At 45.3% G+C, this 288,358-nt stretch overlaps 1 long non-coding RNA gene across 2 annotated transcripts; it reads left to right on the top strand.

The window, feature by feature from the left end:
• The first annotated feature begins 72,598 nt into the window (after positions 1 to 72,598).
• LOC138302035 (uncharacterized) lies at positions 72,599 to 246,582 on the top strand. Of its 2 annotated transcripts, none has more exons than XR_011205233.1 (3): positions 72,599 to 72,765; positions 102,976 to 103,061; positions 246,064 to 246,582. It is a non-coding gene; the product is annotated as an uncharacterized lncRNA (long non-coding RNA). The 2 variants fall into 2 exon arrangements; XR_011205232.1 differs by lacking the exon at positions 246,064 to 246,582 and adding an exon at positions 166,271 to 166,871.
• The last annotated feature ends 41,776 nt before the right edge of the window (positions 246,583 to 288,358 follow it).

Raw genomic sequence — 288,358 nt, 5'->3', positions numbered from 1 at the left:
CATATGATTTAAAATCACCTGCTGCAGAGTTCCTTGTGCTTCAGCTTTCAGATAGCAATAAAAATGTCAAGATACCTCTTGTTATTAATGTTCCTGCTAGAGAGAAAGAGATGGAGTTTGTCCAGATGGAGTTTGTCTAGTGGAAGTTTTTACTCGCCATGAAGTAGTTCTGAGGGTTAATATGCCTGCTGCAAAGAACAGACGCAGGATGCTCAACATGCATTTTGACTCACAACTGAACCCAGACTTCGAACGTTTCATACTCTGCCGAGCACACCAGAGAGAAGGGGAGCCCATCGACCATTTCTAGGCGTGCCTCAGGGAGCTTGCGAGCACCTGCACTGAGGATGATCAACTGAAGGAAATCCGGGTCCAAATTATCCAAGGGTGCAGGAACAAGACACTATGGGGTCTGATCCTGAGGCAGCCCAACCTCAGCCTGGGTGGCATACTAATCATGGTGCGACCACACAACCTCTCGGCGGCCTGAGCAGCCAAAATGGACTTAGCCATAACACAAACCCCGAGAAAACCCCAGTAGTAAAAATGGAATGCGCTGATGCAGTCCTAGCATAACAGACCAGGAGAAGGTTCACAGCAGCCACTCCGACCAAACAAGGGGACCACTGCAACTACTGTGGGAGAGATGAACACAACCCAAAAGAGTGTCCAGCCCAAGGAAAGACATGCTTCTTCTCCTGTGGGAAATTAAATAATTTTGAGCAGTTTGCAGGAACAGCGCAACAGGGAAAAGCACAAGAGGAAGGAGTGCCACCCGGGGAACAATTAAACAACTTTCGCTAGAAGACCCAACAACGCACTTCATGTGCTATCAGACAGCACAGTGTGTTGTGGATGTTTATTCTCCTGAAGAGGAAGAGGTGTTCTTGATATCGTTCATGAAAGACTTGAAGAGGCACCGGAGGCCCCAACTGACGTGCGTAATTGAGATAGCTAGATGCCCAGAGAAAACCCTAATAGACATAGGAGCATCCATGAACGTAATGGGCATACAATAATACATGTGCCTCCGGCCCCGGCCCGTAATAAGACCGTCAACCTAAAATAAATATCTGCGGCCACTGCGGAGGACACTGTCTTAGCTAGAGCAAAGCAAGCCGTAGATGGAGGCTCATGGAGAGACTTTCTCAAGGTCACCGATGGGTGGGCAAGCAGTGAGAGAGACAGGTTGACAAACTGTGGAGAGTCTAGGACAAACTTAGTCTGACCCCAGATGGCTTCATCCTGCGAGGGCATCGCCTGGTCATCCCAGCAAGTCTACAACAATGAGTCACCACACTCGCACATGGAGGACACCAGGAACTGCCAAAATGAGGGCGCCCATGAGGGGGAAGATGTGAATCCCGAACCTAGAAGCGGAAGTGGACTACCTGGTGAAGCAATGTCCAGCCTGCCAGCTAACCAGCACCCCAGAAACACTGGCACAAATCATAACCGAGGAGCCATGCACCAAGCAGTGGTCCAGAGTCAGCCTTGACTTTGGAAGCTTCCTCGATGGACGGATCACTCTGGCGCACCTAAAACGAATGTCTGCCCTCCTGCAGGCATCAATTCTCAGACTTGATTGACTTTTTTCTAAGGCGTTACGATCTTATTATCAGCATGAAAGGTTAATGGTTTTTCGTAGTAATTGTTATATGTGGTATGAATAGAGACCAAACAAAGGTATCTGATGCTGGTGGTTTTCAACGACTTCCAAAAAAAACGAATAAAATAAGTGAAGGGAGCTAATTTCTCTCCATTAACTATCCTAATTGTATCGTATAAACTGTCTGTCTTGGTGTGTAATAATCTGGCCTTTGCTATCTAATCTGTGAACATAATAAATGAACACAATAGTGTGCGCGGAACTGTAATAGCCTTGTGTATTCTGTGGGATGATGGCAGATGCTAAATGTGCGCTTGTCAATAGCAATAAATATACACGGCCTGGTACATGAATCTACTCGGAAAGGTTCATCATTCTCATTTATGTATTTCTGTACTTTGCTCTGTTTTGAAATTGGACTTAATATTCTCTGACCCTCTGTGCCTGAGGCGAGGCGCACAGAGTAAGTAAGGTTGTTTCTGTCAGATCTTATTTGCCTTGTGCCCAGAAGAGGCAAGTAATTTTAAAAATATGCCTTCGTTCTATTCCCTGCACTTTGCAGCCCACGATTTAATATTAAGGAACCACAGCCAACCCTTTTACACTCACATTCAAAACTAATGGTAAGAGTGACAAAAAAGTAAGCAATTAGTTCGCAAACAAAATCATCCAGTGCTTCTCATAAAGAAACTCATTTGCACGCCATGTTGATCCACATCAGGTACCCTGTGTGCTATGCAATATAGGTTGGAACTCAATCTTCTCGGTGTACTATTTGTGGGTGTGTAGGCACTCCTTCCCTCCTATCTGCAGCACCACCCATTTTCCTCATCTTCCCCAGGGCTGTCATGGGTTTAGCCTGTGTTGTGTAAAAGACGGTGAAGATCTTTGCAAGTACCTTGGCACGGATGAGACGGGTGCACGTAAACATCCAGACACCCATGTCCATTGGTCACAGAGTCCTACCCAGCCGGTACACATCATTGGCGACGGAGAGCAAAGCGGTCCCTCACACACAGGCACTGCCACCTCGTCGCTAGAGTGACGCTCCTCTCCGGTGGTGTTGGCTGCTCGCTCTCACTGACAGCCACAGATTTCGGTCTGTCTCGTCACACCGCACTATTCCATCACCTTAACTGTCAACCATGTGCCATACTGCTGCCTCCACCCCTTGTCTTTAGCCAGCGCATTCATGTTCCTGTTCTTCTATTACTTTCTGCAGGCACCAGCTCAATGGATGGACCTGGAACAATTTTCAGGGTGGGGTTGGTGGCATCAATGTTACATCATTGAAGTCACAAGAAATATGAAAAATCAAACTGCCACTCATAGAACTAGTGTAGCAAATGAGCCACGACCATTTAGCAGGAGATTGGCAAGGGTGTGGCATGTAACCGGTGGTGCATTTTGCAGCCCACTGTAGCAAATACGCTACTAAAGCATCTAGCACATTTTCCACTGAAATAGACACTAAATATGTAAAGACATGCAATTTTACTGATAAAACTATATAGCACACAAAGGCTAATGTGAGGAACTTAGGTTTCACAAATAATTAATATTTGCGTGTCAAAAAGTAAAATGTCTTTATTTGTTTTGATCCAATGAAAAACGTTCTTTCCATCACATTTCCGAATAACTAAAAATGTGAGTGATTTGTGCTTTCTTTCCCGCTGAAATATTTTAAACATCGGCACAGTTCATTCACAGGTATTTTAATATTATTGTTTGTTAAAAGGTTGACATCCAACAGTCTTTTCTTTCACAGTCCCTGAACACTAGCAAATATGTCACATAGTTCACTTCACAAAATGATCTCTATTTGCAGTCAGAGAAAGAATAGTAAGCTGCGCTCTCGGTGTTAAAATAAGAAGCAGCAGTTTGGCAGAAGACATAGCCTGACATTTGACTTCTATCTCTGAATGCAGAGCAAATGTGGCAAGATAAAAATACAATTTTAAAGCATCTTTATTGCTCATTCACCTTCTGAATTCCAGCATGGATATTTTGGGGATGCTGCAGCACCCCAGCACGCCAGCACCACAACTTCCAGTGCTTATGTTGCGGCTGAGTGTAGAGAGCAACCGAAGACTGTGGTACTTCTCCCAGCTGCCTCAACTGACACCACCAGCTCAGTTCTTTTATCATAGCGGGAGCTGGCACTTTTTTCTGGACCGTGACCCTTACAGGCAGGGGTTTTTCCTGTACAAGTGCCTCACACCTCTGATGTGCACTTAGCTAGATAGTCCTTTTTGTGTAATTGAGATCAATTCCTTCAACTGAGCCACACAAGCTTGCGGGCTCATAATCATCGCAAGAAAGATGGAATCTGTGGGTGGCGCAGTTGGACACTAATGTCACTGTCACAAGCACTGTGGATGATAGAAAAAGACCTTTGTTTCTACATTTAGCCAGCAAGGGCCTCTTCAAATTGTCTTGGACCCGTACTGAAGCAGGTCTATCATTCACCTACTACACAGTGGTGCTTTGAATGCTCACTTTAACCCTCTTATGGACCTAGATTATGAACGATTCTTACTGCTGCAAGATAAACATGGGGCAGGGAAGTCTTTTGGCAACTGCGATGTCTAACTGAAACAACTAACCAGCACCTACACGTCACAAGATAAGACCAAAGGAATACACTTCAGGTAATACAAGTCTGTAGTCCCACAAAGCTAATTTGACGTATTCTGAAGAAACCAAGGAAGAAACATTTCTGACACTCTCACACTTAGGAGTTCTTTTGAGCTACCCAACTCCAGAGCATCTCACATAGAAGGAGCACTCTCTACTTTAATCAAAACTGCAAAAGTGAATCATGTGTATCAGGCAGCTACCAGAGAGAAACACTTCTTAAGACCCCCAAAGAACTTGTAAAGCAACTACTGATGGGGTGCCCCACACTAGGAAATATTTTGCAAAAGTCTGCTACTCAACCACCTCCTGACCTTCCTGCCAAAAGCACCCAACACTATTCAAGGCAGTGCACACATTTAATGCTGTGTCTGCCACTCCTGAAGCAGAAGACACAGGCAATGATGAGGAAGAAGGCATTGCTGTTCACATGGTGTATGCCACTGAACTTTTTTTTTAAAGTGTCACATCCAATCCTAGCGCAGAATCCATATAGTAGGTCAGCCTGACATAGCGTGCATACACACATACACATCAACTATGTAATACTCTAGGTTCAGTTCAACTATCTTTTATCTCCTACTCTGCTGAAGCGCACCAATGTCCAGATCTAGACCTACGGCAACACCACATTACTCCCTCTACATGAAGTATTTATGTTGTACATCATTCTCTAAGACCAGCATATCCTTATGAAATTCTAAATGAGGCAGACAAGATGCGGGAATCACATCAGTTGCTCTACAGCTGAATTACTGTGCTTTGTATATTTTGTCTACATTATCCATGCCTGCGATCTTGATACTCTACAAAGTTACTTTGATCCCTTCTTCCAAGGCACTGAATATCTAAAGAACGGGACCAATCAGCCTCATGTTGAGAAAGGGAGAGGGGCATTTTAACAACCAGCCTCAATTTGAAGCAGAACTGCAGATAATTAAAGTGGAGGACACTGTCACGTTTTCAGAACTGTCTCCTTGAGGTCCTTTAAAGCCTCAAAGACGTAAGAAATGTAAGTGATAACATGCAAAGGCAATCAACGAGACAAAAGTTTTTGCCATCAACCAATATTCTTGAATTATAACTTCCTTGGAATGGTGACCTAGTGTGAAAGGTTTCTCAAAAACCTCACTTCGCTCAGTGCCTGTTGAAAGAATTATCAAGTTCAACTCAGCGCGTGACTAATGCTTGGAGCACCAGTCGACATTTCACATCATTAAAGATGCCCTATCTGCTGAAACCATTCGGCATTGCTTTAACCCCCTGAAAACCTCAGAACTATCTATCAATACTAGCTCTAAGGGTGGAGATCCTGTCTTGCTGCAACAACAAACCTCAGGAGAGCGGGTGTCCATTGCTTATGCAAGCCGGGCGCTCACTCCAAAGGAGCAACACTACTCAAAAATAAAAAAAGAAACCATTGTCATTCTCTGTAAATGTCACCATTTCCATTTGTATCTGTATAGGCATTCATTTCAGGTCCCAATAGATTATTAGCCAGTGCTGCATGTTTTCCAAGGATCGTCCAACAGGTCTCCAGGAGGATTGAAACGTGAATCCTACCGCTTTGGTACACTCATTCTAAGTGGTGTATAAGCTTGGAGCACTGACTCTAGCTGCCTACTTGTTGAGAGACACAGTCAGCAATTGAGACAAGTTTATATATGCCTATTAGTGGAGCAGCCGCAACCACTTTGTGACTCCTTGAAGGATATCTCTGAAGGCTCAGTAGATGAAGCATGTTTAAAACTGTTGGTACAAGCCATGCAGAACAAAAACTAGAGATTCATCCTGCAGAACTATTAAAGTTGAAGCCAGATGCTCAGAAGGCATTTATTTCAGTCCATGACATGAGGTACAAATACAACGAAGAAGGCCGTCAACGCTGAGAAAATCGGCAAAGTATCCCTTCACTGAGGAGACGGTATCCTGAAGCTACTGCATGCTGGAGACAAAGGCATTGTCAAAAGCAACTCCAGAATATGATTATAATGACCTTAATTCGTTCTGAAGCTAGTTAAAAGGAATATGTTATGAACATACTTGTTTTCATTATATTGCAATAATCATCAATGATTTAAATAATGTGAGAAACCAATGTAGGAAATGTATATTGAAACTAGCTCTCTCATTGCCCAACTAGATGCACACGCAGGAAATGTAACCTAACATTCTTTATGTATATTCTCAAGTTTAATTCAATAATACTATCCATAACTGTGTAAGTCCGATTTACATATGTTCCCAATTGTTTTAGAAAAATACTGAAAGGATTATGGCAGTAATGAACATTGTTGTATTGTAGTGCAACAATCATTCACAATTTATGGAAAAATGTATACATATGTTGGCTGTAATCTGTTTTCTTATACTGCTTAACTGGATGCTCCTGCATTGTTGTGGGTTCTCCATAGTGCCTGGGTTGGACACCCTTATTTTAGCATTAGGCCCGTAGCCTGTGTCTTTTACACGCAGACATGTTTAATTCATTTAAATTTTTTTTAGCACAGCCAGCTTTTAGCTTGTTTTTATATTTTAATCAGCTGCTTCTTTCTGATAAGACATAGCAGTTTGCACTGCATATTTTATCACCCCTTTGCAAGCATTTCACTTTGTGTCCTGTTCAAGGCTCTCATGTTTGGTACATTATATTTAGGGCTCCCTGTTTTCCATTTTAACTGATAAGTACAGACAGAAAACATTGTGTTTCCTGTCTGTATTTATTTTTAAAAACAGAAAAATACAGATAATGTGGGTTCTTTTGACCGACTCTCCATGCTGAAATTAATGACTTTCAGGTAAATAGCTGTTCATATTGGCAGCATGATATATACACAACCGAGATTTGCTTAAATTACTGCATACCTCAACATGTATTTGTGCTATAATGCAATTTTTTATGGAGGTTTATTATTTTATTATTTTTAGCTATATAATGTGCAGACACCTGACAGGCATCAAAGCATAAGTGCACCTTCATATGTTAAATAAATGTGGACATATACGAGTAATCACCTTATCTGTTTACAAAACACAAAATAAGTATGGATAAATACTCATAAGATAGCTAAGAAATAAATATGGATAAATACAGATGGAAATGTTAAAAAAATAAATACCATAAAATCGGAAGCCATTATTAAATTCTAACATGCAATGCTGCTCCAGGACCTCAGGAGTCAGTCCACAATTCTTAGACCTATTATCACACCAGGCCTGTTCTCAGAACACTGCAGGATGTATCATATAAACACCACATATGCCTAAGGGGGGCAGAAGGGCATTCCAGTCATGACCGTCTTGCGACATACACCATTCCATTGACAGTTTCGCGGATTCTGATGCTGACTCTTCAGCAAACTGGCTAACCAAGACGATTGCCATCCAGTTAACACGCAGACCCTAGCCAGCCTTTTCAGGTATGGGGTCAGGGTCCTTCTCTTAGACTGGGATAGGCAGAAGGGTACCACCAATATACACTCAGATTTTAGACATAGGGTGAAGGTAGGTAGCTTTAGGCTTTCAGAATCAAACAAAGATGGTGGGGTTGTTGATCCTCTTTACAATAATCGTAATGATGATTGCTGTTTTTTGTTTCAGTTGCCTTATTATCACAGCCCGTGCTTTTTATAATAGTAAGCAATTGCTTCATTAAATGTATTGAAATCCATCTTGCATCTCTTATTCTGCCTTGGCAGATGGGAGTCTTTTTGTAACTAAGTGAAAGGGGTATTATCTGTTCATCTTGACTTCCATGAGGAGTCAGTGTCATGGTTAGTTAGCACAAATCAACTTTCCTTTCTAGGGTTGGGTGAGGCACTGCGGACTAGCCAGGAATCCGGCTGACACCTTCCAGATGATGTGGGACTGAATCAGTCACTCACACGCAGTGGTGATGCCGCCCGATAACACGCAGTCTCATTAACATACTAGTAACCGGACAACACCATGACATGTAACTTAATATTTCCCATGGATATTCTCAATATCATTTTTAATCAATACTTAAACTATGAAAGCTGTCTGAACATTGTCTTGGTGACAACTCACAGACACCTCCCCATGAATTGTAACTTAAACAATGGATAGAATCTATTCCAACTAGATGCACCCACATGAATTGTAATCTCACATTCCTCATTTACACTGTCTAGTTTATGTAACTATGGTAATGCTTTGAACCTGCTCTCTGCTACTCTTCACATTGACCCTTCCTTATGTGACTAAAGCAAAGGAGAGACTTCTGCCCAAACATATCGAAATATATTATGTATTATTTCTGCAACCAATGCAATTCACAGAAAATGTAAGATATGGAAACTATTATGTAGGTTAAAATAGAGTTACCTTTTCAATATGGTGCTGCTTATGTATTTCCATTACTTTAATACTAAATAGTATTTCCCTGTGTTGTGCACACTATATCAATACTTAGCTTCTTACATGCCCGTGGGCATAACAGAGGCCACCATGATGCGGGGTGGGGGGTGGGGCTAGGTTTATCCATAATGGAGGGTGCCCCCTCAGCCCCTACTGATCTGAGTGTAGGTGCTACATTCACCATTTCTTGCAGAGGGGGCACTAACGTTTTGTTACGCCACTGTACATGCCCATACATTTGATACATGCTATAGTTTGGATATCAAGATGAGAACGGGGCCACCCTTATAGCATGGCACCTGTACATTGTCAAGGGCCTCTCACTGTTAACTATAAACTTATGTAACTGCATCACTTGAAAAAATGATTAATCGGAATTTACATTTCTCCAGGTCACATGCACTACACAAGCACATAGCACAATTTGTGCCTACCGAAAGGTGGCAACCTACGCTCACTAGCTTCAGGGCTCACAAAGCCAGAATCCCACCCATTTCTACTTTAAAAGCTGGCTCCGAAGGTTGGCAAAGGCACTGTTACCAGGGCACCGTATCTGAACCGTCAATATGGTTGAGTGCCATTTAAACTCCTTATAGTATTTTTGACCTCTAAATAGTGCTAAAAGGCTCAATATGAATATTTGTAACTTGTGTTTTGTTAACTCAACATTCTCAACAGACGCCAGCCCACTGAAAAAGAAATTCAGAGAACCTATTTAAATTACTTGATAATATGTATCTATTAAGTAGGTTAGATACATGCTCCTATACTACGCTATTTCTTTCTTCTAAAAGCTTACTCATTACTTCGAATTACAGGTATACAACTAATCTGACAGTGTGAAATACATTTACCCCATTGTGGGACAGATTCGCACCCAACGGGGTACTGCAATGATCTCATATTTCTGGCTTCCCTCTCCCACCTAATTCTCTAGATGGACCCTTTCATTTTTTGGCCAATGTAATTGGCCTATAGTTTCTAAATAAATACATAATACATACAGGGCGAAGCATTTTCTCGCAATAGCAATCCATTTCGTATTCTGGAATTCAACTGGACCATTACATCGATACTTCACACTTGATTAATCTCCAAATGTGCAGATTCCACTGTGCAGTTAGTTTGTCCTCTAAAGATTTACCCGCATATTTTAGCCATTTGTCACTAATATAATGAAGATTTTGATCGGAAACTCCCTTATGGCATACTAATGTTTTTCACCTCTGGCTTCAACAAAAACAACTCTCGCTAGGAATCATTAGCTCTTGGCTGCCGCGAATGTCCCCTGTACCCTCACCATAGGTCGACACATGTGTCATTACTTACCCAAAACTTGAACACACATCTGCAGTGCTTCACTAAGTGTGCTCACTAAACTTTCAATATTTAATTCTATGTCTAGGAATTTTCTGTTTTGTCTTCTTTTTGTGTTACCTGCAATGTTCTGCATTTATTGTTTCTCTTTATTTTTCAGCCTTGACAAAGGAGTAGGCCTGCACGCCAGTATAGGGCGACACATGTCCTGGCTGAGAGTTATTGATCATTCAAAAAAATAGCTTTGATATGTCAAAACATGTATATAAAATCATATATATGGCAAATGTATAGAAAATCATAGGAAACAAATATTATAAATTGTTATGCACTCACGTGGTTCCAATCGCAGAGATGTTGCTAGACCTATAAACTGGCATGGGGCAGCAAATTAAACAAGTAACCACAACCTTAATTAACTCGCTGCCCATGAGGGGAAGGGGGTTGAGATAAAACAAGAAAGATAGACTTACGTCACTGGGTCTGCTCTGCTGCCTTGCAACACTGCACAGGAGGGTCTGTGCTCCCTGGACCTTTTAGTGTTGATGCAGGTGCGGTGTACTTGAAACAATAAGAAGAGTTGTTTACCAACAGTTCTAAGCATACAGGCCCTCATTATGACATTAGGAGTAAATCCCATTTACTGCCACGCTGATTGACGACAACTTACCGCCACGGATATCAGTTCACCATATTATGACACACATACACCAATCTGTCAGTATTCAGCCACATGCACAAATCCGCCAGCCCAAAGGTCAGTGATAAACTGGCAGTATCAAAACCCACACCGTTATGCCAACAGAACAACGCCCACCACATTATAACCCACGAATCACCACGGTGGACATTCAACGGTGGTAACCCATTGGCGGTACATACCGCCATGCTCAAAATGGACACACACAAACAAAACAACACCACATTAGACAATTCAAACAACACCCACCTGACACCCATACACACACCACACCCACCCACTCACACCACTATAAAGCACCCACCCACATTACCCACAACCCTTAACCATTGCAAATCATTGCCAGCAGAGAGACATCAATACCACTCACACAACTAGAGTCACACACTACTCACACCTATACAACACTGACGCACCCCACATCACACACCCCAACATCTTACCCAACACACCCTCACCTACACACCTCACACAACACCCATGGCACCATAAAGACACCCCCGCTTCACACAGGAGGAGCTACAGGTCATGGTAGAGGAAATCATCAGGGTAGAGCCACAGCTATTTGGAGCACAAGTGCAGCAGATATCGATAGCTAGGAAGATGGAGCTATGGCGGAGAATCATGGACAGGGGCAACGCCTTGGGACAGCACCCAAGAACTAGGGATGACATCAGGAAGAGGTGGAATGACCTGCGGGGGAAGGTACATTCCATTGCAGCAAGACACCAACTCGCTGTATAGAGGACTGGTGGTGGACCTCCATCTCCTCCCCCACAACCTACAGCATGGGAGGAGCATGTCTTGGCAATCCTGCATCCTGAGGGCCTGGCTGGAGTAGGAGGTGGACTGTACTCTGGTAAGTCAACTCTCTACTACTATCACCCCCCTACCTGCATGCCATCACATACCCCTACCCTCACTCCCATCACTCCACCACTACCCACACACCCCACCATCACATCTCACTCATCCCAATGCCAAGCCCTCATGCTCTAGCAATGCATGGACACCACTCAGAGCTCTGCATGTACACTCATCACTAAAGCATGCACACTATAGAGAACTAATCATCCCACCAGACACCAACGTACACAAGTGAAAGCTGCCAGGGCAAATCCAATCAAAGAGGGCAAGCCACGGATGCACAATATGTCAGACACAGAAACCATAACACATCATTTTCATCCCCACAGGTACCCCAGCCAATGTCAGCGGAAAGGAGGTGTCAGATCTAGTCCCCCAACTGAAGAGGCCCACAGTGATGACTGCAACTCTGGTATTCAGGATCTGGATGACCAACCTGGCCCATCAGGGACCTCTGGGCAGCCAGTTACCCAGGCCCAGTCACACACCACCACAGAGCCTCCCCATCAGGAAACACCACCAAAGCACCCACCCAGCGTACCCATACCTCTGTCCCCAGGACACGTCAATCAGCAGTGTGTCCACCTCTACAGGGACCCCAGGGCACACCTCATACCCATGACAATCAGGGACCTGGGGTCAGTGGCAGTGGGCACACGGTTCAGGGGACAGAGGCACAGGCCAACAGGGAAACTGGGAGGAGTGCTGTGCGCCAGGGGATGACAGGCCCAGGGAACCGACTCTCCAGGAGGCACTTGCAGAGATCCTGGGAGCATATCAACATTCCCAGGACACAATGGGCCAGATCCTGGACAATGTGCAGGAGAACAGGTGGCTGCAGGAGGGACAGTACCAGGGGATCAGGTAGGACTTGCAGGCCATCAACAACACCCGGATCTCCATAGCAGGGGTGCTGACAGACATGGCCAATATTATGAGGGAGACAGTCGCAGAACAGCGGGCCCCTTCCACTAGCCAGACATCTGAACAGCCTTCTACTTCCACTGCCGCTAGTGGCCAGGAGGCCCCGCCACAGGATTCACAAGCCACCAGCACCCCTCCCCCTGCAAAAGGTGAACCACCCCGCAAACGTTCACTGCGATCCAGACAGAAGCCAGAGACACATGCCAAGACTCCTGCCAGGAAATGAGACTCTCCTGATTGTCACCCTTGTGTCCCACTCTGTCACCCTGTCCACCTTGAACTGCCATTGCTCCCCTTCCTATTTCCCCTTGGACAATGCACCTGTGCTAAAAACAGACTGGAACAGTACCCTGGACTTTCCTCCATCATCACCCCAGCCCATTGCACTTGCCCCTCAACATTTTAGCACTTCAATAAACACCCTTGGAAAAAAGAAGTTTGGAGTATGTCAATTTTTTCAAGTATGTATTCATTTAAACAGGTACAAATTTAACTGTACAGAAAATGAGCATAGACTAATGACCTGTAGCTGGCACAGTGATCACACCAGGAGCATATGTGAGGTCATCAACATCTGCAATATGAATTGCCAAAGGGTTTAGTAAGTGGGCATAGAAGTGGGAAAAAACAGCATGCCAGTGCCACAGAAATTCAAACAAATGTCATTGAAATGTGAAGTAACACTGTCTTACCTTTGTGTCATCAGAAGTATTGTCTGATCACTGAAGTTCTGTTGTCCTCATCCTCATCCTCTGCCTGCTCATCCTCATTGTCCACAGGTTCCACTGCTGCCACACAGGCATTTCCAGCCTCCTCCTCCTGCAGAAAAGGCACATGGCATCTCAGGGCAAGGGTGCGCAACATGCAGCATGCCACTACTATCTGGCAGACCTTCTTGGTTGAGTAGCACAGGGATCCACCTGTTAGATGGAGGCACTGGAACCTGGCCTTCAGGAGGCCGAAGGTTCTTTCTATTATCCTTCTGGTTCGCCCATGTGCCTCATTATAACGTTCTTCTGCCCTTGTCCTGGCATTCCTCACAGGGTTCAGCAGCCATGATAGGTTGGGGTAACCAGAGTCACCTTCAAATTGTGAGGGACAACATTTAGCCACACACTATCCCATATGGCCCACACCATACCCATACAACAACATACTGGGTGGGAACCAGGGCTCACCTATTAGCCACACCCTGTACCTCTGTAGTTGGCCCATCACATTTGGGATGCTGCTATTCTTCAGGACAAAGGCATCATGCACTGACCCTGGATACCAACAATGTGACCAGTGCTACTATTTTCTTGGGGGCCAAATTAACACCAACCTCTGCCATCAACTCATGAAATACCTTTAGGTAAAAAGTGTGGGAGATGTTCACCCAGACTTATGCGTGACTACCACTAAAGCGTTTTCCTCATCCTTCCCAGGATTAGAGAAATGCTTACTTCCTTTCCTGAGGTTGATGGGATCTTTTGACCCAGTGAAGAGTGTGGTAACCATGCAGAATCAATTCAAACCCAATCAACAAATTTAAACATCATGACCAATATGGCTATGGAAACAAAACTCCTATCTGTGAAAGGTTTCAAAGCTTTATTATAACCACAGAGCCAAAATAACATAAATTGTGCGCAAGATCAAGTTATACAAATAAAGGAAAATGACAGGCTGACCAAATACACAAAACAAGTTTAATCTACTCAACATCAACACCATTAGACATTCAAGAAAAACTATGCATGTTAATGAAACAATCACTTGTGAGACAGAAATTCATTTCAATTCAGTATTTAAAGACATTAGTCAAATCAAATGCACTGATTCAGAATTCAGGGATTGGGACAAAGGTTCTACCTACTTCTGACCAAATCAGGACAAGCGTGTGTCAGAGCGGGCTACACATCAGAAGGAAAGGTAAAAATAATTTGGAAAAACATCTGTCTTGGGTTAAGTGAGTCTAATTGTGTGTCAACATACTAACTCTAATCAAGAAAGCAGGACAGGGGAAAATAAAATTTGCATTAGAATCTACCTATCCTGGGTTCAGCATTCAATTCAGTTTTGTCAGCAAAAAAGCGAAGCTTCAGCAAAGTCCGTTAGAAGCACAATCAGGGGAAAGTGCATAACACAGGCTGCACATGGAAATCAAGAAAGGCCAAAGGGGACAAGTTAACTGTTCAAGAATATAGAGGGGAATGATATTGAAACTCACGTGTGTATCACTAAGTAGAAATACTCCAAACAGTTTGATTGGTTAGTTTGATGAGTCCACATTACTCAAAAGGGGCAATATCAAATAAAAATTAAGGCACAAATTGAATTTGCAACAACAGTGAAAATTCCCAGGTCTGGATGATGTCATCTCTCCTTCCGTGTGACACCGGCAATGACTAACAACTCTGTACATTACTTGATACATTCCAACATCTTTCCATGGCTCACAAACGTTCCAATAGTTCTCATGGGAGGGTTAAGTAAAACAATGGTATCTGTGTTAGTTCCCAATCTTCAGTACTCGATGTACCAAATTCAAGGTCAATGGGGAAAAAACGTACACATAATTCATGTGAAACAAACTAAAGGACAAATTCATGATACATAGTAAGACAATGACTCGACATTTCATGTTACTGTAATATGAAAACTTCAGGCTTAGTTATACTAACACAAGAAATTAAATACAATAATATTGTCATTAATAAAAAGAATTTAATATGCAAACTTATGAATTCATCATTATTAATACCTCATCAGTGTATGTAAAAGCAGTTCATGTATATTAAAACAATACATCAAGTATTACACAGACGTGCATTTCTTTTTTCTGCACACCTGTAACAAACTAATAAATCATAAATCACTATAAAACATTTACATTTCTACTATTAATAATTCACTCCAATGATTAAACTAGAGTTCAACATTGTTTAATCATGTTAACACATTGTCAGTTCTGGTAGACACCCTGTCTGCCATGGTAGGAACAATGTCCACCACAAAATCGCTTCAAAGTGTACACATGTACATTCAAGGGTAAACCCATATTATACACACTGTCTGCTTTGCCCATGCCATAGCCCACCACAGCACCTGCCATGATCACGCTGCCTCCCCAACCAATAGGTGAGAACACACCCTCTCTATCCTCACCCTGCAAATTGTGAGGCTCAACACGGTTTATCTTCTTGTATCATCTTCTTATAACCCCTATCTGCACCACAGCCCTTAACGTGTTCTTTTGCAGACAACTTTTTCACTTTGTGCTGTGGTGAGAAGAAGGTGAGAATAGCTGCTACAACACCCTTTGCAGACCTCCTTATGAACTGGGCCTACATTGGACCCAAGCTTGTTTTAGCACACCAGGTACTATGAATTCCCCACACCCCACATTGCAAAGCGCTGAGAGTGCTTCATTACCACCTGTACTTTTTTTCACTATGCCAACCACTCACTTTTACTACCCCAAGTAGTACCAACCGAGGTATAACCGAGGCCTACCAACTGACACCACCTGACAGCCCCTATCGCGTGCCTGGCTTTTGACACTTTTCTAATTGGAAGAGGACCTTCACAGATCTGCCCTGCCCGTAAATGTCACCTAACCACACCCCAGTTCACTATCAAGCTATTACTTGCCTTTCTTGGGCCCTTACCATTTGCCTAAGCAAGCGAGGTGGGACCTCCAAATGTTGCCTTTCTTTCCAAGCCCTTGTTGTGCAACATGTGAGCAGAATGTTGATGAGCTAGGATTCTTGTGGAGTCAGTGGTGATGGTTGGAGAACGTCACTGTATCACTGTGACAGGTTGATAGCATCCACAGTGGCAGCACTTGTGATCGGCTGAGCTTAAACAAAAGCAAGGGGAGTTTTCTCCTTCCTAGGCAGCTAAAGGTAGGATCCCACGCACAACACAATGCTCCTGTCTTGAGGATAAATATTACCTGCCCAGCATGTGCTTGGTCATTGTAAAGAGTGTTGAATAAAGTTGTTTTTCTGTTGGCTTTACTTGTGTGTTCATGTCTCTGTTACATAGACAGTACAGTTATCGCTGCTAGAGAAGTGTATAAATAAATAGGTTTATGCCTCAACACTGTGTCAACATTAAAGTGCTGTGAATAAAATGATCTACCAAGTGGATTAAAACTGAACACATACCTGTTGACAAAAAATAAACCACAAGCCAGGACCAGCATCACCCTTACAAAAAATTAATGCATTGAGATGCAGCCCAAGCGGTTGCCAGTGACTAAGATTAATTCAAGCATTCCATCTATCACTTTGGTTTTTCGATGCCCTAAGTCTGATGGTTATGCCCATATGTGTGCCCTGTGCTTACTGTGCCACTGGAACCAAACTATACCCGGCTGATGATCCCTAATAAGGACAAAGCAGTCCTGGGGTACTTATATTCCATTTCAGGGATGAAATTGACTGGCAGTTTGCTCTGGGCTGTTCCCATTGGAGTAGGGTGGAGATTGACTTGCATATGGCTCGGTCCAAACTGAAGTGGCATGGTTTGCAATATAAAAATGGACTTGGATGTGATCCTGAGTAATTACCAGTGGCTGAGATTAATTCAAGCATTCCATCCATCACTTTTTTGTACACCTCAGTGTGATACCCAAGGTCAGATGAGTATGCCCATAGATATGAGAACTATGCACACTGTGCCACTGGAACCAAGTTATACCCGGCTGATAAGCCCTAATAAGGGCATAACTGGTCCTGGTTTGCATGTTAGGGAGGACCTGGCCTAGCAGTTTGGGCTGGACTGGTCCCATTGGAGTAGGAATGAGACTGATTTGCATGCAGATGGGGCCAAACTGGGGTGGCATGGTGTGCAAAAAATGATGGACTGGAATGCAGACCCAAGTAATTATCAGTGGCTTAATTTAATTCGAACATCCATCATTTTTTGTATACTTTTTTATATACTGAGACCATTAATGGCATTTAATTTCCGGGCCCTGGGTATATTTTGTATTATAAACTAGGGACCTAGCTGTAAATATACCAATTAGAAGTAAACCAATTCAACTATGTTTAAAGGGGGAACACTGGCACTTTACTACTGGTTAGCAGGGGTAACTTCCACCGAGTTCTCACCCGGGCAAAAATAGAGTTCACCAAAATGTGAAAAATACAGGATGCCACACGGAAAAGGCTGATTTTCTACACCAAGCATATGTATGTGTAAATTCATTAGTGCTACTGAGGCATTTTGGGTGGTGAAGTAGCCAATATATGGCATATTTACTTTATGTTGGATTTATGTTAGGAGTACTGTCTTAATGTATTCTGCTCTGGCACTAGGTGGAGTTACTGGGGTGGTGGATATTTGTGGTGTTTATGGTGGTATACAGTGGCAGTTGTATTGATGGTATTGATGGTGATAGTGTTGCTACTGGTGCTGACTGGTAGTAGTAGCACTGGTGTAGTATTTTTGTTGGTGGTATCTGTGTTGCTGGTATTGATGGTGGTACTGGTAGTGGTAGTATTGGTGGTGAAGTTATTGGTGGTGCGTAATGGTGAGGTGGTCACATCACTGTTGACTCTCTTAGTGATTCCATGAGTGTTGATGGAATTGAAGTTGACGCCACAGTCCATATTGGTTGTGGTGATATTGGTAGTAATTATGAATTAGTGGTATTGCTGGAGCTTTTGTTGCTGATGTTAACAGTAATGGTGGTATCTATGGTAACATTGGAGGTATGGATATTAATGGTGGTGTTACTTTTGGTGGTATTGTTGTGTGGTATTGTGGTAGTTAATATATTGGTGGTGGCATTAGTGTTAGTACTGGCAGTGATGATTTTTGTTGCTGTACTTTTGGTGTCTGGTGGTGAGTGATGGTATTGATAGTAGTAGTGGTGGTGATATGGTTGGTATTCTTGTTATGTTTGTGCGATTGATGGTGGTAGTGGTAGTTTTGGCAGAGATGGAATTGGTGGAGGAGGGATTGGTGGTGGTATTGTGGTGGTGGTTTTTCATCATAGTGATAATTAAGTGGTGTTGTTAGTGGTTACATTGGTGGTAGTGTTGTTGGTGGTGATGTTTTTTTGATAGCGGTGGCATTGATGGTGGCAAAAGTGATGGTTTTAGTACTGGTTTGGTGGTGTTAGTATTAGTGGTGGAATTGATGGAGTGATACTGGCAGTGGTATTTTGGAGGTGGTATTAGTGGAGGTATGGTGTTTGTGGTGGTGTGGTCTTTCTGGTATTGGTGCGGAAGTAGTGATGTTGTATTGTTGGTAGTTGAGATATTGGCGGTTCTGAGCTGGTACCCTCATTACTATGGGGACATCGCTTAAACAGACCTCCTTATTTTTTGTTGATTTTGCTTCAGGACTTCCTGATGTCAAGAAAAAGCAATTGGTAGGCCAAATAAGGGTCACGCTCCCACCCAAGACATGATAAAAAAACATTCAAGATATGCTACATGCGGTAAAAATAAAAAAATGCTTTTTGGATACAATGTTTAATTAGATAAAGTATTGAATGTGACAAAAAAGTGTGATGGTTGAGTGTGTTTTGTAGTGTATTTATTCAGATGTAAAATAATCTCACATGCATTGCAATGCAAGTATACCATAGGAGCAAAATGGTACATCAAACAGCCAATACCATGACTGTGAGAGATAAACACTCCTCTAAGCAGATCTGATTGATAATGTCGAAAGCCGATGTCTGATTCAAATAGCCAATAAATTAACTTACCCAAAACACACTATGTGGGGCTGATTGTGAAATCAGTAGAATGATGTCTTGTGAGCATTCTGAGTTCACTTGGTACTGACTTGGAACGTCTATTCCCACACATAGATTCCTCCTTTTAGAAACAGGCAGAACACCGGTGCAGAAACATGCCCAGTTTCAGGACAAAACATGTGTGAAAGTCTTGTAATTCCAGGACCCAGTTGTTAGCATCCATCATAGGAGCATGGTTATGAGTACTGTCTGGACATGGTTATTCCACACCTGTTATTATAATGCAAAGTGTAATGGGGACACAAGACTTTCCACATACCAAAAGAAATTCATAGTTTCAAGGTGTCCCATTGTTATGTGTGATACCTTTGGTGAATCCTGGCTTGTTCACCCAATTGCCCTTTACTGCTGCTTTTGAGCCCATGGTTACAAGTTAGCAGCAAAAAATCAAGTCCCTGAATACAATGTGATGTGTGTTAAGATTCAATACTGACATAAAGTAAGAGATTTGCCAAGGGAACACTTAAAAGTTATGAATGGGCACACCATAGCAGCACTGCCTTAATGTAGTTAGACACAGAGTGCAGAAAAGCAGTGGTGTGCATGCTTAAAGCATCACATTTTAGGTGCCTTATAATGCAGGGCTACAAATTAATTTGGTTTAATTAAAAAAAATTAAGTTTTTGGAAGGTACTATGCTGTTGTCAGAATTGATCACTCCTACAGTTTCATTATAGGCAGTAAAGAGTAGATGAATAGCCCCAACTATCTCTGGGAATCTGTAAATTAAAGCATTTGAAAATGGCACTGCTACTTTTTAAATCCATTAATAGTCCTGTAAACAAGACAGAGTGAATATGAGAGGTGTGGGAAAGATTAATGAGATGTAAGTGTGAGTGAAAGTGCAATACACAGAGATTTTACACCTAAAACAGTCTAACATGAAGTCCATTAGAACCACTGCCTTTGGGAAGACACTACATACCCTGAATTACTTCTCCTTTAAATGAAATGTGCTTTATGACAATCACTGCAAAAACATATTTTATAAACATTGGACAAATACAGTGTTTGTCTATTTTGGTGGGTTAGGCAGTTGAATAAACACTGCTAAGCGCTGATTTAAAAAGGTTTGGAAACCTCGGATAAAACACCAATGAAATCCACAAGTAATAACCACAGAAAACAGGACATTGTAAGCAATAGGCACTGCCAGCAGCTTCACTATCAACCCAGACCTACAAGCAACACCGTTTTTTGACTGAAAACAGCATCCTCCTTAGACGGTCTTTAATGTTCTGGGAAGGAGAATTCATTGAAGAGGAAACATTTGCCTGAATTTCTCTGATCTGGTGTCTAGATTTTGAAAGATGTCTCCATGCTTTGAGGTGATGGTTGGTGGAATTAGTAGAAGAGCAAGACTTGCCCACCCGTGCTGCCTTTCTTGACTTGCACATTTTTTGGAAACGGCCTGTTTGCCCACACATGTGAGACTTCCTGATCCTATTCAGTCATCTCAGGCACCTACTGTTTTCCTGCACTCTTCAGCTCCACATTATTGCTTCATATCCCTCTCTCTTTCTCTGTGTTTGTTGGCCAGACTCCTATAGCTAGCTACACATAAAGAACTATTACTTCTGGTATGGGGAAGTTCACTCCATCTGCAAGTCACCATTTCATTCACATTAGAGTTTCTTCTCATTCCCTCTCTGTTGACCCCTCTTTTCTATTTCTCCTGTTCCGTAGCCTCAGTGTTTCGAGGTCACCTTAGGGTCACTTAAAAAGCTATGTGAATAAGAAACATAACCTCTTGGGCCAACCGCTGCCAACAACCAAAGTCCCTTTACAGTGACAATGTAAGCTGTTTATTTTACAAAGTGCTAGGTTTCTGTCACTGGCTATCACTGTAGGTTTTACAGTCTTTTTTTTGTCGCTTGTGCTCTCTGTCTCTCTCGTTCTCTCTATGGGCCTCTTTCCTGATCTCTCATCTGTTCAGGATGGCCTGTGCACAGCAGAAAAATAGACAACTAGTTAACTTACAGAGAAAACTAGTTACTTTACAGAGATTTATTTTTCTCTCCCATCTTTACTCCATTTGCTCCTTCTATTATCCCTTTGCTCTACCACTCACTATTTCCTCCACTGCCCCTCATCCTAAACCCACATAGCACCTCTTTCTCCATCTTCATCTCTCATAGCAATTCACATATTTTTCTTCTCTTTTGGGCATAACCCTCCCTGCAACCAGCGCATTATTTGTGAAGGTGGTGTCAGTGTAGTTGATCATCAGGCTGTGACAAAGAGGAGGGGAAAGAAAGGCAGAAAAGGCAGAACGAAGAAAAAAGTAAAAGACAGAAAAATGGTGACAGAGCAAAAGACGGGATAAACATAAAACTACAACAGTGAGATAAAGAGGCAATAAGTGTATGGTGTTGAAGGAAGGAGGCGTGAGATGGAAGCCAGACTAAGCAGCCCAAAATCCATCAACCATGGTATTTGGGTCTTTAAAACATTAGGTACCTCCTGTTAATTATTTATTATTTTTGTTTAACAAATTAAGTGCACCACACAACCATTTTCTCTAGCAGCCCTTTGACTGCCACTCATCAATCTGTTCCTCACATTTCTCCTTCCTATGCTTCTCTTGTCAAAACGTGGCCCTATTCTTCACTCCAGCCCTTCCACTTCACTCTCCTTTCACCCTTTTCCTGTCAGCGCCTTCTTCCCAGGAACTACAGCTGACCACTGTGAGTGTGCTTCGATATCTTGAGTGTGCGCTAGGTTTGGAGACTAATTTGGTCCTAGCAAGAGGCCAAGGTACGATTCCTAGCATACTTTTGTTATGTTTTTAGGTTTCTTACCTCTCAACTTTACACTTCTCTTGAACAGGCTGAAATGAGCCAAACTGAAGACTATGGTGATGATGGAGTGTAAATTTGAGCTCTTCCCCTCCTGTCACAAAAGTCAGCAGACTGTGACAAATTAACCTTATAAACATAAATGAGAAAAAAACGTAGAAAGCTGCACTGACAAGCATATTAAATATACAATGTGCTTGCCTTTCACAGTTCCACATAGGTGCCTTTTCGATTTAATCACTCCCTAGAAGGTTAAAGTTGATGTTAAAATGCAATTTAGACTCTAAACTAATAGCTTATGTCAAAACAAATTTAGATTTCTTGTGTTTTATGAAAGATTAATGACTGTGAAATATGTGCAAATGAGATAAATGCACTTCTCTGTTATACTTAATGTAAAGAAATAGCAAAGCTTTTCCATTTATAATGACATGTTTTACTTATACTGATGATATATTAATAATGATGAATTTATAAGTTTGCATAGTATATGTGTTTATTAGAAATGTATTAACTGCATTTTACATTTTCTTGTGTTACCATAACTGCGGCCTACAGAGCTTGAATTTTATAGTCATGTAAACGTGGTGAGTTGATGTCTCATAACATGAAGCCTCCTTTCAGATTTCGTTCCCATGAGAAGCAAAGTCCCACCTGTAAAAAGTAAATAGTATAACTGTAGAAGAACTGTACCCATTTGGCCTTGAGACTTGTGTAATGCAAGAACGTGGACTGCAATTGTATACATTTCTTACAATCCATTAGAGTCACGGGTAAAAGTAGATGTTCTCATGACAGACCTCGGACAATGTCGAACTGTTGCAATCTGAAGTCTGCCAATAAGTTACGATTGGATGATGCCCCTTGAGCGTTACATGAACTGACGCAGATGACCAACTGGAACATTTCACTTGGATTACCATACTGTTGGATAATCGAACTTTGCGCTGATCAGGAGTAGAATCAGTCCTGTCATGGTCAGAGACAGACACGTTCCTGATGCTTGCAGATACTGTACTGATCAAATGCTTTGCTGATGCAGATACCCTGAATGCTGTATCCCCTGGAGATGTATCTTCCTCTCTGCCTTTTTACCTTGCCCCTTCAAATGCCCTTTTTAGGTTAGAAACTCAACCATGCTGACGCCTATTTTATTTTTCCTTTATTTAGTGTCCTGTAGCCCTTCCGTGACCGCATTGGTCATGGGTTCTAAATTACTGGGGTGGTGTTGAAGTAATTGTTGATGGATCCTTCTGGGTCAAAAGGTCTGTCGACCTCATTGTGCAGCTGATCCCTGCGAAGGATGAAAAATGTGTCCATAGTTCTGGTAGCAGAGTCACAGTTTCACCCCATAAGAGGGGGAGCCATATATTTGTTTAGTGTTAGAGAGCTAGGATTGACCTTATGTCATTGCCCAATCCAAAATTTGCCAACCTGTTAATTGTCCTATGGTATGTTTCAGAGGTTGATGAAGTTCCAACATTGTGACTAAAAGTGATGTGTTGCGTGACAATAAACAGGGTTTTGCGCTTGCATTGCTTTTTGTTTGAAGATAGCGGTGAAGTGCGATGTTGTGAAGTGTTTTGCGGAGTCATTGTACTGGAAGTAATTGTAGCGCTTTGTGCTAAAAAATGTCCACGGTTGTTGTTGACGGGTCCATCGAGGCCTAAGATCCCGGGATAAAGAACAAATATAGAAGACACTTGGTTAATTTATTGTCTGCAATGAGGTACTTGCCATGTGGTGCCGCTGACAGTGCCAGTAGTTTTTTTTGAGTGAGTGTGAGTATGAGTAGTGGTTGGTATTTAGAGAATCCTGTGTGCACATGGAGGATCTATATCAACCAGAGTGAGAATTGCTGGTCAAATTTCACTCGTTGTGTAATTGTGAAAGCCAAGTGTAGCCTGTGCAGCTTTCAAAGTGTTTGAGATCCTACCCGTAGTGTGCAGACAGGTTGTTGGGTTTTGTTTGCAATATTTTGCCTTAGGTATTAGTGAGCAATTGTGTGAGAGACAATTAAAGTTTTCTAGGCATTAAGAAGTGCTCTAAGAGGAGATGTGTTCATTCCAGTTAGAGAGGGTGAAAACGTAGCACCTGAGGGAACACCATCTTATGAAGTGTCAGACACAAGAGGAGTTTCAGTATACATATGGGTTAAACAATGGTGTAAAATAACTGAAAAAGGGTTTTCCTTGTTATGGATCATTTAAAATGAGAAGTTTAGAAACCTTGAGGAGAATAATGTGTGAATTAAAGCCGCCTCCAAGACTCGTACAATTTGAAGCCCTTGCTGTTTGGGAACTTGTTGCAAGACAGAAAGAAACAACAAAATTTGAGAATAGGATGTGAAAAGCAGTCTAGACAATGGCAGAAGCTAGATGGGATGCAGAACAGAAAATGTGGAGAGCAGAAATATAAGATGGAGTGGGAATGTTTCCAGCCATTCCAGAGGAAAGTGATGGGAGTACAAAACCTAAGACAAGAAAGAAACAGACAGCAAAGAAAAATCAGACAACAGAAGACAATGTTAAAAAAAACAGCCACATATGAAAGTGATTTGGAAGATGAATTCATAAATCAGCTTCTGATCAATCGTCCTCCACCGTATCATTTAGTTGAGAAAGCAATGCAGAATGTAGCCCAGAATGTGATAACTGCTCCAAGTGCACAGAACCTGATTCAGATAGTTTCAGGCACACTTGCAAATCCAGTGACACAAGTGCCTGTGGTTTATCCACCAGTTCTGACTGTCAATAGGCACAGTCCATTACACATCCAATTGTGAACCATGTAATGCCAAGTCCTAATGAGTATCAAATGGTGCAGACACCTAATGTGACTACACCTGTGTAAAGCTGTAATCAGAATCAGACTATACCTATTGCAGACAATGCCAAATGTTACCCCAAATCAAACAGGACAGGCTTTCAATACTCTTTTGACAGGTCAAAGTAACAGAATGACACAGAGTCAGACAAATTTGATGGGTTCCGATGCACTAAAAGTTCCTGTGGCTGTAGGTCCAGTTGTTCCATTGTACGCTTCAGGCAACCCTGGAAGTATTGCCAAGTCAATGAATGTTTCAGCAGTGTCTGAAACACCAGCAGCATCTGCAGGGCTATCACCAATTACTATGCAGAGATCAGTATATTCAAACAATTTGGAGCTGGAGAGAAGAGCTTCTTTTATCCCAACTTTGACCCCTACACAAATTGCAAAACCTAACCAGATGTTAAAGCAATCAGGACCAGTCCTTGATGCAAGGTTTCCTCAGGTTATCCTACTTCCTTACATGCCTGCACCAGATCAGATTACGAGTGCCCAATGCAATACCCTGCAAAATGTGCCCCAGATAAATAATGCCAGTTTGCAAGGTCTTTCAGCACAACAGTTAACTGATTGGTTAAACAATCTGAGCCGACAAGGAGCAACGGGTGCAACTAATGGTAATGTTAGATCAGAAGAGACACCAAAGAGACAGAACAGTGAATGTGCCCGGATTGAAATTAGAACTGAATGAATTGATTGTGGGAACGCTTGAGATGGAGCAATTAGAAATGTACACAGAAGATGAATTGCAATTCATGTATAAGATGTTACCCAATGTGCAGGACTGACTTATGAGGAGTTAGCAGAATTGGCTGTGAAATATGAAGTAGATTTGGAAAAATCTAAAGCCTTAAAAAGAAGCTACAGATTAGAGTTCAGTAACAAAAATATTCAGAATATGAAATCGCCTAGAATGAGAATGCACATTAAGGAATTAATTACTGTTAGAAATGGTCCTTTCAGCAGGGTTATGCACTAGGGGCCATATGTACGAACACTTTTTCCCATAGACACAGAATGGGTAAAAACCTTTGCTACATCTGGCCCTAAATGTTTGCCTTTCTCCTCCAATTATTCTGATCCTCTTATTGTTGGTTTTAGGACTCTGGGCACCTGACCACTGCTACTCACTGCTAAAGTGCATGTGCTCTCTCACCTACACTTTGTTATGATTGGTTTACACCTGTTTGGCGTATTTAATTTACCTATAAGTCCCTTGTAAAGTGGCATACCATATACCCAGGACCTGTACATTAAATGCTACTAACAGTCCTGCAGCACAGATTGTGCCACCCACAGAAGTAGCCTTTCAAACTTGTCTCAGGCCTGCCACTGCGGGGCCTGGGTGCATAGTTTACTGCCACATTGACTTGGCAAGTCAACCCACTTGCCAAGGCCTAACTTCTCTTTTTACTGCACCTAAGGTAGGTCCTAGATAGCACTACGGGCAGGATGCTGTCTATGTAAAAGATAGGACATATGTCTTTATGTGTTCCATGTCCTAGTAGTGACAAAGAGACTATTTTGTTTTTCACAACTGTGAGTCCTGCTCCTTTCATAGGATTGCATGGAAATGCCATAACATATGCCTATGGTACTTTCTGATCTATGAGGAGTAGCGTGGGCATGTTCGGTATATTTGGAATGGTAGTGAGAAATCCTGGTTATTGGTGTAGGTGGACTTTTTATAACCAGTGTAGAAATGACACTTTCAGAAAGTGGTCATTTCTCTGTGCTTATAACTTTAGTGCTTTGCAGCCTGACTCCAATCCTCATCTGAGGCAGAGTGACAGCTCCACTTGGTGCATACTTTCCAGACAGCCATCACACAGGAGGTGCTGGGTGTGACAGAAGAGGCATCTGCATACTGATAGTTTTCCCGGTGGGCTGGGGAGAAGGAGTGTCATTCACACCTTACATGTGAATAGACTGGTTCCTGCCCTCACACAATGGGCTGATTACCCCCCACCGATGTCTGGGGACAGGGCTGGGTTGAAAGGGTGTTGTACTTCACATGAAAGGGTCCCTTTGAAGTTATCCCCTGAACAAAGGCATTTTTGAGTATAAGTAGAGGGGCCCCCTGATTTTAGAGCACTTTTGGAACCGTGACCGAACCTCTGTCAAACGGACTACTGGACTGCACAAAGGACTTATCTGGACTGCTCTTCTGTGTGTTGCCCTGCTGCCTGGTGTCTGTTGGCTGGCCCAGAGAACTCATCAGGATTGCTTTTCTGCTTGTTACCCTGCTGCCACCTAATTCTTGGAGGACTAAGACCCCAGAGGGACTGCCAGGAGGAACCACTAAAGTGACCCATATGTGCTGGCCTGCTTGCTTTTGTCCTAACTGTAAGTGTTCTCCTGGAGATGGCAGTGCGAAACTGAGCGTGGTTTAAACAGATCAACCTTCCTTCATTAATCTATTCTACTAACGCTTGGGAAGCGCTATATTAGGTGGTTCTGCTTGAGCCCTTTGCCTTCTTCAGCTTTGTTTGCCCCCTCGCTAAGCGCATTGGGAGCGCTGTTGTACATCACTGGTGCACGGCCAAAGTTCTGTAATACCCAGCGCACCTTGTGAAGCTGAGGAGAGTGTTACCCCAGCCCTTCGCCCCAAGTGACTGGGAACAGAGCGCGGGCTAGAAGGGAGGAGGTCACCGCACAAGATTGTCACCGCCGCACTTCCTGGGACCCCTGAACTCTGCTGTTGGTTGCCTGAGCTCAGATTTGCCAGCACCGACCTTCGGCTGTCAGAAGCTCACAAAGAAGAGGGCTTTGACCTCACTGCCGTGCTGGTGGCCTGGCTTGACTCCTCATGGGTTGCAAAGGATCAAAAGGGCACTTTATACAGTGCGTAGGTTGCACTGAGGAGGTAGGTCCTCACCTCACACCTGACCTTCATTGTGCTGGTATGCCACCCCCTGCCGAAGGAGAAACATGAAGCAGGAAGATTGCCCAGCAACAAAAGAACCACTGCAAGTAGTCCGTGCTGCCTGGCTCTGCCCCCAGGAGCCACCCAGATCTCTGCAACGGCCAATCACTGCTCCCAGGACTACCAGGAGGAGGAGACCAGTACTGACACATGTTTGCCAGCTCAGAAGGACCGAGCGTGGCGCGTTGCCCATACCCGGGGAAGCCTTCCTGCCAGATCCACCTGCTTCCCTGCACTCCTCACAGGTACCATGGCGCACGACCGGTGCAGCCTCAGGGAAAATTTTGAAAACTGCTTGCACCCATGCTGGGAGGGGCGCCTGGGGACTCCTCTCCCCTTTCGCGGCCTGTGCTTGAGGATCGGGCCTGATGAGAGGACAGGCTGCAAGTGACATGTTGCCGACCCTGCGTGAAGCCCCGAGATTGCGAGTGTTCTCCCCTGCCTCCCTGCAGGTTGGGAAATAATGACTGGTGGAATTCAACTTCCTGGGGATTACCATACTTAACCAAGTGGGAGCTCAGCAACTCTATGCCTACTGTAAATCTTGTAAAAGAAGTGCAGATGAGCTGGGTCCTTTGTGTAGGTGTTGCTGGTGATCCTGGCAGATGATGCATTTCACTATATTGTTTTGTTTGTTTCATGACCTGAGATATACAATATGTAGTGCCTGCCATGTTGGGATGACATACATACTTTCAGGACCTACCCTGTATACAGTAGTAGGGTAATGTTTTACATGATTTGTGCATATTTCTTTTTATTTGCACTAATGATGATGATGATGGTTTGACAATTGCCTGTTTGGCAAAATATTACTGATTCATGTCATTTTCTGTCACATTCTTTATGCAATACAGTTTATTTTTTATATAACTTATTGTGAAGTTTTGTTTGAGGTGTATTTATCGTGTTACTGGGTTGTGTGCGTCATGCAAACGCTTTACACATTGCCTCTGAGATAAGCCTGACTGCTTGTGCCAAGCTACCAAGGGGGTGAGCAGAGGTTATCTTAGGTGTGTAACTCTCTTGCCGTGACTAGAGTGGTGGCTTCTACCTGGCTGTGGTGCCTACCAAAGCCAATCAGAAACGCCATTTCTAACAATTACATACATTCCAACATGGGGAGCATTAGATAAATGGAAAGGCAGATGGGCAAAGAAAAGAAATCAGAAGGAAGAGATTTTATCTCCGGCTAGAGCAATTCAGGCTGAAGACAATGTAAATCTGATGCCAATGAGAGAAATACCAGGTGGAGAATCTGTGCAAGTACCTTGGAGTAGGAATGATATACTGTCACTCACAAATGATTACCTGAGATTGAGAAAGAAGCCAGTTGAGTGGTACAGGCAGACAGAGAGATTTGTGAAATTTTAAAAATGCCTGGGGGAAGATTTGAATACATTGTTTGACATTGTGGTTCCAGTTGATTTGAGGACGGAGTGCAAAAGAAGTGTGGATTGGCCTGATTGTAAGCCTTCAAGAGATCCAGTAACAGCTGCGTCATCTGAAGAGGTGATGAAAAAGTATTATAAGGTAATTGAATTCCTGAAGAACAATGCTGTCCCAAAAAACACTGATTGGAAGAAAATTGACAGGACAGCGCAGACAACTAAAGAGTCTATCCATGCATATTATGAGAGATTGTTGCAAGCTTTCAAACAGCACAGTGGTACTGAGAACATTGAGGCAACAGATATAGGTAATTTTGTGTTAAGATTTGTGAACACATTGAAGCCAGATATAAGTACAATGATCCAGCAGCATTTAATTTGTTGGCAACACAAGCCCATTAATGAGATCCTGCAGTATGCAAGGTACTATAGTGATGAAATTAAATTGAAGCAGGAAAACTTGAGAGAGAAGATGATGGTTATGCAATTGAAGGCTGCAACTAAAGCAAGTCTATGATGGTGAATACAAGTGGAATGCAAGGAGTGCACCAGCAGGTTAGCAATGTGGGTCAGTCTAGAGGTAGAGGATGTGTAGATCAGATTGGAAATTTGGTTGATGTTCAGTCCTTGAAGAAACCATGTACATGTCATGCTTGTGGAAATTATGGTATTTGGTGGAGGGAATATCCCTATGATAATGTGAATAATTTGGTACAGAATTCTGGAGTTGCTCAGACTCAAGGTAACAATCAGGTTCAAACTCAGAGAGTCCAAAGACCCCGAATTCAGAATGTACAAATGTCCCTAGTACAACAGATGCAGGTTCCATAACCCCGATGCCAAAGCAGCAGATTGTCGCGGTTTCGGGCGGGTCTAACCAGGACTCTGGTTGGGGCACTCCTTGAGGTCACAGAATATCCCAAAAAGGTAGTGTACTGGGGCAGAAGAGCAGCTAAAGGCATTCACGGGAAAGGACAGCTATGGACAGGCACAAGAAACAGGAAAGCAAAAGCAGAGCAACCTTAGTGTGAACAAACAGGAAACAGATTACTAATGGACAAACAAACTGGGGTTACCACTAAGGTTGTACACAGCGTAGGGCTCAGAACCTCCCACAGCAACAGGGAATGTCAATGCCTCTGTGCAGATTGCTCTTACAGATAGTCACCCCGCAAACCCCATAGAAAGGAGGCAGCAGATGTGATTCTGTCTCTGGACCCTTAGAGCACAAATAAGGATAGTACTTAGATACACAAGACAAGCCATTGTGGGTCCAGCTGGAAACACAGTGGCAATTCCTGGGAAAAACAGCAATAGCACACTGTCACTGTTAGGCACTAAAGACGACGTATAATACTAGACAAAGGATGGGGGCTGGAATTGCCTCCTGGAAACCAGGAGCCAACCCCAGTACAAAGGAAAACACTTATACACTGGTGAAGACTGATAGAACACTTACCAGACACAAATACCAGAGAGGAACCGGAAACAGAAGGCACAAACTAAGAGGCAGAAACAGGAACTGGGAACAGGCTCAGGCAGAAACAAAGGCAGGAATAGGACTGGAAAACAGAGCGCAAACTTCTGGCTGGAACAAATAGAGACAGGAACGGGAAACAGGGAGCAGGCACTGGCTGGAACAAGTAAGGACAGGGCTGGAATGCAGGGAGAAGGAATAAGCAGTAAACAGGACTCTAAAACAGAGAGCAGGTTCAAGTTGAAACAAGGCAGGAACAGGACTGAGAAACAGGGAGTAGGCTCTGGAAGAAACAAACAGGTACAAGGCTAAGAGATAGGGAGCAGACTCTGGCTGGAACAATCAGGAACAGGGCAGAGAAACAGGAACAAGACTGGAACACCATCCGATGAGGGGTCTGTAACACATAGGAATCAAACTCCAATGCATGGCGAGGATCTTGAGGAAATGGCTGCTTATAAGCAGTTCCAGACTGCAGCAAACCCCAGGTGGAATCACAAGACTGGGCTGCACAGGAGAGGTCTCAGGTGTGTGCAGTTTCAGACACTCGCAAGTCCTGGAGGAGAGAATCCAGTGAAAAGGAGCAACTGGACTTCTCCCATAGAAAACAATGTATAACAGAATCCAGGCTTTCCTGACTACCATGCTGTGCATTATGGGATTTGAGGTTCCAAGAAGCAAATGTAATACTATAAAAGCATACCATGGCGAAAAGAGAAACAAATGGGAATCAGCAAGGGACTCTAAATGAGTGTTCAAGGTGATTCCCAGGCTACCGACAGTCCTTTTACAGTGCCCCCTAGAGATGGGACGACAGAGTCGTAACACAGATGATTGTTCCTCAGCAAAACATGAATCAGATGGCAAAAGTAAATTTGAATCAATTGGTAAATGCAAATGTGAATCAGATAGCTTCCCAGTTTCCCATAATTGACTTAAGTGATGAGGAGTTTCTAGAAACATTTCACAGAGACAGTTCTGATGATAAAAATTGCATGTTAGACGCATCCTTAAAGGTAGATCAATGGAGTCCCTATGTAAACGCAAGAGTTAGGGGACACAACGTGTCATTTTTGGTCGACAGTGGAGCTACTCATTCCATTGTCAGAACCGGAGAAGTGGCAAGCTTGCCCCAATCAGGAAGAAAAATTCAGGTTGTAGGAGTTGTAGCAAATAAGCAATTGACAAATCCCAGATGGATCATGTCCCAGTATCAATAGGTTCATTGGAGGCAAGACCAATTTGTGGTTTGTGATTCAAGTCTAGTAAATCTGTTAAGATGTGATTTGTTGCGTAAGCTTAACTGTTCCATTAGATGTACACCCTAAGGAATAGAAATACAAGCAAATGAGGAAGAAGCTGTCCCTTGTAAAATTGTATAACAGTACCCACTTGTCACTCTGTATCCAATGATGACATGTAATGACCTGCCCAAAGAACTGCGATAAAAATTTATTCCTGATTGCCCCAATCAGGAAGAAAAATTCAGGTTGTAGGAGTTGTAGCAAATAAGCAATTGACAAATCCCAGATGGATCATGTCCCAGTATCAATAGGTTCATTGGAGGCAAGCACCAATTTGTGGTTTGTGATTCAAGTCTAGTAAAACTGTTAAGATGTGATTTGTTGTGTAAGCTTAACTGTTCCATTAGATGTACACCCAAAGGTATAGAAATACAAACAAATGAGGAAGAAGCTGTCCCTTGTAAAATTGTATAACAGGACCCACTTGTCACTCTGTATCCAATGATGACATGTAATGACCTGCCCAAAGAACTGCGATAAAAAGTTATTCCTGAAGTTTGGGATTTTTCAGGAAAGGCTAGTGGTCTCACAAAAGGAGTTGAGCCAGTCAAAATCACGGTAAAGCCAAGTGCAGTGTATCTGAGGATACCATCTTACAGCAATACACCCAAGCTAGTTGCAGGAATAAAACCGTTGATGTAACCGAGAGTATGATCGAACAAGGTGTTCTGGAGGAAATTTTTGGAAACCCTTGTAATTCCCCTATTTTAGGATTGCAGAAGCCCAATGGAAAATACTGCATAGTTCAGGATTTATGAAAAGTGAACAAGATTGTCGTTCCATCTTGTCCTGTGGTACCGAATCCAGCAGTGATTTTATTTCAGATTCCTTGTGAAGTGGAGTGGTTTACAGTCACTGACTTGTCTTAAGCCTTCTTTTCCATTCCCCTCCATGAGGACAGCCAGTTCCTTTTTGCATTTAAATTGGCAGTCTTATTTTAACATGGTGCTGTACACCTAAGGGGTATATAAAATTGCCGTCAATCTTTAATCAGATTTAATCCAGAACTGGAGTCCCTTAAAATGCTCTACAGTTCTGGCTTAGTGGAGTATATTGATAACCTGTTGGTTGTATCAAATTCTAGAGAAGCATGCAGAAGAGATACCATAGCTCTCTTGAATTATATTGGAGAAAATGGACATAAAGTTTCCCTAGCAAAGTTGCAGTACTGTAAAAAGGAAGTCCGATATTTAGATCACCACATAGAGAAACGTACAAGAAAGGTGACCCAAGAGAGAATTTCAGCAATCAAGCAGATTAAGGGAGAGAGGGCTTTGAGACTGGGAACAGGTAGTTGGAGGGGGGACGTAAGGACCAGGGACACTGGCTGCTGTCAAAGAGGCTAAAGCCCAAAATCATATCTGTAGGGAAGCAAAGCCACCATGAATGCCCTCCAGGTAGGCATTGCATTGCTGCATCTGGGATGCCAGCTCCTGGCTGGCATTCACTATGGTTGACTGCCCTACATAGATGGATCTCAGGAGGTCAATAGCCTCCTCAGTGAGGGCAGCAGGGCTGACTGGGGCAGGGCCTGAGGTGCCTGGGCGAAGGAGATGCCCACCCTCCTGGTTGAGTGGGCACAGGCAACTGGGTGAGAGGCTGCAGGGAGGGTGGTGCTAAAATGGGGGGTGGCAATAGGTCTTGTAGCTGGGGTGGTCCCAGAGTGGTCCGCCACCACCAGGGAGCTTCCATTAGAGGAGGAATCACAGTCTGTAGTCGTTGCTCCAGTGTCCCCTGTGGGCTCCCCTAACCCTCCAACCCACTAGTCCCCTTGGCGTCAGTGGGCTCTGCCTTCTGGGTCCCCTGGGCTGCAGCTCCCCTACTCGCTGGTGCCCCTTCTTCCTGGCCAGATGATGCTAATGCACACAAAGAAAGGATGAGAAAAGGAGAGAGGTTGGAGGAGAAAGAAAGGGAGCACAGGGTCAATCACAGCAACAGCAGCACATATAGCATACACATCACAATCGCTCACTGGGACTAACACTGGGCAGTATGGACCACAATGACAAACCACTACCTGGATACAACATCAGTAAATAACCAAAACACTACCATGTACACACCTACTGGGACTCACTAAGCCATGTCTGCCATGGTATGCTAGCTACTTACCAATACCAAATATACATACCTCCCTACAGTGCTAAGCAGGACCACACAAGAATATCTAAACCAGCAAAGTTGCAGTACTGTAAAAAGGAAGTCCGATATTTAGATCACCACATAGAGAAACGTACAAGAAAGGTGACCCAAGAGAGAATTTCAGCAATCAAGCAGATTAAGGGAGAGAGGGCTTTGAGACTGGGAACAGGTAGTTGGAGGGGGGACGTAAGGACCAGGGACACTGGCTGCTGTCAAAGAGGCTAAAGCCCAAAATCATATCTGTAGGGAAGCAAAGCCACCATGAATGCCCTCCAGGTAGGCATTGCATTGCTGCATCTGGGATGCCAGCTCCTGGCTGGCATTCACTATGGTTGACTGCCCTACATAGATGGATCTCAGGAGGTCAATAGCCTCCTCAGTGAGGGCAGCAGGGCTGACTGGGGCAGGGCCTGAGATGCCTGGGCGAAGGAGATGCCCACCCTCCTGGTTGAGTGGGCACAGGCAACTGGGTGAGAGGCTGCAGGGAGGGTGGTGCTAAAATGGGGGGTGGCAATAGGTCTTGTAGCTGGGGTGGTCCCAGAGTGGTCCGCCACCACCAGGGAGCTTCCATTAGAGGAGGAATCACAGTCTGTAGTCGTTGCTCCAGTGTCCCCTGTGGGCTCCCCTAACCCTCCAACCCACTAGTCCCCTTGGCGTCAGTGGGCTCTGCCTTCTGGGTCCCCTGGGCTGCAGCTCCCCTACTCGCTGGTGCCCCTTCTTCTTGGCCAGATGATGCTAATGCACACAAAGAAAGGATGAGAAAAGGAGAGAGGTTGGAGGAGAAAGAAAGGGAGCACAGGGTCAATCACAGCAACAGCAGCACATATAGCATACACATCACAATCGCTCACTGGGACTAACACTGGGCAGTATGGACCACAATGACAAACCACTACCTGGATACAACATCAGTAAATAACCAAAACACTACCATGTACACACCTACTGGGACTCACTAAGCCATGTCTGCCATGGTATGCTAGCTACTTACCAATACCAAATATACATACCTCCCTACAGTGCTAAGCAGGACCACACAAGAATATCTAAACCAGCATTTTGGGACATCCACTGACTAGAACCTTGCACCCAAACCCCATAGCAGGCAATGAAAATTAATACCACAAAGTCTGTACTCATCCCCTTGTGGCTGCTGTGCTGCCCTCAAGCGCCCATCCAACTCAGGATTGGCCACTGCCAGTATGCAGGCCATAAGGGGGGGTCAGGCCCCTTCCTTGTTGGGAAGCCATCCCCAGCTGGGCCTCTGTGGTCTTCCAGGCCCAGCGTCTCAGGTCCTCCCACCGTTTCCTGCAGTGGGTGCTCCACCGGCTAGGGACCCCCAGGGTCTGCACGTCCTTGGCGATGGCATGCTACAACCCTTTCTTTTGATGGGCGCTGACCTGCAAGGGAGACACAGACAGAAGGACAACATGAACTAAACAATCCATTCTGTAATACAAATGGCTTACATACTGAATATGACCCACATTAAGTACACACATGACCCGTACCTCTACATACACATTGCATGTAGTCAACCCCCCCACCCAATGACACACTGCCAGCACACACATACATCTTCATGTAGCCATGTTGCATCCAATGTACCCATTATATATTCACCTGTCGGTCTGGAGGCCGATACAACTGCCCATACAGGGGTAGGACCCCATCCACAAGCTTATCCAACTCCTCGAATGTGAAAGCTGGGGCCCTTTCCCCTGTAGCATGGGCCATCACAGGTTCCAGACACAGGACACAGCAGCACAGATTTATGTACGTCATTGGTAGACAATTCCAGTCTTCGACATACATACATGCACTGTGTACTGTGAAATTGTGTGTCCATACTCCCTGTAGTCACACACAATTCATGTTTCGCTCACTTAGATACCAACCACTGCGGAGGAGGAGGAAGCAAGCACCCATGTACAGACCCTTAGTGGACTTGGCTACACTGGAGGGCCGGCACATCATACTCACCTATTGTCTGGACAGGGCCACAATTACTGAGCTGTGTCAACAATTGGAGCCATATTTGATTCTTACTATCCATAGCACTACAGCAATTCCCCTTGTAGTACAGGTGCTCTCAGTGCTCCACTTCCTGGCAAGTGGTTCATTCCACGTGACAGTGGGCGTGGCTGCAGGAATGTCACAGCAAATGTGTTTGATTGTGCTTGGAAGGGTTTTGGCTGCCTTTCTCAAACACATGAGCAGCTACATCTCATTCCCCCAAAGTGAAGATTTGCCCACAGTGAAGGGTGGATTCTATGCAATGGGACACATACCACATGTGATTGGGGCCATTGAGGGAACCCATATTGTCTTGGACCCTCCCAGGGCAAATGAGCAGGTCTACAGGAGGAATAGGAAGAGTTACCGCTCTCTGAATGTACAGATGGTGTGCCTTGCTGATCAATCCATCTCTCACGTCACTGCCAAGTTTCCTGGATCTGTGCATGATGCCTATGTATTGAGGAATAGCAGCATCCCACAGGTGATGGCATGACTACAGAGGGACAGAGTGTGGCTCATAGGTGAGCTTGAGTCTTCACACAGTGTATGTCAGTGTATGGCAAATGGAGTTTTACTCCATGCCATCGTACATGAGTAATGTGTGTCCCTCACTACTTCCAGGTGACTTTGAATACCCAAACCTGTCCTGGCTGTTGACCCCTGTGAGGAATCCGAGAACAGGGGCAGAAAATTGGTACAATGAAGGACATGGCCGTACAAGGAGGGTTGTAGAACGCACATTTGGTCTACTGAAAGTAAGGTTCTGTTGCCTCCATTTAACAGGTGGATTCCTATACTACGCCCCTAAGAAGGTCTGCCAGATAATGGTGCCTTGCTGCATGCTGCACTATTTGGCCCTCAGACTCCATGTGCCCTACCTGCAGGAGGAGGGGGGAGACAATGAACTTGTGGCAGCAGAGGACACTGAAGACAGTGAGGAGGAGGAAGATGAGGATGTGGGCAACAGGACACATATCATACAGCAGTACTTCCAATGACACTCAGGTAAGACTGTAATTCTGTTCATATCTCCATTTTAGTTAAGTGCTTTGTGCCAGCTGTGTTGTGCCAATAACTTGCTTTTCATTTCTTTTGACTGCCACTTATGCCTTCCCTTTTTGCAGATGGTGGTGTGGTCACAACTGTGTACTGATGTGATGACTACAGACTGCTTAAACACAATTGTTGAATAGATTCACACCTTACAGGACATTTGCACAGGATAATACAGTCCAATACATTGCAATTTTCTGTATAATAAAGCACAAACACTCCAGTTGTGTTCAAGTGTGTTTATTGAAGTGACAGAAAGGAAGGGATAGTGCAATAGAGTGGAGTGATGGTGGACAGAAACTTGAGTATAGTGGCCCAGTTGGTTTGTAGCACAGGTCCAGTGTCCACGGGCCCATAGGTAAAGAAGCAATGGCAGTCCAAAGTGAGCAAGGTGATGCTGTGGCAAACAAGGGGGACATTCTGGAGGGTTTCATTTCCTGGCGGTGGTCTTGGTATTGGCAACAGTCTCCAGTGTCTGTCTGGGTCGCAGTGAACGTTTGCAGGGAGGTTCACCTTCTGCAGGGGGAGGAGTAATGTAGGCCTGTGGGTGGTGCTATAGGTCCTTCTGTCCACTAGCTGCAGCAGATGTTGATGGCTGGTGAGTAGAGTGGCTAGTGGAAGTACGCCGCTGGTGTGCCCTGTTCTCCCGCATGGTGTTGGCCATGTCACTCAGCACCCCTACAAGGGAGGCCATGTTGGCATTCAGGCCCTGCAACTGCTGCATGGCTCCCTGGTGGTGTACCCCTTGCAGCTGCTAGTTCTCCTTAATGATGGTGATCACCTGGCCCATCCTGTCCTGGGATTTTTGGTATGCCTCCAGGACATGTGTGAGTTCCTCCAGGGCAGTTGGTTCCCTGGGACTGGGCTCCCCCTGGTGCACAGCTGACCTACTACTGTCCCTGCCCCCGTGCCTGTGTCCCCTGAAAAGTGTGACCACTCCCACTTACACCAGGACCTTCACCATCTTGCCTGTGTGATGTCGACTCAGGTCCCTGTACAGGTGGGCACACTATTGATCAACGTGTCCTGGGGACAGGGGATTGGGGATGGTGGGTGGCTGTTGAGGTGTTAGAATCGGGGGGGAGGTGCCCTGTGGTGGATTGACTGTGGGATGCGGAAGCCGACTGACCAGTGGTCCCAGATGGTCCAGAGAGTTCATCCAGCTCTCGATATCCAGAGTTGCTGTCACCACTGATGGCATCTTCTGGTGGAGGACTGGGTTGCCCTGGTACCTGCTTGCCGCTGACATTGGCTGGGGCACCTGTGGAAATGTAAGTGAATTGTTAGCGTAATATCTGTCACATATTCCACATTTATGGCTTTCACTATGGGTTTGGTGTTGTCCTCCCACCTTTGGTAGTGTATGGTGATGGATTATGGGATTGGTAGTTCTACATGCTGGCCATGCATTGCTTTGTGTGTGTATGCAGAGCTGAGAGAGGTGTGCTTGCAGTGGGTAGGGCATGCTGGGGTACACAAATGAGGGTGGTTATTAGGGTGGTGCACTGTTTGGGATGGAGTGCCGGGTAGGGAGTCAGGGTGAGGGGGTAACATGCCATGCAGATATCAGTGGAGGTAGGACAGTAATGGTGACTTACCAGCGTCCAGCCCTCCATTGACTCCAGTGAGGCCCATAGGATGGAGGATTGCCAGGATTTGCACCTCTCATGCTGTAAACTGTAGGGGAGGAGATGGGGGTCCACCGCCAGTCCTCATGATGGTGACCTGGTGCCTTGATGCAGTGGAACGCACCTTTCTCCGTAGATCGTTCCACCTTTTTCAAATGTGGTCTCTTGTGTGTGGATATTGTCCCACGGAGTTCACCCTGTCCACGATCCTCCACCATAGCTCCATCTTCCTGGCAATGGAGATCTGGTGGACCTGTGCAACAAACAGCTGTGGCTCTACCCTGACGATTTCTTCCACCATCACTCGCAATTGCTCATCGGTGAAACAGGGGTGCTTTTGTGGGGACATGCCTATTGTGTGGTGTGTGTGTTGTGCAGGGGGTGTTCGTTTTTGAGGTAGGGTGTGTGGTGTGTGATGCGTGATGGATGTATAGGTAGATGTGGTATGTGTGGGCAGTTCTCTAAGGGTTTGGCCTGGCAAAGTGTAGCAGTCTTTTCGTGTTTGCAAAGGATTGTGGGTTATGGGTGTGTGTTTTATAGTGCTGTTGGTGGGTGTGTAGGGTGTGTGTATATGTGTCAGGTGTGGGTTTTTTTTCTGGCCAATGTGGGCTTCAAGTGGTGTTGGGTGCCCTATTCCGCCGCAGTGGTGTGCACCGCCAATAGCTGACTGCCATTGAATGTCCGCTGTGGGTTATAATTTGGAGGGTGGTGTATTGCTGGGATAGCAGGGAGGGTGGTCGGTCTGACAGTTTTTCGTCTTTGTTGGGTCTGGCGGACTTGTGGTTGTGGCTGGTTTCTGTCGGTTTTGTGTTTGTGTGTCATTATCTGGCAGGCGGATTACCGCCTCCGTGGCAGTCTGTTGGCAGGCTTAACCACGGCGGTCTTCGGAAAAGACTGCCAATGTCATAATGAGGGCCTATGTCCTTTCCATTGATGGCTCGTGTTTAAAAGATTCTGAAGGTGCCCCGAGAGCTGGTTAAGCAATTTGCACAATCTCAGGTGTGATAGAAGCCTCTTGGTTTGGAGGAATCTTTTTTGCCCAAGTAGCTGAATTGATTGCTCTTACTAGAGCATGCTGTATTTCTGTGTAGCTCAAAGTGACCATATTCACTGATAGCCAATATGGGTTTGGTGTAATTCACAGCTTTGGACAGTTGTGGTCCTAGAGAGACTTCATGATCTCTTCTGGATCACCTGTCCGAAACGGTGACAAAGTTTATCAATTGCTAAAAGCATTACCGTTGTAAAATGTGCAGCTCACCAGAATTCAAGTAATTACATTTCCTAGGGAAATACTTTTGGTGACAGAGTTGTGAGTGAAGGTAAAGCAGTGTTGCCAAATAGCTAATTGTTCTCTATGGCAAGATACTACTATGGACAGGTAGAAATGCAATGATTAGAACATTCAGACAAACATAGCACAACCCTAGATTGAGATTGGTTGCAGAAGCAGTGTGTCACAGATGTATAACGTGTCAGCAGATTAATGTAGGAAAATGCACAGTTGCTACAATGTGTCATATAGGCAGATCAGGAGGACCGTTCAACCAAATGCAATTTGATTTCATTGAATTTCCGGTGTGCAATGGGCTGAGATATGTGTTGGTCATGGTGTGTGTTTTGTCCCACTGATTCGAGGCTTACGCAACTGGAAGAAAGGATAGCCTCGCAGTTGCAAAGCTGATATTGAGGGAATTTATACCCTGCTTTGGTTTTCCGACTTCTATGGAATCAGAACGAGGAGCTAATTTCAACAGTAAGATCCTTAAATTATTGTGTGCATCATTACAAGTTGAGCAAAGATTGCATTGCAGTTATAGACCAGACGCTTCCGGTCTGGTACAACAGATACATACAATACTGAAGTCTCAACTGGTGAAAGTATGTACATCTACAACACTGAAATGGCCGGATGCATTGGCTCTTGTCCTGATGAGTATGCCCAGCACACCTGACAGAAAAACAGGCTTGTTGCCTCACAAGATCATTTTGAGGTGGGGTATGAGCATTTTAGATCTCTTGGTTCTGGATTATTGCAAAGGACTATCAGATGTGGTTCATTCTTTATCTCACCAGGTTGAAGAAGCAACTGCGCAACCACAAAAAGAACTTTGTCACGACCTGACACCTGGCACTTGGGTGCTGGTGAAGAAGCATGTAAGAAAGACATGCTTGGAGCTGCATTGGAAAGGGCTGTACCAGATTGTTCTGGTTACAATGACAGATGTGAAATGTGCTGCTCTTCCGAACTGGGTTAATGCAAGCCACACATGCAAAGTTCCAAATCCTCTTGATGAAACAGCACTTGTTCCCAAAGGGTCAGTTACAGTGAGAGAAATAGTCCAGGTATCCAAGCTGTGGTGACTGGACAAGGGGCTAACGCAGAGCATGCATGGTCTGATTAAAATCTGAGCATGTCAACAGCAGTTGAAGGTACAGCAGGGTCGACACAGAGTCAGGCGATTCCTGCTAGCTCAGAAAACATAGAAACCCCAGTCGTGCAAGAGGAAAGAGTTATTACCGGAGAATAGTGGCCAAAGAAAAGACCAGAGCCAGTGATAAAAGTGCCTCTTACTATTGATGAAGTAACTGAAGAATCAGAGCAAAGTGACAGTGAAACTGAAGGTCGCTTGACACGGAGTTCAAAAAAGAAAAAGAGTGCCAAGTCGCAGATACTCTGCTCCCGAATGGACATATTTCACAACTGATGACTGGGAGAAGAAGTTTGTTGCCTTTTGTGTTAATAATTTGAATCCATCTGAACAATTTGGAACTTGAGATTGCTTTGGAACTGAACTTTGAAATCTCATTGCCGCTTGATGAACAGAGACATTATTTGCTGGAAGTGGTAATCAGTTATTACCAGATGGTTTATTATTAGAGACATCTGAAATTTTAGTAGGACTGTTTGTAAATTAGAGAGACTCTTGATGAATTCTTGAACTTTTTAATTTTTGGTTTTTGAAAAGACTATTTTAGAATTTGCTTTGCTCATCTAAAGAAAAGACTGAAAGAGACAGTGAATTAATGGACAGCCACTTTAGCATTTTTTGATTTTATTTTAAATGATATTGTGGTCAGAGTCTAGGCAAGCCATGAATGATCGAAGTAAGAAGTGTAAATGCAAGTATGTGTGCATAGGTTTAGCAGTAGCATGTGTGATTGTGATCATATTGATGATTATTGGATTGAGTTTGCATGTTAATGATGAAAGTGAGAAAACTTCAGTCACGTGATGTCGGGAAAGTCACAAATTTAGAAGCTTCACTCACAAATCATTATATGAGTACATTGCAAACTATGGAGGTGCAGAACTGCTATGAATATATGAAAATTCCGTCATTGATACAGGAAGGAATCACTTATAACAGCTTGCTACTAACATACGGAATTTCTTGTACTCTGTTGCTTACACAGCTGTATGATCAGGAGTATTACCAATACTTCTATTCAAACTATAATCTAATGTTTCCTTTCTTGCCTATCATGAAGCACCTGAGTAGTATTGATAAAGCGAAAAACATTGAAATTGTGGAATGATTCATTGAACCTACCCTGATAGTTGGAACAGCATATGTATACAAGAATAATTTGACATGTATACTTAGCGCAGTAGAAAAAGAGTTCACTGGTCAAGTTGATGACAGAAGGAGGGTAACGAAAGCTAAAACAGAAAAGGGAGTAGTTTATTACTAATGATTTTTATGTAATTTGGATTATGAATCTGCATAGAACTTGACTAAACATAGAAAATAATGTGTAACTTAGAAAAATTGCCCACTTGAGTGGCCGTCATTAATCACAAAGTGTCTTTATTAAAGGCTTACTAATATTAATTGAAGTATCTGCATTAAGAAAATGTAGTAGAGTGACATTAATCAATTTATATTATGTATTCGCTTTGTTAATTATATGCCTTAAGTTAGCGAGGTTTCGGTCAAGCCTCATATTAAGCTGCACTGTTCAAATAAATTTGGGGGAAATTTATATCTAGAGAAATTAATTCATGTATTGTTTTCCACTGAATTGACCGAACGTTAGCAGATGCCTTTATCTTTCTCATGAGAAATGCTTGCTAGAATGTCTTGTATTAGTAGTTGAGACATTGTATAGTTTGATGCATGAGGCAGCGATGTTCCCAGGAGCTAACAATGGACGCACTGACTTGAGTGCGGATAGATACAAAAAATATTACCTGACGAGCCTGCCGGTGGGAACAGGAGAAGAGGAGCCAATCATTGACATGAGAAAGACAGTTTAGTTATATCTTAGATCTGAGCTTTTATTTCCATTGGACTAATTGTACACGTACGATCTTTTGACCAATGGTAATAAAGGAAGTTCTTTAGATTATTTTAACTTAGCCCAACTACAGAGAGAGAAGTGTGCTTATTTCATATGTTGATTTGCTCCGTAGAGGACCATTCTATTCTGTCTGAGGTGCTGAACAGTTCCTGATGACTATGGCGGTCATTCTGACCGCGGCGGTCGGCGGTCGCCGCCCGCCAAGCGGTTCCCGCCGAAAAACCGCACCGCGGTCAAAAGACCGCGGCGGTCATTCTGGGTTTCCCGCTGGGCCGGCGGGCGACCGCCAGAAGACCGCCGGCCGGCCCAGCGGGACAGCCCATTCAACAATGAAGCCGGCTCGGAATGGAGCCGGCGGAGTTGAAGGGGTTTTCACTGTCTGGACACCGCCAGAAACAGGCTGGCAGTAAGGGGGTCGGAATCCCCATGGCAGCGCCGCCATGGCGGGTTCCCTGGGCCAGCGGGAAACCGGCGGGAAACCAGCGGGAAACCGCCGGCTCCCCTTTTCCGACCGCGGCTTTACCGCCGCGGTCAGAATCGCCAAGGAAGCACCGCCAGCCTGTTGACGGTGCTTCCGCCGCACTCAGCCATGGCGGTCATGGACCGCCAAGGTCAGAATGACCCCCTATATTTCTATCTTTAACTTTATTGCTTAAAATTCTGATTGCTGATCCCTTAGACATTGCTTCTTAAATGGTTCGTATAGCTTAGAGTCCCTGTGTCTGAACCATTCCCTTCACTGCCCGTTGCTGATGCTGAATGAGCTGATGTCCAACTGACAAAGATAATCGCAGCTTGCTGATCCATATGAGGAGAGGTATGACAAAATGCTATTGTTCTTGTTGTAAGTTTGTCTTTTGTTTCTAGGTACTAACCGCTATTTTGATAGAGCCTTAGCTAGATGCTTTCCAAATTTATGTTGACTAAAAAACTTTTGCATGAAGGGCAAACATGCTATTCTAATCGGAAGGTTAGTAAGAAAAACCCTGAAAGGTTAACAGGTTGGTATTATAAAAAATTTATGTTGCTCAGTTGCTGAACCTAGTTGTATGCTACTTCTATTGCACAGTTATTTCTGCTATTGATTTGTACTGTGTCTCTCGAATGTTTAGTGACCAATTAACTAGTTAAATTGAGATTCTTTAAAAGATTTGGTCAACCATTGTTGTTCTTATATGTGTATCAGATGGTTTTGATACTAATTTACGTGATATTAGCATTGTTAATATAGGGAAGTAAACATTCCAACTCTTCATAAAGGTGTAGTTATTTGTGGCCAAATGGGTAATAGTGCATGAAGATTACTGACTCCAAAGGTTATTAATATTGTTGATGATTTGTGTTGCATTTGGGATTTATGGTGGGAATTACTCTAATCGCAGTCAAAACGTCCATCGAACCTCTAACGCGTCCCCTTATAAATTAAAGATAAGAAACCAAATAAGGTCAGAAGCGCTCACAGAAATGGTAGCAAAGTAGGATGGTTAGTCTCCCTAAGAGCCCATCATAACGCCTGGTGCATGGTCAGACTTCCTAAGAGCTTATCATAAGATCCTTAGCAGAGTAGGAGAGTTTTCCACAAGGTGACGCCTTTGTAAGAGGCCATCATAAAAGAAAGGTTACGTCTTTGGTTCTCTAGAAATGATAGCAGGGTACAGCATAAGGTCTTTTTCCCTTTCAAACCGGTAAGAGGTTTGGATAGGTAGTCTCCTTTAGAGATCAAGATAATTCGCAGATTCGGTAAGAGAAATTGGTGAAAGTTAAGATTTTTCAGAATCGATGATACAAAATAGAGAGAAAATGTGTCCCTCAGAACATACTATGACTTTCCCAGAAACTTGGAGCTTGCCTATGCTTGTTTGAGGATGTTCTCGGCGTTTCAGTGACAGTATGAATGAAATAGGTTTTGCGCTTGCACAGCTAAAGCAAATCACAGATGAATTATGATGTTTGAAAGTGTTTAGGGAGTCTGCATACTCCAAACGAGGTTGTTTAGGGTGTTTGCGTACTCCAAATGAAGTTGTTGAAGGAGTTTGCGTACTCCAAAGTGTGAGAGTAGGGAAGCCGTTGAACTTCACATGTGTGTGTCGCTTTGTGCTAAAAAATTGTCGCCGTGGTTGTTGGTATACGGACCCTGCATGGTCTAAGACTTCAGAGTATTGAATAAGTGTATGAGACACTTGGTTTGATGTTGTAATTTGTCTTTTTAGCAGGGCATTGTTGACAAACTCAAGAGTGCGTGCTAAAGTGAGTGAAAGATTTTTCGATTGAGATTTGATGTGTCCTATGTGCACCAGGACAGACCCAGTGATCAGTTGAGAGTGAAATTTGGGGGTCAAATTCTTCTTGTGAATCAGGGAAACTGAGAAAGAAAGAGTAGCTGTTAGAACAAATTGAAACCTCCTCCGAGGCCAGCACAGTTTGAGGCTTTAATGATTTGGAACTAGTAGCTAGACAACAACAGCAACTGAAATTCGAGAGAAGAATGACGAATGCTGAAAAGAGAGCCACAAAGGCTACATGGGATAGTGAGCAGAAATTTTGGAGAACTGAGACTTTACAGGGAATTAATTTGTTTCCTGCAATTACACATGAGAATGGGATTGAGGCTAAAAAGAGTACTGAGAAGAGTGATTTTACCCTTCAGACAAGAGAGAGTAGAAAGCCACAGAGTGTAGGAAGTCTTTGACACATGATGAAGAGTCAGATGATGATGAGTTTATTTTAAGCTATTGAGAAATAGTTCCCCACCATATGCAGCACACAAGAGGAGCTCAAGTACTAGTATAGACCCTACAGCCCCGATATCAATTGGATCAACCCAGAGCCAGATACAGGTTAGCCATAGTGGACCCAGTACTTCAGTGATTTAAAGGCCTATGTCACAGATGGATATACCCAGAATTTACCCAGATGTACCCATTGTAGATACCGCAACAAACCTAGTATTGCCAACAGGAAAAGTTTAGCAGAAGCCGACATTGGTCCAGATAGAGTCTACCCCGAACTTGATCTCCTCGATACAGACATAGACGATACTGAGATACACCCACATAACAGGATCACAGACAGAAATGTCAGCATTGATAAGTCAGAATACTGGAACAATGCACATGAGACCCAAATGCCCGACCAGGTCCAGATGCAGTGTCAGTACCAGATACAATAGGTCCAGTTATACCGTTGTTCGCCCAGGGAAATAACAGGAACAATTAATAGAAAACCCTGAACCCGAGTATAGAAAGAGAGAGATATGACGCAAACACAAGAACGATAACCCCCATGAGACCAACATTTGATGGAGCAGGTCCGTTAATTGATTTGAGTCCCTTCAGGACTCCTCCAAAAAGGAGGTGAGATCATACATAGGTCCTAAACCAAGCATGGTGACACCAGAAACCCCAAACCTAGCATTACAGCAAGTGTCAGGTGTAAGTCACAACAATGTTACATTACAAGGTTTGACAGCGAAGCAGTTGACTGAATGGTTAGAGAAGGTGATGTAGCACTCAAGGAGATTCCAGCAGAGTGAATGCCCTGAATTTGACCAGACCTAGACAAAAGGCAGAAGACCTGATTGAAGGAACTATGGGGTTAGACAGAATTGATACATTCAGAGAAGATGAGCTGCGCTTCTTGTGCAAACTGATTATTAACAAAGCAGAAATTGCAGATCAAAAATTAGAAGACTTGGCAGAGAAATTTGATGTAGAAATTGAGAAAACAAAGCACCTAAAGAGGAGTTAAAGGTTAGATTTTGACTCAAAGGATTTTGAAAACATGAGGCCCCAGGAATGAAAATTCATATTAGAGAATTGATTCAGAGCAGTCAAACATGGGGAATATTAGCCAAATGGGAAGGCAGGTGGGTGAAGAAAAGAGACAGCAAGAAAATGTATCCTGCGAACCTTACCGCAAATGTGCAGCAAGTTGAGGACCCAGTTAAAATTCTACCAATGAGGGAGATTCCCAGAGGCAATTTTGTCCATGTCCCTTGGAGCAGAAGTGACATATTGCCATTTACGAATCCTTACCCCAGGTTGAGAGAGAAACCAGTAGAATGGTACCAGCAAACAGACAGGTTTGTGAAGCTTGCACAATACTTATGGGAAGATTTGGATACCCTGTTAGAGATAGTAGTTCCAGCAGACTCATGTGTTGAATGCAAAAGGAGCGTAGACTGGCCAACATGAGATCCTCAGAGAGATCCAGCAGAAGGTGCACCATCCCCTGACATAATGAAATATTACTATAAGATGACTGAATTTTTTTAAACGAGAATTTTGAACATTGACTGGCAGAGATTAGACAGGACAGCTCAAGAAGCAAAAGAGTCAATACATGCATACTATGAGAGATTGTTGCAGGCACTCACACATTACAGTGGCACAGAGACAATTGAGCCGAAAGACATAATTCATTTTGTGTTCAGATTTGTTGCGGGTTTGAGACCTGAAATCAGCCAAATGATTAAGAGCCATTTGATTTGTTGGCAAACGAAGCAGATTGATGAAATCTTGCAGTATGCCAAATACTGTAGTGTCGAGATTGAGTTGAAACAGAGAAAGTTGAAAGAGAAGGCAATGGTGATGCAGATTAAAGCGGCACAGACAGGAATGCAGGGAAGTTTTTTGCAACAGCAGCAGCAGGGAAACATGTTGTTTCAGAATCAAGCAAGAGGGAGAGGTCGTGGTGGAATTGGAAATGTTTCCCATAGTCCTAATTTGAATATTATGGTTGTTCAGAGGGATGTGCAAGGAATGAAGAGATTGTTAAAATGTCACGCTTGTGGAGGCCTTGGACATTGGAAACGGGAGTACCACACCGACCGCCAGGGCAGAAACAACAGCGGTAGCCGCCTACATACAGGCGGAATTCAATGTTCCCCCACTATATAAGACCCTGCAAACCGCCACCTTTTCCTGGGGCGGTACCAACAACATCAAAAGCCTGATGGAAACTGAGCTCAGAAGTGAAAGGACTCACCATTGGAGACATAGGGAAGAACCACGTGTCATGGAACCAGAACTGCATGTTTTTCCGATGGTATTCTACGTTCTGCTCCACCACGAACACAAACATCGGCGAAGGAGACGACGGTGAGTACAGCCGCCTAGCACACAAGAGAGGGGGGAGGAAAAACGATAGTGACACACAAAAGCAAAACACACACCATTACACACAACCAGATGCACATGAAAACAATTTGACCCCGTAAATCGGCTGAATAATGCAAGGACAAAACAATTTCGCCAAAGTGTTTGTAATAAGATCAACACAGTAGAAATATTAAGTTAGGCAAGAAAATAGATATATACATATTTACAGAAAAAGGACACAGCCCAGTCCTCAATTTGCGTGGGCCACATGGCCACAAGCCTAAGTCCAAGGCCCCACGTCACCTGCTTCAACACGGAGAGAACACTGCAGGGACATCAGTTGGTAAATAGGCAGGCGCCTCAGGTGGACGGGGGGCACCTCAGCCGGGAGATGAAACAAGACCACTGGTTCTGGAGGGGGCAACATGTCCTGTGGTTGATCCTGGGGAGTGATGTGCCACAGTCTCTCAGGTGGGAGTCTTGCCCACTGGTTCTGGATGGGGCAACATGCCCTGTGCTTGATCCTGGGGAGTGATGTGCCACAGTCTGGGCCACAGCCTCTTATGTGGGTGTCTTGCCCACTGGTTCTGGATGGCGCAACATGCCCTGTGCTTGATCCTCGGGAGTGATGGGCCACAATCTCTCAGGTGGGTGTCTTGCCCACTGGTTCTGGATGGGACAACATGCCCTGTGCATGATCCTGGGGAGTGATGGGTCACAGTCTTTCAGGTGGGTGTCTTGCCCACTGGTTCTGGATGGGGCAACATGCCCTGTACTTGATCCTGGGGAGTGATGGGCCACAGTCTCTCATGTGGGTGTCTTGTCCACTGGTTCTGGATGGGGCAACATGCCCTGTACTTGATCCTGGGGAGTGATGGGCCACAGTCTCTCAGGTGGGCGGAGCAGGCCGCACAGCAGCCCATGGAGGCAGGATTACATAGCGTCCGCTGGCGGTGACGGCTGCACAGTGGTGGTACTGCTGGTGGGGGGAGGCTCCTGCACATCCCCTGCACCCTTGGACGGATGCACAGTGTTGGTTCTGCAGGTGGGGGGAGGCTCCTGCACATCCCCTGCACCCTCAGACAGATGCACAACCATGGTTGGTGGTGGGGGCTCCGTCACAGTTGCTGGTCCAGGCTCCTTGCCCTTCCTGCCTGCTGGTACAGGCTCTGTGCCCTTCCTGCCTGCTGGTGCAGGCTCCTTGCTCTTCCTGCTTGCTGGTGCAGGCTCCTTGCTCTTCCTGCCTGCTAGTGCAGGCTCCTTGGCCTTTTGGGTGGCAAGTGAAGGCTCCTTGCCCTTCTTGCCTGCTGGGGCAGGCTCCTTCCCCTTTAGGCTGGCTGGTGCAGGCTTCTTCCCCTTCAGTACATGTGGCCTGGATCCCTTTCCACCATGAGTGGGTGCGGTTAGGACTGGGCCTGTGGACTTTGTGGCTGAGGTGCTTGGCTGGGTTCTTCCTACCCTGGCCATCTGTGCAGGACGGGAGGGGGGTAGGTGTAGGAAAGAGGTCAATGGTGGATAGGAACAGTTTTTTAAGGACATTGGGGTGGGAAGAGGGAGAAGGAATGAGAGTGGAGGATGTGGGAGTGGTTGTTGGAGGTGTCTGTCTGCTGGATTTGGATGCAGGTGCATGGGCTGTATGCTGTTGTGAGGTGGATGGCTGTTGGGTGTCTGAGTGCTTGCGTTTGTGTACGTTAGGAGGGGGGGACAGACACAGTGGGAGAGGACACAGGGGACGTGTTGTCATGCCGCGGGCTTCCGCGGCACTTCCCGCTTGGGCCCCGGTGGGGGCTGCGGTCTGTTTTTTGGTTCGCGGGGCCCTCCACAGCACTTTTTTCCCGCTGCACTCTGTTCTCTGCCGTGGCGAGGCCAGGGGCCCAGTATTGGGTGTCGGTCCTCGCCGGGCATAATGCGTGGTACGGTTGTTGTCATGGGGGGCCTGCGCCCCCCTTCAGCCCTTCCACTTACCTGGTGCCCCATTTTAGGGCCTTCTCTTTTTCCTTCCTCTCTCTGGCGGAGCCATATTTCTCTTCCCCCAGCATACCATTCTCCTTTCTTTTGCCCTGCATGCATCTGTTTCCCTTATTACAATGGTGCCTTTTCCTATCTGGTTCTATAGCCCCTTTCCCAATCCAAGATGGTCGTTTTACTTCTTCCTGTCAAGGGGTATATAAGGGGATAGATTTTTCTTCTCTTTGTGTTGCAACACTTCTCCTGTGGTGGTCACGCTCTGGCTGGTCTTCTATTGGACTCCAGTTTTTGCTCCTGTTTTTCATCTGTCCTTCCTGTGATATTCCTGGAATCGAAGTTCTGATTTTCTTGTGACCTCCTTCTGTTCCAGGGAGTTCCTGTCTGGAGGTTTTTTCCCTACAAGGTATTTCCTCTTGGACTCCTTCGTACTACTGTCAGCAGCACCGTGGCTACTAGAAGGGGTTGCCCCTACCTCGGCCACAGCAGGACTTGCAAGAACCAAAGCTGCACACCATCTCCATCTGGCCTGGACGGTAAGCCAAAGGCAAATCGTGACACGTGTGCATGGATGTTGTGGGGGTGTCTGCCAGTGAGGTGTGTGTTCTGCTTGGTGTGGTGATGATGCTGGTAGTGGATGATGATGTAGAGCATGCAGGTGTGAGTGTTGACGTAACTAAGTGGGAGGTGGTGGAGGGGGAGGCGGGGAGACAGTGGAAATAGTGGATGTTGTTGTGTCTGCAACTGGATGGTGTTTGTGTGAGTGCCTGTGGGATGAAGTGTGGTGCTTGTGTTTGCCTGTGACACTCTTGGGTGTTGTCTTGTGTGTATGCTCGTCTGTATCTGTGCCTGGGATAGGTTGGGGTTGAGGGGAATGGGACTGGGCAGTGGAAGTTGGAGGGGGGAACGGTAGAAACAGGGACAAGGGCTGCCATCAGAGAGAAGGCCAGAGCCTGATTCGATCTCTGTTGGGCCACTGCCAATCCAGTGTGAATGCCCTCCAGGAAAGCATTAGATTGTTGCATCTGGGCTGCCAGCCCCTGGGTGACATTCACAATGGTTGTCTGCCCTACAGAGATGGATCTCAGGAGGTCAATAGCCTCCTCACTCAAGGTAGAAGGGCTCACTGGGCAGGGCCTGAGGTGCCTGGGGCAAAGGAGATGCCCACCCTCCTGGGTGAGCGGGCACGGGCAACTCAATGAGGGGCTGCTGGGAGGGTGGTGCTGGTACGGGGGTGGGGCTGTAGCTGGGGTGGTCACAGAAGTGAGCTTCCATCGGAGGAGGTATCTGTGTCTGAAGTGTCCCTTCCAGTCTCCGCCGTGGTGCACCCCTCGCCCTCCATCCCACTGGTGCCCTCACCATTGGTGGACTCTGCCTCCTGGGTCCTGTGGGATGCAGCTCCCTCCATTGCTGGTGCCTTTGCTCCCCGCCAGATGATGCTAATGCACATAAGTACAGGATGACAAAACAAGAAAGGGGGGAGAGAGACAAAGGATACACTGGGTCAATGGCTGCACCAACACCACCGTTGGCGCACAGCGCACCCTCACACACAGGGAACAGGCCTACGCAATATGCATTGCACTACCAGAGAAATAGTTTGCCACTAAGGCATGGGAGGGGCACACACCGCCAAATGCAGCACGCCTAGGACTCACGCCGCCTTGACCAGTAGTGGATGCCTACGAGCTAGGTAGCAGGATTATCCTTTCAGAAAATTAGCCACCAGGCGACCTATGCTGAAGTGTCAGGCCTGGCATAGGGGCAACCCACTGACACACATCCCCCACCCGGATACCACCCTACCATGCTAAGTTGTTATGATGGGCACTGTACTCACCCCCTTGTGGCTGCTGTGATGCCCTCTAGTGCCCATCCAGCTCTGGATAGGCCACAGCCAGTATGCAAGCCATCAGGGTGGTCAGGATTCGACGGGCACCCCTTCCTCGTTGGGAGGCCATCCCATGCTGGGCCTCCGCCGTCTTCCGTGCTCAGCGTCTCAGGTCCTCCCACCATTTGCGACAGTTGGTGCTTCACCTGCCATAGACCCCCAGGGGCCGCACCTCCTTGGCGATAGCACGCCATATACCCTTATTTTGATGGGTGCTGACCTGCAGAGGCAATACACACAGGAAAATAGAATTAGACAAACAGTCCTGCCTGTTACACATATGGCCCACCATACCCATTCCCATCACCATTTGCACACGCATGGCCCAGCACACAACCTGTACACCGCCAAGAAGACATCCACCCACCCCCATTACACGAGGCCTTCACACACACAACTCCATGCATTCATGCCACATGCATCGTGTTCACAGTGTACTCACCTGTTGGTCTGGAGGCCCATACTCAGTGCATACTGGGGTAGGACCCCATCCACCAGTCTCTCCAACTCCTACGAAGTGAAGGCTGGGGCCCTTTCCCCGTTTACACGGGCCATGGTAGGTTCCAGACACAGGTCACAGCAGCACATGCAGTGTAGGTCCTCTCCTACGGAAGGTCAGGTAGCAAGTGAGGAATATGATAGAAAATGGCGGTCACGTCTGCGGCGGTGCATACCGTCACCGCAGGCATAGGTCACCATTGGCCACTGTACTTCATAGGGCCCAATGTTAGCCAATGAGGAGTTGCACGGTGGTTCCCAACCGCCTCCCGCAACGGCGCACAACGTCAGCGGAATTATCTCACTTCCACCTGTCCCTCCTCACTGGACAGGCAGACACAATTTCAGGGGGGGGCAGGCCCTGGAATAATGCTGCGTCACAGTAGATATTAGCACATACTGGACAAATCAAAATGACCCATTCCATATTTACAGGATGCAAAGTACTGTTGTAGATCCGTTGTTCAGTTTGTGACCGGCTCCTCACTCTTGTGTCCCTTAGATTCCTATTGCTGCGGATGAATGGAGATGGAGACATACCCCCGTGTACAGACTCCTAGTGGACTTGGCAACACTGGAGGACAGGCACATTATCCCCACCTATAGACTGGGCAGGGCCACGATCATAGAGCTGTGCCCAGTTGGAACCTGAACTGATATCTGCTATCCATCACGCACTGGCACTCCCCCCTCTTGTGCAAGTGCTATCAGTACTCCATTTCCTGGCAACTGGTTCTTTCCAAGTGACAGTGGGCTTGGCAGCAGGAATGTCACAGCCAATGTTCTTAATAGTGCTGACAAGAGTGTTGTCTTCCCTGATAAAACACATGTGCAGCTACATTGTTTTCCCCCAGGTTGAAGATTTGGCCACAGTGAAGGACGCATTTTCTGCAACGGGGCATATCCCCAACATAATTGGGGTGACTCCTGTGGTGGCATATTGCATTTGTGCCTCCCCCCCGGCAGAATGAACAGGTGTTCAGGAATCGTAAGAGCTTTCACTCCATGAATGTTAAGATGGTGTGATTGGCGGACCAGTACGTCTCCCACGTCAATGCTAAGTATCCAGGGTCGGTGCATGATGCCTTTGTCCGAAGGAATAGCAGCATCCCAAATGTGATGGGCCAACTACAGAGGTATAGGGTGTGGCTAATAGGTGAGCCCTGGTTCCCACCCAGTATATGTTGGTGTATGGGTATGGTGTGTGCCATATAGGATAGTGTGGCGCTAAATGTTGTCCCTCAATATTTGCAGGTGACTCTGGTTACCCAAACCTATCGCGGCTGCTGACCCCTGTGAGGAATGCCAGGGCAAGGGCAGAAGAATGTTATAATGAGGCACATGGGCGAACCAGAAGGATCATTGAGAGGACTTTTGGCCTCCTGAAGGCCAGGTTCTGGTGCCTCCATCTAACAGGTGGATCCCGGTGCTACTCACCAAAGAAGGTCTACCAGATAGTGGTGGCATGCTGCATGTTGCATAACCTGGCCCTCAGATGCCATGTCCCATTTCTGCAGGAGGAGGAGGCTGGAGATGCCCGTGTGGCAGCAATAGAGCCTGTGGACAGTGAGGATGAGGAGGCAGAGGATGAGGATGAGGACAACAGAACATATGTGATCCGACAATACTTCTAATGACACACAGGTAGGACAGTGTTACTTCACATTTCAATGACTTTTGTTTTAATTTGTGAGGCAATGGCATGCTGATATTTTCAACTTCTATGCCCACTTACTGTTCCCTCTGGCAATTAATTTAGCAAATGTTGGTGACCTGACATATACTCCTGGTGTGATCAAAACCGCCAGCTACAGGTCATTAATCTATGCTCATTCTCTGTACAGTTACATGACATACTCCAAAATGTTTTTTTTTCAAAGGGTGTTTATTGAAGTACTAATATATAAAGGGGCAAGTGCAATGGGATGGGGTGATGATGGAGGAAAGTCCAGGGTAATGTTCCAGTCTGTTTGTAGCACGGGTGCATTGTCCAAAGGGGCATATTAAGGGGAGCAATGGCTGTTCATGGTGGACAGGGTGACAGAGTAGGACACAAGGGTGACAATCAGGAGAGTCTAACTTCCTGGCGGGGTCTTGGCAAGTGTCTCTGGCTTCTGTCTGGATCGCAGGGAACGTTTGCAGGGTAGTTCACCTTCTGCAGGGGGAGGGATGCTGGTGGCTTGTGAGTCCTGTGGAGGGACCTCCTGGCCACTAGCGGCAGCGGAGGTGGAAGGCTATTCAGATGTCTGGCTAGTGGCAGGGGCCCGCTGGTGTGAGACTGCCTCCTCATAATGTTGGCCATGTCTGCCAGCACCCCTGCAATGGAGATCAGAGTGTTGTTAATGGCCTGCAAGTCCTCCCTGATCCCCTGGTACTGTCCCTCCTGCAGCCGCCTATTCTCCTGCACATTGTCCAGGATCTGGCCCATCGTGTCCTGGGAATGTTGATAGGCTCCCAGGATCTCAGCGAGTGCCTCCTGGAGAGTCGGTTCCCTGAGCCAGTCATCCCACTGGCGCACAGCAGTCCTCCCAGTTTCCCTCTTGGCCTGTGCCTCTGTACCCTGAACCGTGTGCTCACTGCCACTGACCCCAGGTCCCTGATTGTCTTGGGGGCGAGGTGTGCCCTGGGGTCCCCGTAGAGGTGGACACACTGCTGATTGATGTGTCCTGGGGCCAGAGGTATGGGTAAGCTAGGTGGGTGCTGTGCTGGTGTTTCCTTATGGGGGGGGCTCTGTGGTGGTGTGTGACTGGGCCTGGTAACCGGCTGTCCAGTGGTCCCAGATGGGCCAGGTAGGTCATCCAGATCCTGAAGACCGGAGTTGCTGTCATCACTATGGTCCTCTTCAGTTGGGGGACTGGATAGTGCTGGCACCTCCTCTCCACTGACATTGGCTGGGGTACCTGTGGGGATGTAATTGATGTGTTATGGTTTCTGTGTCTGACATATTGTGCATGCGTGGCTTCCCCTCTTTGGTTGGATTTGCCCTGCCAGCTTTCACTTGTGTATGTTAGTGTATTGTGGGATAGTTAATTCTCCATAGTGTGCATGCTTTAGTGATGAGTGCCCATGCAGAGCTGTGAAGGGTGTCCATGCATTGCTACAGCATGCAGGGCTTGGCATTGGGATGAGTGAGATGTGATGGTTGGGTGTGTGGGAAGTAGTGTAGTGATGTGAGTGAGGGTGAGGGTATGTGATGGCATGCAGGTAGGGGGGTGATAATAGTAGAGAGAGGACTTACCAGAGTGCAGTCCTCCTCCGACTGCGGCCAGGCCCTCAGTATGCAATATTGCCAAGACTTGCTCCTCCCATGCTGTGAGTTGTGGGGGAGGAGGTGGGGATCCACCGCCAGTCCTCTGGATAGTGAGTTGGTGTCTTGCTGCAATTAAATGTACCTTCCCCCATAGGTCGATCCACCTCTTCCTGATGTCATCCCTAGTTTTGGTTGCTGTCCCACAGCGTTGACCCTGTCCACCATTCTCCGCCATAGCTCCATTTTCCTAGCTATAGATATCTGCTGCACCTGTGCTCCAAATAGCTGTGGCTCTACCCTGACAATTTCCTCCACCATGACCCTTAGCTCCTCCTCTGTGAAACGGTGGTGTCTTTCTGGTGCCATGGGTGTTGAGTGATGTGTGTTGGTCAAGGTGTGTTGGGTAATAGGTTGGGGTGCGTGATGTGGAGTGCGTGAATGATGTATATTTGTGAGTAGTGTGTGGCTCTAGATGTGTCAGTGGTCTTGGTGTCTCTCTGCTGGCAATGGTTTGTAATCTTAAAGGGTTGTGGGTAATGTGGGTGTGTGTTTTATAGTGGTGTGGGTGTGGTGTGTGTCTGGGTGTCAGGTGTGTGTTGTCTGCATTGTCCAATGTGGTGTTGTTTTGTCTGTGGGTGTCCATTGTGAGTGCGGCGGTATGTACTGCCAATGGTTTACCGCCGATGAATGTCCGCCGTGGTGATTTGTGGGTCAGAATGTGGTGGGCGAAGTTCTGTTGGTGTAACCGTGTGGGTTTTGTGACCATCAGTGTATCACTGACCTTTGGTCTGGCAGATTTGTGTATGGGGCTGAATACTGACAGATTGGTGTGTATGTGTCATAATATGGTGAACAGATATCCGCCGATGCGGCGGTAAATTGGTAGCCATCAGCGTGGCAGTAAGTGGGATTTCCCGCCAATGTCATAAGGAGGGCCTAAGTTTCCCCAGCAAAATTGCAGTATTGTCAGAAAGAAGTGAAATATTTGGGACACCTAATTGAAAAGGGAATTAGGAAAATCTCCAGAGAAAGGGTCACAGCTATATTGCAGATAAATTTCCCAGCAACACAGAGAGATGTCAGGATGTTTTTAGGAATGGTGAGCTATTGTCACCAGTGGATTCCCAATTTTTCAGTCATTTCAAAGCCATTGCAGAAACTGACCCCCAAAGAAGTTACTGATCCCCTAGTGTTAGATCAAGCCTGTATGAAAGCACTTACTGAGTTGAGAGAAAGTTTGTGAAAAGCCCCAGCTTTGGGAATGACTGATTACACAAAACCCTTCACTTATGCTGTCATGAGCGTGATGCACGTTCTTTGTCTGTCTTGACTCATCTCTATGGTAGTGTAAAGAGCCCCGTAGCATATTTTTGGCTACTTTAGACCCAGTTGCAGCAGCTTTACCAGGCTGTCTGCGGTCTGTTGCTGCGGTTGGACTGTGCCTTGAGTGAGAGCATTGTATTGGGACATCCTTTAACCCCTTCGGTGTCAGGCCTTTTCCCCCTCAGCCAGACCTTTTTTTTGGCTATTTGGGGTATTTCGCATTAAGGCCGTCATAACTTTTTGTCCACATAAGCTACCCCCACCTAATTTGCATATTTTCTTTCCAACATTGTGGGTTCCCCTGGTGGAGACCAAGAAATTTGCCAAAATACAGCAAAATATATATATTTTTTTCAAAAAATTGGGAAAAAGGGCTACAGAAGAAAGCTTGTGTTTTTCTCCCTGAAATGGCATCAACAAAGGATTTGTGGTGCTGAAATCACCATCTTCCCAGCTTTCAGAAACAGGAAGATTTGAATCAGAATCACATTTTTTAACACAATTTTCGCATTTTACTAGGACATACCCCATTTTTACTATTTTCTGTGCTTTTAGCCTCCTTCCAGTTAGTGACAGAAATGGGTATGAAACCAATGCTGGATCCCAGAAAGCTAAACATTTCCGAAAAATAGAAAAAATTCTGAATTCAGCAAGGGGCCATTTGTGTAGATCCTACAAGATTTTCCTACAGAAAATAACAGCTAAAATAAAAAAACAGATTAAATTGAGGTAAAAAAGGCAATTTTTCTCCATGTTTTATTCTGTAACTTTTTCCTGTAATGTCAGATTTTCAAAAGTAATATGCTGTTCCGTCTGCTGGACTCTTCTGGTAGAGAGGATATATAGGGCTTGTAGGTTCATCAAGAACCCGAGGAATCCAGAGCCAATAAAAGAGCTGCACCTTGCAATGGGTTTTCATTGTATACCCTGTATAAGCAATTCATTTGGTGAAATATAAAGAGTGAAAAATAGGTATCAAGGAAATGTTTGTATTTCCAAAATGGGCTCAAGATAAGGTGTTGGCAAGCAGTGGTTATTTGCACATCTCTGAATGCCGGGGTGCCCATAGTAGCATGTGAATTACAGGGCATTTCTCAAATAGACATCTTTTTTACACACTGTCTTACATTTGGAAGGAAAAAAAATAGAGAAAGACAAGTGGCAATAACACTTGTTCTGCTATTCTGTGTTCCCCCTAGTCTCCCAACAAAAATTATACCTCACTTGTATGGGTGGGTCTAATGCCCCCGACAGGAAAGGCATCATGGACAAATCACATTTTTACATTGAAATCTGACGTGTTTTTTGCAAAGTGCCTCGCTGTGGATTTTGGCCTCTAGCTCAGCCAGCACCTAGAGAAACCTACCAAACCTGTACATTTTTTAAAACTATACTTCTAGGGGAATCCAGGATGACTTGTTGGGCTCTCACCGGCCCTGTTACTCAGAATCCTTTGCAAACCTCAACATTTGGCAAAATAAAACACTTTTTCTTCACATTTCATTGATGGAAAGTTATGGAATCTGAGGGGAGCCACGAACTTCCTTCTACCCAGCGTTACCCCAAGTCTCCCGATAAAAATAGTACCTTACTTGTGTGGGTAGGCCTAGTGCCTGTGACAGGAAATGCCCCAAAACACAACGCTGATACATCACATTTTCCTAAAGAAAACTGACCTGTTTTTTGTAAAGTGCCTAGATTTGGATTTTGGCCTCTAGCTCAGCCAGCACCTGGGGAAACCTATCCATTTTTTAAAACTAGACACCTAGGGGAATCCAGAATGGGGTGACTTGTGGCGCTCTCACCAGGCACTAATATCCAGAATACTTTGCACACCTCAAAATGTAGCAAAAAAAACACTTTTTCTTCCTATTTTGGTGATGGAAAGTACTGGAATCTAAGAGGAGCCACAAATTTCCTTCCACCTAGCATCCCCCCAAGTCTCCCGATAAAAATGGTACCTCAGTTGTGTGCCTAGTGCCTGCAACAGGAAATGCCCCAAAACATAGCATGGACACATCAAAACGATCTATTATAATACAACCTGTTTTTGCAGGGGAGGGGGCACCTGCGTTTTTGGTGCCCGATGCGGCGGTCATCTTGAGAAATCTACAAAACCCAAACATTTTAGAAAATTAGACACCAGGTGGAGTCCAGGGATCCCCAACATTTTCTTACCCAGACTCTTCAGCAAGCCTCAAATATAGCTAAAAAAAATCACATTTTCCACACTATTCTTTGTAGGAACACTGTGCCCCTCGGTCTGCCGATAAAATGATAACTCAGTTGTGTGGGTGGCCCAGTTGCCTGCAACAGGAAAAGGCCCAAAACGTGTAGAGATTAAGGGGATAGCACAGCGAGTTGATAAGCACCATTTTTTCTTTTACCCATTTTTAGGCCGACTCTGCTTTGGGGACCCACACAAGTGAGGTATCATTTTACTTGGGAGACAGAGGGGAACGCTGAGTGGTAGGAAATTTGTGCCGATGTGGTGATCCTACAAAGAAAAGTGTGGAAAATATGCTTTTCTTGCAAATTTTGAGGTTTGCAGAGGAGTCTGGGTAAGAAAATGTTGGGGGATCCACGCAAGCCACACCTCCTTGGACTCCTCCCCGGTTGTCTAGTTTTCAAAAATGTCTGGGTTTGGTAGGTTTCCCTGGATGACTGCCGCACCGGGGACCAAAAACGCATGTCCCCCCCCCCGGATGAAGAGGTAGTTTTGTAATAGATAATTTTGATGTATCCACATTCTTCTGTGATGTTCCAAACACTAACATTGTGAAAAGAAACACACTTAGGTCAGGTTAAAAGGACCTCTCACCCACCAACCAAGTTGGTGGCATGCTTCATCATCAGGGTCCCACCTGAGACACCAAGCATGTCACGGGTGTGCTGCAACGCCTGATTACAGCGGAGCAGGTTTTGTCATTTTTACCACACATACTGGTTGGATTTGGTATGAGGGTGAGTGATGGTTCAGTAGATAAAATTTTATCAACAAGAGATTTCAAAAAAATTAAATGCACATTTAATAACTGAAAGGCCACAAAACTGAATCAATGACTCACAGCTTGTGAGCTGTGAAGCCGCGTGAAGGTACTAACCGCTTTACAGACCATTCACACACCTTTCATTCATGACATGAACAAGACCATTCACGTCGCCAGCCGTGGACCCAGCATATTACAACACTCGCATTAACAGACAGAGCCATTCAAGGGCCCATCACTTTTATACGCCCACATGCCTGATACAGAAATCACACCAGCTGATGGGGGGGGGGGTGTGGACTGGCGTTTGGCTGGCAGTTTGTTGCAGTGGCAAACAGCAAGTCACTATTAACACTGTCAGCCAAGAGCCACTCCACACACACCGCCAGCCAAACGCCACTCTACGCACACCGCCAGCCAAGCGCCACTCCACACACACCACCATCACTTTTTATAAACAACAAAGAAACCACTAACTAATTAGAAATAAGTACAAAACTACAAACACAAAAGCTCTAACTAAATACATGACAGAAATGCCAACCGTGAAACTGAACATATGAAAATATAAAATAGGCAGTTTACGCTCACATTAGTTCCCAGTAATTCTTCTGGTGTGGTAACTCCTTAAACAGCCAGCCACACACAGCCCAGGCTTTAAAGGACAGTCTGGGCAATACATCCGGCCCTCCCTCCGGATTCCTCTTCGGCACAGACTCTACATTTCTTATTGGGCAAGTCTTTTTTGGGAGTGGGAGGAACATGATCAGGAAAGAGCGATCTTTCATTCTAGCCACATCCTCCACCACTGCTACTCTAGGAACTCTTACCTGTTCCACCACAAAAAGGCTCCTTTTTATACCACATGTAAGACTTACGAAGAGCAGTGTATGGTTCCAGCCTCTGGTCTACTCTATCAACACCACCCATATGCTACTGCAGGCAGGTCGCTCCCCGCTCCGCCTTCCGCGCTCCATCCCGTTTTTTTAACCGCTCCTTCAGCCAGTTTCCCGCTGCTGCATCCCCTGCGGCCCCTCCCATTGGACAGGCCCTCCCGCCTCCCAGCTGCCACACCCACCCTCCCCTCCTCTTATACCACCTGTGGCGCGGCCGCACCGAAGGCACGCCAAAGGCAAGCCCGTCTGCGCCCGTCCGCACCTGGACCGCGCTCAGCACCACCCCCCTGGTCCGCGAGACCCCTGCGCCTCCAGACGCCGCTACACGGCCGACCAACTCAACGCCCTCAACCCCAGCCGCATCACAGCATGCTCCCATCCCTCACCAAGGAACACCCACGGACCCTACGCATGCCGCACCTGCAGATTCACCTGCGACAGAACAACGAAACCAACAAAGACCGAAACTAACCACCTCCACTGCATATTCCTCAACACCCGCTCCGCACACAAGCACGCCATCGAGCTCTGGGACCTGCTCGACTCCACCGCCCCAGACGTAGCCTTCCTTACCGAAACCTGGTGGAAGGCTCCTCGGCGCCTGACATCGCAATAGCCATCCCGGACGGCTACAAGATCATCCGTAGGGACCACAAAAACAGAATCGGAGGAGGCATAGCCATCGCCCACAAATCCTCCCTCAAGGTCGACACCCACACTGACGACTCCCTCAAGACCGCCGAACACCTACACTTCCGCATCCATACCGACCCCAACACCACTCTCAGAGGAACGCTCATCTACAGACCCCCCGGACAACGAGCACCATTCAGCGAATCCCTCGCTGACCTCACCAGCACCCACGCACTCACCTCAACGGATTACATCCTCCTTGGGGACCTAAATTTCCACCTGGAGAACAACAACGACACCAACTCCACTACCCTGATCGATAACCTCACCAACCACGGCCTCAGACAACTCGTCAACACACCAACCCACATCGCCGGCCACACGCTTGATCCCATCTTTTCCTCAAGCGCCCACGTCATCTTCAACCATAGCACCGTACTCCACTGGACCGACCACCACTGCATCCACTTCACCTACAAGAAACCTACTGAGCACCACCACACCCAACAACCACCCCGCCGATGCTCGAGCAAAGTTACAGAAGTCCAGCTTACCAATGCCCTCGCCCAGAACCCACCCCCGACTCCACCGACTCAGACACCGACGCCAACAACCTCACCCTGTGGATCAACGGCTGCGCCAACACCCTCGCACCACTCAAAAAACCCACCGACAACCAAGCCAGAAGAAAAGCCGCCTGGTTCACCGACAAGCTCCTGAATTCCAAACGCGACTGTCGGAAGCTAAAAAAGGAATGGCTCCTCAAACGCACACCTGACAGCCTCACAGCCCACAAGGACGCCACCCGCAAGCACCACCAACTCATCAGACAAGCCAAACGATCCCACTTCAAGGACCGCCTGGACAACAACGCACACAACAGCAAAGAGCTCTTCAGCATTGTGAAAGAACTCTCCAACCGCAGCCCCAACATCAACGACATCCCTCCATCCCAAGAACTCTGCAACGCACTGTCCACCTTCTTCCACCGGAAGATCACAGACATCCACGACAGCTTTGACGCCAGACCCCACCCCCGAACACTCCACCTGTGCAAACCACCTGACCTCCTGGACCAACGTGAACGACACAGAGACACGCAAGATCATGAACTCCACCCACTCAGGATCTCCGTCAGACCCCTGCCCTCACCACGTATACAGCAAAGCCGACTCCACCATCGCCCCCCAACTACGGAAGGTCATCAACATCTCCTTCGAAACAGCGACATTCCCTGAAAAATTGAAACACGCTGAAATCCGCGCCCTCCTCAAGAAGCCCAAAGCAGACCCCAACGACCTCAAGAACTTCCGACCCATCTCCCTGCTCCCTTTCCCAGCAAAGGTGATTGAAAAAATCGTCAACGACAACGGCATCCTAGACCCCTCCCAGTCCGGCTTCAGACGAAACCACAGCACCAAAACCGCCCTTCTCACCGCCACAGACGACATCAGACGCCAAATGGACAATGGCGAAACATCAGCCCTCATCCTCCTGGACCTATCTGCCGCCTTCGACACAGAGTCTGCCACTGCACCCTGAAATCACGCCTCCACGAAACCGGAATTCCAGGTAAAGCCCTCGACTGGATCGTCTCATTCCTCTCCGGCAGAACCCAGAGAGTCCGCCTCCCCCCCTTCTGCTCCGAAGCCATGACATCATCTGCGGCGTCCCCCAAGGCTCATCCCTCAGCCCGACGCTGTTCAACATCTACATGGCCCCCCTCGCTCAAGTGGCCCGACAACACAACCTCAACATCCTCACCTACGCCGACGACACCCAGCTCATCCTCTCACTCACCAAAGACCCCCACACCGCCAAAATCAACCTCCACGAGGTAATGAAATCCATCGCTGATTGGATGAGAAACAACCGTCTGAAACTTAACTCGGACAAGACTGAGGTCCTCATCCTCGGACAAACCCCCTCCGCCTGGGACGACTCCTGGTGGCCACCGCACTAGGAACCACGCCGACACCGTCTGACCACGCTCGCAACCTGGGCTTCAACCTCGACTCCTCCCTCACCTTGTCTAAACCGGTCAACGCAGTTTCCTCCTCCTGCTACAACACACTCAGCATGCTCCGCAGAATCTACAAGTGGATCCTGACAGAAACAAGAAGAACAGTGGCACAGGCCCTCGTCAGCAGCAGGCTGGCCTACGGCAACGCACTCTATACAGGCATCCCAGCAAAAGACCTACTACGCCTCCAACGTATCCAAAACGCCTCCGCACGGCTGATCCTCAACATACCCCGCCATAGCCACATCTCCCACCACCTGAGAAACCTTCACTGGCTCCCCGTGGACAAAAGGATCACTTTCAAGCTTCTTACCCACGCTCACAAAGCGCTCCATGACACCGGACCAGCCTACCTAAACAACAGACTCAGCTTCTACACCCCCACCCGCTAGCTCCGCTCCACTAACCTCTCCCTCGCCGTCGTCCCCCGCATCCGAAGAAAGACCTCCGGTGGCAGATCCTTCTCATACCTCGCCGCCAAAACTTGGAACACCCTCCCCACCAACCGGCGACAGACTCAAGACCTACTCACCTTCAGAAGACTCCTCAAGACCTGGCTCTTCGACCAGTAACACCAGCTCTCCCCCCCCTAGCGCCTTGAAACCCTCACGGGTACGTAGCGCGCTTTATAAATTCAATGATTGATTGATTGATATGCTTATTAGAGTCCAAAATGCACACAGGTTTGCACACTTCCGCAACCTGACCCCAAACAGCCACAGGTGAAGTACTGTCATCATGGATGGTAGTTAGCATGTACACATCCCTCCTGTCTGAAAATTTCAGAGCCAGCAGCTCATTACTACGCAAGGCACTGCACTGTCCCATCTAAAGTTTTTTACAGACAAGCTCCCTTGGATAGCCTTTCCGGTTAGAATGGATTGTGCCACAGGCAACAGTGTCCACTCTGAACAATTCCCTGAACAACTGCACTCCAGTGTAAAAGTTATCTACGTACAAATGGTGACCTTTGTTAAACAGTCGTCTACCAAGTTCCCACACAATTCACACACTATCCTGCATTTAGTATACCACCTACAAACATGTCATTCATGCATGGCAACAATAATCCTTTGGAGTAAATTGTTTTTACTTACCTAAAACATGCAACTACGCAAACCGCAGGTCAACCACTACCAAAACCACATGGAGCCACAGCAAAGGAAGCAAAAGCTTTGAATTAGAAGAAAAAGGAGAAATAAACTTTTATAATCACAAATGCAAATACTTCGCCAGTTGACAAACACCCCGCCACCAAGCATTTAGAAATTTTCCCTCGTGCCTAAGTGGATTCTGCCCCCCTTGGGGGCATATGGGCCTACATAAAATAGGCCGATCTGCCCGCAAGGGGGCCAGAAATGGCCAATAGTTCTGTGCCCCCTTTGTGGGGCGACATTTGCCAAAGGGGACGCCCCCCAACTAAAAAAAATGAAACAAAGGCAACAAAAAAAAACTGGCATCCTGGTGGCTGCTGCCCCCTTGGGGCAGATTGCCCTAAACAAATAGGTTGAGCTGCCTCCAAGGGGGGCAGAAATACCCATCAGTAATGTGCCCCATCTGGGGGGTTACCCTTGCCAAAGGGGCCGCCCCCACACACAAAACACACACACAAAATCCCTGGTGCCTAAGAAGATTCTGCCCCCCTTTTGGGCAGATGGCAGATGGGCCTAAAAAAATAGGCCGATCTGCTTGGGGCAGAATTTGCCAACAGTTGTGTACCCCCTTTGGGGGGTGACCCTTGCCAAAGGGGGCGCCCCCAGCACAAAAAAGGAAGAAAAAACATAAAACCCTGGTGTCCTGGGCCTAAAAACAATGGGCTGATCTGCCCCTAAGGGGGGCAGAAATGGCCATCAGTAATGTGCCCCCTTTGGGGGGCGACCCTTGCCAAAGGGGCATCCCCCAAACAAAACACACACACAAGATTCCTTGTGCCTAAGTGGATTCTGCCCCGTGGGGGCAGATGGGACTAAAAGAAATAGGCCGATCTGCCCCCAAGGGGGGCTGAAATGGCCAACAGTTCTGTGCCCCCTTTGGGGAGCGACCCTTGCCAAAGGGGGTGGCCCCAATACAGAAAAAAACAAGAAAAAAAAACCCTGTCATCCTAGTGGCTTCTGCCCCCTTGGGGGCAGAAGGGTCTAAAGAAATAGGTCAATCTGCCCCCAAGGGGGGCAGAAATGGCCATCACTTTTATGCCCCTTTTCGGGGGGTGACCCTTGCCCAAGGGGTGCCCCCAAAAAACACACAAATACCCACACAACAATTCTTGGGGCCTAGTAGGGTTTGCCCCTCCTCACCCGGGGAGCCAGATCGAACGAAAACATGGCCGACCAAGCCGGGGGGGGGGGGGGCTGAAACATACAAAAATATCATGCCCCCGGTGGAGCGACCTTTTCCCAACGGGTTGCTGCCCGAAAATATAAAAAATGAAGTGATCCCTGGTGTCTAATGGGTTTTGACCTCCCTGGGGGCAGATCGGCTGAACAAAATGGCTGATCTAGCCCCAGGGGGGTCAAAACACTGATAGATTATTGCCCCCAGGGGAGTGACACTTGCCTAAGGGGACACTCCCCAAAATACACAAAAAAACAATCCCTGGTGTCTAGCAGGTAGATTCCTGCTCCACGATCGCGGGCCTCATCCGTGATCGTGGAGCAGGAATCTACACAAAACAGGCACGGGGGAAAGGAAAAACTCTTTCCTTTTCCCCTGTGTCTGCTTCCCAGGCAGCATTTGCTGTGAGCACACCAACATCATTAGATCGCCGAGGTGGGGTTTGGGGATGGAAGGGGAAGTGATTCCCCTTCCATCCCTCACGGGGGGTGTGGGTTGGAGGCCCTGGGGGGGAGTGTGAACATGACAGATGATATGGTGTTGGACTACTGCAAAGGTCTGGCTGATGTGGTTTGCTCTATCTCTCATCAGGTGGATGCCACCACACTGCAACCATCTCAAGATCAAAGCCACAATCTGAGAGCAGGAGATTGAGTTGTGATCAGAAAGTACGTGAGGAAGACATGTTTGGAGACTCAGTGGAAAGGCCCTTACCAGGAAGTACTGATTACTACTACAGCTGTGAAGTGCGCTGGAGTTCCGAACTGGATCCATGCCAGCCATACTCGGAAAGTAACATGTCCTTTGGACAATAAAGAAGGGTTGTTGAGAGTACCAACAATGTCCAGATCAACTCCAGAATTGGAGAGGGGAGAATGAGAATCAGAGACTCAATCTGAGCAGACTGAAGTCAATACAAACACTCCTGTGAGAGACGAAGTGGGAGAGATACAGGAGAGTGACAATGAACCAACCTCAACTGAGGTAGCAGGAGAGTCTAGTCAGAGGAGGGCTCTCTCAAAAGCAGACGTTCTTGAAAGACAGACAGAACAAACTACAGACCAAGAGGGGGAAGGAGTTGAGGGGAATCAAAGCCAAAAGATTTGATTCCTCCTGAACCAGTTGCAGGTACGTCAAGAGAAAGTCCAGCAGGAGTTGCAAATCCAGCACTAAAAAGAGCATTAACAAAAGGGTCTCCTAAGGGAGATAAGTGGCCGAAATCACAAACAGAGAGGAAAGAAGCAATTACATTGACAACAGTTGAGGAGGGAGTTGACACAACAACAAGAGAAGATTTGAGTGATGAAGAGTTTAAATGGAGATCAAAGATTGAAAAGAAAGAGAATTGCAAAACGAAGGTACCGGGGTACCGAATGGGCGTATGCCATGACAAGTTAATGGCAGAGAAAATTTGTGTCTTTTTGTTGATCCAGACATTCCAGGTCAATGTTTTGGCACTTGAAGAAGATAAATGAACTGAGCTTTGCAAACTGTGAATCTGAGAAATTGCAAAAGAGACTATTGAAAGTAACCTGAAGAGACTTTTGAAATAACTGATTTGGCAAGCTGCTAAACCAATTTTGACAAGCTACCTATTTTTGACAAAAGGGACTTGGAAGTAAGAGTGAAAGCTGTAAATAACTGCTAAAGAAGATCGAAGATTTTTGTTTTTGATTTTTGCTGCATAGTTATAATTTTCCATACTACTTTCTGATTCTTTACAGATCATGAGTAACCTTAGCCAACAGGGTAGGAAGAATAGGTGCTGTAGGTACATGGGTACTGGTTTGGCGATTGTATGCATGATATTGTGTCTGGTGTTGATTGTGAACATGACTTTTCTTGACAAGAATGTGGCCAACCATACCTATGCTCTAGAGACAAGTACTACACTCACAGAAGTAGATAGATTTAGGATAGTTGAGAAATATTTGCACGTAGATAATACTCAAGGAGAACTTTCTTCTAATGTTTTCTTTCACTTATTTCGTGAGTATGTTGAGGCGATGGATGCGAAAGATTGTTATGTCGGCACGCAGATTCCTTCATCAGTAGAAGAAGGTGTTACTTACCATAGTTTGCCCCTTAATTATGAAACAAGTTGTGGTCTTTTACTAACCAGATTTTTTAACCCAGAGTACATTCAGTACTTCTACCTCATTTTCGTTTGTCCCTATAATTAAGTACCTGAGTAAATTAGTTAAGGAAAACACTATAGAGTTAGTGAGAGGATTCTTTGAACCTACATTGACATTTGGCTCTGCTTACGCACGTAGAAATAAACTTACATGCTTGCTTACACCCATAGAAAAGCGCTTCGTAGATTAGTCAGATGATATAACAAAGGCATTAAAGGAGAAATTAAAAAAGGGCTTAGAGAAAAGGAAATTTAGAAATGATCATGCATTTAGTGACATAAAGACAGAAGGGAGGTTAGCTTTAGATGCATAACACGTAGGAAAGCTTTGTGTATATAGGCCAAAATCTAAAACTGATCCGTTGTTTGTGGGAACGTGTGAATGTAGGCATGTGTTTTTGTTTCAGAGTAAATGGACGTTCATGTTGAATGGACAAGCCCCAGCAATTCCAGGAGTTTATTACATCTGTGGCTAAGTATGTATTACCGTCTTCCTAGAGGATGGTATGGGACATGTTACTTGGGGATAGTTTTCCCAAAGATTTATTAAATTCAGATCTTGAGTAAGATACCTAAAATGATTGAATTACATCATGATAGACAAAAGCGAGAATCATATTCTGGCATAGTCGGAGACATATCTGGAGCAATAATTCCTTCAGTGGGAGTTATTCTGAATTCTTTGAAAATAAGAAAGTTGTCTACTATTGTGGACAACATGCTGACAAATCTTTCAGGAACCATGATCCTAATGGATACAGAAATGGCTGCGGTAAAATCTATGATCTTCAGAACTGCTTTGGGGTAGACATCCTTTTAACAAAGGAGGGCAGAGTTTGTAAAATGCTGCATTGTTGCTCACATATACGTAACAATAGTAAAGAAATTAGGAGCCTTATTAACAATTTGAATAATGAAAGCGCTGATTTGAAAGAGCTGAACGAATCTGGAGTTTTGGAAAATATTGGAAGAGGATTTACATGCATGGGAAATTGGCTTGGCAACCTGGGGAAAGGGATAATAATGAAGATATTTACAAGTAATGTTGATTATTGTAATTTGCATAATTGAAGCGTGGGGAATATGTAAATTGCATCATGTAATTAAAATGAAGAAATTGAAAAATGGTCAGAGGAGGGAAGAAATTAAAATGGAAAGTTTATTCAGGGAAAATTGGAAAAGGGAAAGAAGAAATAAAAGTTATAGGGAGGTCAAATGTTAATTGAATAAGAATTTGTGTGGGAAGATGTGAAGTGTGATGACATATTTAGTCATCAGAGGAGGGGTTGTGAACGCTGAATTTATTACTAATGATTTTATGTAATTTGGATTATGAATCTGCATAGAATTTGATTAAACATAGAAAATATTGTGCGACTTAGAAAATGTGCCCACTTGAGTGGCCGCCATTAACCACAAAGAGGGTCATTCTGACCCTGGCGGCCACCGACCACGGGAGCACCGCCAACAGGCTGGCGGTGCTCCAACGAGCATTCTGACCGCGGCGGTTCAGCCGCGGTCAGAAGCGGAAAGTCAGCGGTCTCCCGCTGACTTTCCGCTGCTCGTGTGAATCCTCCATGGCTGCGGAGCGCGCTCCGCAGCCATGAGGATTCTGACCCCCCCTACCGCCATCCTGTTCATGGCGGGAAAGCCGCCATGAACAGGATGGCGGTAGGGGGGGTCGCGGGGCCCCTGGGGGCCCCTGCCTTGCCCATGCCAATGGCATGGGCACGGCAGGGGCCCCCGTAAGAGGGCCCCGCAAAGTATTTCAGTGTCTGCCTTGCAGACACTGAAATACGCGACGGGTGCCACTGCACCCGTCGCACCTTCCCACTCCGCCGGCTCGATTACGAGCCGGCATCCTCGTGGGAAGGTCGTTTTCCCCTGGGCTGGCGGGCGGTTTTTCAGCAACCGCCCGCCAGCCCAGGGGAAAACTTGTAATACCCGCCGCGGTCTTTTGACCGCGGCGCGGTATTTTGGAGGGCGGCATCCTGGCGGGCGGAATGAGGCCCAAAGTGTCTTTATTAGAAGCTTATTAATATTAATTGAAGTATTTGCATTAAGAAAATGTAGTAGAGTGATATATTAATGAATTTGCATTATGCATTTGCATTGTTAATTATAGGCTTTAAGTTAGCAAGGTTTTGGCCTAGTCTGCACAACCTCATATTAAGCTGCACTGTTCAAATAAATTTGTGGGAAATGTATGTCCAAATAAATCAATTAATGTATTGTTTTCCACTGAGTTGACCAAACGTTAGCAGATTCCTTTAACTTTCCTATGAGAAGTGCTTTCTAGAATGTCTTGTATTAGTATCTGATACATTGTATAATTTGATGTGTGAGACAGCAATGTTCCCAGGAGCTGACAATGGATGCACTGACTGCAGTACGGATGGGTACAAAAAATGTTACCTGACGAGCCTGACGGTGGGAACAGGAGAAGAGGGCTCATCGACATGTGAAAGACAGTTTAGTTATATCTTGGATTTGAGCTTTTATTTCTATTGGACTAATTGTAAACATACGATTGTTTGACCAATGGTAATGTGGGAAGTTAAAAACAATTTTAAATTAGCCCGACTGCACTGAGAGAAATGTGCTCCTTTCCTACTTTGATTTCCTCCTTAGAGGATCATTCTATTCTGTCTGAGGAGCTGAATAGTTCATGATGACTTTATTTATATCTTTAACTTCATTGGTTAAAATTTTGATGCTGATCCCTTAGACATTGCTTCTTAAATGGTTTGTATAGCTTAGAGTCCCTGTGTCTGAACCATTCCCTTCACTGCCCATTGCTGATGCTGAACAAGTGGATGTCCAACTGACGAAGATAATCGCAGCTTGCTGATCCATATGAGGAGAGGTATAACAAAATGCTATTGTTCTTGTTGTAAGTTTGTCTTTTGTTTCTAGGTACCAACCGCTATTTTGATAGAGCCATAGCTAGATGGTTTCCAAATTTATGTTGACTAAAATTATTTTGCATGAAGGCTAAACATGCTATACTAATCAGAAGGTTCGAAAGGGAAACCCTGAAATGTTAACAGGTTGCTATTAACAAAAACTGATGTTGCTCAGTTGCTGATCCTAGATGTATATAATTTCTATTGCGCAGTTATTTGTGCTACTGATTTGCACTGAGTCTCCCAAATGTTTAGTGACCAATGCACTAGTTAAATTGAGATTCTTTAGAAGATTTGGTCAACCAGCGTGTTCTTGTTTGTGTACCAGATGGTTTTAAGACTAATTAATGTGGTATTAGCATTGTTAATATAGGGAAATAAACATTCTAACTTTACATAAAGGTGTGGTTATTCGTTGCCAAGTGGGTCATGGTGCGTGAAGATTACTGACTTCAAAGGTTATTAATATTGTTGATTGATATTGTTGGTGATTTGTGTTGCATTTGGGATTTACAGTGGGAATTACTCTAAGCGCAGTCAAAAGGTCCATCGAACCTCTAACATGTCCCCTTATAAATTAAAGATAACAAACCAAATAAGGTCAGACTCGCTCACAATTCTTAGAATGTTTCTCTTCCTGTGTATTTGTGACTGAGGGGGGGGGGAGTGAAATAGCCCTCTTAGCCTAATGATTGTTGTGCACCCAGTATAAAGCAAGGAAAGGCAGACTTGTCTCATCAAAAAGAAAATACAAACTGGAATTCAATTACAATCTCCTGGCCCTTTCAGAACATGAAACACTGCACAAATAGACATCTTCTCTGTGATGTTTGGCAGCCCTACAGTTGACCTAAATATGCAACACTTTGCCCAGCACCACTACACCTAGTGCAGGAATGTTCTTTGAACAGTTATTACTGTCCTCAGTAGAATTCTGTAGTTTGAGCACAGCCATGCATGTGACTCGAAGGAGGTCTGTCTTTAGGAAGAGGTGTTCCCTTTCCATGGGACAAGTCCTATGAATAGAAGAGTGACTGTTTACAAAAGAGTCTTAATTTTTTCGCATGTGGGCAATGTTGAAAGGTCTTTCTGATTTTTATTCTACGGTTCGGCGTTTGGGTATTTGACGTATTTTCAGGGGCGTAGCTTCAGAGGGGGGAGTTAGACCCCCTAATAAATGTATTTTGTGATAAATAGTTGAATGCCAGTACTTTCAGTCAGGTATAGTAAGGTGTCGGTCGGTTTTCACTAGGAATTGTTAAACAGGCAAAAACGCACACAAACTCTCTCCCTCTCTCTGTTTGGAAAGACTTAAAAAATGTTGGCTTAGTTCACAAAATAGTGTGGTTTCTCTCACTTTGTACACCAATCAATCCACATTCCACTCCCTTTCCACTGGTGCGCCTTGCTTGTGGTAGAATGCCTTTTAAAATCATGTGCCAGCGTGATTGTCGGGAAATCTGAAGCTCACACCCCCAATCATACTGTCCAAGCCACGCCCCTGCGTATTTTTTTCATTTCCATGGCACATGCCTCGCTGACACTCCTGAAAGCTGCTTGACGGGTGCTTGTTTCCGGGGGCCGTCCAGGCTTACGACACAGCTTTATCTGGCGCTTGGTTGTCTCTGATTGGGTTTCTCACACTGCTGCTGTTACGAGAAGAGCCATCACTATGAGCCTTGACAACCTTTTTCAGCATATCCTGCTCACAGAGCAGCAGGCCCAGCAGAAAAGACGACTGTTGCAGGAAGGTAAGTGCGACTCACTGGGTCGAGCACAACACCCCCTTACCTCACGGTCAAATTGCAATACGGGAATTAAAAACATGAATAAATACAGATTTAAAATTGACAGGGTATGCCCAAAGGCCTCAGGTTTTTCTAAGGCAGCTGAAGTAGTTAAACGTATGCACTTTCTCCGCTTTTAAACGTGTGGCTGTTTTGTAGAGATTTAGGGTATGCGCGGACATTTTTTGATGTAGATAAGCCTATTCATTGTTGGGCTTCAGCGAACTTCTGCATCCATATTGAAAAGATCTGGATAGTACTAAGATTTAGATTTAACTCCATGGCATTTTTAAAATGCATAAGCATTTGTATTACAGTAATATTTGAGGGTAAACAATCTTTTTATTGTGGTGCCTTGAGGCAGTTTTCTAATCAGATAAGTGTTGCTGGTGTTGCCACTCTAAGCATTGGCTTAGAAGACTAGATTTTGCCTGGAAATTCCTTATACGTTCTTGTGCTTTCATTTATGCACTTAGCGTGTACTAGGAATTGTAGCCTTGCTCTGCTTTAATCTGATTAACTCACTTGAGAATCATGGTTTGTAAAAGGAAAGGCCAGCACTGGAAAAAGGTGTGTTTATGACAAGGAGTTACTAGGATCAACATACGTATTCCAAGACTGAGACCCCACAAAGGGGCCACAGGGCAATGAAAGGTTACTAGGCCCCCACCGTAGGGATTGTAGTTATTGTCGTCTGTTGTGTTGGGGGTCGTGTTATTATGGCTGTGCATTCTGGGAAAAGTTAGACAGTTCTACACTTACCTTTCAGGGTAGCCAGGGTGAGCAGTAACCAACTTCTCAGGGAGGCAGAACGGAGTTGCATAAGCTGTGTGCTCAACAGTTAATCTACAGTTACAATAACTGAAATATCCAGCTTAGTGCTCGTCTTTTAAGAAAAACAAAGTACTTATTTTTAGTTACACAGCAGTACTAAAAACTACATAATCCAATTTAAAATACAAGACAGTGACCCTGGATATGATTCTCCCTTGTGATGCTACACTTGCAGAGTTCCTATTCCCACTGCGGCCCCTTGATAGCTGTTTCCTGCCTACAGCCAGGAAAAAGCATGAATCATGCTCCTGTGCACTTTCACTTTCTTCCTCAAAGTCAGATGCATACACATTTAATGGTTTCTTTCACTTCTTATCTCAGACCTTTTCCTCACTCTTCTGGAGTGGATCCGACAACCCTGTCACTCACATGTAGGAGAAAGCTGAGGTCAGCGAAGCTAGTTCCTGAGGCTGCTGGATAGGTTAGGTGCATGCCGGGTTTCTGGTAACCTGGTGGACCCGTTTAGCCCTGCAGTGCCTGAAAGCAGGTGTAGGCCTGGCTCGTGTGGCTCCTTCTAAAGCTGGTTGGTGTTTAGCCCCTTCTAGGCCAATGACTCTAGATGCAGCCTGATAGAGCCTACATAGTAACCACAACAGATGAAGACCTAACTAGGCTGATAGGTAGTTCTAGCCCTAATTGAGCAGCTAGAGTAATCTTGCAGATGAATCCTCGAGCCGCCAATGCAGTAACCAGGGCAGATGCTGCACCGATTAGGCCTGTAGAGGCTGATAGTTCAAGAGTATCTTGCCAGGAACCAGTTGTTGGAGACCAGGGAAGACCGTCTGAAGCATGAGTTGCCCCTAGCTCGCTCTCAAGGAGTTCTCACTCTCCGGGTGTTGGTCGGGTAAGTCTCTGGTATACTTTGGTATGTGCATCCCCCACCCCCGTATTACAGTTTCTCCTCCTGTAGGGCCAGGCAGCCTCCTTCACTCTCTGAGCAGTTAGCATTTTAGGTACTGTAGGAGATCCCTGGTCCCTTCAGTAGGAAGTGCAGCTGTAGGTAATGCCTCCAGCCTCTGGGAGAATGGCTGTCAGGCAGACACCAGCCCTTACCACACACTAGTCCATCAAGTATTCTGCAGCGCACCCCCTTGCTTGTCCATAAATGATTTGGAATAGTAAAAAGGTTGAGTGATTTGGGTATCACTTTTTATGCACAATTTTCTAGATAATGGGATGTGAATAAACTGTCTCAAACTGCAGAACAGGCTTAAAGGGATTTACCTTTGACATGTTCTCCTCAGTTTGATCTCCAGATACATTTGTGTAGCGTGATGTTTCTCACCACAGATAACACTTGGATAGTCTCCCTACTGGGTCATCCACACTAAAAACACAATGGAATGTGAGGTTTCTGCACCTGACCGCCATCAGCCCAACTGCAGCAGTAATCAGGGGTGGACAAAGGGACAGGCCTAACCTAGAAACTTCTTCACCCTCCGTGACTGAAAATGCAATACCACCAGTAACCTCTACCATCAACCAAATGGCAGTGCCGAAGAAAAGCTAATTAGTAGCCCTTTGCTAACTAAAGGCCTCTCTAAGTGTAGCTCTGGGTCCATCATCCCCACTTCAGTGCTTGGAACTCCACCCCAGCTACCGGAATGCAGGCAATACACTTCCAGTGTTTGGAAGACCTGTCCTTACACGCCATCTTCAGCTGTGCCAGGCTTTGGGTATTTAAATCGCAGTACGTGTGCTACTCATATTTCTATGTCTCCCTCTCTCTCGCTTCCACCCTCTCTCTCTCTCTCTCCTTTTTCCTTCTTAACAAGGTGATGCCAGTACAGGATTCTGGGGGTGCACATAACAGCAGAACTTTATACAAAAAAGTCAGGAGGTAGGCTTTACTCCCAGTGATACAGGGAAAAAAAGACCTGATCACACTATTAATTTTCCAAAACATGGTATCCTGCCACCATGGCTTTATGTGCTATTCCCATGACAGAAATAGTAGTACTCTATCCTGCCCACAATGAGGGATTCCTTGGTGTTCCCTGTTAGGTCACAGGATATATCTATGACCTCACATAGTCAGGGACAGGTTTACAACTCTGAATACGATCCTAAATTAGCATGACGCTGGGGTCAGAATATGTCAGGATACCAGATCTACTAGCAGCCGGGCTTTCAGAAAAGGTGATAAAAGAGAAAAAAATCTAGTTTTCTTATGATTTACAGAGTCTGCTTGCCCGTCAAAGTCTGTTAATCTCCTTTTATTTCCCTGCTGCAGTGCACTTGGCATTGCTGCTGCATAACAGGGTGGCCGACATTAAACGGGCTTCCTTGTCATTCGGATATGGAGTCCTTTTCAAAATAATTCCAGATAGGACAACAATTTCTGGGATTAATAAACCTTTTTCTACCTGTCAGTGAACATGAGGAAACATAGCCTTTTGGCTATGCAGGCCATTGTTCTAGCTTGGCTGGGCCAGGAGAACCCCATAGTGAGGCATTCTTAACTCCTTCTCAACATCTGTGGAAGCCATTTTTCATCTGGGAGCCAAAATGGTATTAGAACAAGAAGGCATGATTGCAAATGAGCAGTAGTAAAAGACCACCACTGGCTTCCTCTGTCAAATAAAATATAAGCTACTTTTAAACCCATACCAGAGATGTGGAATTCCTATAGCCTGATGCCCAGGACATGTTGTTTGGGGTCAAGGACTACACGTTTTCATGTTTATTTTGTCCTTAGAACAAGAAGGCCCAACCCCCTGCAGCACAAACCCTTTGGCTGCCAGTTTACAGTACCACATAATGGGAAGGGCATTGTCTGCAGTTAAATTAATGTTTGTGTCTATATGTGAATGCTGTTCGAACTTGTATTTGTGGTTCATTTGTGCAAACCCTTTAGTATTAAGGTGAGCGCATTAAGGAAATGTTGTAAACTCGGACTTCACTAGTGAGACTGGTTCCATTATGAAAATATCAAAAGATATGTACCAGGGCACACCACAGTAGTTCCAAAGGTCCAATCCTTAATGTGATGGGTCACTCTAAGCACAACATGAGTACGTAGTATGTCATGAGGATTTTATTCATCCAATATAAAATAAATCCAATGAATGCAACAGCCAGTCCAATGACACAGCAGCCGACACGTGTTTCGTCAATATGACTTTCTCAAGGCCAATGTACGAGTATAGAACAAATTTCATGAATGCTGACAATTCCCAATATCCAGGACAATGTAGAGTCCAGTAGATATAGTGTTTGGAGCATGAAATATGCTATCGTTCAGTAGATAACTACAACTGTGATAAGTCGTAATTTTATATATGTTCATCCCACGTTGTCTGACAAGGATTGCGAGCTCATGATATCCATTGTTTGCTGTCTTCAGCTATAGACTGAAGAATCACAAGTCGACAGCCGGTCTTTATATCAGCTCAGTAAAGAGGTGGGGCTGAATAACACCAACATAGTAAAAGTACTCTGATTCCCACACCCCAGTGACGTAATTCCACCCTCACACACACAAACAGGATAGCCATTTTGTAAGAGCATAGTTATTGCAAGAGGAAACAGCCAATAGACGCCTGTTTAAAATTACCCAAATTGCATTTATTTATAATGCAATATAATGATTCATTTGTTCATACAAAATACACTTATTAAAATCACAAGAATTCCTGTTTCATATTCTGTGTCAATGGACAACAGGGACTGTCTTGCCATCTTAGTTCAAAGCTATTCCATGATTTATTATAATGTGAACATATGCTAGCACTCGATGGCCGCTGGTTTTACACAAAGCCCTGACGAGTGAGAATCATTCAATATCCTGCTTTTGCTAACTGCCTCTTACAAATTTCAGTGCATGCACATGCAGGCACGGGACAGCTCGAGCCGTAGAAGGCCAGGGAGAGAGCCAGAGTAAAACAAGCAACAACTATCTGAAAGGAATGCAACAAAGGAGGGGAGACCGTTTTAAAACAAGGGCACACTTATGGAGTGCTAAAAAGTGATTAATAAAAGAGTATCTTGAGAAGCATGCAGCGGTGAAAGGACTCAGGCTGCCAACCGGAACCTGTACTGGGTCCAAGTGTCCAAGGAGCAGCAGAGAAAGCGGTAGTGAAGCTTGAGAACATGGCCCTGAGGCTGCTGACCAATCAGAAGCCAGAAAATATGAGTGACAGGGGAGCCAATGAATGGTAAGTATGGGGGCGGAGTCTAAGCCCCTTTTGAGATTTTTTTTCATCAACAAAAGACTTTCCAAGCACAGCGTGCCATGCAGGCAAAACCTAAAAAAAATAAATAATAAAGAAGACATACAATCGGCTGTCATTGAGGTCTTATGTCATATAGTGACCCTGGTGCTTTTTAAGGCCAGCGCAGGCATCCTGTTGGCTACCATGGCCTGTAGGGTGTGTCATTACTTTGGAGTCTGAAAGAAGCAGTGCTGCCTACTTCCAGACTCTACCTCTTTCGACTGTCCTTTTATTTATTGTTTATCAGCATCTCTCATTCTTAAATATTTATTTGAACATGGAAATATAATGCAACAGTGGTCTTTCCTTCCTGTTTTCCCTTCCAATGATCACGTTTTTGTTCGCTTAGAGTTGAGTGCTTCAAATGGCACTCTTTCCTCCTGGATGTTGATCCTTTACCAGTACTGGATCAATTACCCCTTAGCCCAAATGATAACCTCTTCTGTATGTACTAATTCTTTTTTTTATTCTTCAACTTTCTTATTCTCTTAACGGCTCGGCTTAGAGGAGCTCAATAGCTCATGAAATCTGATCAAGGACCGTGACAGACATAGAGTGGCCAAAAAACCGGTAGGCTGGTAAGGACACATGGGGTGCTTCTGCATTCTTTTAGCTTTTAGCGGTATAAATTTTATTTGCATCTTCCCCTTTCACCAGTTTAAAAACAAGCAGATACGTATATTAACCCCTTCGCTGCCAGGCCTTTCCCCCTCCTGTGCCGAGCCTTTTTTTGGCTATTTGGGGCAGTTCGCGCTTAGGCCCTCATAACTTTTTGTTCACATAAGCTACCCACGCCAAATTTGCATCCTTTTTTTCCCAACATCCTAGGGATTCTAGAGATACCCAGACTTTGTGGGTTCCCCAGAAGGAGGCCAAGAAATTAGCCAAAATACAGTGAAAATTTCGTTTTTTTCAAAAAAATGGGAAAAAGGGGCTTCACAAGAAGGCTTTTGGTTTTTTCCCTGAAAATGGCATCAACAAAAGGTTTGCGGTGCTAAAATCACCAGCTTCCCAGCTTTCAGGAACAGGCAGACTTGAATCAGAAAACCCAATTTTTCAACTCAATTTTGGCATTTTACTGGGACATACCCCATATTTACGATTTTTTGTGCTTTCAGCCTTCTTCCAGTCAGTGACAGAAATGGGCATGAAACCAATGCTGGATCCCAGAAACCGCAACATTTCTGAAAAGTAGACAAAATTCTGAATTCAGCAAGGGGTAATTTGTGTAGATCCTACAAGGGTTTCCTACAGAAAATAAGAACTGAAAAAGAAAAATATTGAAATTGAGGTGAAAAAAAACATCAATTTTCTCTACGTTTTACTCTGTAACTTTTTCCTGCAATGTCAGATGTTCAAAAGCAATATACCGTTACGTCTGCTGGACTCCTCTGGTTGCGGTGATATATAGGGCTTGTAGGTTCATCAAGAACCCTAGGTACCCAGAGCTAATAAATGAGCTGCACCCTGCAGTGCGTTTTCATTCTATACCGGGTATACAGCAATTCATTTGCTGAAATATAACGAGTGAAAAATAGCTATCAAGAAAACCTTTGTATTTCCAAAAAGGGCACAAGATAAGGTGTTGAGCAGCAGTGGTTATTTGCACATCTCTGAATTCCGGGGTGACCATACTAGCATGTGAATTACAGGGCATTTCTCAAATAGATGTCTTTTTTACACACTCTCTTATATTTGAAAGGAAAAAATGTAGAGAAAAACAAGGGGCAATAACACATGTTTTACTAATCTATGTTCCCCCAAGTCTCCCGATAAAAATTATACCTCACTTGTGTGGGTAGGCCTAGCGCCCGCGACAGGAAATGCCCCAAAACGCAACGTGGACACATCACATTTTTTAAAAGAAAACAGAGGTGTTTTTTGCAAAGTGCCTACCTGTAGATTTTGGCCTCTAGCTCAGCCGGCACCTGGGGAAACCTAGCAAACCAGCGCATTTTTGAAAACTAGAAACCCAGGGGAATCCAATATGGGGTGACTTGTGGGGCTCTGACCAGGTTCTGTTACCCAGAATCCTTTGCAAACCTCAAAATTTGGCTAAAAAAACACGTTTTCCTCACATTTCGGTGACAGAAAATTCTGGAATCTGAGAGGAGCCACAAATTTCCTCCCACCCAGCACTCCCCCAAGTCTCCCGTTAAAAATGATACCTCACTTGTGTGGGTAGGCCTATCGCCCGTGACAGGAAATGCCCCAAAACACAACGTGGACACATCACATTTTTTGAAAGAAAACAGAGGTGTTTTTTGCAAAGTGCCTACCTTTAGATTTTGGCCTCTAGCTCAGCCGGCACCTAGGGAAACCTACCAAACCTGTGCATTTTTTAAAACTAGAGACCTAGGGGAATCCAAGATGGGGTGACTAGTGGGGCTCTGACCAGGTTCTGTTACCCAGAATCCTTTGCAAACCTCAAAATTTGGCTAATTAAACACGTTTTCCTCACATTTCGGTGACAGAAAGTTCTGGAATCTGAGAGGAGCCACAAATTTCCTTCCACCCAGCGTTCCCCCAAGTCTCCCGATAAAAATGATACCTCACTAGTGTGGGTAGGCCTAGCGCCGCAACAGGAAATGGCCCAAAATACAACGTGGACACATCACATTTTTTCATAGAAAACAGTGCCTACCTGTGGATTTTGGCCTCAAGCTCAGCCGGCACCTGGGGAAACCTAGCAAACCAGCGCATTTTTGAAAACTAGAAACCCAGGGGAATCCAATATGGGGTGACTTGTGGGGCTCTGACCAGGTTCTGTTACCCAGAATCCTTTGCAAACCTCAAAATTTGGCTAAAAAAACACGTTTTCCTCACATTTCGGTGACGGAAAGTTCTGGAATCTGAGAGGAGCCACAAATTTCCTTCCACCCAGCACTCCCCCAAGTCTCCCGTTAAAAATGATACCTCACTTGTGTGGGTAGGCCTAGCACCCGTGACAGGAAATGCCCCAAAACACAACGTGGACACATCACATTTTTTTAAAGAAAACAGAGGTGTTTTTTGCAAAGTGCCTACCTGTAGATTTTTGGCCTCTAGCTCAGTCGGCACCTAGGGAAACCTACCAAACCTGTTCCTTTTTCAAAACTAGAGACCTAGGGGAATCCAAGATGGGGTGACTTGTGGGGCTCTGACCAGGTTCCGTTACCCAGAATCCTTTGTAAACCTCAAATTTTGGCTAAAAAACACATTTTCCTCACATTTCGGTGACAGAAAGTTCTGGAATCTGAGAGGAGCCACAAATTTTCTTCCACCCAGCGTTCCCCCAAGTCTCCCATTAAAAATGATACCTCACTTGTGTGGGTAGGCCTAGCGCCCGCGACAGGAAAAGGCCCAAAACACAACGTGGACACATCACATTTTTTCATTGAAAACAGTGCTTACCTGTGGATTTTGGCCTCTAGCTCAGCCGGCACCTGGGGAAACCTAGCAAACCAGCGCATTTTTGAAAACTAGAAACCCAGGGGAATCCAAGATGGTGTGACTTGTGGGGCTCTGACCAGGTTCTGTTACCCAGAATCGTTTGCAAACCTCAAAATGTGGCTAAAAAAAGCACGTTTTCCTCACATTTCGGTGACAGAAAGTTCTGGAATCAGAGAGGAGCCACAAATTTCCTTCCACCCAGCGTTCCCCCAAGTCTCCCGATAAAAATGATACCTCACTTGTGTGGGTAGGCCTTGCACCCGTGACAGGAAATGCCCCAAAACACAACGTGGACACATCACATTTTTTTAAAGAAAACAGAGGTGGTTTTTGTAAAGTGCCTACCTGTAGATTTTGGCCTCTAGCTCAGCCGGCACCTAGGGAAACCTAGGAAACCAGCGCATTTTTGAACACTAGAAACCCAGGGGAATCCAAGATGGGGTGACTTGTGGGGCTCTGACCAGGTTCTGTTACCCAGAATCCTTTGCAAATCTCACAATTTGGCAAAAAAAAAACGTTTTCCTCACATTTCGGTGACAGAAAGTTCTGTAATCTGAGAGGAGCCACAAATTTCCTTCCACCCAGCGTTCCCCCAAGACTCCTGATAAAAATGATACCTCACTTGTGTGGGTAGGCCTAGCACCCGTGACAGGAAATGGCCCAGAACACAACGTGGACACATCACATTTTTTGAAAGAAAACAGAGGTGTTTTTTGCAAAGTGCCTACCTGTAGATTTTGGCCTCTTATTCAGCCGGCACCTAGGGAAACCTACCAAACCTGTGCATTTTTGAAAACTAGAGACCTAGGGGAATCCAAGATGGGGTGACTTGTGGGGCTCTGACCAGGTTCTGTTACCCAGAATACTTTGTAAACCTCAAATTTTGGCTAAAAAACACATTTTCCTCACATTTCGGTGACAGAAAGTTCTGGAATCTGAGAGGAGCCACAAATTTCCTTCCACCCAGCGTTCCCCCAAGCCTCCCATTAAAAATGATACCTCACTTGTGTGGGTAGGCCTAGCGCCCGCGACAGGAAAAGGCCCTAAACACAACGTGGACACATCACATTTTTTCATAGAAAACAGTGCTTACCTGTGGATTTTGGCCTCTAGCTCAGCCGGCACCTGGGGAAACCTAGCAAACCAGCGCATTTTTGAAAACTAGAAACCCAGGGGAATCCAAGATGGGGTGACTTGTGGGGCTCTGACCAGGTTCTGTTACCCAGAATCCTTTGCAAACCTCAAAATATGGCTAAAAAAACACGTTTTCCTCACATTTCGGTGACAGAAAGTTCTGGAATCTGAGAGGAGCCACAAATTTCCTTCCACCCAGCGTTCCCCCAAGTCTCCCGATAAAAATTATACCTCACTTGTGTGGGTAGGCCTAGCGCCCGTGACAGGAAATGGCCCAAAACACAACTTGGACACATCACATTTTTTCATAGAAAACAGTGCCTACCTATGGATTTTGGCCTCTAGCTCAGCCGGCCCCAGGGGGGCAGAAATGGCCTAAAATAAATTTGTCCCCCCCAACCTCCCCTGGGAGCGACCCTTGCCTACGGGGTCGCTCCCCCTGCGTGACATTGGCGCCAAAAAAAAAATCCCCGGTGCCTAGTGGTTTCTGCCCCCTTGGGGGCAGATTGACCTACAATCGGCCAATCTGCCCCCAAGGGGGGCAGAAATGGTCTAAATACAATTTGCCACCCAGAGGAGCGACCCTTGCCTAATGGGTTGCTCCCCATCTCTAAAAAAACAAATAAACAAAAAAAAAACACCAAAATAAATTTGCCCTGATGCCTAGATGTTTCTGCCCACCCTGGGGGCAGATCGGCCTAATAACAATAGGCCGATCTGCCCCCGGGCTGGCAGAAATGGCCTAAAATAAATTTACCCCCCCCTGGGAGCGACCCTTGCCTACGGGGTCGCTCCCCCTGCGTGACATTGGCGCCCCCAAAAAAATCCCTGGTGCCTGACCTAAAATCGGCCAATCTGCCCCCATCTGCCCTACAAGGTCGCTCCCCTTGTGTGACGGCGCAAAAAAAAGATCCCTGGTGCCTAGTGGTTTCTGCGCCCCTTGGGGGGCAGATTGGCCTCATCAAAATAGGCCAATCTGCCCCCAAAGCGGGCAGAAATGGCCTAAATACAATTTGCCCCTCCAGGGGAGCGACCCTTGTCCAAGGGGTCGCTCCCCATCTGCAAAACAAAACAACAACAAAATCCCTGGTGCCTAGTGGTTTCTGCCCCCTTGGGGGCAGATCAGCCTAATCAAAATAGGCTGATCTACCCCCCAGGGGGGTAGAAATGGCTAAAATAATTCCCCCCTCCCCTAGGGGGGAAATTATATTTGGCCCTGAGGCTTAGCCCCACTAATTGGCTGTGTGCAGCGGGTGTTGGCCGCAGAGCCTGGCCTGTGGCTGGACCTGCAGCCAAAACCCCATTAAGCAGTCACCCTGCACCACGCTCAGCCTTGGGAAACAAAAGAAAAGTGGTTAGAGTAGGAATAGCCTTGGTGCTGGGGCCTCCCAAGGGTTGCGCCAGGTCAAAAACTTTAAAAAAAAAAATAATTGGTGAAAATTCTGTGAATCCGTGGCAAAAAATAATTAAAAAAAACAAGTGCTGCCTTCGTGCTTGTATACAAAATAGCCCCTGGGTGGGCCTAGGGGCATCAGGGTAATTCTAATAATCCTGGAGCAGGCACACAGGGCTGTTTTTGCCCTGCAAACCACCACCTACAAGGAACTTTAATAAGAAAAGGGAGGTGGGCCTCGCAGACCCCGCCCCCTTAACTGGGCTCAGTGAACCTAGGGGACCGCCACCTCCTCAGATCCGTGTCCTTAGATATCATATTTATTTTTACGGTTAGACTGGATTTTCTCCAAATTACAAAAGGGCTCTTTCTGGAACAAGACCTAGCTTTCTGCCAAATTTGGTGTAATTTTGTCCAGCGGTTCGGGCTTTAGTTGTGTTTAAAATCCCACGTTTTGGGACCCTCCCTTTTTCTTGACCCTGCTTGATGAAGCACCCTGAAACCTTCAACACAGCAAGTGGCAAACTAGTTTTGAAAATTTCGTGAGGATTCATCATATTGCACCAAAGTTACTGGCAAAACAAAAAAACACTTTTCCTATGGACGCTAGGTCCTAACTATACCCAGTTGGCTGCACTTGGAGAGTTACCTTAGGTAACTATAACTTGCGCTCTTGCCATGCACATTTTTCTCATAAAATGTTTTCAAATGTTGGAATGATATTATTAATGATGCCTTAGAAACATTGTGACTGATGTGGGGTAAGTAGCAATGCATTGCAAGGGCGCAATTTCTAGTTACCTTAGGGCTCTTGCGCTCTCTCTCTCTTTCTTTCTTTGTTTCTTTCTTTGTTTCTTTCTTTGTTTCTTTCTTACTTGCTTACTTTTGACCCTGGGAGTCATTCCTATCCACTAGCTTGTGCCAGATAAAAATGTGGCATTCTCAGGCACCCACTTCACATCACTTAAGAATTCTCCTGAACCTGATGACGAACAGGACTGGACCGGCTGCCTGTCACCTGAGAGGGGGTCTGAAGGACTGACCTATTCCTTCTTGTACCCAGGACAAAGAGGTTGACTCCAAGGGTCATAAAGCTGACCTCCTCTTAAACTACAGGGATACAAAAACCAGCAAGATTTATTTTCCAGTACCCAGATGACCAGTGGCAACCAGACCTGGACTGGACCCTGGTGTTGGCCTCTTCATAATACCCTGAGAGTCTTTAAATGCCCCCCCTGGGGTTCTGGGGAGGCTTTAGAACTGTACTCATGTTGTGGATGTAGACTTAAAGGACAAAGGGCCTGATTTAGAGTTTGGAGGAGGGGGAGTCTCTGTCACAAACGTGACGGAAATCCTGTTTTCTGTATTACAAGCCCATTATAGCTTATGGAGATCATAATGCGGCGGACAGGATATCCATCTTGTTTGTGATGGAGTAACCCCTCCCCCCAACCTCTAAATCGGGCCCTGAGTAAGAAAATGAAGTCTTTGCTAGGATGAACTTGGTTGGTGCATCTAACCTGCGCTCCATCGTAGTCAACCTTTAAATTGCACCTGGGTCCTTGTCTACCACAACCAGTGACTTTCATTGACACTCTATGCTTCCATACACTATTTCTACATAAAGCTTTAGAAAACCATATCTCCGGTTCCCCTTATTGTATCTTTGCCATTTTGGTGTAATTTCGTTTATTAAATTGTACTCTGTATTTCAAATTGGTTTGGGAGTTTTGTTGTTTTGTACTTTGACTTTATTATGCACTAATACCTTACGCATTGCCCTTAGCTAAGCATGTCTGCTGTGTGCCAGAGCTACCAGGGGGTTGATCTCGGGGTAATTTCATGACTTTCAGGGTTCATGCTATTATTATTTCTTGAGGTGGGTAGTCACTTACACTAAATAAATATCCAGTTTCTTAGAAACACATTTTAACGCTCTATTCTGTCTTATTACAATAACTGAAATTGTTGTTAAAGTGATTTCTAATGATGCAGGCAGTCACTCTTGAAGCTATTGTGCAATTATGTTACAGAGGGCCTTCAAAAAAGACTATAAGTTGCTAAAATGTATGTCATTGATAGAAAACATAATGGCGTCTTTTTAATGAATCATGTATTTTTATACTGTTGTTAAATCGTTAACCATGGTTTAGGTTGTGTGCAATTATGGGCTGAAATGATAACCTATTTTAACAGTGATTTCTATTAATGTTTATGGTCATAAAGTTCTTTTACGTCTTTCTGCTATGTTGATATAACTCCCATTTTCTCTCCATTGTAGGGAGCAGCCTTCAAGATTTTTTTCCATGAGCCACCCACCCCCAGCCTCGCTTTCCTAAAGGATAAATTAGTGTTTCAGCTGATTGAGACTATTCTTAACCCCTTCGCTGCCAGGCCTTTTCCACCTCAGGTGCCAGGCCTTTTTTTTTAGCTATTTGGGGCAGTTCGCGCTTAAGCCCTCATAACCTTTTGTACACATAAGCTACCCACGCCAGATTTGCGTCCTTTTTTTCCAACATCGTACAGATTCTAGAGGTACCCAGAGTTTGTGGGTTCGTCTGGAGGAGACCAAGAAATTAGCCAAAATACAGCAAAAATGTTTTTTTTTTTTTTTTCTTTTTTCTTTTTTAAAGAATGGGAAAAAAGGGCTGCATTTTTCAACACAGTTTTGGCATTTTACTGGGACATATCCCATTTTTACTTTTTTGTGTGCTTTTAGCCTCCTTCCAGTTAGTGACAGAAATGGGTATGAAACCAATGCTGGATCCCGGGAACCTAAACATTTCTGAAAAGTAGAGAAAAATCAGAATTTAGCAAGAGGTAATTTGTGTTGATTTTACAAGGTTTTCCTACGGAAAATAACAGCTAAAATAAAAATAAATATTGAAATTTGGGTGAAAAACTGTCATTTCTCTCCACGTTTTACTCTGTAACTCTTTCCTGCCATGTCAGATTTTCAAAAACAATGTACCGTTACGTCTGCTAGACTCTTCTGGTTGCAGGGATATATAGGGCTTGTAGTTTCATCAAGATCCCTAGGTACCTAGAGACAATAAAGGAGCTGCACCTTGCAATGGGTTTTCAATCCATACCGGGTATATGCCCCAGAATACAACATAGACACATCACATTTTTCCAAAGAAAACAGAGCTGTATTTTGCAACGTGCCTAGCTGTGGATTTTGGCCTCTAGCTCAGCTGGCACCTTAGGAAACCTACCAAACCTGTGCATTTTTAAAAACGAGACACCTAGGGGAATCCAAGATGCGGTGACTTGTGGAGCTCTCACCAGTTTCTGTTATCCAGAATCCTTTGCAAACCTCAAGATTTGGCCAAAAAAACACTTTTTCCTCATACTTTGGTGACAGAAAGTTCTGGAATCTGAGAGGAGTCACAAATGTCCTTCCACCCAGCGTTCCCACAAGTCTCCTGATAAAAATTGTACCTCACTTGTGTGGGTGGCCCAGGTGCCTGCAACAGAAAAAGGCCAAAAACCTGTAGCGATTGAGGGGATAGCACAGCAAGTTGATAAGCACATATTTTTCTTTTACACATCCTTAGGCTGACTCTGCTTTGGGGACCCACACAAGGGAAGTATCATTTTATTTGGGAGCCTGAGGGGAATGCCAGGTGGAAGGCAATCTTGTGCCGGAGTGGTGATCCTACAAAGAAAAGTGAGGAAAATATGTTTTTTAAGCAAATTTTGAGGTTTGCAGAGGAGTCTTGGTAGGAAAATGTTAAGGGAAACAAACAAGTCACACTTCCCTGGACTCCTCTGGGTGTCTAGTTTAAAAAAAAGTCTGGGTTTGGTAGGTTTCCCTAGATGAAGGCCGCAACTGGGACCAAAAACGTAGGTTGCCTTCCCCCAAAACACAGGTAGTTTTGTAATAGAAAATGTTGATGTGTCCACGAACTTCTGTGATATTCCAAACACTAAAAATGTGAAAATAACTTATGTTATGTTAAAAAGACCCCTCCTCCACCAACCAAGTTGTTGGCATGCTTCATCATCGGGGTCCCACCCTAGACACCTAGCGTGTCATGGGTGTGCTGCGACACCTGATTACAGTGGAGCAGGTTTCGATATTTTTACCACACATACGGGTTGGATTTGGCAGGAGGGTGAGTGATAGTTCAGTAGATCAAACATTATTAACAAGAGATTTCACAAAAATGAAATGCACTGTTAATAACTGATAGGCCAAAAAGCTCAACCAATGACTCACAGCTCGTGAGCTGTAAAGCTGCGACACAGTCCATTCACACACCTTTCATACATGATATGCAGAAGACCATCCACGCCGCCAGCCCCGGGCCCAAAACATTAAAATACTCGCATCGACAGACAGCGCCACTCAAGGGCCCATCACTTTTATACGCCCACATGCCTGATACAGCAATCACACCAGCTGATGGGAGTGTGTGGACTGCCATTTGGCTGCCACCGCCAGCCAAGCGCCGCCCCACGCGCACCGCCAGCCAAGCGCCGCCCCACGCGCACCGCCAGCCAAGCGCCGCCCCACGCGCACCGCCAGCCAAGCGCCGCCCCACGCGCACCGCCAGCCAAGCGCCGCCAGCCAAGCGCCGCCCCACGCGCACCGCCAGCCAAGCGCCGCCCCACGCGCACCGCCAGCCAAGCGCCGCCAGCCAAGCGCCGCCCCACGCGCACCGCCAGCCAAGCGCCGCCCCACGCGCACCGCCAGCCAAGCGCCGCCCCACGCGCACCGCCAGCCAAGCGCCGCCCCACGCGCACCGCCAGCCAAGCGCCGCCCCACGCGCACCGCCAGCCAAGCGCCGCCCCACGCACACTGCCAGCCAAGCGCCACCCCACACACACTGCCAGCCAAGCGCCACCCCACGCACACCGCCAGCCAAGCGCCACCGCATGCACTCCGTCAGCAAAGCGCCACTCCGCACACACCGCCAGCCAAGCGCCACTCCATGCACACCATCACTTTTTTTAAACAACAAAGAAACCACTTACTAATTATAAATAAGTACAAAACTACAAACAGAAAAGCTCTAACTGAATACATGACAGTAATGCTAACCGTGAAACTGAACATATAAAAATATAAAACAACAGTTTACACTCACTGTAGTTCCCAGTAATTCTTCTGTGTGTGGTAATTCCTGAAACAGCCAGCAACACACAGCCCAGGCTTTAAAGGACAGTCGGGCAGTACATCCGGCTCTCCCTCCAGATACCTCTTTGAGCACAGACTCTACGTTTCTTAGTGGGCAAGTCTTTTTTGGGAGTGGGAGGAATGTGATCAGGAAAGTGGCGATCTTTCAATCTAGCCACATCCTCCACCACTGCTACTCTAGGAACTCCGGCCTTTTCCACTACAATAAGGCTCTCTATCACTGACTCATGAAATTTAATAAATTTCATCCTTAACAGGGGAACAATCCTTGAAGACAGTTAAAGCATTAAAAGTTGCCAAATTAAACAAATGGATGGCCAGCATTTTATACCACATTTAAGATTTACGAAGAGCAGTGTAAGGTTCCAACCTCTGATCTACTCTATCAATACCACGCATGTGCTTATTTTAGTCAAAAATGCACGCAGGTTTGTCACTTCCGCAACCTGACCCCAAACAGTCACAGGGGAAGTACTCTCATCATGGATGGTAGTTAGCATGTACACATCCCCCCTGTCTGCAAATTTTGGCGCTAGCAGCTCATTATTACGCAAGGCACTGCACTGTCCCCTCTCAAGTTTTTTACAGACAAGCTCCCTTGGATAACGTTTCCGGTTAGAACGGATTGTGCCGCAAGCAACAGTGTCCACGCTGAACAATTCCTTGAACAACTGCACTCCAGTGTAGAAGTTATCTACGTACAAATAGTGATCTTTGTTATACAGTCGTCTACCAAGTTCCCACACAATTTTCTCACTAACTCCAAAAGTGGGCGGACAACCAGGGGGGGTCAATACGGGAATCCCTACCAGTGAAGACCTGGAAATTATAAACATATCCTGTACTACCTTCAGACAGCATATACAATTTAATTCCATACTGTGCCCTCTTGCTAGGAATGTACTGCCTAAAAACTAAATGATCCTTGAACAGGACCAAAGACTCGTCCACACTTATTTGTTTGCCTGGAACATAGACCTCTGAAAACCGATCTACAAAATGATCGAGGACATGCCTAATCTTAAAAAGATGGTCACAATCAGGGTGATCTTGTGGCAAGGCTAAAGCATTGTCAACAAAATGCAGCATCCGAAGAAGGAGCAAATACCCATTACGAGTCATGGTTGCAGGAAATATAGTTGTTGCCATTAAGGGACTAGTAGACCAATAAGAAGCCAGTGACAGCTTCCTTATCAACCCCATCAAAAAAGTCAAACCCAGGAACTTTTTCATCTCTTCCAGATTTGTGGGAATCCACTGGGTAGCTATAGACTGAGGCCTAAGTCTGGCAGCGTTATCCCTCAAATACTGCTCTGCGTACAAATTAGTCTGCTCAACAATCTCTTCCAAAAATACATCGTCCATAAACAACTCAAAGAAATTGACAGGCAAAAAGTTTTCTATAATTATTTTGCACCCTGGAAGACCAGTAAAGGCAGGCAACTGTGGCTGCCCCATGTTTGGGGCAACCCACTTGTCAGGTCTTCCAATGGGAAACCTTTCAGCCCCAGGCTGCTGCACTATTGGCACATCAGTATCCTCCTCTAAAACAGGCCTTCATCTGCACTCAGAGTGGCTTCCTCATCAGAAGATTCCTCTCGGACAAAAGACTCACTGACAGAATCTCTCACTGTCTCCTCTGCCTCAGTTGCAGAGTCAGTCTTATAATCATGGTCAGAAGACAACCCAAAGCGCATGCCAACAATCTGCTGAGCGGTCACTCTGCAGCTAGCCATGATCCTTTCTAAGAAGTGTAACTTGAGAAATGCACCAACAATAACCAGCACTGTCTAAAATAAGTAATAAACAGTGTGGCTTTATCAAAAGAGTTATGTACTCAAAAACTATAAGAATCACTTGCCTGAAAAAGCTAGACTCACCAGCAACTACTCTGCACAGACACAGCAATCACTAATGATATCCCACTAAAAAGAAAAAAGAAAAGCTAATTAGACATAAGACAACACAAATATAATTGTGGACAAATCTAAGGACAAATTCACACACAATCCTACATTTAGTACACCACCTACAAACATGTCATTCATGCATGGCAACATTACTCCTTTGAAGTAAATTGGTTTTACTTACCTAAAACATGGAACTAAGCAAAACACAACTCAACCACTGCCAAAACCGCAAGGAGCCAAAGCAAAGGAATCAAAAGCTTTGAACTGGAACAAAAAGAAGAAATAAACTGTTATAATCACAAATGCAAAACCTTCGCCAGTTGACAAACACCCCGCCACCAAGCATTTAGAAATGTTCCATGGTGCCTAAGTGGATTCTGCCCGCCATGGGGGCAGATGGGCCTAAAAACAATAGGCCAATCTGCTCCCACAGGGGGCAGATATGGCCAACAGTTATGTCCCCCCTTTTGGAGGGGCAACCCTTGCTAAAGGGAGCACCCCCATTACACAAAAAACAAAGAAAAAAAAATCCCTGGCGTCTTGGTGGCTTCTGCCCCCCTTGGGGGCAGATGGGCCTATAAAAAAATAGGCCGAACTGCCCCCGAGAAGGGCAGAAATGGCCATCAGTAATGTGCTCCCTTTGCAGTGGCAACCCTTACCAAAGGGGCTGCCCCCCACACAAAACACACACACAAGATCCCTTGTGCCTAAGTGGATTCTGCCCCCCCTTGGGGGCAGATGGGCCTAAAAAATAGGCTGATCTGCTCCCAAAGGGGGCAGAAATGGCCATCAATTCTGTGCCCCCTTTGGGGGGTGACCCTTGCTGAAGGGGGCACCACCCCTCAACACAAAAAAATAAAGGAAAAAAACCCTGGCATCTTGGTGGGTTCTGCCCCCTTGGGGGCAGATAGGTCTAATAACAATAGTCCAATCTGCCCCCAACGAGGGCAGAAATGGGCAGCACTAATGTACCCCTTTTGGGGGGGGCTACCCTTGCCCAAGACACAAAGAACACACAAACACACACAACAGAATCCCTGGGGCCTGGTGGAATCCCTGACCCCCCCCCCCCTCATTCTCCCCCCCAGGAACGATTTTGTTTTTTAATGTAAAATGAAAAAAATCATGGTTATTCAAATGAAGCAATTTTTCTGTATTTTTAAAAACTAGAATCGGACATCTAAATGGGTTAAAGGTTGCAATTATGGTAAGAGTTGTTTTTAAGACAGTTTAGGGATCAAGAGCCTTCAGTTTAAGGTGATAATGTAGGCAGGTGTTGATGCTTGATTATCATCAACCTGCCATTCAATATTTTATTTGGTTTTCTCATGCTTGTCAATCTAAATAATCCTGTTGAATTCTTAGTTTTGTATTTGTCAATGTAATATTTATTTGCTGCCAATGGTTTATTTATTCACTATTGTATTCTGCGTTTCTCATTGAAGGGCCATACTGGTGCTAATCTCATCGTCTTTCACCATGAAATATGATGTGAGACGGTGCGCTTCAATCCAGAGCTGATGTCTCTGTTCCCTGTTTAACAAAATGTTCCATGTTCCTTTCTGATTGTGGCTAAGCTCCTGTGATCATGGTAAACGTGTTCACAGCTTCGTTTAACTGTGTGGTTATTGTACCTTGATACTTTTAAACTGAAAATAGCACCAGAGAGAAAGGTTGTGTTCAGCTTCTGGCATTACAGGGAGAGACTAGTTCATAGTTGCCAAGTTTGCCAGGTCAATACATGATGTGTTGCCCCAGTTCTGTTTTCCCTCCCTGAATCCTAGGTCTTGAAGTGCTGTATTATAAGGAAATAATCAAAGATTGCAAGGCCCAGAATTCAAAGAAAAAGCCCACCCTGGAACTGTACATCACACATGGAGATGGGAAACTTGGCCGGTCTGCTAGTTGGAAACAAAACCCCATAGAAGTTCCCTTTCAAACTGAGGATAATTTCTGTGAGGTATATGCAGCTGTAAGATAGGACCAAGAAAACATGGTTTTAGATTAAATTGGGTTCAGAGCTCCTGACTGATGAACACCCACATGGCTACTGCAAGATCTACATCCAGTCACCTACAATGGAGGAAACTTCTAAAAGCCTAACTATTGAGACTTGCTTTTAAGTCTTTTATCCGAGTAGGATATAACTAAGAAACTGGAGTACACCAGATCATTTGAATTAGACTCGCTCTCCCCTTTTTCACCAGTGTATGGATTTATGTTAACTGTCCAATAAAGTACCTGTAAGGCAACATTCCGCACTTTACAGAACTTCCACATAAATAAGTTGCATACATCATTTGTGTTTACCTTTTGACTCAGTGCCATAGATATGTGGCTGGAGCTTCATCCCACCTTATGAAAGTTGTGGACTGATAAATTAAACCCCTTGTATGCAGTTTAGGTGATTTCCACGTCCTAACGCTCAAACCTGGACGCTGTGGATTTGGAGATCACATCCATGCATTTGTCACTGGAGCTGTAGCAGTGGTGTGCTGCTCCGGTTCCCTCCCTATTGCACCCCCATGAGTCAGAGACTCACTCACAACCTAGAGGGGTGTGATGGTCCTGCAAATTATGCAGTTTTGTCACCATCACTTCTGGCACCTTGGAAACAGTTTCTTGGTTTCCCTGCAGGCGTGTAGGAGGCTGAAAACAGCTCATTCTTCATGCCTGCAGGGAATTGTGAAAAAAGTAAGGTATTGCTGGAAAGCTGAGAAGCTCACCTTTCCAGTGATTCCTCTGTTACACTTCAGGGAGCCAATTGATCTTGCCTGGCTCTTCCACTAGACACCAGGAATTTATTTATAGGCAAGCGGCCTCGTGGGCAAGGGCCTGCGCTCACCCTTTTTCCACAGTATTTTTAGTCTTTCTGCCCCACCAAAGGGCAGATGGGGGATGTTTACGCCCAGTTTGTTCCCCTAACCCCAGGCTCTGGCCTATCGTGACATTAGGCCTCGCCCCTAAGGACTCAACAGTCTTTTTGCTTCGCTTGGGTCCAAAGCATCCCAATCCCTAGCAAAAGGAAAATGTCATTCTTCTGGGTGTTGGTTTTTATGTTTGAGCCAGGATAGTGGGAATAAATCCCAATTTTGTCCTTCTTGCCATGCCAAATGGCTGCAATTTGTTGACTTATCGTTAGCTGCCACCAAAGGAAACATACCAAACCTAGACATTTCTGAAACTAGATACCCAGGGGAGTCCAGTGTGGTGTGCCGTGCATAGATTTTACAAAATGGTTTTAGCCACAGTGGTGTGCAAACCTCCAAACTTTGCCTAAAATTACAAATTATCCTCACATTACTGTGACCTAAACTTCCAGAATCTGCAGAGACTCAAAAAATCCCTACCACCCAATGTTCTCACACTTCTCTGTCACAGAAATGCAAGGAAGATGTGCGATTTGGTGCAATATTTTTGCAGAGCACTGTCTGTAAGAAGTTGTGGGATCCATGCAAGACACACCACCCTGGACTACCCTGGGTGTCTGTATTTCAAAAATATCTGAGTTTGGTAGGTTCTCTGGCTGGTGGCTGAGCCTGAGCAGTACTACAATTACCCGCATTGCCAAACCAGATCATTTTTTAACGGAAATGTTGATCTCTCCACATTGTGTTTTGGGGCCTGTTGTGTTGTGGACACTGATCATTTGAGGGGGGTAGCATTTTTAGAGGGATAAAGTGTGGCAACTGGGGGTGTAGGAATTGTGAGTATCCTCGCAGATTGTAGAACTTGCCCTGCCAGACATGTAAGGAAACTCATGATTTTAGCTAAAGTTTGAGATTTGCTGGAGTTTGAGGGTAAAACAACCTTGGGAGACCATGCAAATCACAACACTCAACACTCTAGACTCCCCCGAGTGTCAAGTTGTCAGAAATGTCTCAGTTTGGTAGGTTTCAATGGGTGGCCACCCTTGAACTCACATTGTGCAGCTACACATATTGTTTAAAAAGCATTGATTTTTGCTGGACGAAATGTGATGTCTCTGGGTCCAGTTTTGGGTGTTTTGTTTTGCAGGCAAAAGGCCACACCACACAAGATAGGTACCCTTTTTATCAGGCAACCTGTAGGAATACAGAATAGTAGAACATTAGTTACTGCCAATTAAATTGATATTGTAACTTCTAAATGTAACCCTGTGGGAAAGAAATACATTTGGCAAAATGCTCTCTGAATCGTGATATTATGGGTAACCACATATTCAGAAGTGTGTACGTTTTTGAAATACATAGGTTTCCTTCATACCCACTTTTCGTTCATGATATTTTACCACAGAATTGATGTGCAGTGGGGCACTATAGAAATCATTAGATGTGGAGTTCAGTTATTGGCTCTGGGTGTTGTGTGTTTTTGAAGAACCTATTAAACCCTTCATATCCCTGCAATCAAAAGGGTTTATCTGACGTAACATTATATTGCCTTTGTAAATTCGCCTTTGTGCTTCAAAGAATATTACAGAGGAAAACTGTCATAAATGGCTCTTTTTACCAAATCAATTGAAATTTATTTTTTCTTTCAACAGATAACTTATTTGCGAAAAAACATGAGATATCTACACAAATAATCACTTTCTGAAATCAAATTTTTGTCTGCATTGTAGTATTGTATAGGTTTCCGGGACCACCCCTGGGCTTTTCCACCTTTTGAAAGCACAAACGTTTGGAAAAGAAATTACCTCCTAGAAACATAAAGCAAAGCTTTCATTGATGCCATTTTTGGAAAAAAGTACTGTACTTTCTTACACAGTACTATTTCTCATCCCCCGACCCGAGAAAAAACGGAAAAAAAATCAGCTATACTTTGGATATTTTCTTGGATACTTCCAGAGAAATCTACAAACCCTGTGTTTCTTTCGAATCCCCAGGATGTTTGGGGAGGAGTAGCGGAAGGGTTGAAGGATACAAATTTAGCATGGCTACCTTTTGTTGAAATAAATGTTAGAGTTTAAGCGCGAACTACCCGAAACGTCCAAAAAAAGGCCTAGCACCAGCTGGGCAAAGGCTTAGCAGGCAAAAGGTTAATATTTGTATTTTATTTTCCTCAAGTGCCTCAAACTGACAATTTGAACATAGGTGTCCTCGAGATAGTTTAGTTTCTAGGCTAAGATCTTATGGTGAAAAATGCTTTGTAAACAGTGTGCGAAGACGTTTAAAAAAAAACTAGGCGGAGAAAGCTGATAAAGACTCTGGTGTTGGAATAAACAATAAACAAGACTGGTTCAATGGTAGTGCAGATATACACTACAGTGAAACAGCAGCATAGATGTGTATACAGTTTCAGGGAGTAAGGTTTCTCACCATTTTGTTTTGCGGAGCGAATAGGCTGAATTTAATAGATCTTGTAGCCGGCTTTCAAGATTTTGGTTATTAAACGGTTCCTAATCTTATGCTCTGAGTGTGTGTATTGCACAGGTAACAGAATTTTGCCAGAGATGCATCAGTATCCTTAGTATCATAGATGTATCAGTATCATAGATATACTCTTTAGCTGTGGTGTTATCTGCATGAATGCATGTACTGGCTTTGAGATTTACCAGCTATTAAACGACAGCGTTTACCTGTTACATAGCTACAGATCTGTTTAGCACTCAGATGGTAGTATGGTTTGGGTAGCTTGATGAGTGATATCAATGTCAGAAGTTACAGACAGCCCAAAACAGAGCAACAGAGAGCTGCCACCAGAGTAGGAGAGGTGAGCATAAAGACTAATACAATGTGTGTAAAGTGCTAATTGAACAAAATTTTCAGGAAGAGAGGATTTGTGCAAGTAGTCTATTAAGTGATTTGCAAAGGTGCATTTGAAATCCAGACATTGTCCTTCACTCAGAATTACATACAAGTATGAGAGTACCTCCAAAACAAAGTTTGGATTTGTGATGGCTGTTTAACGCTGTAGTTTTGTTTCTTGAGGTGTTCTAGAAGGTCATTTCTACCTTTCTTTTGAAGCATCAGCGAATGCTTAATTGCATTTGATATTCCAGAGTGCCCTGCATTGATTTAGATGTGATAGATGGAGTCTGCAACATTAGAAACAGCGTAGACAGTAGTTGAGATGTTAACACCTTAACTGCTGGCCCTCCCTCACTCTGAAGCGCTGGGCCTACCCCCCTCCCACCTTACCCCCCCATCACCCTTATTGCTGAGCCTTTTTTTGGTTACTTGGGGTAGATCGCGCTTATGGCTCTTACTTTTTTCCACCTAAGTTATGCATACCAAATTTGTGTCCTCTTTTCCAACATCTTGGAAATTCTAAAAGTACGGCGAAATGGTGGATTCTTGTAGGGACAACTGACAAAATAAGCATAACATAGCTACATTTTGAGGTTTTTTTCGGAAAAATAAGAAAAAAGTGCATTGGTAAAAGTGTCTGTCTTTTTTTCTATTTTTCTTTTTTTCGTTTTTTAAGAAATGGTTTGCTGTGCAAAAGTCACAATCTTTCCAACTTTCAGGAACATGCAGAATTGAATAAAAAAAATTTTTTTTTTCACCACAGCTTTGGCATTTTTAAAGAGGTAACCATTTTTTAAAAATAGTTTGTTGTCCTCTCAGCCTACCTCTGGTTTGTGATTGAAACCAAAGTGAAATGTATGAGTGATCCAGGAAAGCTATAAATTTCTGAAAAGTAGACAGAGGGCCTGATTACTATCTTGGTGGATGGGGTTATTCCATCACAAACATGACAGATATCCCGTCCTCCGTATTATGATCACATTATATCCTATGTGTAAGAGCTTGACCACTCACCTGAAAGACCGGTTGTCTGCAGGGGCAATGACTGTTCCCTTGTCCTTCCAGGACACCTTATGGCACTGCCGCCGTCATATGGGAGTCCCAGCAAGTGTACCAAAAAGGGTGGGGGGACTGGATGAGAAAGAGAGGGAGAGAGAGGGAGAGAAGAAAGATATTGTCTCTGCTGCCTGGTTCAGCCGGGCTCCCGATGCTTCAGGCTGCAGGTAATTGCTGTCAGCGTTAGTTGTTGAGTGTCCAGAGCTATATGGGAAAGGACAGGGATGAGTGATGTGTTCAGGGCACTCTTGTATAGTATTTATGCACACAGTCTATTATCTCAGCTAATCATCTGTCACTCAACACATTCCTCGCACTTCCTCTCCACTCATTTGAGCTTACAGGAATGCCCCATCATTGCCTGAATCTTCTCTGTCTCACACTGCTTAGAGTAATCACTGAAAACTTATAGCACATGAACACACAACAAAAACTAATTCCAAATAGGAATAAACATACACTGATTTATATAGTCAAGTGAAAGCCCTCTTTTTCTGTTTTTATAAGAACCACTAATCCATTCTAGACAATACTAAAAGAGTTGCAGCAAAATGAGGATTGTTATCATAACAAGCTACACACACGTAATTAACAAAGTCATACACATAAGAAGGTTGTTCATCTCACAACACTCTCTTTGTGTGCTGAGGTCTTTTCCGATTTTAGAATGAATCAACAAGGCAGGGTACAGATGCACGATAAATGTCAACGCTTTAAGTGTTTCTGTACACTCTCTCAGTCAACCTCAAATCTTTTGTTCATTCTTGAAAATAAAGTCATTTAGTTACACATGGAAGTTCTTAATCTAAAAACAATTTGTTCTACAGAGCGCGCTTCCTCCACTTATGTACACAGCTGCCGGCGCATAGAGGCTGAATAAGTTGTTTCCTCTCTTGTTGTCCAGCAACGTAGAAAAGCTTTACAGGGAATTCCCAGGAGCAGGCTCTCAATATCAGCTTCAAGAAGAACCGGAACCAAGCCAAGCGCTGAGGCTTTGAGGCTTTTTATAGTTTGTGCAGGAATGCGTCATGAGTGATGAGTCATTATTAGCACATGGCTCTTGAAAACACTAGTGCTGCCTAACAATTAGTGAAGGCAGCTGCCTACCAAAGTGCAGGTGTTCAGGTGTTTCTAATTAACCCTGTAGATGCACCAAAGAACCTCGTGGAGGTTGAGAAAACAAGCCTTGATAAAACATGGTGTACATAGTTTTCAGTCTACAAAGGTGACAAGCTTTGGTCAAATAACTGTAAACATTACACCTTAACATAACTACCCTTACTGAACATGAACAAGCCAACAACCCGGTGGTAGTTTATTACACACAATACAAGAAGCAGATAAAGGTGAGGGATTCACAACACTATGGAGATTGTAATATGCCAGATGGAATATCTGTCACATTTGTAACGGTGTATTCTATACGCCATGATCGTAATCGGGCCCAGAATTCCGAATTCAGCAAGGGTCATATCTGTAGACCCCTCAAGGTTTTCCCAAGGAAACTAACTGTTGAAATAAAGAAATATTGAAAATGAATAGGAAAAAAATGGCCATTTGTGACAGTGTTTTCATCTGTCACGCTGTCCAATTTACAAAAGCAAAATACCATTACACCAGCTGGACCCCTATGGCTGCAGGGTTATATAAGGGTTGTAGGTTCTAGAAGAACCCAAGGCACCAAGAGCCAACAACTGAGTTGCACTGTATAATGGCTTTTTATTGTGTACTGAGTATACATCAATTCATATGACGAAGAGTGAGAAATGGGTATCAAAGAAACCTATGTATTTCTGAAATGGACACAGGATATGGAGTCTAGGAGCAGTAGTTATTTGTACCGCTCTGAATTTGTGGGTATCTGTACTAGCATATGATTTGGAAAGTGTTTTTTAAAATGCTTTCTTTCTTGCATAATGGCTTACGTTTGCAAAAGTGCTGCAAAAGCCACTTGGTAACAACAAACATTCTACTATTTTATGCTCCCATGGGTCTTACGTTAAAACTTGTACCTCTCTTGTGTGGGTAGGTCTAGTGCCTGAGACAGGAAACAACCCAAAACACAACATGGTACATCACTTTTTTTTTTTTTTTTTAAACAAAGCTCATAGCTGTGGATTTTGGGTCCTAGCTCAGCCATCACCAGGGAAACCTAGCACACTTAGAATTATGAAAGAGTAGATTCCAGGATAGAATGACTTGTGTGGCTCCCACCAGGTGGTTTTCTTTCTTTTTTTTTCTTTTTACTTAGAATCCTTTGCAAACCTCAAACTTTGCCTAAAAGCAAACATTTTCCTCACATTTCTGTGATGGAAAGGTCTGGGATCTGCAGGGAGCCACAAACTTCCTCCACCCTTCCCCCCAGCATTCCCTCAATTCTCCCGATATAATTGGTACCTCACTTGTGTGGGTAGGCCTAGTGCACATGACTGGAAATGGCCCAAAATGTAACCTGGATACATCACGTTTTTTCACTCAAAACTGACCCTTCCTGTCGGTCGCAGCACGCCTCATTCTATAGCAGAATGGGAAGAATTCCAATGATGAAACATGTCACCAAGGGGTAACCCTGGTGGGTGAGGGGTTTTCATACAAAAAAAACTGTTTTTATTCTCCCTGTGGAAGTTCCTTCAGACTGGGCCTTTTTGTAGTTTTCAGAAATGTCTGTTATGTAGGTTTCCATTGGCAGTGCCACAGCATGGCCCTAAATACAGCAGCTACCCTTATTGCTTATCTCTCAAGTTAAAGCTTTAGGGCCTTTAGTGTTGTGGTCAAATGGGGTACCGCCCTTATAGACGTGTAGGAACTCAGGGTTGTAGGCTATTTTGGTTAGCCGCAGATTCCAGAATTTTCCATCACAGGAATGTAAGGAAAATGTGTGTTTCTTATCAGCGTTTGACATTTGTAAGGGCTGCTGGGTAGAATCACCTGGTGAGAGCCATGCATATCATGCATCCCTGGACACCCCTGGTTGTCTAGTTTTCACAAATATTGCATAGGTAGAAGGTAGACAGTCAAGGAAGTAGAGATACACATGCCATCACTTGGGTTTCACCTACAGACTCGCACCTATTGGTGCTGCACTCAGCATGATACTGAATTACTCTTTTACTCAATGAAGCACATGACTCCAAACCACACTGAACGCAGCAGGCAGCTGCCTCCTTTAACATCCCAACAGGCACACACCCTCATCTCATACAATTTCACTGATACCCCATCCAAAGCTATTTTCAAGCTCTTGACACACATATTCAAAGTCTTTCACATCACTGGCCCAGCATACCTCAATACCGCCTCAGATTTCAGAAACCTTCCAGACACCTTTGCTCAGCTAGACTTTTGTTCATACACCTTCCATGCCTGCGCAGCCCCAGAACAAGAAGAAACTACTTCTCCTAATGGGCTCTAAAAGGGCAGAATGACCTGCCCTTACATACGAATCGTCCTAAAATTACTGCATTCTAAAAGAAGCTGAACGCTTGGCTCTTCGACTAGGTTAATCCATGGATCAGCACTGATTGCCCCTGCATCGGCGACAGGATACCCTCCCAGCTGATAGTGAGCTTTACAAAACAAATCATAACATTACAGAAAACTCTGCACCCAACGCTGCACGTACGGTTAGAATGTATTGACTGTTCTGGTGAAGGGACAGCACGACTGCCATCATGTCCATCATAATCGCTGGAAGATGAGTTGCCTGATGGAACTCTAGAGACTGAAAAATCACTTCCAGATTCTCCTATCTGCTGTCTCAGTCTCTAATCCTGCCTTAGATCTGTCCTCCATAACCCACGTTCGGGCCTGGGCAGCAATCATCCACAGAGATGCCATCTCAGCGGACTGGCTAAAACCTCCCTTCTGAATCACTGTCCTACAGAGAAGGCAGAAGTATTGTTCTAAATCAGTCGGTGGGTGTGTGCATGTGAGATGTGTGCAACAGTAAAGAAACAGAAAAATACTTATCTGGTTTCCTGAATCTGCAGATTCTCAAAAAAGACAAAAAAATATAGACAAATGACACACTATTATTTCACCTTGCCACATACCCTTTAATACAGCATAATTTTGTCCTGGTGTATGCAACATTTTATTCTTGGGAAACTTGCTGGGCCACTTCAAGTATAAAAGTAATTTTCAGAAGCTTCAAGTCTGCCTTTTGATCTCAAGGATCACGCATTCACATCATAGAACCTGCAACTTTGTGCGCAGGAGTCCTCCTTGTCAAATCTCACAGTGTACGGCAGGAGAACACTAAAGTATGCAACAGGATTGACTAAATTATTCAGCATGAAAAGGCAAATTGTATGGTATAAGCAGCACTTTTTTTTGATAGTATGACATCATTATTTTATGATTTGCAAACATGGTAATACTGTCTGGGCAAACATTTCACCTCATTTGTACCAGCTTATCAACCAAATGCAGAAATAATCAATTGGAAGAGAACTATTAAATCTCTGCGCAAAGCCTTCCACTGTGTGCAAACATCTGTTGCCACATTGATCCGTTTCTATTTGTATACAATAGATTTCCAACATAAATCCTACCATCTGCTGCATAATCTGCATATGGTAGACATGTGGCATAAGCTGTACGTGGATATGTTTTTAGAAATGTGTGTTTTCCTTTGGTGGGCACAATCTGCCATGCAGGGTTTTTTATGTGTGTGTGTGTGTGTGTGTGTGTGTGTGTATATATATATATATATATATATATATATAATAATATTCTATGGCCCCCAAAGGGGGTTGACCATCTTCCTACATTTCCTTACTTTTCTTTTTTTGGAGGAGGAAATGATAATCAACCATGTTCTCATTTTTGGCCTCATTGGCATATAAAGCAGAATGGGTGGGGAGCCTCAGCTAATTAGTTTTCAGAGGCTGCAGTCATTTATTGCTAGAGAATTGTCATGTTGGATGTTAATGTTAGTTATAACAGTGTTTTTATTGCTTTTCCTGCTATGGCTTTAGGGGCTGTACAGCTGTTTCATCAAATATTTCTGAGTACAGTATCTTAACAAATGTAACATTTTCTGTGAAGGTACTTGCAAAAGTAGCATGTACTTATTGCATTACTGACCGTGGTCCTAGTTCTTATTGTAGGGAATTGATGTTTGTGTGTTTGCTGCCTCGTGGGATAGTCTGCTACCTCACAGTAGTACCCTCTAACATAGTCACTGACATTGAATTTCAGTATGTGGTTATGGTTCAGCTTATGGTTTGAAACAGAAAATTTAAATTGAGCTATCAATCAAAATAAGTAAAATACCATTTCCAAGATGACGTTGGCTGTTAGTAATCCCATCCTTTTCCCACAGTGAAACTGGAAACGAGGAACTACCATGAAAAGATTAAAGCATTAACGGAAGAGCTCAGCAAAGCCAAAACAGAATTGGAATTTAAGGTACTATGCTTTTTTATAGGCCTTATCAATCTTTTAGCTATCATTGGCTTACAAAGATTTCTTTGTGTGTGTTTTCTATCTTGACAGAGTATTTAAATATATTGTGGCTTTGCTCTTTACTTGGTGCTTTAAGATTAGACCTGGGTAGGGTATGCAGTTGTGGATTTTCCCAGTGGAAAGTCTCCTTGAGGAGGAGGAAGAGTTTCTGCTGTCATCTTCTCCAGGAGAATGGACACTTTGTTTGGGGCGATAAAGTTGACTGCATGAGTGCTGAATGGGGCAGAGGACAACATTGCAACTTCACAAACTAACTTATGTGAAATCTGATGGGTTATTGATGTGGGTGGGGGTTCAAGCCTTATGCCTTTCTGCAAGTCTTATTGCAAGTCGTACGGCCATCTGGATAATCTCAGTCAATTCAATTGTTGTCATAAGCCAATTTTAAATGGGTTCTGGTTGAATGCTGTATAAAAACAGGATTTAAGACCACTATAAGGCCAGCATTGGCAGTATAAGAATATGTTGATGTTTGAGGCTTTTTTCTGGGTATTGTATACTGACCTGGGATCTTGTGAGTAGAGTACTTTCATTGGTGTGACTTGTCTCAAAATAGACTACTACAAAAATAGTCTTGGTTAACATACCACAGTATGCGCTTACCTCTATGACATGGTAATCAACGTTTCTACCTCTACCTCATTCACTGTCTTTAGAAATACACCCACTTCAGCAGGAGGCTAGATGGATCTTTGCAGATACAGCCCTCATTACAAATTCCTTATCCTGATAATTAAATCCTTGCAGGGGTTCCCACCCCCCTCAACCTCCTGTACCTCACCTAGACCCAGCCTTTCTATATTAACTACAGCACCATTGGATCTCCCATGAAAATAAAATCTTGCTTCAACTCCCTGTGCTACCTCCGCACCCTCCTTAGTCTTCTGCATTGGAATGGCCTCCTTACCAATGCAGGAGCCATCGCCTTCCTCACAACTTTAAAGAAGTGCTCAAAAATCTCACCTCATCGGGGGAATAATGGCCGCCACGTGAGCGGTCGATTTGGATCCTTACACACACTTAGTATGGAGAGGAAAAAGCATGGAGCTGAGCCTTGAACTGGAGTCAACGGATCCCTCCTTATGGAATGTGGACTCGTGGCATTATTTTTTTCCCTACCGGCAGTGTTTCTGGTTGCAGAGAAGAGGAGGAGGGACAGCCAGGCGCTCTGAGTCGTGCTGGGATTCGTGTCTGTGGCGGCTGATCAGGGACCTTCTTGGCAGCTGCGGAGCTCTGATCCAGAGACGACAGAGGGTGCGCCGGGTCAGTATGGTGCCAAAGGTTCTCCGATGCTCACGGGGGAAGCCGGATACTGTGGGAGGTGGCAGGAGGGAACAGAGTGAACGTAGACGCCCTCCTTCCTCCCAATAGTCGGGGCCCAGTGCAGCTGTTGGGGGCAAGGCCAGTCAGCTGAAAAAGTCAAAGGAGAAAGGGCATGTGCAAGCGTTAAGCACGCGCCATGGAGAAGCCGGCAAGGATATCAACAATCCTGAAATGGGCCCCACGATCCCTGTTATGTTCAAACAGCCAATGCAGGGTATTGGTTTGGGGCCATCGTTGCCTTGGCAAGAGGACCCCTTGGAGACTACGATACCGATCCTTAATGATGCCTGGAAAGATGTCGACCTGGCTCAGAGAGAAGGTGTGGATCATCCACCCTCCGACTTGGTGAGATCTACGGATGGAGATGGCAATGGAGACTCCCCCCAAGTCAGTAGTTTTAAATTCATTGGCTACTGCAGAAAAAGGGACGGTCTTGGGGAGAAGTGTGGCACGATATCGTCTGGGAGTGGAACTACTTTGCAGATACCCAAACAGAGTGAGAGTGAGCTATGCTTGGCTGATACCAACTTCATCTCCATAGACACCTAGACAATCAAGAGATCAATAACTGAAAGCTGTGATCTATAACTATGAGGGGGGGGTTAAAGGGGTCGAAACCGTGGATAATTTATTTCACTATCTGACCATTCGAAGGATACAGATGATTATACATCATTATCAGAAATAGATATTGATGGGAGCTGTGTGTCATCCGGAGCCGGGTCCAATGTCTCGACCTGTAAAAAAAAAAAAAAATCACAAAGAAAACTACACCTGAATGTAATTAGCCCTAGGAAAGCAGATAAGAGGGATGGATCAAAACGGGGCAGAGGAATAGAGGCAATGCAATGGGATTATACAGCTACTTGACAGGTATACCAAGACACGGATAACTCATCCACAAAAATTCTGGCTGGAGCCCTGGAAAATGCAGGAAATGTGGAACCTCTCCTCATTAGACTTAATTTATCGCACAATGATACAGCATCATAAGCAGTCGCAAAGTGACAACAGGAAAGCTAGGGTTGCTACCAAGCAACTCCATGTTTCTGTAAAGAGGACTGCAAAGACTTGTTCGGAAATAGGGGAATGTATAACCACAATTGAGACTCGCACCAGCACTCGTGAAGCAGAATTGGCTGTAGTGGCTAAGTGGACGGATACGCAAAAAACAGAGGTTTCAGAAATTCAGTGGAAGCTGAAAGGCCAGGATGTAAGGGCTTTTATGACAAATTTGTTTAAACAAGCCTTTCCCGAGCTAGAGGGCTGGAATTGGGACCGAGAGATACAAAAAGCACACCGGTTTCCACTTTATAGAAAGAAACAGGAGGAAGGAAGAATTGATAGCCAGAGATATCCCAGTGCTATTATTGTATACTTCGGTAACTATCTACTACTGCAAGCAGTCTTCGAAAAAGCCCGCCCTGACTCCAGGATAAATGCGCTGGGTGTATCTTACTTTTTGCATCCTGATTACGCCCATGCACAGTGGAAAGACAGTGGCGTCTACGACAATTGATTAAATCAATTCATGAAAAAGGAGCGCATGCCTATCTTTTGAGTCCAGCCCGGCCAAATATAGTGCATAAGGACGTGGTACGGGTGCTTACCCCAGAATCAAAAGCCAAGGAATATCTTGAGCAAACGACCTAGTACCCGACTTTTTAGAGTGCTTATGGCAAGGAGAAGGGTGATAGGGGTGGAAGGAAAGGAAAGAGATGCGAAAAGAGAGAAAGGGGTAAGGAAAAAAAAAAAGCTAAGTTTATATATATATATATATAATCATTAAAACAAGGAATAAAAAGAGGGGGGATCTTTAGATGATGGGTTTATCAGTGTGATCTTCAGTATCAGCGTAAGTGTTTCAGAAGAGTCACGCTTGGCACATAGGTGGGTTGGGTGTGGAAGAGGGGGTTGTCTGGCTGTCCCCAGGATTAGGGGGGGTGAGGGGTAGGCGGAGTAGGGGTTTGGGGGTTGGAGGAGGGGGGAGGGATCTTAGGACGGTTAGGGGTGTCAGGGAAGGGGGGGGGATAAACCACGGGGTCCACACATGAAGGTATGGCTGCAAATTGGTAGGCTCAGGGTTGGGTTTGTAAATTGAGAAGCTGCTTGCAAGGTTGTTTTTATGGTTTTGAGATATACAGGAGCATGGCATATAGGAGCAAGTTACGTATAGAATCGGTGAATATATGTGCGCTCAATGATGGTAAAAAACGGCGGATGGTGGCGGAAGGGCTAAAATCCTTCAGGGCAAATATTGTATGCATGCAGGCTCCCATAAACACTTACTTGGATTTCATGGCTATTACTTGCTTGCATATACGACTTAAGGTACAAAAACGAAGGGGGTGGTGGTAGTGGCCCGTAATAGGTCAGTGGAAGTGATCAAGAAATCTGTAGATAAGTTTGGCCGCTGGGTGATCTTAGAATGCACAGCTGGGAGAGAAAATTTACACTGTGCTCACTTTATGGTTCTAATGTCGATGACTTGGAACTGTTTGATTTCATTAATTTGTGGAGATAGCAATATGGCCGTTACCAGTGATCCTTTGTGGAGATCTGTACATTCACATAAACAACGATCATCCCATTCAGGACCAGGGGCCGGGGCATTATCAAGGGAGAAAACCTAAAGTCTATCGGGCATTGCAGACCTTGGTAAAGAATTATGGACTAGTGGACGTCTGACAACAATGTAAGGCTGTAGATCCGGAATTTACCTTTTGCTCCTCCCCCATAAGGAGCTAGCAAGATTAGATTACTTCTTTGTCTCTACAGATCTGCGGAAAGGACTATCAATTGAGAAATATCCAAGAATTATGTCAGACCACAACCTGCTGGTCATGGGATTTTGGCTGGGACAGGCTGCTTGGCACCCGAGGACCTGGTCTTTTGATAGAGGTTAATATTTGATCAGCAATATATCCAACACATGAGAGGGTGGGTTTTAGATTTTTTGGACAATAATCGTGGATCTGCCTCCCCTCCATAAAGTATGGGATGCTTTTAGAGCTGGGAGAGATCCTCGGCTCTGGTGTAAAGAAGGAGAGAGAACGCTCTAAATTGTTGGAGGCAGAGCTGGCCTCACTTGAACGTCAGTTAGCGGAGACGATCAGCAAAAATCTATCAGCGACTGGAATTTTAGATAAAACCGCAGTAATAAAGGCTAAAATTGTTAAATCTTATGTGGAAACGGAGCGGTTAAATTTCAGATGCATCAACAGAAGTGTTATGAGTATAGTGAAAGAGTGGGGAAATTATTAGCTCTTAAGATAAGGCAAAAGACAACTCATAGGTCTATTGGCGCACTCAAGGATACTGAGGGACACCTGGTAAGCGGTAATTCAGCAGTTGTAAGAGTATTGAGAGAGTTTTATCAGATGCTCTATCCACAAGACAATATTCCCCTAGAGGACAAGATAGATCAATATCTGGTTACTGCCTCGAGGCGGGTGTTGGAGGAAGAAGATAATCCAAATTTAGAGGTTCCTCTAACTCTAGAGGAAATAACAACTGCGGTCAGCTCTATCGACTGGCAAGGCTGCTGGGCCAGAAAAGATTCCCTTAGAATTCTTCAAAGTATTCTTTCTGGGCCAGAAAAGATTGCCTTAGAATTCTTCAAAGTATTCTTTCAGGAACTGAGTGAGGAGCTCCTCAACTTATTTAGGAGTGTGCAAGCTGGATTTCAATCACCAGCTTCATGGCTGACTGCAAATATAGTAGTCTTTCTCAGGAGTGACAAAGACCCATGTTTACCCAGCTCATATCTCCCTATTTCGCTTGTTAACGGCGATGCAAAACTGTATGCCAAAGTTCTGGCTACTAGACTTAGTGCAGTGATCCACAAAGTAGTTTCCCCTTGGCAGCATGGGTTTATTCCGGGTAAGGGTACAGACGATCATATCAGATGAGTGATAGCATTAATATATGCTTCACAAGTAGCTAAGGAACCTGTGGCACTCATTTTGCTGGATGCGGAGAAGGCCTTTGACCGGGTGGACTGGATGTATCTGTGGGCTACACTCCATAGGGCTAGTATAGGCCCAGGCTTTATTAAAGCTATAAAGAGTTTGTATCGGAAGCCAACAGTGAAATTGCTAATAGCAGGGATGGAATCTGAGCCCTTTGTAACTTCCCGGGGCACTCAGCAAGGTTGTTCCTTCTCTCCGCTCCTCTTTGCTTTATATATAGATCCGCTCATTAGAGCGCTGTTATACTTGAAGCAAATTGAACCGGTTGTACCGGTCGGAGGCAGTATGAAGATACTTGCTTATGCTGATGACATTGTGGTTCTAACACCTGACCCAGCCTTGGAAATAGTCAAAATAGAATCAGAAACTGCAATATTTGGCAAGATCTTTGGCTATTTATTGAATAAATCTAAATGCCAGATATTAACCAATGAGTGGGTCAATCTCGACAATGAACGCAAGACAGCCCAAGTCAAGTATCTGGGGGTTAGGCTATCAGCCAATTTGGATATCATAGTAGAGAGCAATCTTGCCCCAGTCTTGGCCAACTCTAAAAAAAGAATTGCAGCAGATCAATAATTTGCATTTTTCAATAGTGGGGCGCTGTAATGTGATCAAAATGATTTTTTTTCTCCCAAAGTGCTATATTTGTTTCGGACGATTCCGTTAGAATTTGGCCAACACTAGTTTAAATAGATGGAAGCATTGGTCAGAAGCTTCATTTGGTCCTTCTCTCAAACACGCCGAGCCTTTAAATACTTAGGGGGTCATTCCAACCCTGGCGGTCATCGACCACCAGGGTGGAGGACCACGGAAGCACCGCCAACAGGCTGGCGGTGCTTCCCTGCCCATTCTAACAGAAAAGGGGATCCGGCGGTTTCCCTCCGGATTTCCCCTGTCTGGGCTGAATCTCCATGGCGGCGCTGCTTGCAGCGCCGCCATGGAGATTCCGACCCCCCTTTCCGCCTCCCTGTTTCTGGCGGTTTTTACCGCCAGGAACAGGATGGCGGGAACGGGTGTCGTGGGGCCCCTGGGGCCCCCTGCACTGCCCATGCCACTGGCATGGGCAGTGCAGGGGCTCCCTAACAGGGCCCCAGCATGATTTTCACTGTCTGCATAGCAGACAGTGAAAATCGCGACGGGTGCAACTGCACCCGTCGCACCCCTGCAACACCGCCGGCTCCATTCGGAGCCGGCTTCTATGTTGCAGGGCCTTTCCCGCTGGGCCGGCGGGCGCTCCTTTGGCGGGCGCCCGCCGGCCCAGCGGGAAAGCCAGAATGGCCTCCGCTGTCTTTTGACCGCAGAGCGGCCAAATGGCGGTAACCGCATGGCGGGCGGCTACCGCCACCCGCCGCGGTCAGAATGACCGCCTTAGTGTTACCTGGAGAAAGAGCGTGTTGGGCACTCCCCAGCTTCAGATTATATTACTTGGCAGAGGCCCTGCAATATAGTCAGACATTATATTTACCCAACTATTCTGGCAAATCGACAACGGACCCCCTCTCATCTATATGTACACAATGATATAGGGCAGCACGGTTGATGTGGTCTTTTTCAGAATTGATGAACCTAGTTACTTCAAAAAGGTTAGATTCAAGACTTTTAGGGCTGCATTCTTAGTTTGGCTTCAGGTGAAGCGCATTGCTGGGATAGGACGGGTTAGTTACTACAAGCCACTTGGGGACACCCCGTCCCTCAAAGGGATCTTTAAGGATGGTTATTGTTCTAAATGAATTTATAGCGGAGTCCACAAACTAGGGGATTTCTTCAATATGCGGGGGTCAAATTAAATCTTATTCTGAGATGAAAGAGGAATTCTCCTTGAATAGTAAGGATTTCTTCAAAAATCTCCAGATTAGGGACTTTTTGTTGTTGGTATCCAGGGAGAACTCCTAGGGCAAGAAGATCAGAGGTATGGAGCTACTGTGGAAAGGGATAGCTGGACCATTAAGATCGTATATCCGCAACTATTAGATTCCGTGCAAGATGACCTGATCAAACAAGACGGAAACTGAGAACGGTGGGTCGGGGCTAGTGAAACTACCTTTTTATCCTACTTAGACATGGCCCAGAGTGTATTGTTATGAGCCGGACCACAAGCACAACACTATAAGACGCTTTGTAACTTGTATCATACAACAGCTAGGCTAGCGAGTTGGGGAAAGACAGAAAGAATTACTTGCCCACGATGTCAAAGTGTAAAGGCCGATTCATGTCATATGTTTTATAACTGTGAAAAGTTGTCTTCATATATTAAGGAGATTACAACATTCCTGGGGAAAGTTTTGTGGCAGGAAGTAGTACTAACACCTAAGTTGGTAATGCTAGGGATTGATGAAGAGGTCTGTAAAGGCCAAGGGCAGCAGTTTCTGTTTTTGGCCATGTCAGTTCTGCGGGGGTGTATTGCATCCGATTGGCTGAGACGAGACCCCCCAACTTGTAGTCAGTGGCTAGCCCGACTTCTTTCAATATATTACCTAGAAAACAGCTGTTAAGGACGACAGGGAAAGAGTAGCAAGAATATAGGCCCCTTTGTCACTATGGCTGCAGGATATTTAAAGGAGAGGCCACAATCTGTGATGAATTAATCAGGATGTTATGTATGTAATAGTGCTTTCTTTATATCCAATTTTCATTTTCATCCTCTGTGTGTAAAATAGAAGCTGCAGCTCTCACCCTGTATGTATCTGTAAAAGGCTCTTTTTTTTATTTTATTTTTTTACTGGCCGCCGAAAAAATTACAAAAAAAAAAAAATCTCACCTCATCAAACGGGTCGCTCCATTTAAATGACTTCTACATATAGTTCCCTCAGTTTCATATATTGTCATTGTTGTTTAAAGTAATGATAAAGTGGAATATGTATTACATGTATATCATTTCATCTCTTTAAATTTTTTGGGATTGTACAGTGCCTCCAGACATGTGACGTGTATCATAATCTAGTTCTGTGTTACCATCTAAACGGTCTCTGTCCTTGTTTGCTGTATTTTCTTGAGCTCTTGTTTAGCATTTCAGATAGGAATGCTGAATGATAACGAATAAATCAAACCAGTGCAAGTGTATCGGCTGCACCGTCCTCCCTAGTGCAATTTCTGTGGGTCTGTAGTTCATAGAGCAAGTGCTTAGGAATCTGGGAATTCTGGCCTGCTGATGTTATGATGAGAATTGTATAGATATATGTAGGGTATTTATAAAAGGTGAAACTAGCCACTAAGCAGAATTGCACAATGAGTGATGGTGTACAAGTTGAGTACCAGTACTACAAAAAGCAGGATAAGAGTTGTTGGGTGGCGAGGCCATGTGTCAAATGTGTTCTGTCAAATGTTGGAATATTGTAGTGTGGGAGCTGAACCCACCCAATAATCATCTGAACCCCAATATTGAATCACCCTGATATTTTACCCAAAAAACTTGTCCCCAGTTGATCTAGTGGTTAGAGACTGCACTCTTCATCAGGAAAACAGTGTGAAAGAGTAAAACAGAATAAAATATTGAAAGCAACTGAATACTAGATCAAAAATAAGGCAAATAATGAATTTATTACAGAGTAGTCAAAATGTGGTACAGAGAAAATGCATGAAATGCCATGAAGGTCCAATTACAGAAGTACAGATGAATGCAAAATCATACAATTCATCAGTCCCCAGTTAGCAGGACCTAAGCAAAATTCATAATGAGTACTGACAGCATCAGTACTCATAGTAAGTTACAAATAAATACTCACTATCTTGGAGGAAAACAGAAAGTCACCTGCAATTAAAATCATGAAAGAAATCCCACGAAAAACAGAAACCCAAAGGTTTTATAGACAAATAACACGTTATATAGATTCTGCAAATCCAACATGGTATAATCATGGTGAGGGTCACATTGGCAAATCGGAAACAACAACGTAATTTTCTAAATCTCTAATACTATGAAATATTTCTTAAAGTATGGCTCTAAGGATTAGCACTGCTACAATAACACTTACATGATAGAAGATTCATTCACAATACCTGTTTTCTAACAATGTTGTATATTGCTAATACATTGATGCTCTACAGAAACAAGGGGAGAGATGGCTTTGCATTGGGACACTGATTGGAGGGGGCGGGAGAGCTGGAGCAGGTTGGGTAGAACAAAAGAAACTACATCCAGTTTAAAAATAATGGTGTATTACACGAAAATGTGCCATACCTACACATACCATTATTTTACACTTTTAAGTGACCTATAGAACTTGTTGCAAGTGCAACATCATGACTTTATTGGTAACTTCTCTATGCATCATTAAAAACACTAATTATCAAAGATAATCTTCACGTGGTGTTTGCACATTTTGCATGTTTTAAAAATGCTACAACAGTTACAAAATCCCATAAATCTCTTCATTAACCGAGTATTAGTCTTTGAAGTTTCAACTTTTTAACTCTCCGAACATCCTTCTCCATTTGTCTCATCTTTTGGAACATCCTATCTCGATATTCATCCAGCTCAGAATAGCCCTGTGATCTCCTTTTAAGACATTTTGTATCACCTTGTTTTTCTCCTTTTGTACTATTTTATCCTTTCATTATACACTTTGTTAGTTTTTATTACAAGTCCAAAGAAATTGCACAAATCAAAGTTACGTAGCCAATTACCTACTCTCCCAAAACTATTCCCTATCTTTTTTGTTTTAATTAGGGCCCTGCAGTTTCTCAGACCCCTGCCTCTTCTAATGACCTAATTTCATGTGTCAGATTAGTTATGTTCATAATGTATAAGTCAATCACTCCACTATAATCAGGGACATATGTACCACACTTCTTTGCCCCATTTACCTTACAGACTCTGCCTTCTTTCACTAAAAGAATAGCTAAGGCTCTGCATTACCATTGCTCTAATTGCCAACATCTCTGCATGCATCAACCTAAAAGTCCCTGCTGTATCCATGGCAAGTCTCTTTTCAACTCTAAACAAATGTCTAATCTTTACATCATTCACAGCTATTTCCATAGGTGGAATAATAGCCCCCATTATGTCCAAAACCACTTGTCCAAATCTTCTCTTCATTCTTTTTTAAACGTGCTACTCTTTCAATTACTCCACATGGTGTATCCGAGGACAAACTAAAGCTAAATAGCACAAACCCACCTAATTCTTTGGCAAATTAAAATAAGCAGTCTTCCCACAAACATAATAAATTCCCCTCTTAATAAATGTTCTCCCCACTAATGTCATGGGTTTTGTCAAATGTGCTTTCACCAACAAATTCTGCCTTGCCTCCTTCCATAGGACTACACCTTACCATTCTCCTGTCTTTTCTTGCTCCATCCTCTATCTTGGATGTAAACCTGAAAACCTAAATTATTTTTCCCATATCTCTTCTTACCACTTTTCATACCTCTCGCATTATATCCCATAATAAAATGTTGCTCTTCCTTACTTCATAAAAAAGGATAAGCAACATCCATATTAGTTTCTGCTTTCATTTTTATATCTACCTTAAATTTTTACCAGATTTAGGGGGTCATTACAACCCTGGCGGATGGTGTTAAAGCGGCGGTAAGACCGCCAACAGGCTGGCGGTCTTTTTTTTTTGTATTATGACCATGGCGGTTACCGCCATGGTCATCCGTCGCTTCTCTGTTCCGCCCGCCAGGGTGGAGACGACCGCTGGGCTGGAGACCTGGGTCTCCAGCCCGGCGGCCGTCACAATACCGCTGCCGGTATTTTGACCCGGCTTACCGCCGTGGATTTCCAGCGGTAGGAACAGCCATGAAATCCATGGCGGTAAGCACTATCAGTGCCAGGGAAATCCTTCCCTGGCACTGATAGGGGTCTCCCCCACCCCCACCCCGACTCCCTCCCCTACTCCCCTACCACCCACCACCCCTGCCAACCCCCAAAGGTGGCAGGGCCCCCCCTCCCCACCCGACCCCCAACATCACATAAATCACACATGCACGCAGGCACCACCAACACACACACACACACGAACACACACTGACATACATGCCTACATCCACACACTCAGTCAGACACGCACACCCATATACAGACATACACGCACACATTCATTCAGACATACATACAGACATACACGCACTCATTCCCAAAACACGCAACACACCCGCAAGCATACACACACTCACACACCCCCTCTACATACACACACGCACACACCCACGCACCCACACAACACCCTCCCACCCCCCTCCCCTAACAGATGATCGACTTACCTGTTCCGTCGATCCTCCGGGAGGGGACGGGAGCCATGGGGGCTGCTCCGCCGACACCACACCGCCGACAGAACACCGCTGCGTCGAATCACAGGCCGTGATTCGCTCGTCGGTGTTCTGTTGGCGTGGAGGTGGAGCAACCTCCACTTCCCCACCGCCCACCAGTATGGCTGTTGGCGGCTCTCCGTCCTAAAAAGGACGGAGAGCAGCCAACAGTCATAATACGCCGAGCGGCAAACCGCCACTACTGGCGGTCTTTCGCACGGCGGTCCCTCGGGGTCTTGTTAAAAGACCGCCGAGGTTGTAATGACCCCCTTAGTCCTTTTATAATTTTCACTATTAATAGCTTTGCCAGTGTCACACTGAAGTTAGTCAGGATTGGCGAATTGAACTCCTCATTGTTAAACACATTACAGGAGACTGAGTAGGAAAGCTCCAGTTGCTCATAGGTTGCCCCTTCCTCAGCTGATTTAGGAAGGAAAGTGCACACGAAACAATTGTTAACCTTCATAATTTCTACATATTTTCTCATCATTCTTGTGTATACATTATCTCTCAATCCACTCATTCAATTCTTTTTATGTGCTGGTATCCCATGTCCAAACTCCTTATGCTTAACTCTAATTGCAGAATCACTAGTTGTATGTTCTGAAGCATTTGCCACATGAGTCAGTAAACACACCAGTAGACCAATAAAAGCTGTAACCCAATAAAAGCAAAAACAATAATTCTTCTTTATTTTTTTTAGTATAGCACTGGCAGACAAAAAAGCAAAAATATCAAGTTCCGTACTAATTTTTTTCTTCAAATCTCAGTTCTTGATATGAAAAATCAAGATAAGCTAATAAGATTATCTCTGCTTGTAATCTCTTTTCAGTCCTCTCAAACCTTAAACCGCTTTCTCCTGTCTTATCTTAGTTTTCGTTGAAACACAGTATTTCTTTCACCCTCAAGGTGGTTTTGCCCCTATATTTGACTCTAGATCTTCGGTCATTCTCATAGTAGTTAAGGCGACTGTTCAATGGATCATCTTCATCTGTGTCATCCTCTGATATTGTAGCCAAATATACCCATTCTGGTGATGCACGCTTCCAATTAGAAACTCCCCTGGCTGATCTTTTATCAGTTGATGTTTCACTCTCATCACGGTTTAAACTATCGCTTTAGATTTTGCTGTGGATTTTCAACTTGTCTTTAACTTAATCTTCACCAGTTAAGGAAGAAGTTTTTTCACCCCCCATGGATACACACTGTGAACTTTGCCCGAACTGTCACTTAAGCTGTAAATTTGTTCAGCAGTCTGTGCACCTTGATCATCTGCTTCTGCCTCTTCAACAGTTTAAACTGCTCTAATTCCCTTTGTGTAAGCAGCGTGGATCCCTGACGCTTTCCTGAACATTTGACAGCACTGTTGGTGATCAGTATAACTTGGAAATGGCCATTCCACCATTCATCTAAACACCCCTTGTGGACATGTCTACAGATGAAAATCCAGTCCCATTCAGAATGTGGAAGGGAATATCTTTGTAGCCTTCTGTAACTGCATGCACCTGACAAGACGCAGATTTTACCACATTATCCTGACCTTTGCAATAATCCAGAACAATATCATCAGTTATTGAAACTAACTCAGCTAAAAGTACATGTGAAAGACTCATTTCTCTACCCATGATGATTTCGTGTGGAAGTAAACCCATCTCTCTGTTTGGAGTACATCTCATATTCATTGACACAAAGTGCATCAGGCCATTTCAGAACTGTTGAAACACAACCTTTGCCAGTTTGTTCTTGAGGGTATCATTCATTCTGTGCACTATACCAGAGGAGTATGTTCCTACAGCAATGGAATATTTGCTTGATTTTAAAACCTGTACCAATTATCTGTACCACTTCGTTCCTGAAGTGGGTGCCACAATCAATCTCAACAGAATTTGGGAGGTCAAATTGTGGTATTCACTCCCTCAGCACCAGTTTGGCTACTGTAAGGCTATCTGTCTTCCACGTGGGAAATGCCTTGACCTGTTTAGAGAACAGACTGCTACCAAAATATACTGAAGTTCATTGCAAATTGGCATCTCAGTAAAGTCTGCTTGCGATTTCGTAAATGGGCTCTATGATTTGCCAGTGTAACTCATGACAGTAACAGTGTTTTCACCTTGATTATCTAGGTGGCAAACTAGACTGTGGTTACATAAATCTTCAGCAGCATGTCGAAATCCTGTATATTACAAGTGCATTTAAATAGCTTGATTAGACTGTGTCTCCCTGCATGAGTTTGATTAGGCAAATATTTACACATGGGCTGCAACATCGAATCAGGGAAAATATACTTTTGATCATTATTTATATACAAATCCTGATTATTCTTTTTGTAACTCAATTTCAGACATTTTATTTTTTCATCATCGGAAGCAACTTCCTGTAGATCTCTCGGTTCACTCAAAGAAGCCTGCAATCAATCCATAAAGAAACAGTTTACATTTTTTAAACTCTCTGTAACATTATAATTTGCAAAATTCTCATTGTCATTGCAAGAAATTGTGTTACTGGCTGAGCGTGTGAAACCCTACTCGGGCAGCAACCACAATTCTTGTCAGGGTGAAGTCTCAAGCAAACCCTAAATTAACCTGTGCTCAGCCTTCTGGTAGCTTGACACTCAGCAGTCAGGCTTAATTTAGAGGCAATGTGTAAAGTATTTATGCAGCAATTTACACAGTCATTTTTTAAAACTGTGTTTATTAAGATGTTTTCAATAAAATATGAATACAGCAATAAAATCCCACAGGAAAGGGGTCACAGAAGTCAGCAATGATTAATCAACACATTAACAAGCAAGTTATCAATGGCATGTTTGTTCATTCTGGTAGCAGAAGCAGCCTCATAATACAGCTATTACCAACAGAAAATGTAAATCAATGAATTTATTTACCCAACTGGTTGGAAGCCTTAAAGGGTGGGGGTGCATGAATCGGGGTAGGGGCATATCAAGCTACTTATTGCATGTAGTAGTCTGTGTGTTTCGGTGGTGGTGAAAACCAGGTTATGAAGTGTCTGGTGATCGAATGAGGAGAGGGGTGTATGGGATTGGAGGTGCACTGGGTGTGGGGGGTCTCAGCAATTGAGCAAGTAAGAAGGCTGGAGAAGGGGCATCCAGACCCGTTAGGCTCATGGGTGGAGGTTGTCAGTGCATGTAAATTGGATAAAGTGTTAGATGAGCGTCCCATTCTTGCAAGATTAGGTACTTGTGTAGGTGGCGTGCTTCTTCATATTGTATGGCCTCACCCTCTGCTTTCCCCCATTTATGCATTGCACCCTGCCATATCGCAACTGGCAGAGCAGTAGGGACCCTACATTGAAGCGTAAGTGTTCATTTAGCAAGCAAGAGCACTATACCAATGAAGTGTGTCCTCATTTTATATTGCTACTTTTAGTAGCAATGCCTAAAGGTGAAAATGTTTGCAAATGCTGTAACCTCCCACAGTGCCACGTGTATCGCCTGCCAGTAGATTACAAGGACTGGACAGGACCACACTGTGTGGCAGAGATTTGTGTCCTCCAAGTTGCACCAGAGGCAACGAAGGGCTGCCGCGGGTAAATATTTGTTGAGCTGGAAACTGCTGGAAACTTACTCCATTGAAGAGTAAGGCCCTCATTACAACATTGGCGGTAAATGCCTGCATACCGCTGTGAAGAAGACCGCCAACACACCGCCGCGGCCGCGGAATTCCGCCACAGCTATTACGACCCACAGCTCAGAACCCGCCAAAATCTAGACACCCACACAAGTCCGCCACACTAAAGGTCAGTGATAAACTGTCGATAACAAAACCTCCACCGTCACGCCAACAGGAATACGCCCACACTATCACGACCCACAAATCCATGCGGCGGTCTTTCAACCGCGGTATTCCATTGGCGGTACACACCGCCGCGCTCAAAATACACACACATTTACAAAACACTACCACATTGGACAAATCGAAATATACACACCTGATACACATACACACACCTCTCCCACACACCCAATACAATATAAAACACAGACCCACATTACCCACAAACCCTTACTACCCAAAAATTTGGAGAAGGCCAGAGAGACAGCAAAGCAAAGACAACACCAGCATACAGAGGCACACAACACCATCACACATACACATCCACTCACAAAACACCACACACCCCTAAATATCACCCCACACATCACAACACACACCACCTCACACATCACCCACACCACCCCATAGCACCGCAAAGACACCCCAGGTTTTCTGAGGAGGAGCTCAGGGTCATGGTGGAGGAAATCATCCGGGTAGAGACACAGCTATTCGGATCACAGGTGCAGCACACCACCATAGCTAGGAAGATGGAGCTATGGCGCAGAATCGCGGACAGGGTCAACGCAGTGGGACAGCACCCAAGAACACAGGATGACATCAGGAAGAGGTGGAACGACCTACGGGGGAAGGTGCATTCCGTGGTCTCCAGACACCACATTGTGGTTTAGAGGACTGGCGGCAGACCCCCACCTCCTCCCCAACAACTAACAAGATGGGAGGAGCAGGTCTTGGCTATACTGCATCCTGAGGGCCTCGCAGGAGAAGCTGGAGGAATGGATTCTGGTAAGTTAAATCTTTAACTACTTCATCCCCCACCCTACCTGCATGCTATCATATACCCCCACCCTCGCCCTCACCCCCATCACTCCAACTCCTCACATATGTCCCACTATCACAAACCACACATCCCAACACGAAGCCCTGCATGCAACAACAAAGCATGGACAACCATCACCAATGCATGTCCACTACACATACTCACACAGACCCCTAAACAATTATCACACAAGGTCCTACACAGGAATGGAAGGACTGGGGTACAGGGTCACTCACCCATTGCACACCATGGTACACACAGATGCAATAATCATGCCTTTACACCCCTGCAGGACCTCTACCCAACGTCACCGGACAGGAAGTTCCAGACATGTCCACTCCACCCACAGAGGAGGCCCACAGTGATGACAGCAGCTCTGTCCAACTGGAGCTAGATGAGCAGCCCGGCCCATCTGGGACCTCAGGACAGTTGGTTCCCCTAACACAGTCACAGGCCACCACAGAGCCTCCCCCTCAGGAAACACCAGCACAGCACCCACCCAGCGGGCCCATACCTCTGTCCCCAGGACACGTCAAGCAGCAGTGTGTCCACCACTACAGGGAACCCAGGCTAACCCACCACCCCAAGAACAGCATGGACCTGGGGGCAGTGGTAGTGGGCACACAGTTCAGGGGACAGAGGCCCAGGAAAACCAGTGAACTGGGAGGGCTGCTGTGTGGCAGGGGGAGGACAGGCCCAGGGAAGCCACTCTCCACGAGGCCCTCTCCAACATCATGGGAGCCTACCATCATTCTCAGGAGACGATGGCAACGGTACTGGCCAAGTTTCAGGAGACCCAGCAGCTGCAGGAGGAACAGTATTTGGGGTTCAGGGAGGAACTCAAATCCATCAATACTACCCTGGGCACCATTGTGTAGGGGTGCTGAAGGACCTCGTGAACACCAGGAGGGACACTGTGGCACCACAAGGGGCCCCTGACACTAGCCTGGGCGATGAACTGCCCACCACCTCCGCCAGCGCTAGTGGACAGGAGGCACTGCCACAGGACCACGACACCAGCACCCCACCCCCTGCAGATGGAGAACCACCCCGCAAGCGGTCCCTGAGATCCAGGACGAAGACAGAGAACAGTGCCAAGACCCCCGCCAAGAAATGAGACCTCCCTGATTGTCATCCTTCTGTCCCACTTTGTCACCCTGTCCATCCTTAAACTGCCCTAGCTCCACTTCCTATGCCCCTTTGGACAATGCACCTGTGAGACAAATAGACTGGACTCTGCCATGGACATTCCTCCACCATCACCCCTGACCATTTTTCAACCCCCTCCACTAATTTGCACTTAAATAAACACCCTTGAATCACAAAACAATCTGGAGTCAGTCTGTGCTTTCACAAATGTGTATTTGCTATAACTAAGGAAAATACCAATGTCCATTGTATTGTCAACATACCTATGTCACACAGCTCTAGTCCATGAGGTAACATAGCAGAGGTCACACAGTGGGACCCACATCTGTGAAATCGAAAGGGAAAGTGATAAATCAGGGTCCATACACTGGTTGAAAGTGACAGACAGATGAGAGGTCGAACAATTTTATCAGATGCAGGAGGCAGTGAGGTCTTCTTACCTCTGTCTCACTGGAAGTATTGATGGATCATGGTGTTTCTGTTGTCTGTGTCCTCTTCTTCTGCCTCGTCTTCTTCACTGTCCACAGGCTCCACAGCTGCCACAACACCTCCTTCAGGACAATCCATCCTCCTGCAGAAAAGGCACCTGTCGTCGCAAAGCCAAGTTGTGCAGCATACAGCAGGCCACGACGATCTGGCACACCTTCTTTGGTGAGTAGTATAGGGAACCACCTGGCATATGGAGGCACCTGAACCTGCCCTTTAGGAGGCCGAAGGTCCTCTCTATAACCCTCATAGTTCGCCCATGTGCCTCCTTGTAGCGTTCCTCTGCCCTTTTCCTGGGATTCCTCACTGGGGTCAGTAGCCATGACAGGTTGGGGTAGCCAGAGTCACCTGCCAATGTCGAGGGACAACTGTTAGACACACACTAACCCTTAGGGACAACCCCAGACCCAGACAACTATTCACACTGTATAGGGTCCATGTCCTCACCTAATAGCCACACACGGTGCCTCTGGAGTTGCCCCATCACTTAAGAGACGCTGCTATTACTTAGAATGTAAGCGTCATGCACTGAGCCAGGATGGCGATGGCGGATAGTTGACATCAGGTCTGGCTCCAACTGGGCACACAGTTCCTGGATTGTGGCACGATCAAGTCTGTAGGTGACTATTTCATGTCGCTCTTCCATTGTCAACGGGTCCACCAGCGGTCTGTACACCGGAGGAGGCCGCCATCTCCTCACCTGCCCCAGCGGACATGCTCTATGGATGAGAACAGCGATCAGAGGGTCAGCCAACACTGAGGTACGAAATAAACAACTTTATTGCACACATTTGTCAATCCGCTATGTGCCTGTCTTAGTGTGTATGCAAGGCCTAGATATGTGTGACTGCCCCTGCAGTGTTCTCTCCGTTTGGATCGGGTATTGAGTGTGGGCCTCGCCCATGCATTTTGGGCCCAGTGGTCCACGGACTATGTAGGTGCAGTACATGGACTTGAATTCTTGGTGTACATATTTGTTAATAGTGTATATATATTTTTAACTAATGGATTTTTCCTGATTACAATTGTTCACCTTATTTTCTTTTGTCCTTGCGTTCTTCCAGGGGGGGTTGTGGGGTGTAAATGTAATGTTTCAGCATGTATTGGTGTGTGTTGTTGTGTGTGACGGTGGGGGAGGGGGTGTTGCATGTGTGTGTCACTCTCTTTTCCCGCCCCTGTGTCGTAGGTGCAGTACTCACCGTGGTTGTCGCCGCCGTCGGTCGTGCTCCTGGTAGAGGAGCAGGAAGACAATCGCAGGTAGAATTTGGAGTTCCGGCTCCATGGAGTCCTGGTTCCTCGTGGGGTGTGTAGAGGTGAGAGTTTTCCCTTCCAAGTCCAGTTTCCGCCGTGTTTTTGTTCGCGTTGAATCCGCCCCGGAAAAGGGGGCAGATTGGCCTCTCATAATGGTGTGGGCGGTACATTGTCTTCCGTTTGTCTGTTGGCGTTGACCGCATGCTGTTTGTTTGTACCGCCGTGGCGGTCGGAGTGTCAAAGTGGCTGTCTATGTTGGCGGTTTCCACTGCGGTCATAATTCCATTTTTTTTTACCGCCGGCCTGTTGGAGGTCTTACCGCCGCTTTAACACCGACCGCCAGGGTTGTAATGAGGGCCTAAGTGTTCTTTTTTACAATCAAGAGCACTATACTTACGAAGCGTGCCCTCACCTTATATTACTACTTGCATTGCCTAAAGTGCAGTCCTCCCCGGAGAAAAGGTTTGCAAGTGCCGTAACCTCCCACAGTGCCTTGTGTATCGACCTGCCAGTAGATTACGAGGACCGGACAGGACCACAACATGTGGGATAGATTTGCGTCCTCCAAGTTGCACCCGGGGAAATGAAGGTTCGCTGCGTGGAAATATTGGTTAAGCTGTGCAGGGGTCAAGTAGGCTTGGTATACAGTGGAGAATTGTATATTTTTAAATCAGGTGTTCCAACAGACCTGTTGCAGAAAAGCTAGAGCTCGTTCCCATTCAGTGTCCAACACCCTGCCGAAGTCATCCTTCCATTTATTTCAAAGGGGACACAGGGCAGTGCTGGTGTAGTCAAATACCACTCTATAATTTTTTGTCACAAAGTGATGAACCTCTCCCATGGTGAGTAGTGCTTGGAGGACCGTATGTGTCACTTGTTCCTCGTCCTGTGTGGACCAGAGAGTCCGATAGTTGTTATGCAGTTGTCGGTAAGTAGGGAATTGTCCCAGTTGGAGGACATAATCAGTCTGGAGTTGATCAAAGGAAAAGAAATGTCCATCAGAAAAAAGGTTGCCAACGGTGAACAGTGAACGGTCCTGTCAAGTATGCAATTCTGCGGCAGAGTATGTGCCTGGATAGCGAGGTGCATATGGAGGGACGTGGCGCATGAGTAGGTGCACTGGGGCACTGCATTTACAAGTCACCTATACCTGTAGGGTCCGTGGGAAGTTAGGTATGACTTTGGGAAGCAGGAAGCCTTGAATGATGGTCAGCGTTAGAGGGTGTGGCCAGTGATAGGTCTGCTGTATATTGCGTCCTGCCATTCAACAGGCCACCCACTGCAGCTGTGCCACGAAGTAATAGGCTTCAAATGACGAGCCTCCTAAATCTCCGTCTCTGGTTGACAGATGCAGGTTGTTCAGTGCTTTTCAGTGGCGCTTGTTTCCCAAAATAAGCTCTCCTAATAATGTATCTACGTCACAGAAGAAACATCGGGGAGGAACCATGGGTAGGTTCGTGAAGTAGTATAGGAGCCTGGGTAAGATACACCATTTTCGATAGTGCTGTCTCTCCTATTGTAGTCAGCGGCAGCTTCTTCCAGAATTGCACTTGCGATTTTAATGATGTCACTGCAGGTGTCACATTGCAGTCAAAGAGATCCGTCAGGAAGTAATAGAGACGAACCGGACGGCGGGTTCACACAAATTAAGCGGAGTCCCTCCCAGGCATATTTCCTACAAGGTTGAGCCGAGGAGGAGTGGGAAACTGAGGTCTTCACCCTGTCGACCTTGAGGCCTGCTGCCCGGGCGAAAGCATAAAGCACGATTTGTATGGGGACAGGTCTGTGCAGATTTCCTGAAGTTACAGGAACAAAAATTATTGGCATATAGAGATACTGCATGCGTTCTGTCTGCTAATGGGATACCCAATATTTGACCCTCTCTCCACAGCCTAATGGTGAGAGGCACCATTACCATTGCAAACCGCAAGAGGGGGGGGTGTTTGCTGAGTGCCACCCCCCACAGGAAACATGGGTGAGATTACCCAACCCAAGCGGATTCCAGAGAAGGCTTTGGTATCCAATAGTCACATATAGAGACCCCTGCCCACTCCCATCTTAGTCGGGACCTGGGAAAGATAGTCCAAGTTTAGAGAGTCAGACGCCTTCTCCAGGTCAAGCAACCGCAATGCGGAAGCATTCATATGCCTGATCCTGGACATGAAAAAGGTGCCTGATGTTTTGAGATGTACCAGGTCCTGGGACAAATCCATTTTGTTCTGGGTGTATGAGATGAGGAAGAACCTGAGCATATCTGCTGAACATAATTTTGCTCAGGATTTTGTTATCTGCTCCGAGTTTGGCAATGGGACGGTACGAGTGCATAAGTGGGATCTCTAGTCAACTTGGGGATGGATTCCCAGGGGGAAGGTGGTAACTCCCTCAATTTTAGAGCATCAGTTTACATCTCCAGGAAACGGGGTGCAAGGCTGCTAGCAAAAGTGCTGTAGTACTCTATTGGCAATCCACCCAAGCCTGGGGTGTTATTTGTGGCAAGATCCTGTGATCACAGTGTCCAGACTGTCCCCCTGGTTGCCAGGAAATCAGAGGGAGGGCAAGATTCGATAGGAACAGCTCCTCGGCATTCCTGAACTCTTGGCGGGGAGTCTGGTATACGCCAGAATAGTACCGGTAAAATACCTGTAGGATGTCAAGTTGTGTTGTCGTGCGGTCCCTATTATGGTAATAAGACTACGCATTTAGGGTGGTAGCACCACCGAGTGTGGAAGACTGAGTCAACTCCACACCACTTTGGAAACTGTTGGCATGACTCCTGGCTAGCCTGCAGTGCCTTACACGACCTTAGAAAGGAAAAGGTGATTTGTGGCAACCTAAACCTGACAATCTGACTTCTCGTGAAAGTCTTGAAAACAGACTTTAATCTTTTACCTTGGTTTCTCAGGGACTTGCACATGCCAAGGTAGGACAGGAGATGCAGACTGGATTTCAGTGCATTTATGAAGCAATTCCATCCTAGGATAAATAGCATGGGCTGCGATAATAAGGCAGATGAAACATAGTACGGTAATCATTATTACAACCAGTGTAAAGAAGATAAACAAATCCACTGTTTTGTAGGTTTCTAGAAAGTCTAGACCCTTGGTACTCGTAGTACAGGCTCCCAGCAGCTCGGCAGACCTTCTGTGACAGCCCAAGGACCTTTTTTCCTATGACTACGTCCCGTTGATAAACACCAAAGAGGGCCTCTAGAGCATGTGTGATTCCAGCGGCCCTCTTCTGTGTTTCCTGCCCTGGAGCCGGAGCTGGAGCAGGGGTGACATCACATGCTTGTGGTAGTGGGACGCAAAGACCTTTTAAAAGTCAGCTGACTTTTAAACGGTCTTTTGGAGCTTCCCGCTACCTTTGCCGCCTGCATCAATGTCTCTTCACTCTCCCTGATTTAAAGGTAAACCCCCATGATCTGCTCCCCTATGGGTCGTCGGGGGTTCAAGGGGTGATCAGGTGTTCGGTGGGGGGGTGTATCGTAATCAGTGCTTAATTTGTCAATAAAAACCTACCAGTGCCCAAATCCCTCCTCTTAAACACGCTGCTGCTGCAATTAAATGTGCAAATACGGAATACTGAGGCAGCATAATCCTGAAGCCATCTCGGGCCTCTTTAATCCATATAAAGCCACTCCCTGCCACCTTCGGCTCACTCTTGCAGCTTTCTGCTTTCTCCCTTTGTGACATTTTTTATTTTTCTCTTCCTCCGTCTTACACATATGTCTCTTTTGCTCGCAATAAATGCTTGAGGCAGAAAAATAAGCGCTGGCCCTCAGAAACAACAAGCACAAATTAGGCACTGATTGTAATTCTAGTCAGCTTAATTTTCATTTATTTGCATTCTTAGAAAATGAAGCCTAATGGTGGTTGCAGTGCACAGCACTTGCCGGGGTTCTAATGGGTTAAGCTGCCAGTTTAATGCATCAGGTTGTGTGGTAATAAGCGTGACTTCTGTGTGTGTGTAATTATGTTTGAGTGTGCGTGCCCCTGATGTGCTTATATGTGTGCCTTTACGTATGTGGAGTGGGAAGAGGTATGTATACCTGTGCCTCTGTTCCTGTGGGATTCTTGAGCACTGCATCTTTTCTATGATATTTATTTATAGTATTTTCCACATGAAGTCCCATGAAAGTGGTAGCTCTCGAAGCATCTTTTTTAGGGCAGGCACCAGAAGAATTCTGGAACATTTTGCCTTCTGACAAATTTCCTGTTCTTTTAACAGTGGCCCAGAAAGTAATTTGTATGTTTGGGTCAACATATGTTTGTGAAAGTTCATTTTCCACAATGGACTGCTGAACAGTAAACTCAGAAATAAGCTAACAGACTTATATCTGGAGCAACTCTTAAGGCTTGCCATTTCAGACATAGTACCAGATGACAGGAGACATGAAGTGTTAAATAAGTTCTTAGTATATCTTTATTTGAAGTACCTATTTTTCGGTCTCAGTTAAACCTATGCTGAATACCCGCTTAGCGATGATTACCGTGCAATGCCTCTTAAGAACGCTATTGTATAAAAAAATGTATTGTCAAAATATCTAGCTTTGTACTTACATCTGGCTTCGAAATACAGCCTTCTCTAGTAATTTTTTTTTTTTTACACCAGTAGCACCGCCCCCTGGCCCCGCCCACCTCCTACAGGCCCATTGGCACCCGGCAAAAAGTTTGTGAGTTCCCATGGGCTAGAGATTCCTGTCTACACCCTAAGTCTAGGTTTGAGCGCATAGTGGTGATAACCCTTCTGACTGTCCTGATCTAAGGGAGCATCCCCGATCCCATACCTGAGTAGGATAGCGAGCGTCTGCCTATTGTCTGGAAGGCAATCTTCTTGGTAAACCGAAGGGTCAAGATCATCAAAGTTGTCTGTGGTATGGTGTGTGTCCCAAGCCAGCCATGACTGGGATGCCCTCTGCCCCCTTAAACCGACGTGTTGTTTATATAATAGATCATAAAGGGTTCTGGGAGCAGGCCTGATGTGTCTAGAAAATGGGTACTGACTCCTGAGTTCCTGTAGTAGCAATACAAGTTAGCATATCATGTTCTGTACATGACAGCCTTGAGCAAGGCAAAGAGTGCACATTGTACAAAATGCAGATAAAATGTGCAGTGTGAAGAACTGTGTCTTCTTGGAAAGAAACAGCTGATCAAAATATAAAAAGAACAAGCTAAAAGCTGGATGTTCTAAAATAAAAAAACAAAAATATGTAATAAAATGCAAATGAATGTAAAAGGCGCACACTATAGAATTAATGCTAAATAAGGGGGCCCAACCAGGGTGCGAAAGGGGTCCTACAACAGTATTTGTGTAATGTAGCACCTGAGTGCGAGGTGAGTTCCAGAAGGGGACTCTGATGCTGTTCCTGGCAGATCAGCCAAGCAAGGAGGCGACTAGACTTGTCTCCTTCTCTGTGTCTGTGGGTTTTGGCTATGTATGCACCAAAGTTGTGGCATTGTAGGTGCTCCAAAAGGGCTCCATGATTGCCATTGGCCTTAGCTAGCTTGGTACTGCGGTGGATGTCACTCTCTGCAGCGCATTCCAATGGCGGTAAGTGTTGCTCTGCATCCGTTACCTCCTTGTCAAGGGTCCTGTGGACTTCCACTATTTCCTGATTGCAGATCCTCCTTGTGACTACCTTCAGAGGTGTCTTACTCAATCACTATCAGCAAAGTAGTTTTGTGTGTGGGATTCATGAGTATCCCTAAAGACTGGATCTTCCAGGCAGTCTCTGGGGAGTCACCACGTGGGTTTCAGTGGGTGCGGGGCATTTCACTGCAAGTCAACCACATTAACATCATGATCATAGACAATGTGACCAAGGTAGTCTGTGTTGCCAACTGAAACTAAGAGGGGAAGAGAGCATAGGCTACAGTCCAGGTGCACATATAGGTTGTGTATTGCAGAATGAAAGGAGTAACACAGGAACTCGGTGAGTGGCCCTCTGCCAGTGTTGCACCCACCCTGCAAGGCACTCAGCCTGGGACAAGAGGGAGGTGTGTGGAAGCAGTGGGTGACAGAGGTCAAGGTGTAAATCAAGGACACATAATTGCCGGGCAGTATCCATGGCATTTGGGTTTTATGTGCTAGTGCTCCTTAGAGCGTTGTCCAGAGCACCTCATGGTCAGTGTTCGGGCGTAGATGCTTCCCAGAAGAACATAAGAACTGTCTAAGTGGCCCTTGAACAATACGAAATGTCCCTTCCTGCCTATAGTTGTGTTGAGCACCTGGAAAGAAACCTCTGGGCGGATTTAGACAGCGGCCCCTCTGGTGTATGCAGAGTATGTCGTGACATGCACGGACCCTCGCTACCCCTTTTGGAATTGGAGCAGCTCCCTAGCTATGGTGTGCGTTTCTTGTAGAAACACTATTTGCGCCTGTTGTCTTTTAATGTTTCCTTGCTGTGTGCCTATCCCTTACGTTCAGGTTGAGGAATTTAGTGATAGTGAACAGACCCATAATGTGAATACTGAGTGAAACCTGACCCCGGTAGCGTGGGGCCTCTGGGAAGCCCTCCCATGTGTTGATGCCCAACCACCCTAACTACATGGGGCACTTGATGCCTGTCTAATCCAATGCTTCATGTGGAAAGGAATCTTGGACTGGTGACAACCGGTACAAACAACAGCTTATGGAGCCTACAGCTACCAGCGGTATGCCCAAACTGGATATAGTAGGTAACCATTCAGTTATGTGGGGTAGTGGCCTAGCAGTACATAGGGAAGGTTCAAGAGTGTTTTTGCCCTGCTCATTAGTATCTCAAGTTGTACTGACCCTGGCCGTAAAAGTGTACGGAACCGGGTGGCCATGCCTCCGTGGAAGCAACCTAGGAGGACTTGATCGTAAAACTCAGCTAGTAGCACACAAATGAGAGAACCATTCGACATTAAGGAGTATTTAAGTAGGGAGTCAACCAGTCTGTGCCATGCCAATGTGTATTTAGTATGAAGTATAATGTCACCATGTTTGTGGGGCATCTATGGCAGTGTTTGGGAATGGGTGGTCTCACATCTAACCTGGTGGCCAAGGAAGGCTTCAACATCAAAACTCAATGAGCAATGGGTGGTTTAAACAGTTAGTTCTCAGCAGATGAGTATGTAAGCAGGAGTCAGTTTACCCGTGCCATGCCAGTCAGTTTGTATGATATTGTCGGCCGTTTGTGGAGTCACATGCGGAGAAGATTAGGACTCACAGTTGAAGGCCAAAGATGAGTCTGACTCCCCATCTGAGAAAAAATGTGCAGTCCACTGTTACCATCTGAGAGGCCAGCTTTCGCTCCTAGGCTGGCAGCAGCCATAATTGTCCATTAGCAGTCCTCAGTTATTTGCTCCAGGGTGGTAGACTTTAATGGTGGAGAACTCTGGGAAGGACCTGGCTGTTCACGATTCTGCTATTTCTTGCCTGGTCGGGGGGGGGGCCCGGGTGGTCCACCCGCATCCCTGGGTGTGAGGCGTTGGGGGGGGTGCCTGTCAGCCCAGTCCCATGCTTCTTTGGGGTCAGTAAAAATGAAAGACTCTCTGTCAGTGAGGATTTTAAACTGAGCTGGAAACAGCAAGAAATATTGTATCCCCATTTGTCAAAGTTGTTTTTTGAATTCCAAGAAGGTACTGCGCTGTTGTTGCACTGTTGGGTATAATCGTTGAATATCATGACCGTTTTGTCTTCCAGTTTTAGAAGTCTGGCTGTTCTGGCAGCGTTTAGGATGTCATCCCAGTCTCTGTAGTGTAGGAGCTTGGCCTGCATGGTACTTGGCGGGGCTCCTGGCAGGTGGTGGCGCATTGGTACCTTGTGGGACCTCTCTATTGAGAAGAAAGATTCGAGCTCTAAAACAGGAGCAAAGGAGCAGAACCAAGTCTCCAGTAAAATCAGGGAGTCCCAGCCCTCCAACCCCTCCAGTAAGCCCAGGAGTCTTATGTTACTCCTGCGGGACCGTCCTTTGCCATACTCGGCCCTCTCCTCCAGCATTTGCACACAGTGTTGTTGATACAGAATGGCACGCTGATTGTCAGTTGTTTGACAGGTCCAGCGAGGTAAGTGTTTTACCCCCTCTGGAGACCCTATCTGCCAGTTTCTGATGGTCATCGCGCAGGAAGCTCAGCTCTGCTACAAGGGAGCCAAGACTAAGCTGCATAAGATATCATAGAGCTTTCGATAGAAGCCAAGACTTGATCCTGTTTGTCTGGTGAAGGATCAGAAAGACTCTGTGTGGTCCCCTGTTGTGGGGTACCTGGTGGCATAGATGAAGGCTTAGCCATTATTTGTTTTGCACCTGGGGCAGACAACCTCTGCCTGCCCATGATTGCATGGCGCAGGCTCCCCCCCTAACATTTTCAGGGATCAACGCCTGAGAGTCCATGCTGCAGTGGAGGAAAGCCAGTGTAAAGTGCTCTCTGCTGGTCACCTGATGAAGGAGGAGTCCCCAGATGGCGTTGATGGTGTTTCTCAGGTCCGTCCCCAAGAGTCTGGGATGAAAGGGGTTGGGGATGGGGTAAGTGACTAAAGCAGTGGGTACCTCCTCGTCTTCTCAGTCACCTCAATGTCTGTATATCATCATAGGGGCTCAGCTTGCATCCTCAATGCAAGGTAGGGCTCCTTCCAGTGTGCGTCAGTGCCTGCGGCCTCACCTGTTGCGCAGCCTCCACCTCCTAGGCAGTGCCAGAAAGGAGGAGTGATGTGGACTATCTCTTGTTCTGGCAAAGGCATGCACCAGTTGCAATTTCCCCTGATTCTCTGGGAGAGATCCCTCCTGGAGACTGGTAGTGCAGCTTACTTCGCCACAAGGCATTGTTGCCCTTGGAGCTCCCACTGGACATGCGGTGACCGGTGCGTCCGATTGCAGCGCAGCTTTGCTGCTTCGCTCTCTGCACTACCATCTAGGTGCTGACACTAGCCTGGTCTAGGGTGGGGTAGCAGTAGGGGCCTTCCCCACCCTTGGGCATGAGTCACTGTCTCTTGGTCCTCCTTCTCAGGGCGGCGGTGCCTGTGGCCACGCCGTATGTGGTGCAATTAGTAGGGGCTGCGCTGGTTAGGAGGATCGTTGGATGTTGGGGCCTCCTCTGTGATTTATATGAGGGTGGTGCCAACTGCAGTCTGGCAGCAATTTAGGCAGGCTTTCCCAGACTGCCCTGCTACTTGCCTCACTGCCCCAGTTCCCAACCAGCTGCACAGCCGCAGGCTTGGCAAGCCGCAAAGCTGCTGCAGCTGCTGTGTCTCGCTCACTGCACCCGGTCCAGGTGCCGTTGTTGCAGAGGATCGACGCAATGCAAGGCGATGGCCCTCAGTCTAAGCTCCTGTGTGCAGGACCGGGAGGTAGGACGCAACCATTTGTCCCGGGCTACCCTGTCACCTGCTGCTTAAGGCCCACGAGGGCATAAGGAACGCTTCAGTTGTCAGTGCCAGTTTGCATTGGAAGCAGCAGCTGCACTACAGGGCGGGTTGATGAAGATGCCGGGTCCAAAGTTTGGATTAAGTAAGATTGCAGGGCAGATGGTGCAGAGCTCTAGCAATGAGTGTCCGCCATCATGCCCTAGCAATTCTCATGGCAATAAAGTGACAGAAGAAAAATACCATCCCAACTAACCCCTTCTGTGCCAGGGATGTAATGGTTACGTCCACCGACACAGTGCTCCTGTGCTGAGGACGTAACCATTACGTCCTGGCACATGAGCTCAGAGAGAGCTCTAGCGCTCCCTCCGTGGGCAGGGATTAAAAGGGAAGCTCTTCCCCTTCCACCCCCGATTTCCACCCCCTTCACCCACCCGCCCCCCCATCAGTGACGTCTGACGATGTAAGTGCATGATCAGACGCTGACCTCGTCAGAGGCCACCTCCCATCGCGTTCAGCTTCCAGTGCAAAGCATTTCTCTTCCGATCATGTGATGGGGGCCTGAGAGGCTTCAAAGGGAAGGAAAGGAATTTCCTTTGCTCTGAAGTCTCTCAGAGCGTTTTAGCAGCCAGATCGTGAAGTGATCTGGCTGCTGAAATGCCCACTAGACACCAGGGATTTTTTCCAAAAAGGAAATTGTCATCATGGTCGCTCCCCAGGGGGGTAATTTTTTTCAATGGCTTTTCTTCCCCCCCCCCCCCCCCCCCCGGGGGCAGATCGGCCTATTGTTATTAGGCCCATCTGCCCCTGGTGGTGGGGGGGGGTGTCAGAAACCTCTAGGCGCCAGGGAACCTTTTTTTTTTTTTTTTCTTTTTTTTTTCTCCGTTTTTAGAGGTGGGGAGCGACCCCTTAGTCAAGGGTCGCTCCCCTAGGGAGCATATTATATTTAGGCCATTTCTGCCCCCATTGGGGGCAGATTGCCCTATTTTTATGAGGCCTATCTGCCAGGGAGTTTTTTTTTTAAGGGGAATTTACGCAAGGGGAGCGACCCCTTAGGCAAGGGTCGCTCCCTTGGGGGGCAAATTGTATTTAGGCCATTTCTGCCCCACTTGGGGGCAGATCGGCCTATTTTTATTAGGCCAATCTACCCCCAAGAGGGCCAGAAACCCCTAGACACCAGGGATATATTTTTGTTTGTTTATTTTTGTTTTTTATATATGGGGAGCGACCCCTTAGGCAAGGGTCGCTCCCCTGGGGGGGGCAAATCTATTTCTGCTCCCCTTGGGGGAAGATCGGCCTATTTCTATTAAGGGGGGTTGGGTGCAGAAACCACTAAGGCACCAGGGATTGGTGTGTGTGTATGTGTGTTTTGTTTGAGGGGCAGCCCCTCGGGTAAGGGTTGCTTCCCATAGGGACACATTACTGTTGGCCATAACTGCCCCCCTTGTTTTCAGATTGGCCTATTTTTGGAAGGCCCATCTGCCCCCAAGGGGGGCAGAAAGCCCACCATAGACCAGGGAAGATTTTTCTTTCCAAAATAAGAGGGTGGGGTATGGCCATACCCCCACCCCAAATAAATGGAGCCAAAGTTGTTCTGCCCACCAGAGGGCAGGTGGGACAATTACCCCTGATCCACAACCCAGGGGGAGGGGGCAGAAAGTCTACTAGATGGCAGGGAATTAAAAAAAAAATAGTGGGGTTGTGGCTGCCAACCAGTATGGGCCTTGTTATGCTCCCACCCCAACTGAAGGGGGTAACAGTCTTTCAGCTCTCCCCCGCACACTAAAACATCTTATCACATGGCAAGCAAGCTGACATTTGATTATTTTGGGTTTTGGTTTTACATTTGGGCCATGAGAGCTTGGCTAACTCTCAAAATCGTCCCACTTGGAATGCTGAGGACTGCACTTTATGGACTTTGGGACGCTGACATGTAGAAAAATCCACAAGACCTAGACACATCTGAAAACAAAAAATCTGGGTGATTCCAGGATGGTGTGCTTCACATGCACCCCGCACAATTTTCTTAACCACAATGCCCTGCAAACCTCCAACTTTCCTGGAAATCACACATTTTTGTGACTGAACCTTCCGGAATCTGCAGGAATCCACAAAATGCCTACCACCCAGCATTGTCTCATCTATACCGATAAAAAATATGCTGCACTTGTCAGCCCCCAATTGTTTTTTTTTCAAACTGCCCTTTTGGACCTGCTTTGGTTCCCCCTCAATTTCAACATGTTTTAGGCTCTTTCCTGTCACAAGCACTTGGCCCACCTACACAAGTGAGGAGACTGAGGGGAACGTTGGGTGGTAGAAAATTTGTCCCGGTGCAATGGACCCACACAGAAATGTTGGAAAAATTTGATTTTTTTTTTTTAGCTAAATTTGAGGTTTGCTGAGGATTCTGGGTCAGAAAACATTGGGAGATCCACGAAAGTCACATCTCTCTGGACTCCCTCAGGTGTCTAGTTTTCAGAAATGTCTGGGTTTGGTAGATTTCCGTAGATGGCTGCTGAACCCAGGACCAAAAACGCAGGTGCGCCCCCCCCCCCCCCACAAAAACAGGTAGTTTTGTATTTGATAATTTTGATGTGTCCAGATAGTGTTTTGGGGCATTTCCTTTCACGGGCAGTAGGCCTATCCACAAAAGCAAGGTACCATTTTTATCGGGAGACTTGGGGGAACGCTGGGTTGAAGGACATTTGTGGCTACTCTCAGATTCCAGAACTTTCTGTCACCGAAATGTGAGGAAAAAGTGATTTTTTTGTTTGCCCACATTTTGAGGTTTGCAAAGGAGTCTGGGTAACAGGGTGAGAGCCCCGCAAGTCACCCCATCTTGGATTCCCCTAGGTGTCTAGTTTTAAAAAATGCGCAGGTTTGGTAGGTTTCCCTAGGTGCCGGCTGACCTAGAGGCCAAAATCCACAGCTAGGCACTTTGCAAAAAGCAGGTCAGTTTTCTTTGGGAAAATGTGATATGTCCACGTTGTGTTTTGGGGCATTTCCTTTCGCAGGTGCTAGGCCTACCCACACAAATGAGGTACCATTTTTATTGGGAGACTTGGGGGAACGGTGGGTGGAAGGAAATTTGCGGCTCCTCTCAGATTCCAGAACTTTCTGTCACCGAAATGAGAGGAAAAGGTGCTTTTTTGGCCAAATGTTGAGGTTTGCAAAGGATTCTGGGTAACAGAACCTAGTCAAAACCCCACAAGTCACCCCATCTTGGATTCCCCTAGGTGTCTTGTTTTAAAAAATGCACAAGTTTGGTAGGTTTCCCTAGGTGCCGGCTGAGCTAGAGGCCAAAATCTACAGCTAGGCACTTTGCAAAAAACATGTCAGATTTCAATGTAAAAATGTGATGTGTCCATGTTGTGTTTCCTGTCGCGAGCATTCGGCTTAGCAATGCAAGTAATGTACCATTTTTATCGGGAGAACACAGAATAGCAGAACAAGTGTTATTGCCTCTTGCCTCTTGTCTTTCTCTACATTTGTTCCTTCCAAATGTAAGACAGTGTGTGAAAAAGAAGTCTACTTGAAAAATGCCCTGTAATTCACATGCTAGTATGTGCACCCTGGAATTCTCAGATGTGCAAATAACCACTGCTTCTCAACACCTTATCTTGTGCCCATTTTGGAAATACAAAGGTTTTCTTGATACCTATTTTTCACTTTTTATATTTCACCAAATTAATTGCAGTATGCTGGGTATAGAATGAAAACCCGTTGCAAGGTGCATCTCCTTTATTGGCTCTGGGTACCTAGAGTTCTTGATGAACCTACAAGCCCTATATCCCCGCGACCAAAAGAGTCTAGCAGATGTAACGGTATATTGCTTTTGAAAATATGACAGTGCAGGAAAAAGTTACAGAGTAAAACGTGGAGAAAAATGGCTGTTTTTTCACCTCTATTTCATTATATGTTTTTTTTCAGTTGTTATTTTCCGTAGGAAACACTTGTAGGATCTACACAAATTACCCCTTGCTGAATTTAGAATTTTGTCTACTTTTCAGAAATGTTTAGTTATCTGGGATCCAGCATTGGTTTCACACCCATTTCTGTCACTAACTGGAAGGATGCTCAAAGCACAAAACATAGTAAAAATGGGGTATGTCCCAGTAAAATGCCAAAATTGTGTTGAAAAATTTGGTTTTCTGATTAATGTCTGCCTGTTCCTGAAAGCTGGGAAGATGGTCATTTTAGCACCGCAAACACTTTGTTGATGCAATTATCAGGGAAAAAACCACAAGCCTTCTTCTGCAGCATTTTTCCCCATTTTGTTTTTAAAAAACAAGATTTTCGCTGTATTTTGGCAAATTACTTGGTCTTCTTCAGGGGAATCCACAAACTCTAGCTACCTCTAGAATCCCTACGATGTTGGGGGAAAAAAGGACGCAAATTTGGAGTGGATAGCTTATGTGAGCAAAAAGGTATGGGGACCTAAGCGCAAACTGCCCCAAATAGCCAAAAAAAGGCTTGGCACAGGAGGGGAAAAGTCCTGGCAGCGAAGGGGTTAAGAAACATAGTCAATTTTAATAAATATTTTTACATGAAAGTGGCAAAAATCTGAACAGTAGAACCAGAGATATGCAATTTTAAAGATTTGAGTGAGTATGGCGCCAAAAAGCACAAAATGCCAACTGTGGTTATCTGGTCACACCGGACAGGACAAAGTAACAGGTTCACTCCAACCGCAATTTATAGTGGGCTGGTTACAGGAACCAAATTAGACCTGCTGAACAAGAGTACCTTAAATCCTGGTTGCAGAGCCCTGTGAGATTCCGCTTGAGGATGTGTCGCACAGCCGAGGCAATGCAGGGTCCTGGTGTGTCATGCAGTGTCTGTTATGGAAAGATGCAAGGCTGCAATATGAGGTCCTGTATCATTGTTGAGGATTCCGTCAACGAGGGGCTTGCGATGCGAAGACCTGCTTTGAGGATTTGTTGTACAACAGTGGTTCCTAGGTGGCTGCAGGGTGCAGTGTGAAGTCCTGCATCAGGGATGCTTCGTGCTGGTGTTCCGAGGCAGGATGCTGTGAGTCAGTGCGTCACACTGTGGCTCTGATGCAGAGTTTTGGGGGTCAATTAGTTGCCCTGCATCGGTTCTGCTAATACCACAGCTGGGGTGGATGACCACTTCAGGCGCTCGTCCAAGGGTCCAGCACTGGGGTGGTACCATTTGGGAGGGCAGGACTCACAGCTGGTTGGAGCCTGTTCTGTCCCTGAAACTCTGATAAGGAGGCCAGTCAACTAGCCCTTGGACTTACTTTGGTAGTCCTGGATGCATCATGTAGGTCCAGTTCTTCTCATTCAGGCAACAGTGCAGCACAGCAGGGCAGCAGAGTAACAGTTCTTCTTGCGGCAAGCAGCACAGCTTCTATGTATTGCACAGGTCCAGATGTCTACTGGAGAGTTGTGTCTGAGAGTCCAATATTAAACCTCCTGAACCTTTGTCCAATTTTCAGTAGGCAAAGGGTTAGGAGGTTTCCACCCACCTGAGGTGTTGGGTATCCCCTTCCACTGTGTCCTGGCCTCAGTTTCTCTGGGGACACAAAGGACTAGTGAAAACCCCTAGTTTGTTCAGACAGGGCCTTTGTGAAGCTAGTGTGTTAGGTGACAGCTCCCCCTCCTCATTAAGTAAGACTGGCCCATCCTGCTAACATCTGTCTTCCCTTTGTCCCACTGTTTGGAAGCAGTGCACAGGGACCAACTGCCAGCTACACCTAGTCATGTGACCCAGGGATAGACGACAGGCACCAAATGCTTAGGAAAAGAAAATGGCAAGTTTCTAAAAGTGGCATTATTCAGAATTCTGACTTCAAAGTTGAGTTTGCCACTAAAGTGGGTTTTTAATTACAATTCTTTAGACACTAAACTCAACTGTCCTCCTGTTCCCAATTGAAAGGTATAACTTTTTAAATGTGATACGGCAACCCAGTGTTATCCAATGGTATTGGTAGGCCTTGCAGCAGTGAAAGATTAATTTAAGAGTTTTTCACTACTAAGAAATATAAAACTTAAAAGTACATGTCCAACTTTTTAAATGCAATGTGCCTGTCCTCTGGGTTGTTTAGGGCCTACCCTAGGTGTGTCTTATATGTGTTAAACAGTTTATTTTTCCAGGAGGAAATGACTGTTTAAAACGGCACATACAGGGTGCAATAGCAGGTCTGAATCATGTTAAAGGGGCCACTTAAGTGGGTGGCACAATCTGTGCTGCAGGCCCCCTAGTAGCATTTAATTTACAGGCTCTGAGTACATTTAGTACCACTTTACTAGGGACATACAAGTAAATTACATGTGCCAATTGGGTATAAGCCACTTCTCCCATGTTTTAAAGGAGAGAGCACAATCACTTTAGCACTAGCTAGCAGAATCCTAAGGCCAGGTAACACGAGATTAGCAAAAATAAGGGGAGTGGAGGCTGAATGTTTGGGGGAAGACCACCCTAATACTGACAGCTCTATCAGTCATTTTCATGAACAATTGTCCCTTCCTACAAAGCACAATACCTTGCCATTTGGTCATCACACGTGTTTCCTAATTTGACCAAATCTTTCCGATCCTTACAGGCTTGACACTTTACAGATGCTTCAGGTTTCTGAATTGCATCCAACAAATCCAATATGTACATGTTGTTTTTTAATTGGAGCGCCTGAGGACATCATAAACCCTTGTTGTGACCAGATGTGACCATAGTCATGCACAACACCAAAATCACACTGACTGTCTGTATCTATAGGCACTTTCAGGTTCTCTGACAAGCACCAAACTCTTGTTAGAGAAATTAATTCTGCTTTGTGTGCTGAAGTCACATGTGGTAAGGGTGATGCTTCCAACATTTCTGAAATAGAACTCACTGCATATGCAGCTCTCAATCCTCCATATGGATCCCTCAAACAGGAACCATTAAAAACAGTGTCAGATCTGAGTCCTCTAATGGTACTTCTTTAAAATCTGGTCTTGGTTTTGTACATAACTCGGTAACTGCAATGCAGTCATGCTGCAGCTTGTTATCAACAATATTTTCCCTGCCTTCACATTGGTCTTCGTTGGGAGGTAGTGTTGCTGGGTTCAAGGTATCACACCTTCGAGTTGAATTATTCTCTGCTTTGAGTATTTCCTGTTCATAATGTGTCAACCTGCTGTTTATAATGTGCTGTGTTTTTGTTAAAAGGATTTAAACAGTGTGCAACATAGACAATACAAATATGGCCCGTCACAATTCCTTCATTTTGCCTAATTTCCAGACAAACTGCTGCATCTGATTTTAGACATCATGGAAGACTGAGACCAACTAGATCTGGACGGACGAGCCTTCCATTGCAAGTATTGAAATTACACATCCATATTTTTCATGGCAAAACAAATAAAGAATCATATTGTAGTCAGGCATGCTTGAGTGTAGGCGTGTGACACAAACTCTTTCACTTTCTTAAATGATTCAAGGTACTCATCATGAAATGGTACTTAATCTTGAACATCATTACATGTCAGCCTTTGCAATCTGAGAAAATTTTTTAATCCTCTGGTGATGGTAACCAACCATTTCCAGAAACATCCAAACCTCCCTTTGGGAGGTCGGGGAACTCAATTTCAGAATTGAAGAAACACATTCTGTTGAGACTTTTGCACACCCTTTTTGTTATGGTGTCTGAGATAGATAACTTTCTTCTCACAATACTGCATATTTGTTGGAGAGCCTTTATGCCCATTTGCTGCCAAATGATTCAGCAGTTCAGTCGTATCAAGTCTGCAATCCTCTTTTGTTTTGGATGCTAACAATAGATTATCTGTGTACCGAACTAGGACTAAATTACACTGGAATTTCAAACCTAATAACTTCTTCTTAAGAATCTGGGAGAAAGTATAAGGGCTCTCTGTATACTTTTGTGGGATTCTACTCCACACAAGAACTTTATTTAAAATTTGAAATGCAAAGAAGAACTGCGAATTCTCAATACAATGGTATTGAAATGCATGTTTGTTACAAGCCATTGACCGTGTACCATTCTGCCTCTTCTGCATTTGAAACAGTATCACTGCTGGATTTGGTACCTCAGGATAGCAAGTAACTACAATTTTTATCAATCTTGCAGAGGTCCTGTAAAATTCTCTGTTTCTTAATCCCCATTCCAGGAGCATTGCATCAACTCCCAAGGACCTTGAAGGATTACCCTGCTCAATCATTTTTTCAATTGTTGGTGGCATTTCCCATCTTCAGCTTCTTTAGTTAATCTATACTGTCTAGTTCTGGGGAATATTGAATCGGACGTCACCTTTATTTTCCATGGTTCTGCTGTTTAAATTACTCCAACTTCCTTCCCTGAACTGCCTCTCTCACAGTGAGCCTTAAATCTGGAGTTAGGTCCTCTTTCTCAAAACTGGGTACGTCTCAACTCTGGAGTCCTCTGCACTAAGTTTAAAAAGTGAATCCTCATCTTGTGTTTTTACTGCAGCATCATTCAGTAGGCAGTAAGTAACACAAGTCATCTTGTAAAGAAGATCCAGTCTGAGAAACTTTAATGGGCATGAATCAAATAGAATAAACTATTGTTTATTCCTTATAAGTCCTGTTTTGACTGGCACGTCTGCTGAAACTTGATTAACAGTTTGTTTATTGTTGATTCCTGCAACTTGTACTTCTCCCAAAAAAAGGTTTAGATTCAGAACATCCACCGAATGAACTGTAGAATGGGTAGCCCCATATCCATTTACAATGAACCGGGATGGCCATTGACTTCTCCATCAATATATGGACCACTTTGATCTACCTCAAGGGCTGCTTCAAGTAGCAATCTGCCAACCCTCTCAGGCATCGTCATTGCAAACTAGTGCTAGTCATCTGATCAGTGATGATCATGGCATTCTACTCTTAACCCGAACAAAATGGCATTTTATTTCTCATATTTTGCTGCATTACAGGATCTGAAGGTAATGGTTTCAAATCATTTTTAGACTGCAATTTCTGTCCTATTTTCTGCATATCTGACATTGCATTATTTGTCTGTACCAGCTGCTTTTGTTTTATGTTGTCCTGAATTCTGTATGGAGTCTGTTTGCATTCCCTCTTCCAGTGCCTGAACGTACACATAAATGATAAGCTGTGGCCCTTTTCAGCGTTCCCTACAATAACATTTGACTTGTCTCCTTGTGCCATTTGATTCATCCCAGTCATTCCATTTCTCTCAGAATTCATATTTGAACTCATCTGACCCCTTTAAAATGTCTTTGTCTGAGCAATCATTAGTTTTTCTTTCAGCTTTTTTGGTTTCTTATGAAGATAATCACTACTGTTTTTAGCCAGTTTCGAAATCGCAGCAATACCCTTTGTCAACCAACCCAATTCACTTTGCCGAATGTGATTGCTAATCTCTGATCTCAACCCATTTACAAAAGCAGAATCAAAACCTCCAACTGCATCTTTCCCTGGATTTAGACTCCGCTATGCTTTGTGAATATCTGCATCAAACTCTCATAATAGGAATGTATTGAATCTTTAGGCCCCTGCATTCTTCTTGTAATCTTATCCAAATGTAAATCCTTTTCTTGAGTTTGTTTCTTGAAATACTTAATTACTGCCTTGTATTTTTCAGCTACATCTGATGACGGTGCGTTGCTAAGACTGTTTAGGTGGTTCCTGTGTTGGAGACTACTTAGCTATCTTACACTTCCACCACTAATCATCTGGAAGAAACAATTTCAAACAACAAATTTAAATCTTATCCACAGCATTTTTAGAAATATGTCAATTTATGGACCTCATCATACCACTTTGGCAGATCTTCTCTCAACTTTGTAAAGTTATGTGTGAAAGCAAACAAATAATTCCTTGTCCAAGGGGCATGCACCACATTCCCTCTGTGCACTTCCCTTAAAGGAAACTCAGCCACTGGACTTTTTCCCACTTCAAAATCACTTGCTATACTTTTCCCCACTTTCACTTCATTGGTCTTCTTTTACTTGTTCCTTTTGCTCACTATTTATTCAAATCACCCTATTCTGGTGTTTTATCAATCAAATATTTCATATGGGCTCTCAGTGTAGTGAGACTCATCACCCTGATTTCATCATGTGTTAAATCCAGTTTGTAATTTTATGTGGCATCCTTAATTTTACTTATGTCAACATCTAATTCATCAGCCAATTCATCTAATTTCTCATGCACTTCATTGATGCACCTAGCTGTTTCTTTGATCAAGTATCTCATTTCATTCGCATTATATGTCAGTAGTCTGTTCAAATCTGTGTTACCCTGAAGCATCTCTCCAAGTTCTATTTTAAGGATCCCAATAGAGACCTCTTTAGTAGGTGGATCCAGCACCACTTTCACTGCAGTGTGCTCTATCCCACTTTTACCAGGCATTGTAGTTGGAGCTTCTGGCTGGGTACTTCGTACAGCTCCACTAAGAGCTTTCTCTGCTGCTGTGTCTTTCTCTCCACTAACCCTGACAGTAGTTTGGATCGGTTCTGACTCTGTCTGTGCACGGAGGAGGACTCAAAATCAGTAACTCATTAAAGAATTTTCTGATTCCCATTTCTCTTTCTTCTTGCTTGATTGATCTGTTTTGAACTTTTCTGTTTCTGTCATTATAGCCGGAAATGTTTTAACACTTTCCATTTTATCAAATCTCCATGCCTTCTTAGGGGTGTGGGATTCAACAAAATATCTACTTGTCCATGGGACAGATTGCGTCCTAAATCTACTTGTCATGTAAAAAAAAATCCACTTGGCTCATACAATAGTACAGTTTAAATACTACCAATTTCCTTTTGCCACCTTTCATCAGATCACATATTGGGGCCGAAAGTAGCAGTGAGCAAAAGCTTGGGGAATTGAATGCCCTCCAATTGAAGCCACAGTTTTCATTGCATAACCAAACAGCTCACCACAAACACAGAAACCCATCATCACAAAACACACAGATTTGTGCATTCTAATTCTCTATATTCATATTTACGCTCCAAGTTCATTCAGGACCAAACAGCAATACAGCTTGTCACCCTGCAGGAGAATCCATCACCTGGTAGTTGTCAAATCTCTAAAACTCCTTACTCCCTTGTTCTAGGTACCTAAGGCCAAAAAGCTTCCAAAAATATTCTGGAGACCCCTTAAAGAGGAAGTGCTCTAATAATAACCATCCTGTTCTACCCCAAAATATGGTAGCCGAAACGCAATAATCATCTGAGCCCCAACATTTAATCACATCAATATTTTACCAAAATAATTTGTCTCTAGTTCATCTAGCTATTAGAGACTACACTCCTTTAGGAACACACAGTTTAGCAGAGTTAAACAGAATAAAATATTGGAAGCAAAAAGAACTGAGTTCTAGATCACAAAAAAGGTAAAAAGTGAATTTATTACAAATAGTCCAAAATGCAAAACAGAAAAAACGCATCAAGTGCCAGGAAGGTCCAATTACAGAAGTACAGATAAATACAAAATCCTAATCATAAAACCTAATCCCTAGTTATATTCTGAATGTCAGACTCATAAAGAGTACTGAAAGCATCCCAATAGTGAGTCAGAAATAAATGAACAAAATCTTGGAAGAAAACGGAAAGTCGCCCACAAGAAAAAAATGAAAGAAATTCCATGAACGACTTTATAGACAAATCACAGAAGCTAGTAATAGATTCTTCAAATTCAGCATGATATGATTGTGGTTAGGGTGGTATTGGCAAATCAGACACAACAAGGTAAAATCTTTAGTAGTAACCCATTTGTCAAGGTAAGAGAAGTCTTACACTTGCTTTCTCATCAACTGCACTCCGGAGATGCACAGCAAAACTGACACATTTCTTAAACAATATTTCATAGAAGAAGAACAACTACACTAACACATCCATTGGAAGTCCTTGAAAATGACACTTTGAGCACACAATAGAAGAAGCTTCATTCACAAACCATGTTTTCTAACAACGTCGTAAATTGCTAATATATTGACGTAATTCATTTGATGCTCCGGAGAAACAAAGGAAGAGATGGCTTTGTACACTGATTGAGAGGGGGGATGAGCATAGGCAACATGAGTACAAAACCTGAAACTACATAAATTTTAAGAATAATGGTGCATTATACAACAATATAGCATAACTATTTATAGCATGTTTCTACACTAAGTGACCTAAGTAACTTGTTGCAAGTGCTGCATCATTAGTTCAATGGTTATAACAATGCATCATTAAAAACACTAATTGACAAAGATAATTTTCACACAGTGTTTGGACATTATGCATATTTTGAAAACGCTTCAACAGTTAAGCTGAATAAATTATCTATAGCACTTCATTCTTGAAGTGGGGGCCACAATCAGTCTTAACAGAAGTTGGGAGGCCAGATTGTGGTATTAACTCCCTCAACAACAATTAGGCTACTGTAAAGCTATCTGCCCTCCTAGTGGGAAATGCCTCGCCCCATTTAGAAAACAGACTACTACCAAGATTTGCAAAGTTGCATCTCAGTAAAGTCTGTTACCAATCTGGTAAATGGGTCCTATGATTTGCCAAAATGATTCGTGACAATAACAGTCTTTTTACCTTGATTGTTTAGGTGGCAAACTAGACAACAGTTGCATACCTCATCAGCAACATGTAAAAATCCTGTATTTTCCTAATACTTTTTTAATAGCCTTATCGGGCTGTCTCTCCCTGCATGGCTTTGATAGTGGCAGCTTCGATTCAGGTAGAATATACTTTTGATCTTTATTTACCTATCGGCTGTAATGTTCTCCCCAGCGCGGTTTTGAGTGGACTGCAGTTCATAGAGCCAGTACTTATGATTCTCAGAGTTCTGGTCTGCTGATGTTCTGGTGAGAATTGTATATATGTATGAAGGGACTTTATAACGTGAAACTAGCCACAAAGCAATGCAGCATTGTACCACGAGGGATAGGGTACAAGTTGAGTTTCAGTGGTACGAAAAGCAGGAATAGGAGTTGGATGGGGCAAGGACACATGTCCAGTGTGTTCTGTTCAGAATTAGTGAGTGTAACTTCTTGGTAGCTAGTGGTAATTAGAGCAAGGTAATTATCAACTGTAAGGTATCTCTCTTCTGTTTTGGATGTATATGTTTTGTCTGGGTTCTGTTGGGAACCTTGCAAATAAATGCAAACCTTCATTTGCTTAGAGCACATAGCTATATTTTGCTTACTATAAGAAAGAAAAACAGTTAATATGTTGAAAAAAAACCTTTCAGACAAGGAAAGGGCAGATGTACAGGGGTGGTGGCACCTGTTTGCAGTGACAGCACATTACTGGACTATACCAAGATCGGATCTCTGCATGGCTTGTATTCGATAGTCAGAAAAGTGCTCAGATTTATTTTTTTTATAGCCCAGAATGGCTTTGTTCTTGCTGACAAAATATAAGGGCCGGAACTTGTGAGCTCCTGTTTTGCTTTTTTTTTTGCTCCTCAGTCCAAAGCTCCATGGGACTACTGCATCTCCTGGCAGGAGTTCTTTTGCTATATTTGCGTCATAACTTTCTTTATATCTGCCTGGGTTATCATTCTCATTTTGGCTGATAAGCTTGTAATCTCATTCTAGTTGCTGTTTTATATCCTGACTGTGGTGGAACTATGTTTCTGGTACATTTCCTTCACCCCTTTACCAGTGATGCTGAGGTATATGTCAAATAAAAAAAATGTGTTAAATGGAATGCTTGAATTAATTACAGCCACTGTTAATTACTCTGGACCACATATCTGTCCCATCATTTTTTTGCCCACTACGCCATATTAGATAAACCCAGCCCTATGGAAATCATCATTCTCCTCCCCTAATAGGAACAGTCCTGCCTAAACCGCCAAGCTTAGTCTTCTCTGAACCAGCATACATGAAGCCCTATTCTAGTTTAGGCCTTGTTTGGCCTTTTCCATCAAGTGTAGCTTGGTCTCAGTGGCACGGTGAGCACAGGACCCATGCCCGGTCCTGCAGGAATATGTTTACTGGCAATCTGGTGATTCTTCTGAACATCTGGTAGTAAAGGCAGGCTTGTGCCTTGTTGGAGGTACTGTTGTATGTCTGTGGCAGAGTAACCACATGCTGGCTCCACATATGTTGCTGGTTTGATTTTTGGTGTGCTCAGTGATGGGCAAACCCACTACTTACAGGACCATGCCACATCGAAGGCTAGTTGAGGTCTCTAGAACCGAAGTTGAACGTGGATAAAGATTCTTTCAGTTCCAAGATTCCCTAATGTAATATTTTATATTTCATCTTGTATTTTATTATCTTTGGCATTTATATAGCAAGCATATATTTGCATCTTCTGGTGTTGACTGGAACCATTGTGCAATTCTTGTAAAATTGGTTTCAAGCCAGGTCTTCTGTGGATGTTTTGTAGAGTTTATGGTTGCTGTGTGTGACCTCTGTGGGAAGCATTAGGTGCTGTGCATAAGGACTCAAGGGTTACTCTTTTTTTCAGCAAATTCATTTGTACATAGCCGTGTTTATTTCACAAAGAAGGTGTAATGATGATTAGGCTTTGCTTTATTGATACATAACTCACCCGGTATTAGGAATACAGATTTTCTTAAACATACCTTTTTACTTCACATAGTGTTTGTGCTTCACAAGGCTGTGATCCTTCTTATAACCTTTGTTTGTAGCCTGCACGTGCTTTATTGTCAGTAGTAACACAAAACAGTGAACAGCATGTCTTCAATGTACGTCAAAATTGAAAGTGGGTAGTGAAGTTTCTTTTTCTGGTTGGGAGTATATTCTAGCGCTGTGGTACTCATAGTATGGCCCGGGGGACGCCAGCGGCCCGGCAGACCTTCTGGGGCGGCCTGCGGACCTTTTTTCCTGAACGTAGACTCAACAACTACATCCTGTTGATGAACACAAAAGAAGGCCGCTGGGGCATGCACGATAACTGCATTGCTGTGCATGCCTCCCATTCCAGAGGCCCTCTTCGGTGTCCGGAGCCAGAGCCGGGGTGACGTCACACGCTTGCGGTAGTGGGATGCAAAAGAGCCTTTAAAGGTTATCCGACTTTTAAACAGTCTTTTGGAAGCTTCCCGCTACCTTAGCCGCTGCATCAATGTTTCTTCACTCTCCCTGATTTAAAGGTAAGCCCCCATGATCTGCCTCCCTATGGGTGGTCAGGGGTTCAACCAGGGGGGGGGGGGGATGTAATACTGAGGCGGCATAATCCTGAAGCCATCTCGTGCCTCTTCAATCTGTATAAAGCCACTCGCTGCCCCCTTCAGCTCACTCTTGCAGCTTTCTGCTTTCTTCCTTGGTGACGCTTTTTCGTTTTTCTTTTCCTCCGTCTTTCCCATATGTGTCTTTTGCTCGCAATAAATGCTTGAGGCAGAAAAATAAGCGCCGGTCCTCAAAAACAACCACAAATAAAGCACTGATCGAAATTCTAGTCTGCCTAATTTTTAATTATTTGCGTCCTTAAAAACTGAAGCCTTACGGTAGTAATGGTTGTTGAAGTGCACAGCACCTGCCGGAGTTCTATTGGGTTAAGCTGCCCGTTTCATGCATCAGGTTACGCGGCAATAAGCGTGACTTCTGTGTGTGTAATTATGTTTGAGCATGCATGCCCCCTGATGTGCTTTTATGTGTGCCTTTGAGTATGTGGAGTGGGAAGCGGTATGTATACCTGTGCTTCTGTTTCTGTGGGATTCTCGAGCACTGCATATTTTCTACGATATTTATGTATAGTAATTTCCAAGTCCCATGAAAGTGGTAGCTCTTAAGCATCTTTTTTGGTGCAGGCACCAGATGAATTCTGGAACATTGTGCCTTCTGACAAATGTCCTCTTCTTTTTACAGTGACCCAGAAACTAATTTGTATGTTTGGGTCAACATATGTTTGTGAAAGTTCGTTTTCCGCAATGGGACTGTTGAAGAGTAAACTCAGAAATAAGCTAACAGGCTTATATCTGGATCAATTCTTAAAGCTTGCTTTTTCAGACAAAGTATCAGATTACAGGACACTAATAGGAGACATGAAGTGTAAAATAAGTTCATAGTGTATCTTTCTTTGATGTACCTATTTTTCGATCTTAGTTAAATCTGTGCTGAATGTCTGCTAAGCGAGGATTACCATGCAATGCCTCTTGTATAATAAAAATGTATTGTCAAAATATCTAGCTTTGTACTAACATCTGGCTTCCAAATACAGCATTGTTTAGTAAAAATGTTTTAACACCAGTAGCCCCGCCCCTTGGCCTCACCCCTTCCCCCGCCCGCAACCCCACAGGCCCATGGGTGCAGCCCTCTGCCACAAACCAGACTGTAATTTTGGCCCCCGTCAAAAAGTTTGTGAGTACCCATGTTATAGTGTTTGGCAGTTTGTACTGAAAAGTCGCACCATCCATGCACGTCTTTCGGCACTTAAGAATGATAATTAAAGGCAGCCTCTTTGAGCTCAGATTCCTACTTAGCCAGTTGGTTTAGCGTTTATGTTGTTGGTTTAGAGCTTGTGTTGTGTCTAATCGGGCTGCCAGAGTGCAGTGGTGGCCTGAACCTCTTGGGGCAACCACTGGATAGGCAACATGGGTGTCCAGGTTCCCAGCGTGTGGAAAGAGGAAGGAATTATCTTATTTACTTGAGGTTTTAGTGAGAGTGCTGTACATATGATTTGTCTAACCTCCCTCACCTTACTTGCGGCGCTGCTGTTGCTCCAAGTTCCAGGACAGCATGGTGCTTAGCTGTGTGTTAAACCGTATTCCACTTGTTAAGATTGCAGTTTTGATGCGCTGAGATTTAGGTGAGTTGCCAGTTGTCACCTGCTCTCCTCTGCTAGCAGACAGGCAGTTATCTGTACTTTTTTCCCAGCTTCTCGGGTGCTTTGGGTTTATTTAAATGCCAACAGATGCAAGATTGGTGATTGTTGTTTTTTCAAATAAATTGTTCCCAAAATAACAGTAGCAGTTTATAAAAACAGGTAGAGGTTAAAGACAATTTGGCCCTCATTACGACCTTGGCGGGCGGCTTCCACTGGGTGGCCGCCAATGCGGTCGCACTCCCACCGCGGCCATCAGGAGATCCCCGCTGGGCCGCAACACAGGAGCCGGCTCCAAATGGAGCCGGCGGTGTTGCAGCCGTGCGACGGGTGCAGTTGCAGCCGTGTGACGGGTGCAGTTGCACCCATCGCACTTTTCACTGTCTGCATAGCAGACAGTGAAAAGCTGCACGGGGCCCTGTCAGGGGGCCCCTGCACTGCCCATGCCAGCGTCAGCCTTTTCCTGGCAGTTCAAACCACCAGGAAAAGGCTGGCGGTAGGGGGACTCGTAATCCCCTGGGCAGCACTGCAAGCAGCGCTGCCCTGTAGGATTACTCCCGCCGGACCACCGTGGCGGTAAACCGCCGGTCCCAGCGGTGCGACCACGGCGCTTCCGCTGCAGTCAAAATACACAAGATTGCACCGCCAGCCTGTTGGCAGTGCAATCGCCAAAACAGCCGCCAGGGTTGTAATGACCCCCTTTGTCTAAACTGCTGTGCATTTTTAAGAAGAACTTTAACATTTCTTTATTCCATTATTTGATAAACAGTATAATCAGTGTCTGATTCGTGGCATTACTTTAATGTGTTGGAGATTCAGCGTGAAACTATAAAGGACAACATTGTGATTAATATGCACACACAAAAACAAACACCCTCAGTTGTTTGAACTTGCTTCAGTGTAAATTGATAGCTTTCAGGAATTCATAAGGGGTTGCACAAATAGACCTGGAATCCATACGCCTAGCATAGTTTTGAGAATTTGTTTTTGTATGCGCATCCCCTCGTGCACATATTTAGTCACGTGGAAGGGAAGCCCTTCCTACCGTGGTCCTGCTATTGTCAGGAGTAAATTTCCAACCTTTTTCACAGTTGAAAGGGGCTGAAGAAGAGTTGGTGGATACCATTAAATATGTAAGTTTGCATTCCAAACTTGAGAGTGCCAATTCTGCCTGCTTCCAGGCCCTTTGAGATTTGCTCACACCAAAGTCTTTATGTGAGTAAATAATTTTTGTGTTCAAAAGCAACTTTTGATTTTGTAAGCCAACCTTGCCTGTGTAAATATCTTATCTAAGAATCCGGCTCTAATGTTTTTCATTCTGACAAGATCTTGCAGAGTTCATATAATTGCAAAAGATAAACCAGTCATTGCTCTAGTGCTTATAATATGCCCATGGTTATGGTAAACAGCAAAACTATGGACCTCTGAGAATAATTTTTTCTGTAAGTATTACACAATGTGGTCAAATTTAGAAGATCACACTTGGGTGGTCTCATTGATTTTCAGTTGACAACTTGCACACTGGAATCAAATATATTGTGGTTGACTAATCGTAACATTTTGTTAAATTGAGTGAATGCTCAAAAAGTAAATTTAGAATATCTCACATGGACAACGCTATACGCCCAAGGGGTTAATGGTCAATATCTTATATGTGCACAGTGTCCCTTACCCGTGGGACTCATTCAACATGTGGGACACCCTTCAACACGTTTTGGGGAGTTGGTCAATCAATGGTATATAATAATTACAAAGTAATTACTATTTTATTGAAATTTAAAGAAAAGAAAACACTGGACTGATAAAGGTAACTGTCATTAGTGTATATTACACAGTTTATATGCAGTAGTCAGTAAGACAGTGAACAAAAGTACAGATGACGCCATGCTCAAGTTTTTAGATATACATATTAGCAAGCTGTGGATAGGTATTTCAGTGTTTCGATCTGGACTAATTGAAGGGTTCCCTTCTTGACTAAGGGCCTGATTTCACCTTGGCAAATGGGATACTCCATCACAAACGTGACGGATATCCCAACTGCCGTATTACAAGTTCTATTATATCCTAGGGAACTTGTAAAACAGCAGGTGGGATATCTGTCACGTTTTGGATGAAGTAGCCCATCCACCAAGGTCCTAAGTAGGCCCTGAGTCATCTAGCTAAGCACCTGCATATTAATGGAGAGAGAGAAACCCAGAACCATTCATCAGTCTAGTTACACCTCATATAAAAATATCACACAGTATTTTGAGATCCACTGGTCTCTCAACACTCACCAACATGTGAGTACTTATTCAGCGTCCTGCCTGCTTCGCAGACGCACTACAATCCATCTTCAATTGACCGGTGATAAAGTCAAGGAATCTGAGAGCATACTCTTAGACTCACAGCACAACCCATGATAAATCAATAGTGGTACCACATATGCCAATTCTCACCTAATCAAGGAGCCATCCGGTATCCCTATACCATAAATGTGGAGCTCATCTTAGAAGTGGTTAAAACGCACACCCGTTCGGTGTAACGTGGCAACGTACTGTCCAAACTGTGTGCTAGCCTAAGGCAGCAATGGCCTAAAACACTTGTGATAGCCATCACGTGTCATTTATTTGTATAGAAGTGTCGAAAGTCATAAAGCCCACAACAATGCTACTGCCATTGCATGCAGGTTTGTGTTTAATAAGCACCATATTCTGTCATTCCACCCTTACAATGCGTGATCCATGCATTATTTTGCAAATGCATAGCAGTACCCAGGTGGTGCAAGGTGACTACGTCAAAAGTATCCCACTTTCAATACCTCAGTGGTATCAGAACTGTGCAAAAAACCATACACGTGCAATTACTGTTATGTCTCAACAGTGACCTAGCTGCCATCGTACTATATTATGTGCGCTCTGTAGTGGAGTCCTGTCCAGCTTGTGTACCCGCTGATGAATATGTCACACATAGAGCTATGTATTACACATCTTTATTCGTCTGCGTGTAACTGCGAACACAACATTCTAAACCTACGTTCACTTCGCTATGTTCTAACACCCACGTCATCACTCTACAGAGTCTTTCAGGAGCCAAAAGGGTTCTGTCATTCACACACTCAACACTACATCTTCTCCTCTGTTAAATAAAAAAATATATAAATATTTTTTTTTCCAACATATGCACAATCATAACTTCAATAAGCCTTCTAGGCGCTTTGATGACTCGCCCCAAACCTGTCCTCGGAAACTGGGAATCAGCAACGGGAATGTCCATAATCTGCGTTGGTGATGCAGAAGCAATAAGTCTGTGATTTTCCAATTGTCTTTTCTGGACCAGTCTCTGCGTTGACATCAATATCTGACAAGCTATGAGCCACACGTCTGAAATGCGGGGAACCTCACGTGATGGACTTCCTAGGACACTGTGCAGTCACCATGTTTTCTTTGCTGGTTACAACATGGAATGGCTCAGCATCAAATGGAGCATCAGATTTACGTTTTCTTGGTTGACGGATGAACACTCATTCGCCTCTTGTGAACACAATGGGGGTGATTCTGAACTTGGCGGGCGGCGGGAGCCGCCCGCCAAGCGGGAACCGCCAGAAGACCGTACCGCGGTCAAAAGACCGCGGCAGTCATTCTGGGTTTCCCACTGGGCTGGCGGGCGACCGCCAAAAGGCCGCCCGCCAGCCCAGCGGGAAACACCCTTCCACGAGGAAGCCGGCTCCGAATGGAGCCGGCGGAGTGGAAGGGGTGCGACGGGTGCAGTAGCACCCGTCGCGAATTTCAGTGTCTGCTAAGCAGACTCTGAAATTCTAAGTGGGGCCTTCTTACGGGGGCCCCTGCAGTGCCCATGCCATTGGCATGGGCACTGCAGGGGCCCCCAGGGGCCCCACGACACCCCATACCGCCATCCTGTTCCTGGCGGCCGGAACCGCCAGGAACAGGATGGCGGTATGGGGGTCGGAATCCCCATGGCGGCGTGGGCGGCGGAAAGCCGGCGGGAGACCGCCGACTTTCCGTCTCTGGCCGCGGCTGTACCGCTGCGGTCAGAATGCCCAAAGGAGCACCGCCAGCCTGTTGGCGGTGCTCCCGCGGACCACGGCCCTGGCGGTATTTACCGCCAGGGTCAGAATGACCGCCAATGTCTTTTGCATGTCTGTAGGAAAGTATCATCTTTCTGACATGGTTACCCCCACTTTTTGCCTGGTGTCAGTGTGTTTAGACTGTAGTCCCTGGGAGCCTGCTAATCAGGACGCCGGTGTCTGTGCTCTCTCCTCCAAATTTGGTTGCAGGTAAACTTTTACACCCCACAATTGACATACTGGTGCACTCATGTAAGTCCCTAGTATATGGTGCTTAGGTACATAGGGCATTGGTTCACCAGGGGACCCCCATGGGCTGCAGCATGTATTGTGCTATTAATGGGAGCCCATGCAAACTGTGTCTTCAGGCCTGCCATTGCAGCCTGCGTGAAAAGGTGCATGCACCTTTCACCTAAGATATAAGGCTTGCCTTTTATCATTGTCACTGCACTTAGACACTGTAAGTCACCCCTCTGGTAGACCCATCAGCCCAAGGGCAGGGTGCATGTCCCTAAGTGTGAGGGCACCCCTGCATCAGTAGGGTACCACTACAAGCCCCAGACTACATTCCCTAGGCTTTGTAAGTGCGGGGAAGCCATTTTAAGGTATGTAGTGGACACTGGTCAACATGAGTGGTCCAGCTATGTAATGGCTTCTCCGAACCTAGGCATGTTTGGTATCAAACATGTTGGAATCATGCAACTACACCAATTGTAGTGCTAGTTGCATGTTACCATGTACTCTGGGGGTTCCTTGGAGGATCCCCTGATTTTGCCTATGCAGCCTTACGGGATGTGGCTGCTAGTCCATGCTGCTGCCAACCCCAGACACCGTTCTGCCCTCCTGCTGATGAGCCTAACTCAAGCCAGGGAAGGCAGAACAAAGGATTTCCTCCAAGGGAAAGATGTGACCATCTCTGCCTTTGAAATCGGTGTCTCTGGGCTGGGGTGGGATGTCCTCTGACAGCTTTGAAGGGCACATTTGATGCCCTCCTTGCATCATCCAGTTTGCATCACCATAGGAACCCTCAGTTCCCATTCTGATGAGAAACTACACAAAGGACAGAGGAGTGACCACCCCTGTCCAGCTTCTCCCCTAGGGAGGTGCACAGACCTCTGCCAGGCGGCCGGTTGATTCTGCCATCTTGGAAACAAGGTGGGAAGAGGCCCATGGGAGCATCTGACTGGTTAGGCAAGGGAGATTATATCCCTGACCCCCTCTGATAGGTGGGTCACTACCAAGAGTGACCAACCCCCTTTTAGGATTACTTAAGGTCTCCCCTGATGGTGAGTTCTCAGCTCAGATTCGTTGAACAAGACTCTCTGAAAGACATCTTCTGCTCTGGCATCCAGAACTGCTGCTGGTCTGTGGTCTGCTTTTGGAACCTAAAGAAGACTGTATCCAATTGGGAGGGCTCCCACTGCAACATTGTTTCTCCAGCTCCTGCAAGATTTTAGCAACCTGCGCGGCTGTGTATCCTCCAGGGTCATAAGGAATCTGCCTGTATCCAAAAGGCATCTCCCTTGGAGTGAAGGAGTCACTCCCCTGCATCCGCAGGCACCTCAAGACGACAACCAGCTGGCGGATCCTGCTGTCCCATGGACAATGTAAAGTCTCTGCTCACAGGTAGTGGTTCCGTGGTCCTCTCCGGGTCCAACTCGTCTTATGACCAACTTGGGAGATGGTGGACCCTTGCTGCAACCACTGGAATGGAACCCCTGAGCACCATGACTGTTGCTCTTGCCAAGACCTGTTGACTCTTCCTCCAAGAAGATCTTCAGGCTCCTAGAAGCCCAAGCCTCCAGCAGTCTGCAACTCCAGGTTCAGCTCCCCCTCTTCATCTCCTGCAACGTGGGACTCCTGTTTTTTGTGCTGCTCAGGCCTTCTTGTGATGCCCTGTGCCTGCTGCCAGTGGGTCATTCGTGGGGGCTCCTCTGACTCCGGCTGGCTTTCCTTCCTGCTGAAGGCTTGCGCTGACTCCCCACCAAGGGTCCAGTCACTAGGACCTTGCTGGTCCTCCAAAGCCTACACACATCTATGCAACCGCTATTTGTATTTGCCAAGGCTTGTTAGTGGTCCTACTGACCCTCCTTCAATCCGGCAACCGGCGTGGGACAGTTCCTTCGATGACTCCAAGGATCTCCTGCATCCCCCTTGACTCCGCAGCTGGACTTCTTCTTTCACCATTCTGCAGAAACTTCACCTCCAAAAGGGTGGGCGTTGCCAACCTGCACTGCCTGGACATTGCCTAGTGGTCTGGACAAGGTCCCCTTCTTTTTTAGGTCCTTCACATCCAGAATCCACCTCCTGGTTCCACCAGTCTGGTTCGCAGGTTGCGACAGCAGCTGGACAACTGAGGCTTCCATTGACTTAAGCAAGGGTTTCCAACTCCACTTCACCCCTATGCACCTGGGCTCCCTGGTGTAGGTACTCTGGTCTTCTGGGTATCTACAGGTGGGGGCACACTCCAACTTTCTTTGTGCCAACTGCTTTCCTCGGGTTCCATTGGGAAGGGTCCTGAATCCATAAAAATCCAACTGCAATGGTCCTGTTATAGCCTATGGGACACCCGGCTTGATAACAACTCTGCAACTAGGCACCTCTGGGATTTCTAGTACCTCTGGTAATTTCCTACTCCCCCAGCCCCTGGGATCATAATACACTTACCTTGGTTGGGCACCTCCATTCTTATATCACTTTCTGTCAACACCATAACAGTACGCGCTCTATTGGCCTCAAAAAATGCAAAAAAACATCACTTTCAAAATAACATGATTCATGCATTGTGCTGATATGTTGTATTTTACCCTTTTGCTTTGCAGAGCTCAATCCTAAACACTTATTCTTAATATGTTTACAAATACTGTTTCTTTGCAAGGTATTGCTACAGGTTTTGAGAGTGGGTTAGGGTGTGGCCTCTTTCCAGGGCTTTCCAGAGACTTTCCCTGCAACATGCCTGGGCGTGGTTCTGGGCTGGGCCAAGACTCTATATAAGGAGAGTCAGCCCAACTCCCAGTGCTCACTATTCAGAGGTTACAGTGCAGAAGAGCAGCTATTTCCAGAACTTCAGTTCCAGTGGCCTTTTTGATCTCCCAGTTCTGCTTTGAAATCTTCATTGGTGCATCTTGTTCCTGGGTGGTAAGACGGTAGTTTGGGTTTATTCCCAATACCGTTTATTTTATCTAGAATTATCTCATTCTAAGATCTGATCGTTTATTTATGTCAACAATTTGTTTTAAGGTTATAAAAAGTGCACTCGAGTATTTTTGTTAAAGTGTGTACATGGATGTTTATGTATCAGCAAGAAGCGCGATTCGTTTATAGTTTTGAAACTCATGTTACATTGCGCGCCAGCGTTTATTGACTTACGCGTTGAGGTTTACAAATCGACAGGATGCGCGATTTGTCTGAAAAGCTTTAAAAAGGAAAAACTGTGTTACATTGCGCGCCAGTGTTTATTGACATACACGTGGATATTTATGAATCACCAGGAGACGCGATTCGTTTGAAAAGCTTTGAAATCTTGAGTTGCATTGCGCGCTGACATTTATTGACACATACATGATTGATCACGAATCGGCAAGAGGCGCGGTTCGTTTATGAAGCTTTAAAAGTGATACATGTGATACATGTGATACATTGTGTGTTACTATTTATTGACATTTAAAAGAAGGTTTTGAAGTGGTACGATGTATAATTCAATTTAAGATAATTTCAAAACCTGTTGCTATTTATTGTGCAACCATTTCTTGACTTTGCATGGTGGCATTCGAGTCAGCAGGACATGCAATTTTTTACTAGAGTTTATTTATGTTGTGAACTGCATATTACCATTCCAGGATAATTGCTCAGTACAATTCGAGTTGATAAGTATGGGAAATATTTCTTGAACTATTGAACCCATTGAAAAATATTTCTTCTCTAGTGTTTTAAGAGTGTAATTTGTGTTGAAAACATTTCAAGGAAAATATATATAGGATCAGAAGTTCTAGATGCAATATTATATGCTTCTATTATGCATATTCTTGTTATTCTAATTAATGCTTGAATAAGAAAAGTTTTATTTGAATTAATCTTGATTCCATTACAGGTTCTGTTCATTTTTAAAACTGCAATTCAAGATTGCTCATATTTTCAGAAAGACTATGTTTATTAATATTTACTTCAGGTTATGTTGTGTGTTCTAACCTTTTTTCCCATTAAAGGTCTCCTTCCCAGCAGTACCCTTCCTAATCCCCTCTTCCCCTCTTGAACTCTAACAGTCTCTGTGAATTGTCTATCAGAGTCTTGGAGCTGTTCATTAGAGGACGTGTTGGGAACGTGCGCAAACCCCGAGGATCTGGTGACTCTGACACTTTCTTAGTATATGGTTTGACCCGCTCCCCACCAATGTACTTTTTAATAGTACAGCTGGGTGCACAGAGAGGAACCACCCGCTTACCCCCTTCTAAAATTGGCATAGTTGCCCATCACTAAGCCCCTTAACTCCTTCCATCTTTTTGGTGAGTGGTGTGCTGGATGTTATGCTGGATGAGCCTGCTTCAAGAGTTTATGATCTCTGTGGGAGGTCCCATACTAGGTGATTGCTACACACGGCATACATTGTGTGTTCCAGCCCAAAACATTAGTTTACCTTTTTCTCTTTGTATTCTGGATGGAGGTGGGAACTTGTGTATATTTTGTCCTTAGGTCTTTGATCAGAAAATGTAAAAGATGTGTGAAGGGCTGGGGAATACACATCTTCTCATTGCCAAGCTAACTTCTGCATTATTTTGCATGTGATATCTCTCCACATCCTTTAGTGAGCTCAGTGTTGCCCAGCAAACCCCGAACACCTTGACTGAGTCTTTCAGGTAATTGTAATAGGGAATGTGCAAAACTCTTCACCTATCAGGCTAGTTAATGCACACTTTATTCATCATGTGTTGTTAAACCAGGGAGAAAAACTCACCAGATTCACAGTGTTGAGTTTTTAATGGATAGCTCTTTTTTTTTTAAAGCATGAGCTTCACTCTAGTGCCTCCAAATGTGGCTAAACACTATTTTTGACAACTAGTGCTTGTAGTTTGGTGGGCTTGAACTTTTAGCACAGACTCTGCCGATGGACTTTGAATGGAATATTGGCTACCTATTGAATGAATAATCAGGGCTACGTTTCCAGTATCTAAGTTGCAGTGGTATGCATGGGTGTAGTAGTCTTCCCTCTTTCACTGCACTACTCTTAATAGTCCTCTTGACTGTTATCATTTTAGTGCAGCATCCACAGAACCTTCTTGACAGTGTTTCTTGGCCTTTCCTGATCCTTATATCAAAATATTATAGTTTCTCTTGATCTGCTGGTCAACTGCATCCTTTTCTTGTCACGGTACCTCTGTTAAACTGTTTGTGGAAGGAAATACTCTCAAGAAAGAGAACAATCTGTCCCATGTGATCTCACATCTATAATACACACTGATTCTTCTGACTGAAACATGGAATGAATGTACTGAAGCCCCCTTACGTAATGATTCACAGCTTACCAAGATACCACCTGCTGAACTTCTGTTTAATAAAAGTAGCACAAAGCCACAGAGTCTTAGTCAGATATGAGGAGGTTACACTCCCTGGACAAACAATATGACAGTCCTTGCTGCTCTCAGTATTTAAGCCTGGCCTAAAATCTCCCAAAAGTTCTTATATGCAAGACTTACTGAAGTTCAGAATACGAGGCCCAGAACCCCAAAAAAGAGAGGAGAGAAAAAACGAATTAAGCAGTTTTACCTAAAAAAATTAGCCTAAGCTGTTCACCAGCAGCCACTCCTCAGTAGAAGCGCTCAATATCCCCCAGTCTGGACAGTTCCAGGTAGTCTGGGTAAATGGACCCAAAAAACAAGTTGATGGGCCCATCCAAGAGACCTCAAACCAGGTCCTTGGGCCCTGCTTCTATCCCTCTCTACGTCATAAAAAACACACTGGCAGTGCAGATGTGAGCAAAAGTAAGAATCACTCTGCACAAGACAAGAAACATCAGTCCCTTTTTTGCCAGTTCATTTTTCATTTACCCGTTTTGACTTACTCTCCCTACTCAGGTCTGTAAAGATGTGTGTGCCTCACCTTTCCAGAGCCAAGTTCTAGGATCACAGAACACACATTGGAGTCTGAGCAGTTGATCTGCGAGAGGAGAAGCTGAAAAAAACCTCTACATCTCAACTCTTTCTGCCTCATAACTTAATATGATTTCTGTTTTCAAGGCACCCTGCCCTTTGACATACAAGGAGTCACCCACTGAGATCGATTGGAAACTCTAGCTACTCAAATGTGAAGCACCTGCACTGTTTTCCAGGCTTATCTTATTGCTGTTCAACTAGAATATGAAGCTGGTTGCACAGTCTTAGAACTCTTTGGCACAGTGTTTGTAATTCTTTTGCTCACCAACCACTGAAAAGACCTCAGTCAGTACTTTGGTGCACTATACAAGAGTTTGCTCAGTGGTCTGTTTGCTACAATAAAATGCTACCATCCTCATCGCCACGGTCTGTCACCTCGACTCCACCGTGTCTTTTCAACATGCCAACTGACGTTTTAGGATAGCTTTTGCTTCTGATTGGTGATGTATGAACCGTGCTCTGTTTGGATTTGCTGCCCTTTAAAATGGGGTTGCTTCGATCAGTCCAGGTTGGTCAGCGGGTGCCGTGCTTGTTACACTTGATTCAACATCTAATACCGAAAATAAAGGTAAGGCTATTTGCAAAGAAGTTAAGTAAGGGCTGTGAGAGTAATTGGTTTTAAATGATAAACGAGCTGTTGCTTAATAGCATATATAGGACAGGGAGTGCCGTACAAGACTGATTTGAACACTACTGATACTGACTAAAATACGAGTGCATTAACATGTATAATGGAATACACCACAAGTTTAGGTGACTGAAGTGGCTAAGGGCCAGATGTAGCAAAGGTTTTTCCCCATTCTGTGTCTATGGGAAAAAGTGTTTGTACATATGGCCCATAATGATAGAAGTATGGGTGGATTAATTTTTAATGAAGTTAAAAATGGACTTTGTTAGTATGATTCGCATTAGGGGTTAGAGGCACATACTGACATTCTTTGGAAGGGTATGTCATTTATTTTGCAGACAATTAGACATTACAGCGTCTTAATGTTTTAGCATAATGTTGATCTGGATTGTCTTGTTGTTTGTTTATTTTAGATGCACATATGTGAGGTACTCAAAAAATAGACTGGTATTGATATGGGTGAACTCCACTTTGAGAAACCTTGGAAAAAACTATTGCGCTCCATCGGAATTTAGCTGAATCATTCAATAAGAGTGCAAGGTTTGTGTGCTCATAGTTTTGTGAATACTTTTTGGTGATCTACTTTAGGACATGTGATTTCTGATGAATTTCCCCTTCCTCCGCTAGTGGCTTTTTGGCTGAGATGGACTCCTTGAACAGGAATAAGGTATAATTAGTGATACATTCTCTACCTCATGGGACATTATTGCCTCACAAAAAACTAACTCTTTACCGCTGTTATTTTATTGTATATCGGATCAGTGAGGTGTTGCTTCTTTTTTTTTTTTTACTTTATTCTCATGTTTTAAGTGGACATTAGGGTGTTGTAGCACCTTTTAACTGGCACATTTTTAAATAAAAATATAATAAATTTTAGTATATGGTTTAGTAAATCTCTGTAAATTAGTATTTTTTTTTTAATTAGGAATGTGAATTTTGTAATGAGTATTTTTTGCTAAACAAGTCAGTAAAAAAAAGGAACACATTGATACACACTCTGATGTCTATGTATTGATATTTGATATTGGTTATTTGTCTTTTGGTGAAATTTTAGTACTTAATCAGATTACCTATATGGTTACACTAAATATCAGATTGACAAGTAGATGTTTAGCAAACTGAGTCTGTGTGTGCTCCACTATATTTTTTTGTTTTGATATTAACTGGTTTAGGTTTCCGATTCCAGTTTACACACCTTGACAACAGATGTGTTTTAGTGTTTGAGCACCATTAATGATAGAAGTAAACTGTAGGGATGTGCAGCTAAATGAAGTCCTTGTTGCCTTGAGTCCTTTGAATTTCAAATGATGGGCCCTGGTTCGGACCAGAGTATTCCCGGACCCTAAGGGGCATTGCCAGGGGCACCCCGTTTGCCTGTGCGGGTTGTGTTTATTAGAGTACCTGGAGGTATTTCAGGCAAGTAATCTTCTGGAACTCCTCTGCGAGGAATGGTTAGCATGAGGCCCATGTTTTCCCAAAGAGCCTCCCTCCCTTCCAGGGATGAAGATAATTTCTCCATCCCCAATAGTTCCCAAAGGCGTGTAAGCCAGGTCTGATATATTGGTACTGCATCCGTTCCACACTGTGATGTGATGGCTTGTTTTAGCTGCACAGAGCGACAATGTGATCGCTGTACTTGGGCAGTGAGTGCATAATGGGGGGGATGTGATGGGGTTGGACAGGCCCAGGAGAATATTGGTAGGAATGCACTGGATTTCTGTGTGGACATTTTGTCTATTCTATCAAGCACTGTAGCCCAGTACTGCTGTAGTTTCTGGCAGTGGCATAAAAGATGAACCATGGTCCAGACCCCCTCCAACAGTGATTTTGTTTTGGGCCAGGTCTGCAGTCGAGCAGTCATGTAATACCAATAGAGTATTGTCTTGGTCACTACTTCCCTGCCTGCGCTGCTCATTCTGGAGGTAAGCATGCAATGAAATATCTCTGTCTCGCTCTTGTCCAATAATGGTAGGCCCAGTTCCCCCTCCAAACGTCTCATGGTAGAGGAATGCAACGAGGGGAATGGGCCACCCAGTATTTTTACCTGTCTGCTACCAAATGCTTATCATTAGCTTTGATAATGATCCATTTCTCAAATGGAGTCCACTTGTGCCTGGCGTCACTCCTTATCAAAGGGTGGGGCAACCAGTGTCTGAGCTGTAGATAGTGCCAGTGTTCAATTTCAGGAAACCCATAGCCCTCCTTAAGCTACTCAAAGGATGGAAGGCTATCCCTATCATAAAAATCTCCTACCCGGTTGCAGTTGTTGAGTTGTCATGGGATATAGTCCAGACCCACCAGTCCAGGCGAGAATTCTGGTTTGCCCATAATGGGTGTTATGGGGGATGGCCAAGTTGTTGAGCATTTCAAGATTGCCACCCTGTCCCATTCCTCCATGGGTGTTCTAAGTACAGAGGATACCTAGATTTCTCTGGGTCTCTGACACCTACGAAGCCAGGGCACTTTTCAGGCATGTATGCCAGCAACTAACTGGTTCACAATGCACCAGTGCTTCTCCGATGTGGGTCTGTTCCATTCTACGACAGAATTGTGCTGCAGTGTAATATTGGAGCAAATGTGGTATGCCCAGTCCAGCCTCTCTCGGAGAAAGATATGCCTGTCATTTGGCCACACAGGGTCTCTTCCCCCCATGTAAGGCTTCCCAGCAGCTTCTGCAATTTGTCTAGTATTTTGGTATTCTGACAGGAGGCTCTAGTGGTAGAGTTTGCATTATAAAAGTATTCTGGGTAATTGTGTCATTTTAATTGCAGCAGTACAACCCATCCATGACAGTCTCTTCATCTGTCAACTACAGGTCATCACTGGTGGTCTTGAGAAAATCATTATAATCATGGGAAGTTGTCAGATAAATTGTGGGACCGATTTGAATTCCCAGGTACGGTATCGACCTTGGGGTACAATTCAGGGGAATGCCTTTTGCAAGTCCTCCCTTTCAACGTGAGATATGTTAAAACTGGAGATTCTTTCAAAGTTCTCCAGGTCGTGAAATAGTGGAGGAAGGGATGTGTGTGGATTAACTAGCAGGACTAGAATATCATCAATGTACAGAGCTAGTCTGTGCTTCGTAAAACTATATTCCCAAAATGTGCGGGTGGTGGTGTATTTGTTCAGCAAATGGTTCTGTATAGATGCCAAAGAGCAGCGGGGAGACAACAGAGAGCCTTTCTTAGTTCCCCTACCAATCAATAGGGGCTCAGTCAGCATGCTGTTAGCACTGTGCTGTTAGCGCTGCGCTGTTAGGGTTCCCATACTCGATGAGCACCCAAGCTGTAACTTTAGGGCTTAAACCCATCCTAGCCATGTTCACCCTGCACAAAAGACCAGTGGAAGCAGTCAAATGCCCTTTTGGCATCTATGGAGAGCAAGACTGCAGAAGTCAGAGCCTGGGTAACCTTGTCTAATACACGTAGGATGTGGTTAGTATTGTTTCCAAACCCTCTCTCTGGGATAAATCCTACTTGGTCTTAGTCTATCAGTCCCTGCATGTAAGGCCCACATTGACATTCAGCAAAGAGATTGGGAGGTATGAAGAAAACGGGGCTGGATCTTTGTCTGCTTTATGGATAATAGATGTCACCGCCTCCTGCATTGTGGGTGTGAAAGTGGTCATTTCGCCGATCCTATCATATAGATGCACCAACAGGGGTGCTATTTTTGAGCCATATCACTTGCAGAAGACAGCTGTAAAGCCATCTGTGCCAGGGGTCTTCCCCGAAGGCAAGCTGTTAATGCTAGAAATCACTTCCACAGGCGCTATTCTCTTTTCAAGAAAGTTTGCCTGTTGGGCTGTCAGTGTCAGGTTTGAGGTATGAAGAAATATCACAAGCTAATGCCTGGTCTGGATCATGGAGAGTGATGTAGTAGTGCCTTAAATCCTCTAGGGTTCCCTCTGTATGATATAGCTCTACCCTACCACCAGTGACCATTGTATTGATGGCATCTGTCTGCATTTTGGCCCTGAACTTACATGCTAGCAGTCTCTCGGTCCTCTTTTCCCCTTTGTCATACTACTGACGAAGACACAGGGGCGCATGTTCAGCCCTGTTCACGTCTTTGACTTGAAGCTGCTGTCAGGTGTGAGTAAAGTTGCACCAGGTTTTCTTTAAATGTGTCTGTGGTGGGCCTCAAGCTTGTGCACCTGTGTCTCCAGGTCAGTCCACTTACCATGTATCTCAGCATTTCATTGTGCCACATGGAGATTGATTCTTGTCTTACAACCTTCAAGGCTTCCCAAAGTGTTCCCACATTGAATACTGACCCCTCGTGTGTGAGGAATGTTGTGATCCTATCTCCAATTACCTTCCCCACCTGGTCTGATTCCAAGAGATTGTCGTTGAGGCGCCACAGTCTGAGGGGGAACTTCATCTTACGGTCTCTCAGAGACAGTAATAGGCGAGTGATTGGAGAGGCCTGTCACTCCAGTGCCTACCTTGAGCGAGTGTACAAGTACCTTGTGGGTTCCTAAAAATTAGTCAAGCCTGGCGTAGGTTTGGCACAATGTGGAGAATTAAGTGGTCTCTGAAGTGAGGTGTTTACTCCTCCATATATCTGAGAGACTGAGCTCCTCTAGTCAATATCTGCATGTTCCTAAGATAGCCCCTGTCTGCCCCACCTGTAGGGCTGAATGATCCAGGTCAGAGTCCACTACCTCATTAAAGTCCTCACCCACTGAAACCTCAGTGTCTGGGGTTGTCATCACAGTCACAAGGGCTTCCCTAAGGAATCTCTCTTTGTTCATTTAGAGCGTAGATGGTGTAGAGTGTAAGCATGTGTGGAGCGATTGAGATTCAAAGGTCCAGCAGGCAACCTATTATATCAGCATGGGGGCCTAAGACTTTTCCTTTGAATTTATTAGCAAGTAGAATTGCCACCCTCACCCCTTTTTTGTGGGGCCCAGATGAGAGAAACTGCCTTAAGAACCACTGTGGTCAGAGACATCCCAAGTCACATTTCAGTTGGTGGGTCTCTTGTAAGAGACATATCACAGCTGGTCTTCTTCAGCATGCACAGCAAGTCAACCTGCTTAGCGGCAGCCTTGAGGCCCCGAATGTTGAGGCTCAATATTATACACATCTCCAAGAGTACCCACCAGCTACCAGTTATTGGCAAGAGGGATCCCTCCCTGCCTAAGCAGTCAGTATGTGCATGTCTACATAGAGAGGGTGAAAAAAAAGCCCAAGTACTGCAATGCACCGGAGTTGTCCCGTTAACACACAAACACTCAGCCTTTTAGCCAGCATGTCCCCTACCCCCCTCGTTTGGCGATCCACAGTCAGTGTGGGGAACCTTTGCCCCCTGGGCCTGTGAAGGTGACTGGTTCACTTCCCGATAAAATCCATGCTAACTTCCGTCTTGGCAACCCCTATTCATACGTGCATGCTCGTTTTGTCCGTGCCCCCCACCCCCCAATCCGTACCATGGTTGTCCTCCCTCGCAGATAGTATTTGTGCAATAGGAAACACCTTATGAGTCACCGGGTGGGCCGTGCAGATCCTCAGATAGGAGTGTGTTCAGCACTGCTTTACGCTCCTTTGTCATTTCCTCCAGTGAATGTTCAGGTGATGTTCTGCGGTGGGGGCAGTGTGCCAGCATTCTGATTGGCACATACATTTCCTCCTCAGGCAGTGCTCCATTTGGGTTGCTGATGATCCATCGCCTGGAACTGGTGTGTCCAATAGTGTGGCCTCCTTAGTGAGGGTATGAATTCCATGGGTTTCATCCTTAATTTTGAAAATTAGGTAGAACGGATAACCCCACCGGTAGGAGATTCCCTTTCCCCACAACCAGGCGGTAATTGGGCGCAGCTGCTGTCGCCATTGCAAGGTGAGGTGGGAAAGGTCCTTGTAAATAGAGACCCTTGCCCCCCTCAAAAGTTATACCATCCATCTTACATACTGCCTCCATGATGGTGTCTTTCTGTTTATAATGGTGAACACGGGTAAGCACGTCCTGTGGTTTGCCGCCTGGGGATGCCATGCGGCCAACCCAGTGTATTATGTCCATTTGTTTGTCCTCCACTGCGAGGCCTGAGATAATGCTGTGAAAGACAGTTAACATAAGGTTCCTTGGCTTCCTGGCCTATCTCCTGTAGTATTCCTCTAAGGCAGATATTGGATCTGCGGGATCTGTTCTCCAAATCTTGACTCTGGTGATCTATATTCTGGTCCCACAACTCCAGGATTTCTTTTCTGAAAGAGTCCAGTTCCTTCTCTCTAGCATCGCCTAGGGCACCCAGTCCGCATCTCTTTGAGGTCCATATTAATTCTTGCTGGTGGGAGGCAATATCCTGGTTTGGTTTCCCAGATAGGTCTTCAGCAGCGCCTCAGACAAGCCCTGTGCCGTGCCCTGCAGGAAGGGCTGATGGCTCCCAGCCTCCTCTGTCAGCGTCACGCTGCACCTCTTGTTTCTTGGATGCAACTTTAGTGAGTTGGTCTTAAATGGTGGTGTCTTTCTTTTGTCAGTGGGATGTCATAGAGGAGGTATGCACGTTCACTCACTACCCTCATCTGTACTACAGTTGTCATGACTCCTCCGCTGTTCTAGTCACCACCCTCAGCACAGTGTGGTGTCACTGAACACTCCTCCTGTATGACAGTGTTCCGCTTTGGGGCGCATTGTGCGTGGTTGGGATGCTTTGTCTGTGAAGGGCCTTGTCGGAGACCATGGGGCTTGCCAGTCACTCGCTCTCAGGGGCAAAGTCTGCCAAACTCATTGAAGCAGATATGCTAATTAGAAAATTATTAATGATGTTTATGTGTTTTGAAAAAGAAAAGTTTGTGGAGAATTTAATCGTAAAGAAAATAATGTACACGTTTGAAAGTATGCCCTCGGAGCATGGCAGCCACTTTTACGAGATTGTACTAATATAACTGAAATTGTGTGAAATAATGAAACATGTATAAGGATAATGTAGTAATATGTCAAATCGAAATGTATAACCTATGTTTTGCATTAACTTGTAGTGTTAAATTAGCTGAAATTAAGGCCTAGTCTTCCTAGGCCTCGCACATGAAGAGCTGAAATACTAAACGCGCTGAAAGAAGCTTGATGCATGACCTGTCCTTGAGCCACCCAATGTTAAAGTTGCTTAGCTAGAAATTTCTGCAGTGTACCAGCGGACAGGAGATGATGAAGACACTTTGATACAATTATGTGTAGAGTAAACTAAATGTACTTTCCCAGGACTTGAACAATGGAGGCACTGACTGAAGAGGAACATGCAACTATTTCGATACCTGAGGAGCCGGACGATGAGGACATCGTATAGTGGACCAATCCGCGTCTTGTGAAAGGACTAATATTATAATTTATAGATTTGGTAAACAAATACTATAGGTTAAAGTCATATCTGCTGACTGACTGACCAATTGGAAATTAAGGGGATAGACTGGGAGACCCTAATAACAAGTTATGACAAGGTGCTAAGAATTCAGAATCTAGGCAGATGCGGGAGATGCGAGGGGAGACGTTGATGACGTCAGGAAATGCTGTTCGAGATTCTGACATTGGGCTCATACTATTGAGAGCATGATGCGTAGCTGATCGATTGATGACCTGAAGACGAAGACTGACTCTGTTGCTGATACATTCTGTGGATAGGTAGCTATGAAAATGTGATGGACAAATTTGTGCCTTTTTTCTTCTAGGTACCAACTGCGCTGATTATAGATTCTCACTTGGAAAGATGTTTTCCAAATTCATGTTTCTCTAAATTGTTTTGCATGAAATCTCACATGCTAATGCTAATCTTGGTTAGATAGGCTTTTTAAGGGTGACGTTGACAGTGACAAATGACTGACGAGCTATCCTCTGAACTCTGCTATTGAAGCTAGAAATCTTCTCTCGGCTTATATAGGAGCACTCAAGCATATGTTTTCTTCAAGTTCTGATTTGATTATGTTATTGACATTTCATAAATGAACTAATAATTAAGCTGATTGAATAAAGTTTGATCTAACAGATGATTTAGTATTGTAAACAATAGGGAAATAAAACTGTTTAACTCTTCACCGAGTTGTGATTATTCATGAATAGATGGTATTTAGATGTTATTAGGAGAATATTGATGGTTGGTTATGCTGATTATTGATGTCAGTGGTCACTACATGACTAGGATATTCCATGCAATCCAAAAGATTCATCAACCTATACGCGTCCCCTTGTAAGTTTACTTACTAAGGACCAGGTGCACTAGCAGTGTGAGTATGCACGTTCACTCTCTACCCTCATCTGTACTACAGTTGTCATGACTCCTCTGCTGCTCTAGTCGCCGCCATCAGTGCAGTGCAGTTGGGATACTTTGTCTGTGAAGGCCATGAGGCCATGAGGCTTGCCAGTCACTCGCTCTCAGGGGCAAAGTCTGCCAAACTCACTGAAGGGGAACCTCCTCAATTCTGAAAGTCTCCTCTCAGGATGCCAGTCAGTGGTGCCCCCACCTGTCCTCACGGACCACACTAGTCTGTGGGCTGTGATGGTAGGGTGTAGAAATAGCCACTTCCTGACTTCTCTAGCAATGTCGAGCCTGCCTGGCACTAGTCTTCTCCCTCTTCACTGACACAGTCTACACAGCTGCGAGCCACGGTGTTCTGCCCGCATCGGGCCTACCAGGGATCCACGACGAGGCTGGGATAGGTTGGGCCTCACTGGGCTGTTGCGCAGGGCAATGCCATTTTTCTCCTCTTCTGCTGTTGTGGTGGCCCCTGCATGCCCTCCCGATCGCTAGTACGGAGCCCACTCGAGCACTGTCTGGGTGCCGGGCGGACCTTGAGCTCTCCAACAGTACTGCCGGAGCCACCATCTCTCCTCTGGCTTTGCGATTCAGGCCGCTTGCCTCTGTGCTCCAACTAGCATGCAAGCGCAGATGTCGGTTCTCCCTCCACAAAGACAGGGCGGTGGAGCACACTGACACACCCTGGACACCTCTACTCTGAACACAATTTTTCACGAGGCAGGAATGGAACCAGCAAAATGTGCTCCTACAGTGGTGCCATCTTCGCCACGCCATCTTCGCCCTACAGTGGTATCTTGAAACCTCTAGTGGTGCTAGACTGGGAAGCACTGTTGCCCGGCCTCTTCATGGGTCAGACCTCCACAGTCCAGGGCTGCAACAAATATTCTTGATGCATTGCTCCCTCATTCAGCAGTCACTCACAGATCCACGGCATGCTTCACAAACCTGAGAACAGCCTCAGGAATGGGTGCTTGTTCCAGCTACCCATAAAGCATCAGCCTCTCCCTGGTCAAGACTGCTGTACCCCCTCAGATCAGAGGGTTTTTATAAAAACATGGCTAAGGATGAAGAAATGCCCTAAGCTAGAATTCCTTAAGCTATTATGGTCTATTTTCTGCCACATGAGGCTGCTTACCCACTTTTGATTGGCCAGCTAACCCTTCTACTTGATAACAGAATTTAATGCGCAATTGGTTGATCTGATTGTTCCTTTTGCATGCTGTTGAATGCGTCCATGTTGTAATAACATATGTCATACACACTTGAGTTGTTGGAGATTTTTGTAAACATTAGATGCATTATTTTTTAATTTCTGGTGTTAGCTAAGACCTTTTTCTTTAAATTAATTACAAAAGTACATAGATGCATACATACATACATATAAAAGTACACACCCTCACAGAAGGGCATTCAGACAATCCTCTTCAACCATTGGTCTGCTGTAGTGCATTTCACGTTTTTCTCTCATTCACTAAAGCACAGAGTATGGGGCAACGGGTCAGCCGACATAAACTCCTTGATTCCCTTCTGTCGGTGACCGCATTTTTCTCAAGCAAAAATTTGTTATCCACACAGAATAAAACCCCTTTCAGTATCAGCAACTGATGAAAATGTGTGTAATTTTTTAACTCTAATTTTAATTTCTGGAGTGGGGTTGTTCATTTAACTGTAACACAGAAAAAGAAGTTAGCTCGCAGTCAAACATATCGGCAATCGTGCAATTATCCATGTAACATGGGCAGTCTGCAAGGCGGTAACAAAACCACCCTAATTAGGGACAAACGTAAAGCATGTACCAAAGAGAACAAAGGATTTTTGAAAGGCTAGCCCACGAATGAGTGAGTGTGATGGGCGTGTTGTGGGCGGGGTCAAAAGCCCACAAGACTTGCTAAGATCAGGGACTACAACAGCTTCGAAAGCACTCTACTGCATCGACATGGACATCATTTAGGGGTCGCAGCTTTAATCTCTGACTTGCCCTTTGCGACCACTAGCATTTCCTTTGCGACCCCTAGCTTCAGAGGTGGCAAAAATCAGTGCCAAGAAAACAGAGGTATCTCGCATTGTCAGTGTCAGGCTCCAACCACCTTGGTTCTGCTCATTTTTTAGAACTTTAATAGTGAATAATCGTCTATCATTCACTGTTATTATAATAAGAAGTCCAGCAGTAGAATCTGGAACAGGACCTTCACTGGAAGGTAAGTAGTATGAGTGAAATAAAAAGCTTTTAAATGTTTTTTCTGTGTGTGTATGTGCACGTAGGCGAGAGTGAGTTTGTATGGGAGACCCTTTGTATACATGAGCATTATGTTTTTATGTGGGAATGCGTGTCAAATTATGCTTTAAAATGCACTATTAGAGCTCATTTCTTTCACTATTTTCTCAGGTGGGGAAATCCCACCCACCCTCACATAGCCACAGAAGATGTCAGACTTGCATCACTCACCTTCTACAATTCAGGTAAATGTTTCCTGACATATAATTGGACAAAAGTTATATGATGTCACTGTGATGTCATTAAGGTCAAATGGTGTATGATGCCACTTACGCTACCACTGGCATTTTGGTGAGTGGACGTCCATGTGCATCTTGAGCCTCACTGACTACGCCATCATCATGAAGCATGGTGATTCACTGCAGTTACAGCGATAAGAACGAGAGAGAGAAGCACATCGGCATGTACAAAGTTACATTTAAAAAACAGCACCCGGTAATGTCAACTAATTAGTGCATTAAAATAAACTGCCTTTATTAGGTTACAGTGATCGCCATAATAGACGGTAAAGAAAGTGACAGGGTGCTTGCTTAATTCGAGGACCTGAGTCCGGCTCCTGGAAATATGCAATACGGCAGCGCTGGTATGTCATCTTTATTGAGAGGGCCTGTTGTGCCGTACCTGCTAAGCTTTGCAATGTTAAGGCTCTTCGTATTTGTGGATATTTGTCATTTTGGCCACTAATATCTACATTAGGAAGCAGTGACAAAGGTGTTTATTCAGCTCGGTCAGGATTTCAGAGTGCATTTTTTGCTATGAGATTTCCTGTGTTTTTAACAAAAGTATGATTCACATAGACGCTGCTGTGGCTTTACTTAATACGAAATTATAGGCAGTGCGGTTTTAACATATTACCGTAGTTAACATCCGAATAGGAGCATTAGATGGAAAGCGAACTACAGCGAAACTGCCCTAATAGAATGGTAGTGAACATATTCTGCAGGAGTGCAGCATAGGAAAGATTGCCTGATTTGATTTTTTTTAGATTTTCAAAACAAATATGGCCCTGTAACACATTTAACCTTTGTCAACAAGCAAACTCTTGAATGACCTGGCATGTGTGTAGTTTTGTGACCACATCGTTTTCATCTTGTGCTGTTTGAGGGTCTGGATGCCATGTTAAAAAAATATCCCAAGTATGTTTTCCAAAATAACACCTTATTGACTAATATTCTTTACACACCTTATATTTATTAGCTGGATGTTTTGCATCTGTTTATGTGGTGCAACTGCATGTATATTTCAGCAGCGCCCTACATTCATCATGGTAAAACATTGCATGATGATTTGAATCAGCACTCTCTTTGTATGTAATTAATTAATTATACTTTCCTGCTTGAATACATATAATTATTTTAAGCTGATTTAGATACTCCTGTATCACAACAAACATCTTTACTTGCAATAGAAGAAGCCTAACTCCTGGGAGCTCTTTACACTGATTTAATTACTGGCCACCGTTATGTGTTTTTTTAAGTCTCGATTATAGGTAAATAACTTTTTAGTTTTTGAGCCCGGCTGTACCACAGCTGCAAGCAGGCCAGCATCAGGTATGTGGCAGTGACGACAGTGGTGGTATTCATTTAATAAGTATTGCTTTACTAGTCTATAAAAAAAAAAAAAAAAATCAAAGTGAATTCACCTCAATATTGTTAGCCTAACTAAGTGAAAAGGCAGATTAATACTAGTGAATCTTTAAAATGGGCTACATTATGCCTAAACAGATTAAAAGATCGTTTAACATTTAAATTTATCTCAGTAAGTTGTAACTACATAACAGGACATTTCTGATTAGACTTTTCTGAGAATTTGGATCCGTGCCAACAGGATGTCTAATTGAACTAAACACTTGGCGGTATAATGCGGTGTCCTGCAAGTCATGACTTCAGCAAGGCTGCCTCAGCCGTCCATCCTTTCGAGATTGCTACCTTCAGCAGCATAAATTGGTTAATAGTTAAAATGTATTTTTTTTAGCACTTATAAATGGTAGAATTGTGGTGAGGAGCATTATATTTTAATAAACTTATTATTAATATGAGAATAATGTGCTACTCCAAACACGTTCTAGTCTCTGTCTATTGGTGCTTATGCTAAGAAACATCCTCCTACAGGTGCTTTGAGACTGGGTTACATGAACACCGCAGATTAACTGTTCGGTTTTCGCATGGCAGCGCTATACTGGTATGTGGAATTTCCTCAAAGGTGCGACAGTAGAATCGAGTGTAAAACTTTACTGAGTGCAAATATATATTTGTATATTTCCCTGGATGACTCTTGCAGTTTTTCCACTGAAAATGGGCACTAATGTGAAAATAGGCGTCTTTACAACTAGCTTTCCTTTTTGATATTCTGGTTTCTATTCCATTTTGCCTAAGCACATTGCTAAACTACTTAGCAAATTACTTTCTTATTCCCATGCCTTTCTGATTGTGATCAACCCTTGCACAGCATATATTCATCTTTAATCAATGGGATTAAATAATTTCTCAAAAGAGTTATATTCCTGTGTTCTGATGAATATGTTCAACTAAACGAGAATTAAACATTTAACCAATATTTCGTATAACTTTATATAATGTATGCTTGCAATAACATCTTGCCCACCAGACAGTGCCTGCACATGCCTTCTTCATCCATTCCTGCATCCATTCCTGCACTCCCTCACTCACCTAACTATCCATCAATGTCCATACTTACGCATCCAACCTTTTATCCATCTGCCCACACAGCATTCCATCCATGCATTCAATTACTAACCTATACGGTGTTCCTTTTGTCAGACCTTGATCATTCTTACATTTATCCACTCGCCAATCCACACAACCACGCAGACAACCAATCAGAGAAGACGCTGAAGCGGGCCTTTAGTGGCCAGTATAGCTGACTACGGTGGCGTTTAAGGCTGTAAAATCACTCACAAAGCTCACATCGCTCAGATAAATCATACCCCTTGTGTGATTCACAATAAGTACATCATACATATCATTCAGCAGTTAGCAAGCACTCCCACTCCTAGACATACCTATTTGCTCTGCCAGTACGTTATGAAAAATGATATAAATTAACTGCTTGCAAACACAGGCTCGGTGAGGGCCGCATGCCCACCTTCCCTTCAATTGAAGTTTGACTTGAGGGATGGAGTCCCCAGGGCCTATCAAGGTACGGGGAGGTGGGTCTCTCCCCCTCCCCCAAATATATTTTTGCGCTAGCCCCTCGGCCCTGGCCCACCCTTGGTATATTGTTAGTTGCACACTTTTTTATTCTTTTAAATTTTGTCACAAAAACATTTTTAACTCGGGGGGTGGGGGTGGGGGGAGCGGGAGTGGGTCCCTCTGGTACCTCGCGACTAGGCCTAGTGGGTCACAGTATTCCTACCTTGCCCCCTTATTCTTTATTTTCTATTTTTCTTTTTTTTAAAACCCCTTTTGCTATGACGCTAGGAGTCCTAATTTAGCTACCACCACATCCTTGTTGATGTAGTGGCAGCCAGTTGGATCTCAGATTGAGATCTCTCAGGTCTGCGGGTCCTTCATGGTGTAAACTACACATAGAGTTTGAGCATTTTTTGCCAGTGGATAGTTTTAATTTGGTCTGCGTTTCAATAGGAACATCATTTTTTTCAGTTTGCTTATAACTTTGCCGCATTTAAATATTCTTCGTAAAAGATTCCAAACAAAAAGTCTCATCCACCTCAGCTCCTTCCTGGAAAATTTCAGGGTGTTGCATCAATCAGTGTCGGAGAAAAAGGGGGGAGTCCCAAAATGTGGTTTCCCTATTAATTTTTTCCATAGGAAAATTGAACAGAGATACTGCTAAAACTGTTGAAACAGAATGCCACCAATCAGCTACAAAGCTAGATCTTTGTCCAGAAAGAGTGTTTTTTGTTATTTGTATCATTCTGTTCATTCATTTCAGAGAAATTATGGTTCAAGTTATATAGATATTTCCCACGCGGAGGATCCACAGAGCCATCAAACCTTGAGATAAGATCTGATTGCCTGCCACCACATCAACAAAGAAGAGGCAGCAGCCATTTACGACTCAGGAATCATTTCCTTGTCATAAAAAATGTTTAAAGAGATTTTCTGCCCCTCTAAGCCTCGTGGGGTGTCCCAGAGGGGCAAAGATAAAAATAAATAAATGTTTTACCATGCCTTAAAAATGAAACCCTGGGGTGGACAGGGCAAGGTCTGCATTGCAGTAATTTTTATAGGGGAGGGAGGCATGCAACCCCCTCCTACAGCCTCCCTAGTACCCGGAGACCCCCATTCCCATCCTCAAGACTGAAAAGGCCCTGTGGACACTATTCCCTGGGGCTGCTATTTTAAAAGGTGAGGTGTGTCTGTGCCCCCACCCCGAGCATTGAAAGCCTCAGGGCCCCCACCCCCACCCCCAAGACTTGTGTGCTCCCACCCTCTGAGAGCTGGAAAAAAGCTGCCACCTGGTTGGAGGATATAATTTTTCCAGATTGCCACAGCCAGTGGAAGCGGAGAAAAAAACCTTGCTCCCTCATGGCAGAGGTAAAGCTGGCTCCAGCTGCACCTGGATGGGTGCATGGAAGGGAGCCGGCAAGCCTTGGGCCTCCCCCTGCGACTTCCAACGTTGTGTGCTGTGGGTGCCCCTGGTGGAACCGGGGCACCCACCTTAGGCAGTGGGGAATAGGGTAGCGGAGGCCAGTATTGGCTCAGGGTGGAACATCTGTATGCCTCTCTCCCTTCAGATTAATTTAGTCCCCTGGGGTCCCTAGGCCCGTGTTGGCTTGGGGAGTGTGGACGCATGCCACCCTCTCCTTCAAATTAATTTTGTTTCTGGGCATGGAGCCCCTAGTGCCAGCATTGGCACTGGAAGACCGCACACCCCTCTCCTCAGTATTAAAGAAAAATAAATAAGTTGATGCCTGTGCTCCCGCCAGCACCCAGGATGGGTCCCGGCAAGGGATCTGGCAGGGCTGGGGTGCCCTGGGGCTCCTCTTGCAGCTTCCAATGAAAATAAAAACCTATGGGTATTCCAAGTCGGCCCGGCACACACATTAATAATAAGTTTAAAAAAACAGTACAGGAGAATAATGAATTCTTGAGTGGCAAGAGCCACTCTATTATTCACTGTTCCTACCATGGAGCACCCCATAACTCCCTAGGGCTTTTTTCAGGCATATAGTTACTTGCGGGTGGTGCCCCAGCAAAAGGAGGGGCATGCAGACATTTTTTTAATGTTCTTGTGGGGTGCAGGCAGTGCAACCCCTAGCAATATTAAATATAAAAAAAAATAAAAAACAGTAAGTCTCCTGGGTCATCAAATCAATGACCCCAGCAGTGCATACCATATTTGTAAATGCACTCAGAGCAGGAGCTATGCTTTACAGAAGCTGTATGCTCTACAGCTGGAGTGCAAAGCCCCTTGTGGTGGTTTGTGTACCTGCACTTTGAATGTTTTTTTAAACATTTTCAAGCTACAAAGAACCTTTATTACATTTTTATAATGATCACTTTTATTAAACATTCCTCTGTGTGAATTAATGAAATATACATTCATCATAATTATCTTTTTTGACAAAGACAATACATATGCTTTACATAATATTGTAGGAAAGATTTATCGATAGATGCACCCAGTCCTAGGGTGCCTTAGAGGTGCCCCCTGAAATTCGACCATCCTCTGGTGTGCTTGCTGACTGGTTTCTGCCAGTCTCCCTCCCTAGACATGGTTCTGGCCCCCTAGGGTAAGAGCCTTCTGCTCTTAGGAGGCCCAGAATAACAGCCTAACCAGGAAGGGGGTGCAACACCCCCTCCAACAGGTTGACCTGCTGATTAGTCTTCCTAAGGCGGCAAGCTTCAAAGGGCTGCCACCTGTGAAATTCAAATTTGGCTCCCCTCACAGAAGAGGAAGCCACCCTTCCTGTCCAGAGCCCACATAGCACCTAAACAGGCGGGAAAATTAGCTAGTCAGGTAGGTGTGCCACCTCCAGGCTAGTACCACTAAGGTGGGCTACTGCGAGCTGGACACAAAATTTCAGAAGTAGCAATATTTGTGATGGCATACCTAGGAATTGTTGGACAGGGTTATGTTCACTTCCCACAGGAAGTGGTCATATAGGGGGGCATAGTGCCCCCAAAGTTCAGTAGCCCATACAATACTAACCTACAAGCCCCCAGAGCCCCTAAATTCAATACATAGGGGAGCCCCTGGCACCAGAGAAGCAGATTATGACGACCTAAGAAGACCAATTAGACAGAAGAACTGCAAATGCAGAGAGGAGAGATGAAGCAGCTGACCTGGTACCAACCTTCCTGGCCTGTCTGCATCCCTCGTCGAAAACTACACCAAAGTCAACTCATCCTGCAGCTGTTGACTGCAGAAACTTCAAGTACTGCCTACCTTCGATAAAGACCCAAGACCACCTGTGAACAGCGGACATGTTCTCCTACAAACTCCAAAGAAAGGACTCTGAGGCCTCGAACTGCCAAAACCCCACACCTGAAACCACCACTGCACCCATCACTTCCAATCCGAGTTGAAGTGGGCCACCGGTGCCAACAAAGTCCCCCAACCCTCCAGAGTTCGAGTCCATTGTGGTTTAACCCCTCCTGGACTCGATGTCGACGTCTACAGCCCCTGCACACAGGCCCCCTCTACCACAACAGCTGCAGTAATAAAAACCCAACACCAGTAAAAAAAGCCGCCTGGGAACCAGTCGCCCAAGAACTGTGGAGAAGAGGACCAAAGGTGCCTACCTGTACCCAAGCATTTTGAGGCCTGATCCCTGCTGGTGATTCAGCTCACTGGCTTCCTGGCCAGAGTCTGCAGCCTCTTTACACAATGACCGATCTCCATTGAAGCGCATTGAGCACCCAATGTTGTTTTGCGCCCTTCACCTGACCGCCCGTGCCGCTGGTGGTGTACTGCTGGTGCTGCCTTGGGCCTTTTCAACTTCTCACCTTAACTCCCGGAGATTGGTCTTGTAAGTAGTAGTACTCTACCTGTTTTCAGAACTTCTTTTTCCTCCCATAGAAAAACATTACAGACCTCAGAAATTACACTGTCTACTTTCTAAAAATGAAAAAAAATCTATTTAAAAACATACTTACCTGAACGATTTTTCGCTGATGCCTACATATATATATAAACATACTTGCTATTTTTATAAATTGGTGTGGAGCTCCTTTTTGAGTTGTGTGTCTCATTTATTGACTAGTCTGTGTATTTGTAGATGTCTTGCACTCCTCTGTGTTAAGCCTTAGGCTGCTCAACCACACTACCTCTCAATAGAGCACTTTTGGATTGCATAGCAAGCCCTGCCCACTCATTGGGGAACTCCTGGACCCTTTACACTGTGTTGGCATACTACATAAAGGGCCAGCTTCCTACAAACTTTCAGATACCTTCATAAAGCAAATTGGTCCACTTTTATATATTTTGGTTTTCTGACCCTTTGACAATGTCCGTAGATTTGCATTACTAAAAAATTGCAATCAGGAACTGTGCCCAACTTCCTGCTGTGCATTTCTCGTATGCAGTGGGGTGAGGGGTTGGGTACCAGTGGGAGTTGGATGCATGGCTAGACCCTACAGCCAACCCCACGCCAGGCACGGCAAAAGGCGGTGTACAGTGTGTGGTTGCCTGCTCGTGAGGGGCTGGACTCAGGGCCTGCATCGAACCCCACGCCGTGCACGGCTGTGAAGACTTGGATGCAGGGTTGGGCCACCCACATGCTACACACAGTCGTCAATAATTATATGAATATAGTAATAAAATAGGTAAAGGTGACATTATAGTAAGATATAGTAATAATATCTTACTACTGTCTTACTTTGCATTAACAAAATACCATAGAAATTTGCAGTACACAGCTAATTAACCTCACATATTACATTACTCACGAAATGTTATATGACACCATTAATAATATTACTGCAGGACCTGAGAATACATAATTTATTACAATATTGTGCATGGTGGGTGCAAGTTCTAGTTACTTGAGATAACCATAACATATCCTTTAAATCTTTAGTATGGAGCTATTTCTTATGAAGGAGATAGGATGTGTGTAAACAAAGATTAAAATTAAAATCCCTAGTGCAAAACTAAACACAAAAAAGCAGTTACATATTTGTAGTAAAAAGATAACACAATCAGTCTAATACAGGTCAGACTAACAAAATAAAATCAACTGTAGTTCAGAATGTGTAAATGCATAAAAATTCTGTCTTTCCTATAATTTCCTGAAATGTGGAAAAATAAGATGATGTCATAAATGTATTCTTTGTGGTTATCTCTGTTCATCTAAAAACCAGGAGAAGAAAGGGAAACCATGCTTTGTTTTCATTTTTAAAGAACAGCTGTATTTATGCCCTGTGACCTGCCTTTCCCCTCAGCTGCTGGCTACGACAGCAGACATTCGTATGTCAGAACTCAACTAGAACACGTTATTACAGTTGAGGAGCTATGTCCTTTCATTGTAATATGTGAGTAGGGACATAACAGGTCGCCTGTAATAAGGACATTTTAGAGACTGGCTTTTATAGAGGGATTACAGGCTCCCATATATGCACATGTGTGTATATAGAACACAGTGACGGTTGGCAATGTGTAATTATAGGTATGTTAAACTTTCCATAGGTGGAGCAATTTTTGTTTTGTTAATAACCTTCGGGCCGTTTAATGCATGCTTACGGAACGTTAACAGCCAAAAAAAAAAAAAACGTTAATTGACCTCAGAGCTTCAGATTTGGCCCTCGAGAGAGGTGCCTGTCTGGGGTCAAAAATAATTTAAAAAAAGTTTGAGTCATCTTGTTTCTGCGGAAGGCAGCATGGCCTCTATGTAGTCCTGCGGGACCAGCAAATAAAAAGAAATAAAAAGTAAAAGGTGAACGTAGGGTAGGGGTATATGGGGTGTTGTCCTCCCACAGGGGTTGGCTTCCTGCATGGTGTTTGCCACACGGCAGGCCCAGCTGCCAACCCCACCTCAACCTTGGCCTGAGGCTATGCGCAGTGGAGGCTTGGCCACCTATAGGGGTAGGTCCCATGGACATTTTGCGGCCAGTACCACGCAATGGCGGACATTCACCACCCACAGGGGTTTGGGTCCAGGCCCTGTGAAATTCTCCAGGGCTGGCAAAGAAAAAAAAGTTAAAAAAGAAAAGACAACTTGGGGGTAGGGATCAATGGGGTGTTGGCTACCTGCAGGATGTTGGCCCCAGGGCCGGCCCTGTGGCACACCCCATACTGTGCCACAGGGCCGGCCTGTGCCATACTGTGCATGGCCAAAGGCCATTCTTGGCAGGGGCCAAGCCGTGCTGCTGAGCCCCTTACTCCCTCCACCCAAACCTCCCCCTTATTTTCATGCTTTAATGCTGAGGGTGAACTTTTCCTGTTGGTATCACAGCAATACACTTAAAAGGTCTAAACGCTGCAGATTTTAGGAAATGCAACATGGGATTGTACCTATATGTTTCTTCTTTAAACTTATGCGCCAAAGAACTAAATCAGAATGGAAAGACTCTGTAATAAAAACACTTACGGCCTGATTTAGAGTTTGACGAATGGGGGACTAACACAAATGTGACGAATATCTTGTCTGCTTATTATAAGTGCATAGTATATAATGCACTTGTAAAACATTGGATGGAATATCCGTCATGTTTGTGATAGAGTATACCATCCGCCAAACTCTAAATCTGGCCCTTAATTCATTTAATTATCTCGACTTTCTATACCCACCATACGACACAGATGTTCACATCTTCCATCCTGAAAGGCAGGGGCTCTGTTGCCTCCTGATCAGGTTTTGCTGTGGTATGTTATATTATGGTGTGTTGTTTTATGTACAACTAACCTTGGAGGGTATCCTGGCACAGAGGCAGGAGTTTATTGGGCTGAGCCAGGGTCAGGGCTAGGTGAAGAACCAGGTCTTCAGTTTCTTGTGTAATTCAAGAACTGGGGATGTGGCTCTAATTTGCAGGGGTAGGTCGATCCAGGCCTAAGGAGTCAGGTAGGAGGAGTGGCAGCTGTTTCTATGTATGCGCGGGGTGGGGGGATGCGAGCAGGATTTTTGCTGAAAGAGGTGTCTGATAGGTTTGTGGAAGTCTAATGCTTTGTACTGGTATGTGAGAAAGGTGAAGAGCGCTGATTTGTGGAGTGGGAGCCAGTGAAACTCTTTGAGGTGTGAGGTGATGCAAGAACCAGGTGGGAGGTTGATAGTGAGCCTGGATGCATAGCTTTGTATGTTCTAGTGTCTTCTCAACAGTTGAGCGTTTCTTCGGGCATAGAGTGTGTTGCTATAGTCCGTTTTGCTGGTGATTAGGGTTAGGTGAGTGGGTAAGCTTTTAAAGATCTTCTTGACTGTGTGGAAGAAGGAAATTGAGACAAAATTCACTTGACCGGTTATGGGAAGTTTGGCTGTCAGTTACTATTCTGAAGTTCTGTGTGTGGGTTGCTTTGATGTGTGTGTGTCTGGGTTTTGCAGGCCACTAGCGGGAGCCCCAAAGCAAGGTGTGTTTGCTGAAGATTACTTCTGTCTTGCCTGTGTTGAGCTTGAGGAAGTTGGTATTCATTTATCTGGTGATTTTATTCATGCAGACGGAGAAATTGGTTCAGGTGTTTGACGTCTTGTTGGTGAGCTGGTTGTCTTTAGCATAGGATATAATGTTGATTCTGTGGGTGCGAGTGATGCTGTTGAGTGGGGTCAAGTAGGTGTTGAAAGGAGTGAGGATCCTTATGGAACTCTGCTGATGAGGTCGACAGTGTCTGAGGTTAAAAGGGCCAGACTGACTGACTAGTTGCGGCTTGGCAGAAAGGAGCAAATAAGTGAAGTGCGGGTCCTTGGATAGTATATGGATGGGGTGAACAATGCTGTCAAAGGCTGCAGAAAGATCCAGTAGGTTGAGGGCCGTTGTGTTTCTTCTTTCCATGATCATTCAGAAGTCATCCGTGGTGGCGATGAGGGTGGTGTCTGTATAGTGGTTTCGCCTGAATCCCAATTGAGTGGTGTCAAAGAGGAAGTTGTCAGTGAGCTGGGTGGTTAGGCGTTTATAATCCTTTTTGTGTCTTTTGCTGGTAAGGGTAGCAGGGAGATAGGCTGGTAGATACGAGGTCGAATACTGTGGCATGTTTCCAGGTGTCTGGGTAAGTGGCTGTGATGATTGATTTGTTCAAGATCTGGGTCAGGGTACCCAGTCCTTTGATGAAGACATGGTCAAGCCCGGCGTTCGAGGGTGCTCCAAAATATATGAACTGCATGGTTGCTGCAGTTTCTTGGATTGTGATGGTGGGTCAGGTTGCCACTAGGCATTGACGTTGAAGCTGCAGTCTGGGAGGTTGCTGTGTTGAGGCCAGTGGTTTAGGAGTTTGGAAGACCAGGATACTTCTGAGATCTTGTTCCATCCGTGTCATGAAAATTTGATGGTGGTGTTTCTGCAGGCTTGTCTAGTATAATATTTCTGAAGCCGGCGAAGACCGGGTCGAGTAGTTTTCTGGAGACATGTGTGGGGCCTTCCACCCACTGGGTGAATCTGAGGTTGGACAGGTCCTCAAATGTTGTTCGTTTTGGGATCAGAGAGGCCCTATGAATGGTTGAACTCGATGAGGAGGATGATGGTGGTGGAGTTGAGGATCAGGGTGACATCAAAGGCTGAAGTGGTGCTGCCGAAGATGGAGCGTGGTCCAGGAGGATGGTAAAAGAGGTGCCGTTCATAGTGTATTTGGCAATGATTAGGAGTTTAAAGATATCGGCCCTCATCACAACCTCGGCGGTATTTTCAAAAGACCATCGAGGCTGTGGGAGCCAGAATCCCGCCAGTGCAGATGGTATTTCTGGCTCCCTATTACGACTTTTCCGCTGGCCCAGCGAAAAAGACACAGCAACATTGCTGCCGGCTCGTAACAGAGCCGGAGGCAATGCTGATGTGCAGCGGGTGCAGTAGCACCCTTCGCACATTTCACTGCCTGAAATTCGGACAGAGAAATGCACGATGGGGCTATGCCTGGGGGCCCCTGCACTGCCCATGCCAGATGCATGGGCAGTGCAGGGGCCCCCAGGGGCTCCCCAAGTCCCCCTTACTGCCAGCCTTTCCATGGCGGTGTTACCCGCTGTGGCCAGGCTGGCGGTCGGGGACTCATAATCCCCAGGGCAGCGGTGCATGCACCGCTGCCCTGGGGATTATGACCACCAGGCGGAAGTCTGGCGGTATAGTGGAGGGGCCGGCAGCATGGCTGTGGCTATAGCGCCACGGTCATAATAGCTGGCGGAACACCGCCAGCCTGTTGGCGGTGTTACCGCCAGCTTACCGCCGGCCGCCAGGGTCATAATGAGGCCCATAGTGTCCCATGTTGCTGGTGGTGCTTTCTGAGGTAGTGGACCATTGGATGGATTGTCTGATGATGGCTATTCCACTTCTCCCGGCCTGTTTGTCCTGTCTTGTGATCTGGAATTCGATGGGGAGGGGGATCATAGTGATTACAACAGGGGCTAATGAGGAGTCAGCCAGGTTTTGGTGAGGCAGAGTAGGTCTGGTGAGCGGTTGTGTAGCATATGCTAAATTATGTTGGCCTGTTTAGCGAGGAAGCAAGTATTGAGGAGCATGCAGGACAAGAATGAGTGATGTAGCAGGGATTGTGTGTGTGTGTTCATGTGTGTTGAGTGTGTTTGATTTGTGAGGTGGGTGAGGAGAATGAGGTGAGTGCGTAAGGGTGAATGTGAAATTGCAGGTGGTACAGGAGAACACACCTTCCATGTTGGTTGGTGAGGCATGGCAGCGGTGCTAGGAGATGCGACCGAGGTTCATAGCACATAGGGTCACAGTTAAGTGGCGATTGGGGGTGAGGTAGGTGGTTGGAGGACCAGAAGTCCTGGCATTGGGCATGGCCTAGACAGGCGTAGATGGGCTTGAATTTGGCATGCTTTTGACGCGGCTCCTGCTCGTCATCCTCCACTAAGTGAAATAAATGTTGGTGGGAACCCACTGATGTCACTTCCTGTGCAGATGGACAATGGGAAATCCAGTGATGTTGCTTCCTGTGCAGATGAATGATGGGAAATTCAGTGATGTCAAATCCCGTTGAGTTGACCTATGAGATCGCTTCATAGGTGTTTAAGCAATTGATGAACATAAGGTCCAGGCTAGATTGTGAGATCACGTGAATTCTTGTTCATCAGTCTTGTGCTGATAAGAAAGAAGTTTGACTGGGGTGAGAGACTATATGGTGTAAAAGGGATAAGGGTGGTTAGTAATGAGTCACAAGTGGTGGAGGCAAGGAGTACTAGTATCTTGGGAAATCACATCCCCCGGGTCTGAGGAGTGGAGTAGTCAATTTGTAGGAGTAGGGAAAACAGGAGAGGAAGCGGGCAGCAGTTGCTTAGTGAGGATTTTTAGGAGGTGTGGAATCCCAAGATGGGAAGTGTATCCAAAGGGGACAGGAGAAAAAGGATACACCTTGGAGATCTTCGGGGAGCTTGGGAAGATGGATAAAGTTGGACAGACACCGGCATCTGTTGACTTGGTTGAGATTTGGTGGGGTGGGTGTTAGTTATGGGGATGTTGTTGATGTCTGGTGTGCCTTGAAGGAGCAGATAGAATGTGCTGGGAGGTCTGATGCAGATGAGAGTAGGTGTAATGAAGAGTGGCATGGGTATGATTACAAAAGTGGGTAGTAATGAGGTGAGGATTTAGTGCAAACAAATTTAGAGGAGAAGGGATCTGTGAGTGGGAGACAGCAAATATGTGGGGCAGACTTCCAAGGGGAGAGGATGATTATTATTTACAAATCCCACTTACCCCAGAATAGTTAACGTTTCTTGATTCAACAATTGAAAAGAACAATAGAGGCTCCCGGTTAAATGAGTAAGGAAACTTTTTTTTCATAATTCTTTGCGTAAACAAGATTAATTTTAGGTAACTGAATTGCTGTTATCATAGTTCCAAACTTTATAATTCAGAAAATGAAGGATCAATCCCCTCTGAATCTAAGGGTTCTACAATGAGGATGAAGCAGGAGTGGGGGTGGGAAGTTATGAGAAGGGGGAGAGGAAGGGTTATTGGAAAAGTTGGCATCGGAAAGAAGCAAGCTGGTAGGGGGTGGAGAGGGTGAGATAGAGACACAGCTGTTAGAGGGATTTGGAGGGTGGGGTAGTCTGAAGTGCGAGAGAATGCCTTTCCAGGAAGTGAGAGAGAGTTCAGGAAAGTTGAGACTGAAAGCAGAACATTTCTCTGGTGTAATACAATGGTTGGTTAGAGCTGCTTCCAAAACATCTGGGGCTACAGAGGGTGGGTTATGTTAGTTTAGTTGTGTAACCTCGAAGGGATTGAGGATTCACCAGGTATTAGGACACCAACCCCTGATGTCTTGTCAAGAATGAGGATCAGGCCCAGATTCTGAAGAAGCTGCAAATAATTAACAAGCTCTGTCCCACCTGTTTTCTTGGTTTTTCTTCCCTAGCCTGTCATCCATTTACTTTGAGGCCTGCTCAGTTCATTGCCCAAAAGAAGCAGCCACAACTGTCAAGCACTTGATGAATGCACTTTGGGAGATGATTTTTTGTCTTTAACAGATAAGGCCTGCTCGCTAGCCTACAGGGGAAGAAGGGGCAATGAGCTTTGCTTTGTGTAATACAAGTGTATTTGCCTGTTATGCTTCAAATGCCAGCTGTGTTAGTATGTGTGATCAAGAAGAAACAATATTGGACCTATTCACAAAGGTACATTTTGCCATAATTGTAAGTTTATCACCAAATGTACATTTCTAACCACCACCTGCCCTGGAAATCATCAGTGAGATACTCCCCTTCCAGGATGGAAAGGGGAACTAATTACCCCAAGACTGTATGGAGTACAGGGGAATGACTTTCTCCAAGGAAGGAAATGTTTCTTTGTGCTATTATGCATTTGCACTGGAGACTCCATTCTTGTTCAGAGTTCTCCAATATAGTGAAGATGCAACACAGAGTAATAAGAACCTTTGGGAAGAGTCACCTAATATTCCCAAAGTTATGCATGGAAACCTGGGTCTGGTAAACGTCTGGGAGTAATTGTCAATTAAAAAAAATAACAAATAAAATACATTCAGGTGGAGATCAAAATCTCTAAACCGATACTTTTGTGTTCTTGTTTGTGAATGTGGCCCCATGTTTCTTAATGTTTGGTGACATCTGAGTCCGAAAAAAGGCATATGTGTCTGCAAACCATTACCCCATCTTTCTTTTGAATTCATATTATTTGAAATTAAAGTCTGTGTTATGATTTGGTCATGGTGTGTAAACTTGTGGAAAAGTATTTTCTTAATCTTAACCCCTTCGCTGCCAGGCCTTTTCCCCTCCTGTGCCGAGCCTTTTTTTGGCTATTTGGAGCAGTTCGCGCTTAGGCCCTCATAACTTTTTGTTCACATAAGCTACCCATGCCAAATTTGCGTCCTTTTTTTCCAACATCCTAGGGATTCTAGAGGTACCCAGACTTTGTGGGTTCCCCAGAAGGAGGCCAAGAAATTAGCCAAAAAACAGTGAAAATTTCATTTTTTTAAAAAAATTTGGAAAAATGGGCTGCAGAAGAAGGCTTGTGGTTTTTTCCCTGAAAAGGGCATCAACAAAGGGTTTGCGGTGATAAAATCACCAGCTTCCCAGCTTTCAGGAACAGGCAGACTTGAATCAGAAAACCCAATTTTTCAACCCAATTTTGGCATTTTACTGGGACATACCCCATTTTTACGATTTTTTGTGCTTTCAGCCTCCTTCCAGTCAGTGACAGAAATGGGCATGAAACCAACGCTGGATCCCATAAACCGCAACATTTCTGAAAAGTAGACAAAATTCTGAATTCAGCAAGGGGTAATTTGTGTAGATCCTACAAGGGTTTCCTACAGAAAATAGCAACTGAAAAAGAAAAATATTGAAATTGAGGTGAAAAAAACATCAATTTTTCTCTAAGTTTTACTCTGTAACTTTTTCCTGCAATGTCAGATTTTCGAAAGCAATATACCGTTACGTCTGCTGGACTCTTCTGGTTGCGGGGATATATAGGGCTTGTAGGTTCATCAAGAACTCTAGGTACCCAGAGCCAATAAATGACCTGCACCCTGCAGTGGGTTTTCATTCTATGCCGGGTATACAGCAATTCATTTGCTGAAATATAAAGAGTAAAAAATAGCTATCAAGAAAACCTTTGTATTTCCAAAATGGGCACAAGATAAGGTGTTGAGAAGCAGTGGTTATTTGCACATCTCTGAATTCCGGGGTGCCCATACTAGCATGTGAATTACAGGGCATTTCTCAAATAGACGTCTTTTTTACACACTGTCTTACATTTGGAAGGGAAAAATGTAGAGAAAGACAAGGGGCAATAACACTTGTTTTGCTATTCTATGTTCCCCCAAGTCTCCCGATAAAAATGATACCTCACTTGTGTGGGTAGGCCTAGCGCCCGCGACAGGAAACGCCCCAAAGCGCAACGTGGACACATCACAGAAAACAGACCTGTTTTTAGCAAAGTGCCTACCTGTAGATTTTGGCCTCTAGCTCAGCCGCCACCTAGGGAAACCTACCAAACCTGTGCATTTCTGAAAACTAGAGACCTAGGGGAATCCAAGATGGGGTGATTTGTGTGGCTCGGACCAGGTTCTGTTACCCAGAATCCTTTGCAAACCTCAAAATTTGGCTAAAAAAACACATGTTCCTCACATTTCTGTGGCAGAAAGTTCTGGAATCTGAGAGGAGCCACAAATTTCCTTCCACCCAGCGTTCCCCCACGTCTCCCGATAAAAATGATACCTCACTTGTGTGGGTAGGCCTAGCGCCCGCGACAGGAAACACCCCAAAGCGCAATGTGGACACATCACAGAAAACAGACCTGTTTTTAGCAAAGTGCCTACCTGTAGATTTTGGCCTCTAGCTCAGCCGCCACCTAGGGAAACCTACCAAACCTGTGCATGTCTGAAAACTAGAGACCTAGGGGAATCCAAGATGGGGTGATTTGTGTGGCTCGGACCAGGTTCTGTTACCCAGAATCCTTTGCAAAGCTCAAAAATTGGCTAAAAAAACACATGTTCCTCACATTTCTGTGGCAGAAAGTGCTGGAATCTGAGAGGAGCCACAAATGTCCTTCCACCCAGCGTTCCCCCACGTCTCCCGATAAAAATGATACCTCACTTGTGTGGGTAGGCCTAGCGCCCGCGACAGGAAACGCCCCAAAGCGCAACGTGGACACATCACAGAAAACAGACCTGTTTTTAGCAAAGTGCCTACCTGTAGATTTTGGCCTCTAGCTCAGCCGCCACCTAGGGAAACCTACCAAACCTGTGCATTTCTGAAAACTAGAGACCTAGGGGAATCCAAGATGGGGTGATTTGTGTGGCTCGGACCAGGTTCTGTTACCCAGAATCCTTTGCAAAGCTCAAAAATTGGCTAAAAAAACACATGTTCCTCACATTTCTGTGGCAGAAAGTTCTGGAATCTGAGAGGAGCCACAAATTTCCTTCCACCCAGCGTTCCCCCACGTCTCCCGATAAAAATGATACCTCACTTGTGTGGGTAGGCCTAGCGCCCGCGACAGGAAACGCCCCAAAGCGCAACGTGGACACCACCAAAATTTTGGAAGAAAACAGAGGTGTTTTTTGCGAAGTGACTACCTGTAGATTTTGGCCTCTAGCTCAGCCGGCACCTAGGGAAACCTACCAAACCTGTACATTTCTGAAAACTAGAGACCTAGGGGAATCCAAGGAGGGGTGACTGGCGGGGCTCGGACCAGGTTCTGTTACCCAGAATCCTTTGCAAAGCTCAAAAATTGGCTAAAAAAACACATGTTCCTCACATTTCTGTGGCAGAAAGTTCTGGAATCCGAGAGGAGCCACAAATTTCCTTCCACCCAGCGTTCCCCCACGTCTCCCGATAAAAATGATACCTCACTTGTGTGGGTAGGCCTAGCGCCCGCGACAGGAAACGCCCCAAAGCGCAACGTGGACACATCACAGAAAACAGACCTGTTTTTAGCAAAGTGCCTACCTGTAGATTTTGGCCTCTAGCTCAGCCGCCACCTAGGGAAACCTACCAAACCTGTGCATTTCTGAAAACTAGAGACCTAGGGGAATCCAAGGAGGGGTGACTGGCGGGGCTCGGACCAGGTTCTGTTACCCAGAATCCTTTGCAAAGCTCAAAAATTGGCTAAAAAAACACATGTTCCTCACATTTCTGTGGCAGAAAGTTCTGGAATCTGGGAGGAGCCACAAATTTCCTTCCACCCAGCGTTCCCCCAAGTCTCCCGATAAAAATGATACCTCACTTGCGTGGGTAGGCCTAGCGCCCGCGACAGGAAACGCCCCAAAGCGCAACGTGGACACCACCAAAATTTTGAAAGAAAACAGAGGTGTTTTTTGCGAAGTGACTACCTGTAGATTTTGGCCTCTAGCTCAGCCGGCACCTAGGGAAACCTACCAAACCTGTACATTTCTGAAAACTAGAGACCTAGGGGAATCCAAGGAGGGGTGACTGGCGGGGCTCGGACCAGGTTCTGTTACCCAGAATCCTTTGCAAAGCTCAAAAATTGGCTAAAAAAACACATGTTCCTCACATTTCTGTGGCAGAAAGTTCTGGAATCCGAGAGGAGCCACAAATTTCCTTCCACCCAGCGTTCCCCCACGTCTCCCGATAAAAATGATACCTCACTTGTGTGGGTAGGCCTAGCGCCCGCGACAGGAAACGCCCCAAAGCGCAACGTGGACACATCACAGAAAACAGACCTGTTTTTAGCAAAGTGCCTACCTGTAGATTTTGGCCTCTAGCTCAGCCGCCACCTAGGGAAACCTACCAAACCTGTGCATTTCTGAAAACTAGAGACCTAGGGGAATCCAAGGAGGGGTGACTGGCGGGGCTCGGACCAGGTTCTGTTACCCAGAATCCTTTGCAAAGCTAAAAAATTGGCTAAAAAAACACATGTTCCTCACATTTCTGTGGCAGAAAGTTCTGGAATCTGGGAGGAGCCACAAATTTCCTTCCACCCAGCGTTCCCTCAAGTCTCCCGATAAAAATGATACCTCACTTGCGTGGGTAGGCCTAGCGCCCGCGACAGGAAACGCCCCAAAGCGCAACGTGGACACCACCAAAATTTTGGAAGAAAACAGAGGTGTTTTTTGCGAAGTGACTACCTGTAGATTTTGGCCTCTAGCTCAGCCGGCACCTAGGGAAACCTACCAAACCTGTACATTTCTGAAAACTAGAGACCTAGGGGAATCCAAGGAGGGGTGACTGGCGGGGCTCGGACCAGGTTCTGTTACCCAGAATCCTTTGCAAAGCTCAAAAATTGGCTAAAAAAACACATGTTCCTCACATTTCTGTGGCAGAAAGTTCTGGAATCCGAGAGGAGCCACAAATTTCCTTCCACCCAGCGTTCCCCCACGTCTCCCGATAAAAATGATACCTCACTTGTGTGGGTAGGCCTAGCGCCCGCGACAGGAAACGCCCCAAAGCGCAACATGGACACATCACAGAAAAAAGACCTGTTTTTAGCAAAGTGCCTACCTGTAGATTTTGGCCTCTAGCTCAGCCGCCACCTAGGGAAACCTACCAAACCTGTGCATTTCTGAAAACTAGAGACCTAGGGGAATCCAAGGAGGGGTGACTGGCGGGGCTCGGACCAGGTTCTGTTACCCAGAATCCTTTGCAAAGCTCAAAAATTGGCTAAAAAAACACATGTTCCTCACATTTCTGTGGCAGAAAGTTCTGGAATCTGGGAGGAGCCACAAATTTCCTTCCACCCAGCGTTCCCCCAAGTCTCCCGATAAAAATGATACCTCACTTGCGTGGGTAGGCCTAGCGCCCGCGACAGGAAACGCCCCAAAGCGCAACGTGGACACCACCAAAATTTTGGAAGAAAACAGAGGTGTTTTTTGCGAAGTGACTACCTGTAGATTTTGGCCTCTAGCTCAGCCGGCACCTAGGGAAACCTACCAAACCTGTACATTTCTGAAAACTAGAGACCTAGGGAAATCCAAGGAGGGGTGACTGGCGGGGCTCGGACCAGGTTCTGTTACCCAGAATCCTTTGCAAAGCTCAAAAATTGGCTAAAAAAACACATGTTCCTCACATTTCTGTGGCAGAAAGTTCTGGAATCTGAGAGGAGCCACAAATTTCCTTCCACCCAGCGTTCCCCCACATCTCCCGATAAAAATGATACCTCACTTGTGTGGGTAGGCCTAGCGCCCGCGACAGGAAACGCCCCAAAGCGCAACGTGGACACATCACAGAAAACAGACCTGTTTTTAGCAAAGTGCCTACCTGTAGATTTTGGCCTGTAGCTCAGCCGCCACCTAGGGAAACCTACCAAACCTGTGCATTTCTGAAAACTAGAGACCTAGGGGAATCCAAGATGGGGTGATTTGTGTGGCTCGGACCAGGTTCTGTTACCCAGAATCCTTTGCAAACCTCAAAATTTGGCTAAAAAAACACATGTTCCTCACATTTCTGTGGCAGAAAGTTCTGGAATCTGAGAGGGGCCACAAATTTCCTTCCACCCAGCGTTCCCCCACGTCTCCCGATAAAAATGATACCTCACTTGTGTGGGTAGGCCTAGCGCCCGCGACAGGAAACGCCCCAAAGCGCAGCGTGGACACATCACATTTTTTCATTGAAAACAGTGCCTACCTGTAGTTTTTGGCCTGTAGCTCAGCCAGCACCTAGGGAAACCTACCAAACCTGTGCATTTCTGAAAACTAGAGACCTAGCGGAATCCAAGATGGGGTGACTTGAGGGGCTCTGACCAGGTTCTGTTACCCAGAATCCTTTCCAAACCTCAAATATTGGCTAAAAAAACGCATTTTTCACACATTTCGGTGACAGAAAGTTCTGGAATCTGAGTGGAGCCACAAATTTCCTTCCACCCAGCGTTCCCCCAAGTCTCCCGATAAAAATGATACCTCAGTTGTGTGGGTGGGCCAGGTGCCTCCAACAGAATAAGGCCCAAAACTTGTAGAGATACAGGGGATAGTACTGCGAGTTTATAAGGACATATTCTTTTATACATCTTTAGACTGACTCTGCTTTGGGGACCCACATACGTGAGGTGTCATTTTATTTGGGAGACTGAGGGGAACACTGGGGAGTAGGAATTTTGTGCTGGAGTGGTGATCGTACGAAGAAAAGTCAGGAAAATATGCTTTTTTTAAGCACATTTTGAGGTTTACAGAGGAGTCTGGGTAAGAAAATGTTGGGGGATCCACGCAAGCCACTCCTCCCTAGACTCCTTGGGGTGTCTAGTTTTAAAAAATGTCTGGGTTTGGTAGGTTTCCCTAGATGAAGGCCGCACACAGGACCAAAAACATAGGTGCCCTCTCCCCCCCCAAACACAGGTAGTTTTGTAATATATCGTTTTGATGTGCCCACATACGTCCGTGATGTGCCAAACACAAAAATTTTGAAAAGAAACACACTTGGGTTATGTGAAAAAGACCCCTCACCCACCAACCAAGTTGGTGGCATGCTTCATCATCGGGGTCCCACCTGAGGCACCTAGCGTGTCATAGGTGTGCTGCGACGCCTGATTACAGCGGAGCAGGTTTGGTCATTTTTACCACACATACTGGTTGGATTTGGCACGAGGGTGAGTGATGGTTCAGTGGATCAAATTTTACTAACAAGAGCTTTCACAAAAATGAAAAGCACTGTTAGTAACTGAAAGGCAAAAAACTGAACCAATGACTCACAGCTCGTGAGCTGTAAAGCCGCGACAAGGCACCAACCGCTTTACAGTCCATTCACACAACTTTCATACATGACACACACAAGGCCATTCACACCGCCAGCCACGGGCCCAGCACATTACAACACTCACATCGACAGACAGCGCCACTCAAGGGCCCATCACTTACATACGCCCACATGCCTGATACAACAATCACACCAGCTGATGGGAGTGTGTGGACTGGTGTTTGGCTGGCAGTGTGTTGCAGTAGCCAACATCAAGTCAATATGTACAGTCTCAGCCAAGCCCCACTCCACACACAATGGCATCATATATATTTTTTTTTTTTTAAACAGAGGAACCCCTAACTAAGTAGAAAGAATTACAAAACAACAAACACAAAAGCTCTAACTAACAACATGACAGAAATGCTAACCATGAAACTAAACACATGAAAATACAAAACAGACATGAGTTTACACTCATGGTTGTTCCCAGAAATTCTTCTGGGTGTGGTAATTCTTAAAACAAGCACCGACACACAGCCCAGGCTTTGAAGGACAATCTGGGCAGTACATTCGAGACTCCCTCCGGATACCTCTTCGAAAACACACTCTACATTTCTTAGCTGGAAAGTCTTTTTTGGGTGTGGGAGGAATGTGCTCAGCAAAGTGGCGATCTTTCAATCTAGCCACATCCTCCACCACTGCTTCTCTAGGAACTCTGGCCTGTTCCACCACAATAAGGCTCTCTATCACTGACTCCTGAAATTTCACAAATGTCATCTTTGAGTCTGGAGACCTATCCCTAAACACAATAAAAGCATTGAAGGTTGCTAAGTGGAAGAGGTGAAGTGCTAACTTCTTATACCAAACATAAGACTTACGAATAGCAGTATAAGGTTCCAACCTCTGGTCAACTCTATCTACACCTCCCATGTGCTTATTATAATCTAAAATGCACACAGGTTTGCGCACTTCAGCAACCTGGCCCCAAACAGTCACAGGGGAAGTACTCTCATCATGGATGGTACTTAGCATGTAGACATCCCTCTTGTCTGAAAATTTCAAAGCTAGCAGCTCCTCGTTCCGCAAGGCACAGCACTGTCCCCTCTCAAGTTTTTTACAGACAAGCTCCCTTGGATAGCCTTTCCGGTTAGAACGGATTGTGCCACAAGCAACTGTGTCCACTCTAAACAATTCCTTGAACAACTGCACACCAGTGTAGAAGTTATCTACATACAAATGGTGACCTTTGTTGAACAGTCGTCTACCAAGATCCCACACTATTTTCTCAGTAACTCCAAAAGTGGGAGGACAACCAGGGGGGGTCAATATTGGAATCCCTACCAGTGTACACACGGAAACTATACACATATCCTGTCCTACTTTCAGACAGCATATACAATTTAATTCCATATCGTGCCCTTTTGCTAGGAATGTACTGCCTAAAAACCAAACGACCCTTGAAGAGGACCAAAGACTCGTCCACACTTATCTCTTTGCCTGGAACATAGACCTCCGAAAACCGATCTACAAAATGATCAAGGACAGGCCTAATCTTAAAAAGACGGTCAGAATCTGGGTGATCTCGTGGCAAGGCTAATGCATTGTCAACAAAATGCAGCATCCTAAGAAGAAGCAAATACCGATTACGACTCATGGTAGCTGGAAATATAGCTGTTGCCATCAAGGGACTAGTAGACCAATAAGAAGCCAGTGACGGCTTCCTTATCAACCCCATCAAAAAAGTCAAACCCAAAAACTTTTTTAGCTCCTCCAAATTTGTGGGAATCCACTGGGCAGCTCTAGAGTGTGGCCTAAGTCTAGCAGCGTTGTCCCTCAAATGCTGCTCTGCATACAAATTAGTCTGCTCAACAATCTCTTCCAAAAACACATCATCCATGAATAACTCAAAGAAATTGATAGGCATAAAGTTCTCTGTATTGGCGTTACACCCCGGGAGACCAGTAAAGGCAGGCAACTCTGGCTGCTCCATGTTTGGGGCAACCCAGACATCAGGTCTTCTAACGGGAAACCTTTCAGCCCCAGGTTGCTGCACTATTGGCACATCAATGTCCTCCTCTAAAACAGAACCTTCATCTGCACTGAGTGTGGCTTCATCATCAGAAGATTCCCCTCCAACAGAAACATCACTGCCAGAATCTCTGACTTCCTCCTCTGCCTCAGATGCAGAGTCCGTCTCATAGTCATGATCAGACTGTGACTCAAAAAGCATACCAACCACCTGCTGAGCGGTCATCCTGCGGCTAGCCATGATCTCTCCTGCTAAAATTAACTGGACAAATTCACCACCAACAACCAGCACTGTGTAAGACAAGTAACAAAGTGTAGCTTTGTTAGTAAGAGTTACAAACTCAAAAACTATACCGCTCACTTGCCTGAAAAAGCTTGATTCACCAGCAACTACACAGCAATCACCAATGATATCCCACTAAAAAGAAAGAAAGAAAGGCAAATTAGAAATAAGACAAAACAAATATCATTGTGCACAAACCTAAGGACAATTTCACACACAATCCTGCATTTAGTACACCCCCTACAAACATGTCATTCATGCATGGCAACAATACTCCTTTGGAGTAAATTGTTTTTACTTACCTAAAACATGCAACTGTGCAAACTGCAGGTCAACCACCGCCAAAACCGCAAGGAGCCACAGCAAATAAAGCAAAAGCTTTGAACTAGAACAAAAAGGAGGAAAACATTTTTTATCACAAATGCAAAGACTTCTTCAGTTGACAAACACCCCACCATCAAACATTTTAGAAATTGGTGCCTAAGTGGATTCTGCCATAGGGGCAGATGGGCCTACTAAAAAAATAGGCCTGTCTGCCCCAAGGAAGCCAAAAAATACCTTTAGTACTGTGTCCCCATGGAGAGCGACCCTTGCCAAAGGGGACAGCCCTCAAACAAAAAAAAACACACTCAACACTATCCCTGGTGCCTAAGTGGCTTCTGCCCCCTTGGGGGCAGGTGGTTCTAGAAAAATAGGCCCATCTGCCCCCAGGGGGGGCAGAAATGGCCAACAGGTCAATGCCCCCCTTGGGGGGGCGCCCGTGCCCAAGGGGACGCCCCCACACAAAAATAAACACATAAAAAAAAATCCCTGGCGTTCTAGTGGTTTCTGCCCCCCTTGGGGGCAGATCAGCCTAAAAATAATAGGCTGATCTGTCTCCAAGGGGTGCAGAAATGGCCTGGGTACATGTGCCCCCAAAGTGGGGGGCGACCCTTGCCCAAGCCCCCCCCCATCCACTAACACACACACACACACACTATCCCTGGTGTCTACGTTGCTTCTGCCCCCCTTGGGGGCAGGTGGGTCTAGAAAAATAGGCCCATCTGCCCCCAGGGGGGGCAGAAATGGCCAACAGGTCAATGCCCCCCTTGGGGGGGCGCCCGTGCACAAGGGGACGCCCCCACACAAAAATAAACACATAAAAAAAAATCCCTGGCGTTCTAGTGGTTTCTGCCCCCCTTGGGGGCAGATCAGCCTACAAATAATAGGCTGATCTGTCTCCAAGGGGTGCAGAAATGGCCTGGGTACATGTGCCCCCAAAGTGGGGGGCGACCCTTGCCCAAGCCCCCCCCCCATCCACTAACACACACACACACACACACACTATCCCTGGTGTGTACGTGGCTTCTGCCCCCCTTGGGGGCAGGTGGGTCTAGAAAAATAGGCCCATCTGCCCCCAGGGGGGGCAGAAATGGCCAACAGGTCAATGCCCCCCTTGGGGGGGCGCCCCGTGCCCAAGGGGACGCCCCCCCACAAAAATAAACACATAAAAAAACATCCCTGGCGTTCTAGTGGTTTCTGCCCCCCTTGGGGGCAGATCAGCCTAAAAATAATAGGCTGATCTGTCTCCAAGGGGTGCAGAAATGGCCTGGGTACATGTGCCCCCAAAGTGGGGGGCGACCCTTGCCCAAGCCCCCCCCCCATCCACTAACACACACACACACACACACACTATCCCTGGTGTCTACGTGGCTTCTGCCCCCCTTGGGGGCAGGTGGGTCTAGAAAAATAGGCCCATCTGCCCCCAGGGGGGGCAGAAATGGCCAACAGGTCAATGCCCCCCTTGGGGGGGCGCCCCGTGCCCAAGGGGACGCCCCCCCACAAAAATAAACACATAAAAAAACATCCCTGGCGTTCTAGTGGTTTCTGCCCCCCTTGGGGGCAGATCAGCCTAAAAATAATAGGCTGATCTGTCTCCAAGGGGTGCAGAAATGGCCTGGGTACATGTGCCCCCAAAGTGGGGGGCGACCCTTGCCCAAGCCCCCCCCCCATCCACTAACACACACACACACACACACTATCCCTGGTGTCTACGTGGCTTCTGCCCCCCTTGGGGGCAGGTGGGTCTAGAAAAATAGGCCCATCTGCCCCCAGGGGGGGCAGAAATGGCCAACAGGTCAATGCCCCCCTTGGGGGGGCGCCCCGTGCCCAAGGGGACGCCCCCCCACAAAAATAAACACATAAAAAAACATCCCTGGCGTTCTAGTGGTTTCTGCCCCCCTTGGGGGCAGATCAGCCTAAAAATAATAGGCTGTTCTGCCCTCAAGGGGGGCAGAAATGGCCCTAAAAGACATGCCCCCCAAAGGGGAGCGACCCTTGCCCAAGGGGGCGCCCCCCCATCCACTACACACACAATCCCTGGTGCCTAAGTGGCTTCTGCCCCCCTTGGGGGCAGATGGACCTAAAAAAAATAGGCCGATTTGCCCCCAAAGGGGGTAGAAAAGGCCAACAGTTCTCTGCCCCCTTGGGGGGGGGGCGCCCCTTGCCCAAGGGGGCACCCCCCCCCACATAAATACACATAAAAATAAAAAACCCTGGTGATCTAGTGTTTTCTGCCCCCCTTGGGGGCAGATCTGGCTAAAAAGTAGCCAATCTGCCCTCAAGGGGGGCAGAAATGGCCCTAAAGGACATGCCCCCCACAGGGGAGCGACCCTTGCCCAAGGGGGCGCCCCCCCATTCACTACACACACAATCCCTGGTGCCTAAGTGGCTTCTGCCCCCCTTGGGGGCAGATGGACCTAAAAAAAATAGGCCGATCTGCCCCCAAGGGGGGCAGAAAAGGCCAACAGTTCTCTGCCCCCTTGGGGGGGGCGCCCCTTGCCCAAGGGGGCACCCTCCCCCCAACATAAATGCACAGAAAATAAAAATCCCTGGTGATCCAGTGGTTTCTGCCCCCCTTGGGGGCAGATCCGCCTAAAAAGTAGGCCAATCTGCCCCCAAGGGGGGCAGAAATGGCCGTAACAAATTGCCCCCACAAGGGGAGCGACCCTTGCCCAAGGGGCCGCTCCCCGCCAACAAGAAACAGGAAAGAACAACAAAAAAAAAAAAATCCCTGGTGTCTAGTGGGCATTCCTGCTGCCCGATCGCAATGCGATCGGGCAGCAGGAATGCTCAAAGAGACACCGGGGGAAAGGAAAAGCCTTTCCTTTCCCCCGGTGCCTCTTTAGCCCAAACCCCCCACCCACCGGGAAGAGGAACTCACCTCTTCTCCGTTCGCCGCACAGGAAGCAAATGGCTTCCTGTGCGGCGAAATCCCCATAATGAAGTCAGCGCGCGATCGCGCGCTGACGTCATTATGGGGGGGTGGGGGGGGTCGGGGGTGGAAGGGGAAGGGCTTCCCCTGCCATCCCTGACTTTGGGGGGGTGGGGGGAAGCACACAGAGGGAGCGAGAGCGCTCCCTCTGGGCTGTGTGCCGAGGACGTAGTGGTTACGTCCTCGGCACAGCAGCACTGTGCCGCGGGACGTAACCACTACGTCCGCGGCACAGAAGGGGTTAACTACAGTAGGCCAAAACCTCCTCTTAAACCTACACAATCTGTATATTTGTACTGCTTCCTAGGTGAATCATGATATTAAACTGAGGGTTGCTATCAGTATATGGTTTGTGAGCCGTTGAGATAGCAAAAACATCTGAAGGTTATTCACCTTTTCCAGAGCATTTGTTTAAAACATGCGCACTGCATAGATCCCAATTGGTGGCTGATAACCACACAGGTTTCCTCTTAGTTTAAAAAAAACTTTTCATACGTTTTTAGGAGGTGTATATAGGTACACTCGTAATATAGAAAGAGAAAAAAAAAAACTACAAATGATAGCCCCACCTATAGTTTGAGGAAGCGTGTGAGGATTTGGGTGTATTATATGGTATCGATTTGCAGCTTTACTGTGGAATACACATGCAGAAAAATGTCTTGGGTCCGGTTAGGCTTGCTTAAATAACCCTAAACTCAACCCTTGGTGGCTGCGGCTTCGAGCAGCAATGCATGTACAAAGGAACTAGTGTAAAGCATGTAACACTAGCAAACAACGAAATAAGAAGGCCACACAACACAAATGAACCGCAACATCAGTTTTTAAAATAGATTATATTTTTATGTATTTTTTTAGTGCAAGATGAGCAACATCCTCTCGAGGGTTCCAAAGATACAGATTTATAAAGAAATCTTAATTTTTAATCCAGCTCAAACAAGCATTGGCAACCGTAAAGTTTGAAATCTTTTCCAATGTTTGTACAAGTTAGTTAAACTACTCCAGCCCAGATTGAGTGATCAACTCTGACAGGGAGGAGGTCTGTGGGACCGGTGGGGTGGATGTGGACAGTTACCCAGTCACCATGTATTTTCTAGTCCAGATTAGTGGTGGATTAGTGTAGGGAAATATGAGTACGGTTTTAGTTAGTTGATTTAAATAGAATAATGGAGGGATAGAGGAGGGAAGAATTCAGAAGTGTTAATTGGGAGATCATAGTAGTATGCTGAGGTTTGGGATGAGTTAAGGAGAGGTAGAGGATGTAAGAGTCTGTATAAAGGTGTTAGGGAGATCATAGAAGTTAAATGGGGGTTGGGATGAGTCAAAGGAGAGATAAATGAAGGAGAACTTAGTAGGGTTGTTTGGGAGTTCATAGTCGTAAACTGAGGTTAGGGGTGAGCCAGGAGGGGTAGAGGAGGGAAGGGTCTGGAAAGGGTTATCTTGGAGATCATAGTAGTAGCATGGGCTTGGGTAAGTCAGAGAGTGGAGATAAAGGATAGATTGATAGAGGTATAGGGTGATGGTCAGACACAGTAAAACTTTTGAGAGAGTGTTTTTTTTTCTCTTGTACAGTAGGATAAGAGTAGTAAATATATAGATATATGATTTCATAATCAAGGGAATAAGGGCCTCATTATGTGTTCGGCAGATGGGAAGACCCGTTTACAGAACTTTCAATGGGGAAGTTGCCGCCTTACTGGCAACCTCCCTGCCGGTCCTATTATGACTTTCCTGCTGGGCTGCCGGCCGTCAGCCCAGTGAGAAAGTGGCAGCAGCATTGTCACTTACTCGTAATCGAGTTGGCGAAAATGCTGCCACTCACAGGGGGCACCAGCACCCTTGTAATGCGCACTGACAGCGGGCAGTGCACACTACGAGGGTGAACATTTCCTTACAAAGAGAATGAAAAGGAGGGGTTTGATGGGCCTCATAGCAAACTACCAGGACGTCACAAATCTACTATGCCATTACGCCGTATCTGAGGGAAAAACTATTTAAAGTTGAGCTCAATATCATTGAGTTCTGAGTAACCAAGGGTATGATGTTTGGTTAAAAAGAACCTCTAGTTATGACCTGGCTGGCTTGGCTATAGATGGCAAGTTTACATACAAATCTCAAGGGTGATCCGAGGAAAACTTAGCTACAGTGTTCTTTACTGTTGCAGTTGTCTTTTCTAGAGCATAAATTGCCCAGGCCTTTGCCCTGCTATTTATTCTCTGAAGGATGGGGATTCTGGAGACTCTCAATTTAACGCCATATTATTGTGAGCTTTTAGCAGGACATGATTGATCAATTTACTTGAAAGCAATCCCAGATCGTAAGACTTGCATTTCAATTTAATCCAACATAATCATGAATAAGTGGCTCTAGGAGGAGGGCAATATTGGTGATATATCTAGTTTTACTTAGGTTGCACTTCCTAGTTGGTTTCAATTTCATGACATGCCCAACGTACATGTAACATTGGTGGTTATTTAGAGTTCTGGGACAGGGTATTCCGACCCAAACGTTGCAGAGTACTTTGTCTGCCAAACTGTCTGATCACCTGCTCTATTTAAAGGTGGATGAACTGTCATGTTTCTACCTATAGAGTCCCCGCAGACTCAGTGTTGGTGGTCCTTAATAAAAAAAGTAAAAATTACCCCCAAACAGTAGGAGACCACTCACAGGGTGTCTGGCTGTTAGTTGTTTTGTTTTTCATAAACCTACTCATGCTTTGGGAGTTTGTATTTGAAAACTAAATTGCTGAGTGGTCGCATCAAACATGTGGGCCTCTCAGCAAACTTACATTGCACACTTAGAGTGCCTTTAGAGGAAGCACTGTCATGCAGGTGGCGATATCTAAATATGATGGACTGTAGTCACCTGGGCAGCGGAGTACCTGCCTTTGCTAACTGTACAGCCCGGCAGTTACCATATAAGCTCCATAATCCCCACACTGTCATTTCTCTTCCAAAATGCTGATGATGATTGCTTGTGTATTTTACCTAAGGGAACTAGGGTGAAATTACTAACTGAAACACAATTTACCAGAGGCTATACTCTAGGCAAATCAAGAACCTGTTAACCTAGACCAGGCCTCTTCTGGTTGACATTCTGTATCTCATTCTCCCTCTCATGCAAACGTTTGTGTGTGCCAAAAAAAGAGAGAGCTTGTTCCAAGACTGCACACAATGAATATATAACTAGTCTGCTGGGTGAATTAGAGTAGAGAAACTCCGTCTGAGTTCAATGCCTAAATCTTATTGCCCTAAGTACTTAGCTTCCAATGAAGGTCTTAAATTAAAATGCGGATACCTTTACCTGTAACAGACATATTGTAGTTCAGGGCTAGGAAATACTTTCAACAACTGGGACCATTGTACATAAATCAGGACCTCTCACTCGTGGCTGTCATTCCCCGAATGCATTGTTTTTCTTAATTTAGTTCAGAGTCGATTATAAAATCCCGACATGCCTCGCTAAAATGTTTTTTTTCCCGTTATCCAGACATTCTATTATTTGCTAATGTTCATAAAATGTATTTACTGGAACTGTTAATATGTTGTTAGCTCATACATCAAGCTACATTGCAATAACAGTCAGGGAAACATATTATTTGAACAGTATAATATGTAATTTTGCTAAAGATAGTGTTATAGCCTAATTATTAGAATAGGAAGCTTGAATGTGTTTTGACAGCGTTTTCACATAGATTGCCCCAGGTCAAAAGAATGAAACTAGAAAATAATCAGTATATCTTTGTTGTGGCGAGCGTAGCGCCAGGTAGCATAGAGTATAATTGGAAATTGAATTATAGAATTTGCCGTTCATAGGTCATTGATTTCTTCTGAGCAATTTGCATTTGCAAATAGTGAAAACAGGTTTTGAAGAAGCCTTGGTTGAGGCAGATAGGAAAGTTGTGCAGGATAAAAGGAAAATCAACAGCAAAATTAACAAATGTAGGTGAACACCAGGAACACCCAAATATTTTTAATATGGAGTGTGTCATTTATTTTGTTTGATGAACACAAAATTTGATAGTAGTGAAGGACCAACACTGCAATACACTTTACTCTGTACATTACTGCTTGCTATACCCAGTTTGGTGTTTTTTTCCTTTGATTATCCGCAGCTAAGTAATCACCTCCTTATCGTAATCATGATATATGTATGATTTATATAGTATACCTCAGAAACGGCCACATATTCTTAATTAAGTGGCAATAGCAGTTTGTGTCAGACTACTAAGAATAAAATGGCAAGGAGAATTGGACTCTGGAGAAACAAAGTGGGGTTACGTTAGAAGGAGAAGCTAGGAGAGTAACTAGCTGTGAGCTTGAGGGATAGGAATTAGCAAGATTTCAGACAGGAAGGACAACATTAGACATTTTTGAGGGAGGAAGGCATGAGATAGTTACAGGTTTGAAGGAGAAAGAGGATAGTAAACTATAGACATAAGACAGATTTGAGTTGCTCTGGCGATGACAGACTGCTTTCTGGAGGAGGGCAGGGTAGTAGCTGGAGCACTTAAAAAGAAAGCAGACCCCCAACATAAACTTCAAAGACTCAGACTGTAAATCACATTTGGTGCCTGAAAATAGACTATAAGAAGGGGAGCCTGAGGCCCTCAAAGCCGTCAATTATCAAGCAGCCAGTCTGGCTCTGCAAGGAAGAGAAACTCTGCAAGACATTCTGCATTTGGCCAGGACTATAGACCAAGGTGTGTCAGTCTTTCAGCTCACTGAGGGAACAACACCCAAGCAATTCAAGACCACGCGACACTGCAGCCTGGAGCACCAGTGCCTGCCTGCCTGCCTGCCTGCCTGCCTGCCTGCCTGCCTGCCTGCCTGCTTGCCAAGACCAGTGTGTGCCCTATGAGGAACAGCAGAGTGCCTGGTGGCAAGGTCCAATGAGGGATCCTAGTGATTATATCCCTGTAGTGAGATTTGAGGTGATGGCTGTTGCACTGATTGGGTCATTGCCCATGTGCAGGGAATAGCCAGTGACCCCTTTATGACAGAGGAGGGCCGCAGTGAACTGATCCGTGAACTTTGGTGCACCGATCAGGTCATCGCCCATGAACAGGTTTGAAGTTGTTCACTTTGTATGACAGGTGGGTCTGCTGGGAAGATTGCCTCTGGGCCGATCAGCCTGCGTGCGGAGGGAAGTCTTTGTCGCCATATGCCAGGTGGGGCCACTGTGAAGATTGCGGATGTGCGGATGGGGCCGTAACCCATGTGCTGAGTGAATTTGGCAACCCTGTTTTCCAGGTGGGAGCGCCATGAAGATTGCTGCTGTGTTGATTGGGCCGTAGCCCTGTACAGAGTGAGGACGGTGATCCTGTATTCTGGAGGTGCACCAGGACAAGGCAAAGAGTGTGCTCTGATTGACATAGTTGTCGTGAAAAGGAGGTCTCCATGGTGACCTGAGCGAGCTCAAGACACGACAGGTGACTGTTGCACACCCATCCTCTCCCCTTAAGGGGAGGATACTTGGAAACAAACCAGCATCGGAGGAGCATTAAGGACCGCGACCACTGCCTCTGCATGGCTGTGCATGAGGAACTCAAGAACATCTGACTGCTGACCCTTCTGGGCCATGTGGGGAGAACTTACCAGAAACAGGTGATGTAACATCAGCACCCAAGTTTGAAGACTCCGGTAGTCCAGATTCTGCTGATGCCGGTAAGATTGATTTACGGGCAGGTGGCCCCCAGGGAACTTGCCTGCCATAGTGTGCTTCTAGGCTTGAACACTTTTTACTTTAATAAAGAGTCACAGTGGGACTCCTAAGATTCGCAGTACCTAGTGGGGCTTAACCTGAATGTCACCTATAGTGAATGGGGAATAGCCATTGCCGCTAATCAGAGGGGCGTGGTTCTCAAGAACATGCCTATAAAGCACTAGAGCCTTGACCTTAGGAGACTGAGTGTATTGCTTGTAAATGCTGTGTTTTACTTGTGTTCATATATAAATGCTCCTTTTTTCATAAAAGCAAGTTTTTGACTGGACATTCATTTATTTCTGCTGCTGGATGTATTTTGAGTTGTGGGCCTATGTTCACTCCCCTAGAAGATATGCAAGCTATTCCTCATCTCTGGAGTGAAGGCCACATTTTTTGATTTTTATGGAGTAAGTTTAGATTGAAGAGACTAATGTGCCCAACCTTATTAAACATCAATCCATATAAGTCAAATATTGAATACGGCAGGCAGTGAAGTTTACGTTTTGCAGGTTTAACATCATTCATGTTCATGCACTTTTAACTTTTTATGGTCTACCAATTTTGTTTGTTGATAGACCAAGATAAACTCAAGCCTTAAAGAAACAAAGACAATTACCACCGTCGCCCAGTCTGCTTTAAATAAGTACTGAAATATATTTTTAGCTACTGGGCTGATCAAGTCAAGCATAGACAAATTGGAATCAATGAAGATTGCCATATTGCAAACTTGGTCTAACTGGTTCCAGGCAGGGCCTCAAAGCAGCATAAAACTTCAGACTTAAACTGATCTAGATTTAGCATATTGTGAGTCACCCAACTCTAGTAAGCATGGTTTAAAAGAAACAGATGTGTCAGTCTTTATGCATTTCATGTGTATTAATATCTGTTTATCATCAGTATACATATAAAATGGCTAACTAGGTTTCAGTTAATTGGGCAGTGGGCGCAATTAAGCACTAAAATAATAGTGATGGATTAGAGCCCTGTGACACACTGCCAGACGATTCATAGGTGAAAGTTTTAGTTTAAGCGGTTTCCCTGCACCTTTTTAGGTCTCACATAGCTTACAGTGGGCTTAGAGCGTGCTCACTGCTTAATATTGGTGGGCTTTATTGTTACTCTTATTTGCTTCTAATTTTAATTTTCACCCTCAATGGTTTTTCCTTCCTCTTCTGGCATTTGCCCCTCCCCTAGAATTTGGATCTTGTGATTGTGTGTGTCCACGGCTTCCTTTTCAGGCGCTGCTATTTTCTTTTTGGTTAACCACTCTACGAGAGTCAGGGGGTGTGGCATTTAAAAAAATATCTACTTGATGATGGGGCAGATTGCTTCATAAGTCTACTTGTCTTGTAAAAAACAAATCTACTTGTTCCATTGGCACCATATAGTGCGGCGGCAACAAATCATCACAGTAATCACTGATTATGCCAGGGCTTGAATACTTGCATTTTCCTTATTTTTTCATCTTTCTGCAGATCTACATGCTGGGGCTGGAGGTAGCGGTAAGCAATAGTTCCAGGGTTGGAATGCACGTTTGAGGCTATTCAAACCTACTAACTTGAGATGTTTTAAGAGTTTTCTCCAGCTCTTCTCTGATCTTCTCCCATACTGAGAAAGTTTGGAAATTTACTCCAGATAAAGGTCAGAAGTAACTCCTCTTCCAGGGTTCGGAAAAAAGTATTTGGAGGCAATGTGAACTTGTAAACGCTCAACAGGTTTTCACAGGCGCAAATCTACACATTCATATTTGCTGTGCTAAAATACAGTTCACAAGTATTTTCTAGGAGTACGATTTCCTGGTCTACTTCTGTAAATTCTTATGAATTCATGAAATATGTAAATCTGCACTAATGCAAATACATATACCATATATATGTCTTTTGCATTAGTGCATTATTGTAAGAAGAAGGCCCCTATTTAGGTTTGGCATTAACCAAGACCTTACATTTTTATTAAAATTCTCTCTCTCTATCTATCAGCTGGCTTCACTGTGAATAATCATAATCTGCTTTTCCACAAGCAGAATATCGGCACACCAAATAGTTTTGTTAAGTGCCAGGAACTGTTATGGCATGTTTGAGACCAAAAAATATTTTTGCTTTTTGCTAATGTTTGTTACAATAGTGATGGTTCAGCAGCTCCCACAACTATAAAGTTTTACATAAGCCATGCCAAAACAAGACATGCATTGAAAAAATCATGACTAACCACCAATGTTGGACCTATTGGCTTTGTCAGTGCTTGTTTATGTTGATGTTTCCATAAATCTTATTGAAACTGTTTACACTTGATGTTCTGATTTTTTTGGGAAATACTAGTATACATAAACACATTTTTCTAAATGATACTTCAAACAAATGGTCCCTTAAAATTTCAAATTAGTTTAGCAAAACATTTTTCCCATTTGCATTTTTTTGTGAAAGTTATTTTGAAAGCAAAGAATCATCAAACTTGCCTTCAAGCTTCTGCAAATATTTGCATCTACTTGAACCACTGTCAGTAGTGCAGTCCAAGCTTGCAACATTCATCTACAGTGCTCACCCTTATAATAAAGGCTTTGCATTATTGAACCATAAATACAAATGTGAGCAACATTAAAATGGACAGAACTATTCCCTCACCTGCAGAACATTCCCTTTCCTACGCCATAATGTGGTACTTTAAATTGCCAACCAAAGGGTTTGTCTTGCAGGGGGTTGGGCCTCCTTGTCCCAAGGACAAAACAAACCTGAAATCTTTTTGTCCTTGACCCCAAACAATATGTCCTGGGAGTCGGGCTATAGGAATTCCACATCCCCAGAGAGTGCTTGTTTTAAAATTGTCTCCCTTGTACACTTTGTGTTCCTCCATCTCATCTCTGTATGTCTTCCCTTGACCTCCCTCTCTTGGTTGCTGTGTTTGACTTCTCCCGTCTTGCCTAGCTACATTCCATTGCCATTCTTGCTTCACCAGTCCCTTCCGTTGTGTGTGTGTGTGTGTGTGTGTTTGTGTGTGTGTTTGTGTGTGTGTTTGTGTGTGTGTGTGTGTGTGTGTGTGTGTGTGATCTTCCACATCTTCTCCCAACCCACCTTCTGCTTGCTTTCCCAGCTCTTCATATGCTTGCCACCCCTCCCTCCATTATCCATGTGCTTCCCCATCACTGCCCACCCTCCGTTTTATGTATTCTTGTTTATCATCCTTCCAATCAACTACCACTGTCTGTGCGTTTCCCCATTGTTGTCTTTCACTTATCCTTTTCTCTTTGCACCCCACTGTCACCATCTCCCTCCCTCCATGTTGTCTCATCCTCCGGCTGCCCCCCACGCCACTCCCTGTTTCTTTGAGGGGGGGGGGAGTTTGTTAAAAAAACACATTAGTGCTATCAAAAAAGTGCATTGTGCACAATTATTTATTTACTAATCCATATTGGATTAGTGATAAAAAGATAAAAATGGGGAAGCGCGTCAAGAGGTGTGTCCAGGGGCAGGAGCCCTTTAAATTTCAACAGCGCTCCCGCCGTCGCGGGAAGCGCGTCAAGAGGTGTGTCCAGGGGCAGGAGCCCTTTAAACTCTAGCAGCGCTCCCGCCTTCGCGGGAAGCGCGTCAAGAGGTGTGTCCAGGGGCAGGAGCCCTTTAAATTTCAACAGCGCTCCCGCCGTCGCAGGAAGCGCGTCAAGAGGTGTGTCCAGGGGCAGGAGCCCTTTAAATTTCAACAGCGCTCCCGCCGTCGCGGGAAGCGCGTCAAGAGGTGTGTCCAGGGGCAGGAGCCCTTTAAACTCTAGCAGCGCTCCCGCCGTCGCGGGAAGCGCGTCAAGAGGTGTGTCCAGGGGCAGGAGCCCTTTAAATTTCAACAGCGCTCCCGCCGTCGCGGGAAGCGCGTCAAGAGGTGTGTCCAGGGGCAGGAGCCCTTTAAACTCTAGCAGCGCTCCCGCCGTCGCGGGAAGCGCGTCAAGAGGTGTGTCCAGGGGCAGGAGCCCTTTAAATTTCAACAGCGCTCCCGCCGTCGCGGGAAGCGCGTCAAGAGTTGTGTCCAGGGGCAGGAGCCCTTTAAACTCTAGCAGCGATAGCCGTCGCGGGAAGCGCGTCAAGAGGTGTGTCCAGGGGCAGGAGCCCTTTAAATTTCAACAGCGCTCCCGCCGTCGCGGGAAGCGCGTCAAGAGTTGTGTCCAGGGGCAGGAGCCCTTTAAACTCTAGCAGCGCTCCCGCCGTCGCGGGAAGCGCGTCAAGAGGTGTGTCCAGGGGCAGGAGCCCTTTAAATTTCAACAGCGCTCCCGCCGTCGCGGGAAGCGCGTCAAGAGGTGTGTCCAGGGGCAGGAGCCCTTTAAACTCTGGCAGCGCTCCCGCCGTCGCGGGAAGCGCGTCAAGAGGTGTGTCCAGGGGCAGGAGCCCTTTAAATTTCAACAGCGCTCCCGCCGTCGCGGGAAGCGCGTCAAGAGGTGTGTCCAGGGGCAGGAGCCCTTTAAACTCTAGCAGCGCTCCCGCCGTCGCGGGAAGCGCGTCAAGAGGTGTGTCCAGGGGCAGGAGCCCTTTAAATTTCAACAGCGCTCCCGCCGTCGCGGGAAGCGCGTCAAGAGGTGTGTCCAGGGGCAGGAGCCCTTTAAATTTCAACAGCGCTCCCGCCGTCGCGGGAAGCGCGTCAAGAGGTGTGTCCAGGGGCAGGAGCCCTTTAAACTCTAGCAGCGCTCCCGCCGTCGCGGGAAGCGCGTCAAGAGGTGTGTCCAGGGGCAGGAGCCCTTTAAATTTCAACAGCGCTCCCGCCGTCGCAGGAAGCGCGTCAAGAGGTGTGTCCAGGGGCAGGAGCCCTTTAAATTTCAACAGCGCTCCCGCCGTCGCGGGAAGCGCGTCAAGAGGTGTGTCCAGGGGCAGGAGCCCTTTAAACTCTAGCAGCGCTCCCGCCGTCGCGGGAAGCGCGTCAAGAGGTGTGTCCAGGGGCAGGAGCCCTTTAAATTTCAACAGCGCTCCCGCCGTCGCGGGAAGCGCGTCAAGAGGTGTGTCCAGGGGCAGGAGCCCTTTAAACTCTAGCAGCGCTCCCGCCGTCGCGGGAAGCGCGTCAAGAGGTGTGTCCAGGGGCAGGAGCCCTTTAAATTTCAACAGCGCTCCCGCCGTCGCGGGAAGCGCGTCAAGAGTTGTGTCCAGGGGCAGGAGCCCTTTAAACTCTAGCAGCGCTCCCGCCGTCGCGGGAAGCGCGTCAAGAGGTGTGTCCAGGGGCAGGAGCCCTTTAAATTTCAACAGCGCTCCCGCCGTCGCGGGAAGCGCGTCAAGAGGTGTGTCCAGGGGCAGGAGCCCTTTAAACTCTAGCAGCGCTCCCGCCGTCGCGGGAAGCGTGTCAAGAGGTGTGTCCAGGGGCAGGAGCCCTTTAAATTTCAACAGCGCTCCCGCCGTCGCGGGAAGCGCGTCAAGAGGTGTGTCCAGGGGCAGGAGCCCTTTAAACTCTAGCAGCGCTCCCGCCGTCGCGGGAAGCGCGTCAAGAGGTGTGTCCAGGGGCAGGAGCCCTTTAAATTTCAACAGCGCTCCCGCCGTCGCGGGAAGCGCGTCAAGAGGTGTGTCCAGGGGCAGGAGCCCTTTAAACTCTAGCAGCGCTCCCGCCGTCGCGGGAAGCGCGTCAAGAGGTGTGTCCAGGGGCAGGAGCCCTTTAAATTTCAACAGCGCTCCCGCCATCGCGGGAAGCGCGTCAAGAGGTGTGTCCAGGGGCAGGAGCCCTTTAAATTTCAACAGCGCTCCCGCCGTCGCGGGACGCGCGCGGGCGGCGCCCGGGCGAAGCCCGGGCCAAGGGCGGGCCCGTCCTTGCCCGTCATTGCCAGGAAGAGGCAGGGCAGGGCCACCCCCCTAACTTTCACATCAAGACACTCGGCTTAGGTAGCTCATAAGTAGCTGGCCGCCTGAAGGTACTGTGCCAAAAAGGTCCTTTTTATAGAGGGTCTTAGGACGGAAGCCACCCTCTCCTAGCAAAGTGCTTTTCTTATTATTACCTGCTAGATTTGAAGTGGGTCCGGGCCGGGTCGCTGTCTCTCTACTGTATTACAAGAAATTTACTTGTAATTCTGAGTGTTAAACCTTTACTTAAATACCTGTCATATTCATTGTCAGTATTTATCATTTAGGCTTACCCCCACTAGACCTACTTCTACTCTTGTCCATAAATACATATTTGTCCTCGGGTTTCATTAGAGCCGAAGTATCATATAGGTGGCTCAAAGCATGGGAAAACGTAAGGCATCAGAACCCCCAAGGGGAAAAGAGAAATCTACAAAAAAACTCAGGAATGCGGGCGAGAATTGCACCATAGACGAAATTGATGATCTTATTGAGGAGGTAGAGTCATTATTATGTAGTAGGGCCACTGTCCGGGAGGGACCTGATAAAAAGATTACCTCTTACTACACAAAGAAAGTTGAACTAAAGGAAGATTTAGTGATAGACACTATTAGTCACCTAGAGGGGGAGGAATCACCCGATATTAGGTCTGGTAGCCCTAAGGATGCTACAACTCGATCCAGACATCCATGCTCCATAGATAGTACTAGGAAGAAGGGCCACATACAGGAGTGTGAAGTTGTTTGTTCTAATAAATATGCAGTCTTGGCAGAACTTGATAGTAATAAAGAACAGAATACACAAGAGGGAGAATTGCTGAACGAGTTATACCCAACTATTCCAATTGTACAGGTACTTAGAGAGAGGATCTCTCCATGCAACTTAGAACCAGTGAATCCCCCAAAACATAAAACAAGAACTATAGCAGACCTCTATGACCTACTCTCTGGATTAATACAGGAAGTTAAGGACCTGAAACTTGAAGTAAAAACCCTATCAGATATTGTGGAAAAGGGGGGGGTAGGGGTACCCACAAAGCTCAGTGCGAAAAGGAGACCCCTCCTATATCACTTCAGCCACAAGGTAGACCCACAAGTTCCCATAATTTGACTACTAACCCCAACCCTACCCCAGCTATAGCCAAGATTTTTCAGCAACCGCAGGGATATACGAGAGGGGTAAACGGGGAAAATACTGGCCCACGCAATTACCCTAGAAGTAATGCTAGTGATCTATGCCAAAAAATAGGGAATCCACGTAGAGAATCCTGTTTGGTAAAAGGGCCCCAAAAGGGGAATGTGGAGCTTACCCAGATCACCCATCCCCAAGCATCTCATGACCGTAACTATTATACTACATGGAATCGGTATTCTGTGGGGGATAGGTTGCCCATTAGGACCAATGTTGTATATCTATTAAATGTCCCAAAATTGGCCATAGATAGTAGTGAAGACGAAGATTCCTTAAAGAATAAGCTTACACATTGGATTAGGACCAAAAGACACTGTCTATCCATAATTCATTCAGATATTAAGAGGGCAGAAAGAATCTCAGGGGGGATGGGGCAACATGATGTTATTGCATTAACACTTAAGGATGTAAGCTTATCCAGAGGCCTGATCGACATGGAACAGAGAACCGCCGCCCCCACGATCAATGCCATGAGGTTCAGTTCGGAACCTTACATTACCAAACCCCTAATCCCGAGGCCTAAGTATAATGACATGGAGGGACTGCAAAATAGAAACTCCGATTCCAATCTTGAAAGAGTAGATTGACTACTCCAGATTGATCAGGCACAAGTGGGACTAATTGGGGACCCAATAGTAGGTGAGCCCCTCATAGGGTTTGATCCTCATGTAACAGGGGCAGGGAATATAGTGGAGTCTCTGCCCCGTAGGAAAGATTCGACAGCATATTTGAGCCCTACTTCTAATGCTATCACCCCAATCGGGAGGGGTCCTATCACTATGATCTCCTGGAATGTAGCAGGCTTAAAAAATAAGCTTACAGACCCGGAATGGCAGGACTATATTGATCAATATCATGTTTGTCTCTTTCAAGAAACTTGGCTTAAAGACCCACCGTATAAGCTAGGATATAAAACCTACTTTATTAGTGCAATTTCAGCTGCCAGAGGGAGACCGTCGGGGGGACTGGTTGTCTGGGTGAAAATCTCACTAAATGTTGAGATACGTATGCAAGACACAGAGTCAGATGACATTTTATGGTTGGTAATGGGGGGAAAAAATAAGATAATATCCCACTTATTCAATGTATATATAAGACCTAGAAGGACAAACTTGGAGTCGCCTGAAATAACTTTATTAGACGATCTGCTTAAAATGATCCCAGGAGGAGAGACAATTATGATAGGGGGTGACCTTAACTGTAATTATGAACCCATAACTGGATTTGAACATCTAGCAGAAGAAGAGGATAGAGCCAGAGCAATTCCTTATTTAACAATAGAAAAAACTGTCCCAGGCACAGTGGCTGCATTGCAACTTATGGGCCTTACATTAAAACATGGACTGAGGGCATGTAATGGTAGAGTGGGTGAAGGAGGCCTTAATTTGGATACCTTCCAGAGAGGCAACTCTACCTCGAAAATAGATTATATTTTACATAGTATAAGTACATGGGGAAGATTAGTGACTTTTAAAATAGATAAAAGAAGGGAAAGTGACCACTTTCCGTTAATAATTGAACTTAGCGCCCACCTCCTAGATTTGGATTTGGATTTGGAATATGCAGAACATAATAAGATGGAGTTACAACCCTCCCTCAGTAACAACAGACAGGATATAAAATGGCCTGCAATAATAGGCAATCTGGAGACTATGACAAATATTTACCATACATATTCTAATCTCCTAGAGCCTTATGTTGAAAATGAACTTACTGATATCCCCATCACGGCCATCCACCAATCAATGAGTATTGCACTAAGACCCTTCCTGACCAAACAGCCACGGTACAAGCCCAAAAAGGAGAAGGTGCAGATCACCCCAAGCAGCCCATGGTACACTATTAAATGTAGGGAGAGGAAAAAAGAGCTCATAGAGGCTCTAAAGCAAAAGAACCAATTGGCCATACAACAGGCAAGGGCCAGCTACAAGAAAACACTGGCAACTGCCCAAAGCAACTGGGAGGATCAAAAATGGCAAGATCTCCTGGAAGCAGCAAAAACCAGTGACGCTAGGAACTTCTGGAAAATAGTTACCCATGGTAGTAAAGAGGGGATAATTTCTACTGATCATCATATAGATCCCAATACATGGGTTAACCATTTTACACACCTTTATTCTGACCCCCCCAGCCTTGATTTCTATCCCTCAAGACATATAACACTAGCTACTCAGGGCATCTTACCCGAGTTACAATTTAGCCTGGAGGAGACGGTGAATGCCATTGAAGCAATCAAGCTGGGGAAAGCCCCCGGTTTGGACAAAATCCCGGGGGACCTGTTCAAACATAGTTTAGAAATTTGGGCACCCTATCTAAATCTTGTAAGTAACGCTATAGCAAGGGGAGGTCTTGTCCCCGAGACATGGAAAGGGGCAGAAATAATCCCAGTCTTCAAAAAAGGTTCCAGGGATGAACCAGGGAATTATAGACCAATTAGCCTCTTAGATGTCACGCAAAAAGTATATGCTAGACAGCTGCTGAATAGGATTAACAGCTGGATAGATGGAAACAGCATACTGACCATATACCAAGCCGGCTTTAGACACCAGACGAGCACAGTCGATCAGGCCTTTAGGCTATCGACGATAATGTGGAAATATACTAGACTAACGAAAGGCCATCTCTATATCGCATTTGTGGATCTGCGCGCAGCCTTTGATCTAGTGCCAAGGGACTCCTTATGGGCTGCGTTAGGGAAACAGGGTATGCCAGGGAACCTCTTGAGCCAGCTAGAGAGACTACATGAGAATACATTTGCAAAGGTTCGGTGGGGGCCAAAGGGAGAGTTGACAGACCCAATACCTATTAAGAGGGGGGTGAGACAGGGTTGTGTGCTTGCCCCAACCCTCTTCTCATTATACATTAATGATCTGGTTCATTTTCTGAAACAAAGCAACCATGACTCACCAAGATTGAACGGTGATCCTGTCCCCGCCCTCCTCTTTGCAGATGATACTATCCTATTATCTCAAACTCCCATGGGCTTGCAAACTCTATTAGATAAATTTAGCGATTACTGCAGCCTGAAGGGATTAGAAATTAACACAAACAAGACCAAATACCTGACTGTTAACCCTCATAAAGCACTCAAGAGAAACATTCGGATTAGAGGGCAGGCATTGGAACGAGTAACAAATTTCAATTATCTAGGGATACTCCTTGATGCCAAATTGTCATGGACACCGCATGTTAATAAAGCTGCTATTTCCTTAGCGCATAGTTCCATGGCAATTAGCAAAAATTACAAATGCTCAAGGTCTAGTATTGTTTCACCAGTATTTGAGATTTATAGGTGCAAAGCACAGGTTGCTGCTCTATATGGTGCTGAACTCTGGGGATTCATAAATCTAACCCCATTGGTTACCCTGGAAAATAATTTTATGAGGGGGGTACTCGGTCTCCCTCCATCTACTCCACTGATTCCTTTAACCTATGATATTAACATGAAACAAATAGGTAAATTGGCAGCCTTGAGGCCCTTGCTTTACTGGTGTAGACTTTGGTCTACCCCTGAATTAATCCATTATAGGCAAGCGCTAATTGAGATTATAGACTTGGACAAGGCAATTTCCCTCCCGTGGCTCCATTATATAAGACAATGCTTTTACACTCTTGGCCTAAAATCTTACTGGGAAGAACCATACACACTAACAAAACAATCTAAGATTCAACTAAAACAAGTATTTTGGGACTTTACCCTAAACAGCCCTCTCTACAGCAAGGATCTAGGTAGACTCACTTTAAGTTTCCTGGATATGAAACCATTACCGTATGCTGAGGAATGGATAGATACTATCCAACCTAGACGAGCAAAAGTTTTATTTATGAAGCTTCGATATGGGACTCTCCAGGTTAAGGCTTTTACTTCTAAATGGGGCCCCTTCAATGGGAGAACACAAGAGGTGATTTGTGGGCTGTGCAATATGGAGACTCCTGAAACGACGGACCATGTCCTTTTAAACTGCAATGCCTATGATAAACCAAGGAGGAAATGGCTTCGACCTATCTGCAGGAACGTTGGAATCAGGAACTATAATGAAGCAGCAAGATTCTTGAGATCTAGTACGATACCATATGTTGTTTTTGGTTTAAGCCGGTTCTTACTAGCAATTTCATTTATTAGAGACAAGGCGGGCCTAAGGCTCTAGGATTCAGTTATTCAGTTATTTATTCACTTTATTTAAATAGTCCTCCCCTACCAAAGCAAAATAAGTGCCTGATGGCACTGGAGGCAAATTCTAAGGGTTTTATAAAAATGTAATACTGTAATTGATTCTTATTTATAGCTTTTAAGATTAATATTCCCTTTTATCCAGACAGTCGGTTTTTAGTAGCTAAATGATTGTTAATTGCTGATGGAATAATGTGTCTTTTGTAATACTTGATTGTTTGCCTTTTATGGCTTTCAGCCGAATATAGGCATGTATGGGAAAAGAAATCGTTGGGCATTAGGGATTCCCACTCAGCTCTTAAAAACTAGTAAAACAAGACCACATGCGATGGTGGAAGGCACATTGCCAAGATTCTTAGAGGCACTTTGGTATGCTAAGGACAAATGTCCTACAAAAGAAGCACGAAATTCTATTCTTACAATGGTCATTATTTGTGCTTACTTATAGTCCTAGAGACCAAGTAGAGACCAAGTGAACTTTCTTGCCAGTACACAGCCATAGCTATTAACAGTCAGATATCAATCCCATTTGCTCTGTGCACACAGATTCTATTTATGACCACTCTATAATATTCTTGGTGATTTGTAAAGTGATGTGTACTGTGTATTTTTATAATGTTTTAATCGATCAATTACTTATTCTTTTTCTTTTATCTAACTGTACTGTATGATCCAGGGGGAGTCCTGGATTTTTTTTTTTTTTCTTATAATCTTATGATGGGTCTGGTTTTACTGTTTTTACCAAACTGCTTTCGTTTTCTTTTAGAAATGTATGAATTGTGTTGGCATGCTTTTATGGTATTGTTTTACCGAAATAAAGCTGAATTGAATATAAAAATGGCCAACTCATTTTGTATTAATCATTAAAAAAGGGAAAACCCAGTATAGCCTGTGGGCTTGGGTACTTAAATTCAGACAGGTAAGATTGCCAACAAGGGATATCGTTAAAAAGAATATTTGTGTGTTTTCTATAATTATTTGGTGATGCCTATAATTAGCATCTGAGTTCAATTCTAATCATATTATTACAAATCATTATAGGAGAAGAAATCATGACTGCAGGTCTCTTAACAAAAATAGCTTCTGAATTTAGAACAAAAGTTACACCGAGTACCAATAAATGTAGCAAATCAAAAAAGTTAGATAAATTATAGGAGTTGCAGAGACAAACGTTTCCAAGTACATTAACAATGCTTATGTTGGTTGAAATCCATTTAGCTTAACATTTGTTAATATACTAAAAAACACACTTTCTGGCAGACTCTATACAGAATCTGTTGTCAAACATACAAAAGAGCAACCCAACAGGGGCTCCTGAGATGTTTTGTAGAAAGGTGGGTGATACTTCAATGTTTCGGAAGTAGAAAAGCAGCACCTGCAACCATTTATAAACACACAAGGAGCTAACAGAGATAGATTGGCCCCTGCCCTAGTGTAACTTGCACCAAACATGTGAAAAGATAAATTTATCAACGATAAAGCATGCTCGCTTGTGTGGAAACTCAAAACATGCACCCATTGTTAGGCATAACACTGTGTTTGGAGCTTTAGAAGGACTGATGCTAGATCAGAAAGTTACGTACAGGCTTACAACCGAAACCTGAGACTGCTTTTGAATCAGTGGTTTTGGGATAAATCTGCAGCCTGGGCAAATAGTTGTTTGTTTGAAAGGGCAGCCCTCTAATGTGTGGCCCGCCTGTAACATGGAAACGTGGAGGAAACGTAGAGTGAATTATACACAGCAGTGAGGTGAACGACGCAGAGCATTAGTGAATCCAACACTTACACTTGAATTGAAGGGGAGCAAGGAACAATGAACTCTGCTTTAGAAAGAGTATTCAGTAAGAACTTACTAGATGTTAAGTATCACAGAATTACATTTTTCCATGTTAGCGGTATCAACTGTACGGCTGCTGGGTAGTGGGCCACTTTTTAGCCCTTTAGAGAGCCTCCCAGGAGGAATAACACTAGACTGTCGCCTGGTGTCGGCTATATTGAGTGAAGAGCATTGGTGGGTCCTTAGTCTATATTCAAAATAACAATAGCAACTAGTATGAGTTTTTAGTTATGCTTAGTAAGTGAGGGAATACTTCTTGGTCGTAATTAGGCACTGGATAAAATTGTGACAATGTGAATCACAAGGGTTAATCTAGCTCAGACTACCGATTGACAGATCATGGTGTAAATTACAACAGTGAAGTGATCTTTAAGGTTGGTTCCTCTCTTGAAGGTCAACAAGGGTTTCTCTCTGAAAATAGTCATCAGAGAGTAGACTCTGGGGAGGGGGCACAACCAAGTTGGTGACCATGCTAGACGGCTGATATCAGAGTTGCGTGTTAGCCCAACAATTATCCTAAAGAAAACAATGACATCCACCTCCTAAGAGCCCTAAATGTATCTGCAATGCACAGCGGTGCTCCTGTCAGACCGAGCGGGCTGAAACCTGTTGCTCTGGGGCTGCCTGGGGAGTGACGGCAGGTCAAGAGGCCAGATTGCAGACGCTCCGGGGCAGGATACCACTCAGCCTTGATTTGTGTAGAGCCCTGGGGTTTGGAGCTGGTGTCAGTATGGACCCTGGTAGCCGTTGCGTGAACTCTCATTTGGACATCAGGAATTCGGGCCAGATGTAGCAAACCGTTTTACCCATTCTGTGTCTATGGGAAAATGTGTTCATACATATGGCCCTTCATCCCTGGCCCTGAGACGCTACTGAGAGGCTCTAGCCCAGCGGAACTCTAGTGACGGGCTTGGCCGTAGCAATGTCGAACCGAGCGTCATAACCAGGTTGAGGGTGCAGTGACTCTGGCAGCGACCACCTGGGATGCCCCAGCCGCCCCAGCGTGAGAGAGGCAGTGAATTACCGGAATGCGAGTCTGTGATGGGGCGGGGGCAACAACATCATGGACGTTGAATGAGTCCGCTACCGGTGCTATTAACACCAATGCGGCCTGGCACCTGCTCTATTAACTTTGCTGAACATGCCCCTCTCAGAACATTGTCAACCCTCAGGGGAGGAACCCTGGGTTTGGGCGGTGTTTTGTTGTTGTTTTTTTTGTTTACACGACCTGTCTTTGACTTTGTGTTGTGCACCATTGGGCTTCTCATGCCACTGCACTGTGTATCTGCTGGGCTGATACAGCACAACCCTCTAATTACAAGCAGGGAATTAATATGGACTCATTGCCCCTCTGAGAGTGGTGCCCAGAGTAGTGACTCGGAGACCTCCCAGAAGCAGGACAATCGAGGGACAACCTGTGCATTAACTGTTGGCAGTAACGCTCTGGTTGATTAAAAGGACTACATCCTGAACAATATATTACAACCGGTGACTGCTGTTGATATCTTACAATTCTTGTGTGAAGCATACTCCTCTGTGAAGAGAATACCGCTCTGTGACTGCTCTGGGTGATCTTTGACTCTCCTAATGCGTTGTCACCCTGATCTACCCCATTACCTATGTCTACTATGATGGGGAAATGTAAATCTCTTAAACCACCATCTGCAGGCGCAAGCGCTATGGTGCAGCGTGCTAATCCTTCAGACACCACCTTGGAGAGCCTTCAGCACCTCGAAGCAATGCTTCAAGCGCATTCTGTGAAATTTGGCATGGTTTTGCAAGCCACCCTAAATACGAAAACCTTCCTTGATTCTCAGATCGATACAGTCACGGTTGAAGTCAATCTCCTACTTGCTGATCATCACAAACTAGTAGAGCATGTAGAGGAAGTCCACTCTTGCAATGGTGCACCAACACAGAGTAAGATCTACAAATCTGCTTACAAGTGGAGGCTGCAGTGGCTGCGCTGCAACACAGTGCTGAAGACGCAGAAGGGCACTCCAGTCGCAGCAATATTCACTTCCTGGGATTTCCTGAATGCGCTGAGGGTCCTACTGTAGAGCTCTTCCTTGAAACCTGGCACACCGAGATAGTATTGGAAGGCAAGACACCGAAGTTCTTTTCCTATAGAGAGAAAGTGCATCGTGCACCGGGTCGCCCCCAGATACCGGGTGCTGCACCACAACCTATAATAGCCTGGTTGCTCAATTATTGCGACTGGGACTTGCTCCTGCAATGGTTCCGGCCCAAAGAGACCCTCGTGGTATGAAAGCAGTCCGATCACGGCGTATCCTGATTTCACCATGGCTGTACAGCGACAAGGAAATTCTTATCTTAAGGTTAAACAACACCTCTGTGAGGTGAACTTGAAATATGCCCTTCGGTTTCCGTTTCATGGCAATGTGAGCCATGTCTTCCACTCTCCGGATGACGTATGGACCTGGCTCCATGCCAAGAATCTGGTGAGTGCACTGTCGGAGACCCAGAACCCGTTGACTGACTAACGCTCAAATCCAGGAGTTGGAAAAGGAGATCACTCAGAGCAAAACCGACTGAAGACCAGGTGGCAGACAAACCAGTGCAAGCGGTCACGAAGGCCTCTTTTTGCAGCACAAACTCATTCACGGCCCTGCGCACGGAGCAGACATTGGATTCAGGCTCCGACATCGGTTGTTCACTTTCATCTGGCACTCCACCTCATCCGGGGCCACAGGTCACTCCACGCTCCGCAGACAACCTGTGAGACTATTTCTCTTCCATCAGGTGTACAAGTGTGCACCTAGAGACTGCTTGCTTGAATGATCCCTACTTTTCCTCGTGGAGAAAATTCATGGGGCCAAGAACCCGGATGTTTTACCTTATCATCCTTTCATGGGCTCACACTGTGCTCACTCCTAGTCTTTCCCTGACCTCGCCCCCCGTTGAACTGTTCCGCAGGGACCTGTATGGCCCATACACACTTGTTATACATTTGTCGTTTTACTTAGCACGGGTGGCATGGAGGTGTTGTACACTCGGGCCTGGGGAATGGGAGTTGTTCATGATGGTCGTTTCATAGTTTTATATATTACTGTCTGAATGATTCAGTGCACATGTGTGGGTGCAGAGAGGGTTTTTGGGACGGGGATGGTGTTAAAAGCACGCACCCAGACATTTACATATGGTTCCCATGGCTGCCACATATAACACACTGATGTGGAATGTACGAGGCATAGCCACACCGGCTCGGAGACATAAAAGCTATGCATACCTCCGGTGTTACCATATTCACTTTGCTTGTTTTCAATAGAATCATCTCACCAAAGGTGAGCTGGTTGAAGTCAGTTAAAGATGGAGCGGTAAAACTTATGGTACATTCTATTCAGCTTATGCCTGAGGTGTCCTAATTTGGGTCGCACCTGAGTTCCCATTTGTAAAGAATAGGGTACTGATGGACGCTGAAGTACTGGTATGTAATATTGGAGGGCGCCTTGGATGGCCGCCCCTTCTACCTAGTATCCTTACACGCCTCTAACACTGGCCAAGCTGCCTTCGTAGACACTTTGTCACCAACAGTGTTGTCATAACTGTGGGCTCTGGGGATGTGTGGTGGGGGGTGATTTTAATTGTATACATAATCAGATTGGGATTTGTCCTTACCCCGCATGCCGGGCACAGCTGGTATCCACGCAACAAAACATTTCCAGCAATGAAACCAAGGTGTTAGACTTACATGGATATTGGGTCATCCCAGAGAACGGGAGTAATCTTATTATGCACCGGGCCATCTAGTTTGCACCTTGACTATCTCCTCTGCAACCCAGAATGCTGGCTCCTAATGCACAACTCTGAATATCTGAGTAGAACTCTCTCAGATCATAACCCACTTAAGGTCACATTTCAGTGGGAGAAGCCACAACCAGTTATTTCTGCCAGGCCTCTCCGAGTCGAGGCTCTACAGGATACAGTTTATCGCTCTACATTGGCCACACATATCTCCACCTACTTCATGGAGAATGCGGGAATAGGGACTTCTGGGGGGAGGGAGTGAGAGGCTTTGAAGGTAGTCATGCAGGCTTTGTATCTCCACAACATGGGGCGCCCATTCTACTCATAGCCGTAGTGTACTAGCTTCAGAAAAGCTCCTTCGCTCGCTGGAAATGGAAGCGATCACACTCCCAGCGGCACGTCCGAAATTCGTGACAGTGGGCTGCCAATACTGGGCAGAGCTTAAATGGTTGGAAGATTTAGACTATAGATCCTGTGTAGCCCTTCAGCACGCTGATGGCGATAAACCTGGGCACACATTAGCATGGTTGCTGAGAACAGAGGTGCCAAGGACCCTGATAGGAGCCATACAAGGTCATACAGGGGTTGTCAAGAATGCCCAGGCAAACATTAATGTAGTATTTACTAAATGCTACAAACAGTTGTATTCCCCCAAGGCATCTTGCCCTACTCTAATGCCTGATTGCTTCCAAGTGGGATTGCTCCCTACCCTGTCTCCATTACAGCAACAAGAGCTAGAGCAACCTATCCAGATAGAGAAAACTGAATTAGCACCGGCTCAGACGGGATCCTTGTCGAATATTACGCGACATTCAGGGCCGCTCTGGCTCCACGCCTTCTTGAGGTCTATGGCAAGGTCCATCAGCATGGCTTGCTTCAGAGTCACTCCGAGAAGCCTTGATCGTTGTGCTACCGAAAGCTGGGAGAGATCCCCTAGAGGTTGGCTCTTTTAGACCGTGGTTAATGCCAAACCAGCAGTCTTGTCTAGAGCACGGGCCCAACTACAACATGGCTGTTTCCGCTATGAAATACCCCTGTCCATGTGGACCAAATTGGCTTTATCCCTGGGAAGAGCCACACATTTTAATATTCAACGCCTCTGCCATATTATAGATGCTCCATCCACGGAGACTACTCTTCCATTGGAGGTCTCTTTAGATTTTGAGAAGGCGTTCGACACTCTCAGCTGGTGCTACCTGTTGCACGTCCTGCAAACCTTTGGAATAGACCCCAGTTTTCTGAGATGGATCAAACTCCTGTACTCTGCCCCGAGGGTGCGAGTCCGTACTGGTCACTGTATTTCATGCTCCTTCACTATTGGACAAAGCATTCACCAAGGCTGCTTCTTGTCACTGGTCCCTGGTCCTGCTTGCTTTGGCTATGGAGCCATTGGCTATAGTGCTATGCTCCCAAGGGCTGGAGTCGGGCATTAGAGTAGGTCCCGTTTGGCATGTAGTCTCATTTTATGCTGACAGCGTCCTCATATATTTACGGAACCACGCCAGTACATTACCACACCTATATGATCTCCTTATCTCTTTTGGAGAGGTTGCGGGTCTTAAGATAAACCTAGGCAAATCCTGTATATTTCCGTTACGGAAGGTTATACCAGAACATCGTGACTTGTTGGAAGGGGGCCGCCTCCCCTGGGCCTTCGATACCTTCTGCTACCTTGGGGTAAATGTTTACCATGCACCTAAGGACTTACTGGGAGGCAATCACAAACAAGTATCGACCTCCATACGTCACTCTGTACAGTTCTGGATGCGACTGCCCTTATCACCCATAGGCAGAGCGTTGATAGTTAAGATGCTGGTCCTTCCACGATTGTTGTATCTTTTGCTGCCCTACCTGTGCTTCTGCCCAAATCCTTATTTCACTCCCTATGTAGCTTGGAGTCGACCCTTTTGTAGGGGTTGGCACGCAAGAGATCTTCTTGACGATCCTGCAACGGCCTTGGTCAGAAGGAGGTCTAGGGTTCCTGATTTAGAGTTGCATTTTGTAGCGGCACAGCTTCAGTGGCCCATCCGCTAGTTGACAGGTGCTGAAGCGGGTGAGAGGACTTTGATACTGGCTGACCTGGGGAATTTCAACCTCCTGGAGTGACTTTTTTCTTTGGAAGGACGGAGCTGTGGACCAGGACTGCTGTTGTGCATGGCCAAGCTCACGTGGACTCGATACAACAATATCAAGCGGGCACCGGTTGTGTATGCACCTAAACTACCCATGTGGGATTTGCCTGCCATGAATGATTTAACAAAAATACATGATTCCACTCCATGGAGGGAAGTTGGGATGATCCACCTGGCGACTTATACCGGGAGGGCACCCTGCTCTCCTTTCAGGACCTGCAAGAATAACACGACATTGGGGTGGGCCCATTTCTCACCTACTTAGAGCAAGAACTGCAAGCATTTGGTCCCCAGGAACATCCAAACCCCCAACCCATCTAGGATTATAATGTATCCTTACCCCTGGCCAGGGTTACAGAGTTATATTGACTCTTTACATAGCACTCTTTCAGGGGAAAATGCAGTTCACCTCCCCAGAGTAAGGTGCGATGGGAGGACTCACTAACCACGAGGCTCACTTCTGCACAATGGGACATGGCCCTCATGCAGGTCAAACGAGTCTCCCGCAACACACGTTTGAAACACACACAATTTAACTATGTGCATCAGGCTTACCTTACACCTTATCGTTTAGGAAAAATGTTCATGGGATGTGCCCGATGCCCCAGATGCAATCTTGAACACGCCACTTTCATACACATGGTCTGGGAATGTCCCCCACTTATGGATGCCTGGACTGGGGTTGTGGAACGAATATCTGCGATTGTGGCTGTCCAGATTCCGCTGACTCTGCCTCATTTGCTTTCGTGGAATACTGCCACGCACAAAACAAAAGAAACGTTACTTGAAATTTGTCGATCTAGCGATTGTGATTAATAAATGTTTGATTGCCATGCAATGGAAAGCACCACATCATAACCGATAAGTGGGCCTTGGCTGAGGCTATGACTTGGAACTGGCATCCTCGAGGTGGTGCTAATGATATTACGACATGAGAGTTGTATGTCCTTCACTTGCATAATACCCTACACTCTCTTGTAGACACTTGATGTCACCAAGCAGCTACAATTACGTATACCTTGATAGCTCCCAGCATCCACCTCTGATGACATTCGAACTTCCAATGAGATATGTGTCTATTTCTCCCTGAGGAGTGTGATCCTCTCTTTATTGGTACCTCCTTTGTCCTTGGAGTCCCTCTCCCGCATCTGAGACTCCCTCCGCTGCCCTATGCCTCCAAACTCTCCCTAGTCATGATATTTTCGCTGTACCCCACTGACCAGACAGGTTTCTTGTTGTAGAAGCTTAATGTTATTGCTATGTTGCATGACTTTGTTATGTTTTAGCATTTATTGGCTTATCCTGTGATTATTTGGATACAGTGTGGCCCTATGTCCCCTCCTGGATGGTTACCTCCACCAATATACAATGCCTCTACATTGCTCCTGTGTGTATATCAACCTGCGATTTTAAATAAAAGCCAATAAAGACATTTTAAAAAAAGTCAGAGAGTTGACTCCAATGACTGTTTATTATCTTTTTGATTTTTTGGATAATGTGCCAAATGTGAACACACAAAGTAGACATGATTGTTGAGGTTTATCTCGAATTTCTAATAATGCTTCTATTATGTTGTACCAGGCCCTTCTTAGTGCTCTTCTAAGAAGTCTTGATTTGTACACCTGTGTTCTTAATTTCTCTTTCAACTTCTTAGCGTCTGCGAAGTAATCTTTTTGTAACCGTTGTGTCTTTGGCGGAGGACTCGCCCAAATAGCAGATTATCTTCAAGAGCTTGTGGATAATGGCTTTCATACTTTAGAAGGGTGTTTCTGGCTGTGGGTGTAGTGTACATTTTGTTGTCCTCAGTCTTGATGGTGATATCTAGAAAATCCGCGATAAACTGGTCATAATCAATGGTGAATTTGAGATTAGGATTCTGAGCATTTACCCATTCGTGAAACTGGAGGAATTTCCTCTCCATATAAGAAAAAGCTCATCTATTTACTGCACCCATTTGATGATCTGAGATCTGTAGGGATTTGTTTCTGCATGTATAAATTTGGCTGTGAAAACAACAACATAAATATTAGCTATGTTTGGGGTGAAAACCATCCCATTAGCCACTCTTTTGATTTGTTTGCAAAACTGATTTTTGAAGATAGGAAAATTCTGATTGAGGGCTAATTCTATGCATTCAATGATGAATGAAGTAGGGACAAGGTGAAGGTGAACTCTTGTCTCTAGTTGGTTGCATAGTATGTATAGAATTTCTTGTTGAGGGATGTTGGTGTATCAGATTTCAATATCCATTGTGGCTAGTAGCTCTTCTACTGGAGTAAATAGATGATTTTCCAGCCTGTTGATGACTGCTTTTCTTATATAGGTAGGGTGGTGAATAGCAAAAGTTTAATGAAGAAGTCTTCTTATTGAGCTAAGGGTTTTAGAATTGAATTGCTCCCAGAAACTATATGTGGTGTCAAGCCTGTTAGCCTATTGTATATATATTGCGTCAAGCCTGTTGTGTCTTACTCTTGACAGCGCAAGCTTGATATCACCTGCTCGTGAAGAGAATTGTGACATAGCCTCTAGCTCAGTTGCAGAGCTGCCAAGAGCCAGCGACCGGAAGAGTCTGTGGGATGACATGCTGCTTTGACACATACCAAGAAACATCTTTGAATCTATTCGACTGATTGTTCACTACACAATTGGGAGTCCTGGTGGGTTAGATGGATTTTGTGATACTTAGGTAAGATGTAAATGGCTGGAGCCATTAGATTGGTATTTTTCAAAAAGGCAGATTCTTTTGGGCTTAACCAACCCTCATGTAAGCCCTTCTGGCTTAGGTCTGAAATAAGTTTCTTAAGGTAATATGTTGGATTCTTTGCTAGTTTTCTGTGATGAGCTGAGACAAAAAGTTTTTGTGAAGTTCTTCATTGTAAGCACTTTTGTCCATGGGGGACAATGCCTCCACTTTTAGTTGCTGATTTAATAGCCACTTTTGTGAGAGATTGTAGGTTTTTAACCGCTACATGTTGCTTCTTGGAAAGATTGTATTTACTGTAATGTGATGTCTAAAAAAGCAATTTATTTCTGTTTGGATACCATCTCATTGCTTGGTAAAAATGTAGATGTTTTATGGAAACCAGTAGTATTATAGCTGGGAATGGGTTAATTTTGTGGGAAAAAACATTTGAGGCGGATTGAGCTAAAAAAAAAGGGGTGAAGTTCTATAAATGAAACAGATCATTCATGTGCGTTTGAACAAAAAACAAACCACAACTCAAATGGAATTCTCCATTTCTCTGAGTTGGTGTAAGGAGAGATTAAATATGGGTAAACGGTACTCTTCTACCACTTGTAGCACTGGTTCATTGTCTGTCTGAAGCTGGGGATGTATTGATTGCGAACCAACCTTTACTGCCCCTGCTTCATTTTCTTCTGCATGGGCTTGACCTCCTGTGACTCTGGCCAAAAAAAGGAGACTGATGTAGATGGTTGTAAACCAGTGCAAGCTGGGAGCTTGATACATTTTTTTTCTCAACTATGGGTATGTCCATTTCATGTTGTAAATTCTAATGTCTCTTTGTAATTTATCTTATTTTTGTTCTGCAATGTTGATCTGTTCGAACTCCTTAATGTTAGATGTTACTTTTTCTAAAATTGATTTGGAGTTGGCATATTGGATATCTTTTCCTCTAGGTCTTCTATCTCTTTGGCTAGTAGTTTTATATGTTTCAAGGCAATCTCAATGCTTAGAACCATCCAGGTTGTAGAGCACTTATTTGCAGCGAAACTTAAATTGATTTTGAAATCAGCATCATCCGTGAAGATGATAGATATGTTCTTACTTTGAAGTCCTGCTGGGATTGTGTTTGCATTTAGGTAGTCTGTGAGGAATTTGGCATATAGTTCGGTTCTGATAAGTTTCCTCTTTAATCTTCATGTTGAGCTAAATCTCAGTCATGTAGTTGATGGTTGATGTGCCCTTTAGCACCTAATAGTGAGGGATCACTGGAAATTTTGAGAATATATTCACCCTATACGAGAATGTTTCAGATTCAGACACTTGGATTGAGCAATAGATGATAATTGATAAAGTATGAAAATTGCTACTACCACTTGTATTTTAAATGGCCCTAACATACATAAGTCTGCACTTAAACATGAATCATGAAAAAAGGGACAACATGTTATACCCTTGTGGGCTTGGGTACAAAAAATTCACACGGGTAAGAGGTCCAAGAAGGGATATCTTTCAAAAAATGTTCTGTGCTTTCTATAATTATTTGGTGATGCCTACCATTAGCTTCTGAATTAAATTTTAATCATATCATTATGAATCATCATAGGAGAACAAATCATGACTGAAGGTATCTTAACAAAAAGGCTTCTGTATTTAGCATAAAAGTTACCTGAATGCCAAAAAAATGTAGTTAAGCAAATCAAAAAAGTAAAAAAAATTATAGGGGTTACAGGGACAAAGGTTGCTGATGTGTTGGTGAATCTCCTATTGCATTAAAGACAGAGACCATGTTGTGGTTAATTACAAATGTAACAGTATTTGTTCTAGTTGTCGAAAAAGACAGGAAGCCTTATTCATTTTGCATGAGAACTGTTAGAATCATCTTGTGCACTGTGGGAAAGAATTGTAAAGTTTCAATTGACAAATAAGTGTTAAATTCTGGCAGAACTGTACGAATTCATCGAGATGACTTCACATCTTCCCTGAAAAAATCTGGAATAGTTGCAAACTTGATGTCGTCAGTGTTTTTCCATTGGATATTGATTACTTTGCGCAAATAAACCTCATGGAGGACCAGTCAGAAACTTGTGGACATTTCTAGTTAGGGAGAGACTTTTGAAACTGGGAGAGTTCTTCCTGGGTGCTCATGTGGTCACATCCTGTCCCCCTCCAAGTCTTCTGTCATTTTTAGCCTTTCTGTTATGAGTTTCCCTTTAGTCTTATGTCACGTTAATTATACTGTTCAGTACTAATATGCCCAATAAACTCTGAACTGCTGACTCGCCCTATGTGCAGCTCATGTTCTGCACTGCCCTTGATGCTGCTGTGTACGGATGCTGAGAGGCTGTGAAATCATTCATGTCTGCTGTCCCATGACGGGGTGGTATAATTTATAATGTGGTTTCTTGTCTCCTTTTCAGCTCAGATGATTACACCACTGTATTGTTAAAGTGAGCTACCCTAGTTAGATGATTTTTCCAAATTAGTTTTGTCTCTTTTTTTGTTTAGTTTAGTCCGCATATGTTAGCCCGTCTCCACAAATGCAAGTCCAAATTCGTATTAGAGATGAGGATGGCACAGCCCTGAAAACTTATTGTTATAAATTTAATTTTGACAATTTACTGATGTTGCAATCATCTGCTTTTGAAATCTGATTTTGATGTACATGCTTTAGTTCTGTTAATCTGTGTTATACTTTTCGAATGTTTAACAGTATTGATGTTTAGTAGGCTTAATCTCTTTAGATGTTTTCGACAGCCTCTGGTTTTCATGTATGTATATAACTTAGTTTTGCAGACCATTTCCGTTACATTGACTTTGTGGCTGTAATAAAGCTTTGAAACTTTATTCAGTTTGTAGTTTTGTTTCGTGGTCAAATTGGCCATGGTACTTAAATTTGTTTATGTTTCTCATGTAATTGATCTGTGTTAAATTAATCCGATTACCACACTCCTCGCTGAGTCCAAAGATCTGGTCGACCTCTAGTGTGGCTGGGATAAGTTGTGGCATCTCACTAGAGCGCATGCAGTTTCTCAAACTGAGGCAGGAAGGAGACCTCCGCGAGCGCTCCAGCACACTTAACTTGTGCTTTTGCATGGAGCTCCAGGGTTTGGTGTAAAACTAGCACTTCCACCATCGCTGTACACTTTCGTATGCCAGGGCAGATTTAATAAGTCTCAGTGTACCTTCTATATAGTTATACTGCTGTAGGTTCATGTGCAAAACTGCTTTTATAGCAGTTATAGGACTGTAGAACTTTAAACCCTTCTTTTTTCAATGTCTGAAGCACAGATTTTCTCCACAATTCCTAGCCAAAAATGACCACTTTAGCTTTTCTGTCTAGACTATGCACAATGAAGATGCCTAGATAAATGTTTTAAACAAAACATTGAGCCGCTTGCAGAAAATTTGTAATTTTTTTCAAGCCTGCTGTCCCATTGTTCTTTAATTGATATGTAAGCCCACCATTATGGCAGGGTCTGTAGCATGCCCAATGCTGGGAAAGCAGTGTAAAAGATCATACCATGTGTTCATGCTCAGCTTAACTTCCCCCACTGCTGTTCTACAGGAATTGATAAAATCTGGACTGAGTGCTACTGTGGACTGAGCTTTTCAGAGGTGTGACTGCTGCCACAGAAGGGAACACAGTGAGGGGCAGGAGAGAGATGAGGAATATGATGCAAGGTTTAAGAGTCCCATCATGCAGTTGCCAAAACCAGACTTTGCTATAGAGCCTGCTATTAGGTTCACCAGTGGCTACTGTGAGTAAACTTGATCACCCACAACAGTTGATGAATTTGGATTACTAAGCTGTGTCTTTGAAGGTGACACATTTCTGTTGAAACAACTAGTTTGTGTCTGACATGGGGGAGTGACTTCAAAATATGTTGCGCCTCCTGGGTCCAATGGGACAGATTGCGTTTGATCATAGACCAGCCACCAGTCTGTATGGATTCCAGAGCCAGTTTCAGGCATTTGTCTTCCTCCATTGACTCAATAATTTCCGACAGAGCCATGGGCAACTGCTGGGTTCTCAAATCTCACATATTCTTCTGTCTCTGGAATCTTGAATCATGTGTTCGTCCTGTGGTGTGGAAGATCGGAGGTGCCTGGATATATAGTCCACCCGGTTTTGTGATTCTGGTTGATAGTCTATCACAGACAGGTACTTCAGCAACTACAGTACACATATTTTGATTTGCAGGGGGACGTTTGACGTCGACCCTCTGAAAAGCACCATTGTTAGAAATGGGGTTTCTAGTTGGCAGTGGTTTGTATCCAGTCCAAATAGCAACTCTCACTTTAGTCAGAGTAAGGGAGTCACACAGCTAAGATAACCCCATCTCACCCCCTTGGTAGCTTGGCTTAAGCAGTCAGGCTTATCTCAGTGGCAATAAAGTATTTTTTACACACACTCAGTGAAAACACCACAAAACAAGTCAAAAATGACAAGAATCCAACATATACAAGTAAAGATATGAATTTTCAAAGATTAAATCTTAGATTAGTGATCAGAAACCCAATAGCTCCAACTAGGGCTATCACGGCTTCTTGACAGATTTGCTTCCAACAGTCTGACGCTACTCGCGAGGGGGTGCAGGCTGGTCACAAAGTCGCGTGGACCACAGGTACAGTACCTTGGAAAACGATAAGGAAACTGAGACATTGCACGGAGATGGGGGAGCTGAGGCGTCACTGGAGCCGGTGCAGCGTTGATTCCTTACTGCTACTGAGCAGGTGAGGCATCAGTTCCTTACTCCTAGGCAGGGGAGAAGAGGATTCTGTTCCTTACGGTTGCAGGGGAGGTGATGCGGCGTCGGTGGCGAGATGTCTGTTCCTTAGGACAAGGCTGGGTCGATGAAACCAGCATGTCAAGATGCGAGGGGTCAACTTTAAACTGGATTTAGCACCACTTGGCAAGTCAGGACTCTCAGCAGGAGAGCCCAAGTGCTGGCAGGTGAAGTCTTTGATGCCCCTAATACTTCTTAACAGGACGGAAGCTCGGTCCAAACCCTGGAGAACCTTTGGAAGCAGGATGTATAAAGCAAAGTCCAATCCTTCACTTTCAGGACAGAAGCAGCAAGCAGCAGGCTAGCACAGCAAAGTAACAGGCAGAGTGGCAGTCCCTCCTACAACGTCCAGCTCTTCTTCCTGGCAGAATGTACTCAGTCCAGAAGGATTCTATCTGTGTGGTGTCATAGGTCCAGTAGTTAAACCCATTTCTGTCTTTGAAGTAGGCAAACGTCAAAGAGAAGACTTTGCAGTGCACAAGATCCTGACTTCCCTGCCTTGGCACCAGACACACTCTAGGGGGCTGGCCACCTCTCTGCGTGACGACAGGCATATCGCTATATAAGTGCAAGTGTCAGCTCCTCCCACTACTGTGGCTCAGTAAGACCCATCAGGATATGCAGAGCACAACTCAGCTCCGTTTGTGTGAATGTCTAGAGTGAAGGTACAAACAGCCCAACTGTCATCCTGACCCAGGCAGGTATTTAGTAGACAGGCAGAGGCACAAAATGGTTAAGCAAAAACATGCCCATTTTCTAAAAGTGGCATTTTAAACTCACAGTTCAAAAATCAACTTCACCAAAAAATGTATTTTTAAATTGTGAGTTCAAAGACCCTAAACTCCACAGCTCTGTCTGCTCCCAATGGGAAATTACACTTAAATTATATTTCAAGGCAATATTCATGTTACCCTATGGGAGAGATAGGCCTTGCAATAGTGAAAAACAAACTTAGCAATATTTCACTATCAGGGCATGTAAAGCACACTAGTACATGCCCTACCTTTTAAATACTCTACACCCGGCCCATGGGGCTGCCTTAGGCCTAATATAGTGGTGTCTTACAGATAGCGTGGGCACAGGAATTGGGTTTAGTTGCCAGGTTGACATGGCAATTTAAAACTGCACACACAGGCACTGCAATGGCAGGCCTAAGACATATTTGCACGACCACTCGTGGGTGGCACAGAGCAGACAGCTTAAATGCCCCATGCCAAGTGCAACCACCACAGTCATAATGTGACGGTCAGCCCTCCGCCAAAGCGGTCGGAAGATAGACCGCCTCCCCCTATGTCATTATTCTGAAGAAAAATATAGAATTTTCCCAACGTAGAATGCAGTTTTGTAACTTTTTGGGAAGAAAAATTCTTCCCTCGTGTGTTTCCACTGAAACTGTAGGTGAAGTGGAACCGAAGGTGTTGCTTAAACTATGACTTTGGTGTAATCTGCTTCCCCACCTACAGGTGACACAAGTGAATTTAGTTAAATGCACCAGTGCCGAATGTGAGAGACAGGTTATTATAGCCCAGCAGAACCCTATGCAATACATTCAATACATTGTTACTAACTCAGTAGCAATAATTCTACTTCTACAATCCTCATAGAGGGGTCAGGGACATTGTGGTAACAGAAACAAACCTATTTTGTTGTTCACAATATCACCCACAGACACTGCACTAAGAAGAATAGGCACTTTTAAATAAAAGCATTTATTACAACATGAAGAACCTGTTTGTCGGTATATTTAAAACTGCTACACGTGCTGTCATTAAAACAGCAGGAAAGCATGTTGTAACAACAAGAATAAAATGAACATTTCTAACATATTTAAAATGTGATCTCATACCTAACACCTTAAGACCTACTTCTATGCGCTGCACTCACTGCATACCTTGTTGACAGCAAGTGCTGTTGTTATCAGTAGAGGCAAGAAGGCAGTAATCCCTGTGAAGAACAAACGTACGCTGTGGTAACATCCTTTCTCTGGGACTCTGCTTTATCAGCAGTGAATGAGATGTAGCATCTTCGAAACATGCCAGCAGTAGTTGAGACCATCTTTTGGCAGAATCTTGTGCAGTATTCTGAATGAGGAACTTCTCACAAGTGATCAAATGGCAGTCCTTATATACTAAATCTTATCAGAGTTTGAGTTTCTGACATGAAGACGTCAATTCAAACTACACTATTTTGACTATGGGCCTGAATATGAGTTTGGTGATCTGTGCACCGCCATGGCAGTGACACGACCGCCATCGGACCACTGTATTATGATGTGGTGGGCCCCCACAGCAAAGGCCACAGCGGGCCCGCCAGCACCTACAGCAACGCTAACTGCCGCGGTGATGAAGCAGGCCAAACAGGCCGACTGACCCAGTGTTGCTGACGGAGTCATTATGATGTTGCACACCCCCAACATGACCGTGGCAGTCCAACTACCACATTCCAGCAGATAGAAACAGAGAGTATAAAGGGAGCAACTCATCTTCAGGCAACATTAAACGTCCTGTGCCGCCATGGAGCCCATCACACATGTCCTGCCGCTGCTCGTCGATGGAGCCCAAAATCCACGCCGTTGTGGACGCAACCGAAGGGAAGAACACACACCTACTTGTGTCATTACGCTCAACAGCATTGTCGCGCCTTCATCCACATGATATGGGGCTCACGCTATGGGAACCAAATACATGACATTGTGCCCACAGTCGGAGTCATTCACAAAGAATGGCACATTCACAGCTATCAAGTGTCCCTTTGGGCAGGTGACTGAAACTGTACTGCCACACGCCACAAAACCACAGTTCTTTTCACATAAGTCACAGGGACAGTAAAGTGTACAGAACATTATGTCACACAACAGCAACACCACACAAAATTCAAATTACATGCTCACATTTCACACATGCCATGGACTGTCGTCCGATTGAAGACAATTATGTATGGATGTGTCATTTAACACAAATAACTTCTCATGAAATGACCCCGCAATGGACCCACACATCACCCACATTGCAGCACAATGGAAGGTCAATGTGATGCACAATATTTTGGGAGACAAATTTTCAAAGCTCCCAATGCAAATGATACCTACACAATAGGGATGGGGGCATCAGGAGCCCTCATGAAAGGATGCTGCCTTGGGACACATTACACTTTGCACATCCCCCTAAAATACAATTTGCACAGGAACTGGCCCTTCAGATATTTCAGGAAACAACAATATTTGAGCCAAGTGACATGCCTACGTGCATAATGTGTAAGGGCAAGTCAAGAAAGCACATACCATAGCAACAGCATGGCTATACATCTATATGAAGTGACTGCAAGGAACACATCCAAATGTCCTCATTGTCAGTCAAATGCAAAGGAAGCTAGCACAATTAAACACCCTCCATGTGTGAACAAACAAAACTCTAGCATCAACACATGAGACGAATGTACAATCCATATCAGGGAACAAGTCTAACACTGTACATGCTGACATTGGCCAACACAAGATGAAATACTTACCATAGCAAACTTAACACAATGCAGTGACACCCCAATTGGATTAATCAACAAATATCCATACATTGAACATCTACCTTTGTCTTGGGGGACACCAGCACTGCTCCCAAAGTCACATATTGCAAACAGCAGCAAATGGATCAGCAATCAGGGTGAAATGCACACAACTGTAGGCATAAAACACAAATTACACAGGAACAACATAAAGGTAGAAAGGTAATTGTGTCCCCCCAAAAAAACAACAACTTGGGTTTATTGGATCTAAATGCTTAACAGCAAAGGCCATTGGCCAGTCCATATATGTCCATGCACATTACTGTGCCCACATGTGATTCCAATCCCTGCCAGTGAACCTCCACAGTAAAGGGCATCAAGTGGGCATGCATGTACCTTGGGGATCATCCTTGGATGGGGTGGGGTTGAATTTGGGATGGTTGGGTTTGTGTTTGTGTTTGGGTGAGGGGGGTCTTTTTCTTTGGAGGGATGGGCTTTTTCTTTGGCGGGGGTTGTGGGTGCTTGCAGGGGGCAGGTGTGACAGGAAGACTTGGTTGTAGAAGGAATGGGTTGGGATGTGGGTGGGGTTCTCTTGGGTTTAGGAGGGGTTTTGGAGGGAACAGGGGAAAGGGCAAACTCGAAAAGGAAACTCTTTGGGAAAATGGGTAGGGTCATCAAAAGGGGTTGGGGATTTGGAGGTTAAGGGAGTTGGATGTCTTGTGTGTGAGTGTAGATGCCTTGGGTGTGTGAGGTATGCCTCTGTTTGGGTGGTGTCTGTTGCGTATGTGAGTGTGGGTGTTTGTGTGTCTTGGGGAGCTGAGAGGTGGAGGTGCTGGCTGGTGTGGGAGTGGTAGATGTGGGTATGCTGGATTTGGTGGATGTGTCCGTGTGTGTTGGGGTGGTGTCTGTGGGTATGGGGGATGTAGTGAATGTGTCTGTGTGTGTTGGGGTAGCGTCTGTGGGTATGGTTGATGTGATGGATGTGTCTGTGAGTTGTGCTGGTTTCTGGGGGTATGGTGTCTGAGGTGTGCAGGTCCGTGGGTAGTATGCTGTTGTCTGGGTGTATGTTGGGTGTGCTGGATGCGTCACTGGGTGTTGTGGTGTCTGTGGATATGCTGGGGTGGTGTCTGGTGAAGTGGTGGCTGATGTGTGTCTTGTGGTTTTTGTGTTGATGTGTGCTGCTTGTGTGTTTGCCTGCGGATGTGTCTGTGTGCTTGGGACAGGTAGGGTAATACAGATTGGGATTGGGAAGAGTAATGTGAAGTGGGGAGGCAGGTGGAGGGTGGATGGCTGCTATCAGTGAAGGGGTCAGATCCTGAAAAGATCGCTGTAGGCCAGACATATCACTATGAATGACTTCCAGGAAAGCATTGGTCTGCTGAAGTTGGCTTGCCAACCCCTGAATGGTATTCACTATTGCAGACAGCCCCACTGAGATACCTCCTCAGGAGGTCAATAGTCTCCTTACTCACGGCAGCAGAGGTAACAGGGGCTGGGGCTGGGGTGCCTGGGGCAAAGGAGATGCCCACTCTCTTGGGTGAGTGGGCATGGCCAACTTGATAGGGAGCAACAGGAAGGGTGACAATAGAACTGGGGGTGGTGGACAAGGATGGTACAGAAGCAGGTCCTGATGGGTCCTCCACCACAATCAATCAGTTTTTATAAAGCGCGGCTACTCACCCATGAGGGTTTCAAGGTGCTGGGAGGAGGGAAGAGGCCTCATCTGAAGAGCCATGTTGTGAGGTTCTTCCTGAAGATGGTGAGCGACGGGCTTTGTCTGAGGTGCAGGGGGAGGTTGTTCCAGCTCTTTGCTGCAATGTGGGTGAAGGATAGTCCTCTGGATGCGAGGGATGGTGGCCATGGCCGAGCGGAGGGATCTGGCGGGGGTGTGAAAAGAGACCTGGTGGTTCAGGTAGGCTGGTCCTGCATTGTGTATGGCCTTGTACTTGTGGGTGAGTATCTTGAAGGTGATTTGCTTCTCGACCGGTAGGCAGTGGAAGGTCCTCAGGTGTTGGGTGATGTGTTCTCTGCGAGGGAGGTCCAGAATGAGTCTGGCGGCGGCATTCTGGATGAGTTGTAGTTTTTTGATGTTTCTAGTTGAGGTGCCAGTGTAGAGGGTGTTGCTATAGTCAAGTTTACTAGTGACAAAGGCGTGGGTGACTGTCCTGCGACAGTCTACTGGGATCCATCTGAAGTTCTTCCGAAGTTTGCGGAGTGTGTGCCAGCAGGAGGAGTGGCCACTGGAGGTAGAATCCGATGATGACCAAGTTGATCCTGTCTCCTCCGTGGCATTCCCCTCACCCTCTGGGATACTAGGTCCCTCCATGTTGGTGGCATCATGACTGGAGGTACCATGGACAGATGCTTCCCTACATGGTTGTGCCCTGTCTCCTTTGCATGGCTGGGCTGATGCTGCAATTACAAGGAGGAAAAGGGGTTCATACATGTTCCTGATCACACTTGAACAACAGTGGTGATTAGCAAAGAGTACCAAATATTCAAGTAGGCCCCAGCATAAAAATACATCAGAGTGGCTCCTACAAGTACCATACCATATGCAAGCATGCCATATGAACTGTCAAGAGTTTCCCACAGTAAAATCATGATCTCGGACAACTGTAATTGCATGGGTGAATTTGTGCAATACATTAACCATTGAACAATTATGAGACCACATTACTTTCAATGATTTGCCTCATGGAGCATACCTCAGTTACCTGTTCCATACAATATTAGGCCAGTGCCAGATTCTTTCCCACAGGTCCCACACAAGGTCATGCAGATATCAATTTGTCACACACAATAACACAACAATGAGAAATGATGCTCCAAAATCCTGCCATGTTGCTGACAGCAGTACAGTAGCCTCAAGAAGGTGACATAGAAATACTTGTGTCACACCGGAAACGTATCAACAATACACACTTCACCATGCATAATTTGTCCTAATGGAGTGATGGAGGTGTAGTACTAATGTTGCTCAGGTAAACTAAACATTGACATGGAAATGTACACTGTTGAAAGAATGTGCAAATTGTCAGGGAGATATGTCTCTAAAATCCACAACATAATGTATAAGGAAGCCCAGGGAAATCACCACTACTGTCTGGTACCCCGTACAATGGCATACTCTGATTACATCAGTAGACGCCATTAGTCCTCTGTATGTCGGAGAGGCCTAGAAATGTCCAAGTACCTGTACAAGGCCCTCAGCATGTGGCCCAGTGGAAAACTACATCACTGATCCCATTTTGGTTCTGCAAACCTAGATGTCCATGGATGAATAGTTGTACCCAACCACATGTGATTCAAACATAACTGCAAGTCACTCCATGGTGCATGCCATCAGTCAGGTAAAGAACCTTCCCCATTACATATCTGCAGTGAACATTTCCACATGATGCCACATCAATGGCATGGAAATGTACATTGTGGGTAAAACTCGACTGTCATGTCCCTCATTGCTACTGCAGTTGTACATTGTGTCAAAAGAGAAAGGGACACATGATAATATTTAGGCGCAAGGAATGTTGGCAACAGTGGTGGCACATATTCATGTCAATGGGCATTCCCTATTACCAAGGGAATGTTTTGATATGTAGTTGCACCCAAAGAATAATGTATGCTCTGTCAAATGTATGATGGTCCCCTCCACATGACAGACAGTAGTGAGGTACCACCACTCGTCACACTCTGAAGACAAGTAGCCTTTGGGTGGCAGATGCCAGTAGACTCATTTGACCAGACACATGGCTGAGGACAGTGATCCATCACTTCCTTTCATTTGGCCTGTAACACTAAGGTGTAGTGGTCTGTAGCATAGATTTCACACTCACTACAACAACAAACATTACTTGATTGATCAATGTATGCAGCCATGTGTTATCCCTGGAGAGCAAATTGTTTGTGGATTGTAAACAGTTGTGTCCTAGGTCCCAGGGCCAATAGGCCCGGCACATCTGTATGCATCACATGACATGCCTACACAATCACTCATCTACTGTGTTACACATGGCTCATCCCTAATCATCAGGGGCAATGTCAGAAAGTGATACATTCACTTGGAAGTGTGACAGGCAGGAATATGTCTTGTACTTACTCCCTTTTGGCTGCTGTGTTGTCCTCAAATGCCCATCAAGGTCCGGGTATGCTACTTCCAGAATGCGGGCCATTGGGGGTGGTGGGCCATGATCCGACGTGGTGCCCTGTCCACATTGGGAGGACAACCCCAGCTGGACCTATGAGATCTTCCGGGCCCTGTGTCTCAGGTTCTCCCACCTTTTGCGACAGTGGGCGCTCCACCAGCTGTGGACCCCCCAGGGTCTGCACATTCCAGGTGATGGCTCTCCATGTCTCCTTCTGATGGATGTTGACCTGTATGGATGCAAAAGACAAATCAAAAGATTACAAACACAAGTTTTTGCCTAAATGATTGTGTCACACGTGTCAGAAACAGCATGCAGAAAATGGTCAATTTGTCAATACACCACAAATGTAAAGCACACATGCCAACAAGTAGAGGGATATGACTACACACTTTTGTATTCATCTGCAGACTATCACTGCTCATGGCCTACAAAAACTAACCAATCCTACTGACATCAGGTAGTCCATACTCCAGCAACATGTACTATGATGTGAGCCACAGTGAAACACTACATACCAATGTGGCTTCTGAAGGGTAATCTCCTTGGGCCTGACTGGACCAACACATTTACACTCTGCAGGATTGACTCACTGCATACAGTCCTCACAGGCAGCTACCATGGTACAGACTTCACCCTTACCCTTTAGGGACAATGAAAGGGTCGTCATGGTGGGTACAAAAAGTGTCCTCCCTGTACATGTGTGGACATGTGGCCTACCACATGCAGACTCATGCCCCTTCAGGGTGGGTTTCTGTGGTATGTATCGGTACCACAGAACACTCATTTGGACATATGTATACAGAAATGGCATCCAACATAAAAAGGTATGCATTGTACAATTTCTGCTATGTAACCAAACTACTGAGTCACGTTATGGCCTTCCAGAAATCTACACACTGTCTGCACTGTGGGTCTATAATTTGTGCAATAAGCTTATACAGGGCAAATATGACTTCTGTGAAGGTGACAGCAGAGCTGTAGGAGTAAGGGAGCTGTCATAAGTCAAAGACACACATTGACAATGATGCAAAATGCACATATGGACTAGTTCTGGGATTTACCTCTGTACCCATTCCTAATCTAGTCAAGGGACTGAGATATTCAGGGCAGGTGTTTCAGTTAGAGCCACATGACAGAATCTGCAGGTCTACAGCTAGTGGGCCCAATGCCACAGTTGCATAGCCACATTGACTCTCCCACAGGCTGGCCTATGTCCCATACTGGGAGATACATTTGACAGGCCTGGTCTCTGTAGGCTGAGCATACAGAACCTACATGACACTCACATTTCCATCACTTCTATGCATGACAGTACATCACGTGGCCATCAGCAATGTAGCTTGTGGCTTGTGTGGGAACCTGAAGGGCACAGTGAGTCAAGATATTCCTTACAGACAACAGTTTGGCAAGGCCGGATGTGCGGTCAATGATCTGTGGCACAATACACATTGTTTACAAGATCCTCAAATGACTTCAGACAGAATGCATACACAGCTCATGCTGTCATGCACATACAAGTTGTCTAACATGTACAGCCATCATAAACAAAAATATGTAATTGGATGGCAATAAAGTCTTCTTTCCTAGTTATGTGCATCCAACACAAGGGGGACGTAGGATCCCGAAAACCATCACACAGCACAATGTGAATGAACACAACATATAGTACTGGTCACCAATACCTGCATATATACATCCCATTGATACCACACAGAGTGCAACAACAGGCACACAAAAAGTCTTATCTGGCACACAGGGGCACATTGTAGCCTATGAGGAGTGAAAGGATGGTGCTGAACAGAGTCATTTGTGCATATGAGGTACTTACCTGCTCCTCTGGTGAGCCATAGAGCTGTTCATATAGGGGAAGGACCTCACTCACAAGCCTCCCCAGCTCCTCTGGACATAGCATGATTGCTCCCAGAGGCAGCACAGAGCAGCTGAAATGGTGGAGGTGTTGCTGGCAGCAGTGTCAAGTGACAGAATTTGCACAAAGCAGTGTACACTTATGCTATCATCACCGCCAACAGACACTGACATTGGGCCACGACTGCCACAGGCAACAACCTTAGCCTATGGCTGTGTTTGCTGCGGTTGGAACGCCTTCCTAGTGGACGACTTCCACCGGCGGATGCAGGTTATCCTGATATCCAATGGAGTAGGTCACACATCCTCCATTTTGGCCGCTTAAAATACATGATATGGCCCTGTAAAATGTGTCACAAAAGCAAAATAAGTTTCATATCATCACAAACATCCTCAATCTGTCTTGTTGTGAGGGTCCGACTACACAACCACCAGTGTAGTGTGTTGCATGGCACAGGTGGCATATGATGGCGGTGCAGGGTCCACCGCCACCAATGACGTTTTTGGCGATCAGAAAATACAGTCACATTTCGAGGGGCAATTGTAGCAGTTAGCTGGGTGTCGTCCGAATCCATGTTGTGGACACGTGTTGACAACCATGGGGGTCACATTTCACCCCTGTGTAGTTGCCAGCTGTGATGTATATTGAGTGTCATGTCTGATGTATATTAGCTGTCATGTCCATCCTGTCAGAAATGGTTTGTCACATGATATTGCTGGCATGCATCATGTATGTTGCAGTGGACACAGTGACTAATGTTCCGAATCATGTATTTTCACACATAGATATCCTGGGAGAGGGAGGACACGACAACTTCCTGTCTACCGTCCATTGCCAGACCTTTGGATCATGGAGGAACACCAAGCTGTGCCATCAGAATAGGCAAACAATAGTGGACTTATGCCATGAGTTGGAGCTAAATCTGATGCGAGCTAACAGTAATCCATACTGCATACCACCCATTGTACAAGTCATGCCATTATTGTACTTCCTGGCCATGGGGTCCTTCCAACATACATTGGCCCCATCTGCTGGTGTTGAGAGATTTCCTCTCAGCGATGTTGAAACACATTGACAGCTATATCAGGTTCACCCGATGTGAGAATTTAGCAAATATGAAGGCTGACTTCTATGGTTTTGCCCACCTCCTACATGTGGTGGGGACCATTGATGGCACACATGTTGGCTTGGTGCCACTGCAGGCCACTGAACAAGCATATTGTCACCGAAAGAACTTCCATTCCATCAGTGTGCAAGTTGTCTGTTTGGTGGATCTGTACATATCACATGTGGTGCCCATTATCCAGAATCAGCACATGATTCCTTCATAATGCGGAACAGCACCATACCCCAGCTGAAGTCACAACTGCAACCCGAGAGGGCCTGGCAGGTTGGTAAGTTGCTTCTATCCTGATTGTGTGTGAGCAATGTCAGGTACTACAATCATTAAGTGAGTGAGTCATTGTTGCACTTATGTCCCATTCCTTAATAGGAGACTCACCATATCCAAACCAACCTTGGTTATTGACGCCAGTGAGGAATCCAGCTACGCCAGAGGAAGTCCGCTTCAGTAAAGCCCGTGGAAGTACACATCAGGCAGTGGAGCAGGCTTTTGGGCTTCTGAAGGCAGGTTCCGCTATCTGGGCAGGACTGCTGGCGCTCTACTCTTCTTACAGGGGAAAGTGTGTCAGAACACTGTGGCATGCTGCATGCTCCACAACATGGCCCTGCATAGGAGTATCCTGTACATCCAAGAAGAGGGGAGCCTGCAGTGCCACCAGTTGAGAATCATGAAATGCCAACTGAGGATGACATTGGTGAAGAGGAAGGAGCTGACTTGTGAGAAGATCTCATCCACAGCTACTTCTCATGAGAGTAAGTGTGTCATGTGATGTTATGACTGTGACTATTCAGGATGTGTGGAGTTTAGTGTTTTGTAAACAGCTAGAAAGCTGATACTTTGCAATAATCAGCCAAAGGCTGTTTGATAAGATAGCTTTTGACACATCCCCACTTTGATGATGTTGCTTTGTGTCAGTTTCCTAGCAATGTACTTTGTTTTCCAGTTGCTTGCTATGTGACTTGTGCCATGGGGTATGGTTTCAAGCCTATACTCCTTGTTTTGTTCCTTGTACATGTACGTTCACCATGACATCTTCATGTGGGCATTTCAAAGTTGTGACATTGGCAGGTATGTGATGCTGTTCTGATGTACGAAGTAGACATGGATTGTCCCAGGTAACCTAGGTCAGAGAGTTTTGGGTGTATGAGACCTGTGCCAAGATAGCTTTTTCAGTGTTTGGATGGAAGGTCAGAAGTGTACATTGCACTTGTTTTGTGTGCTGTGGTGGGCCTGATGCATCATGTGTGTCATCATATGGTCATAAAATATGTAGTCATAGCTTACCACCAAGTAATTTTCCCTTTACATTGTCTAAACACTTACAGAATGACCTGTATATAGCTGCAGATGTGTTTCATCATTGTAGGCCACAGTGCCTGTGCCACAACACTGACATATGTTTGTGTCATACCACCAGAAACATGAGCATTGGATCATGATGTCCCTGTGTTCAGGGACTGTTGTACTGCCATTTGTCTGTATCTTGGATTATGTGATGTTGGATTACTTTGGTGTGGTATGTGATAAGCCTCAAACTGGTGACAACACTACTTCAGTGTTTGCCTATTCCACAGGACAATGCCTGACAAATTACTTCCTTCCGTGTCTGGAGGTCTGTACCTGTAAATATGTTCATTTACTCAGCATGAGTCGATCATTTATGATTTCCAATAGTTCAGCAATATTGACAGCCTATGTGCTGAACACTGTAATAACATTTTAGCTTGACTAGACACTTGTATGTATGTGTTTATGTGGGATGGTTGTAATCCTGAGCTGGGCGCTGTACACATGCAACATATCCCATCTTAAACAAGTACATTGGATCATCATCAAATGGTTCACATAGTTTGGCATATCTACATGGCTAAATTCGAAATCAAAGTCATCAAACAATGAGTCAGTGATGAGTGATTTTATTGTGAAGCTGCGACTAACAGAAATACTTGACATTAATCAACAAAAAAAATAAATTTGAAGGGGTCAGTCATGGTGAATGAAATCATTGGAGTAGATGCCATACCAGTGGAAGTCCAAAGTCCGGAGTACTTCTCCCATTGGAAACGGAAGGTGGTTCAGGATCAGTCCATAGAGTGAATGTGTAATACACAAAGGAGGACCTTAAGGAACAGGGTTATTGCTGGCTGTGGGGGATGTCTTGCCATCCGCACCTCCTGGATTCCTTGCTGGACGCACCTGTTTGCGTGTGGAGGGAGGGTGGGGAGAATCAGCTACAGAGGCAGGGGTGTCTGTGGCTTGTCGTTCTTCTGTCAAGGCCTCCCTTCCTGTGGCTGGTGCCAGTGTAGATGGGCCTCCTATTGATGAGCCAAAGGAAGGGGTAGGCTGATTTTGAAACTCCCTGCTTAGGGTGGTGTGTGTGTCTCTCAGCACTCCTGTTAGGGAGGCCATGTTGGAATTGTGGGCCTCCAGCTGTTCCCGCATGTCCCTATGCATGTCTTTTTGTAGCTGCTTGATTTCATGGAGTTCGGTCAACACATGGTCCATCATGCCTTGGGACTCCTGATAGACCCCCAAGACGTGGCTGATGGTGTCCTGGCCAGGAGCAGCCCCAGTAGCCTCATCACTGTGACCCACAGCATCCCTCCCACCCACCCTACCCCCACGGGCCTTTACCCTTGCCACAGGGTGCCCTCTCCAACTTGTTTCTGGACCCTCATTGTCCGAAGTGTGGTGCTGCAACTCAGGATCCAAGACTGGGGGGCACAAGATAGTGGACACTGTGCTAGGGACGCAGTTTGGGGGTTGAATGGTTTCCTGTTATTTTGATGCAACAGGGCTGAGAGGTGACATTGTGAGCAAAGTGAGACTCGCTGTTGACATCTGACCAGGTTGCTCAGATGGGCCAGAACTGTCCTCCACATCCAGAAGTGTTGTAGCTAAGGGCTTCATCCACAGGGACAGTGGTAGTCTGTTCCATGGCCTCCGCGTGCCCAGCGACAGATCCATCTGTTGATGGAAAATGTACATTGTTACAGGTTGTATTGTGACGTCTACCGCCAAAGGTTTTGTGTTACAGTAAGCAGAGACCTTGGACATAGATGAGTTTTAGGTAATACAGTTGTGCCAAGTAACCATGGTATTGGTTGATTTGACATGACGTGTGAAGCATGCCAAACCTAATTGACTCAAGCGGCTGAGATGTGCAGATCAGTTGCACTTTGGAGGATGGCCTTAATATGACATTTTACCACCAGTGCAGCCAACCCAGTGGAGAGGCAAGATATGGCTTTGACTATTTGGAGGCCTAGTTGAGCTTGATGCAGGCAGACCCAGGACTTTTTTGTATATTTGACTGGAGTCATCATATGCACAGTGCTGTGTCAATGTGCAGTCTGCTGCTGCTACCAATCTGATGATGCAGATTGATGCCTCAGAAATGCTTGTAAGATGTCATTCCTGTCCTCAATAGTTTGATCTTGGATTAGTAAGTCAAGATGGAGCTCCCCCAGTGATTGCTGTCAAGCCCTCAGGATGCAGGATGGCCAAGACCATCTCCTCCCATGGAAAGAGTATTAATGAGGTAATGGGAGGGCCACCGCCAGTCTCTTGGCCTCCAGCTGGTACCTGGAGACCAGGGAACAGACCTGGCTCCTAAGGTCGTCCCACCTCTTCCTAATGTCTTCCTTTGTGCGCACAGTGGTGCCTACAGCATTCATTGTCAACGATCCTGTCTCACATTTTCATTTTCCTACTGAAAGGAGTGTGCTGGGCTTGTGCTTTAAACAGATGTGGCTCTATTCTAATGATTTCGTCCACCATGACTCTCAACTCATCCTCTGAAAATTGTGTTTTTTTGAGCTGTGACATGACTGGAAAATAAAGGGGGTGACAGTGACTAACTAAACAAGACAAGTGAATATTATTGAATACAAAAGGTGATGTGTGTGAAAGGTGTAAAATGGAATGAGAAAAAAAGGACTGCCTTATGACAATAAAATTTACACCAAGATGTGTGATCTGTCTTGCTGTGCTGCAGTGGACTTGCGAAGGATTGTGCTCTGTGAAGGGGTGTTTTTTATAGTGGCCTTTGCAGGTGTGTCCACTTGGCCAATGTGTGTCAGCTGTATTGTTTTTTAATTCAGCCAATGTGCACTTGTCTGTTACTTTGCTGACCATGAACCGCAGTGGTCGACTGCCATTGGCTGACCGCTATGAGAGGACTGCCATGGCGGCTGTCTGATTGTAATACGCTTGGTGGTTTGCCAAGGCACTGGCAGTCAGACCGCCTATATTCAAGGCACTGTGCTCCTGGCAGTCTGCCTTTTTTGCTTGGCAGTCGGCGGTCCTGCCTGTGTAACTTGCAGCACGGCAGACTGGGAACTGCAGGCGTTGTAGTCTTTTTAGGGCCGCCAACATGGTGGTCTGGCAGTCTGTCTGGCAAACTCTTAATCAGGCCTTCGGTGTCTGTACTTGTTCTTCTTAGAACTTGACATGGTGTTATGTAGACACTTGACTCAGATTGATGATGCTGACTTTGTCATTAATCAAACAAGACGTGCCCCTGCTCTGCCCTTGTGTCTTCGCTGTTGTGGCTGACACTGCGCCACACCTCTGCAGATGATGACCTCAAGGTCACTTTGCCATCTCACTTGCTGCCCTGTGCACCAGGGATGCTTGTGGTACAGGGAGGCACTGGTGGAGCACTGAGACAACAACGCAGAGTTTGTCGCACTGTGGCCATGTAGAATGAACAGGTCATCCCCTTCTCATTAAAGTGTGGTATTGCTGAGTGAGGTGTGACCAATAAAGAAGATGACGCCATAGATACACTAACTAGACTGAATCCTGGGCCGTGGGCTCCAGTCTTGTTTTTCTTTTTTTCTTTTTTATTATGACACGTCACCATTGCCCAAACCAACAACACCCTGAAGAGGGGAAGGGTCCAAAACAAACTTTTCCACATAGAATGGAGCCAACCCAGGGCTGCACATGCCCAGCACTACATTCACCACCTGCCCCTCAATCACTCCTTTCATATATGCACCTTGCCTCACTGCTCGGCCATTGGGACCTGCCTTCTGCCCTTCAGTCATCCCTCACCTGCTGTCATTGCTTCTCTCTTATTTCCTTACTCTGCAGTCATCACTCTCCAATACCGTAGTCCTTGCCGTTTATCCCATGCCTCTCCTGCAGTCATTGCTCTCCCAGCCTCCACTCAGTCAACGCTCCCTCGCTATCACTACTATGCGCCCCATTCCTTTCCTCATAGTCATCACATCCTGATTAAGTTCCTGATTTCTTCTTTTTCACCAGTTGATTTTGCAAAAGCTTTTATTATAGGGTGCATTGTAAAATCCATGCTTGGACACCATCTCAAGATGTCCCATAAGACGTTAAGGCATTAAACAGCCCCCAATAGGCAAGTGAACGTTTTGCCTGATCCAAGGACAGTTAACGACTTTGCATGTTCCCGTTACACTGCAAAATATATTGCTGCTGGCAGAGGATTTTTTCCTTTAAAATACATTTCTCAGCCAGCATGCGTGGTTCCCTCCTCATCCAAATGCCAAATTAACTAGTACTGGAACCCCGTCCGCCTTTAATAAACAAAAAAATAAAACCTTCTTTTAAAATGAGACAGTTCTTAAGCCAGATGGCATTAACTATGAAAATTAATTTATGGCAGCGTTTGACAGATACAGAAGACGTTCCACAGGTGGATGTAGAAAGGTTTGCTTGAACCAGAGCTGCCAGATGCCATTACAGATCGATAGCAGACATGGAAATTAAATCATTTCAAATAAGTGGAGCTTAGTTAATTTATCTTTTTACAGTCCGTATTGATCAATGCATAAAATATATTCCACTTTTCGAACAATACTTTTTGAAATATTGACAATAAATACTGGCAGGCCCCGGCTTGTTTTCTTTTTTTCAACAATACGTTGTTGATCGTCAGTCCTGCGGGTTTTTGTTTCCGAGGTGCACCATTTCCCACTGATATATCTTGAGGACTTGGCTATGAAAAAAGCCGTTTTAACCATAGGTTTACGTCAAAGGCCACTGACTCACAAATGTCTTTCAATATTTGCCCAGTCAGAAAGTCTGGATGGCTCAATAGTTTGGCACAATTTAGTACTACCTTTAACATCTTAATAGGCAGTTCTGCCTCATATGGATCATACGTTGTATAATCGTACAAAGGAAAAGGGTGAGAGAGCGTAGTTTATATAATCTATATTAACATGAAATGTTTATGAATTAATGTGTGATGATGCCGCATAGAAACTGTAGTAATGAATTCATGCTTAAACGTGCACTTGAAATGTGACCACGGGGAGTGGCCGCTAATGTATATGGGAACTAATAGAAATGACTAATGTTGATAAAATATGATATTAAAGTATGATTCGTACTAATTACTAAGGATTATGTTATTACAGAAATGCCAAATGAATTATGTAGGCCTTAAGTTAGAATGAGCCAAAGCCTAGCTGCCTGGCTCTCATATTAAGTGTATTTTTCCTAACGTGCAGTGTGCTGACTCACAAAAGGACATGACCTCTTGTTTTCCTCCAAACTAGAAGCTGAATGCAACCATAGTGGATCCCTTCTCATGAAAATTCACATTGCTTGGAGAAAATATTAGACAAAATGCAACACTGTAGATTAATGTAATGTACAAGGTCGCTCAAACCAGTGAAGACAATGGAGCCACTGACCAAAAGATGTGCGAAGAATTACAGAAGGATGAAATCATACCAGACGTGCTACCTCTGAATACGTCAATCATATGGACCAATAAAATGTCTGTAAAATAATATGGGGTGAAAGATTAATGACATAATCTGTTTTCTAATAGGGTAAAGATAGTGGGTTATAACCGTAGACCAATGAAATTGTAGGGGAATGTACTACGAAAAAAGGATAAAAACCCATGACACGGGGAGCTATTTAGAATTAGGTAGGAAATGCTATTGATTTTATCCAGAAACTTTGTCACTCTGTCTGGTGACTTATTGGTTTGTTAAAACCATCCTCATCCTTAGTTTGCCCATTTACACTTTGCCTCCTTATGAGGGAAGTGCCCCTTTTGCCCCAGAGCTGAGTTTTGAATGATGGCGAATCGACTGATGTCCTGAAGACGAAGACTGAACCTGAGTGCTGACCTAAACTTTGGAGGGTAACTATGACAACAAAATTGTGATTTGTCTGTTTGCTTTTCCTTTCTAGGTACCAACTGCTTACTTTTGACAGAGACCATAGCTAGATGTTTTCCAAATTGGTATTCTAAATTGTTTTGCATGAAGCCCAAAATGCTAATGCTAATCGGTGGTTAGGACAGAGGTTCACTAAAATTGACGTAAATAGACAAACAACTGAATCTATGTTTTGTTGAACTGACGCGTTGATGACACTCTGCTAAAGTTGATCTATGTACACGCCGTGTTATGTTCTGATGTTCACGATTCTTGCCTTAATGAAATCTTATCAGAGTTGCCATATCGTGACTATGCTGTTTTGTTCCTTGGTTATGAGATTAACACATCTACTTTTAGAATTGTAACTAATAGGGAATAAAACTAATAAAATTCTACTAAACTCGTGTGGTTATTAAGGACTGCAAGGTCATGGTGGTGTCTTGAATCGATTAATGTCTTTGACTAAAGTGAAATGTATTGTTGTGATAAATATTGATGACATCATTGACGCATTGATTGACATATTGATTAACTATCTCGTCCTAAGGTGTCTCTCAACTGGATCAAAAGATTCATTGGCCTAAAACGAATGCTAATGTGTAATAAATTATTATGAAGGGACGCGTTAGCAGTTCTGGTAGCCGAGCGACGGTTTGGCTCTTTGGGGCCCTAGGACGGAGAATTATTGTTTAGATAGTTTTTCTGAGATAATGCAAATTGGAGATATGATGTGTTTCTAAATTCACCATGACTTTCCCGGGATCTCGGAGCCTGCCTAAGTGAGTTGGGAATGTTTTCGGCGTTTTAGAATGTGTGGTGTAGGATTTGTGCTTGCTCAGCTTATGAATTTTGCAGGTGATCTGTGAAGTTTGTGTATGTTTAGGCCAGGTAATGTTGTTTTAGTAGGAGTGGGTGTACTCCGCATTATGAGAGTAGGGAAGTCGGCGTACTTCATATGAGTGTGGCGCTTTGTGCTCAAAATTATCCACGTGGTTGGTTGTTAATGTACGGACCCGTCGTGGTCTAAGATTCCGGAGTACATTGACAAGTGTAGGAGACACTTGGGTTTATGTTGTAATTTGTGCGGTTTAATAGGTCAATCGGGCGTGGTTGACAAGTCGAGTTTGAGTCAGTTGTGTGTATGAAACCTTTGATGGAGATTTGGCAAGTTCTAAAGTGCACTAGAGCAAACCATTGACAAGTTGAGAGTAGGATTTGCGGGTCGAATTCTGCTTGCGGGTGCGGGAACTGAGAGAGAGAGAGTAGCGGCCGAGGCTTCAAGTGAAATCTTTGTAACCCTACCCTTCCTGTAGTAAGCCGGCAGATTTGAGTTATTGTTGTTGTTGTTAAAGGTGCTCGCAGTGGTGCCGCGCTGAGATAGGTCAGTTGCCGAGAGGGGTCGCGCACGGATTGGCAGCCGTCCGTGAGAGGCAATAGGTTGAGAAAGGTGGGTGAAGAGTGTCCTGGGAATTAGTCACTTCCTGATTAAATACAAACAAAAGAAAAGACACAAAGATGAATTTTATCAAAGCTTTTAGGAGCGCTCTGAAAGGAGACGCATATATTATGGCGAGTGAAGGGGAGCCTACACCGCCTGAGGGTACTCCAGCTTATATAGTAATGGAGGAAAAGGGTGTCACGCCTTGCTTATGGATGAAACAGTGGCACAAATTGACAGAAAAGGAGTGATGTTTAGCATTTCCGGAACACGGAACGTTCAATACGAGAATTTTTGAGAATTTGAGGTGGATGTTAAGTGTACAAAAGCCACCTCCGAGTCCAGCCCAGTATGAGGCATTAGCAGTCTGGGATTTGATGTCTATTAAACAAAGACAGCAGAGATTCGAGAGAAGAATGAGGAAGGCAGAAAAGACTTTAGCTGAGGCTAGGTGGGACAATGAGAGCAAAATGTGGAGACGGGGGATAGTTGACGGACTCAAATTGTTTCCAGCAATAACACAGGGAGACGAGACGCAGGGAAAGAAAGCCACCTGTAAGACCGACAAGGACTCTAATGAGCCTAAAGAGACTAAGAGGTCTTGGATAGAAGAAGATGACTCAGACGATGAAGAGTTTCTTAATCAGTTATTACATGATCGCCCGCCACCTTATGCAGTAGACGACAATGCCACGAGTACCAGTGCGGGTCCTGGGAACCAGACGCAGGAGAAGGGAGTTACTGACACAGTACAGACTAGTGATACGGGTTTGATACAGAATGGTGTCAGTGTACCCACTGCGCCAGACATACAGATACAGTTGGAACCTCCACCGCAGATACAGAGAATCTATCCAGACGTCCCAGTACTAGAGACTACTACGAATCTGATAGTGCCGCCTGACCCGATATATACAAAATCGAGGTTAGTGCAGATTGAGCCAACTCCACAATTGCTGCATCAGCCGCAGCAACAGCTGATACCAGGGTATAGTCCAGCAGCAGGACCTCCATTAGTACCTGCCCCAGCCTCAGTGAGTCAAGCTCTGGGAGTTACTGCTCCGCGGGGTTTGGGACCAGGTCAGACACCAGCTGCCATATCATTACCAATTACTGTCGGTCCACCGGTGCCATTGTATGCGCAAGGTAAGCCTGGTATGTGTGATCAGGGAGTAATGACCCAAGATGCAATAAGAGGAGGGTCTATAGGAACTCCCCAGTTAATGGCCCCGGTAGAGCAATCAGTTGAAGGACCACGGTCCTTGCTAGACCTTAGCCCGGTCGAAACACCTTTGGAGGCAATGAAACAGGCAGGGCTAGGTGTGCTAACCCCACAGACAATAAGTACGAATGCTTCACAGTCGCCAATGATGTATGCAGGGAATATTTCACTGCAAGGTTTTTCGGTGCAACAGTTAAATGAGTGGCTAGAAAAGACTTATGCTTCACAAAAGACTGCAGTAACTGCGGAGAAGCCAGAAAGGTCAGAGAAAGATGAGTACCTGAACTTTGTGAGACTGGGTGTGGAAGCTGCTGAACTAGTGGAAGGAACAATAGGGGTAAACAGATTAAAATCGTACACAGAAGCAGCGTTAAGGTATCTGTGCCCCAAGATTACTAAAGAAGTGGGCAAGGTGCATCAGAGGTTGGCAAACCTGGCAGACAAATACAATATTGACATTGAGAATACTAAACATTTGAAAAGAAGTTACAGACTAGACTTTGACTAAAGATTTTGATCACATGAGGACAGCTAGAATAAAAGCGCATCTTAAGGAAATATTGCAAAGTGCGCAGATCTGGGGAGCCTTAGAAAAGTGGGAAGGCAGATGGGCAAAGAAAAGAGATAAGGAGAAAGGTGACAGTCCGGGATCAAGTCCGACTAAAGCCTCACCAGACACTGGGACAGTAAAGATATTACCAATGAGAGAAACAGCTGGAGGGGTTCTAGTCCATGTGCCGTGGACTAGGTAAGACATTCTGTCATTTACAAATGATTATCCCAGATTGAGGGAGAAGCCGATATAGTGGTATCAGCAAACAGATAGGTTTGTGAAGCTTGCGAAGTGTCTCTGGGAAGACTTGAATACCTTGTTTGAGATTGTTCCACCGACTTATGGCTTGAGTGCAAGAGAGGTGTAGACTGGCCTACACAGGAGCCGGCAAGGGATAAGGTGACTGGAGCACCATCTGTGCAGGTGATGAAGTACTATCATAAAGTGATTGAATTTTTTAAACAGAAAGTGTCGCCAAAAGTGACTGATTGGCAGAAAATCAACCGGACCTCAAAGGATGTTAAAGAATCGATCCATGCTTACTATGAGAGGGTGTTGAAAGCGTTCAAGCATTACAGTGGCACTGAAACTATTGAGCCGAAAGACATGAACCGTCTTGTGTTCAGATTTGTTGAAGGGCTGAGAGAAGAGGTTAGCCAGATGATTAAGAATCATTTGATCTGTTGGCAAGCAAAGCCGATTGATGAGGTGTTGCAGTATGCAAAATACTGTAGTGACGAGATTAAGCTGAAGCAGAGAAAATTGAAGGAGAAAGTGATGGTGATGCAGATAAGGGCAGCACAGGCAGGTATGCAAGGGAATAGGATCCAGCAGATGGTACAACAGCAACCGCAAGGGAATAATGTGTTTCAGGCGCAACCGAGAGGCCGAGGTCGAGGTTTTGTAAATCGTGGTCCAGACTTGAATACTGTTGTGGTTCAAAATGACGTACAAGGGATGAAAAAGATGTCACCATGTCAGGTGTGGGGCATTGGAAGCGGGAATACCCATATTCGGTGCATGATGGTGTCGTTCAACAAATCACTGATGTCAGTACATTTCAAAATGTGAGAGGCCCAAAAATGAGAGGTCAAAATCAGAACTTCCAAAATAACATGGTACAGATGCAGGGGTTACAGCCCATGCAGCAAATGCAAATTCTGCGTGTTCAACCAGCACAAATGCAGCAGGTACAACAGCAGGTTCCTATGGTACCTAAACAGCAAATGCAGGTGCCATTAGCTCCAATGGGACAGCAACAGGTGATGCTTCCTCAGCAGGTCACAGGTCAAGTAATGAGCCAAAATAATACAGTACAGCAATTCCCCTTGCGTGGTGAAGATGGAATGAATGATGAGTGGTCAGATGATAGCTCAGACAGTGAGGAGTGCAGGCTTGCAGCGTCCCTAGAAGTAGATCAGAGGGGACCCTATGTAGAGGGAAAAGTGATTGGTCACAAGGTTTCATTCTTGGTTGACACAGGAGCTACATGCTCTACAGTCAGAAGTGCAGAGGTTCCGAAACTGCCACTTTCAGGGCATACCATAAGAGTGGTAGGGGTAGCAAACCAGTACCTGACAAATCCGATTACTGATCCGGTTCAAGTTGAGATTGGAAATTTCCAGGGACTGCATAAATTTGTAGTCTGCGATTCGAGTCCCGTATCCCTACTGGGAAGAGACTTACTGTGCAAAACTAAATGTTCGATTACCTGTTCTAATGATGGAATTGAGGTGCAGACAAACAGTGATGATGAAGGGGATGATGGTCAATTCTCAGAGTTAGAGACGGAGACCGCAAATGAGGATTACCCGTTGATAACCTTATTCCTGATGCTTACAGTGACTGTCTTACCAGCTGAGTTACAGGGAACAGTGACAGAGAAATTATGGGACTTAACAGGAAAGGAAGTGGGACTGATAAAAGGAGTAGAACCGGTTAAAGTACAGGTTAAGCCGAATGCAGTGTTTCACCAGGTGCCGCAGTACCACATGGCACAAGATGTCCTTATTCAGGTGTCACAGATAATTGCAGACTTTGTAAAGCAAGGAGTTCTGAAGGAGGTATTGAGCAGTCCATGTAATTCACCAATAATGGGTTTGGAGAAGCCTTGTGGGAAGGTTCGAATTGTGCAGGACTTGAGGAAAATAAACGAGATTGTGGTAAAATGTTGCCCCATAGTGCCAAATCCAGCAGTAATCATGTTCCAGGTTCCGTGTGATGCAGAGTGGTTCACCGTTGTTGATTTGTCACAAGCATTCTTTTCAGTGCCTCTTCGTGAGGACAGCCAATTTCTCTTCAGTTTCAAATTCCTGGACAAGGTGTACAGTTGGTGCAGAATTCCTCAAGGATTTTCTGAGTCACCGTCCATCTTCAATCAGATATTGAAAAAGGACTTAGAGTCGTTAGTACTGCCTTTTAACTCGACTTTAGTACAATACATTGACGACTTGCTGATTGCGTCCAGAACAAAAGACGACTGCAGGTATGTCACAATTGCCTTACTAAACCATTTGGGAAAGAACGGACATAAAGTGTCCCTAAAGAAGTTGCAGTATTGTCAAAAAGAGGTGAAATACTTAGGACACTTGATTGAGAGAGGGTCCAGGAGAATATCAAAAGAAAGGGTGACAGCCATACTACATATGAACCCCCCGACAACAAAGAGAGATGTCAGGATGTTTTTGGGAATGGTGGGCTACTGCCGCCAATGGATTCCTAACTTTTCGATTATCTCTAAACCATTGATAAAGTTGACAGGCAAGAAAACTAAGGATGAACCGTATACCATAGTCTTGTCCAAGGAAGAGTTTGAGTCATTCATGGAATTGAGAGAGTGCATGTGCAGGGCACCAGCTTTAGGTATGCCTGATTACACAAAGCCTTTTCTACTGTTTTGTCATGAATGTGATGCTTGTCTGTTTTGACACAGGTCCATGGAGGTGCAAACCGTCCTGTAGCATATTTTTCAGCTACCTTGGACCCAGTCTCAGCAGCCTTACCGGGTTGTTTGCGTGCAGTTGCAGCAGTTGGTCAAAGCCTCACACAGTGCGAAGGCATAGTGATGGGACATCCCTTAACAGTAATGGTTCCATATTCAGTTGAAATTCTGTTGACTCGAACTAAGACTCAGCACATGACAAATGCCTGACTTACCCGATGTGAGACAATAATTTTGGGGTCGCCTAATGTCTCATTAAAGAGATGTACTGTATTGAACCCGTCAACTCTACTTCCTGTTGAAAATACTGAGATTAATAATGAAGAGGAAGTGGAGCATGACTGTCTTGAGGTAACAGAACTATGTACCAAACCCAGACCTGACATTAAAGATACGCAGTTAAAGGAAAATGACTGCATTATGTTTGTTGATGGATCATGTTTGAGAGACTCAGTCGGAATACTAAGAGCCGGTTATGCTGTGTGTACAATAGCCGGTATTATAGAAGCTTCCTGGCTCGAAAGAGTGTATTCCGCACAAGTGGCTGAATTAATTGCCCTTACTAAGGCATGCCACGCAGCTGAAAATCTGAAAGTCACTATCAATACTGACAGCGGATATGGATTTGGCATTGTACATGATTTTGGTCAATTATGGTCACAGAGAGGTTTCATGACCTCTTCTGGTTCTCCAGTGGAAAATGGCAAACAGATTAAGGATTTGTTGCATGTGATTCAGTTACCTCTTGAAATTGCCATGGTGAAATGCAATGCTCATGTTAAGTTGCAAGACTTTGGCGGTCATTACAACATTGGCGGTAAAAGCCGCATACCGCCGTGCAGAAGACTGCCAACACACCGCCGCGGCCGCAGAAAACCGCCACAGCTATTATGACCCACAGCACGGAATCCGCCAATATTCAGACACAAACACAAGTCCGCCACACCAAAGGTCAGTGATAAACTGGCAAAAACAAATCCTCCACCGTCACGCCAACAGGAATACGCCCACACTATCACGACACACGAATCCACGCGGTGGTCTTTCAACCGCGGTATTCCATTGGCGGTACTCACTGCCACGCTCAAAATACACACACATATACAAAACACTACCACATTGAACAATTCGAAATACACGCACCTGATACACATACACACACCACTCCCACACACCCAATACAATATAAAACACACACCCACATCACCCACAAACCCCTACTACCAAAAATCACGAACGAAGGCCAGAGAGAGACACCACTGTAAGGAAATGCCTCCTTGGCATGGTTACCCCCTGACTTTTTGCCTTTGCTGATGCCAAGTTATGATTTGAAAGTGTGCTGAGGCCTGCTAAGCAGGCCCCAGCACCAGTGTTCTTTCCCTAAAACTGTACCTTTGTCTCCACAATTGGCACACCCTGGCATCCAGGTAAGTCCCTTGTAACTGGTACCCCTGGTACCAAGGGCCCTGATGCCAGGGAAGGTCTCTAAGGGCTGCAGCATGTCTTATGCCACCCTGGGCACATACACACTGCTTGCCAGCTTGTGTGTACTGGTGGGGAGAAAAATGACTAAGTCGACATGGCACTCCCCTCAGGGTGCCATGCCAACCTCACACTGCCTATGGCATATATAAGTCACCCCTCAAGCAGGCCTTACAGCCCTAAGGCAGGGTGCACTATACCACAGGTGAGGGCATAGGTGCATGAGCACTATGCCCCTACAGTGTCTAAGCAAAACCTTAGACATTGTAAGTGCAGGGTAGCCATAAGAGTATATGGTCTGGGCGTCTGTCATACACGAACTCCACAGCACCATAATGGCTACACTGAAAACTGGGAAGTTTGGTATCAAATTTCTCAGCACAATAAATGCACACTGATGCCAGTGTACATTTTATTTTGAAATACATCCCAGAGGGCATCTTAGAGATGCCCCCTGAAAACATACCCGACTTCCAGTGTGGGCTGACTAGTTTTGCCAGCCTACCACACACCAGACATGTTGCTGGCCACCTGGAGAGAGTGCCTTTGTCACTCTGTGGCCAGTAACAAAGCCTGTACTGGGTGGAGGTGCTTCTCACCTCCCTCTGCAGGAACTGTAACACCTGGCGGTGAGCCTCAAAGGCTCATCCCCTTTGTTACAGCGCCACAGGGCATCCCAGCTAGTGGAGATGCCCGCCCCCTCCGGACACGGCCCCACTTTTGGCGGCAAGGCTGGAGGAGATAATGAGAAAAACAAGGAGGAGTCACTGGCCAGTCAGGACAACCCCTAAGTTGTCCTGAGCTGAGGTGACTCTGACTTGAAGAAATCCTCCATCTTGCAGACGGAGGATTCCCCCAATAGGATTAGGGATGTGCCCCCCTCCCCTCTGGGAGGAGGCACAAAGAGGGTGTAGCCACCCTCAGGGCTAGTAGCCATTGGCTATCTAACCTCCCAGACCTAATCACACCCCTAAATTTAGTATTTAGGGGCCCCCAGAACCAAGCAAGATAGATTCCTGCAACCTGAAGACGAAGAAGGACTGCTGACCTGAAGCCCTGCAGAGAAGACGGAGACACCAACTGCTTTGGCCCCAGCCATACCGGCCTGTCTCCCCACTTCAAGAAAAACTGCAACAGTGACGCGTCCCCCAGGGTCCAGCAACCTCTGAAGCCTCAGACGACTACCCTGCATCTAAAAGGACCAAGAACTCCAGAGGACAGCGGCCCTGTTCCACAAAGACTGCAACTTTGCAACAAAGAAGCAACTTTTAAAGACCACACGTTTCCCGCCGGAAGCGTGAGACTTTCCACTCTGCACCAGACGCCCCGGCTCGACCTGCGGAGAACCAACACTACAGGGAGGACTCCCAGGCGACTACGACCCTGTGAGTAGCCAGAGTTGACCCCCCTGAAGACCCCCAGCGACGCCTGCAGGGGGAATCCAGAGGCTCACCCTGACCGCGACTGCCTGCTTGAAAGAACCGATGCCTGGTAAAGACACTGCACCCGCAGCCCCCAGGACCTGAAGGATCCGAACTCCAGTGCAGAAACGACCCCCAGGTGGCCCTCTTCCTTGCCCAGGTGGTGGCTACCCCGAGGAGCCCCTCCCTTGCCTGCCTGCATCGCTGAAGAGACCCCTGGGTCTCCCATTGAAACCAATTGCAAACCCGACACCTGTTTGCACTCTGCACCCGGCTGCCCCTGTGCCGCTGAGGGTGTACTTTTTGTGCTGACTTGTGTCCCGCCCGGTGCCCTACAAAACCCCCCTGGTCTGCCCTCCGAAGTCACTTACCTGCTGGCAGACTAGAACCGGGGCACCCCCTTCTCCATTGAAGCCTATGCGTTTTGGGCACCACTTTGACCTCTGCACCTGATCGGCCCTGAGCTGCTGGTGTGGTAACTTTGATGTTGCCCTGAACCCCCAACGGTGGGCTACCTTGGACCCAACTTTGAACCCTGTAAGTGTTTTACTTACCTGAAAAACTAACAAATACTTACCTCCCCCAGGAACTGTTGAATTTTGCAGTGTCCAATTTTAAAATAGCTTATTGCCAGTTTTGCCAAAACTGTACATGCTATTGTGATGATTCAAAGTTCCTAAGATACCTGAGTGAAATACCTTTCATTTAAAGTATTTGTAAATCTTGAACCTGTGGTTCTTAAAATAAACTAAGAAAATATATTTTTCTATATAAAAACCTATTGGCCTGGAATTGTCTTTGAGTGTGTGTTCCTCATTTATTGCCTCTGTGTGTACAACAAATGCTTAACACTACCCTCTGATAAGCCTACTGCTCGACCACACTACCACAAAATAGAGCATTCGAATTATCTCTTTTTGCCACTATCTTACCTCTAAGGGGAACCCTTGGACTCTGTGCATGCTATTTCTTACTTTGAAATAGTACATATAGAGCCAACTTCCTACAACCACCATCAACAATACTAGCATCCACAGGCACACAACACCATCACTCACATAACTTCCACCCACCTCACACTACACACCACTACATATCAGCACACTTATCACCCCACACATCACCTACACCACCCCATGGCACGGCAAAGACACCCCAGGTTCTCGGAGGAGGAGCTCAGGGTCATGGTGGAGGAAATCGTCCGGGTAGAGCCACAGCTATTCGGATCACAGGTGCAGCACACCTCAATTGCAAAGAAGATGGAGCTATGGCGAAGAATAGTGGACAGGGTCAACGCAGTGGGACAGCACCCAAGAAATCGGGAGGACATCAGGAAGAGGTGGAACGACCTACGGGGGAAGGTGCGTTCCGTGGTCTCAAGACACCACCTTGTGGTTCAGCGGACTGGCGGCGGACCCCCACCTCCTCCCCCACAACTAACAACATGGTAGGAGCAGGTCTTGGCGATTCTGCATCCTGAGGGCCTCGCAGGAGTAGGTGGAGGAATGGACTCTGGTAAGTCACATCTTAACTATTACATCCCCCACCGTACCTGCATGCCAGCACATACCCCCACCCTCACCCCATCACTCTAACTCCTCACAAATGTCCCAACATCACAAACCACACATCCTAACCCCAAGCCCTGCATGCAACAACAAAGCATGGACACCCATCACTAAAGCATGGCCACTGCACATACCCATACACCCCCCTAAACCATCATCACACAAGATCCCACACAGGAATGCAAGCACTGGGGTACACGGTCACCCACCCATTGCACACCATGGCACACACAGATGCAATAAACATCCTTTTATACCCCTGCAGGACCCCTACCCAACGTTCCCGGACAGGAGGGTCCACACATGTCCACACCACCAACAGAAGAGGCCCACAGTGATGACAGCACCTCTTGCCGACTGGATCTAGATGACCAGCCCGGCCCATCGGGGACCTCGGGACAGCCGGTTCCCCTCACCCAGTCACAGGCCACCACAGAGCTTCCCCCCTCTGGAAACACCAGCACAGCACCCACCCAGCGGGCCCATACCTCTCTCCCCAGGACACGTCAATCAGCAGTGTGTCCACCACTACAGGGAACCCAGGCTAACCCACCACCCCAACAACAACAGGGACCTGGGGGCAATGGTAGTGGGCATACGGTCCAGGAGACGGAGGCCCAGGAACACAGGGGAACTGGGAGAGCTGCTGTGCGACAGGGGGCGGACAGGCCAAGGGAACCCACTCTCCACGAGGCCCTCTCCAACATCATGGGAGCATACCACCACTCCCAGGAGACAATGGCAACGATACTGGCCAAGTTTCAAGAGACCCAGCGGCTGCAGGAGGAGCAGTATTTGGGCTTCAGGGAGGAACTCAGAACCATCAATTCCACCCTGGGCACCATCGTAGGGGTGCTGACGGAAGTACTCAACACCAGGAGGGACACTGTGGCACTACAAGGGGCCCCTGACACTAGCCTGGACGATGAACTGCCCACCACCTCTGCCGGCGCTAGTGGACAGGAGGCACCGCCACAGGACCACCACACCAGCACCCTACCCCCTACAGAGGGAGAACCACCTCGCAAACGGTCCCTGAGATGCAGGACAAAGACAGAGAACGATGCCAAGACCCCCGCCAAGAAATGAGACCACCCTGATTGTCATCCTACTCTCCCACTTTGTCACCCTGTCCATCCTTAAACTGCCCCAGCTCCACTTCCTATGCCCATTTGGGCAATGCAACTGTGAGATTAGTCTGGACTCTGCCATGGACATTCCCCCGCCATCACTCCTTAACATTTCACCACCCCCTCCAATATTAAATAAATACACTTAAAACACAAAACAATCTGCAGTCTGTCTGTGATTTCGAAATAGTGTATTAGCAATTACAGTGACAAAATGCTCTTTCAATAGTAATGTCAACATACCTATGTCACACAGCTCAAGTCCATGAGGAATCAAAGCAGATGTCACACAGTGGGATCCACATCTGTGAAATCGTAAGGGAAAGTGACAACTCAGTGACCATACACTGGGTGAAAACAACAGACAGTAGAGAGGCAGTAGTGTTTAAGTACCTGTAGTAGGCCGGTTAGTATTCTTACCTGTGTTTCACTGGAAATATTGCTGGATCACTGAGTCCCTGTTGTCCATGTCTTCTTCTTCTGCTTCCTTGTGTTTACTGTCCACAGGCTCCACAGCTGCAACAACACCGCCATCTGGACCATCCTCCTGCAGAAAAAGCACCTGTTGTCGCAAAGCCAAGTTGTGAAGCATACAGCAGGCCACGATGATCTGGCACACCTTCTTTGGTGAGTAGAATAGGGATCCACGTGTCATATGGAGGCACCTGAACCTGGCCTTCAGGAGGCCGAGGGTCCGCTCGATCACCCTCCGAGTTCGCCCATGGGCCTCATTGTAGCGTTCCTCTGCCCTTGTCCTGGGATTCCTCACTGGGGTCAGTAGCCATGACAGGTTGGGGTAAGCAGAGTCACCTGCAAATGGCGAGGGACAGCTGTTAGACACACACTAACCTGGAGGGATATCCCCAGACCCAGACAACCATTCCCACTGACTAGCTTCTAGGTGCTCACCTAATAGCCACACACGGTGCCTTTGGAGTTGACCCATCACATAAGGGATGCTGCTATTCCGCAGGATGTAGGCGTCATGCACTGAGCCAGGGAACTTGGCATTCACATGGGAGATGTACTGGTCGGCCAAACATACCATCTGTACATTCATCGAATGTTAACTCTTCCGGTTTCTCTTCACCTGTTCACTCCTGTGGGGGGGGGTACCAAAGCCACATGTGTCCCATCAATGGCATCTATGATGTTGGGGATATGTCCCTGGGCATAGAAATCCCCTTTCACTGTAGGCAAATCCTCCACCTGAGGGAAAACGATGTAGCTCCGCATGTATTTCAGCAGGGCAACACTCTGGACAACACATTGGAAAAAATAGGCTGGGACATCCCTGATGCTATGGCCACTGTTGTTTGAAATGACCCACTTTCAAGGAAATGGAGCACCAATAGCACCTGCCCTTGAGGGGGGATTCCTGTGGGATGGCGGATAGCTGACATCAGGTCTGGCTCCAACTGGGTGCACAGTTCCTGGATTGTGGCACGGTCAAGCCTGTATGTGATGATCACATGTCTTTCCTCCATTGTCAACAGGTCCACCAACTGTCGGTACACCAGAGGATGCCGCCATCTCCTCACATGTCCCAGCGGACGGTGCCTATGAAGCACAACAGCTAGCACAGAGTCAAACAACTCAGAGGTACGTACCCCCAGCTTACACAGAACACCAATCATAATCTAAAAAGTGGCCTGTATGTGTGTTGAGTCTAGGCCTAGGTATGTGTGACGCAGTTGAAAATGAAGCCATGTAGGCCCCTGAAATGGCGGCTGCCTGACCTGTAAAGTGAGACAATGGGATGTGAGGTAACTGCGCTGGCGTTGTACACCGTCGCGGTAGGCGGTCAAAGACCGCGGCGCAATGCTGCTTTGGTTAACATTGGACACTATGGGTCTCAGGAGCCAATGACGATGTACGCCGGCGGTGACGGTACGCACCGCCGTGGACGTGACCGCCATTTTCTATCACTTCAATCACTCGATACCTGATCTTCGACAGGAGAGGACCTACACTGCAAGTGCTGCTGTGACCTCGGTCTGGAAGAGACAATGGCTCGAGTGTCTGGGGAAAGGGCCCCTGCCTTCACATCGGAGGAGTTGGAGAAACTCGTGGATGGGGTCCTCCCCCAGTACACGCTACTCTACGGTCCTCCAGACAAACAGGTAAGTACACTGGGAGCATGCTGTATGGGCTATGCCTGTGTGGAGAGGGGTGGATGTAAGAAGGAAGGGGGGAGAGTGCGGCGTGCATGAAACAACGGTGAGTGCATGTGCCACATTCCAAGGGTAGGGATGGGGGCCAATGACTGTGACAGTGCAGTTGATAATAAGTTTCTCTTCCCCCTGTAGAAATCATGTAGGTCAGCGCCCACCAGAAAAAATATATTTGGCATGCCATCGCCAAGGACGTCCGGACCCTGGGGGTCTACCGCAGACGGAGCACCCACTGCCGGAAAAGATGGGAGGACATTCTCCGCTGGAGCAAGAAGACGGCGGAGGCTCAGCTGGGGATGGCCTCCCAACGTGGGAGTGGTGCCCGTCGCACCATGACCCCCCTGATGTTCAGGGTCCTGGCAGTGGCGTACCCGGAGTTGGATGGGCGCATGAGGGAATCACAGATGCCACAAGGGGGTGAGTACACTCTCATTCTGCTGATTTTGCGCGCAGTGGAGGGGTCTGGGTGGGGGAGGTGGGCTGTGGGTTTCCCTAGGCCAGGGCGAGTTCCGTAGGCAAGGTCACTCCGTAAGGCAGGCCATGTGGCACCCCACCGCACCTCTGTAGAGTGCCAACTACACCTAGTCATGGCCCTGTGTCATCCATGTGTGAAGATGTCGTCCATAGCCTAGTAGGCCATTTCCCAGGAATTGAACAGTGGAGCCCAAGAGCGTGGCGTAGTGCAGGGGGCTTCTGTGTCTGTCGTGTCCACCAACGGTAGCGGTAATGCATGCACTCAACATGTCTTTCTTCTGTCGTCCCCCCCCTTTTTGTGGTCTCCCTGTTTTTGTGTGCATTAGCATCATCAGGCGGAGGAGCAGAGGCACCAGAGCACGAGGGGCTGCATCCCACATGGCCATGGAGGGCCACACTACGGAATCGGACTTCACCAGTGGGACGGAGGGCGAGGGGAGCTCCACGGCAGGGACAGGAGCCAAGACCAGTGACACAGACTCGTCTTCTGATGGGGGCTCCCTTGTGGTGGTGGCAACATCTGTGCCCCCCCCATCTACAGGTACATCCGCCACCCCCCCTTCCAGCACCGCCCTCCAAGCAGCCCCTCAGCCTTTGCCCCGTGCCCGGTCACCCGGGAGGGTGGCCATTACCTTCGCCCCAGGCACCTCAGGCCCTGCCCCAGTCACCCCTGCTGCCCTCAGTGAGGAGGCCATTGACCTCCTCAGGTCCCTCACTGTTGGGCAGTCTACCATTTTGAATGCCATCCAGGGTGTAGAAAGGCAGTTGTAACAAACAAATGCATTCCTGGAGGGCATTCATTCTGGTCAGGTGGCCCTTCAGCGAGCTTTTCAGACTCTGGCCTCAGCACTGATGGCACCCATTGCCCCTGTCTCTAGCCTCCCCCCTCCAACTTCCTCCACCCAGACCTAATCCCCTTTACCCCAGCCTATCCCAAGCACACCTCTAGACCAGCATGCACACACGTCAACACACAAGGGAAGCTCAGGCAAACATAAGCACCACACATCCCACAGGCACTCACGCAACCATCACACACATGCAGACACACCAACATCCACTGCCTCCACTGTGTTCCCCTCCTCATCGTCTCCCTCCTCCATCCCAGTCTTGTCTACACTCACACCTGCATGCACTACCTCTACAGCCAATACTACCATCACCAGCACACCCACCACCACACCTGCTCACGTGCAGTCACCACCCCCACTACCATTCACACGTCCCCTGTGTCCTCTCCCAGTGTGTCTGTGACACCCCCTCCCAAGATACACAAACGCAGGCACACATCCACCCAACAGCCATCCACCTCACGACAGCCTCCAGCGCATGCACCTTCACCCAAAGTCAGCAAACGAACACCTCCTACAACCACAACCTCTTCCTCCACTCCCAAACCCCCTCCAGCTGCCCGTCCCAGTGTCTCCAAGAAACTTTTCCTGTCCAACCTTGACCTCTTTCCGACACCTGAGCCACAACATCTCCTGGACCAGTGGTGCCTGTAGTCACCGGAATATGGAAGGCACGGAGCCACAGCACAGACAGTCCCCCACCTGTCAAGCATCAGAAGTTGGCCAGTGCCCGGCGGGAGAGGGGGAAGACTCCAGCCACCAAAGCCGCTCCCAGGGGTCCCGGTGGGAGTGTGGAGTCAGCTGCGACACCTTCCAAGGTGGGGAAGGGGCACAAGAAACTGAGCAAGTCTGGGAACAGCAGCACTGCAGAGAAGACCGTCATCATCTCCGCTGCCCAGGAGGCCACCTCCAGGACCAGCCCTGCTGCCCAGGAGGCCCCCACCACCAGCACTGCTGCCCAGGAGGCCACCGCCAGCACCAGCCCTGCTGCCCAGGAGGCCACCGCCACCAGCCCTGCTGCCCAGGAGGCCACCGCCACCAACCCTACTGCCCAGGAGGCCACCGCCACCAGCCCTGCTGCCCAGGAGGCCACCGCTAGCACCAGCCCAGCTGCCCAGGAGGCGACCGCCATCATCCCCGCTGCCCAGGAGGTCACAGCCGTCATCCCCGCTGGGAGAGAGAGGCCCGCCAGCACAAGCCCCGCTGGGCTAGAGAGGCCCGCCAGCACAAGCCCCGCTGGGCTAGAGAGGACCGCCAGCACAAGCCCCGCTGGGCTAAAGAGGACCGCCAGCACAAGCCCCGCTGGGCCATGAAGGACCGCCAGCAGCTGAGTCACTGCAAAGGAGCCCGCCGCTCCAAGCACCGCTGAACAGGGCACCTCCGTCTCATGCACCACTGAACAGGGCACCGCCGTCTCAAGCACCGCTGAACAGGGCACCGCCGTCTCAAGCACCGCTGAACAGAACACTGCCGTCTCAAGCGCCGCTGAACAGGGCACCGCCGTCTCAAGCACCGCTGAACAGGGCACCGCCGTCTCAAGCAACGCTGGCCCATGAGCGCCAAGGGCAGTGACGCTACTGAGTCCGTCACGGGCAGAATGAAGCACTCTTGGCACCATGCCCCCTCCAGGACCAGTGGAGAGATACATCCACTACCTATCTCCTTAGCAGGATGAAGCACTCTGGGCACAAAGCCCCCTCCAGAACCAGTGGAGACTGTCATCCACTACCTCTGTCCTTAGCAGGATGAAGCACTCTGGGCACCATGCCCCCTCCAGAACCAGTGGAGAGATAAATCCACTACCTCTGTCCTTAGCAGAATGAAGCACTCTGGGCACCATGCCCCCTCCAGAACCCGTGGAGAGATACATCCACTACCTCTGTCCTTAGCAGGATGAAGCACTCTGGGCACCATGCCCCCGCCAGAACCAGTGGAGAGATACATCCACTACTTCTGTCGTTTGCAGGATGAAGCACTCTGGGCACAATGCCCCCTCCAGAGCCAGTGGAGACTGTTATCCACTTGAGATACTGTGGCTTTGCACTCCCCAGGATTGAACAGTGGGCAACCCACCCACTGTATAGACTTGAGAGACTGTGGCTTTGCACTCCCCAGGATTGAACAGTGGGCAACCCACCCACTGTATAGACTTGGGAGACTGTGGCTTTGCACTCCCCAGGATTGAGCAGTGGGAAAACCACCCACTGTAGAAACTTGAGAGACTGTGGCTTTGCACTCCCCAGGTTTGAACAGTTGGCATGTGGCCCCCTCGTGGATTTGGCGTCGTGCACTGAACCGGCTAAGGTGCCCCCCTTTCCCTCCCCCTGAGGTGCCTGTTTTATTGCTATCTGATGCCCCTGCAGTGTTCTCTCCGTCATGGTCGGGGATCTTATGTGGGCCTCGCCCATACCGTGTGGGCCCAGTGTTCCACGGACTTAATTGGAGCACTACCTGGACTACTATGCAAATGCTTGGTGTATATTTTGTTAATGGTGTATATATATATATATATGTTCGATGGCATGTGTAGCTGCCGGTACACATGCTGTGCACATCCCGCCATCTGGTGTTGGGCTCGGAGTGTTACAAGTTGTTTTTCTTCGAAGAAGTCTTTTCGAGTCACGAGACCGAGGGACTCCTCCCATTTCGGCTCCATTGCGCATGGGCGTCGACTCCATCTTAGATTGATTTTTTTCCGCCATCGGGTTCGGACGTGTTCCTTTTCGCTCCGTGTTTCGGGTCAGAAAGTTAGTTAGAATCTTGGAAAAATCGTCGGTATTGTTTGCGTTCGGTATCGGGTTAGTTACAACAGATCGACACCGACTTTTGAAGCGCTCCGGTGGCCCTTCAGGGTTTTTTCCGATCCCCGTCGGGGCCTGGTCGGCCCGGCCACTTGTCTCTTCAAGGCTGATGGAACGGACCCCATTCCGCTTCTGCCCAAAATGCCATAACAAGTATCCATATACAGATCAGCATCTGGTCTGTAACTTGTGTTTGTCGCCGGAACACAAGGAAGATACTTGTGAAGCCTGTCGAGCGTTTCGATCCAGGAAGACACGAAGAGACCGAAGAGCAAGGAGACTGCAAATGGCGTCGGCGCCGACAGGACAAGAGCGTTTCGAGGAGGAGGAAGAAACATTCTCCATCCAGGAATCAGACTCGGATGAGATCGATCCCGAGGAAACGCCGAAAACCATGAGTAAGACGTCGAAACACAAAACTCATGAAAAAAACACTAAAGCCCAGGGGACGCCACCGCCAACAGGCCATGGCTTAACCCGAAAAATAGGTGACCGATCATCGGCCCCGAAAAAGGGCACGCTGGGGGCGAAGTCATCCGACTCCGGTCGAGATACCGCCACACAGCAATCTCGGGCTCGAGATAGTGGCTCCGAGCAGGTTCGGCACCGAGATAGCGCACCGAAATGGGTCAGCACCGAGAGACCACGACGCCGAAAGTAAAGAAGGTTTCGTTGGAACCGAAAAAAGCAGCCGAAAAGGTTTCGATACCGAAACATCCGGCCTCGGAACCGAAAACAAGTTCCTACACTGAGGAACAAGGACTGTCCACACAAATGAAGACACATAGATTTGGACAGGAATTGGAAACAATAGAGCCAGACTATACACAAAGAAGGCTCCATATCCAAAAAGAAACAGGGAAGATCAGTACTCTCTCTCCGATTAAAATGAAACGCAAACTTGCCTTTCAGGAAAAAGACAAGCAGCCACAGGCAAAGGTGGCTAAACAAGTAACCCCGCCACCATCTCCACAATGCTCTCCGCAACCATCACCGGTAGCCACTCCACCAATTATGCAATCCCCAACTCATACAGGAATGAGTCAAGATGACCCTGACGCATGGGACCTTTATGACGCACCAGTGCCAGATAATAGTCCTGAATGTTATCCAGCTAGACCGTCGCCACCAGAGGATAGTACAGCCTACGCACAGGTGGTGTCGAGAGCAGCGGCATTTCATAATGTCAGCCTGCATGCTGAGCCCATTGAAGACGACTTTCTTTTTAACACACTGTCGTCCATACACAGCCAGTATCAAAGTCTTCCTATGCTACCCGGAATGCTGAAACACTCCAAACAAGTGTTTGAAGAGCCTGTAAAAGGAAGGCCCATTACTCCAAGAGTGGAGAAAAAATATAAACCGCCACCAACAGGCCCCGTGTACATCACACAACAGCTAACACCGGACTCAGTTGTGGTAGGGGCCGCGCGCAAAAGAGCGAACTCACATACTTCAGGAGATGCACCACCTCCAGATAAAGAAAGTAGAAAATTCGACGCAGCAGGCAAAAGGGTGGCGGCACAGGCAGCAAACCAGTGGCGTATTGCCAATTCACAGGCTTTGTTGGCCAGATACGATAGGGCCCATTGGGACGAAATGCAACACTTTATAGAACATTTGCCCAAGGAGTTCCAAAAGAGAGCGCAGCAGGTAGTAGAAGAAGGACAGAGTATCTCCAACAATCAGATACGGTCAGCAATGGATGCTGCAGACACAGCTGCTAGAACTGTCAACACAGCAGTAACAATAAGGAGACATGCATGGCTGCGTACATCAGGATTTAAACCAGAAGTACAGCAAGCTGTGCTGAATATGCCATTCAACGGACAGCAGTTGTTTGGGCCGGAGGTGGACACTGCGATCGGAAAACTTAAAAAAGACACTGACACGGCCAAAGCCATGGGCGCACTCTACTCCCCACAGGGCAGAGGCACATTTCGAAAAACACAGTTTAAAGGGGGGTTTCGAGGACAAAGAACAGAACCCACAACCTCACAAACAAGACCCACTTACCAGAGCCAGTATCAGCGGGGAAGTTTTCGGGGACAATATAGAGGGGGACAATTCCAAAAGAATAGAGGAAAGTTCCAAAGTACCAAAACTCCTCTAAACAAGCAGTGACTTCCAAGTCACACATCCCCAACACATAACATCTGTGGGGGGGAGACTAACCAAATTTTACAAACATTGGGAGGAAATAACAACAGACACTTGGGTCCTAGCAATTATCCAGCATGGTTATTGCATAGAATTTCTCAAATTCCCTCCAAACGTCCCACCGAAAACACACAATATGTCAAAACAACATATAGATCTTCTAGGACTAGAGGTTCAGGCATTGCTACTAAAAGAAGCAATAGAATTAGTACCAAAACATCAGAAAGGAACAGGAGTTTACTCTCTGTACTTTCTCATACCCAAAAAAGACAAGAGTCTGAGACCTATATTAGATCTCCGAACATTAAATACCTACATCAAATCAGATCACTTTCACATGGTGACATTACAAGACGTAATCCCACTACTCAAACAACAAGACTACCTGACAACACTAGACCTAAAGGATGCATATTTCCATATACCGATACATCCTTCACACAGAAAGTACTTAAGGTTTGTATTCCAAGGGATACATTACCAATTCAAGGTGTTGCCATTCGGAATAACAACTGCGCCAAGATTGTTTACAAAGTGCCTGGCAGTCGTAGCTGCACATATCAGAAGGCAGCAAATACATGTGTTCCCGTACCTAGACGATTGGTTAATCAAAACCAACACGCTAGAAAAGTGTTCACAACACACAAAGTATGTCATAGAAACCCTCCACGAACTAGGTTTCTCAATCAACTACACAAAGTCACACCTTATGCCGTGTCAAACACAGCAATACTTAGGGGCAACAATCAACACAGCAAAAGGGATTGCCACTCCAAGTCCACAAAGGGTTCAGGCATTTCACAATGTAATACAGGCCATGTATCCAAAACAAAAAATACAAGTCAAAATGGTGATGAAACTCCTAGGCATGATGTCCTCATGCATAGCCATTGTCCCAAACGCAAGGTTGCACATGCGGCCCTTACAACAGTGCCTAGCATCACAGTGGTCACAGGCACAGGGTCAACTTCTAGATCTGGTGTTGGTAGACCGCCAAACATACACCTCGCTTCAATGGTGGAACAGTATAAATTTAAACAAAGGGCGGCCTTTCCAAGACCCAGTGCCACAATATGTAATTACGACAGATGCCTCCATGATAGGGTGGGGAGCACACCTCAATCAATACAGCATCCAAGGACAATGGGACACTCACCAAAAACAGTTTCACATAAATCACTTAGAACTATTGGCAGTATTTCTAGCGCTGAAAGCATTTCAACCCATAATAAGCAACAAACACATTCTTGTCAAAACAGACAACATGACAACGATGTATTACCTAAACAAACAGGGAGGGACACACTCAACACAGTTGTGTCTCCTGGCACAAAGAATATGGCATTGGGCGATTCACAACCACATTCGCCTAATAGCACAATTTATTCCAGGAATTCAGAATCAGTTAGCAGACAATCTCTCTCGGGATCACCAACAGATCCACGAATGGGAGATTCACCCCCAAATACTGAATACTTACTTCCAGAGTTGGGGAACACCACAAATAGATCTATTTGCAACAAAGGAAAACGCAAAATGCCAAAACTTCGCATCCAGGTACCCACAAGATCAGTCTCAGGGCAATGCGTTATGGATGAGTTGGTCAGGGATATTTGCTTACGCTTTTCCCCCTCTCCCACTCCTTCCATATCTAGTAAACAAGTTGAGTCAAAACAAACTCAAACTCATACTAATAGCGCCAACATGGGCAAGACAACCTTGGTACACAACACTACTAGACCTTTCAGTAGTGCCTCATGTCAAACTACCAAACATACCAGATCTGTTAACGCAACACAAACAACAGATGAGACACCCAAATCTAGCATCGCTGAATCTAGCAATCTGGCTCCTGAAGTCCTAGAGTTCGGACACTTAGGGGGTCATTCTAACCCTGGTGGTCCGAGACCGCCAGGGCTAAAATGACGGAAGCACCGCCAACAGGCTGGCGGTGCTTCCCTGCCCATTCTGACTGCGGCGGTAAAGCCGCGGTCAGAAAACCGGGTCCGGCGGTTTCCCGCCGGATTTCCCCCGGCTGGGCAAATCCGCCAGGGCAGTGCTGCAAGCAGCGCTGCCCAGGGGATTCTGACCCCCTTCCCGCCAGCCTGTTTCTGGCGGTTTACACCGCCAGGAAGAGGCTGGCGGGAACGGGTGTCCTGGGGCCCCTGGGGGCCCCTGCACTGCCCATGCCACTGGCATGGGCAGTGCATGGGCCCCCTAACAGGGCCCCAGCCTGCTTTTCACTGTCTGCCTAGCAGACAGTGAAAAGCGCGACAGGTGCAACTGCACCCGTCGCACACCTGCAACACCGCCGGCTCCATTCGGAGCCGGCTTCAATGTTGCAGGCCCCCTTCCCGCTGGGCCGGCGGGCGCTAAGGTCGGAATGCCGCCAGCGGTCTTTTGACCGCATGGCGGCAGATTGGAGGTTCCCGCATGGCGGGCGGCGGTAGGAATGAGGGCCTTAGACCTTACACATGAATGTATGGAGGTCATAAAACAAGCTAGGAAACCTACCACTAGACATTGCTATGCAAATAAGTGGAAAAGATTTGTTTATTACTGCCATAATAATCAAATTCAACCCTTACACGCATCTGCCAAAGACATCGTAGGATACTTACTACATTTGCAAAAGTCAAAGCTAGCTTTTTCTTCCATTAAGATACATCTTACAGCAATTTCAGCTTACCTGCAAATTACGCACTCAACTTCTCTATTTAGGATACCAGTCATAAAAGCATTTATGGAAGGTCTAAAGAGAATTATACCACCAAGAACACCACCAGTTCCTTCATGGAACCTCAACATTGTCTTAACACGACTCATGGGTCCACCTTTTGAGCCCATGCACTCTTGTGAAATGCAATACTTAACTTGGAAAGTTGCATTTTTAATTGCCATCACATCTTTAAGAAGAGTAAGTGAGATTCAAGCATTTACCATACAAGAACCATTTATTCAAATACACAAGCATAAAGTAGTTCTACGGACAAATCCTAAATTTTTACCAAAAGTCATATCACCGTTCCACTTAAATCAAACAGTAGAATTACCAGTGTTCTTTCCACAGCCAGACTCTGTAGCTGAAAGAGCACTACATACATTAGACATCAAAAGAGCGTTAATGTACTACATAGACAGAACAAAACTAATTCGAAAAACAAAACAATTATTTATTGCTTTCCAAAAACCTCATGCAGGAAATCCAATTTCTAAACAAGGCATTGCTAGATGGATAGTTAAGTGCATTCAAACCTGTTATCTTAAAGCAAAAAGAGAACTGCCTATTACACCAAAGGCACACTCAACTAGAAAGAAAGGTGCTACCATGGCCTTTCTAGGAAATATTCCAATGACCGAAATATGTAAGGCAGCTACATGGTCTACGCCTCATACATTTACCAAACACTAATGTGTAGATGTGCTAACGGCACAACAAGCCACAGTAGGCCAAGCAGTACTACGAACATTGTTTCAAACAACTTCAACTCCTACAGGCTGAACCACCGCTTTTGAGGAGATAACTGCTTACTAGTCTATGCACAGCATGTGTATCTGCAGCTACACATGCCATCGAACGGAAAATGTCACTTACCCAGTGTACATCTGTTCGTGGCATTAGTCGCTGCAGATTCACATGCGCCCACCCGCCTCCCCGGGAGCCTGTAGCAGTTTAGAAGTTGATCTTGAACATCTGTATATCTGTAAATATATTACTTTAAACTACATTATGTACATTACTCCATTCCATGGGCACTATTACTAGCATACACAACTCCTACCTCACCCTCTGCGGGGGAAAACAATCTAAGATGGAGTCGACGCCCATGCGCAATGGAGCCGAAATGGGAGGAGTCCCTCGGTCTCGTGACTCGAAAAGACTTCTTCGAAGAAAAACAACTTGTAACACTCCGAGCCCAACACCAGATGGCGGGATGTGCACAGCATGTGAATCTGCAGCGACTAATGCCACGAACAGATGTACACTGGGTAAGTGACATTTTCCTTTTGCCTACTTGATTGTAATAGATTACAATGGTTACACTAATTTTCTTTTGTCTTTGCATTCTTCCGTGGGGTTGGGGGGTGTAACTGTGATGTATCAATATGGATTAGTGTGTGTGTTGTGGTGGGTGAGGTTGGGGGTGGGGGTGTTGCCTGTGTTGCATGTGTGTGTCCCTGTTTTTTCCCCTCCCCCCTGTGTCGTAGGTGCAGTACTCACCGTGTTCTTCACCGCTGGTGTTCGTGCTCCTGGTAGAGGAGCAGGAAGACTATCGCAGGGAGAATTTGGAGTTCCGGCTCCATGGTGTCCTAGTTCCTCGTGGGGTGTGTAGAGGTGAGCGCTTTCCCTTCGGAATCCTGTTTCCGCCGTGTTTTTATCCGCAGTGAATCCGCCCTGGAAAAGGTGGCGGATTGGTAGGTTGTGATACTGTGGGCGGTACTTTGTCTTCCGCCTGTCTGTTGCCGGTGACCGCCGCGCTGTTTGTTTGTACCGCCGTGGCGGTCGGAGTGTTAAAGTGGCTGTCTTTGTTGGCGGTTTCCGCCACGGTCGTAATTGCAACATTTTTACTGCCGGCCTGTTGGCGGTCTTACCGCAGCTTTAACACCGACCGCCAGGCTTGTAATGACCACCTTGGTGTCAATGGGAAACGGTTATGCAGATCAAGTCGCAAGGTTTTGCGCATTGAACTGTATATCGTTCAAAGATCAGTGGGAATTGTTACCGCAAACTGAAAATGAGATGTGCCTGAACTTTGCGTTAAGAGTTGTTGACACATTAGATGAGCTAAAATCACTACAGGGTCGTGCTAGCAGGGAAGAGAAACGCTCCTGGCAGAGAATGCAATGTGTACAAAGAGCTGACGACTTGTGGGTCTCAGAGGAGGGGAAACTAGTCTTGCCAAACAAACTTTTATCACAGTTTGCAAGACTTTACCATGGGCAGGCACACCTTGGGAGAGACGCAATGATCAGATTGTTCAAAATTGACTGGTTCAATCCAAAATTCAGACAAAAGCCGCAGAGGTTACCTGTCACAGGTGCATCATCTGTCAGGTGCATCATCTGTCAACAGCCGGAAAAGGGACTGTGGTAACTTTGAGCCACATAGGGAGAGCTGGAGGTCCGTTTAGCAAGATGCAAATGGATTTTATTGAAATGCCAATGTGTGGAGGATTGAAGTACGTGTTGGTGATTGTGTGCGTTTTCAGCCACTGGATTGAAGCTTACCCTACACGTAGAAATGACAGCCTCACAGTTGCAAAGCTGTTACTTAGAGAGTTAATACCAAGGTTCGGATTTCCGGTCTCTTTAGAATCAGATAGGGGCAGACACTTCGACAATGAGGTGATTAAGCTCTTGTGTGCTGCATTAGACATTGAACAGAAGCTGCATTGTAGCTACCGCCCTGAAGAATCCGGACTAGTAGAACAGATGAATGGTCCCTTGAAGTCGAGAATGGCAAAAATGTGCGCAGCTACCAATTTGAAATGGCCAGATGCATTGCCCTTAGTGCTGATGTCAATGAGAAATACACCTGATAAGAAGACAGGACTATCACCCCATGAAATCCTCATGGGCAGAGCTATGAGGCTGCCCGCAGTACCCGCAAATGCTCTTGTGAATATCACGGATGATATGGTGTTGGACTACTGCAAAGGTTTGGCTGATGTGGTTCGCTCTTTTTCCCACCAGGTGGAAGCCAACACATTGCCACCGATCAGTGATCCAGGTCACACCTTGGAAACCGGTGACTGGGTGGTTGTCAAGAAGCATGTGAGAAAGTCGTGTTTGGAGCCGCGCTGGAAGGGACCATATCAAGTAATACTGACAACAACCACTGCTGTGAAATGTGCAGGCGTTCCGAACTGGATACATGCCAGTCACACAAAGAAGGTAACATGTCCGACTGATGAGGAACTTGAAGTTTCCAACTCAGCAATTCCAGAGAAGGAAGTCTCAGGGACGGAAAACAACCAAGGGGGAACTGAGACTGCAGGAGAGCCCACTGAGGGCGGCCTAGTCCCTCAATCAGTAAAAGAGTTCGAGAGAGGTGACGGTGAGCCTGTCTCAGTAGAGGCAGCAGGAGAACTAAGTCAAGGAGAGGTTCTCCCAGAAGTAGACGGATACGGGTTAGAGCTTGAACCTGTTACAGACCCAGAAGAAGGGGAAATAGTAGAGGGAGGTCAAAGCACACTGGCATCTCTCGAGCCAGTTGCAGGTCCGTCAAGAGAAGACACCATAGCACAAGAGGAGCGTGCTGTTCAGCGTCCTGAAAGGCCAAGCAGGAAGAAAACGCATAAAGGTGATAACTGGCCAAAGAAACAGGCTGCAAAAGAAAAGGTCGTACCAGGTGAAACAATAGCGGAAGAAATCGATACAACCAGAATAGAGGATCTGAGTGAAGGAGAATTGCAAAGTGAACGAAGGCTGAAAAGAAAAAGAGTCGCAAATAAAAGGTACGCAGGTCCTGAATGGGCGTATGCAACAACATCTGAGTGGCAACAAGAATTCTTAGCATTCTGTTTTGATCGAGAAGTACCAGGTCAATACTACGGTACCTGAAATCACTTGAGGAAGAGACTGTGTTAAATTGAAATTGAAAGTTGAAAGCTGAGAAAAGAGACTAATGAATTACCGGATGTGACACTGATAACCTGAATTGCCTCTGAAAACCGATTATGACAAGCTGCTAACCTGATTTGACAAAAAGGATCCTGGAGTGAGTGAAACGCTGTAAATATACGCTGGAAGAGAGAAGAAGAGACTTTTGAATTAAGAGAAAAAAAAGAGAGCTTTTAATCGTCCTCAAGTTGATTGTTTGTTTTGAGTTTTTCTGCTATCTGATTCTTTACGGACCATGGCTTCCAGTAGAGGTAGTAACAAGAAGGGTAAAGTGTGTGGTTGGTTAAGCGTTATATTGGGTATTGTGTATGCAATAATAATTGTAGGTGTGATTGTGGGAATGCCGTGGTTGGATAAGAAAGCGACTAACAATGCTTCAAAACCTGAGACTACAACACTAACACCGTGGGAAAAGTTTGAGCAAGATACAAAACACTTGCATGAGGGAACTAATTCAAAAGGGGAACTCTCCACTAATGTCTTCTATCGCATGCTGAATGAGTATGTTGATACAATGGATGCTAGAAACTGTTGTGTGCACAAAGATTCCTTCATCAGTACAGGAGGGAGTCACTTATCATAGCTTGCCATTAACATATGGGATAAGCTGTAGTCTGCTACTAACAAGATTTTATGACCAGGAACATGTGCAGTACTTTTATTCTATTTTGGATGTGGTGTTTTCTTTTGTGCCTGTGATTGAGGTTTTGAATAAGCTAGCTAAGGAGCATAATATAAAATTAGTTAGAGGTTTCTTTGAACCAACACGAATATTTGGGACAGCTTATGCACACCGCAACAATCTGACCTGCTTATTAACGCTTGTGGAGAAAAGCTTTGTAGATCACACTGATGATAGACGCAAAGCATTGAAAGAGAGACTAGAAAAGGGGCTAGAGAAACGCACATATGCAAATGATTATGCTTACACTGCAATAAAGACGCAAGGCAAACTTGCTATAGATGCATTACATGTAGGTAGACTTTGTATATATAGGCCAAAATCTGATCATGACACTTTATTTGTGGGAATTAGTGAATGCAGGCATGTGTTTTTGTTTCAGAGTAAGTGGACATTCATGTTAAATGGACAGGATCCAGCGATCCCTGGGATCTATCATATCTGTGGACTTAATGCTTATTACAGTCTCCCTAAGGGATGGTATGGGACATGTTATTTGGGGATAGTTTTCCCAAAGATTTACCAGATAGAGGACTTAAAACAAATACTTAAAATGTCTGAATTACAACATGCTAGACAAAAACGAGAGACAGCGGCTGCTGTCGTTGGTGACATATTTGGAGCCATAATTCCTTCAGTAGGGGTTATCTTAAACTCCATAAAGATTCGAAAGTTGTCTACTATTGTGGATAACATGCTGACAAACTTCACAGGGGCTATACTCCTGATGGATACTGAACTTGCTGCGGAAAGAGCTATGATTCTTGAAAATCAGCTTGATTTAGACATTCTTTTGGCAAAGAGCGGCGAAGTCTGCAAGATGCTCAACGAGCGTCATTGTTGCTCACTTATACCGGATAATAGTAAAAAGATTAGAGGTATGCTTGCTAACCTAACTAGAGATAGTACAGATTTGAAGGAACTGAAGGAACCTGGAGTGTGGGAGAAAGTGGGGAAAGGAATTGCCAGAGTAGGGAGCTGGTTTAGCAACATTTGGAATGGGGTTCTTGCAAAAATATTAGGTGGTCTATTAATTGTCCTGGTCTGTTTATTAGGTTTATTGGGAGCATGCAAAATTAATGACAAAATTAAAAGAAATTGGACAAAGAGAAACAGGAGAAAGGAGGAAAGTGAAAGGGAGAAAATGTTTAATGAAATTTGGGAAAGTTCACACAAGGGACAAGATGTTGAAATGCGCATTATGCGCAAGGTGAAAAATTCAAATTGAAAGGTTGAAAGGGAAAGGTTTGTGTGATGACGAACTTCATCAGAGGAGGGACTGAGAGAGCGTAGCTTATATAATCTATATTAACATGAAATGTTTATGAATTAATGTGTGATGATGCCGCATAGAAACTGTAGTAATGAATTCTTGCTTAAACGTGCACTTGAAATGTGACCACGGGGAGTGGCCGCCAATGTATATGGGAACTAATAGAAATGACTAATGTTGATAAAATATGATATTAAAGTATGATTTGTACTAATTACTAAGAATTATGTTATTACAGAAATGCTAAATGAATTCTGTAGGCCTTAAATTAGCATGAGCCGAAGCCTAGCTGCCTGGCTCTCATATTAAATGTATTTTTCCTAACGTGCAGTGTGCTGACTCGCAAAAGGGCATGACCTCTTGTTTTTCTCCAAACTAGAAGCTGAATGTAACCATAGTGGATCCGTTCTCATGAAAATTCACATTGCTTGTAGAAAATATTAGACAAAATGCAACAGTGTAGATTAATGTAATGTACAAGGTCGCTCAAACCGGTGAAGACAATGGAGCCACTGACCAAAATACGTGCAAAGAATTACAGAAGGATGAAGTCATACCAGACGTGCTACCTCTGAAGACGTCAATCATATGGACCAATAAAATGTCTGTAAAATAATATGGGGTGAAAGATTAATGACATCTATTTTCTAATAGGGTAAAGATAGTGGGGTATAACCGTAGACCAATGAAAGTGTAGGGGAATGTACTACGAAAAAAGGATAAAAACCCATGACACAGGGAGCTATTTAGAATTAGGTAGGAAATGCTATTGATTTTATCCAGAAACTTTGTCACTCTGTCTGGTGACTTATTGGTTTGTTAAAACCATCCTCATCCTTAGTTTGCCCATTTACACTTTGCCTCCTTATGAGGGAAGTGCCCCTTTTGCCCCAGAGCTGAGTTTTGAATGATGGTGAATCAACTGATGTCCTGAAGACGAAGACTGAACCTGAGTGCTGACCTAAACTTTGGAGGGTAACTATGACAATGAAATTGTGATTTGTCTGTTGGCTTTTCCTTTCTAGGTACCAACTGCTTACTTTTGACAGAGACCATAGCTAGATGTTTTCCAAATTGGTGTTCTAAATTGTTTTGCATGAAGCCCAACATGCTAATGCTAATCGGTGGTTAGGACAGGGGTTCACTAAAATTGACGTAAATAGACAAACAACTGAATCTATGTTTTGTTGAACTGACGCGTTGATGACACTCTGCTAAAGTTGATCTATGTACATGCCGTGTTATGTTCTGATGTTCACGATTCTTGCCTTAATGAAATCTTATCAGAGTTGCCATATCGTGACTATGCTGTCTTGTTTCTTGGTTATGAGATTAACACATCTACTTTTAGAATTGTAACTAATAGGGAATAAAACTCATAAAATTCTTCTAAACTGGTGTGGTTAATTAATTAATGACTGCAAGGTCATGGTGGTGTCTTGAATTGATTAATGTCTTTGACTAACGTAAAATGTATTGTTGTGATAAATATTGATGACATTATTAACGTATTGATTGACATATTGATTAACTATCTCGTCCTAAGGTGTCTCTCAACTGGGTCAAAAGATTCGTTGGCCTAAAACTAATCCTAATGTGTAATAAATTATTATAGAGGGACGCGTTAGCAAGGGTAATTAATTGCTCAGGCATTGGGATTGCTGTATCTCCAACACTTATTTTATAAGGTTTAAGGACAAAAGTCGTCATCAACCTGTGCACTTGTGCTTTCCTGACGTGTTGCTTTCTCCTGAACATTAGGAAATTTTTAGGGTTGAGCGCAACCTCTCTGTGGGCTTTTAACCACGCCAATGACAAGCCCATCTGTTTGGTTGGTTTGTGAGCTTGCCTTTTAAAATTAGCTTGATTTCATTAGTGAAAGGCATGCATACCTCATGCCTTTTCCGGTGTTTAGCCCGTCTCGAGCTCACCGGCCAACTACTAAAAACATTAGAGGCTCCATGTTTTCTGTATGGTTTCTGCACTATTTTTTCTCTTTGTTTCATAGGCTGCACCGTAGTAGAGCGATTTGCATGACATCAACCCTATTACATGGATAATTGCACTTTTGTGGTTACATGGATAATTGCACTTTTGCTCATACGTTTCACTGCGTGCGAACTTTTGTTTCCTTTTGTGTGTTTGCTTTGCGCTCATGGCAGCTGTCGGCTCGCTTATGTGAAACTTTCACTTTTCAGTTTATGTGGCAAGAAAAGTCTAGTTAGGAGTTTACAACGCTAATAGCTTTAACTCGAGTAAGCACGGGACCCAGTGCATTGCAAATGCTTGCTTTTTTTACCATAGTATGAGGTTCCTGATCTTGATGGACCCCTCAAACTGCAAGTTTGTGCTCCTTAGGGACAGCCCTTTGTGGTACCCTGAGAGGGGAGAATCACAGACCATTGCAAATTCCACTGTTTGGAATGCTACTGCATTACCGAGGAGAGCTGCCTGCTATCCCTCCCATATAATTTAAGTTCAAAGACCTGTAGCAGATGAAGAAATGTGTTTATTATTTATTTGTGTGCTGTGGATGTTTGTGAACATAGACTACAACGTTTGCAATATTGGTCAGTCAATGTGAACAAGAAGTGCTTCACATACAGTACAAGTGCGCTTGCCATTATGACATGATGATGAAGGTTGCAAACATTTATTTTTGTAAAAATGGGATTTGCAAATTATAGAAAGTATGCTGTCCGCAGACAATCCCATCACCCACTTATCCTTCCTTTGCCATTCTTCTCTCATAAGATGCCTGGTAGGAATGCACAAGGTTTCCAGCAAGCTCAAGCACCTGGAAGGTTACCTCGTCATTTGACCTTGATCCATTGCAATGTTTTCTGGGGAAAGGAACTTTGCAGGCTCCTCTGTCAGGATGGAAACTAGCTTATCCTTTGAACCTGGAGAATGGACTGGCTCCGATTGGCTGTAGGTCTTATCTTAATTTGCTGAACTTGGACATAAAGCTAGAGTTTCTCTCTAACCTTCTGAATACTTCTTGGACCCTTCTACTATTGCTACGGTGTAACCTAAATATCATGTAAAAATACTGTCGCTACAAAAATATCATGGTCTGGAATATGTAAGGGAAAAATATATTTTTAAAGTGCATACCATTTTTATTAAAATATTTTTGTATATTATATTGTTTACTTTAGTATAGTTGTAAATGTTGTTTTAATTAAATATGTATTAGTACAAGTACTATTAATAAAATTGTTTCTTTTTAAATAGAGTTTGTAATTTTTTATGTGCAATTCAAATTTTAAGAAATTTAATTAGTAATTTATAATGTAGTAGAGGGCTGTTGCATTTATAGAGAAATAGGGTAGGAATTTAAATTATAAAATGTTTTTCAGTTTCACTTTTATTTTTATAACCTAAATATTGAATCAGTATTAAACATGTTAATCAGATAACGGAATCATTTATTTAAATTTAAGTGTATTTTGTGACAGTAGTGGTTTGTAATTAAATAGCTTGAAAATATATTTAAATTATATTTATTACATTAGGTTTATGCGTAAGTTGAGTATTAATTTGGTAATAATTATGTAATGTGTTTAATTGATTAAGTGCATCTTCTGATCTTTGTAATGTGTAATTTACTTTTTGTAATGCTTCTTTATTGCTTAAGATATTAGGTGAGTTGTTAAATTTGTAGGGGAACTGGGTAGGAATTAATAAATTATATTGTTTTTTTACAATTTGTAATGTTAGTTATTTCTTTGGTACCTAATTATACATTGATGTATTTTACTCAATTGTTAATTTGTTGATAAGGGTATGTAAATATTAAGTCTGAGATGTATTTTACATTTATTATTAGATTTATTTATATTTGGTTTTATTAAAATTCCATTTTGATGTTATCATTTTATTATATTTTTGGGCAGTATTTGGGGTTATTTTTGGGCAGTATGGAGAGAAGTATGTTTTAAATGTATTTGTTTTTTTTTACATTTTTAAATTAATTTTTGTTATTATATTTGTATTTCTTAATGTTAAGTTACATTTGTTTGAATGTCTTTTTTTATTTTGAATATGTTTTAATATTTTTGTTTTGCTAGGATAGTATTTGAATATTTTACAAAAACTAATTAGGAGTTAAAATGATATATGTTACCCTTCTGAAGTTCAAATTTTCCAGGTTTTTTGCTTACGTTCGAGTATGGATGGTTATTTTAACGCCTCCAAAGTGTAGCACTTTTATACTTTAATTAACATTGGAGTTAATTTCTCTGTTTTGCTGCTTTTTTTAATTTCAATTCTTTAAAAAAAAAAATTTATTTTTAATAAAATTTTTATGTGAAATTATATTGTACAATAATTAAAAAATTTACTTAATTGTGTTATGTTTTTCTTAATAAACTTTTTTTATTTTAATTTTGTAGTTCTTGTTAGTATTACTGTAATTTGTTTAACATTCCTTACATTTTGGTGTTATATTTTTTAAATATATCATTTTTGTTTCATATTACACATTATTAAACAATGTTTAAGTATTAATTTTAATATTTGAATTAGGTTTCAAATGTATTAATGACATATGTTTGAAACTTGTTTCGACGTTCTTGTTGACATTCTGTCATACAACCGTTGGTACTTGGCAAAAGTAAAGCTGAGTGCTGCCTATTTCCTCCTGGCCATGAATAAGTCTGAAATACTCAAGTTTTGTTGGCCTGTTCTGTTATTGTTTTCATGTGTCGAAGTCCCCAGCCACCAAAGGAGTTTACCAATGCAGACAGAGAACCATAAACCACTTTGTACCCTTTACCGGATATCAGAGGAGGGGTACCAAGAAAGACTTTTGCTGCAATATCTGGTGAGACAACAGTGTGCCCACATAATTAAATTTTCTTTATTCTGTTTTTATTAACTTTTACCAACATTAGCTGGGGTCTCCAAACAAACTACATAGCATGTATGCATGTTTTTGAACTAATAAAAAGATGAACATTCCGACATGCAAGAATGCAATACAGTATGCCCACTTCATCATCAAGGTTGGTCAGTGCTAAGTGCAGAACCAGAGAACCAAACCTCAACAACCCTGAGTTAGCAATATAGGCCGTTTTGGGGCAACTGGCAGCAGTAGCCCTTAACTTAGACAGTAGGCATTTGTTGATGCACTGTTTAAACGTACCACCATTTGTTACACATGGTCTCCTTCCCTTGGAAGTTATCAGGTGTACTATGTTGATTGTTGTTGACTTTGCATTGTTTCTCTACTGCTTCAGTAGTTTGTTAACACAAGGTTTGTGAATAGTAAATGTTATTAGCTTGTAAAAAGTATCTGTTTTGGCTAGTGTGTCCTATGCCTCATAGCCCTATGTCTTATGTCATGGCACACTATGAGGGTCACTATGAGTTTGATGGACAGTTTTTTTCATCCCCCGAAGGCCCAACAGGTTGGTTGCAGCTACACAGGCTACCTCCCTGAATTTCCACCCGTTGGCCTAGTGGGAAACAGGCTACAGCATTGCCTCCGGCTCGTGATCTAGTCCGTGGCAATGCTGTAGCCTACAGGGAGCACCAGCACCCTCCTAATGTTCACTGTCTGCAAAGTAGACAGTTAACATTGCGAGGGTGCTGACCAGGTGGGCCTCTTCACTGCTTAAGCCAAGTGCATGGGCCCCCCCAGGACCCCATGCTCCCGTTCTCTTCCAGCATTTTCATGGTGGTGGTACTGCCGTGAAACCGCTGGCGAGAAAGGGATCGTAATCCCCAGGGCAGCTCTGCTGGCAGCGCTGCCCTGGTGGATTAGGACCATCACCACCTCCAGACCGATGGGATCTCCAATTCTGGTGGAGCTGACAGTTCCCTGGTGGCCCGACCGCCAGCATTATAATGTGGCGCTTGGACCACCGCATTGGTAGCGCTCCGACTGACTTGCGCGAGTCTGGTTGTCTAGTGACCACCAGACTCGTAATGACCCTCTATGTCACTGATGTTTCCTATCCAGTAGCCAGCCTAATTTTATGCTGTATCCTAACATAAAACCCAGAGTTCATTGTTTTTTTATATCTTCATTTATATGTATGTGTCTGTATATCTATATCTATCTCTCTCTCTCTCTCTATATATATATATATATATATATATATATATATATATATATATATATATATTACCTAGTAGCGGTGGTGGTGTTGGATGAATCTTCACAAACTTTTCAAAACTTATACTTATGCTAAGCTCAGATTCTGTCTTGAAAGTTATGGGGTGATCTGTCAAGCAGGGGCCGAGAAAAAGGTTACGTTCTCCCCATTCATTTTTCCATAGGACCTTTAGACACAGCCCGAACCACTGAACGGAATTATGCCAAATTTGACACAAAGCTAGATTCTGTTCCGCAGACCACGTTTTTTGTGATTTGGTGCGAATCTGTTCAGAAATTTCGGAGAAATTGGAGGCCAAAAAATACAGATAATTAGGGACTTGGATCCTCCGCGGATCCAACTATCCCTGTGGTTATATCTGATTGGCTGCTAACACTTCACCAGGAAAGTGTTGGGCACCATCTTTGGAGCCATTTTAGGACTTGGTAGTATGTAGTTATAGTTAGGACATTGTTTCTATAGAAACAGCGTTTTTTGACCTGCCTATATATCTTTAGCACCGTTTGATGAATCTTCCCAAACATTTCCAAAATAAGTGCCCCAGTGATTCTTGTTGCGCATGGAAAGTTTCAGGGTGATCCGTTAAGCGGGGGCCGAGAAAAAGGGGGAGAGGGGTCGAAAAAGTTGTGTTTCCCCATGTTAATTCCCATAGGATCTCTGAACACGACTACATCCCAAACCACTAGACGGAATTACACCAAATTTGGCAGAAAGGTCTCCAGATTATACTTTTGGGTGTTTGGTGTAAATCTGTTCAGTAGTTTGTGAGATATTAAAGGGAAAATAAATTTGTATATCTGAGGTCGCGAATAATTCTCAAATATTTGCCAACTTTTGCAAATGTGCACGCGAATAGAAGCGCTGTAATTGGCTGCTCACAACCTGAACAGAAATAATAACTTGCGCGTTAAATAAACCATAGACATTAATTGAAACAAAAAACAAAGGTTACAGGGATGTTCTAGTTAGGCTGATGTTTTACCCATACAAAACCATAGAAATTAAACAGTTATATGTATCTGAAGAAACTATGGGCCTCATTATGAGTTTGGCGGTCCGTGGACTGCCATGGCGGCGATGCTGATCCAACCACCATCAGCTTGGCAGTCTCGGACCACAGTATTATGACAAAGACCGCCATGATCCCGAAGGCACTGCCGGGCAGCACAGACCACCCCAGTCACAAGGCAGGACAAACAGGCCGGTGGGCCCTCTGTTACCCCCGAAAACATTATGAGGTTGCACACTGCCAATGTGACCGTGGCGGCCGTGGCGATCCAACCACCACGTCCCAGCAGGCCGAAACAGAGAGTATAAAAGGAGCAATTATCCTCCAGGCAGCCTTACACGCCCTGTGCTGCAATGGAGCCTATCACACGTCGTGCCGTTGCTGCTGGTCATCGAAGGAGCCCAAAATCCAAACCACCGTAGACGCAGCCGACCATAAGTACACACACTTACCTGTATCATAAACCTTAACAACAGATCATCGTGCTGTCATCCACATAAGATGAGGTCATGCTACGGGCACCAAGTACACTTGTTATTGTGTCCACAATTGGAGTCATTCACACAGAAGGACACATTCACAGTCATCAAATGCCCCCTTTGAGCAGGTCACTCACAATGAACTGCAGCACTGCACAAAATCACATGTCTGCTCATCTCAAGCACAGGGACAGTGAAGTGAACACAACACCAACAACACAGCAACATCACATCTTACAATACAACTGACACACTCCCATTGCACACATGCCATGGACTGCAGTTACATTCAACACACATATGGATGGGTGTGTCAAGGGACACAAACACCACTCCCTTTAAACAGCCCTGCAATGAGCACACACGTCAACCACATTGCAACGCAATGGAAGGACAATGGGATTCACAATAGACAGACAAATATACAAAGCTCATTATGCAAAAAATACCTGCACAATAGGGATGAGGCATCAGGAGACTCAGGGAAGGATGCTTTCCTGGGACACACATCACTTTGCACGTGCCCCTAAAATAACATTTGCGCAGGAACTGGCCCTTCAGGTATCTCGGGGACAAACAATAGTAGAGCCAAGTGATATGCCTATTTGCACAATGTGGAAGTGCAAGTCAGGAAAGCAGATTCAACAGCAACAGCATGGCAATACATCTAGATGAAGTAGCTGCAAGGGACACACAGCAAAATGGACAAATTCTCAGTAAAATGCTAAGGAAGCCAGCACAACGAACACCCTTCATGTGTGGAAAAACAAAACTCAAGCTGCCACACGTGAGACAAATCTAAAATCCATATCAGGGTGACAAGTCTAACAGCACACATGCTCAAGCTGGACAACACAGGATGAAATACTTACCATAGCAAGCATAATGCAATGACAATACAATTGCATTTACACCCACATATCCATACAGTCAGCATATACCTTTGTCTTGGGTGACACCGGCACTGCCCATAAAGTTATATATTGCAAACAACAGCAAATGGAGCCGCAAGCAGGCTGAAACACACACAACTGTAGGTATACTACACAAGTTACTTGGGAACAACAAAAAGGTAGAAAAGGAATGGTAGGACAAATGTGTGCCCAAAAAACAACTGTTTAGGTTTATTCATAACCAATGCAAAATGTCCAAGGCCAGTCCATTTTATAGTCTTTTATTGCACAGTATTGTGCCAACACTTGATTCACTTTTGCTGCCAAGGAACTTCCACAGGAAGGGGCATCAAGTAAGCAGGCAGACACTTCAGGTATCATCCTTTGGGGGTTGGATTTGGGATGGGGGAGTTTGGGTTTTGGTTTGGGAGGGGTGGACTGATTCTTAGCAGGGATGGGCTTCTTTTTGGTGGAGGGGTATGGGTGCTTGTTGGGGGAGGTGTGACAGGGGAGTACTTTGATGTGGAGGGGATGGGTTAGGATGTGAGTCAGGGCCACTTGGGTTTGGGAGGGGGTTTGGAGGTAACAGGGGATAGGGCAAGGTAAAAAAAAAAATACTTTCCTTAGGAACACGGGAACGGTCATCAGACGGGGTTGGGGATTTGGAGTTCGAGGAGTGTTTATCTGGTGTGTCAGTGTGGATGTCTTGAGTTTGTGGGTATGTGAGGTATGTTTCTGTTTGTTTGGTGTCTATTACATGTGTGAGTGTGGGCGTTTGCGTGCCTTGGTGTGGGGGGCTGGAAGTTGGAGGTGCTTGGGTGATGTGGGAGTGGTGGATATGTGTGTGTGTGTCTGTTGGGGTGGTGTCTGCAGGTATTCTTGTAGTAGTGGGTGTATCTGTGTGTCTGTTGGGGTGGTGTCTGCGAGTGTGGTGGATGTGGTAGGTGTCTGTGTCATTTGGGGTGGTGTCTGCATGTATGGTGGGTGTGTCACTGCCTGTTGTGATGGTGCCGGTGGGTATGCTGGATGTGGTGTGTGCCCGTGGAGGTGTCTGGGGGAGTGGTGACTGATGTGTGTGTGGGTCTTTTGAGTGCTTGCGTGACGGTGTGTCTTGTGGTGTTTGTGTGCTGCTTTTGTGTGTTGAGGTGGGTGTGAGTGGATGTGTCTGTGAGATTGTGTTGTGTAGGCTCTCATTATTCTAATGAGACTACTGGATTTGGATGGCAGAATCACTTGCACTGTGAAGGACTGAGTCTAACCCACTACAGGTGACACCTGTCGGTCTTATCCGAGTTTTTCTATGGCTAACTAGCAGTGCGTCATCTCTACCCAAGAGCAGGGATGATTGGGCAGCCGAGTGCATGACACAATTGACTCCTCCGGGAAATCGTTGTCACTCAGATTGCATCCGTTTCTCTTATTTACATTAGTCTCACATATACAAGGACAATCAGAGGCAGTATATGTTTCAATAAGGTTTTAATGAAGCAACTGCATCTTAGACAATAAAGCATGTATTGCAATAACTAGGATGATGAAGCATGACAGGATTAAAATTGTGACAAGGAGAGTAAAGCATAAAAATAACGCTACCATATTGTCACTAGAATCCTTAAAATAATTAAAATAATTCCTACAGAGGCTATGTTGGAGCACAGTATGTTTAGCTCTAGTTCTGCTCTTCAGGTTCCCTCGGGAAGATATCATCCCTCATACCTGAGCAAGAGGCCTATAGTCTACATAAGCAGCTGTAGCAAAGTGTTCAGCAATCCGCATACAGTCATGGTCATCTGGCTGGAATCTCCCTCTAACCTGTATGGGACAGAGAAGTGTTTTAATAATAAAACAGCTGATGTTCTGAGAAAATGTCCCTACATAAGGATGTGTATGTTTCTGTGAACACTAGAGACGAAGCGTTACCACGTTTACCGGCAACCTATCTTACTGCAGCCTTGAGAAAAGCACAGAGTGAAAGAAATGTCTTGTTTGAGACGCAGTGCTGACCTAGGCAAAGAACAGCTGGATAGAGAGAAATAAAACAAGACCGCAAAATGTGGCTATTGTTAAAATATTAAACATAGCTGAATAAAATATATGTAGGTTAAAGTGCACAGCGGCAGGCCTAGTTCTCTAAAATAACGTGTATGAAGCTATAACTAAAATGGCTACACAACAATTGGTCTGCTGAATTTGGCTTGCCAATGCCTGGTTTGCATTCACAATGGCAGTCTGACCTACAGAGATACTCCTCAGGAGGTCAATAGCCTCCTCACTCAGGGCAGCAGGGATAACGGGCTGGGTCAGGGGTGCCTGCGGCAAAGGAGACACCCACCCTCTTGGGTGAGCAGGCACGGCAAGCTGGGTAGGGAGCAACAGGGAGGGTGGCAATAGAACTGGAGGTGGTGGAAAAGGATGGCACTTGAGTTATGTCCTGATGGGTTACTCCACCACTGTGAGGAAGGTAGTACCAATGTTGCTCTGAAATGCCACACACTTGGCATGGAAAATGTACGCTGTAGACCTCATGTGCAAAATGTCACGGAGATATGTCCCTAAAATCCACAACACAATGAATCAGCAAGTCCCAGGGAAATCACCACTAATGTCTGGCACCTCTTACAATGATATACCCTGATTGCATCAGTAGACGCCATAAGTCCTTTGTACGTTGGAGTGGCCCAGAGATTTACAAATACTTGTAGAAGGCCCTCAACATATTGCCCAGTGGGAAGCTACATCACTATCTCCATTTTGGTTGTGCAAACCCAGATGCCTGTGGATGAACGGTTGTACCCAACCACATGTGATTTCAACATAACTGCAAGTCACTCCATGATGCATGCCAACAGTTATGTTACAAACCTTCCCCAATACACTTGTGCAATGCACTTTGTTACATGATGCCACATCAGTGGCGGGGAAAAGCACATTGTGGCTACAATATCTAGACAAACACGTCTTGTCCCTCATTGCTACTTTAGTTTTACATGCCACATGGGATGCTCTGATGGGTGAGTGTATGTGTTAGCCAATAATCAATGGTGACACACTGGTTGGCATGCACATATATGTGAGGTATACACAAATCATTCCATTAACACAGGTAGACCATGCATGAAACAGCAGCTTACCAATGTTTTCCAGAAGAGAAAGGGACACATGCTGACATATAGGCACAAGGTTTGTTGGCAAGAGTGATGACACATCATGTCAGTGGACATTCCTCATTACCAAGGAAATGTTTTGATATGTACCCAAATAATAATGTTTGCTCTGTCACCTGTATGATGGCCATCTTCACATTAGAGACAATAGTGAGGCATCAGTACCCATCACACACTGAAAACAAGTAGCTTTTGGGTGGCAGATACCAGTAGACTCATTTGATGGGACACATGGCTGAGAACACTGATCAATAACTTCCTTTCCTTTGGCCTGTAACACTGAGGATTAGTGGTCTGTGCACATAATTTACACCCACTACAACAAGCAATATTTGATTGATCAATATATGCAGCCATATGTTGTCCCTGGAGAGCAAATTGTTTGTGGATTGTACACAGTTGTGTCCTAGGTCCCTGGGCCAATAGGCATGGCACATCTTTATGCACTACATAACATGTCTACACAAACAACCACTCATCTTCTGTGTTACACATGGCTTATCCCTAATTGTCAGGGGAGATGGTTGAGTCAAATACAAATCAGAAACACCAAGGTGGAACTTTTGGATTTGTTAACACTCCACAAATGTGAAGCACACAGGCCAAGTAAGTACAGGAAAATGACTACAGTCATATATTTTCATCAGCAGACTAACCCACTACCCTGCTCAGGGCCTACAATGACTAAGAAAGCTTACTGACATCAGGTAGACCATGCTCCAGCAACATGTACTGTGATGTGAGCCACAATGAAACACTACACACCTATGTGGCTTCTGATGGGTAAACCTTTTGGGCTTGATTGGACCAACACATTTACACACTGTGAGATTGACTCACCGCATACAGTCACACAGGCAACTAACACAGTACAGACTTCATTACCCTGGAGTGACAATGAAGGGGCTAGCATGGTTGGTACAGAAAGTGTCTTCCTTGTCCATTTGCAGGCTAATGCCACTTCAGGGGTGGGTTCTGTGAATGTACCAGTACCACAGAACAGTCCTTTGTACCTATGTGTCCATCATACAGAGATGACTTCCAGCATACAAAGACATGCATACAAACGCAGGCATTATACACTTTGTGCTATGTGCCTAAGCTACTGAGTCATATTTCATGGGCTCCCAGGAATCAACACACTGTCTGCGCTGTGAGTTTGTCATTTGTGCAGTACACCTGTACAGGACAAATATGACCTGTGTGAAGTTGA

Source organism: Pleurodeles waltl, chromosome 6 (genome assembly GCF_031143425.1).
Source record: "Pleurodeles waltl isolate 20211129_DDA chromosome 6, aPleWal1.hap1.20221129, whole genome shotgun sequence".
Taxonomy (NCBI): Eukaryota; Metazoa; Chordata; class Amphibia; order Caudata; family Salamandridae; genus Pleurodeles; species Pleurodeles waltl.
This window is presented reverse-complemented; position numbering and strand designations above follow the sequence as displayed.